Source organism: Equus przewalskii, chromosome 8 (genome assembly GCF_037783145.1).
Source record: "Equus przewalskii isolate Varuska chromosome 8, EquPr2, whole genome shotgun sequence".
Lineage (NCBI taxonomy): Eukaryota > Metazoa > Chordata > Mammalia > Perissodactyla > Equidae > Equus > Equus przewalskii.
The window spans coordinates 64,567,807-64,790,279 of NC_091838.1; the positions used below are offsets into that span (position 1 = coordinate 64,567,807).

General features: G+C 38.8%; 1 protein-coding gene and 2 pseudogenes across 2 annotated transcripts; 2 read left to right on the plus strand and 1 right to left on the minus strand.

Annotated features, from left to right (window-relative positions):
• The first annotated feature begins 4,472 nt into the window (after positions 1-4,472).
• On the plus strand, positions 4,473-20,141 carry LOC103547512 (protein limb expression 1 homolog pseudogene; annotated as a pseudogene).
• On the plus strand, positions 4,723-221,715 carry COL14A1 (collagen type XIV alpha 1 chain). Of its 2 annotated transcripts, none has more exons than XM_070630921.1 (48): positions 4,723-5,145; positions 24,896-25,021; positions 33,358-33,474; positions 37,110-37,253; positions 41,535-41,621; positions 69,797-69,952; positions 70,778-70,897; positions 72,113-72,277; positions 76,209-76,370; positions 82,841-82,992; positions 84,189-84,318; positions 85,849-85,994; positions 88,626-88,755; positions 91,904-92,043; positions 98,330-98,456; positions 99,864-100,003; positions 100,498-100,630; positions 101,991-102,050; positions 103,630-103,781; positions 108,762-108,891; positions 112,078-112,200; positions 114,500-114,649; positions 117,469-117,585; positions 125,071-125,217; positions 129,076-129,132; positions 132,475-132,614; positions 134,564-134,687; positions 135,547-135,690; positions 136,529-136,693; positions 137,279-137,317; positions 137,473-137,611; positions 141,272-141,414; positions 144,172-144,281; positions 147,726-147,884; positions 155,589-155,666; positions 158,188-158,274; positions 167,851-167,904; positions 171,282-171,377; positions 172,543-172,596; positions 173,034-173,087; positions 185,110-185,163; positions 185,631-185,702; positions 194,835-194,870; positions 195,879-195,945; positions 199,148-199,336; positions 217,243-217,320; positions 219,016-219,171; positions 220,008-221,715. In XM_070630921.1, exons 2-48 carry the CDS (start codon positions 24,934-24,936, stop codon positions 220,037-220,039), a joined length of 5,343 nt encoding a protein of 1,780 aa, XP_070487022.1. In that variant the 5' UTR covers positions 4,723-5,145; positions 24,896-24,933; the 3' UTR covers positions 220,040-221,715. The 2 variants fall into 2 exon arrangements, with proteins under 2 accessions (XP_070487022.1, XP_070487021.1); XM_070630920.1 differs by having other exon boundaries at positions 220,838-221,715.
• LOC139085374 (U2 spliceosomal RNA) lies at positions 162,188-162,291 on the minus strand (annotated as a pseudogene).
• Positions 221,716-222,473: the final 758 nt, after the last annotated feature.

The window sequence follows — 222,473 nt, forward strand, 5'->3', positions numbered from 1 at the left end:
AAAACTTGGCTGCTTTTAAAGTCCTGACTTTGATCTGGGCCATAGATCCGAGAAGATGAGGAATGCCTTCGTCACTGCTTCAAGAACATGAAAGGTGACTGTGAGGAGAAGGCGGGACTCCAGTACCACAAAGGACAGTAAGACAATATGATTTTAGCCTCTGAAATGATTCTTACCTTGCAGAGCCAATGTATTTAAATAGGACAATCTACTTGAATGCATTTTGTAAAGTAAAAACCCTATGCAAGCATAGGAGGTACCGCTAGCATTGTTTAGAAAGGGGTCAGTGCACACCAGTGGGGAAAGCTCTGGTCTGGGAGTTAAGACATTTGAATTCTAGTGTTGACTTTACTCTTAACCCTCTGGGTAAGCTTGGACAAGCTCTCTCATGTCCTTTGTCTCAGCTTCAGGATTGGTAACATGAAGATTGACTCAGTTGGGGTTTTCCGGTTAGCAGAAAAACAAATCAGATTTGGCAAAAATGAGATAGTTCACAGAACTGAGACAACAGCTTCAGGAAGGACAGGAACCAAAGATGTTCTGGAGCTCTGGGCTGATGTTCAAGATTGAATGACAATGGGACTGGCCCGTGGCCGAATGGTTAAGTTCACACTCTCTGCTTCCCTGGCCCAGGGTTTTGCAGGTTCAGATCCTGGGCGTGGACATGGCACCGCTCATCAAGCCATGCTGAGGTGGCATCCCACATGCCACAACTAGAAGGACCCACAACTAGAATATACAACTATGTACCGGGGGGCTTTGAGGAGAAAAAGGAAAAATAAAATCTTTAAAAAAAAAAAAGATTGAATGACAAAATGGCACAGTCACAGCCCAGTGGGAAGGGATGCCAGTAGCCACACTTGAGGAGGGACGGAGGGCCTCTGCTGATGTAGGGTGCCTTAGTCCATTCCATTTGGGCTACTGTAACAAAATACCATAGACTGGGTGGCTTATAAACAACAGAAGTTTATTTCTTACTGTTCTGGAGGCTGAGAGTCTGAGCTCAGGGTGCCAGCATGGTTGGGTGAAGTCTTGCTTCCAGAGTCCCAGACTTCTCATATTCTCATACGGCAGAAGGAGCTAACGGTCTCTCTAGGACACCTTTTGTAAGAGCATAATCCTATTCATGAGGATTCCGCCCTTATGACTTAAGCAACTCCCCAATGCCCCACCTCCTAATACCATCACCTTTGGGGGTTAGGATTGCAACATGAGAATTTTGGGGAACACAAACATTCAGACCACAGCACAGGATTAACTCTTCAGTTGTTGGATCAAAGGGAGATGTGGGGTGGTGGTCCCAGGAAGGGGATGTTGGAGAAGACATTCAGGGTTTGGGAGGCAGCTATTTACCAACTGCTATGGAAGTATTTCAATATTTTAACAACTGGTAGAGCTGTCTTGTGTGTATCTGCTGAATGTTAGAGCTATGTCTAGGTATAAGGAGCTATTTATTATTTTAGGCCTCATTGCTAGGATGAATTGAGAGGAAAACTTCAGCAAACACTTTTTTTCTGTCCTTGTCTCCTACCACTTTAAACTCACATTTGGGGGAGAGAGAATCTGGTTGGCCTAGTTTTACAGTCGATGCCCACACTTGGCTAGGGGAGAACAGAGCACCCTGAACGACAATCCCACCATAGCCGCATCCAATGGAGTGGAGGCAATTTCTTAAAAAGAACTCTGAGCTCTGTTACTCTAGGGTGAGATAAAAGTATTTAATAACTGGTATGGCAGGGACATCAATCAATTAGAACATACATCAGCCCTTGACTAGGGAGCAGGGTCCTGAAGGTCCCTGCCTGTGCAGGGGGTTAACACTCTGTTACCAGTTGTGCTGTTGCAAGAGCAGGACAAATCCTGGGAGTCTCAAAAGCAGGAATGGGATAGTCAGCATGGAGAAGGGGAATATGGGAGCAGGGGTTTGGGACATGGTTATTGCTCTGTTTCCAAAAGAAGTGGGGGAGAGGAATGCTGGGCTGAGGAAAAAATCATAGCTGACTGTTACAGAGGGGTTGGAATGTCACTTTGGTGAAATATTTTGCTTCTCTGAGCCTAACTCCTTGTGGGGAGTCATAAATAACCCATGAAGCTGGAAACTATGGTTTCTAAAGAGTGTACGAGGATCTGAGTGGTGGTATTTTTGGCTTTCACAATGACTAGGAAATGGGGAGGGTGTTACTGGAATTTGGTGATGGAGTCAAGAATAATAAACATTCTACAATGTCTGTGGTGGTCATGCTGTCCTACCCAAAATGTCAATAAGGCCTCTGTTGAGAAACATTGCAAGGAGAATTTTCCAGAAGGGGCTGCTGAAGAGAGTACTGCCATGTGTAGTGCAACGGACAGAAGAGAGATAGACCTAGTTGGGTGATAAAGAGACCCTTTTTTTATTTTTTGTGAATTAGGTCCATAAAGACATCTGTCATTTAATCCTCATGCCCATCCCCTGAGATACAGTTAATGACCCCTTCTTAGACATCAAGAGAGAAACAAGATCACGGTCATGTCACAAACTCAGGACGAGTCTAGGAAGAGTTGTGGAGTCCTGGAATCAATTACTGTGGGAAGCTGGAATTTCTGGACATCTTTGAAAAGGCCCCAGAAATTCGCATATTTGTTCAGATAGAGTTTCTCCTAGATTGACGGAGGAGACCATTAATGGGATCTTCTGGTCTTGTTTCAAGGACTCAGTTCTCAGTAATCTACTAGACTCTGGGGACTGACCTTAAGATCAGTTTTGAATAAACACTCCCTTGAAAGGGCTGGAAATTCACACACAACTGCAGCTCAGTGGAAAACTGACTGAAACCAGCCATTCAGATTCAAGATTAACTGAAGAGTCTCGACATTGAAAGTGAAATGCAAGAAGTCAAAAGTTAAAGAGATGAAGGAAGGATGAGTTACGATTTTTAAAAATAACAGTTTATATGACTACAAAATCAATATACATTATTGTATAAGATTTTTATCAAATATTATTCTTCTCTATTGGCTGTATATGGATTTTTGTACACATGTCACATTTTAAAATCATCAGAGAATTCCTTATTTCCAATTTTCTATAATTCCATCATAAGTAATTTTTTATCCCCTTCGCCTAAAGCTTTGTGCTAAGGTGCCACTACCTCCCCGAAGGGAATTACAAGAAACGCTAAATTTACGTTACCCAACTACCTCGTGGTAAAAATGAAGGACATAAGAGTAGATTTCATCAGATAAGTGGTTTATTATTTAAGTAAGCACTTGCTTGGCGGGGGCATAAGAAAGGAGCTCTAACCAAAGTGGTAGTTGTCTCCAGGGATAAATACTGCATTTCAGGAATTCCGGTCCCTGCGCGTTCATCTAGGGTGGATGAGCGACTTTCCACTTTCCGCCCTCTCCCAAACCCCGGATGCAGACACCAGGGGGCGCTCGCGCCCTTGCAGTACTGCATCTGGAGCCCTTGCGCTCAGCCTGTCTCCTGCAAAGCGGCGCTGGCTGCTGACCCGCGAGAACCGCGGTCAGTGAAGCGCAGAAGCAAAGCGGCGCCTAGCTCGTCCGCGCCCGGAGGCTGAGCTGAGGCCAATCTGGAAAGGGACCAATGGACGCAGGGCGGCGATGAGGGCTGGAACCCGCCCTCTCCACTCCAACCGCAGGACCGGCGGGGAAGTTCAGAGCATGGGCAAGAGGATGGCAACAGCATGCAGATTCGGGGAAAGAGGAGGAGGTGGCTGACAGCGATTGGGATAGTTAGGATGTCGGAAGGACCCCCTGAAAGGTTTCAAATGTTACAGCCCCTCTTTCTGGACGCTCAGCTAGGCATGATGGAAGCAGGTTCGGGGAACTTTTAAGAGTATCACTTGCCCTTTCTCTTGTCTCCTTCACCGGTCTTTAGCGGTGGTGAAAATACCCTCTTTTCATTTTCCCAAGGCGAGAAAGTATTTTCTCACAAAAATGGGTTCTTGCTAAATTCCCAGTTTCTATGCCTTCCTCCCTAACATTAGTGTACACACAGCAAGGCTGATTGTAAAGGACGCCGTGGTAGGTTTGTTTGCACGGTTCAAAAATGGGTAACGATGGTGAATTTCTAAAGGGGGCCAGAGGGTGACAGCGCAGAGTCGCTAGAGACCTGGCGCCGGGCTCTGGCTCTCCTGGTGGGCTTCACGTCTCAGGGTGGAGCCTCGCGGAGGGTAGGCTGCATAGATCAGACCTACCACCAGGGTGTTTGATGAATGCAGAGTCCCCGGCCTCAGCTCTGCTCTGTTGAAACAGTATCTCTACGAGTGGGAACCTGCAGGTTAGGAATTCCAACCACAGGCCACTGCCGACGTTCGTCTTTCTAAACCTAGAAAAATGTCAATTTCGACACCCCCAGATGATTCTTCTGCTCACCAAAGTTTGAGCATCGTTGTTTTGGCGTTTTATAGCCCTTGTTCCGAACTGTTGGGAAAAGGAAGGGCGAGGAGGGAACGTAACCTTTTACGACGGGTATGGGTCCCCGGAGCGCAGGCTCCTTGACGCAGGAAGGCAAGGCAGGTCTTGAGGAGCCGGGAAGTGGGCACACAGCACCTGCGTACCAGGGGGCTCCAGACCTCCCAAAGCCACCGCGGTTTAGCAGCCTCACACTAGCCTCGGTCGGGGTGGAGGAGCAAAAGAGGCTTTTTCCCGCGCTAGACGCCCAGCTACAGCGCGCACCTGGGGTGCCCGCCAGGTTTGGGAGGAGGGGCCGGTGAGCAGCGCGGGACTCGCTCCTCGGAGGAACTCCTGTAGGGCGGGGGTGGGAGAGGAGGAGGCGATAAAGTGGGGGGCGTTTGGGATTTAGGCCTGCCTCCCACCTCCCCAACCTCCGCCCCCGCGGCCACCTTCCGCTCTATAATTGGCCGCCGGCGGGCCTTCCTTTCCTCTTATCAGATCCTGGGCGCCCAGCAGGAGGGGAGCGCTGGAGAGGAGGAGGCAGCTCCGGGCGGCCGGGAGTGGGAGCGGGAGAGGGAAGGGGAGAGGGCGAGGAAGAGGGACAGGGAGAGGGAGAGAAGCTAATTAAAAGGGGCACACAGCGCAAGGGGAGTGAGAGCGGTGCACCGCTAAGAACCAACGCGCCCGAATTTGGATCTCCCCTAGGCACCAAGAGGTCCCCAACTTTGGCTGGAACCTTGCTTTGCACAGGTCAGTTCCAATCTTTCTCTGCCCTTCTTCGAGTCGGCTTTGAAAAGTCTATTCGTGTGGAAGGAAAAGTGCAGAGGGCGAGACACCTGCGGATGCAATGCAGTGCCATGGGCATTTTCTACAGCACGCGCCCAGGATGGCCCAGGGACCTTTGGGGTGGGGTGGCACGATGCACCCGGATGCCTCCTCGCGGGGGTCACTGGGCAGGGAGATTGGAGGTGCTGCGCGGCGCGAATGCAGAGACTGTGAAGATGTGTTGCTCCTGGGATCTTTTCCCTGTACTTGGGTGTTGTGAGCGCACGGCGGGAAGAAGCAGCTTTGGCTGCAAGACAGTGGCGACTTGAACATTTCCAAGTAGAAAGGGTTTAGTAAAGGCAACAATCTGGTGAGAAAGTGGCTTAGGGATATGTCTTGGAGGGCTGTATATAAATAGAAAGCACGCTGTCTTTATTTAGATTGTGTGTGGGGTCGCTTGGGAGAGCAGTCGAATGAGATCATAGGGGACAAAACTCACCCAGACACCCCTTGGCACTACCATAGATTAGCGCTGGGGACCAGACGCTGGACGCAAAGAGGAGCACCCAGGCAGGGAGCGCTGATGGAGGATGTTGGCGGTAGCCGCTCCTCCACGTCTCTGAGTCAGGAAACCCGGATGCTTCGCGCATTTTGCTTTGGTGTCTGGACTCAGGGGGCTCCGGCTTTGAGATGCATCACCAGGCTGTGGTGTTGGAGGGTTCTCTCTGCCCTGGCTTTTCCACTCCTAACTGCCCCCCCCCCCATTTTATTCCTCTGTACCCCTCCTTCGAGCCTCCTCATACGCAGCGCCTGGGCAGAGATGCCTCCGGCGGAGCTGGGCTTTGGCATATGGTGCGCACAAGCAAGACAGAGTTAGAGGCGGGCCGAGAGGATCCGGCGTGGGGTCCCTGGAGTGGCCTCAGTCCTAGGTGAGCGTCTGGACGCCGCCTGCAAGTCCAGAAACACAGGCCCTCTGATTTGGAGCTGGGTTCTTAGGTCCTCTGCGGGCAGCGTGCCCTGTGGCGGTCGAGCTCCGGGCTGACACGGGGTCGCCCCTTCTGCCTAGGTGCGGGCTTTGGACTTGTCCTTAGGGAAAGTGCCCAAATGGGGCTCGTGTGCAGCTCTCACAGGAGCCTGGATTCCTCTCCCCTGCCCTCCCAAATCGCTTCTGGAGCTGCTACTGAGAGCCCCACTCCCCCTGGAAGTTTCGGAGAGTCCTCTGCTGGCAACAGTGGAAGGGGGGTGAAGCCGGCAGGAAGAAAGAAATATGGGGCTAAGACTTCGGTGGCTCTGTGGGGTGCAGAGATAAAAGCGCTTTTCCGAAACTCCCCTGTTACAGGCTCTGGGGCGGTTCACCTTCAGAGGGCCAAGGAGGTCACTTCCTAGCTGCCCCGTGAGATAAAGAGGCCCTATTCGAATCCAGCAAACGAGCTTAAGCTGGGTGCACTGATGAGAATTGGTGTTGCGTTTCTGACAAGATGGTCCAGTTCTGCACACAGAGAATCACTGGTAACTTTAGAATGAGTGAATGATTAAATGAATGAATGAATGGATAGCATTTGGCTATTTGGTTGTTCGGAAAGAGCAACTTGGTTGGATTTCCTCTGAACCTGGCCGCAATGGCATGGTTACTGGAAGACAGACTTCAGGATAGTAATTTTTTTTTTTTTTTTTGAGGAAGATTAGCTCTGAGCTAACTGCTGCCAATCCTCCTCTTTTTGCTGAGGAAGACTGGCCCTGAGCTAACATCCGTGCCCATCTTCCTCTACTTTCTATGTGAGACGCCTACCACAGCATGGCTTGCCAAGTGGTGCCACGTCCACACCTGGGATACGAACTGACGAACCCCGGGGCTGCTGAAGCGGAAGGTGTGCACTTAACCGCTGTGCCACGGGCCAGCCCCAGGATAGTATTTTTTAAAAACAGCTTTATTGAGATATGATTCACATACCATACAAGTGTCCAATTCAGCGGTTTTTAGTATTTTCACAGAACCACTGTGAATGAGGTTCCTAACTACGTAACCATCACCACGATCAATTTTAGAACATTTTTATCACTCTGAAAAGAAAACCCACACCTATTAGCAGTAACTCCCCATTTCATCCCAACCTCCCCCTACTCCCTCCACCCAGCCCCTGGTAATCATTAATCTGCTTTCTGTTGACATTTCATATAAATGAAAGCATACAATATGTGTGTGGTCCTTTGTGACTGGCTTCTTTCACCCAGCAAAATGTTTTCAAGGTTTATCCATGATGTACAGGATACTCTCTAACTAAACACTGAGCATCTTCTCCTTTTCTGCCTGGGGAGCCCTTAGCTGGGAGAGACCTGAACCTCCAGTGCAGCCCTGACCTCCTGGGGGTCCCTTTGAAAAGACAGGAGCCACACTGGTGAGGCCTCTCAGTAATTCCCTGGGTAGGATTTCTTGGAACCCATCAGAATTCCTGGAGCAGTTTTGGGTAGGTCCCAGGCTTCAGGATTGATGGGAGGAGCCCTTTGGCCCTTATTCTGCTGCTAACATTCCAGCTGAGGATTTCAGAGAACTCTCGGGGCCTTCCATGAATGTTTTGTTTTTCAGAATCAGTCAGGGCTAGCCTTAAGAATGGGCTGAGCGAACTGGTATGATTTGGGGGGCACTGGGGCAAGCCCCAGCACCCCAAGAAGACCCTTTGGGGTGTGCTCCCTTCGGCTTTTAAATTCTTCCTAGTGTCACCTAATAAAACACAAAGACCATTTGCCTGTTTTCAGCTGACAGTCTCTGCAGTTGTGTGACTGGAGAACCACATTTGCTGTCATTTGGCTCCTAAGGCAGCCAAAGGACCGCTGTTTTCAGGGCCTGTGAAGTGTAACCCGATTCCTTTGAAGGACAGGAGCCTTCCCGAATTGCTTGCCGCAGGCTGAGGTGGCGGTGTTTGAGCACTGAGCTAACAAATTATCTGAGATTACTACAGTTTGTGTAGAACGAGATCATTGGTAAATGAGGCACTAGATGGTCCCCGGGGCAACAGGGGGGCCACTGGAGGTGGGGGAAGGGAAGAAGAGGTAAGTTTAAAAGAAAATGACAAAAACAAACTTCCCGCTTGGCGGATTTGCCCCCATGGTGCTGGAGGTCAGGAAAGCAATCTCCGCTTGCTGCTTCTGTAACTAAATAAAAAGTGGCAAGGATCCAGCTACTCTTCTGTCTACAATCTGCCTTGAGTGAAGACCAAACCTCATCCTGTTCTGGTGAGGGGTGACTGGTGTGTGTGTGTGTGTGTGTGTGTGTGTATGTATGTGTGTGTGGTGGAAGTGCTGGCATTTTTTTTTTTTTTGAGTACCTGTCCTTTTCTCCTTTAGAAACACATTTAAATCTTCCAGTTACTTGCAGAAGTAAATATTATTCTTCCTGTAGAGATAAGCTCACTGAGCCTCGGGGGCATAAACTACCTTGCCTGGGGTCACAAAACCAGCAAGTGATGGACACATGGTTAAGAAAAGTCTATATGAAATTTGAACCCAGATCCCGTTGGACACATTCTCCCTCAGCTTCTTTGATGGGGGTGGGGGAGGGGCGTGTGACTAGCAATGGATTATATCAACTGAGGCCATACAATCTAGTAACTGAAATGGGATGGAAGGCAGACAGATGTGGGTGAAATCAAAACTTGCTCCTTCTGTGCCCTGTCCATGGGCACATCAGTGCTCTCGACAAACTTTTCTGTCAACTGGCCTTTGTTGGAGCTAGCCTGGCAGGCGTCTCTAACTTTGAATTTTATGCAGCAGTGCTCACGGTCTTTCTCCCCAGAAATTACCTGGATTGTTTATGAAAATTGATCTAGAGAGAGGCCAGCCTTTGCCGAGTCCATCTGAGTGTCTTAGAATGTGTCTGTAACTAGGGCCACTCAGGGAACCCTTTACTGGATAAAGATTTCTTCCTGAATGGCTTTCTGCCTGGTTTTGTAGAAAGGAGCACACTGAATTGATATCTAAAAATGATATTCTACTGCAGGATTTTTGCTTCCATTCTTCCTGTACTTTCCAGCCCTGCCTCCTGCCATGTACTGAAACTGTGCTAAGCATTCACAATGCAGTGGTGAATAACACACTTTGGTGCGTAGGAATGCAAATAGCCAATTACAGTATAGCGTTAAGTGCTGCAGAATGGAAAATAAAAATTGCTACTGTAGGAACCATGGAGGCGCATCTGGCCCACACTTGGAAGATCAAGGAAGCCTTCTTGAAGGATGTCTGTGTTGAGATGTGCAGTTATCTTGTATACTGTCCATATGTAGTATAGAGTTTAGGTAACAACACTCCTCCACTTCTTTGACCAAGAAGCTTTGTCAGTCCTTAACAAAAGAAGGAGGGAAAAAAAAGCCAGGTGATGGATTCCTGAGTCAAGGAACCGTCACTCCAATTTGCCATACTTTTGGGATGGCTCTGCCTTCTATCGCATAGAATTTACAGCAGTAGTTTAAGACTGTTTGAGCAGCTGTGTTTCTGGGGCTGATTGTCAGTCAAGTCCCTTGCATTGGAGTCATTCACAGGGCTGCTGTTAGCCTACATAGGGTCTTTCTATGAATTAGAAATATGTGCTCTGTCTGGGCAGGCCCGTGCCGTTGGGAGAAGAAAGCAGCGTCCTTTCCTCTGGGTAACACAGCTTTGCATACAACTTGAAGAGCAGAGTGTCTGCTAATTTCAAGCATCCCTCACTCTAGGCCAAGTGCAAATTGTGCAGTGCGTCGGCTGTGACCTGTACACATCAACCCTGATCATTCACTCATTGATCATTCAATCAATCAATATTTATTCATTGCCTTTTATGCTCTTTGAACCTTTTTCATTATAGTTAAACTCCCCATCTAGATGTCTTATAGTTCCTAAGACCCAGAAGGTAAAAACAGTTACTGAGGCCATGAATTTAACTGGAGAGTTGCAATGGGATAAGGAGCAAATGTACCTCATTGGAGGTCTGGTTGGTGACAGATCTAGGCCAGTGCTACACAAACTGTGGTCTGCTGGTTGGTGCCCATCCACAAACTGTTACTTCTCCCCTGAAAAGATGACATTGCACCAGGATGTAAATCAAATATGTCACTAACAACACTGTTAGTTCAGCTGAGATATTTTCTCATAGCAAAACTTTCTTGGTAAAAGAAGCAAGACAATGCATAGATTTACATTTTGGCGTAAGCCAAATTGTGGACCAATAACAAACAGTTCACGGAAGAGCTATGTTGAATGACACCAATCTAGGCGACATTGGCCCATATCCGGCCAGGAAGGAGATTTTGGCTCCTTTCTGTCTTTATACTATTTTCTTTTCTCTCTTTCTCTTTCTCTTCTTCTTTTCTTTGTTTCTTCTGCCTCCTCATCCTCATCTTTATAATTTCCCCTCTCCTCTCCTTTCCTTTATGACTGTTTTACTAATCCTTCCCCTCCTTTCGATGTTTCTCTCTCTTACTATTTCTTTCTCTACTTTTTTGATGCTGTGAATTTGATTCAGTTGTTTATATTTTAAAAAACAAAATGAGGGGGCTGGCCTGATGATGTAGTGGTTAAGCTCATGCACTCTGCTTTGACAGCCTGGGGTTCCTCAGTTTGGATCCTGGGCCCAGACCTAGCACCACTTGTCAAGCCATGCTGTGGCAGCATCCCACATAGAAGAATTAGAAGGAGTTACAACTAGGATATACACCTAAGTACTGGGGCTTTGAGGAGAAAAAAAGAAAAGAGGACTACTGGCAACAGATGTTAGCTCAGGGCCAATCTTCCTCACCAAAAAAAAGCATTAAAAAAAAATGGTAAGCAAGCTAATTGGTTGTTAGCCAAAAGGAATAAAACAAAACAAAACAAAAAACAAAATGAGAGGAGCCCAAATACAAAAGATAAGAAATGAGAATGGAAAACAATCACAAAATTAGAGGAAATTAAAAGAATTGAATAGAAATTAAAATAATTTTACACCAATAAATTAGAAAACTTGGATGAAATGGATTTATTTTTAAATAAAATACAAACTACTGAAACTGACCTTAGATTATACAGAAATTATGAATAAAACAATAGGCATAACAATTTTGAAATAGTTTATAAAAAGTAGCCTCCCCCAAATGCCAAACCTCCATGGTTTTGCAATTGAACACTAACAAAAATATTAAAATATTGATAATACTAATGCTATTATAACTGTTCCATAGTACCATATACAGAAAGAAGGGAAACTTCAAAGTTCTTTTTATAAAAAAAAAATACTGACATAAAAATTTGACGCAGCATAAAATAAGAAAGCTACAGACTAATATCACTTATTAATATAGTATACTTATTAATATAGATAGCATATTAGCAAATAGAACCCAGTAATGCATCAAAAGAATGACATGCCTCTCTACTTTCATTACAGTTACTGTATAGTAAGGCTTGCTATTAGAATTGTGAGTCATCTGATTTCATTCTTCTTTTTAAAGGTTATTTTTAGCTGTTCTAAGTCCTTTGCATTTTCCATGCAGTGTTTAGAATCAATTTGTTAATTTCCACAAAAAATGACTTGTCGAGATTTTGATTAAGATTGCTTTGAATCTATACATTAATTTGAGGACATCCTAATGATATTGAAGTTTTCAATCCATGAACATGGAACACTGCTCTATTTATTAAGGTCTTCTTTAATTTCTCTCCGGAATGCAGTTTTGTCTTTTTGTAGTTTTTACACCAAAGAGTATGGAAGTCTTGCATGACTTACTAATTTCTAAGTATTTTGTGTTTTTTCATGTTATTGTACATGGAATTAAAAAAAATATTTTCTTTTCCACTTGTTTGCTGCTATAAGCATATGATTGATTTTTGCCTGTTGATCTGTGTCCTGTAGCCTTCCTAAATTAGTTCAAGTACATTTTACTTTCCTTAGTAGGTTTTTCATGATTTTCTATGTAAACAATCATTTTGATTATAAATAAATACAGTTTTACTTCTTCCTTCCCATTCTTTCTTCCTTTTATTTCTTTTTCTTGCCTTATTGCACTTGCTAGGACCTCTAGTACAATGTTGAATGAAATGGTAAAATGTTACAGTGTTGACATCTTATCTCATTTTTGATCTTAGGAGAGAAACATTCAATATTTCACTATTAAATGTGAGATTAGCTGTGGGTTTTTCATAGATGCTCTTTATCAGATTGATGAAGTTCCTTTCTATTCTTAGTTTCCTGAGTTTCTTCTTCTTTTTTGTGAGAAAGACTCACCCTGAGCTAACATCCGTTGCCAATCCTCCTCTTTTTTCACTTGAGGAAGATTAGCCCTGAGCTGACAGTGGTGCCAGTCTTCCTCTATTTTTTGTACTTGGGATGCCTCCACAGCATGGCTGGTGAGAGTGGAGTAGGTCTGCCTAGGGGATCTGAACCCACAAAGCCGGGCTGCCAAAGTGAAGCACATGGACCTTTAATCACTCAGCCACTGGGTCAGCCCCTCCTGAGTGTCTCTTTAGTCATGAATGGGTAGTGATTTTCTCAAATGCTTTCTCTGCTTCTATTGAAATGAGATATATATATATATATATATCATTTATATATATGATTTCAGTCTGTTAACATACTGAATGATATTGATTTTAAAATATTAAATGAATCTTACATTCCTAGAGTAAACCCTACTTGGTAACAATTATTATTATTTTTATGTATTACTGAATGTTATTTGATAATATTTTGTGAAGGATTTTTGTATCTATGTTCAAAACGGGTGTTCTGTAATTTTTAGCTTTTGTAACAATGTTTGGTTTTGATAAAAAGATTATGCTAGCTCACCTTTGTTTTCTGAAATGATTTCTGTGGGATCAATGTTATGTCTTCCTTAAATGGTTGATAGAATTTAGTAGTGAAATCACCTAGGGCTGCAATTTTCTTTCTGGGAATATTTTTAATAACAAATTCAATCTCTTTAATAGATATAGGCTATTTGGACTTTTTGTTTCTTCATATGTCTGTTTTAGCAAGTCGAGTGTTTCAAGGATTTTTTTCCCATTAAACTGAATTGTTGGATTTATTGGCATAAAGTTATTAATATTTTTCCTTATCATTTTTTGATGTGTGAAATATATAGTGATGTTCTTCCTTTTATTCCTGGTATTGTTAATTGTGTTTTCTATCTTTGTTCCTTGATCATTCTTTCTAAAGATTTTCAATTAATATTTCAAAGGAGCAAATTTGGCTTTGTTAATTTTCACTAATGTTAGTTTTATATGTCGTTGGTTTTTACTCTTATCTTTGCTGAATCCTTTCTTCAACTTAATTTGGATTTAATTTGCTTTTCTTTTTCTGGCTTCTTTAAGTGAAAATTAGACCATTAATTTTAAATCATGCTTCTTTTTTATGTAAATATTTTAACCTATAAATTTCTCTCTAATCCTTTAGCTGTATCTCACAAATTTTCATGTGTTGTGTTTTTATTTCCAAATTTTTAAAAAATTCCAAATTTTTTTTTAAACATTTTATTTTTCCTTTTTCTCCCCAAAGCCCCCCGGTACATAGTTGTGTATTTTTAGTTGTGGGTCCTTCTAGTTGTGGCGTGTGGGATGCCACCTCAGCATGGCTTGATGAGCAGTGCCAAGTCTGTGCCCAGGATTTGAACTGGCGAAACCCTAGGCCACTGAAGCGGAGCATGCGAACTTAACCACTCGGCCATGGGGCCAGCCCCCCAAACATTTGTTAAATTTCAAGTATTTAAAAAATTTCCCTTATGGTATCTCCTTTGACCCATGGATTAATTAGAAGTATGTTTAATTTCCAAATATTTTGAATTGGTAGAGATATTTTATTATTATTGATTTCTAATTTAGTTCTGTTGTTGTCAGAAAACATACCCTGTAAGCTTTCCATTTTTTGAAATTTATTGAGTTTCATTTTATGGCCCAGAATAGGGCCTAGTTTGGAAAACTTTCCATGTAGAAAAAACAGTACATTCTGCAGTTGTTGGATGTAGTGTTCAATAAATATCAATTAGTTGATAGAGTTGTTCCCGTTTTCTATATCTTTACTGATATTTTGTCTAGCTATTCAACAAGTTCCTGAGAGGAGCATTAGCATCTCTAATTTTGCTTATTCTTTCTTTAGTTCTCTCAGTTTTTGCTTCATGTATTTTTGAAGCTCTATTACTAGCTGCATCCATGTTTATGATTAAATTTTCTTGATTAGTTGACCCTTTATCATTCTGCTATGTCCAGGATTTGAGGTGAGTTTTTATGATGATTTCATGCCCCTTCATTTTGGCTCACTTTTTTTTTGGGGGGGACGATTAGCCCTGGGCTAACTGCTGCCAATCCTCCTCCTTTTGCTGAGGAAGACTGGCCCTGAGCTAAGATCCGTGCCCATTTTCCTCTGCGTTGTATGTGGGATGCCTACCACAGCATGGCTTTTGCCAAGTGGTGCCATGTCTGCACCCAGGATCCAAACCAGCAAACCCCCAGGCCGCCAAAGCAAAATGTGCACGCTTAACTGCTGCGCCACCGACTGGCCCCTTGGCTCACATTTTTTTTTTTTTTGACATGTTCCTTTTCAGTTTCCAGTCTCTTTGGCCTTCCTGAACTTTTCTGCCCTTTAATACTTTGTGCTAATAAGACCATGGGTTTCCACTTGATTTCTAGTCACCAAGCCATGAATTATGGAGAGTTCACTCGGGGGGAAAAGGCGAATCACCAAGCTAATACTAACAAAACGATGTCTTCTTTATTCCTAACTTAGAGTTGTTTTCTACTGTGTCATCATGCTAACAGATAAGAGTAATAATCACTAACTTCCTCAGGGCATCATAAGCTAATCCTGAAAACCCTTATGATGATTCTGGATGTGAGGAGGGTGGTATTTTCATTAGAGAGAAGAAATAAGGAATGCCAAACAATGTCAACACACTGGGCTGATACATTAGGCCTGTTTTCAGTCCTTGTTTTTTTTATCTACAAACCTGTATGACCTAGATCATCAATTGACTGTACAATTCTCTTTCTATAAAGTTTTGATATTAAAATATTAACAATGTAGAGTTGGAGAAGGCATCTTAGAGGTCATTTTGTTCAGTTCCCCTACCCATAAATTCAGGAATCTCTTCAATAATATCCCCTATGGGTAAAGCTTGGCCAGCTTCTGCCGCAGAACTTGTAGTAAAAGAAAAGAACCTGTTCTAACTGTTAGAAAATTTTTATTCCCAAATTCCTATCTCTGTGTTTCAGCCCATTGATTCAAGTTCTATTTGCAAAAGCTGCACAAAATATTCTTGTTTTATCTTCCACGTGAAAGCTCTTCAAATATTAGTAGATGTCCTAAAATTACATGCCTTCGATTCTTACTTTCCTAGGCTTCAAACATGCTTAAACATCCCCATTTCTTTCAAAACTTCTTTCCGTGAACTTGTCAACTAGAACCGCTAAGTCTTTCTCTAAGTCTGAATTGCTCTTAAGCCAAGTCTTCCACATCTTCATATGGTTTATTTTGAACCCGCGTAGAGCTGTCATCTGGAAAATGATAGAAATGGATAGGAATGTATTTTGAAAAGTTTAGAGCAGTTCACCCATGCAGATAATTGTTGCCCTTGTCATTATCTGGATCCTCAGTTTTTGTCTGAACCATTTTGTGAAGTTAATCCTCCAGTCTTAATGTGATGGGGGAGATAAAGACTTCTCAAATCTCCTTCCTCATTTAGCATCTACCCAAGTGGCAAATTCATTGGCTATAGTCACTCCCTTTTCCTTCGTGTTCTTTCAACCTGTTGCTAAAATACGCTATAGTTAGAACTTTTTGAGAGCTACCTGTATTCTAGTACATTATCACAATCATCCTGTGAGGCAGATGTTATCCTGCACATTTTATTGATAAAGAAGTCAAGTCACAGAGTGGTTAAGCTGGTTAGTCAAGGACCCTGGCAAATTATTGACAGAACTGTCTTCCTAACTCCCAGTTTTCTATTCATACCATCACTTTGTGCTAATTCTTTATTCTATTTCATACTTACTTTGCAATATGTTTGCTTGTGATCTTCCTTTTCAATAAAATTGTAAGTGAGATCACTGCGGGCAGGGATTAAAGAGCATAAAGTTTTGTATCTTCCTAAGTACCAAGTAGAGAGCTTTGGGATATAGTAGGACTCTCAATAAGAGATTCTTGGAATGAAAATTCCAATACGGTGAATAGCAAACTCTCTCAGAACTGGTATACCAGATGGCCAGCAACATTTTTTTTTAAGTTTATGGTATTTTTGTAAGTCAGCACAAATAGAATAGATTCAATTGAATTGAATCAAGGTTTGAGCGTATATATATGTGTGTGTGTAAGTCTATGCAATTCTGTGTGTAGATGTGGATGAGTGATTTACAAAAGCTTTAGAATAAATATTTTAAGGAAGTTTGATAAAACTGGCTTAATCAGAGCCTTTGCTCCTTGTTAGACTTAACTGTACAAATGAGATTAACTAAAACAAACATATGAAGTAGAAAGAGGGCTAATTAGCCCTAATGGGGAGAGTTTTAAGTTACTGATTACAAAATTGTGACAGCGTTTTGAGAAAACTTGTACTAAGCATTAGAAACTTTCCCCAAATTGGGTTTATACCTTCTGAACTTAGAGCTAAGTAGCCATTTCTAACATGATGTTTTTTAAACCAAAAGACAAAACAAAAAAATTAAGGCAGAGTTACTTGTTTCATGCAGGCTTTTGGGCAAAGTCTCAACAAATTAGGCCTTGACATTTTGGTAAATGTTAAAACATCTTGTGGCACTTTAGCAAGAATTGAGATTTTTCTTGCCCCTATTTTACTGTCCAAAAATTTGGAGAGTTGGCAGAAAACCTTGGGAAAACTAAAATTCCACTGATCCCAATATGTTATTACTCATCCTAATTTAAAATAAACAGAAAAGGGAAAGAATTTAAAGATAAGCTTTGGCTATGATTTTTTTTTTTTTTTCCATATAAATAATACTCAGTTTTCAAAAACAGGTGCCAAGACTAAGGTAGCCGTTGTTTATTTATTTACTTAAATTAAATTTTGTGAAATGCAGATTAAGTTCCAACATGGCAGATTGAGTATTGCTTCAAAACACCTCGACATGGGAACTGCAGAGCTTGGAGGAGACCAGAGAAAGGCTATTGGCTGGTGGATTGTCAAAGGACCCTTTTCTCCTATGTTAACACACTACCATGTGAGAGCTGATGAAAGTCCCCTGATCTCAAAGAGCATGCCCAAAAGACAAATGTGGCCTTTTCCTTACCTCTCCCTCTCCTTGCCTTATTCTGGTTGAAACCTATGGTTATAATATCTGAGGAACAAAATTTTAGAGTATTTTGTTTGAGTTGAGAGAGTGATTCTGCTGCTGCAGTTTTCTTGGGGTGTGGTGGACAGCTGTCTGGGTGATTGGCAGGTTTATTGACGTCTTGGTTGTGATAGGACTGGAGCCTGCTCCCATATCTTTTCAAATCCCCTGTATCATGCCTTCTGTCTACATAAGAGCTGCTCACATCCATTTGGATAACCCACCTAATGTTGTTCTATTTACCTCTGAAGGGTTAGAGTTCTATAGATGCCCCAGGGCTTTTCCTCCTGTATTTTAGCAAAATTTACTCAACGTTTGTCCCACTTCCTCTGTGCCCTGACAAATGGTTGGTTTACTAATGTGTAGTCAATTAATCCAGGCTACAATGCCATATATTATATATACCTTTATTAGTCACCTAATGTGTTGCCTATTCCATTAGGAATTTTAAGGAGATTCTAGTATGTGAATGTCTTAATCCAAAAAAATATTCCTTAGTAATTAGCATTTTGGAACTAGAGTAAGCTGGTAGAGGAAGATATTTTTTTTGGACCCCTAAGCACAATTCAATACATTCTTCAGTTTTTATTATAGGATCTTAACTTGATTGTTTATTTGATTATCAAAGCATACGGATCTCCCTTTAATTGGCAACACAACAGAGTGGCATATTAGACTGTCATTGGATATTATAAAAAAACATATTTCCCAAGAAAAAGTTTTTTGAATGATTGCTTGAGGGAAATACAATTATTTATTATTATTTATTTATTCTTCTGGATATACTGTATTGCTGTGGAATAAACCCAGAATATCACAGGTTTAAGTGCATGAGTCACATTGCTTTGAAGGCTTATAGAATTATGCTTTGCTGCATTCACTGAAATAACTCTTAGGTAAAAAGGAAATGAAAGCTTATATGATGACGCCAGAGCATATTCAGAGGAAAATTAATGGGCTCAAAAAAAGAATAGTATTAGATTAATTGAGGATTCAACAAAAATTCACAAAGAACAACAGAAGTTAAAAAAATAAAAGCAGAAAAGCAAAAGGAGGCAATTCCTAATGATAAGTGAAGAAATAAATAAATCAGAAAACAAAAAATAATATTGACAAGAAAAAAACTCATCTTCAAAAAAATTGGAAACTGGATAAATGTGTAGCTTATCTATTCTGGAGAGAGAAGTCAGAAACACACTACCTTAATACCGATAATGGAACGGTAACCAAAAAAGATATGTTTTAAGTTGAGCGATCACACAACTCTGTGCTGATAAATTCAAAATCAAAATAAAATGAATAACTTTATGGGAAAATATCGAGGCTAGAACCAAGAAGTAATAAACTTAAGTAGATGTATAAACAAGGAAGAAAGATTTAAAAAGTTGTGCAGGAATTAGCGTCAAGAAGGGAATTATGCCCATGTGATTTTTTCTCTCAAATTATTCATAGGTCTTCATTGAATAGGTCATTCTCATGCTACTTAAACTGTTACAAAACTGTTACAAAATGAAGATATGGAGCTTTCTACCTTACTTTATGAAGCTAGAATAATCTCGACACCAAAACCCTTAAAGAAAAGAAAATTATTGGTCAACTTCGGTTATTAACATAGATCCAAAAAATTAGCTATACAAAGTTGACATTATATGAAAACAATAATATGCGGATACAACAAAGATAAGTTAGCCTGGGAGGCGGGTCCCCTAAGGGGTCTTTGGGCTCTGGGAAATTGTCTGATTGGCAGGGATTCTTTGCTTATCCAATGCATCGATAAGCTGCACAGATTCAGTCCAGGACTGCAAGAATTCAGATATGAAAACCGTCTGTACAGAAGGCTTGCCCTGGCAGACCCAAGATAGACAGAACCTTGGAATCCCTGAGACACGGCAATGCCCAAGTCTTGCCTCGCAGAGAGACCTGGGGCTCAGTTCCAAAGACTTGAATGGTGTGTCTGTGTTAACAGGAACTTTGGGAAAGCAAGCAGCAGCAAAGGGCTGCTTTCCCAAGTGGAGCCATGGTGGTCTACAAGTCCACGCCATCTCTTGGGCCTCCCTCTGTGAGTGATGTGACCTTCCAGGGGGGACAGTATTTTGGCAACTTTCAGTGCTGCTTCACTAGAGCTGAGGCATGACAGGATACAGCTAAAGTGGTCTGGGTCAACTCCTTTTTCAATAAGCTGCCCTCTCCAAGGATCACCAAGGAATTCATCAAAGGAAGTGTTCAGGAAGCAATTGCCTATGCCAGCAACACTCTAGACTTGCTTATGACCCCAGCATCAGCATCAGAGCCCATCATGTTAGAGTCAAATATAGGGAAGACCATATTTGGAATTCCAGGAGCCAATGACCATTTTCCAACTATCGCACTGGAAGGGAAGCCTTCAAAGCCCTCGTGAAACAAAGTGTTCCCAACAGAAAATCTTCTCCCACTATTTCCAGTATTCCCTAGATGAAAAGATGCGCAGCTGTGTGGCCCTGGACTGGATTATAAAGGAGTAAGAGTTACCAGGAATGCTCTCTGAAGAGCAATGAGTGGTCTTGAGGGAGTTAGAGCAAGCCAGGAAAGCAGGATAACCATACTGTTACATAGAAAATAAAGAAATTTGGAGCTTAGCCTTGACTTAGATCCACAGTGGGCTTGACACTTCCTCGCCCAGGGATGATCTGCTGAGCCACACGACGCTGTGTGGCTGTCTGTAGCCAGGCCAGATCCCAGAGGCCACGAAGGATGGCAGAGGCCATTAAGAACTTCCTTGAAAGGGGTCATCAGAAGCTTTGGCACCTATAGCTACGACCTGAAGCCTGCACTAATCCTCCCACCCATTGTGTTCACAGAATCTGAGAGTAGCAAGACCCTCACAGGACCCAACACCCACCTGATGCCAATTTCCCCGTTATGTCTTCAGATTGAAAAGATGGAAACAGGATTGTTTGAAAAAGGTTTTCCAGGGCTGGCTCCAACCCAAAGCCTGGCTGACACGTGCCTCACTAGATTATATATATTGTTTCAAAGAATGGATTAGTGTAGATTCCCTCAAAAGAGCAGCAACCTGGACTTGGAGAAGTAGCACAATAGCGATTAAAAAATATTTGGGATTAAATAAGCAATGTGGATTGTTTGAAAAAACATACAAGGGTTAGAGTCTCTTCCGAAGCTATGTAAGCAAAGAGAGAGCTCACACTCTACTGGGTAAAATCCAAAACTATTGTGAGGATTTTATCTGGATCTATCAAAGTTCTTGAAGAGGCAATAGTATGAAAACACTAGATAAATCTAATGTGGCTTAAAATATCACTGAAATAATAATTTTTTAAACCCCACACTCTTTCACTTGGAGATAAATCGTTCCTACAATGGTGCCCTCACTCCTGGGCCTCAAGAAGAATTAATATGCAATTTTTATGAGTCCGGCAGTTGATCATATTCATTTTTCATTTGCAAATAGGTAACTTGAATTGATTTGTTTTTATTCTTGCCACCACAAAAGTATATCTATATAGAGAAAATTATAGGCATTTTAAAGTTTAAAACACTTTGAAAACTCATTAGCATGTAACAAGGAGTGCTTGTATTTGATTAGTTTCTTAAGAGATGGAGAGAAGGAATATTTTGGTCTCTCTGTTGTTGTTCAAGAACATAAAAAACCAATAGCTCAAATGTAGTGTCATTATTACATTTAAGTTACTGGAATATTTTGTAAGGAAGTAATATGACTTTGTCATCTATTTGAAAATGGCTTAGCTGAAAGCCAAAACCATTATAATTACATTAAACTTAGAAAAAACCGTAATAATTGCCATGAATAGGTAGGATTTCTTTCTGTATTGCAAGGATAGGTTATTGTTAGACACTATGAAAATAATTAAACTAAGAAGTAAAGATCAAAATATGAATATCTCAATAATCGAAAAGTCATAAAGGCAAGATTCACCATCCATTCCTGATTGAAAAAAATACTCTTAGTAAAAAATCAAGAAGCGTTTTCTTAACAGAAAAGTAAAATATATCTAAGCTCAACTGCTAGCAGTAAACTTAACGATGAAGTATTCGAGGCATTCCTAGTAAAATAATTGTTTTAAAACTACTAGCCTATACAATAAGAAAAAGTACATTGATTGCAAATGATGTGATTTCAACCTGGAAAATCCAAAAGATTGAATTGAAAAAAATAGAGAACTAGAAAGAGTTCAGAATGTTGGTCTATTATAAAATAAATACATAAAATCAGTATCTTCTCTGTATTAAAACATAATCCAAGATCCCATTCATAATTGGAACTAAAAAGTTAGAATAACTGAAATATACTTTGAGATGGGAAAAACCATTTTACCCGTGACGCTGCATCAGAAACTATAAAGAAAAATATCAAGTCGGATGCCTTAACTTGAAAAGAAAATTCTTGGCCCACTAAACAAAATTGAAAGACAAAAACAACCTGGAAAAATATTGCAATATATGTGTTAAAATGAATAATATGTAAAGAGTTCTTATAAATCAATGATAAAATGGTTAAAAGATATGAATGAGTATTTTATAAAAAGTATAGATAGCCAACAAACACAAAATGTTACATTTTACTGGTTATGAATGAATCAAATTAAGACGATATTGTGATAATTACATTTTACCTATCAAATCAACGTATATTGAAAACAATTAACCGCTGTGATGGTGGAAGTGATGTGATGTGGTACTCATATAAGAGGCTAGTGGAAGTGGAAATCAGTATAATTTTCTATAGGGCATTACATACTTATCTTTCAAAAACCTTAAAAACACATCTTGTTTTACCGAGCATTTCCATAATTGGGAATTTAGCCAAAAGAAATCAATAGTCATGTATTCAAGAAAATGTGAATAAGGATGTTTGTTGCAGTGTTATGTGTATTAGGGAAATTTGGAAATCAGCTAAATTTCCAAATAGAGATAGATAAATAAATTGCGATACAGCCGTGTATACTGTAACAGGCTTAAAATATCATCATCAGAAAATATTCACACTTTAGTAAGGGAAAAATAGCAAAAAGTGCATACTCTTTATTGTGTTTTCTTGTATTTTCTAATTTTCCACAATTAAAACTCATTATTTTTGTAATCAGAGCATGAAAAGATATTTTAAAATGAAAAGAAAGTCGTATGAAGTGTGATACTGTTGAAATGGTCTCCTAAGATGCTTCTACCACATCTGATTGCCGTGTGTGTATGGGTTAAAATCCAGGATCCTGAACTCACTAGCTAGGTGACTTGGGGAACTTCTCTGTGCCTCATTTTCCTCATCTGTGAATTGATATTATAATCATATCTACTTTGATTAGTTAAATTAATTAAAGGAATTGCTGTGAGGATTAAAGGAATTTATATATGTGTAAAGTAATTAGAATAGTCTTTATACATAGTAAGGGCTCAATAAATGTGAATAAAGTACAGTGACCTTTTTTTTGGATGAACCATGGAAAAAGTTCTACTCAGCTTTTAGTATCAGGGAAAGCTATGCATCTCCAGAAAAATATATTTTAAAATTTAATCTAGAGCCAGCCCTGATGGCCTAGTGGTTAACGTTTGGCACTCAGCACTTTGATGCTGGGGTTTGCTTCCCAGTCGTGGAACCACACCACCAATCTGTCAGTTGCCATGCTGTGGCAGTGGCTCACATAGAAAAACCGGAAGGACTTACAACTAGGATATACAACTATGTACTGGGGCTTTAGGGGAAAAAAAAAAGAGGAAGATTGGCAACAGAGGTTAGTTCAGAGTGAATCTTTCCCTGAAAAAAAAAAATTGATAATATAGTAAACTTTAAAACTTAGCATGTTCCTTCCTTCTTTGACTGCTAATTCATAAATTCTGGGCCAAATTCATGGTCACCCCTACTAACTATACAGGACCAGATAGGTTTTCTCTGTGCACATTTTACTCAGTACTATATTATATTTCCACCAAATTTTCCCTTATGTTAGGATTTCCAAGACACCCAGTTAAATTTTAATTTCAGATAATAATTTTTTTTAGTATTAAGTATGTCCCAAATATTGCATGAGACACACTGAAATATTATTTTCTATTTGTCTGAAATTAAAATTTAACTGGGAGTCCTGTGTTTTTATTTGTTAAATATGGCAGTCCTACCTTAAACATTATATTTATTTATTATTAGGTTGCCCCAGATCCTTTGTGGAACAATATTGGGGAATGAATGAATGAATGAATGAATGAATGAATATCTGAGTGAAAAAAATACCTTGAGTAGAAGGAAACTTTTGAGATGTCTTAATCTCTGAGGAAAGGACTCAGAATTTCTCCTCTGTAATGGCTTATAATAGAATTGTTGTCAATGATTTCTAGACTGGCTTTTTAAATTAATGCTAAACATTCATCCTTCTTTCCCTCCCTCTTTCCTTCCTTCCTTCTATGCTTTTCTCCTTTTTCATCTCTCTCTCTTTTTCTTTTATCTCTTCGTTTATTGATATTCTAACAAAAAAAAAGACTTGGGAGAGTTTTATTTTTTTATTTTATTTTATTTTTTCTGGTAGTAGTGCTCCTTTATTCAGAGAATAGCAAGGGAACAGGACCCATGGGCAGTGAACAGCTGCAATGGGTTGAGGGCAGGGCTAAATTTATAAGGCATAGGTATGTGAGTTATTTCTTTACAAGACAAAGGAAAGATCATGTAAAAAGTCATTAAAATGGTATCAGTGCAGGTGGCATCTGGTTATCAGGTGGTTGTATAACTTTGGATACAAATAAGGTCAAATCAGGTTAGGAGGTCCTACACTTGCCAGAGGGTGGCATAGATGGGCATTGCAGGCCAGGACGCCTTGGGATTCTCTCCCTGGGGCAGCCTTGATTCTCCTCATAAAATGCCCCCTGAACCCATTTGGCCTCAAAATCCTTTGGGGAAGGATGAATTTTAGATTCACAGGTATGAGAAAAAAAAGGTATAATAAAAGATTGGGGATTATTCATCCTGGTGAAGTGAAAGCTAAATAGTGATTTAATATTAGCACAAAGTGGTTTTTCAAATTCTCTTTGATCACTAGAAGAAGGTCCCGTATATCTTTACTTTGTAGGCAACGTGAGGCAACATAGGACTTTTAACTTTATGTGATAAATACTGCAGGAGCACATTACTGCCAAGGAAATTGTGACTGTCTAATGATAATGCTCATTTCAGGTAAACTTTTGGAATTTATCCATTTGATAAATTCACTGTGCGATTTACGTCTTACAAGAGTCACAAAACACCGTCTGAACTTCTCTTCCAAATAGTTCAAATTATTCTCTCCATTTACAGCATCTTCTCAAAAATCTTCCTTTTATCAATTTATGTGTTAGAGTGAAATATATGATGCAATGAATTACTTCCTGACAATGTTGTCTTATTTGCCTGCCCTAGATGACTACATATTCTTCATTTTCAGCCTTCTCAAAATATCCCTGTGCTCTCTGTTTCTAGGCCTGCTGCTGTATCCCATGTGAAAAGCAGGAAAGAAAATGAAGATTTTTCAGTGCAAGATGCAGTACTCTCTGTTTCAAGCTTTTTTGGCAGTTGCTTATTTTTACACCAGTGTCCAGGGTCAAGGTAATTGAAAACTTTAAGATAATCATTAGAGTCTGGGACTCAAGCCATCTTGGTTCTGATTAGCATTTTTTATTTTATTTACCCGAATAGTACTTCATTGATTCAACTATGTTTCTAGGCAGGGTCGTATGTTGGCTTTTACTCAATTTTACCAGCTGTTTACACGGTAGAAATGTGCCACACCTTTGATGAGGGTTACGACCTCGCCAGTGACTGAGCATAGTAATTTTGTGGCAAGTGGTCAAACAGCTTCTGAAAAGCCTGAGGCGAATTTAAACAGTGAAAGTCAAATTTGCATGTTACAAAATCAGTTCTATTAATAAGGAACTATGTGTGTATGTATGTGTCCCAATTGTGCCTTGTCTCTTAAATAGAGTGTCTACAAAATATTTCTGCCATTTCATACCCGCTCCTTAATTTTGTTCCTTTCTTTAAAAACTGAGCACATAGTCTAAAGGTTACTAAGAGTCTAACAGAGCCTGCTGGTATGCCATTTTAAGCATTTCTAATGATTTCTAGCTTTGTTTTTATTGAAATTAGTTTTTGAAATCTACTATTTCTGTTACTGGGATCTACACTTTAATTTTTAATTTCCACTCATTTTATAAAGTATGTCAGGAATTGGCAAACTACCACCTATGGGCCAAATCTGGCCTACTTCTTGCTTTTGTAAATAAAGTTTTATTGGAACACAGGCATCCTCATTTGTTTACATATTGTCTGTGGCTGTTTTCATAATGCAATGGCAAAGTTGAGTAGTTGTGACAGAGACTGGATAGCCCACGAAGACTAAAATATTTATTGTCTTGCCTTTAGCAGAAAAAGTGAGCTAACCTCTGAAGTGCACAATATGTGCAAGTGTGCAAAACGACATTGCTAGACAGATATGATAAACCTGCAGAAACAGAAGCGTTGGTACTGAAATAGTCATTCATCAGTTAAGCAAAGAAGTCTAAATGATAAAGAAGGTGGTTTTAGGAGGGTTAATGTCTAATGTTTGGAAGTGAAAGTTGTAGAAAAGTCAAATGCAAGAACCGCCATACCCTGCTTCCTTAGAGTGAGGCACAATTATTTGGAAAAGAATAGAACTTGACTCCCTGCGCCCTCAAATAGTGTTAAAACACTTGGAGTTAATGACTATATATCCAGCTACTTCATGCAACACATAGGGATCAGTTGGATAGAGGAATTCTGTTTATCTTATTTACATTGATGAAAGAATGCTTTGAGCTGTAGCAATTAGAGAACAGATCTGGGGAATTCAGAAATGGTCATTCATGGAGTAATTGATCAGACAGAGCTCTTCTGGGGTACTTTCAGGGATGCTGTTTATCAACTATACATTGTTAGCCAAATTTTGTTTTAAATTAACATTTATGGGACACCTACTCTGTGTCACGTTCAGGATACAAAGCTGAATGAAACTATCTTCTTTGCCTTACAGCAGTGTACTGTCCACTAGGGAGAGAGAGTATAAGCAGATAAATCTCAATACAAGTTCTATAGGGGGTTATGGAGAAAAGACAGATGGAAAGATAGGTTGGAGCCAGATTATGAAAGATTTTAAACAGCTCTGCTTTTTAGAGAAACACATTGATAACAATATTGATGATACTCATAGTTGTGACTCATCGGTGCTCGGGGGATTGGAATAACTAAAGCAAGAGAGAGCCTTAGAAGATTATGCTAAGCTGTCCAGGAAACAGGTGTTGAGGGCCTGAAGTAGGTAGAGGGATAGAGAGAAGAGAATGAATCCAAGAAATATGTAAGAGGTAGAAGAGAGAGGACTTGTTTATTGATTAGATGTGGTGGGGGCTGAAGGAGAGGGAAATATCAAAGAGGAATCTGAAGCTTTTTGTTGGAGAAATGAGTAGATGGGGCCTTTAATTTCCACCTCTATGTTATTATTGCTTCTGTATCTTTGTGTCTTAATTGTTTGTTTGCCTAAGCTCATTGGAGGCAGTGTTTCTCTGTTTAATGTCTGTATCTCCAGTACAGAACAATGCCTCAATCATAGTCGATGTTTGTTGGGGAGATTAATAAAGAGAATCAAGGATGAAGCAAGTATCTGAAGCTGAAGATAATGAGTTCAAGTCTTAGACAAATAGTGGAGCTTGAGGTGCTGGTGGGATACCCAGGTGGATATGTCTGGTAGGTAGTCAGGGGTCTGGAGCTTAGGAGAAAGTGATGAAGGCAGGAGATTTTATCTGAATTGTGTTGTGCTTAGGAATTAGCTTATAGGGACCTTTGAAGTCTTAGAGGTAGAATTAGAAAGGATGGTCCAGTGGAGAGAAGTGAGGATGGAATTTGGCAGACACCAACAGTTAAGAGGTTAAGGGAAGAAAAAGGACCAATTGAAAGTGTCAAAAAAGCCATTGTAAGGACAGTCAGGGGAGGGTAGTGGTCTAGAAGTGAAGGCCGGAGAACCTTTCAAAAAGGAAGCTAGTGGGCATATGCTGGAGGAAACCCCAGTGGGAAAAGCCTTCAGATGTCGTTGGCTTTGGTTTTTAGGAAAGTATGTGAGACCTTTGAGAAACTTTATTTCTACCATGACACCATGTATTTACATGAGTGATTTTGAGCAAAGAATAAAGAATATGAATGCTTTATTTGGTTGATTTTCTACTTTTAAAACAGACATAGTAGTGCGTTCCTGCGGGTTGGCCAATTTTGACCCTAATTTGCCAAGCCATATGTGAGTCTGTTTCATATTCAGTTAAGTACATTGCTAATGGCAGATGTGTTGACTTGCTGGCTGACACTAATTACTCTCAAACCTTAAATTCTTATTGACGTCTTTGGAATCATTTTTATGAACAAAATGAGAAAAAAAAAAAAGGTAAGTGTGGTAGGCAGAATAATGTGCCTGCAAAGATATTCATGTCCTAATCCCCAGAACCTGAAAATATGTTAAATTATATGGCAAAGGGGAATTAAGATGTCAGATGGAATTAAGGTTGTTAATCCACTGACCTTAAAAATAGAGAAATTATCCTGGAATTGTCTGGGTGGGTCCAATTTGGAGCCAATCACAGGGGTCCTTCAATATGGAAGAGGGAGGTGGAGGTGCCAGTGTGAGTGATGTCATGTGAAAAAGACTCAACCAGCCTTTTTGGCTTTGAAGACAGAAGGGGGCCACAAGTCAAGAATGTGGGAAGACTCTAGAAGCTGGAAAAGGCAAGAAAATCCAAAAAGGAATGCAACTCTACCAACACCTTGATTTTAGCCCAGTGAAACCCATTTCAGACTTCTGACCCGAGAACTGTATAATAGTACATTTCTGTTGTTTTAAGCTTCTATAGTTTGTTACAGCAGCGAGAGAACTAATGCAGTTGGTGTTAAAAGGCATATAGGAAATTAACTCTCCCCTCTTAAATTACTAATCAACAGAATGCGCTTTACCCCTTAGTCTCTCCATGTAATTCTTTATGAAGACTTCTCCCTCTCCAGAGAATGTGAACCCCTATTGGCTCAAATAACTGTTTATACCTGGATTATTCCAGCACCTTCTTTTCAAAACAAATTGTTAAATGAACTGGACCGTAGAGAAAGTAACGTGGTGTTAGCTGTAGGGAAAAAACGTGTATAGCATGACAGAATGGTGGCACCAATACTTTCTCAGAATTTCACAGTAAATCTATATTTGGTTCTGGCAATGTTTGTCTTGGATGACTACAGGAAAGAACCGCTGAAGGTAAAGTAACTGTCATTTAAAAACCTCAGAGCATATAAAATTGGAGACTTTGCACGGGGGCTAGATTTAACTTTATAAAGACCTCTGTGTTAACACATTTACACGTATTTTTTGCTATTATTACTAGTCAAACATATTTGGAAGTTGAGAATATTTTCTTTACTGCTGTTTTCAGCATCTTTATAATGGATCATGAAATTATAACATATTAGATTCTAAGCAAGATAAAAAGAATCCTCTAGCATATCCCATGGTAAATTTCTCTCAAATTTTAACTTCTCCTATTTATAGAACATTTGGGCAATGCGTTTAATTGGAAAATGACTGATAAAAAAAGCTGAGGGTTTTTGGTGTTTGTTTGGGTTTTTTTAGATCACTTGGAAAAATAATCCAAATACTTCTCTGCTGTTTAAATGTATTTTGCTTTTATAAACATATTAGTTTTTCCATTGATATGCACCCTAAACTATGTTTTGAAGGGAAAGATACTCCCAGTGCCTATTCTGCTCCATGTCTAACAGTCAGAGATTTTTGGTTGCAAATAAAAGAAACGTTCTCTGGCCAATTGAAGCAAAAAATGTATTTACTGGAGGTAATGAAGTAACTCATATAATTAAAGTAAAAGGTACATAGTTAAGCTTTGACAAGGACAGGAATCTGGAAATACCCTGGATATAGTTTCTAGGTCACAAATGGATATAGTGACCTTTTTTTTAGGGCACGTCATTGGAATGAAATGACTGGAGTGATTTTCCATCCTTCCATCACTGGACATAAGTTTCAGATTCTTGAGAGAGTCTGCCCGACCAGGTTTGAGTCATTGTCTCACCCCTTAGCCAGAGGAGGATGGCTGACAGTGTAGCCAAGGTGCCTTGCAGTGGGAAGGGAGTGTTAGTCCTTGGAAGAAAACCAGGGTGCTGTTAGAAAAGGCAGAGGGGAAGTGATTATGGGTAGTGAAGAACAAAAGATCTCCATTTCATCTTCCTGTGTCAAAAGTATGTGTTTCGGGAAATGAAGGCAAATATTTCATTAGAAATAAACTTTCACATAGGTTGCCACTTGTCAAAATAGCAAGATTTCAGTTGAGTTGAGTTGAGTTGAGTTGAATTGAAGTGAAAGAAAAAAAGAAAGAAAGAAAGAAGGAAGGAAGGAAAGAAAGAAGGAAAAGGGAAGAAGGAAAGGAGGGAGGGAGGGGCAGAAAATTAGCCCTTTAATAAATAGTCATTTTATGAAATGAAATTTCCCAAGTACCTGATAACAGTAAGGCTTCAATGGAATCACAAAACATTCCTTTTCTGCCTATGAGATTTGATTTCTACAAGATTGATTGCAGTGAAATTCTTTGGGTTTAAAGAAAATCTTCCCTCTAAAAAAAATACAACACAACAAAAGAAAAATACCCTTGTACCTTCAGTAACAAGCCTAACCTATAGTAGAGAGGAAGATAAGAAATGGACCCTCCTCAATCCCGCTTTGGGATGAAGTTCATATATTCACAAATGTTATATTTGGCTCAATGCAACATAGGAAGCCTGACTTCACCATAAAAAGGATGAGCTTGTTGGCCTGGTCTGGGTTCTAAGTGTGTGCCAGAAGTCAAGCTTTACATTTGATTTTTGTCTTTTTAAAAATGTTAAGATTTTAAGTGACACATATTAACTTTTGAGTCAAGTTCATGCAAACATTTATAATTATTACTGGAATTAATTATATGTGTAGAAGCATTTCCTCTGTGCTCACAAAAAGAAAAGAAAAATCATGGGGCTGGTATTAAATATACACAAACTTTTGTTCCAGGAGATAAAAGCAATTATTTCTTCACTGCACTTAGAGTGTTCCTGTCAATCTTGCTGCCCTTGTTTTGGTACAAGTCCCACTGCCTTCCAGACCGGGAAACGGAGCTAACTTTGAAGTTCAAAACTGACTTCATGAATCTTTCTTTCTTACCTAGCATTTCTTCCTTTCAGTGTTTTTTTCCCTAAAGGCAAAATCCTAAAGGAAATGTGAATTTTGTATCTAGCCAAGATTTTTTTTTTAAAGTTTTTTTTATTTTTTCCTTTTTCTCCCCAAAGCCCCCCGGTACATAGTTGTATATTCTTCGTTGTGGGTCCTTCCAGCTGTGGCATGTGGGACGCCACCTCAGCATGGCCTGTTGAGCAGTGCCATGTCTGCGCCCAGGATTCGAACCAACGAAACACTGGGCCGCCTGCAACGGAGCACACGAACTTAACCACTCGGCCACGGGGCCAGCCCCTAGCCAAGATTTTTTTAATGATTGTGAGAGTATTTATGCTTACTTAGAAAATACTTGTAGTCTGCTGATAAAAGAAGATGGTGGTATTTCTTTTTGCTAGCAGTTGTAATGGGACTGTAGTCATATGAACCATTTGTAAATTGTTTAAAAAGTTGAATATTGATGGATTTTTGTTGTTGCGTTGGCTTCACACTTTGTTTCCTTGAAGAGTTCAGTGGAAGCCAGTGGACTCTGGGTTCTGGAGCATCATCTGTATTGTCTGAGCATGATCAGTGTTATCCTCATTACTTTCTCCTGAAGGTTCAGAAGGTTAGCTATTGACTAAAAAAATGTTGTAGACTATAAACTCAGACCACATTTAAAGAACAGTAGCCTGGGTAGAAGATGCTGTAAAGATATCTAATCTTTAACCTAGGAATCCTGAATGTTCTTTGCCCTCCTTGAGATGTCAACACCCCTGGGGTGCTGACAGAATTGGTTGACCCTCTTGGAACTGCCTAGACTGAAGACTCCATTGACGAATCCTAGGCATCCCAGCTTTCTTTCACCAGTGCATTCATGCAAAACTGTGCAACAAGCTTGGCTAATGATATCTATCAGCCCACTGGCAAGATGTGGCTCAGAAACTGGATATATGGTTTACAATTTTTTAATTCTTATTTTTAATTTTCTTCCATAAGTAATAAGAACTTATCTATAAATAGATTTTTCTCCTCAAGTTCCAGACAAAGAAAAATAGTAATAGTTTCTCTGTTCATCCAAATGTTAGGTTTGGCCACCTTCCTCTTCTGTTTTAAAATAGTTGTTCTTATGATAAATCCACCTTTTCCCATAAACCAGAGAAATGTAAACTCTTCCATTCCTGTCAAACTGAGAATGGGAAGCTAATGTTTTTGTTTTGCATGACTTGCCTTCTCCACTGAGAGGTAGCAAAGGGCGACTAGAAAGAGAATACCACACTTAAGATTGTGCCCTTCGGTGCTCAGTGATTTCAGGTGAGGAGCTACCCTGGAGGGGAGTAAATTACTCATTTATCTAGCCCAGTGAGGGGTGACTTCTTAATATGGCTCTTCTCTCAAAGAAACAGAGCATTTCATTTGGGGTCAGAGATTGTCGTTCATCAGTATGTGAATGTGGGCAAGTCTCTTAGCTTCTCCTTGGTTCCCTAATATATAAAATTGGGATAGCAATATATTTTTGTGAGGATTAAATGAGCTTTTGAGATCACCCATTAGATGGAGTAAGAGGGAAGGAGAACAAACATTTACTGACCGCCTATTATGATGCATCGTATCTGTTATCCTGTTTAACACTGGCGTCCATCCTGTGCAGAAAGTATTGCCGTCACCTTTTCTAAAAACAAGGCTTTGGAAAACACAATCAGTTGCTCAAGGTTGTTGTCTAATAAGTGGCAGAAGTGGGAATTAAACTAATGTCCAAATCTCATAGTATGCTCCATACCTATTAAGGAGAATGTTTGTTTCCTTCCCCACGTTCTGTTTTCTAACGTAGAAAGAAAGGCTGGGCATAAAAGTGGGTAATAAGTGCTAACTTTTCTGTTAAGCATTAGCTTTTCTTTTTTGACAAACTAATTTAGATATTATATCATAAAAATCTTCTTACTAAAGGAATTCTTTTGAATTTCCAGAACATTGGTGTAGGGTCCCAAAAATATATTTTGAAATTTGAATGACTTATACAAAAAGTGATATAGATTTACGCATTTTGTGAACTATCAGAAAAGATTAAATATGTGGGGATGATTCAAGGCCCTGTGCTGTGAATCATTCTGAAAGGTGTAAATCAGCTAGACTTGGAGAATGGCTCAAAGTTTGTAAAACATAATTATCTTTTATTTGGTCCTTTTTATTTTGGTCCTTTACAAACTCTTTCTCAAACGTTTTTAAATGAAGATCATATTACTATAATATGTCCATAATAGCCTTCTGAAATGATCTTATCATAAAAAATATTGGATTACTAACGTGAAAAACCACAAGGCACGAAACAGTCCCAGTAGGGTAGATTATGAAATCTCACATGTTCCAAGTAGAAAAATTCGTCCTTGTAACGTAATGAAAGCACTTTACAAGATTGGCTTCAAGTTTTAAACTACACTAGAGAATTAAATTCTAACCCTAACTCATAGTTCTTTGTCATAAGGTCGGAACTGTCTGACAAATGGGCTTATCTCTTGAGTAAGAAACCAATGCCCTTGCGTTTGAGTTATTTTGCAATCTGATCAATTCATGAAGGAGTTGTCGAAAGAACATATTTTGAGGCTGATGAAGTCTCGTGCCTTTTGATTACATTACTTTGACTTTTCAGTTTAACGATTGAAAGCTTAAATGTTTTAACCTTTAAACAATTTTTGTTTTTCCTTTTCAGTGGCTCCACCCACACGGTTAAGATATAATGTATTATCTCATGATAGTATACAGATTTCATGGAAGGCGCCAAGAGGGAAATTTGGTGGATACAAACTTCTTGTGACTCCAGCATCAGGTAAAAACAACCAATTGTATTTTCTAGAGTCTAGCAACTTTTTACACATAGATAACTAAAAATGTGTAGTGCTAAGTGTTGCTTTAAAATCATTTGAAAGTTTTTTTAAACTTAATCTTTTGAGGTTGAAATCTAACCCTACAATCTAGGAAAAAAATGTTCCCAAAGTCTGCGTAGTGACTGTTGGGCTCACCGTAATTCTCCTCAGGCGAAACTTCCAGACTATCAAAATATTCACGACTTCTGTTTCAACATAGAATGAATACTTTTGGTCTATTGGCACCTCGAAAAATACGATATATGAAAAAATATGAACAGTTGTGACTGGCTGAGTAAATTATGATTAGTTAACTTGATAAGACATTATTCAGCAACTATACATTAAAATTATAAAAGCTAAGTAGACATTGTAAAAATAAGTGATAAATTAAATCAAGAAAAGCAAAAGTTAAGCAAATTTATTGATCATGAAGATAAAATATGTAAAAACTTTTTAAAATTAAATTTGGGTTGAATTTTTTCTTTCTTATATTTTACATTTTTGTTATACAAGTATAATCAACTAAAACAATACAGAACATATAGAGGCATTACCCCTGCTACATGGGTGTCATGGAAGGGAAGATGGGGTCAGCAACTGGAGTGCTTGAGTTCGAAGCCTGGTTCTGTGACTTATAAGTAATGTCATTTGGGCGAGTTATTTAATCTGTCAGTGCCTCAGTCTCCTCTTCTGTAAAATGTGCAAACAGTATCAGGACCTCATGGAGTTGTTGTGGGCTTGGAACTCAAAACGTAGTCTGGGAACCTGCAGCATCGTCATCACCTCAGAGCAAATGCAGAATGTTGGGCCCCACCTCTCACCTACAGAATCAGCATCGAAATTTTAAAAAGATCCTCAGATGATTTCTTTGCATATTAAATTTGGGAAGCAGTGGTTATGAGTCTAAATGAATTAGTAAATGTAAAGCACTTTGAACAGTGACTGCCAGATAGTAAATGCTCAATAAATCTCACCCTGATTATTATGGAGATGTTCTTTAGTATGTCTCTCAGGTCTCATTTCTTTTCCCAGGATCCGTTTTCACCTAGTACATAATAAACACTTAATAATAGCATATTTGTATAATTTATATATTTATATAAATATAATAATTTTTTTCTCTTTATTGGTGATAAAGATGGTTATGTGGAGCTGGACTCCTTTATGTTGGAGACCTTTTCCCAACTCATTTAATGAGGCAGACAGATACTCTGTTGTTCATGAATGTGGATATCTTACCAGTTCATTCTTACCAGTTGATTTAAAATCTCTAACAAAACGAGTACATGAAACACCAGGCTTCTTGCTCTACCACTAAAGAGGAACCTCCTTTTATTAACAAAGAGTACCCATAGGCTCCTTAGAATGACTTCTGGTTCCCTGATAGGAGATGACAATCTTTCCCATGTTGGCCTGCAGAAGTGACTCACTTGTGGAAAGCAATATTTTATTCTCCAGCCTGGTTCAGAGATTTCATTTTGGAGTATGGCCCAATTTTGAAATAACTTTGAGTTTTTATAATGCAGTTTGTTTTCTAAAATAAGCCATCATGGGAAATTTAACTTCAAGAGATTCTTGGACATCATTATGACCCTAAAGGTCAAAATACAAGTTACCAGTTTATGGTACGACTGAGAATTCCCCATGTATGACCTTAAAAGGTTATTTTTTTCCCTCCAGATAAACAGTGTTTTATCTTTTACTAATTAATTTCTGATAATTCCAGACTATTAAGTACCCCAAGTTGGTGTCAGTGAGGAATCAGAGAATCTTAGAAGTGACTTGGGTGGCCTCTGGACCAAACCTCAGTCTGATCCTTCGATCCACTCTGGCACAGCACACCCAAAAAGTAGACCTCCAGCTCTTGCTTAAACACCTCCAGTGACAAAATAAAAACTGAGGATGAAAGCAAATTATTTTTTTATGAATACTGGGTTTACTTTCCCCTCTGAGCCAATGTCCTTACTGCAGTTGTCCAAGCCATTAAGACAGTTTTAATACTCTGATAGCTATTTGATCAAACATAGCAAATAAAAAGAGTAGTAACTACATCTAGACACAAAATGTTTGTAGACATTTTAGTAGTATGAGACATGTTCCAAGTACTGTTTATACCAGTTTTTCCCAAAGCATGTTCCATGGTATTCTGCAGGGTGCTAATAGCTATTATATGACCAAAAGTTTAGTGGCCAAATAAATTTGAGAAGTCCTGGTTTAGACAGAGTTTAAAGCTTTTTATTGCAGGATTCATAAAGCCTTTAATAAAATAATACATCCTTTGCCTCTCAGAGAGAGACTCTATTATACAGAGTTTGCCAAGGAATTTTTTTTTTAGTGAAATGTACATTATGGAAGATTTATTTGGTGCGCTTTGTAGTAGATGAGTTTTAAATGATAGAGGAAGTTTGTGAAGCCAGATTTAAGATCTTGGACACAAATGCATTTAAGGGATTGGGTTTTGGCAAGAGAGAGGCGCATTTCTGCCTTCTAGTAGCAGGCAACATGGATGATAGTAGTGTCAAATTTCAGACTTAACGTCAGTAATTTTATTAGAATGTAATTAACATATATCGTAATCTGTGTTATGTTTGATTAATTCAGCCAATTTCAGACTCTTTTTGCTGTTACTGCTACAGGGGCAGAAGTTTTAAATTAATTTCCCTTTTCTCAGACACAGTAATCACTGCCAGTGATTAGAGAAGAAAGGTGTATTTGTAATTTTGCATAAAAGTTGAGTATTTAATGAACAGCATTTTCAGGAAAGCCTTAGATAGTCTAATTTGATGGAGAGAGAATGGAGGTTTGAAATCTTGTTATGAACCAAGCTAACTTTTCAGTAGCGAGGTAGTGAGAGGTTCCTTCAACATCCTGAGCCTAGTGATGGCCACATTAAAGATAATTAAATTGCTGATGCTTTAAGGATGCTTTGACTCACTTTAGAGAGGCCATAGGAACAATTGCAGCGTAGATAATTATATTCAATCTGCCTATATCTTTCTCTTCACTTTTAAGTGGAATTCTTTTCTTGAAGAATATATCTGATGTTGAGGGCTTGCTGTCTTCTAATCTTGCACTATCACTTTCCCTAGTGTTTAAAAACAATAATGTGTTATGGTGAAAGATTTTTGAGAATGTGCTTTTACCTAATTTAGACAATTGTTTGTCTAATGCAAAGAGTACAACTGAAAATGAGAATGAAAACTGTATTAAAATTAAGTGCTATGGGGCTGGCCCTGTGGCCGAGTGGTTAAGTTCGCACGCTCCGCTGCAGGCGGCCCAGTGTTTCGTTGGTTCGAATCCTGGGCGCGGACATGGCTCTGCTCATCAAACCACGCTGATGCAGCGTCCCACATGCCACAACTAGAAGGACCCACAACAAAGAATATACAACTATGTACCCGGGGGGCTTTGGGGAGAAAAAGGAAAAAAAATAAAATCTTTAAAAAAAAAAATTAAGTGCTATGCACATAGGCTCCATTGTATATATTTTAAAATGTCTTCACCTTTTAAAATCTTTATTGCTGGTTAATAAGTTTTCTTAATGTACGCAGTTAACCTATTTCTTAGATCTGATTTTTCTTTCTGTTTTATTAAGGTGGAAAAACCAATCAACTGAATCTCCAGAACACTGCAACTAAAGCAATTATTCAAGGTCTTCTGCCAGACCAGAATTACACAGTTCAACTTATTGCATACAGTAAAGACAAAGAAAGCAAGCCAGCCCAAGGTCAATTCAGAAGTACGTATTTATAGGTCTTAAGGTGCCACCATAGTACTCTGTCCCAGCTCTGAGTTTGAGTTTGTTAAATACTGTAAGAGGTTAAAATCCTAGATTCTTTAGATTTGAAGAGATCTTAAAAGACATTTAGTACCATCTTCATGAGTTCCTTCTATCTCTAATACTCCTCTGCCCCTCCTTTACCCATTTCACTGGACTCCTACTTATTCTTTAAGTTTTAGTTTTCAAATGCTCTAGCCTGCATCTTACCCAGACATCTCATCTACCCAGCACATAATAGATGCTCATTAAATACTTACTGAATGACTGAATCGATGATGCCAGCATTTCCTCTTTAGTATCCCCAGCAAGTGCCAATCCAGCCTCTGCTAAAACAACCTACACAGTGAGGAATTTAACTACTTCCAATAATTAATCAGTTGGCATTTCTTAACAGCCTATTATGTGCCAGGTCTCATGACAAACATTGGTAAACAAATGCAACATGGTAAGTATTAGGGAAAGATACACCTAGGACGTTATGAAGAGAGGACTCTCTCTGCCCTAATAATGGGTTGGGAACAGAATGGATGGGGGGATGGCTTCATATCTGAACCAGTTTTCAAATGGTAAGTTGAGCAGACAGAGAAAGGATGGGGCATCCAGACACATACTAAGCAGGGGAGAAAGTTCTGAGGCAGCCCAAGCCGTGTCGACATCCTTCCATTAGAAAGCTTTTCTTTTTATTGAGTTTAAAGGTTGTCCACACAGGCCCTGCTTTTTCTGCCTTTCAGGAGATATTCATTCATTCATTCTTCTTTTTTTTTGCATTTAACAAATATAGATTGCATGGTTACTAAGTGTCAGGCCCTATTCTAGGCACCAGGAACATGACAAATCTCTGCCCTTATAGACCTGACATGCTAGTGACCAGAGGGTACAGGAACTCCTTCTTCCTGAAGGTGGCCTGTCAAATGTGGAGGGCAGAGTTTTATGTGTCATGAATGCTAACAGAAGAGGCCTGCCCTGGTTAGCTTTCTGTGTTACTTCCTTGTTAAGATAGACTCTTTAAAAAACCTGACTTATTATTAAGGACAATTTTCAACATCATAAAAACATAGGCAGAATAGTATAATGACCCCCTAAGTATCCATCATTCGCTTCAACGATTAGCCATTCATGTCTAGTCTTGTGTCATCGATACTCCACTGCCACCTCCTCCCCATATTATTTTGCAGCAAATCCTACGTATCATTTTAAATAACAATAGCTTTTAAAATCCCGCTATTAGGATTAATCCGCAAATCTGGGAGGCCATGAGTTCTAGAGCTCTGCGTGCAGCAATGTTCTATCTAGATATTCTAACCCTCCCTCCCTTTTTTCCTCCTTCTTTTAAGTAATGTTTTATGAGACATATTTTGTGATTTCTTTTTTTTTAAATTAAGAAAACCCAACTTTGTTAAGCTATTACCTCTTGAAACTTCTGAACAAAGATGTTTGGTAAATCCACCTGTCAGCAGGACATACAGATGTTTTAAATGTTACATTCTTTTGAGACTCACATTGTCTGGAAGCTCTGGAAAAGGTTTTTTATGTTATTTTCAATATAAATCAGACTTCTGTCTCGTTTTATTGGCACTGGGCTTCAGTTTCTGGCCTCCAACATTCCTACATGAGTAAGCGAAATAACTTTTCTTAAAAGTTTGTGAGAAGCAGAAAAAGGGATGAGGAGAAATGATTTATTTTACGTTAGTCTGAAGGTATTGCGATTGATTATTTTAAATATTCCACTGACTGGGCAGCGTAAGAAACACAGCCTTAAAAAGCTTTCACAATAGCTATTTACTCAAAATACTGAAAAAGAAATGCAGTTTTCAGCTTATTTAGCTCTGCTGAAATAATCTTAGGGAAACAGTCTAACCTGTTAGTTGGATAAATAATATGTGAGCATTTATATTTTTTAGCTGTGTTATTTTTATTGGCAGAGTGGAGGAATTAGTTCTTCCCAAATAACAGTTTGTAAGAATGAAACTCAAATAACTTTATTTGGATGGCCTCCTTTTCCATTTTGCATTTCAGTTATAATTTTGCTCCCTGGGAGATGGAGCTAAGGCCCGGTCTCCCCTCCCTGGGAAACTTTCCTGGTTGGATACAGGAAAATGATGATCCAGACAAATCCTGTGGATATACGTTTGCAATTTGTGTAGGGGTTTGAATTCTTCATAAGTTCATCTTCTGATACACAGGGAAGCATAAGAAACGATCTTTGGAATTTGAAGACAGAAAGGCATGCCGGCTATTACGATCCTAAATCTGGTGTGGGTATTTGGCCAAGCAACTCAATAGCTTCCAGCCCCAGTTTGCTTGTCTCTAAATGGGGGTAATGACATGTGCCTATTATACAGAGCAGGGGCATGATAGAAGGGTTGTTAGGATTAATATCACTTGGCTTGTGACAGTCTGTTCTCTAAAAGATTTTGCCCCTTGCATGAGGGGGGCTGCAGCTTGGTGTGACCTATGTGCTACATCTTGTATGTGAACCAAAGGCCGAATTCAGAGTGACTGTCATTTTTCCTCGTTCATCTGTAGACTGGTTTATGGCCCTATTTGGCAAACTTTCTTTTCCACCGCCATTTTCCAAAATATCCTTTGGAATGATGTTTTGCTAATCTCTGCCTGCAAAATCTTGCTCATCTTTCAAAGTCTGGCTTACATGTCACCTTCCCAATGAAGTTTCCCCAAGTCTCCACCTCTGGAATTCTTCCCCAGATCTATTTCTACTTCAGCACAATTTTTCTCATATTAACATTGCAGACTTATTTTCTTTTACAGAATGTAAGCAATTTGAGGCCATGGCCTATGTGGGGGTGGGGTTGAAGATGTAGAATTGGAAATTATCCACAGAAGGGTGAGAATGAAAACTGTGGGATGACAAAATTAAAGTTGGGGTGTGCAGAGATGCAAGATAACTTTAGTATACGATTATGTTTCAGGAATGGAAGTAGAACAAGGATCCAAAAAACAAGAATGTAAAGGAGAGGTCAGAGGAATACAAGAAAAGCCAGGATGGTGCCTTTGTGAAAACTGAGAAAGAGAAGAATTTAAAGAAGAGGGTGTTTCAAAGTGGCCAAGCCTTGTAAAGAAGTCAGAGAATGAGGGCTGAAAGAATGGATTTAGATAATTAAGAAGTCAGAGGGAATAGCAGGATCAAGGCATCTTCTATTTATTATTATTATTTTTAATCTTGGAACTTACTCTCTAGGTACCAGAAAGCCAAGGAAGGTTTCTAAGGAAAGGAATAATAGAACTAGAACAACATGACCTTGGCAGATGGCAAGTCTCAAATGCTTTTAGCAAAGGGATGGAAACCAGTGGAAAGACGAGGAGGAGGAGAAGACGATAAAGACAGGATCAATGGAATGATCCCCTAGAGATGACAGGAGGGATGGTTCAGAGAAAATCATTGCTTCCCTTACACAGCCCACCCCTCAATAAATTTGCTTATTTCTGTGAAATGAATGCAGCAATTAAATGAAACATCTTACCATGAGGTCACTTCTGCCTTTTCACAGGGTATTTTATTTGTGCAGAAACCATTGCCATTTGGCAACAGTCTTGACTGACTCAAACAACTTAAGGTGCCAAACAATAGCAGGAAATTGCCGTGGAGTTTTAAGCAGTGGAAAGTGAAGCTAATGGTCTAGGCTGATGTGACTGTATTAAAGGACAAGGGGCATTCTGGGTCCCTGGATATTTCATAATGAAAGTGACAAAGAAACTATTATTTTTAGTAGGGAAACTTTTTTTTAAAGTTTATAAGGAAATTATTATGGGGTTCCCCATCTTCTATTGCAGATAGACCAACTCCAAATGAGAATATTCGTGGCTAAGATCTTTCTAGAATAGAGGCCAACTCGGAGGTCTTGTCCAGAGACCTGAAGATATGGCTCAAATCACTTTCTTATTTTATGAGATATGTTTTAGTTACTTAGCTCCTGGTTCTTTGTTCCCTCATGTATGGAATGGGGATAATCACACCAATTTTATAGCAGTTATAAAGGATTAAATTTATCTGATACACCTGCCCATAATGGGCACTTGACCAAAGTAATTCCAAAGTGTTTTCCTCACCTCCCTGTGGCAAAGTTAAAAGAAATACAAGTTCTAATCTTTGGGAATGAGTTCTACCATAGAGCTGATTTGTACTCAATACTCAATACTTGCAAGAGTTTTAGTAAAACTCATTGCATGTTTTCTTTTAGACTAATATAACATGTTGATGTATTTCTATTTTTCTTCCAGTTAAAGATTTAGAAAAAAGAAAGGAGCCAAAACCCAGAGTCAAGGTTGTGGACAAAGGAAATGGGAGTAAACCATCTTCACCAGAAGGTCAGATTTTTTTTCTACTTGCTTATTTTGGGGGTTGAGTTGTTTTTATAACATAGACGATAGAAACATACCTGGCCTTTGGTCCTATCAGAAGAGTACATATATGACAGTCTCCCTCTGCTCCTTTTCATTCCCCCCCCTTTCCTCACACGTAATCACTATCAACACTTCCCTCTCCCTTACTCTCCCATATTCAATACATCACCAAGTTCCAGTGAATTCATTTTCTCTTGAAATACTGACAGAATCTGTTCATTTATTTCCATGTCTATTGCCAATGCTCAGGCTAAGCTCCCATTTCTTTCCTGGTGTACAATATTAGTCAGCAAATCTCAATTTGTTCTCTACCAAGAAGTTGGAGCAATCTTTTCAAGACAAATCCAACCCTATGCTCTCCTCACACACAGCTTAAAACCCCTTCAATATTTTCCCACTGCTCTTAGGATGGAGGACAAAATCCTTAAGAAGACCTCCAAGGCCCTGTGTAGTTTGATAACCTACTGACTCGCCTCTCCTCCTCATTTACCAATACTCGCTCCCTGCTCTCCAGCCCCATTGGCCTTCTTTCAAATCCTTTAAAGACTATGGTCTCTCCCATACGAAGTCATAGCACCTGCGGCACTCTCTGCACGAAACACTCTCTGCCATCACCACTCTGCTTAAATACCTTCTTTTCTTTCTTCAGAGTTCAGTTCCATCATCACTTTCTCAGAAACTTTCTCCAATATTTCCTCTATTAGAGGTCCTTTTACACCAGCTAACTTTCCTTCACAGCATTTGCATGTTTATCTTCCCCACTAGATGATAAGATCCAAGAGAAAAAGGATTGTGTCTGTTTTTGCTCTTCCATATCTAGCAGTTTCTGATGCATAACAGGTATCCAGTAAATAGTCACTGAATGGAAAGATGGATAAATGATCAATTAGAAATGTTACCTACTATTGGCTAAAAATATACTCACCCATCAACTCACCCCAGTGTTTCTTTTTACACTTTGGCACGTGACTTGCCCTTCTCTCTGAATATATAAACATATGTGTATGGCTTGCCATACTGTATTTCTTATTCTGTGCATTGCTTTTTCACTTTGAGAACTTTCCATGTTACTGCCTACAGGAGGCGTGATAGCCTAGTGGCAAATTGTGTGGGCATCAATTTTGCCTGCCTGGATTCAACGCCTTTGCCACTTTAAGCTTGGGTAATTTATACTGGTGATCCTAATGTCTGTGTCTCTTTTTCTTCATCTATAAAAGGTGGATTTAATTCATAGAGGTATTTGGGATTAAATGGGTTGATATATGTAAAATAGAATACTGCCTACCATTGAATAATTTTAGCTGTTATTGTTAGTTTACCTCCTTCCTTCTAATGGCCAGATCGTATCCTAAGGAATAGATTATCTTAATTCGTGAACCGTTCCCCATGCTAATGAGCATTTGGATGCTTTCTAATTTTCACTGTTACAAACATGCTGCAAAAAACACCGTATATCGGAAGGTGAATGTTCAGCTCAATCAGGTCCTCCCTCCTGGGGAATCGGAACAGAAGACAGAGAGAGTTAAGTCATAACAGGAGTAGAAGAAGTAGAGCCCAAGACTCACCAAGGAACCTTAATAGCGAAGCCTTGACCTTGGATGCCTGCTGCTAAGAGGCTGATCAAGTGATGGAATGGCTAGAGCTGTTGTGGCATACAGTGGGTTGCTGGAGCTAATGCTGTTTTCTGAACGAACGTCAGGTTTTTCTTTTTCCTTTTTTTTTTTTGAGGAAGATTAGCCCTGAGCTGACGTCTGCTACCAATCCTCCTCTTTTTGCTGAGGAAGGCTGGCCCTGAGCTAACACCCATGCCCGTCTTCCTCTACTTTATATGTGGGACACCTGCCACAGCGTGGCTCAACAAGCAGTGCATATGTCCACACCTGGGATCCAAACCAGTGAACCCTGGGCTGCCAAAGCAGAATGTGCGAACTTAACCCCTGCACCACCCCGACAGCCCCTCAGAGTTTTTAATCATAAGTGGATACTGTAACTTGTCAAATGCTTTCTCTGCGTCTATTGAGATGATCGTGTGATTTTTATTCTTCATTTTGTTAATGTGGTGTATCACATTGATTGATTTGCGGATGTTGAACCATCACTGCATCCTTGGAATAAATCTCACTTGATCATCCTGTATGACATTTTTAATGTATCGCTGGATTTGATTTGCTAGTGTTTTGTTGAAGATTTTTGCATCAGTGTTCATCAGTGATACTGGCCTGTAATTTTCCTTTTTTGTGTTGTCGTTATCTGGTTTTGGTATCAGGATATTGTTGGCTTTGTAGAATAAGTTAGGAAGCTTCCCTCCTCTTCAATTTTTTGGAAGAGTTTGAGAAGGATAGGTATTAAGACTTTGAATGTTTGGTAGAGTTTGAGGGGAAGCTATCTGGTCCTGGACTTGTATTTTTGGGGAGGTTTTTGATTTCTATTTCCATCTCCTTACTGATGATTGATCTATTCAAATTCTCTATTTCTTCTTGATTCGATTTTGGAAGGTTGTATGATTCTAAGAATTTATCCATTTCTTCCAGATTATCTGATTTGTTGGTGTATAGCTATTCATAGTATTCTCTTATTCTGTATTCTCTGTATTTCTGAGGTATCTGTTGCAATTTTTCCTCTTTCACTTCTGATTTTATTTGAGCCTTCTCTCTTTTCTTCTTGGTGAGTCTAGCTAAATGTTTGTCAATTTTGTTCATGTTTTCAAAGAACCAGCTATTCATTTCATTGATTTTTCCTATTGTTTTTTTAGTCTCTATTTCATTTAGTTATTCTCTGATTTTTATTATTTCTTTCCTTCTACTGATTTTGGGCTTTGTTCTTCTTTTTCTAGGTCCTTTGGGTGCACTGTTAGATTGTTTATTTGAGATTTTTCTTGTTTGTTGAGGTAGGCCTGTATTGCTATAAACTTCCCTTTTAGAACTGCATATGCTGTATGCCATAAATTTTGGCATGTCATATTTTCATTTTCATTTGTCTCCAGGTATTTTTTGGTTTCTCCTTTGATTTCTTCATTGACCCATTCGTTGTTCAGTAGCGTTTTGTTTAATCTCTACGTAGTGTGGCTTTTCTGATTTTCTTCCTGTAATTAATTTCTAGTTTCATACTTTTGTGGTCAGAAAGGATGCTTAATATGATTTCAGTCTTCTTAAATTTATTGAGACTTGTTTTGCAGCCTAATATGTCGTCAATCCTGGAGAATGTTCCATGTGCATTTGAAAAGAATGTGTATTCTGCGGTTTTTGGCTGGAATGTTCTGTATATATCTACTAAGTCCATCAGGCCTAGTGTGTCATTTAAGGGCAATGTCTCCTTATTGATTGTCTATTTAGATGATCTATCCATTGGCGTAAGTGGAGTGTTGTTATTGTGCTACTGTTGCATTACTGCTATTATTGTGTTACTGTCTATTTCTCCTTTTATGTCTGTTAACAATTGCTTTATATATTTCCATGCACTATGTTGGGTGTATAGATATTTACAAGTGCTATATCCTCTTGTTGGATTATTCCCTTTATCATTATGTAGTCCCCCTCTTTATCTCTTGATACAGTTTTTGTTTTAAAGTCTATTTTGTCTGATATTAGTATTGCTACTGCAGCTTTCTTTTTATTGCCATTTCCCTGGAGTATCTTTTTCCATCCCTTCCTTTTCAGTTTGTGAATGTCTTAGGTCTGAAGTCTGTCTCTTGTATGCAGCATTCATATGGGTCTTGTTTTTTCATCCAATTGGCCACCCTATGCCTTTTGATTGGAGCATTTAGTCCATTGACATTTAAAGTAGCTATTGATAAATATGTACTTATTGCCATTTTGTTACTTTTTTTCTGGGGATTTTAGTACTTCTTCTCTGCTCCTTCTTCTCTTGCTCTCTTCCCTTGTGGTTTGATGGCTTTCTGTAGTATTATGTTTGGGTTCCTTTCTCTTAATTTTTTGTATTTATTATAGGTTTCTGGTTTGTGATTACCATGAGGTTCATATATAATAACCTACATATATAGCAATCTATGTTAAGTTGATGGTCTCCTTAGTTTGATCTCTTTCTGAAAGCTCTACTCTTTTACTCCCCTCCTCCCACATTTTGTGTTTTTGATATCATATCTAACCTCTTTTTCGTCTGTGTGTGTACCCATTACCCTCTTTCATGCAAATAGATAATTTTGGTATTTTTGTCTTTTCACCTTTATATTATCTTCATAGGTGGTTGATCTGCTGCCTTTACTGTATTTTTGCCTTTACCAGTGATTTTATTGCTTTTTTTGTTTTTGATATTTTCTTATTCCTATTTGTGGTCTTCTCTTCCCCACTTAAAAAAGTCCCTTTAGCATTTCTTCTAGTACTGGTTTCTTGGTGGTAAACTTCTTTAATTTTTGCTTGTCTGGAAAATTCTCTCTCTCCTTCCGTTCTGAATGATAACCTTGCCAGATAGGGTAGTCTTGGCTGTAGGTTGTTTCCATTCAGCACTTGAAGTATATCATGACACTCCCTTCCAGCCTGTAAAGTTTCTGCTGAGAAGTCAGCTGATAGCCTTATAGGGTTTCATTTGTATGAAACTTGTTTGCCTTTCTCTTGTGGCTTTTAGGATTCTTTCTTTATCTTTATTTTTTTAAATTAATTAATTATTTTATTCCAGTAACACTGGTTTATAACATTATGTAATTTTCAGGTGTACATTATACTATATTTTGAATTCTGTGTAGATTACATCGTGTTCACCACCCAAAGACTAATTAGAATCCATCACCACACATATGTGCCTGACACCCCTTTCACCCTCCTCCTTCCCCACTTCCCCTCTGGAAACCACTAATCCAATCTCTGTTGCTATGTGTTTGTTTGTTGTTGTTTTTATCTTCTACTTATGAGTGAGATCATATGGTATTTGACTTTCTCCCACTGACTAATTTCACTAAGCATCTTCTCTTGCTCTCTTCCCTTGTGGTTTGATGGCTTTCTTTAGTAATATGTTTGATTTCCTTTCTCTTACTTATTATAGGTTTCTGGTTTGTGATTACCATGAGGTTCATATATAATATTCTACGTAGATAGAACACTATATTGAACTGATAGTCTCTTTAGTTTAACCTCTTTCTGAAAGCTCTGCTGTTTACTCCCCTCCTCCCACATTTTGTATTTTTGAAATCATATCTAATCTCTTATTTTGTGTGTGTATCCCTTACCCTCTTATCGTTGAAATAGGTAATTTTAGTACTTTTGTCTTTTGACCTTCATGTTATCTTCATAGGTTGTTGATCTGCTACCTTTACTGTATTTTTGCCTTTAGCAGTGATTTTATTGCCTGGTTGTGTTTTTTGTTTTTTTTGATAATTTTATTATTCCTATTTGTGGTCTTCTCTTTCCCACTTAAGTAAGTCCCTTCAGCATTTCTTGTAGAACTGGTTTCTTGGTAATAAACTCCTTTTATTTTTGCTTGTCTGGGAAACTCTTTATCTCTCCTTCCATTCTGAATGATAACCTTGCCAGATAGATTATTCTTGGCTGTAGGTTTTTTCCTTTCAGTACTTTAAATATGTCATGCTTCTTTCTTCCAGCCTGTAGGGTTTAGGCTGAGAAGTTTGCTGATAGCCTTATGGGCTTTCCTTTGTATGTCATGTTGCCTTTCTCTTGCAGCTTTTAGGATTCTCTCTTTATCTTTAATTTTGGGCATTTTAATTATAATATGTCTTATTTTGGGCTGATATCTTGTTTGGAGCTCTCTGTGCTTCGTGTACCTGGATGTCTGTTTCCTTCCTTAGGTTAGGAAAGTTTTCAGCTATTATTTTTTCAAATAGATTCTCTGCCCCTTTGTCTCTCTCTTCTTCTGGGACACCTATAATAGGAATATTAGTGCATTTGATATTGTCCTAGAGCTCACTTAGACTGTTCTCTTTCTTTTTAATTCTTTTTTCTTTTATCTGTTCAGTTTGGGTGATTTCCTCTAGTCTTTCATCCAGCTCATTGATCCATTCTTGTGTGTCATCTACTCTGCTATTGAGTCCCTCTAGTGAATTTTTCATTTCCCGTATTGTATTCTTCATTTCTGATTGGTTCTTCTTTATATTTTCCAATTCTTTGTTGACGTTCTCACTGAGTTCATCCATTCTCCTCCCAAGATCAGTGAACATTCTTATGACTTTTTTTTTCAATATTGGCACCTGAGCTAACAACTGTTGCCAATCTTCTTTTTCTTCCCCTTTTTTCTTCTCCCCAAAGCCCCCCAGTACATAGTTGTATATTCCAGTTTTGAGTGCCTCTGGTTGTGCCATATGTGATGCCACCTCAACATGGCCTGATGAGTGGTGCCATGTCCGTGCCCAGAATCCTAACCAGCGAAATCCTGGGCTGCTGAAGTGGAGTGCGTGAACTCAACCGCTCGGCCATGGGGCCGGCCCCTCCTTATGACTTTTTATTTGAATTTGAACTCTGTCAGGTAGATTGTTTATTTCTGTTTTGTTTAGTTCTTTTTATGGGGTGTTTCCCTGTACCCTTACTTGGACGCTATTCCTTTGTCTCTGCCTCTTTCTCTGTGCTTATATGTATGTGTGAGTCAGCTATGTCTCCCGATCTTGTAGAGATGGCTTTATGTAAAAGATGCCTTATGAGGCTCAGCAGTTTGCTTCCTTCTCATCACCAGTTTGAAATGTTCCAGGAGTGTACCCTTTGTGGGCTATGTGTGTCCTTGTGTTGTGGCAGGGTTTCTTTTGCTGCAGGTGCCCAGGGAGGCTAGGATGTCCCCCTGGCTGACTGGTTGTAATGCTCAGCTGTATGTGGCTGCTATGGACCCTTCAGTCACTTTATCAGGCGTGGCGAGCCCCAGCACAGTTGACTGCAAGATCTAATAGCACATTTCTGTTGCAATTTTTCTCTTAAGTGAGTTGGCCCCACGTGTAGCTGTTTGCTAGGCCCAGGGGCTTACAGTTGCTGCAGGCCTCTGGCCAGCAAGGCTGTTGCCAGCTATCTCAGGATTGCAGCTGAGGGGGGCTAATCCCAGGCCCTGAAGCACCCAATTATTTCAGGCTTTAGAAGGTGGAACCGGTACCCTATGTGGCTGCTTGAGAAGTACAAGTCTTCTGTAGCTGACAAACCCCACCAACCACAGGGCCATGCACACCATCAACACAGACCTGCCCTGTGCGTGCACCCCAGCTCCCTGAAGTGGACCTGGTTGCCCCATTGCGGAGGCTCCACACACTCCACCTGCTCCTTGCTCATGTCCTGCCTGGTTGAGGCAGAACCACTCCCTTGCCTGCAGAGGATCCAGGCACCCTGCCTGTCACAAGTTGCCTGAGGGCTTGCTGTTGGATAAGGCCCATCCCTAGGGTGGGCTGCCTGCTCTGGCTGAGCTGGATTAAATTGGCACTTTAGTGGGGGGGGGCAGACCCTGGGCTAACAGGTCAGTGGAGGGATTCCAGTGGTGTCTGCCAGTGTCTATGTCAGCACACCTGTACTAGGTCACAATAATAACTACCTCCAATGTCTCAGTCCCTGGACAGGTCTCTCCTCTCACCAAGATGCACCCAGAGCCTATCAGGTGAGTCTCTTTTCACCAAAGGACTGTGCACCTTTCTGTGACTTTAGGTTGCTCCTGAAACAGGTGAATTTGTGTGTGAGCCCTTTAAGAGCTGGCTTTTTCTCCCTTATGCCTGATAGCTTCTCTGGGAGTATTCCCCATTGTTGTTAGTAGCCAGCAAAGCCAGATATTATGACACTTGTCTCAGTTGTGCTGAGTCCAAAAGATACTTATAGCAGTAACGCTCCCCTGTTCAGGTCTCCCACTCCTCCAGGGAAGGCTACGTACTTTTGGATTGTTCCCCGCTGGCCATAAACTACTGTGGCTTGTGAAGTGGCTTTTTTTCTTGCCAGAAAGGAATTTCTGCCTCTTCCACCTCAGTCAGGGCTGTCCTTTGTTGTGGGGATCTTGTTATCCAGTTTTCAACTCTGTTCCAAGAGTGGTTGTAAATTCATTGTGTCCATGGGAGGAGGTGAGTTCAGAGTCCACCCACACTGCCATCATAACACCATCCTCTGCCCACTTGTTTTAACATCATTGCTGATTCTTGCCTGAGTCAGTTACTACTATAATGTTTCTGAAGTGGTAATTTTCCTAACTCCATTATTCATTCTACATTTGTTAGTTGGCATTCTACTGTAAGGGAGATCTTTCCCTTCTCCCACATTTATTTGTCTATTTATATCAGTATAGACTCGTGGATTCTTATTTTATGTGATGGGTTGTAATCCATTACTATCATTATTTGTTTTGATGCTCAAATTGTTTTAATTTGCTCAGTGGGAGCTATTTCAAGTTGTCCTCTATGTCCTTTTAATATAGCCCCATCCTTCTTTAAGCTTTTCCTACTTTCTGGCACAAACCTTACATTCCAGGCTCTGGTACTTTTTCTGCCCTGTTCTAAAGTCAACCATTTCTTCAAGGAATCCTGGTTTCTTTTCATGGAGAATGGTATTTAGATACCAAGATGTGGGTGCTAGATGTGCATATTGCTTCTGGGTTGTCATTGCTTCTAGGCACTCTTAGCTGAGAGTACACATGTACACACACACACACAATTATCTATCTATCTATCATCTATCTTATTGTAGCTTATATTTATATTATACCTTTAACACAGGGTTCATTCTAGCCCTGGTTTTTCCATATTTATAACTCCCTTTTCAAGAGAATTGGGAAAAATGGCTCCCAACATCTTAAATGTATCTCCTTATATGCTCAGTTATAAAAATAGTTTTAGCATTGGTAATCTATACACATGGCAAAAAAAATCTATTGACTAGTGTTCAATATTTGCCTTTAGAGTGGGGTATATAATAAAATACACATGTTCAAATGTTGGGTTAGTCCTTTTCTTCCTTACTCCCTGTGGTTTTATTATTCATTTTTAATACAGCTAGGTTAATTTGTGAGTACATAAAACATTAATGTGGTTTTGAAAGTAAAAAGCTGTACAAAAGGGTAATACTCAGAGGCTGGCCTGGTGACGTAGTGGTTAAGATCATGCTCTCTGCTTTGGTGGCCTGGGGTTCACTGGTTCAGATCCTGGGCATGGATCTAGCAATGTTCGTCAAGCCATGCTGAGGTGGTGTCCCTCACAGAAGAACTAGAAGGACATACAACTAGGATATATAACTGTGTACTGGGGCTTTGGGGACAAAAAAAAAAAAAGCGGGGGAAGGTTGGCAATAGATCTTAGCTCAGGACCAATCTTCCTCACACACACATACAAAAAAGGCAATCCTAAAAGAAACATCACTTCCATTCAGCTTTACTCACCCCTTCTTCTTCTTTTTTTTTTTTTTTTAAAGATTTAATTTTTTCCTTTTTCTCCCCAAAGCCCCCGGTGCATAGTTGTATATTCTTCGTTGTGGGTCCTTCTAGTTGTGGCATGTGGGACGCTGCCTCAGCAGGGCTTGATGAGCAGAGCCATGTCCGTGCCCAGGATTCGAACCAACGAAACACTGGGCCGCCTGCAGCGGAGCGTGTGAACTTAACCACTCGGCCACGGGGCTAGCCCCTTTACTCACCCCTTCTAAATAAACAAAGTCAATAATTTCTGACTTAATCTTTTGAAAAAACAGATTTGTAAATATTTTTATGGAGGACTTTACATGTAAGTTCTCACCTGAGTCTTGGCTCAGCATTCTTTGCTTAAAGAATGGCATTGAAGGTGAACTCTATCTTCCATCCATGGACTAGAGTTCGTCCTAGAATTTAGCTATAGCTAGTTATTCCTGAAACGTCCTAAGTTCTCCATTCTTTTCCCTGATGCATCTTCCTCTTGCCCTTCTAAAGCTGAGGATTGAGTGAAGTGAGTTACAAACAGGAAGATGGACAGTGAAAAGGTGGGAGTAATAGGTTCTGATAAATGAACACCTGGAGAAGGACCAACCTTCGGCAGTTCATTGGCTTTACTCACTAAACACATGTTTATGGACGGCCCTTCCATGAGCCCATTGTTGGGCAAGAGCTGTTTCAAGGTGTTTATTGGGGTGATCAGGATCTGGTCTGGGGCAAAAGTTTCAAGAGGTTTGTGGTAAAAAGGTGGCTTCTTCCTTTAGATGGAGTCTCCCGTGAGGTGTGCGCAGGGGCAGTGAGGATTCTGAGGGCGCTGGTTGTGTGGGAAAATTGTCTAAAGAAGTGAGTTGTAAACCGTGGAGACAATCCAGGCCAGAGTTAGGGTTCCCAGTAGGTTGAAGAGGGGCAGTAATGGGACCCAGTGGAGACAAACATGGCCTTCCCAGACCAGGCCTCAATGCACCACTTGCCATGGCCTTTCTTCCAAGATATGGTGGTCCCGTGCTTCACACTGAACCATGCTGCTCTTTGTTTTCCTTACAATCTACAATTTTTCTTGTACAAGAGCCCACATTGATAGTGGTTCAGATGCAATCAGACATATTTTGCATATTTTAGAATTTGAGTTTAAAGGCAAAGAGCTAAGATCCTTAACAGAAGTCGCAGTGCAGTTGAATAATTACTTGTTTTCAATCTTCTGTACTTATTTCTTCAATAATCTAAAGCAAACTCCCAAACAAAAGTGGCATTTGCCTTTGAGCATGATATTGGCACATTTGCATCAATGGCTGTTTCTCCTTTGTTGTCCAAACAGCTTTCTCCATTTATTTTTGGTGTTTTGCGCAAGAATGCAGAACCTGTTAGAAAGATTATGAGACAGATAGGAAAAGTAGCATAGGGTTGCTTTTTTTTTCTTTTAATTGTTTTTAAATTAAGATTTCTGACCTTCTTAGTTTTTTAAAAAATGTATATTTAGTTTTCTACTATATGGATAGTAGATATATATAATATATATATATATATTTAGTTATATATATATATATTTAGTTTTCTGCAGATATGTATAATATATATATATTTAGTTATATATATGTATTTAGTTTTCTGCAATGAGAAGATAAGAAGAGGATCCCAATGCTCTCATTTTCTGGGAAAAAAATAAGATGAGCTTAAGTTATTCTTTGCAGGGGTTGGCCAACTATGGCCCATAGGCCAAGCCCAGTCCTCTGTTTCCTTAAATAAAGTTTTATTGGGCCTCACCTATACTTATTCCTTTGCATGTTGTCTAGAGCTGCTTTCCCACAACCTCAGAGTTAAGAGAAGCAACAGATATCCGGTGCCTGCAAGGACTAAAATATTTTCTCCTTTGCTGATCCTTTGCTTTTGAATGTGTTGGAACTGAATCGCTTGATGAACTGAGTAGTTCATTGCTTTTCTGAGGGCAGCTGGTCCATTTTGGTATTTCCAATAAGAAGTGCTATAGGATGTACTCTCATATATAAACCTTCAAAGGATCCTAATTCTCAGACTCCCACGTTTGATTTCTTTTTATTTGAACCATAAGAACTCCCAAAAGTTAGTTGTGAAGATTAAAGGAGTTAATATGTGAAGTCCCTAGAACATAGAAAATGCTATTTAAGTATTTGCTATTAATATTACAATGTAGGGTTTACATTCATTAATTTAATCATAGACGTATCTTTTGTGTTATTGATTTAAAAATAAATGCATAGAGGAGGTTTGGTGATTATCCGCTAGTGCTGAGCACTGAGTTAAGCACTGGGAATAAATTGGTGATCATTGTAGGCAGGATTCTACCCTCATGAAACTTACATAGTCTAGTGGGGCCTCAACACGTGTACCCAGTACCTTCTCTTGGAGAAGAATCAGTTCTGAATTATGTATAGTCATTATGGTTGAATGTAGCCAGGGCATATGATTATTCGCAAGGTGTATTTTCACTTACTGGGATTGCTTACTTCCTATTAGTGCTTTTATGGTTCTTGACTCACAGTTAAGAGATCAGTTTGAAATCTTACCCCCTTTTCCACTAGTTATTCTTGGACTTAGATCTGCCAGACCCAGGACTTTGAGTTCAGTTCAACGAGAGTGGGACTGGTAGGAATTTTGATTTTGGTAAGGCAGGAGTCAGATGATCAGCTAAAGCCTAGGCGAATGGGTGGGTTTTGTAGGTTAGTGCTTGCTAGATTCTGACTTCTAGGTGATAGGGAAGGGATTGGGTCTAGTCATAAACTGGACATTGGGATTAGTTTGTGGGCTGGAATTCATGCACTAAGGGGTTTAGAAGGATGCCTGGCCCATAAAATATGCTCTGGAAGTGTTTCTCCTTGTCCTCTTCCTCTTTCTTCTTCATCTCTTTCTTCTTCTTTTACTTCTTTCTCCTCCTTATTCTCTTTATTGTTATAATTACTATTATCTAGACAGCTGATATGGTGTACCAGGGACAAGACTTGGGTGGCCTAGGATATCTCTGCTCATAAGCCCAGGGAGAATTTGAGGACGCCCCTCTGTCTATGCCTGTGCCCCAAGTGGGGAAAGAGTCTCCTTAAGAATGCATAACCATGGGCCTGTACCACATTCAGATGAGGCATTCACATTTACACTCCTCAAATGCTCTGGGATCCTCCTATTCAAGAAATTAATACAAAAATTGTTCAGAGCTGGTAAAAGTAGAGTGCCTGGGAGAAACGAATACAAAGTCACATTTGCGGCACATCTGCTCAGCTTACGTTCTAAAGATTGCCACAGATAAAGCAGTGCCAAGGAAGAGTTCATAAGCCAAACCTTTGAAACACAGAAGAGAACCGTGTGCCATGAGGAGAGTCAGAAGACACAAAAATGGTGGTGTCAGAATCCCATGAGTGTCAATCATGGAATGATTACATAAAACACTATAAAATAAACAATATTATTAAAGCCATAGAAATATTCAAAACATGAGAAGTAAAGAATGCGAGCCCCTGAAAAAGAGAGTAGATTTGAAAAGGAATCAAGTAGAACATAAAGAGTTCTGAAGAGTCTAAATAAAAAGTTAGCCACACTCAGAGTCATGCTGGTGAAACTGTAGAACGCCAGGGTCAAAGATAAGATTTTAGAAGACAAAAGGGGAAGGAGGAAGAAGAAAAGGACTTGCTGCTGCTGTTTCTAAATGATGGAGCTCTAGCTGTGTGAAGTTGTCTGTTCTTCAATTCTTTGGCATATTAAATAAAACTACAGTTTTTGAAAAGTGATGTTAATTAATTTACCTTATTTATTTATTTATTTGGTGAGGAAGACAGGCCCTGAGCTAACATCTGTTGCCAATCTTCCTCTTTTTGCCTGAGAAAGATTGTCCCTGAGCCAACGTCTGTGCCCATCTTCCTCTACTTTGTACGTGGGTCTCCACCCCAGCATGGCTTGATGAGTGGTGTGTAGGTCTGCGCCCGGGATCCGAACCCGCCAACTCTGGGCCACTGAAGTGGAGCACACTAACTCCACCACTAAGCCACTGGGCCAGCCCCTAATTTACCTTATTAGTTTGTTAATTAAAAAAAAAGGTTGGGAACTTCAGCTTGCTCAATAAACTGGTAACGTGTTTGAGGAAGAAAAGATTATTAATTAAAAAAAGGTTGAGAAGCCCTGATCTAACACAAATGTGTAAGAGAAAAGCTGTGATATATAATTCTGGCCCTGTTCCTCCTCACTGCCCTCTGAGCACTCTGTAATATTTCATAGAAACACAGAGCAACTGCAGAGGTAGTCTGCCGAGCAGAAGGCATCAGACACATCGTAGTTAGTAAGTCCAAGTAACCGTGCTCAGAGGAGAAATCAGAAGATGATGTGAGTTGCTTTCCAGCCCGAGGGTTAAGAGGATAAACAATAACGTTTTCATCAGGATATTTTTTTCTTCTCATATTGAACTTCCCCTTCTTTTTTCTTATTTTCCTTATTACTTATTGAGATCAGTATGAACTTAGGATAGCACATAAGTTTTGTGGTCACACGTCTCTTGGAATAAAATCTTCCTTTGCTTTGTACCTAGCTGTGCAACCTTAGGCATATTAACCTTTCTAAGCCCTAGTTTCCTCATTGGCAAAATGAGCATAATAGTCGTAAGGAGCATGCAGGCTTGTGAGGATTAAATGCTATCTTATATACGACACACCTGGGACATAGCAGGCACTTAGGGAATGTCAGTTTCCACCTCCTTTTCCATTTCTTTTTTTTTTTAACATCTTCTTTTCAAGGAGAAAATGTTAGCATACAGAATGCAGTAGAGTGTCTTTCATTATCAATAAGTATTTGTCAAATATTTGGATTTGGCTTATTTTAGACTCAAAGAGAGAGGTTCACAATCCCTTGGAGAAATTAAGAAAGATTTTTTATGAAAATAATGTTTTTATCATAAAAAAACAGAAAGTAGGGCCAGCCCCAGTGGCCTAGTTGTTAAGTTCAGTGCTCTCTGCTTCAGCAGGCCAGGTTTGGTTCCAGGGTGTGAACCTACACTATTTGTCTCTTATTGGCCCTGCTGTGGTGGTGGCTCACATACCAAAAAAACAAAAAGAAAAAAGGGGAACATTGATAGCAGATGTTAGGTCAGGGTCAATCTTCCTCAGCAAAAAAAAAAAAAAAAGAAAAAGAAAAGAAAAGAAAAAAACACAGAAAGTAGATTTCTGTTTTTTCCTTGATGTGAAGCATTATAATTCGTGTTTTCAAGAATTCAGAAGAACATGAGATAGAATCAGTCATTCAGAAAGTAATCATTGAACACCTGCATGGTACATCATACCTGTGCATAAAATTGTAAGAGTTCCCCAAGGGCAAGGGTATGGAATTCTTCTAGCAAACGCCCCTCCAATTTTCTCCTAGTTCCCTCGTCACTCTTGATAAGGCATTTTTAAAGGATTTTTGACACCTTTTCTGTTGGCCTCCAGCAAATCCTATCATTCTTAACCTGTGAATTCTTCAGTGGAACAAAATCATAGCTCTGCCTTAAATAAGTTTTCAAAAGTCCTAATTTTGAAAAGAACTTGTAACATATCCTTTTTTAAAATCAGATACTTTACAACTGTGAGCATTGCTATAGATTTTGGCAGAGTCTGTTCCCCATAGGAAAGCTTGGACTTGTCTGATTGATACCTTCCTTCTTGTCTGAGAATTTTCTGTTAAACATCTTGTTTCCATACCTGCAGGGTTGACGTTTGGTGTCAAATTGAGCAGGCATTTCAGCCTGAGAAATTGCAAAATGTCAGGATCTGTTTGTTATTGATGAATTGGAATAACAGAGGTGATTAAGTTGTGGCATTTTTCGGAAAATGACCTTGAACAGCCAAAGTAAGCATCTAGCCAAATCACGCGGTACTATATACAGAGCTGAAAATAAATGTGAATGTAATACACTGGCTCCTGAAGTTGAGCACGTTTTATTTTTAAATAGAGGTGGCCAGGCAAAATAGCCTCTCTTGGGTCAGTATTAACTTATGAAAATCAGGAAATAACCAGGTAATTGTATAAATAAAATTTTTGAGCAAACTTTATATAAAAGTATTTGAAAAGGACTATATATTTTCAAAGAATTAAAACTTGTTTTAGGTTTCTTGCATTGTGGTAGGTAGAGTTTGGAGAGGATAGACAAGAAGAGATGATGGGGGGAAAAAATTGAGTCCAAAGTCTCAGAGATGAGAATGTTGTTGGGGGAAAGAAGAGTAATTGTATTGGGATGAAGTGAGAAATAAATACGGACAGGTCAAGTGGAGCTGAATTAGGGAGAGCTTCGAAGAGCACAATGAACAGTTTAGGCTTAATTTGGTAGGTAGGGGAGGGAAGAAATAACCTTAAAATTTAGCTGTGGAAGGAACTTTGAGAGCCATGTTGTTCAATCAGTTAGGAGGATGGTTGAGGCTCTTCAGGCAGGCCATCGAAAGTTGACTAGCGTTTGCTTTCATTGATAGAGATCTCACTATTCCCAAGGCAGCTGTCTATGGAAATCTTGACTGTTAGAAAGTTCTTTCTTGAACTGAGTTGAAATCTGTCTCCTGGTGGGCACACAGAACACTCCCAATCCCCTTCCTGTATGACAGCCCTTTAAATATTTGAAGACGGCTCTCACGTCTGCTCCCGGTCCTTTATGGTTTATGAGCAGAGGAGAAATGTGATGAATGTGATGTTTAGAGGATTGTCAGTTACTGTTAAGATGCAGGGTTCTGAGTGACGGCTGAAGTGTTCTTTTGGCTGTGGTTCAGGGGTTGGGCTTCACGTGCCTGCCAGTTGTCAGGTGTTATTCATCCCAGGTTGGCTATAGGACAAGTGACTCTCATTTCATGCTATCTTTTTTCTTTTAAAGATTGGCACCTGAGCTAGCAACTGTTGCCAATCTTCTTCTTTTTTTTTTCTTTCTGCTTTTTCTCCCCAAATCCCCCCAGTATATAGTTGTATATTTTAGTTATGGGTCCTTCTGGTTGTGGTACGTGGGACGCTGCCTCAATGTGGCCTGATGAGCGGTGCCATGTCCACACCCAGGATCCGAACAAGCGAAACCCCAGGCCGCCTCAGCGGAGCACACGAACTTAACCACTCTGCCCCGGGGCCGGCCCCTCATTTCACGCTATCTTTAATGGCTAGGCTTGGCAATCATCCCTCCCTCCCTCCCTTCTTTCCTTCCTTCCCTACCTCCCTGTCTCTCCCTCTCACCCCATCCCTCCCTCCCTTTCTTTTTCGCTTCCTTCTTTTCAAGTTCTTTTCTTCTCTTCTGTGATAGGAGTTGAATAGCACAATAGTAAGAGGTTCAGACTTTGGAGTCAGTCCTGGATTTGAATTCCAGTTTTTCCATCTGCTCAGTGTGTGATGATGGGCAAGTTAGTTAGCCTTTCTAGTTATTTAACCTCTCTTTTTCAATGGTGTGAGAAGAACCTACCTTATAGGATTAATATCAGCTTCAACACAAAAGACATGCAAAGCATCTGATGAAAGCAGTCACTAAATGGTAGGTCTTTTTATTATTGTAAAAAAGGGAAGCAATGAAAAGTGTCTGCCACAGTCAATAGATAAATAACTGTATGCATTAGTCAAGGTTCTTCAGAGAAACACAACCAATTGGATGTGTGTATATATAGAGAGAGATTTATTGTAAGGAATTGGCTCACACGATTTTGGAGGCTAAGAAGTCGCAAGGTCTGCACTTGGCAAACTGGGACCCAGGAGAGCCGATGGTGTAAGTTCCAGTCTGAAAACTGACCAGCTTAAGACCCAAGAAGAGGTAATGTTTCAATTTGAGTCTAATGTTCCAACTCAAGGCAGTCAGGCAGGAGCACTTCCCTCTCCCTCAGTCTTTTTATTCTATTCAGGTTTTCAGTCAATTGCATGAGGGCCACCTCCATTGAGGAGGGCAGTCTGCTTTACTCAATCTGCAGATTCAAATGTTAATCTCATCTAGAAACACCCTCATGGACGCACCCAGAATAATGTTTGACTAAATGTCTGGGCACCCCGTGGACCAGTTAAGTTGACACGTAAAATTAACCATCACACTATATAGTATATTTCTAGGACGTAAGAGGTTCTACGAAGAAAAATAAAACAGAATAAGGGAAGAGAGTGATGGGGAGTGCTCTTTTAGATGGGGCGATCATCTGTCAGGGATGCTTCGAAAGATGAGGCTCCACCAAGCCTAGAGTGACTGAGTGTGCACACTCTGATTTATGTGAACTCCCAACTCAACTGAAACGAGCCCCCTGCTCCACATCTGCTCGATGGATCACTTGTAACATTTATACAGCAGATAACGAGTGAGCATCCATTGCATTAGATGAGGACATCTTCTGTAGTAGTGAGCATGGTACGTTGGAAAAGGCATATTGGCCCAAACACTTAGAAGACCTGGCATCCAGTCCTGGCTCATCCAGTAACCACAGAGCCATTCACTTGTCTCACTGAATCTCAATTTCATTTTCTGAAAAATGAGAACAATAATGGCTCCTCACAGGAATGTTGTGAGAGTCAGAATGTGTCGATGCATTGAAAAAGCCTTTTAGAACCACTGAGCTCTTCACTGATGTAAAATGATGCTAACTATTTTTGAAAAAAAAGTATCGTGAGTGATGTGGCTGAGGCCAAACTTGGAAGTGAGCTTCCAAGAGTTGTATTGCACCAATGTTTCAGGGATTTTCTTTTGCTCTTGGTTTGGAATCTCGAACTTAACCTCACCGGAGACTTAAGTGAAAAATTGTTCTGTGACCACAGTTTTCCTTCAGCTGTCTTGGGTAATGAATAGCCTAGCTAGGTATTTTGCTAGTGGCATCGAGAAAAATAATTCAAAGCTGGTAAATGAATTGTAGACCAGTTGTGGTAAAAATGATCGTGAGGTCTCCTGACTGTGTATTAAGATAAAGCGAGTGAAAATACTATGTGCTCCACTTTCATCCGGATTAGCCTCCAGCATTGGGAAAATCTCAAGGAAGACAGGCCAACTCGATACAGCCTTCCTGATCCCTAAATTACTGTAATCCACTTTCAGAGTGTGGTGTGGCAGGGCAGGAGGAGAGGCCAAATTCAATGGAGCCCTCATGGTTCATTTTTCTCATGCCCTGCTGGAGGTATGAATTATGTGAAAAGAGAAATTCTTTTTGAAGAACACAATTCAATGTAGTTCACATTCGTTGATGTACTATGTGCTAAGAGCTGAGCCAGACAAAGGGGATAAAAAGATAAGACAGAAAGCCCTCATCCCTCGAGGAGTTCAGTCTAGTCAGGGAGCTGGAAATAGAAACAAATCATAATAGTCCAGTGTTATGAGTACAAGAAACCATGCACAAATGCAGAGGCAGTAAAGAGAGGCAGATAATGAATCCCATCTGAGGACTGTTAGAAAGGGTTCATGGAGTTGGTGAAGTGTAACTTGGGTCTTGAAGTTTGAATAGGAGTTCACCTGACAGAAGAAGGCTTCTGTCAATTCTCCCTTTTCTATTTGCATTAACTATGTTGGTGAATACTTTTATCCATAAATATATTGTAAATATTTCCTAATAAACCAAAATTAGGTCTTTAATTTGAATGTCATTAGAACAAAAGGAATAATATGGTATAAAAGTAAGACATAATTTGGAGCCGGCCCTGTGGTGTAGTGGTTAAGATCGTGTGTTCCGCTTTCGGCAGCCCAGGGTTTGCAGGTTCAGATCCTGGGTGCGGACCTATGCAGCACTCATCAAGCCACAGTGAGACGGCAGCCCACGTACAAAATAGAGGAAGATTGGCAACAGATGTTAGCTCAGGGCCAATCTTCCTCACCAAAAAGAAAAGACGTAATTTGGTAATTTTCGTACTATTCTAGCTACAGTAGAGCTCCCTTCCCCCATACACACAGCTACTCTTTATAACATTCTGTTTATTTTTATAAAGCACTTTTAGGGGCCCGCCCAGTGGCACAGCGGTTAAGTGTGCATGTTCCACTTCTCGGCAGCCCAGTGTTGCTTGTTCGGATTCCGGGTGGGGACATGGCACCACATGGCAAAAGCCAAGCTGTGACAGGCGTCCCACGTATAAAGTAGAGGAAGATGGACACAGATGTTAGCTCAGGGCCAGTCTTCCTCAGCAAAAAAAGGAGGATTGGCAGTAGTTAGCTCAGGGCTAATCTTCCTTAAAAAAAAAAAGCTCTTTTAAAAATCTGAACTTACGTTGTTTTGTTAGAGTCTTTTTCCTCTCATCGAGGAAATTTAATTTGCTGCCCAAGGGGGGAACTTGGTTGTGTTCCTGGTTGCCCAAAACAGTGCTTAGTATACAGTAAGCATTAAATAAATACATTTTAAATAAATAAATAAATTTCCTCCAGGAAATTAGTTCCATAATATCAAATTAATAAACATAGGTTTAGAGTAGAGCGATTGATATCAATCCAACTGCTTGAATTAACTTGTAGTTTCAACACAGAATTTTTTCCTGTCAGTAACATGGTAAAATTGGTATACAGTTATTGTTAAAGGGATGCTTATCAGATGAGCTGCTGAAATACTAAGTGCCTACGTTTTGGAGGGAAAAAAGTTCTAGACAAATAATTGGAGATGCTTGCAAATAGCCCATACTAGCTGTGGACACAACAGGGGCAAGCCCTGTGGGGTGCTGCTTCCTATCAGAGACTTCATTTCCCTCTGCTTTCTAAACTTGTATAGTATAGAGTGCCTTATGAAGGCTGCACAGCCCTGTGGTGAAGAGTATGGATCATGAGGACCTATCATGTGGGTGGGTTCAAGTCCCAGCCTTGCCTCTGCTTATTTGTGGGACACCCTCCTTAACCTCACAGGAGACTTAAGTGAAAAATTGTTCTGTGACTGCAGTTTTCCTTCAGATGTCTTGCTTCATGAATAGCCTAGCTAGATATTTTGTTAGTGGCATCGAGAAAAATAATTCAAAGCCGCTAAATGAATCATAGACCAGTTGTGTTGAAAATCACGCAGTCCGTGTATGTAATACTTTTGGGCTGCAAATGGACTGTTAATGATAGTACCTGTCTCATAGAGCTGTAGTGAGGGTTGAATCAAGAGAGAAGTGTAGAGGGCTTACTGGTTAATAAATATAATAATGACATACACAGCTTTCAGATATGGAATGTTAGGGATCGTTGGTTTTTCCTCGGCCTCCTCATCATGCACCTCCACAGGGTGTAGGACATAATAGGAATTGTTTCTTCTGATTCTGCCTGTGACATCAGAGTGTTATTATCTTTGTGATCTAGCCTATATATTGAGTGATTTCTTTGATTGTGTTCAGCTGCTTAGCTTTTTAAATTTTTATACCACCTGTATTTTCAGAATTGCATTTTAGAGAAAGCCCATGTTAAGCCAAGAGCTGAATTAAAATACAGTTCGAGATTTTTATGGTATTCTTTAAAAATTAGTTATGGAATATTGTTTTAACAATAAAAGCATATGTACTTCTCCATTTAAAAGGCCGTGTTAAATTACATTTGGCTGCAAGGTTTCATACAATTCACCCTGACTCCCAGGTGTGTCTGGTTTTCCACCACTTGATTCCATAACATATTTTAAGGTGCTTAATGCTTTCTTTCTCATTGGTCCCTCTCCAATTAAGAATGCTGGAATGGGTAGCATATTTGCCAGTGGAAAGGAATGTTATTTGTCATCAGTGCTGAATCTGGACTCTTATTTTTAGTAAGATCTGAATATACTCCAAATTTAATAAATTCAAATTTTGGTAAAATTTGAATATATTTTTTAAACGATTCCCTATAACAGCTGGAGTTACGTTTGAGATGTGTGGTTATTGAACTTAATATGGAAGCTTTAAAACTACCTCTTGCCCCAAGTATTTGACCCATTTTTTGCCTCTGGCACAGATAAACCTGTCGTTGGGGCAGACACGTCACGTGTTCGAGAGAGTTCTGCGTACACTAAATCTTACTGGAGGTGGACACACTGCGTCTGTGCCTGCGACAGTGGGAAACAGCCCTGAGGGTCATTGTGTTTGGATGTGTCTTAGAGCTAATGACCAGGGTTTAGGGCATTTGAAAAAGAAATATGTTTTTCACAGTTCCCAAGTCAATGTGCACTAATCTTGAGGAAAAATCATACTTTGGAATGCAAAACCAATTATAGATTTTGCCTTCTGAAACCCTTGAAAACAGCATCTTTCTGCTGATGTAACAGATACTAGTCATTAAATTAGAAAACAGGGCATAGGTCTTAATTTCAAATGAAGCATGCAGAATTGTGGCTTGTGTTTAAGATTTGATTCTTCAACTGTGCAATAAAACACTAAAATCATTTTTCTAGTTAATACTTTCTCCATGCTAGATAGGATTACTTTCCTCTTTTTAAAATTAGTTACTTAACTAGTTATTTTTAATGGCATAATAAGCACCCAAACCCCCTCTACTCCCAAAAGCTAAGACCTTGGTCACAAGCCACATATAACCATATGGTACTGCTGCCATCCCACCTCTTTCCTTCCCCTCACCCAAGGCAATGACAATCTTGGATCCTGTCTTCATCATCATCATCATGCTTTTCTTTTTAAATAGGTCTACAGCATCTATATATGTATTTCTAAGAAGATTTTACATATATATATATATATATTTTTTTTTTTTTTTTTTTTTTTTGCTGAGGAAGATTAGCCCTGAGCTAACATCTGTGCCAATCTTCCTCCACTTTATATGTGGGTTGCCACCACAGAATGGCTGACGAGTGGTGTAGGGCCACGCCCAGGACCAAACCCACGAACCTGGGCTGCTGAAGTGGAGTGCGCCAAACTTAACCACTATGCCATGGGGCCAGCCCCAAAAGATTATATTTTGTATTAGTTGTTTTTATTGTTATAAAAAGATATCATGCTAAACGTGATCTTTTGGGGCTTATTTTCCCTCCACAAAATATTGTTACCCACAGAATAGCAATATGTTGCTAAGATTCATCCAGATTGTTGCATTTCAATATAGCTCATTTGTTTTTGTGCATATATAATATTCCATTGTATGCCACAGGTACTGATCCACTCTCCTATTGATGGATATTGGAATTGTTTCCAGCTTTTAACTATTGTAAACAGTGCTGTTATCAGACTTCTTCGACTTGCTTCCTATTGTCCATGTGCAAGAATTTCCCTTGGGTGTAGACTTAAGAGTGGAATTGCTGGGGGCAAGATAGGTGAATTTCCAGCTTGAGAAGGAAATGCCAAAAATATGTTCTAAAGAATTTGCAACAATTTACGTTACTACCAGCAATGTGCAAGAGATCCTGAGGGTCCATATATTTTCTTACATTGGTTTCATTAGACATTATTTTTTTATTATTTATGCTGTTTAAATGGATTTTTATTGAGGTAATTGTAGATTCACAAGAAGCTATAAGGAATGGTAAAGATCTGTGTACCCTGTACCCAGTTTCCCTTGGTAGTAACATTTTGCAAAATTGTAGTACAATATCACAACCAGTGTATTTACATTGATGCAATACATCCACTTGTTCAGATCTCCCCAATTTTACTTGTATCATTTTTGTGTGTGTTTATGTAGTCCTATACAATTTTATCACATTGCATGTTTGTGTATCCTTAAGTACGCTCAAGATGCTGGACAGTTCCATCACCATAAAAATCCCTGTGTTGCCCTCTCATAAGCACATCTCCCTCCTTCCTATTCCCCATCTTTAACTCCTGACAACCACGAATCAGTCCTCAGTTTTTACATTTTTTTCATTTCAAAAATTTTACATAGGTGTCAGGGCCAGCCTGGTGGCACAGCGATTAAGTTCGCACATTCTGCTTCAGTGACCTGAGGTTCACTGGTTTGGATCCCGGGTGCGGACATATGCACCACTTGTCAAGCCAAAGCTGTGGTGGCATCCCACATATAAAGTAGTGGAAGATGGGCACAGATGTTAGCTCAGGGCCAGTCTTCCTCAGCAAAAAGAGGAGGGATTGGTGGTAGATGTTAGCTCAGGACTAATCTTCCTACAAGAAAAAAAATTTTTAACATAGGTGTAATCATGAAGTGGGTAACTTTTTGGGACTGGCTTTTTTTCCCTCCTGATACTTCCTTGAGGATTCATTCAAGTCATTGTGTGTATCAATAGTTCTTTCCTTTTTATTGCTGAGTGATATTACAGGGTATGGATGGACCAATTTGCTTATCCATTAACTTGTTGAAAGACATCTGAACTAATTTCAGGTTTTTACTATTATGACTAAAACTGATATAAACATTTTTGTATGGTTTTTTTGTGTGCAAATGTAAGTTTTCATTTCTCTGGGATAAATGTCCAACAATGCAATTGCTGGATCACATGAAAAATTCATGTACACTTTTTAAAGAAACTGCCAAACTGCTTTCAGAGTGGTTGTACCATTTTATATTCCCATGCACAATGTGTGAGAGATCCAGTTTCCACACATCCTTGCCAGCATTTGTTGTTATCCTTATGTTTTATTTTAGCCATTTTGATAGATGTACACAGTGAAATAACATTGTGGTTATAATTTGCATTTCCCTGATGGCTAGTGAAGTTGAACATCTTTTTACGTGCTTAGTTTGCATCTGTGTGTCCTCTTTGGTGAATGTCTGCTTATGTCTTTTGCTCATTTTCTAACTGAATTTTTTTTGGTTTTGTTTTTTGTGTTTAGTTTTTAACTGTTGAGCTTAGAGAGTTATTTCTTTATGTTCTAGATTCTAAGCCATTTATTGATATGTGGTTGGCTAATATTTTCTCCAAATCTCTAGCTTATCTTTCCATCCTTGTATTTATTTATTTACTTTTATTGTGGTAACATTGGTTCATAACATTATATAAATTTCTGGTGTATGTCATAATATATTTCGAATTCTGTGTTATATCATGTTCACCACCCAAAGACTAATTATAATGCATCACCACACACACGTGCCTAATCACCCCTTTCACCCTCGTACCTCCCCCCCTTCCCCTCGGTAACCACCAATCCAATCTCTGTTGCTATGTGTTTATTTGTTGTTGTTTTTATCTTCTACTTATGAGTGAGATCATACCATATTTGACTTTCTCCCTCTGACTTATTTCACTTAGCATAATACCCGCAAGGTCCATCCGTGTTGTCAGAAATGGCCAGATTTCATCATTTCTCATGGCTGAGTAGTATTCCATTGTGTATATATACCACATCTTCTTTATCCATTCGCCCCTTGATGGGCACCTAGGTTGCTTCCAAGTCTTAGCTATTGTGAATAATGCTGCGATGAACATAGCAGTGCATGTATCTTTGTGCATTTGTGTTTTCAAGTTCTTTGGATAAATGCCCAGCAGTGGGATAACTGGATCATATGGTAGATCTATTCTTAATTTTCTGAGGATACTCCATACTGCTTTCCCTAGTAGCTACACCAGTTTACACTCCCACCAGCAGTGTACGAGAGTTCCCTTCTCTCCACATCCTCTCCAACACTTCTTGTTTCCTGTCTTGTTACAGCCATGCTGATGGGAGTGAGGTGATATCTCATCGTAGTTTTGATTTGCATTTCCCTGATAGTTAACAATGTTGAACATCTATTCATGTGCCTGTCGGCCATCTGTATATCTTCTTTGGAGGGATCTCTGTTCAGATCTTTTGCCCATTTTTTAATTGAGTTGTTGGTTTTTTTGTTGTGGAGGTGTATGTGTTCTTTATATATTTTGGATATTAACCCCTTATCTGATGTATGGTTTGCAAATATCTTCTGCCAATTGTTACGTTGTCTTCTTGTTTTGTTGATGGTTTCCTTTGCTGTGCAGAAACTTTTTAGTTTAATGTAGTCCCATTTGTTTATTTTTTTCTGTTGTTTCCCTTGCCTGGTCAGACACGGTATTTGAAAAAATGCTGATAAGATCGATGTCTAAGAATGTACTGACTGTGTTTTCTTCTAAAAGTTTAATGGTTTCAGATCTTACATTCAAGTCTTTAATCTATTTTGAGTTGATTTTTGTGCATTGTGTAAGATAATGGACTGCTTTCATTCTTTTGCATGTGGCTTTCCAGTTTTCCCACCACCCTTTATTGAAGAGACTTTCCTTTCTCCATTGTATGTTCTTGGCTCCTTTGTCGAAAATTAGTTGTCCATATATATGTGGATTTATTTCTGGCCTCTCAGTTCTGTTTTATTGAACAGTGTGTCTATTTTTTATGCCAGCACCATGCTGTTTTGGTTACTATAGCTTTGTAGCATATTTTGAAATCAAGGAGTGTTTCCATCTTTTAAAAAGGTCTTCTGTAGAGCCAAGAGTTTTAATTTTAATGAGGTCCAATCTATCAATTTTTTATTTTATGGCTAGTGCTTTTGGTGTTGAGTCTAAGAACCCTTTGCCTGGCCTTCGAACCTGAAGATTTTCACCTTTCAATTTTTTTCTAAAAGTTTTCTGTTTTACATTTAAGTATGAGTTAATTTTTGTTAAAGATTTGAAGTACAGTTCAAGGTTCACTTTTTTGTCTATTGATGTACAATTATTCCAGCACTGCTTTTGGAAAAAGCTCTATTTCTGCCATTGAATTGCTCTGCAAGTTTGTCAGATATCAGTTGGGTGAATTTGTGAGGGTTTGTGTCTGGGTTCTCTAATCTGTTTCATTGGGTCCATGTGTCTAAATCTCTCCCAATATCAAACAGTTTTGATTTATTCTGTCTATAGAGTGAGTCTTGAGATTGGGTAGACTGAGTTCTCCCACTTCATTCTTCTTTTTCAAAATTATTTTTGCTCTTCTTCTTCCTTTACCCTTTCATATAAATATTAGAATAATCTTTATTCTACAAAAAATATACGGTTGGAATTTTGATAGGAATTGCATTGAATCAGTTCTCAATTATGAAATATCGGTTTGGGCAGAAGTGACATCTTTTCTATGTTGATTCTTCCAATCCATGAACCCAGTAAACCTCTCCTTTTTTTTAGGTCTTCTTATACAGGAATTAACCTTATATCTTACTTTGGAACTATATGGAATTTATATCACCAAGTCAAAATGACTTGGATGAACTAAGTCAACAAAATATTTTTGTTGGAAACAATTTTGAAATGGAAAATATCAGTTTCCATAGTCCTCTTCTAAATAAGCAGACAGAAATTGTTCCCTTTCTAAGATCTTATTTATAATGTATCCAAATAATTAAAAAGTGAAATAATATCCCTAATAATTTTGAAAGAAAAAGAAAACTACTTTCCATTTGAGTTAAGTTTCCTCATAAAAACTGAGAGTAATGGGTTTGTGGAACTTCATAAGACTTCAGTTTTCCCTGATTATTTCCCAAAACCAAATTAATTTCTATCCCGTGACTTGCGGTGTTCTGTTTTAGAATATTTCAGTGTGGTATAGTAGGGCTGCCTCCCAAGTTGGAGGTGGCTTTGTGTTTGGTTATTAAAGAAGGGATGTTTGGTGCCCAAAAGTGTAGTATATAAACCTTGGATCAAGCTGTACAGTTTAGCTTCCTTACTCAGATGCGTATCTGAGGATTTCATTGGCAAATAGATTATTTTCCCATCTGGTAAAAGGATCTAGGTATTCCATGCATATTTACGTCTGGGGAAAATACCAAGAATCTCTTAGCAAAATGTGGCCTGGTAGATGCAGAGACTTATATTAAACCGCCTGCCCCAGCCATAGCAGTTCAACTATTTTTTCCTCCAGGAAAAAAATATATTCAATTTATTTATGGGCACTTCTGTATTTTGCTTTTCATTACCTAAATTGTATTTCAAATATTGTTTTATTGTCACTGTAATGTCAGAAAACAAACTAAATAGGGATTTGCTGCCAATTTTAATAAGTTGACATGGACGCAAAGAAACATGCACAATATTCATGATCTCTAGTCCTACTATGAAAATTCAGTAAAGTTAAGCAGTCCTTTGCACAAACTACAGTATGAAGCGATGCTTCTAAAGGAACTCCCAGTACCATGAAAGTTTTAAGAGTTCTTGAACACATTAAGAATATTTTAATGTCTTGGCTCTGAGTGAATGCAAGTGGCGGTTTTCACCCAGTCAAGCGCAGACCTACCCTACGTCAGAGGGCCTCCTCCTTTGTTGTGAAGACCCCTGTTTGCCCTCTGCGTCTTGCCCACACTGTGGGCTGGGGCTTTCCCAGAGGATAAAGCTCAGGGTAGTGCCACCCCAGCCACTGGGCATCCTTTTCTAAATCCTTATTCTGAAGCCTAATTGAACCACTTAAAAAATCAATTACTTAAATGATTTTTTGGGACAAAATCTTATTGTCACATAGACACAATAGGCTAAAGAATTTGAATTGGGGGAAACTCTTGGGCCCTTTTGCAATTTTCTTCTTCCACAAACCCATCTTACTTTAGCAAAGGTCTGGGTACATTTCTTAGATTAAATGCACGGCCCTGACTTTTCCTTGAATTCAGGAAGCCCATATTCCTCTTCTCCTACCACTTCCTCGACATAGACTTATCAAAATAGGACAGCTGCCTCTCTGCTTCCTGGCCATCTTCCCATCTCTGCTGACTCTCGCATATTGGTGTTGCTAAGAACTTTCCTGGAAAGAATCTGCAGGCTAAAACCCAACGCTGGATGATTTTGCACAGACACTACTTTCTGAAATATGCAGAAGGCTGGAGTTGCCAGGATGGTGTGAACCTGCCAGTGTTTTTCTATTTCCAGGACACTGGCTCTGCTGCCAGCTGTTACCACAATTTTTTCCTAGTAGAAAATTTGTTTAAGGGAAAGGTTGTAAAAACATGGTTGCTTTAATGCGAACTTTATTGTATTCTTAGCACTAAGTTATCTGAAAGACATTCAAGTTAACTCACTCTTTTAAAAGTTCCACCAGTAACACCGGATGCTTTTCTGGTTTGTCCTTTGCAGAAGTGAAATTTTTCTGTGAAACTCCAGCGATCGCTGATATTGTAATCCTGGTTGATGGTTCCTGGAGTATTGGAAGATTCAACTTCAGACTGGTTCGGCTTTTCTTGGAAAACCTGGTTACAGCGTTCGACGTGGGCTCAGAGAAGACACGAATTGGTACCTCTTCTGTTATTAACAGCAGTCAGTTGTCATTGTAAAACTGCTGGGAAGCTTCTTAAGAAATTTCAAAAACTCTTTACAAAGTAACTTTCAGAATCACAGGATGTTCCCAAAAGTGCAAGCTTGGATCAGGAAATATTTACTCCTACTAAGTTTTGCTGTGACACTTTCATTCAATTAATTATTGAACACATTTTAATTTTCTGAAAAGTCAAAATCTTCTCTGCCTAATAATAATAAAACTTTTAAAGTTACAGTCGGTTTAAGCATTTATCACATAAAAGTTTTCTTCTTCTTTAAGAGAAACAGCTGAATCCAGTGAAATGTTGAACTAAGAAAATTGAAGATTGGAAATAGTTTTGTAGTACAAGATGATCTTCGCCAAATTAATTCAAGCCGAGATAAAAAGCAAAAAAAAAAAAGAAGTAAATCTTTGAGTAACATATCTACTTTATTAAAGTTTCAAAGTATCACATTTAAGTAGCTGTTAAGGAAACTCATTCCTTTGAGAATAAAAACAAACAAATAAATCTAGATCTTTTACCTACAAACATGATCATACTTTTTTTAAAAAAATGCTCTTTACCTAATTGGATGCTCAATTCTAAATGGCTAGAAGATAAGTACATTCCCCTGGCGCCCAGATAGTCCAAATTAATTCCTTAAATTGATGTCAGGAATTCTTTTTGAAAGTACATAGTGAGGCAGAGAAGAAAATGTTGCAAAGATTAGGCCCTTCATCATTCTAGTTTCTGGAATAGTTCACCAGATCTTTGAGTAACCCATCATTTCTGGGTGGACTTTCTTATCTTTATTTTCCAGGTCTTGCACAGTATAGCGGAGACCCCAGAATAGAATGGCACTTGAATGCCTTTAACACAAAAGATGAGGTGATCGATGCTGTCCGAAATCTACCATACAAGGGAGGAAATACACTAACAGGTACGTTTTGTTCACTGCACATTTTTAGCAACATATCTTGCTAAAGAATAGTTTTATCACTTTATTCTGCCACTCTGTAAGACTGAGCATAGTATTTTTTTAACCAAACTAGCATCTAAAGTTCTCAGATGGCTCTTTTCTCAACCTCAGCATCAAGAGTTAAAGCTCAGACATCTCATTCCTATTGCTGTCCCAGGAAAGGCCTTTTGGGGCTAGAAGACAGCAGAGCGATCCCTGAGCGTGCCAGTCTGCAGCAGCTGTCTTAAGCTTTGTCAGTTCATTTCCTTTTCTTTCCCTTGTCTTCTCCTCCAGCCACCCTGTCAATTAAATAAAAACAGATTTCTATCTTATTTTCAAGAAAGGTATTTTCTTTGCCCTTATTCTGCAATCAGTAGTTATTGTGAAAATATTTGTGGATCTTTGGCTCACAAGTATTTTTGATAAATGAGTAATGTAAGGATGTTTAGATTATAATTATCCATGGCCCAACCATAAGGGGTTATTCCAGGTTTTAACCTTAGTACGTGCTATTTTCTTCCACAGCACATGATGGATAGTTTAACTATATAAATGCTATGCTTGACTTTTAAGTAATCCACTGAAATCCTGATCGTTGCTTCGCCATTTGAGGCCTAATCGAATGGGTTTTTTATTAATACAACAAAACATTTATTAAACACAAACCCTATAACAATATTGCAACATTTCTTATTTTTTCTGGGTAAAAAGTGTCACACTAAAAGGCGAGAGTTCAATTATCATTTTAGATCTGCTCCCACTACCCCTAAAAAAGAGAGGAAAAGAATTTTTGTTCTTTAGACCATCATGAACAAAATTGAATGTGTAGTGATAATATTTGGGACAGTAGCTTCTATGTGGGTATTCTTGCTTCATCCTAAATTATAAAGGTTTAGATTTTCTTGTACACAGATCTGTGACCATCTATTGGCCACAAATTCAGAGTTCTTTATAAATGCTAGTTTCTGAAATGGTGCAATATTCAGTTATTTTTATTACCTCTATTCTGGTAGGTTTTAGTTTTTCATCAGATCTGTCAAGGAAAAGATCCTTGTAAAAATAGAGATGAAAGATCACATCTAATAAAAACTCCTTTAGCTCAATAAGTTAATCAGCTTGTGGTTGCATTTTGCAGAATTAGAAGGCTTTTTATTAGAGATGATTGGTTTGTGTTTCTTTTTCCTTGTTTTCTCCCAGGTCTTGCTTTGAACTACATTTTTGAAAATAGCTTTAAACCAGAAGCAGGAGCAAGGTCTGGAGTGTCCAAAATTGGCATTTTAATCACAGATGGCAAGTCCCAAGATGATATTATTCCACCATCCAGAAACCTTCGTGAGTCTGGTGTGGAACTGTTTGCCATAGGTAAGTGTTATTTATGGTCCTCTTTCCACAATGGGCGCAGACACACAACCACTTGAAACAATGTGTAATGCAAAGTGCATTTCATTGAAAGTCAGAAATTTCTAGCCCTGACTGTAGTTGTAGCCATCATGTGACCTGAGCCCAAGTTCCTTGCATGTAAAATGGAAGTGATGGCAAATGTCATACATCCAATAGTGTGAGGATCTCTGGGTAGGTGTTTGTTATCTTTTAATTAGTTGAGACTTTTCTTTTCAGTAGCACTTTATATCTGTCTCTTCTTTGGTCGTATAGAGAGAAACTAATTTATCAGTTTCAAGGAATTAGGGTCCTGAAGCTATTTAAAGAAAGCACAGAGTTCTAGATATGCCATATTATTTCTTTGAAACTAACTCTTTATAAGGTATCGTTCTTGTGGAAAAGGATATGTATGGCACACATTCAGAGAACTGCACAATATTTAGATGATGATGCAACTTTGCTCTTGATTAAAATGTTTACATTTTCTTTGGCAACCAGAAGGTCTTTTATTTGGTAGAGACTGACAGACTTTCTCAGCAGAAAAAAAGCCTGATTATCAAGCAACACTGAAATACAGATCAAAATGCCAGAGCAAGTTCCTCAACGGGGTTCTGAAAACATTTAAAATTGGTTATTATGAATGGTCCATTTCATTATGTTTTCCGTATTTAATTTTTCTATTTATTATCAATCTTTAGTCTCATTAAAATGTATTTATCTCCCAACATTTATTGAGAATATGATGCAATCTTCTCTTTGTGAACTGACTGTGAGATATTTCTTCTATCAGAAGAGAATGCTTTTTACCCTGGACTTATCCACCAGTTAGGAGTGACAAACTGGATGTCAGCATGAAAAATACAGATATGAGGGACCCGTTTTAGTCCTACTAAATTGAAATATCCGGAGAAGAGGGCCCTGGGAATCTGTACTTTGAAAACATTCTCCAAGGTTGAGAACTACTGGTAAACCCATTGGACAGTCTCCTTGTGTATTACTCAAGTTTCTCTCCCTTAGAGAAAGATCCTAAAATGTTTCCCTGTTTATATGTTTTGTTTCATCAGAGCACGTTTCTGATAAGCCATTTTTTTCAGAACTTATTTCCTACTAGTGTCCAGCCACGTGTTGATTGAGAACAGCTGCAGAAGGAAGAAGGGGCTATGGAAAGTGCTCTTCCCTCTCTTTCCTGTTCCTTGTCCCTGCAGGGCGTCTGGACAGTGACGTCCTAGAGGGCAAGGTTGTGTCTTCTTCATCTTTTCGTTCCCAGAACCTAACCCAGTGCTTGACACTTAATGTGTCCAATAAATGGTCGTTAAATAATTTAGTGTGTCTAAAAGATTCCTAAGACAGCAACATTACCTTTAGTATTAAAAATGAAAATACTTGTGAAAGATAGATATAAGAGAAAAGTATTATTATTACTATTCAGATAAGGGAAGGGGGTTTTCCTACAGCAGAAGCCGTTATAAAATACTGCTAGTAAAGGCTGTGTGTTCTGTTCATAGAAGAAAGAGCAAAGGAAATTCAGAGGAAAAAATAAGAAAAATAAGTTCAAGCTTTGGTTTTGGTAAATTATATCCTTATTAGTGTGTGTATGTTTGTGTGTGTGTGTGTGTGTGTGTGTGTGTATTATATCTCAGGGGTATGCTGGAGCCAGGTCACACCCATTTGCAAGAGCCAATTGTGTGCATCTCTTCCCAAGTTTGCATTCTGTGACCTTGCATTGGTAGTTTGAAATCAGCCATAGTGAGGGTGTTTATAACAGAGAAATCAGCAAAACATTACAAATTAGTGCAGAAAGCTGATTGTTAAACATTTACCAGCACATCCTTGGAAACTCTATGGGCAATAAACTAAATGGTTTTAACTATATGGCAACTTCAGTCCTGACTTAAAATGTGAATTTTGTCCTGAGAATTATTTCAGATTTACTTGGCATTCGCATTTCTCATCTTGAGGTTTAACAGGACATCTTTCAAAGCTATCAGTGAACAACAATAACAAAAAACTCAAATAACAAGAAACAATTCCTTTGATCCATTCCCAAATTTTCTCCTCAAAATACGGTTTATAGAATGTTTCATTAAAGAAGTATTTGCTTATTTGCTGTGAGCCAGGCATTGTGATGGGTGCTGGGGCCCAAAGAGAAACAAGGCAAAATTCCTATAAAACAAATTCCTTTCAAGACAGGATGACCATTTCATCTCTTCTTCATGCTGTTTGCAACAGTTGAACTATTGCGTTTGGAAAGACGAGAGAGAGAGAGACAGATTGGGGACTATCTTCCCTAGAAAATTCTTGTATGAATCCAAACTTGCCGGTTTTAACTAAGTGCCATGAAAAGCTTTATTGACGTTAAGCTCATTGCTTCAGCATGCACTCAATGTTATTTTGTTATTGTGGACATAGATCCAACTGTGTGTTTTAGCAAGTATTGTAGAAGGTCCTTCAGGCAAGATACATCAGAGAGATAGATTTATTTTTCATTTTTTATTGTTCTATCCTTTTGTCCGGCAGAGGAAATCCCTTTGGAAGACTTTAAAATAATGAAAAATTAATTTATGTGTTTACTCTCCATTTTCTGGTCAGGTTAATAATGAGCGGATGAGTTTTTAAACAAAACTTCAAGTGAACTCATTTAGATGTGATTTGGACATTTCTATAGAAATTACCTGGAAATCAGTAGTATTTGTTATCTTATAACCCCCTGAAGCAAATAGTTCAGAGACAACTATTGCTTTGTTACTCAATTATGTTGAGGTTGGAAGATAAATTAAATGGTACAGCAAGGCATCAAAAAAGTAATGCATGTTGCCACAAGTAATTTCTCTTTCTTGTTCTTTAGTACCTCTTTCTAACCCCCTCAGATGATTGCAAGACAGGGATTTATAAAGAAATACCTCTTGTTGGCTGAAGCCTGAGGAGGAGAAATCGTACCTTCACACTCATAAAAAACCCAACCCTGGGCCTCTCTTTTTCTGTTTCTAATTTTGTTGGTAAATGTTTACTCATTTTAAGGTGCACTCTTCTGAGAGGCAGTAGGCTCTCATGGTTAAAAGCATATAACTGTGGATCTAGACTGCGTGGGTGGAATCCCAGCTGTCCACTTCCTAGTCGTGTTTCCTTGAGCAAGTTAATTAACCTCTCTGTGCGTCAATTTAGTCACCCATAAAATGGAAGAAACACTAGTGCCAAACTCATTGGTTGGTTGTGAGGATTAAATGTGTCAACATACATAAAACACTGAAGTGCTTGGGGCCTATTAAGCACACTCTAAGTGTTAGCATCCAGTGCTAAGACAGACTAGAAATGTTCTTTGAGAGCCGAGGATTTTCTGCCTCACTCTGTTCTCTGGTGTGTTCCAAACACCCAGCATTGCCCTTGACCTATAGTAATAAACATCGTAGAAGAACCAGAGCCATTTCCATTAGCAAAATTGCAGTGGTTACTAGCCAGACAATTTTACTTGAACGTGTTAATTTTTTTCCCAAGCTTTCCCTTAGTGCTATACAATAATAATAATAATAATAATAATAATTTTGTATATATAATTTTTATTCTAGCAGTCTGTCCCATTTAAGTAAACTTATTTTAAAGAAATTGGAATGTGAAGCTTTGATAGTTTAGGATCCTGGTTTAATTACTATTGCTCCTGCAATATTCATGCAAGACAGAAGTTTAGTTTCATCAGAACATCTTCCTTTTAAGATATACTGAACAAAATTAAGATCTAATCGTTTAAAAATGATTCTGAAGGTGACTTTAAAAACCCAATCCGACATGAGCTGTGCCTCTTTAAAGAAGCCGATGCTTTTATTGCAGTGAGGACTGATGGCTGGGGTCGGGTTCACTGCAGTTGCTTTTTCAAATGGGGCATGAATGTCACGGCCCTCCCTGTTGTCCTCAATGCAAGGGGTGAAAAACGCCGATGAGAATGAACTGCAGGAGATCGCCTCCGAACCGGACAGCACTCATGTGTACAATGTCGCCGAGTTTGACCTGATGCACACAGTTGTGGAGAGCCTGACTAGGACCGTCTGCTCCAGGGTGGAGGAACAGGACAAGGAGATCAAAGGTAAAACGAGAGACAGAGCATGCGGGTGTCCCCCTGTGCAAAAGGCCACCGTGGATTATGAAAATTCTCGTCATTTTTCATGTTGACTTTTTAAATAGAGTCCTTTATTCTCCTAAGACGTGAATCATCAGAGTAGAAAAGGGAGTATGTTGGCAGACTCTGTAGGGGAGAAGGGATATTTTAACCACTAGATAATTTTCTCCACCGTGTTGCATTTAGGCCATCACTTTTTTTTTAAATTAAACTTTGGATTTTGAGATCATTGTACATTCACATAAAGTTGTAAGAGTTAATCTACAGATTGTGCATACTTTGTCCGTTTCCCTCAATGGTAACATGTTGCAAAACCACAGTACAGTGTCACAGGCAGGATATTGGCGTTGATACAGTCAAGATACAGAATATTTCCATCACCACAAGGATCCTTCTTGTTGTCCTTTTATAGCCGCATTCACTTATATCTTTCCTCCAACCCCTCCTGAACCCCTGACAACAACTAATGTATTCCCCATCTCTAAATACTTTTCATTTTGAGAATATTATATAAATGGGATTATGTGGTCAGTAACTATTGGGGATTGGCTTTTTTCACTCAGGGTGATTCCCTGGAGATTCATCCAAGCTGTTGCACATATCAGTAGCTCTTTCCTTTTTACTGCTGTGTCGTATTCCACGGTATAGATGTACCACAGTTTGTTAAGCATTGAAAGACATCTGAATTGTGTCCATTTTTGGGCTGTTACAAATAAAGCTGCTATGAAGATTTACATATAGGTTCCTGTGTGAACAGAAGTTTTCTTTTCTCTGGGATAATGCCCAGGAGTGCAATTGCTGCATTGTATGGTAGTTGCATGTTTAGTTTAGTTAAGGGACCTAAACTGTTTTCCAGGGTGGCTGTAGCATTCTGATTCCCACCAACAATATATGAGTGACACAGCTTCTGTGCATTGTCACCGACATTTGTTGTTGTTACTATTTTTTGTTTTAGCCATTCTGATAGGTGTATAGTGATATCTCATTGTGGTTTTAATTTGCAATTCTCTGCTAGCTAATGAAGTTGAACATCTTTTTGCATGCTTATTTTGCATCTGTATATCCTTTTGGGTGAAATGTCTATTCATTATTTTGCCCATTTTCTAATTGGGCTATTTTTGGTTTTATTTTTTGGGTTTAGTTTTTAACTGTTGAGTTTTGAGAATTCTTTATTTATATTCTAGAAATTAATCCTTTATTAGATATGTGGTTTGTTAATATTTTCTCCTAATCTGTAACTTGTCTTTTCATTGTTTTAACAAAGTCTTTTGCAGAACAAAGGTCTTTTAATTTTGGTGAGATCCAATTTATCAATTTTTAATTTTATGGTTAGTGCTTTTGGTGTCAAGTCTAAGAACCCGTTGCCTGGCCTTAGATCCCAAAGATTTTCCTATGTATTTTATTCTAAAAGTTTCGCATTTTATTTCTAAAATATTTTACATGTAAGTCCATGATCTGAGTGCATTTTTGTAAAAGATTTGAAGTTTAGTTCCAGGTTCTTTCTTTTGGCCTATCAATATACAGTTACTTCAGCACGACTTGCTGAAAGGCTCTATTTCTGCTATTGAGTTACTTTGCATGTTCGTCAAGTATCAGTTGGGCAAACTTGTGTGGGTTTATATCTGGGTTCTCTAATCTGTTCCATTGGGTCTATGTTCCAATATCACACAGTCTTGATTTATTCTAGCTATAGAGTAAGTCTTGACATTGGATAGACTGAGTTCTTCCACTTGATTACTCTTTTGCAAATTTTTTTTGGCTATCATTCTTCCTTTACCTTTTCAGATAAATATTGGAATAATCTTTATTCTACAAAAAATTTTGTTGGGATTTTGACAGGAATTGCATTAAGTCAATTGTCAATTATCAAATATCAACTTGGGAAGAATTGATGTCTTTCCTGTGTTGATTCTTCCAATCCATGAACATGGCAAATCCTTTCATTTGTTAAGATATTCTTTGATTTCTTCATCAGGATTTTGTCGTTTTCAGAATACATGTTCTATACAAGTTCTTTTTTCTATTTACATCTAAGTGTTTCAATGTTGGGGGGAGGTTTTAGTTGTATTTTTAATTGCAGTGCGCACATGTTCACTGCTGGTATGTACAGATACAATTCTATTTTTTATCTTATATCCTGTGACCTTACTATTTGAACTTGTTAATTCATTCTAGGAATTTTTCTCTAAATTTTGGGGCATTTTCTATGTAGAACATCACATCATTTGCAAATAGGGACAGTTTTATTTCTTCCCTTTTGATCTCTGTGCTTTTTATTTCCTTTTCTTGCTTTACTTCACTGGCTAAAACTTCCGCTACTATGTTGAATAAGAGTGATGAGAATGAACATCCCTGCCTATTCTCTATCTTGGGGGGAAAGCTTCTGCTTTTCAAGGACTTGGTCCATTTCATAGAACTTGTAGAATTTATGTGTGTAGAGTTGTTCATAGTATTTCCTTAGTGCTCTTTTCATGTCTGCAAGGTCTATAGTGATGGATCCTCTTTCAGTCCTGATATTGGTAATTTTTGTCTTCTCTCTCTTTTTTTCTTTCATAACCTTGCTAGGGGCTCGTCCTTTATTTTTTAAAAAAAGGCTTTTCAAAGAACTCGCTCTTGGTTTCATTGATTTTCTCTATTTTTCTTCTGTTTTAAATTTCATTGATTTCCGCTCTTGTTTACTTTCTTCCTTTTGCTGGTTTTGGATTTATTTTGTTCTTTTCTAGATTCTTGAGAAGGAAACTTAGATTATTGATTTGAGATGTTTTCTCTTTTCTAATGTAATTACTTACATGCTATCAATTTCCTTCTCAGCATCATGTTAGCATGATGTTAGCAACATGCCACGTATTTTGTATTTTCATTTTCATTCAATTCAAAATAATTTTGATCTTCTTTGATCCATTGATTATTTAGAAGTGTGTTATTTATAGTTTCCAAGTGTTTAGATGTTTTTTTGTTACCTGTCTGTTGTTGGTTTCTATTTTGATTTCATTATCATCAGGGAACACACTCTATATGATTTCAATTTTTAAATTTGCTGAGGTTGGTCTTATGGCCCAGGATGTGGTTTATTTTTATGTCAGTATATGCTCTGTGGGTGCTTGAAAAGGGTGTGTATTCTGCTGTTATGTGCAATGTTCTATTTTGACTGAATCTTATTAGTTGATGGTCTTGTTGAGTTCCATATCCTTGCTGATTTTTTTGTCTAGTTGTCTTAATAATAGTTGGGAGAGGTTATGTTAAAATATCCATCTATAATTGTAGATGTGTCTATTTCTTCTTTCAGTTCTATCAGTTTTTACTTTATATATTTTGCAGTTCTTTCTTTGATACATACACATTTAGGATGCTATGTTTTCTGGGTGGATTAACCATTTATCATTATGTAATGTCCCTCTCTGTCTCTGGTAATTTTCTTTGTTCTGAACTCTACTTTATCTGATGCTAATGTAGCCATTTCTACTCCCTTTTGGTTAATGTTTACTTGATAAAACTTTTTTATTCATTTACTTTCAACCTCCCTATATCACATTTGAAGTTGGTTTCATGTAGACAGCATATAGTTGGTCATGTTTTTTAATTTGCTCTGCTAATCTCTTCTTTTTAATTGGTGTGTTTAGGCCATTTGGATTTAATGTGATTATTGATACATTTGGGCTTAAGCCTGCTAGTTTATTTGTGGTTTTTTATGTTCGTTCTTTCTGTTTTCATTTCTCTGTTTTCCTTATCTTTCTTTCCTGTGGGTTACTTAAACATTTTTTAGAACTCCACTTTGATTTATTGATAATCTTGACAGAATCTCTTAGTATAGCTTTTTTAGTGGTTGCTCTAGGTATTACATTATATATATCCTAGTCTGCTGGTGTTGACATTTTACCAGTTTGAATGAAGTGTGGAAACCTTACCTTCCTTCAAATTCCTTTACTATAGCTGTGTATAGTATAATTTTCTTAAATATTCCCTCTCTATATATTTAGAACCACATCAAAAATTGGTATAATTCTTCAACCATCAAAAATAATTTAGAAAACTCAAGAGGAGAAGTAAAATGTATTATGTTTATCCATATTTTTATGCTTTTCTGTAATTCTTTCTTCCTTTCTCTAGTCCTGGGATTCCTTCTTTTAATTATATTCTTTTTGTTTAAAGAACTTCTTTTAGTCATTCTTTTAGGATAGGTCTTGCTGGAAAATTCTCTTATTTAATTTTACTTCATCTGAGAATGTCTTGAGTTTTTCCTTGATTCCTGAAAGATATTTTTGCTAGATATAGAGTTTTGAGTTGATAGCTCTTTTCTTTTAATACTTGAAAAATGCTGTGTCGCTTCCTTCTGGCCTCCATGGTTTCTGATGAGAAATCTGCTGTCATTAGAATCTTTCCCCCTGTAGGTAAGGTGTCATTTCTCTCCTGTTGCTTTTAAGATTTTTCCTTTGAGTTTGATTTTCAGAAGTTTGACTATGGTATGTCTTGGTGTGAATTTCTGTGAGCCTATCATTTTTGGGTACACTCATTTTCTGGAATCTGTGGCTTACATCTTTTGGCAAATTTGGGAAATTTTCAGGCATTATTTCTTCAAGTACTGACTCACCACTAGATGTCCTCTGACAGCATCCTAGAGGGGAAAAGGAGTGGTACCTTAATACTACCAGGTGGGGTTGGAAGTCTAAGCTTCTCATGTGGTCTCTACTGATATCACAGAGGAGGGAGGTGGTAGAAGGATTCATCACCACCCATCAGGGATAATTATCTCTCTTCCCTACTGGGTCTTTTCTCACACCACCCTGGCTGCGTGATGGGATAGGAGTGAATGTTGGGGAACCCTGTTACAGCCAAGAAAAATAGAAGTCTTGTCTCCCCGGTTGGCCTTTGCTGGCATGAGAGGGTGTGGGGTCACAGTTCTGTCCCTGGGTATTTGTCTAGAGTAGAGCAGTTATTGCCTAAAAGTTTTCTGTCTTGGCAGGCTGGCCCTTTCCTGGTCCTTTGGCTGGAGAAAGCAGGCTTTCTTAGGGCTTTTTTCTTTAACTACGGATGTTTCTCAGTTGCTAGGTTCTTTAGCACATGTCTGGGATTTATAAGGCAAAAGGAAAACTCAGGGAACTCACCACTGTATTATTTCTTGGGTCCCACAGTCCCTTGCTTATCTACCTTCTTTTCTCTGCCTGTCAGTGTCTTCTTATGCTTGTTTTGTATATAATTTCCAGAATTTTTAATTGTACTTAGTGGAAAAATAGGGAAAAGTACATCTACTCTATCTTCCTGGAAACACAGTCATCATGGATTTTTAACCCTTGTCTTTCATGATATCATTGGTCTGCAGGTTATACCTGGGTTATAGGGATGTGATCTGAGAAGAGGGTAACATCCAGATCCTCCTTTAAGAGTTTGGTTTTATTTCCCACCTTCATTGTATCCAGGATGTGGAATGATTCTATTTGGCGACATGCCCTTCTCTCTTCCATCATTCCTCTTTCCCTGGACCAGATCTCTTGGAACTAGATTGGGCAGCCAAGCAGTATTTTCCTGAACAAATTTCTCTGAGCTTCTTAATGAGACTACTTTAGAGCCCAGCTATTGCCACAAAAAACATGTGATTGCTGATAAATCATGTAATACAGTTCCTAGCCACAGCTAGTGTTCAATAACTATGTTTTTTTTTCCCCATTGTGATGGTTACTAAAGTTCCTTGGGGTAAGTGCCCTTAGAGAGTAAAAAGTCCTAAAGTTCAAAGACTTTGAACTTACTTGTCCCAAATCTTTTATAGAATTGTTTGCATTAACAAGTATATAATACACACAAAGTGCTTACATAGTGTCTGGCTCATAGTGGGCATTCAGTGTATGTTAGTTGCTTTTTCTTCCCTTTAATTTTAGATATTCAACATTTGTTGCATTGAAGTCTTCAGTACAGAAGCTATACCGTCTGAGGCTTAATCACACAGGCTCTGTGTCAAGAAGTCAAGTATCAATCTCAGCTCTGATACTTACTAATTGTGAGACTTGGGCAAGTTATTTAACTTCGCTGTGCCTTGGTTTTCTCACCTACAAAATAGGAGAAATAATAGTAACTGTTGAAATTAAATGAGATAATGCTTCTAAAGAGCTCAGAAGATCACCTTTAGTATACACACGCTCGATTAATGTTGTGTCTTTGTTTTTTTTGTTATTCTATAGCATATCTTTAAGAAAGTTCAAGAAAGTCAAGGACTATGTCTTATTGAAGTTTGCATCTTCAAAACCTTGCATAGTGATTGGTGCCTAGTAGAAACTTAAATGTTTCAATGAACAAATGTGGGAATGAATAACTGAATCAGTGTATCTAGAGATGAAAATCTTAGAGGTAGCATAAAAGCAGTAGTCATTTCTAACTAATGGAGTTTCCCAGTTTCGTAAGAAATAACTTTGGGAAAGAGGTTCATTTTATGTGTTTCTTTAATTTAGCCTCAGCCCTTGCCACCATTGGGCCGCCTACAGAGTTGATTACCTCTGAAGTCACTGCCAGAAGCTTTATGGTGAACTGGACTCATGCCCCAGGAAAAGTGGAAAAGTACAGAATTGTGTATTATCCTGCCAGGGGTGGAAAACCAGAAGAGGTAATGAAGAGACAGTATTTTCAAACCATTATTTTTATTCTCTCAAGTCTTCTACAGTAGTGAGGACAAGACAGAAATGTGTATATAAGGAGATTATTCTGTCACAAATGTTTAAAATGATTTGACTGAAATACATTTCCACGTGTCCATGTTGTTCTTCCATCTCTCTGGATTACGGTATTTACATCGTCTCTTCTCACCTCCGTCACATAACCCTCAGAACTGATTATGTATCCACTTCTAACACAAGTTATTTTCACTTTTTTTTCTTTTTGAGTTCTAAAGCAAAAGGAAGCAGCAGTTAATGATCTGGCCAGAACCCCTTTTTACTATTCATATATTCTTTCTTTTTGGGGAGTGGTCTCAACTTTCTGCCTTAATGAAGTCTGTGTGTTTCAAATTATGTGGTCATATAGTCCTCCAGGATTTGAGATTTCCTGGATATTTGTGGAGATTAGTGCAATGGAGAAGCCGTAATAAAGCGTCTGTGGCCATCTTTTTTCATGAGTTGGCCATCACCGGAGAGGACGCCTATTGCCTGGTGATTTGATCCTTCCTATTTCCTATCTTTGAATCAGCAGTTCATGGCGAATATGTTAAAATGTGATGAAATCTCCCTTTCTTTTTTTTTTTTTTTTGAAGTACTAACCTTTGTTGTTCAAACCTCTGATTGACCTCAGCATGTTTGACAGTTTTCTTCTGTATTATGGCAGGATTTATGATTTCTTTTTTACGTGTTAGAGAAGTAGATCATGGAGTTTTAAATCATCTGGACTAAAAAAAATCAGAGTGCTTCCACTGGTTCTATCTTTTTCATGACTAATAAACCTTTTAAATGCTTCCCAAAGCTCCATGGAAAAATTTCACATGTCTGCTGTCATTAAGTGAACATGAATAGGATGATAATTAGCCTGAAAATGACACAATTTCCGTTAGATACGAATTAATAAGGTACTTTCGTACATATTCCATAAAAGATGCATCACTTCATGTAAAATTTAAGGAGAATTGACTGCCACAGTGGAAAAAAGGATGTGGCATAAATAAGAACATATTTAATGAAATGATCTTGCTAGAGGTATTTTTGCTTTTTTTTTTCATGTAGCCTTTAAAATAAGAGGTATTTTTGCTTTTTGATTTCAATTCTGCATCTGAGATATTCCATACTCTCATTCCTCGAACTGTTCTTTAAACAGGCGGTGGTGGATGGAAGTGTATCGTCCACAGTGTTGAAGAACTTGATGTCTTTAACTGAATATCAGATAGCCGTCTTCGCAATATATGCCCACACTGCTAGTGAAGGCCTACGGGGAACTGAAACTACGCGTATGTATTGAATTTTATCCCACTTCTGACTTTGTACATCATTGCGTAGATGGCCTTTCCTAAACTGGAATTCTGCTTAGGTTGTATTGAGGGCATCCTGAATCAAATTCATAGAAAATAGTTGTCACGGTATATGCAGCATTGTGCTATAGTCGCGTTTTGCAGGTGCTACATATTGGGAGGGATGTTATAAAACTCTGGTATGTTCAGGATAGAGCAACCTCAGTGGTGAAGGGTGCAAAATATTAATCATTTAATAAACAATATTTAGCGAATGCGTGTTATAAACTAAGCACTGGGCTTGAATTTCAGTAGTTCTGTTGCTCTCTTGTCTGGTAGAATACCATGGAAATTATGTTACATCTCTTTTCATTATTCATATCATTGTAATTAAAACAAGTTTTTGAATGCTAGTAATTTCTTATTTGAGCATGATCATGATAACACACACAGAAACTTTCAGAGAATCTTGGGAAAATATAGTTGTAATAAACATGATCACCTACTCATTTAGTTATTTCAAACATTAATTGAGTTTCTGTTACGTGCTAGGCACTATACAAAGTTGGTCTAAAAATTCTGCCTCTGATAGAACAGTGGCAATGTAAACAGCACCAATAACAATGTGCCAGGCATTTTGACGATCACAGTCCACATCCAATACTTTCTTGGATTTATCCCTGCAACAGTTTGTAAGGCAGATGTTAAGACCGTTGCTTTGCAGAAACATTTTAGCGACAATCTCTGCCCTCAGGGAAGTTTTAGTCCAGTAAGAGAGGGAATTCAAGCCAAGGACATGCAAACAAAGTAGCGCAAGAAGTACTATAGACACTCCGATAGAAGTGTGACAGGGAGCTGCCTGTGTAGCATGGTCCCAAACTTGATATTGTGGTTGGAAAAGCAGGTAGGAACCGATGGTGGAGGGCTTAGAATTATGTTTGAAAACAGCAATGTTTCATGGTTTTCATTGGCATGATTTAACCCAGGAACTTGCAATTTATCCTTAATTCTTTTCTCCTTACCTCTCAAATATGGCCAATATTATTTCTTGATTATTCCATTTTTCTCAAGCTCTGTTGCATTTGACTGAGTGAAATCTTATCACTGTCTCTAATTAACTATGTCGATGAGTATTTATTCATTCACGTATGTGTTTGTCCAGCCACCCATTTTGTCATTTATTAAGTGACCCAACAATTATTTTTAGTGGCCACTGCATGTCAGACACTGTGTGTGGTAATGGGCATAAAATGATGGTCAGAATAGTCCCGCTGCTCTTGACTGGCTCCCAGAGAAATGTGTCCATCACTGTAGTGGGGTGTAAGAAACTAGAAGATGTTCCTGATTTTAAACAGTCGCTATGTTTACTCTCCCGGAAGGGGCTTACATGGCTATGTGAACAGATTTAAGGATGAAAATTATCTGAAAAATAAGCTATGTTTACTTAGTAGCTCCTAATGCATAGATACTTTGAAATAAGCAAGCACAGTGATAAATGGCTGAACGTTAAAAAAATATCTCCTCTTGCAGTTGCTTTACCTATAGCTTCTGACCTTGAGCTGTATGATGTGACTGAGAACAGTCTGAGGGCAAAATGGAATCCGGTGGCTGGAGCCTCAGGGTACCTGATCCTCTACGCTCCTCTCACGGAGGGCCTGGCTGGGGATGAAAAAGAGGTAACTACCTGCTGCCTACCAGAGTCCTAGAGTCTTTGACTTCCTTAAAATCGATGTTTTTACCACAAGAATTTAATGTATAAAATTTAGAAAATTCACGTTAGCAAAAGGAAAAAAAAAATCGCTTGTAATTCCACCTAGAGATATCCGTTGTTAACATTTAGTTAACAATCTTTTTCAATGCATTTTAACACAAAAAAATGGAAACAGTTTTGCAGTCTTCTGTTTTCATTTTGTTTATTGTGAATATTTTTCATGCTGTTAAATAATCTTTTATATAGTCATTTTAGAGGTCACGTTTAATTAATCTCATGTTACTGCACGTTTAGCTAGTTTGCTTTGCAAATAATGCCTTTGGGGCCATTCTCAACATATAACTTTGCATGGTTGTCTGGTTATTTCCTTAGGATAAATTCCTAGAAATGGAGTTTCTTTTCATGCAAATTACCACGTATGCAAATTAGTATTAAGTATGCAAATTATTAAGGCTTAAGTATTATTAAGTATAACTGTGTATTATGAAATGACTCTAGAGAAATTTTATATAATTTATATTGTTATATGAAGTTTTCAAACGATTGTTTTCCCATATGTACACTGACTTGGAAAATTTTTTTTACTGATTTGAGAGGTAGTGAAATGTATCTCATTGTTGTGGATTTCTTTGCATTTATTCTATTTTAAATGAATCTTTGACTTTCAAATGATTTATTTTTGTCCTCATTTTAAATTAATTTATTAATTTTAAATAATTAATTTAGTCCTCAATTTAAATTAATATGCAAATGAAATATTTAAAGTAAATATTAATTATTAGTTAATTAATTTTTAGGGAACAACTACCATAATATAGATATTCAAGGAGTAAAGAGGAAATGTCTCTGACACTTGGGAGTGTCTTGGCGAGGCCAATGGAGTGGCTAAGAGAGGGAATTCAGTACTCGATTCTTGAACATCATCTAAAACCTGCCTCTGGTGACAGAAATCTTTAGGGCCAGAAATATGGTGAATCTGAGCATCAAGAGCAGAGAGCATTGATGACACGTGTTATTTTCTTTCCAAGATTTAGACGGCTTTTGCCCATTTGAGTTTAATGTTGGTCTTATTATTTTGGCAGAAGGGAGACTTACAAATGATGCTAGAAAGATGCTCAGCTTTACCGGGAAAGAGAAAAATAAAAAAGAAAGGAATATCAGTTTACCTAATAGATTAGCAAACAGTTTTTAAAGTCTGATAATACTGCATATTCATGAGCATGTGGGGAAGCAAAACTACTCATATAAATTGGTATGTAAATTAGCCTGTCGAATACTTGGAAATATTTTATCAAGTTGAAGATATATACAAATTTTTGGGTATATATCATAGGGAAACATCCTCCAAGGGTTTTTCAATGTAGGCACTTGATCAGATGAACAACTGACATGTTCATCAAGGAATGGAAAATAGTGGCATATTTATAGAAAGGATACCATAAAGGAATTAAATAACGTTAACTCTGTCCCTGTGTATTGACATGGATAAATCTTGAAATGTAGTATTGACGGGGAAAAATATTATGTTGATATGGTCCCATTTATGTACGTTGTTAAAAATACAGAACCATGTATTATTTACAAATATATACATATGTATGTAGAAGTAAAAAGGTGGATCAGTAAGATACACCTCAACATTAGGGGAGAGGTGGTCAACAGAAAGAATGAAAAAGATCTTGTGTTTTATTGAATGTATTAGTTCTTTTAAAAATGAGATCTGAAGTCAATATGATAACATGTTGATATTTATTAAACTTGAGTGGTGGTACATCAGGGTATATTATTTTCTCTACATTTATGTTATATATGATGAGATATTTCAAAATTAAAATTTTTAATTTGAAAATAATGCTGGCAGTTGTGTGACTGAAGACTGTTTATGGAGATACTTTTGCCTTCTAAAACAAAAATAAAAACGTCTTGTCATGCAGTTGTCATTCAGTTGTCACACCACTAAGAATGTTTGCTAGTTTTCCTGACTCTAACGGTCAGAAAAATCATCCCAGAATCAAAAAGCAGATTGCCAAGTTGAGCATCAAGGTGGGTTGATCAGTTCTGAAGACTGGAAGAGACTTGGAATCCAAGTAGACAGGTCCCTTTGTTGAAGGGGGCAGTAAAACTGGTCCCCTTTGACTTAAGGTCAATTACTTTTGAAGCTAAAAGTGGGCATCCAGCCAAGAGACTGGTTAGAATTAGCCACGTGGTAACAGACGCCCACTTGGCCCTGCCTCCAACAGGCTGTCTTGGAGCTTATACTCTTTATAGAGAACATTTCTGATTCAATTCCACCCACACTCTTCTGGGGACCAAATATTTGACACTGTTATTCTGGCTGCATTTGCCACTTGTCCACATGTAAAGAGTTATCCTAAAACAGCACGCATGGGTACATTCAGTTTTGTATGGTTCCATAGCATCTGTTCCTAATAGAAAATGACATGAGACAATGAAAAACTGATAACTGAAGCCTGTTTGATGAAGTTGTGAGGAGACAAAGTCTTCTTACATGAAGTTTCACCTTTATTCAGTTCCACGCTAATCAACGTGAATAATACACATTGGCAAATGATCTGATAACATGTGTTCTTTCCAGATGAGAATTGGAGACACCCACACAGACATTGAATTGAGGGGGCTGTTACCCAATACGGAATACACAGTTACGGTTTATGCTATGTTTGGAGAAGAGGCCAGCGATCCTGTTACAGGACAAGAAACAACACGTGAGCCGTTCGGTCCTTCAGATGAAATGCTGTAATAAAAGCCCAAACGAACGTTGGGATTCTGAATTTGAAATCCTGGTTTAGATTGGAACCTCTTAGGAACTAATTGTAACTTAAGAAAATGTGTGTTTTATTATGGGGAAGGAAATGTGTTTCTTCATCTTGTTATTATTGCGAGTCATTTGGATGCTAGAACTGAACTTTGGCATCTTTTAGTGGTTGCCACCAGTGTTTTTGTCTAAATCCAAATGCTAGATCAGAATACAGGAGAAAGAACATGGGCTTTAGAATCAGAACAGATGAGGTGGGAGTTCCAGCTCAAGTCATATCGTAACTGGGTGACAACGGGCAAGTGATGTAACATTTTTGAGTCTCTAAAAGGAAGACCAATAATCTTACAGCATGTTGTTGATAGAAGATTAAATATAGCAGTACAGATGAAAGCACTTAGTACATAGTTACTCAATTTTTCTTTTTTCCCCACTATCATCCAAATTAACACTTTTTTCTCAAAATTTTTGGACACCTTCTTATCTGAGACTATTATTATTAAAATTAGTTTTTAAAAATTGAATACAAATTTTATTGGCAAGTGTAATTTTAGCTAAATGTTGAAAATTTTTAATATTTTTAGGAGATGTATGTAATCATCTATTTTATTTGAAAATATGATAAAGACAAAATGCTACCTCGGCATACTAGCAATGCTTTGCTACCTACCATTAAAAAGATGGCTCTATTCATGGTGTTTTGAAACATAAATAAGTGTGGGGAGACTTGGAGTCTTGCACATCACTCTGGAGCACAATTTTTACAGTACTTTTGTATTTAAGATTCTACTTGGGAAACATACACAGAAGTTCAATGAGAAGGAAAGACGTTTTCTCCTGCATCCATTCTTTGTTGGTCAAGGCTATGCTGTTTTTTGCTCATCAGAGAAACACCAGTGTAATTAAAACGACAATCAAACAAAAAGCTGGGAGAGCCCAAAACAGAAGAAAAGAAATGAATTATGCTAGAAAGCATCTGATATATCACTTGACTTCAGTGAATTTTGAGACTGTGTCAGTTTGGAAGAAAAACTTTTCCCAACCGCCCGTCTCTCTTTCACTCAGAATACTCATTTCTTTATATTTAGAAAAAAAAAAGTGCATGACTCTTTCCTACCGTTAGTGGTTGATTTTTTTTTTTTTAAAGTTCCTAAAAAATGATGTCCTGGGTACCCGTTCCTGAGATTAGTATTTTAATGCACCAAGGAAACCAGACATTGTTCCACCATACTGCCAAATTTAACTGAACTCCAGAAGAATTTAGAGCTACGTGTGCACAACACTTAAAATACTTATATTGCTTTTCTCCTGCCTACACTTTCTCTCTAGCCCCTTAAGGAGGCTCTTAGGTATTAATTCTCTTAAGTATTAAGAGACCCACTAAGTCCCATAGCCTCTTATTGCCAAATAATCAAAATGTATTGAATCAATGAAAGAATTGGCTTTTGGGGTTAGGAGGCATCCTGTTTGTGGCTATGGCTGATAATTATTGTCATTTATCTTGCAGGTTTTTGCTCTGCTGGCTTATCAGCACTATATCACAGGGTCTCGAATCAATTGATCAGTTGTCTGGGTTAAATTCTAACTATTCTTCTGCTCCTACAAAGTGTGACCTTGGCCAAGTTACCACAATTTCATGATTTATATAAGGGGGCTCATTATAGCTCTATCCTTGCAGTCTAATGTAAGGATTTAATGAGATAACATGTGTTAAGTCTCAGACTCATGGAAAGCAAGCAATAAATCTTAACAATTCTTTTTGCTATAAACCTGTAAAAACTCATGAAACTCAAACATTATTGACAAGTTTTCATCTGTTGCATCACAGTGGGGTCTTTGAAGAAGTGCAAAAAGCTGTGGAATTGGTAGTCAGGGATCTGTAAAAATAGCAACACCTCTTTAAGTATTTTTTAAAGCCACAGCAAAGTGTCTATTTTTATCTGGTCTCACAAAGCCACTGGGATTTATCCAAGGCAGGTCTCCTCCTCATTGATTCAACAAATAGTTATTGAATACTTGTTATATTGGGGATAAAGCTGGGAACAAAATTAAACCAAATTCCCTGGTCCTCTGCGATTACAATATATCAGGGGAGAGAGACTGTAGACCAATAAATGTTCAATAGAAAAAATAAATGAGGGGAAGGAGATGGGTAGCATTGGGGTGGAAGGATTATTCTACATAAGGTGATGACGGAAAGCCCCACTGAGAAGGTGACATATGTTCAGAAATCCGCGGGGCCGCCTCCGTGGCTGAGTGGTTAAGTTCGCGTGCTCCGCTGGGCGGTCCAGGGTTCAGATCCTGGGCGTGGACATGGCACCGCTCGTCAGGCCATGTTGAGTCTGGCGTCCCACATCCCACAACTAGAAGGACATGCAACTAAGATATACAACTGTGTGCAGGGCGGGGGGCGGGTGCTGGGGAGATAAAGCAGAAAAAAAAAAAAAAAAGATTGGCAACAGTTGTTAGCCCAGGTGCCAATCTTAAAAAAAAAAAAAAAGAAATCCGAATCTTGGATGACTCCAAGGTTTTTGGCCTGAGCAATGGGAAGAATGGAGTTTCCAAATGCTCAGAGGGAGAGACTGAGAGAGAAGGTTGGAGAGGTGGCAGGAGTCAGTGGTTCAGTTTTGGACAAGTTAAGTTGGAAATACCTTATAGACGCTCAAGTGGAGATGGCAGATGGGCGTCACCCTCATTTTACACGTGGGAAATTGTAGAGCAGAGAAGTAGAGTGACTTTGCCAGAATCATATGATAGTTAAATGGAAGAGCTAAGATTTAATTTCAGGTGTCCTGGTTTTTGACCCACTAGTTCTCTTATTTACATCAGGCTATAATAATAGCATTGACTGGAGACGAAAGGCACAGGAAATTTATCTAAATCTTATTTATTTCTAAGCATATGTAATTTATTACTGCCAAGCATTCTGTATAGGGAAAACTTTTTTCTTTGTTAATTTACTAATTTTCTTTGTCATAAGTTATCTGGGTGAAGTTTTTTAAATGTAAGTAGTTTGGAACTCAAAGATGCTGTTTTTGTCTTTTTTACATGTATGTTATTTAAAATTTTAATTATTTTCTATTCCATTTACTGTGAAGTGCCCTTAAGTCCACCCAGAAACCTGAGAATCTCCAATGTTGGCTCTAACAGTGCTCGGTTAGCCTGGGACCCATCTTCAGAAAAGATCAGTGGTTATCGAATTGTATATAACAATGCAGACGGGACTGAAATCAATGAGGTAAGCTGTGGAACACGATATCTATTTTTCCATGATTGTGTGTTAGCTTTTTATGGCTTCATAACATAGTGGCTTAAAACAATACTAAGTATTTATTTTCTCTCACAGTTTCTGTGGATCAGGAATTGAGGCTTGGGCATGTAGTTCTGGCTTGGGGTCACTCATGCGATTGTAGCCAGATAGCAGCTGGAGCTGGCATATGATAATGGCTTCTTGATTCGTACGTCTTGTGCCTGGCCTGGGAAGACTGCATCAGCTGTGAGCTGGAGAGGCTCTCTCTATTTCTAAGTAGACTTTTTCACATGATGCCTCCAGTGTGACAGCTTTAGGGGAGCTAGACTTTTTACATGTTGGCTCAGGAGTCCCCAGACACTTGTCCAAAGAGACAGAGAGAGAGAGAGAGAGAGAGAGAGCCAGGAGGAAGCTGTGTCCTCTTTAGTTTCCAACATCAGAAGTCACAGAGATCACCTCCACCACACCGCATTGGTAGGAGATATCACAAGTCCCCGCATGGATTCAGGATGGGCAGGAACACAGGTCCCACCTATGGTGGGAAGCATGTGGGATGGAAGATATATGTGGATGTGGCCGTCTTTGGAAAGTACAGTCCACCCTGGTGGACAGGGGTGAGAGGTATGTATCTTCATAGAAGTAGTAAATTAGAAATAATGTCAGTGTTATCTAGTTTATCCCTCTGATTTTGAGTAAACTAGCATCTGAAAGGCCCTGGTTAGATGAGCTTAAATTGAAAACTGGATGATTCAAGTTTTGTGTAGGAAGATACTTTCAAATAATGGAACTTACTGAAACCCATGAAGATATGGTATTTTGCACTCAGTGACTAATGCTCTTCAGAAATCCCTTCTTTGGAAATATGCTTTAGCAGGAAAGATGGCAAAGTTATTTTTATTCCTTATCTTGGTCCAAGAAGCTAAGAGAAAGAGGGAAATGTGTTGGATTACATCGGTTCTATTTTCTGACTAAATAAAGCAAGTATTTTCATATGCCAAGACAAAATTTTCCTACAATTAAGTCCAAGCAGTATTTTGCCACATGCACCCTCATACGGGACATTGGGTCAGGAATGGACGATAACTGTACATTTGCTAACCATACAGAAATATGTTTCAATATCTTTCATTAAATCTTCATAAGTTCTGAGGGCAAATAATTCTGACAAAGCTGGGATCATTTGGACTGTTTGCTTTGCTTTTGAAGACTGGAGTCTGGAGTAGTGAAAAGATTGAAAGCAAAAACACTGATCTCTCAGCGTCTCTTTGTTATCAGTGATAAATAATCTACTTTCCAAAGGGTTGCAAATTCAGCTGTGTAGGAAGATCAGGCGGGTAATATGAATGAGTGAGGCATGCCATTAAATGTGCAGAGGTAGTCACACCCGCAAAGAAAGACACTCTCACCTGTTTTTCTTGAAACGTGAGGCTAACTTAGGCTGTATTTCATTTTCCCATTTTTGGGACATGGATTTAGAAGAAATTCTCTACTGAAAGACGATTCAAGACTGATGCTAAATGACAATGAACAATGGGGTGCAGTGACAAGGATGCTAGGGTGTGGTGGGGACAGACATGCTAGGGAGTACTTACATGTCCATGCGAGATGCGGCCAGCGTCGGCTCCTGCAGGTTGCTGCTGCGTAGAAATCCAGGTAGGGGCTCCCAGATCTTGTGACCTTTGATCTAGTGACCAGGGATTTCTATTTTTATGTGAAACTTACCAATTTAAAAGTGTTGACTCATTGAACAACCAAAATAACAGAACAACTGTATTCACCAGTAAATATTTGTTCACTGTGGAGCACCCTCCTTTGGTAATAATTTTTCATAAAACAAAAATAAACGATCATATATATGTATATATGAGTAATATTTGAAAATATAATTATATAATAAAAATTGTTATTATTTTTTATTGAGATATAATTGACATATAACATTATATTAGTTTCAGGTGTATAACATAATGATTCGATATTTGTATACACTGCAAAATGATCACCACAATAGGTCTAGTTAACATTCATTTAAAAAAAATTATAATTGGCAACAAATGCCAGCTCAGCATGAATCTCCCTGCTAAAAAAAATTATAGCTGTTGTGGCCTGTTATGGCATTTTACATTATTTGCCTTTGTAAAGAATGACCCCAGACTAATATATATGTTGGGATATACAAATTTGTTGTGCTTTTGTGTAGTGTTTTTCAATCTTGGGGACGCCTTTGGTGCTTGCTATTTCTAATTTGTATTGTGCTGGGAAATTAGAAAACTATGTTTGGTAAAACTGAATTTAAAATGAGTATAAATAGACTACAAATGGAAATCTGAGAAAATTTTATTTGGGTAAAATGCATACACAATGTGTGGATTTTGTAACATTTCCATTTTGACTGGGGGGGAGGTGTGTGTGTGTGTGTGTCTGTGTGTGTGTGTGTTCTTATTTCTTAATTCTTAACCATGCAATTGAGATTAGAAGTTGCTGGAGAAGTATCTTTTGTTTAAGAGAAATAGTACGTTACCTAATTTTGGAATATATGATTTTGAGAGTGAGTATTCCTACCATATTTTGCTATAACTTCTATTAATTTAAACTTTATTTGTAGATAATGCTACAACTGGGTTTTTAGGAAATTCCCAAAACTTTCTGGAATGAACTTTGAAGTGTCCCAACTAAAATCTACTTAGTTTATAACATGTAATTGATTGTGAAATCTTTGCTTTTGACAACATTTCTATTTCTCGGCTTCACTTTCTCTTCCTCCCGTCTTTCCTCCTTCACTTCCTCTGTATCTTTCCCGAAGCATTGCTGCTCTCCCCAACTTTTTGGAGACTGAGGAAGAAAAATAAAACAGAGCACTTACACAACTGTCAATGATGTTGGTAATAATGGCAGCTAATGCATCTTGAGTGTTCCCCTGAGCCAGCAACTGTTTTGAGAGCTTTACAGAGACCACCTCCTGCAATCCTTATAAAAATTGCTGCCAAAGCATGGCTTGTCAAACTAAGGACAGAAGCCATCTCAGATAGCATCTAGTGTGACAGAATTTGGGGAAATGTGCAAACAAAGAATTAAGTGCTGCCATTTGAGTTATATAAGTGAAAGACCACAGCTTTTATGCTCTGAGAGGCGCTCCAGTTCTCAGCAGCCATGACTCAACCACAGAGCCCAACTCCCTGGTTCCTCATCAGGACCTCTTTCTTCATTCCTCCCAGAGTTAGGCTGAAGTTAACCTTTTAGCTAGACTGAAAAATTCTTCTCAATAATAGTTGCATAACAATGAGATCATAGTCATTTGTTATCATTTTCCCAAATCCTTCCCCTACATATTCAAAGTACTACCAACAAAATCAGTTCCAGAACTTTGTCTGAAACATAACTAATAAAAATAAATGATACCTAAAAGTTTTCATTTGATGAATAAAATAACTAATAATTAATGCATAAAATGTGGTCTGTTCAGTATCAAGTAAAATGCTTTAATAAGTAAACTAGATCTTTTCAACATATATATGTTATGCATATATATTAAAAAGGGGGAAAACTGTGTGCATGTATATGCACACTTTTTTCCCTTTTGTCTCTGGGTGTACCTAAGAAAATTTGATTTTAATTGTTTTTGTGTATTTTGATATCTTCACAAAATTCCTATTTGTCATGGATTTGAGAGTTAGAAGTCAAGCCCTAACTATCCACTCCATTTAATAGTTTCATGGCTCCAGGAAGTTGAGTTAAGGTCTTTGGGCCTCAGCTTCCATGTTTGTAAAATGGTTATTGTGAACACCTAGGCTTTGGTGGGGGGAGGAGCAGACTAAATAAGGCAACGAATGTAAAGTTACAATTCAAAACAGCAGAAAGCAGTGTGTAAATGCAGTTTAGAAGAACATGTCTTGAGCTCATATTTTGTATGTGGATCTGTCTTTTCTCTGAATTTAAATAATGAAGACCACTGTAGATAGTGTTTATGAACATAGGATGTAGAGTTTGAAACACTTGTGTTTAAGTCCTAGGTACTAGTTGGTTTTCCCTTGGGCAAGTTCCTTAACTTTTCTGAGTCTCACTTTCTCATCTTCACATTAGGGGTAATAATTTGCTACCCTACACGGTTGTGTAAGGATTAAGCGAATTAATGTGTGTAAAGTATGCAGATAGTACCCAGACAGGAGTAAACACTGAATGCTAAGAATGACTATAATGTTATCAGGCCCAGATTCAGAAGAAGATAGTGTATATTTTTAGTTAACTATTGTTATGTAACCAACACACCCTGGCTTAAAATAACAACCCATGGTTATGCAACTTGGGCAGGGCTCAACACAGACAACTCGTCTTTGCTCCATGAAGTGTCAGCTGGGGTGACTCTCACACTCATCTGGGAGCTTGACGGGGCTAGAACTTCCAAGATGACTTCACTCCCATGTCTGGGGTGAGTGAAAAGGCTGGGATCAGCTGGCCCTTTCTAACGGAGTGACTCAGAGTTCCAAAAGGGTGAAACTGGAAACTCTTTTCCCCAAAGTTGACGCTCTTTTTTGAACTGCAGTTGATTCCTTAGAGATGTATATGGTTTCTGGATTGGCTCTTAGTTTAGATGAGCCCTTTTTTATCTCTTTTAAAAAGGCTCTTTGGTACCTCCATCTTCATTTTCATTTATTATTCTAGTCACTCAAAAAAAAAAATCACTTCAACATAGAGTGATGAAGAAGCTAAACAAGGTCCTGCCCTCAACGGCCTTACACTCTATGCAGGAGATAAACAGTAAGCAACTACATAAGGAAATAAAATAATTTCAGGCTGTGATTGGTGCTAGGGAAGACACAAACAAGGGCAGTGTTAGAGAATAATCCTGCTGAGCTAGGTGGAAACAGAAGCCCCCTCTGAGGAGGTGAAATTTAAGCATGGACCTGACAGATGAGGAAGGACTAATTTTGAAAAGAGCTAGGGAAATAGGGTCCCAGACAGAATGAATTGCATGTGCAAGGGCCCTGAGGTGGGAAAGACATGGGCCTGATGGAAGGTCAGTGTGACTGGAGCCCAGCAGGTGATTGGGAGTATGGCAGAAAAAAGGAGCAGTGCTCCAGGTTATGTAAGACCAAGAGGTCATCGCAGGGGATTGGTTTTAATTTGGAAGGCAATAGATAGCCATGAAGGTTTTAAAAAGGAAAGTGACGCGTTGTATGTTTTGATAAAGGTCACTTTGACTGCCATGAGCAAATATATACAGTGAGCTTAGTCACTTTCCTCTTAACTCCCAGGCAGCAGTAAAGTTACTCATGGATAGCATTGTAAATAACAGATGTTATTGATATTGCTCAAAAATGTCTCTTGAAGACATTTTAAGGGGGATCTTTTTTGGCAGAGTCTGCTCTCGGATAAATAGGTACATTTCTTTAATTCCCTAGAGTATCACCAGAGCTAGCACATTTCATTCTAAGTACCCGCCTTATAGGGGTTTTGTGAGGATCCTTTGAGACTATGTGTATACAATGTATGTATGTGGGTGAGGGCACCATTTACTCGGTCTACACTATGTCCCCTGTGCTATGTAGCTCAGTTGGCCAACACCCAACCTCTCAGTGGTAAAGCTGTGTCTATTCTTCCTCTTACGCTGAGGATGACTTTGCTCAGGACTCTGTCTTCTCTTACTTTATGGTTTCTTTTGTCAAGATCTGTTCTTTGTTGTTCCTTTTTCTAATTCTTCCCTTTCCTTACACCCTCACCCCTTATCCCCAGAACTCCATCCCTTATGTGCCCTAAAGAAATTGGTATATATTTTTCCTAAATATGTCTCTCTGTGGAAGATAAAGGAACATTTCAAATATTTACTCTTATCTTTAATTTGAATGTCTCCTGATCCTTCGCCTGCATGATTGCTCGCCTATGCAACTTTTATAGGAGTAATTGTGTACACTTAGTCACAGTCAGCAGAGCCCAGGCAGTGAAGCGAAAAACTGGCAGCTCCTAACAGCTCAGGCTGGAAACATTATATTTATTTATATTAGCATTGTAAATTGTCTGCACTTTGCTTTCTCTGTCTTTAACAAATGGAAATAATACTGGTTGCAAAGCTGTCCTGAGAATTAACTGCTAGGTAATCTATTTGAGGGTATAAGATTAGAAATGTGTATGTATAAACTGGTTTAATAATTCAATCATTTTTGCAGTATTTATAGCTCTGCTGCCAGCCAAGTGAACTGCAGACAATAGTAAAATGACTTCTGTTTCCTGTACTTAGGGACCATCTGATATAGCTATTATTGACTTCTCTCTTTTGCAGGTTGAAGTTGATCCTGTTACTACATTCCCTCTGAAAGGCTTGACGCCCCTCACGGAGTATACTGTTGCCATCTTCTCCATCTATGATGAAGGGCAGTCAGAACCTCTGACAGGAATTTTCACCACAGGTAAGCCTTATTACGGTTTGGAAAGGTTCCAAGAGAAACTATAGGGAAACCAGAAGCCAGAGCAGCTTCTTCAACGGTGATTTTCAAGAGACTATGTTTTAATATTATTAATAAATGAAGAATTGAGTGACTACAAGTCATCCTGGCCAATTATTTTCTAGCAAATTATTCCCTACCAAAGCAAAGGAAAGAGAAAAAAGACCAGCTAAATTCAAAAATTCTCAATTAGGTAGAAGTGTACATACATTGTTCTCCTTCTAATCTCACATCATTTCTTAAGTTCCATCGTTGTAAAATTTTCGCGTCTTTCTTCCATTCATATCTGTATATATTAAGTTGAACTTCCTAAGTTGCTGATATCCAACAATTGACCTAAAAAAGTGGCATTTCCATATTATTGAACCTAATACATCAGTCCATAGCCATATTGTATTTCATGCAGCCTAAAATATTAATACAACAATATGGGGTATTTTAAATACAAAAATTTAAAATAAGGCATGAATGCATTATTTTCCTTTTCTTTATATATCCTGTCATCACTCAATAAATATAAAATATTTTTGCCTCTTGGTGGCAACAATTCTTTTGTTTTCTAAACCAATCTTTGATTGCACATGGAAACAAATTTGGTGCTATATGAAGATGAAAAGGTAATTTGGAGAGAAAGGAGAAATAAGCTGGATTGAAAAATAATGTTCACAGAAAAAATTTCAGTAATTTCATAAAATCTCCTGAGGGCTAACTCTAGTTGGACTTCTCATGGTGTGCTGTCAAAGAGTTTAAAATCTCTGATTTAAAATAATAAAAGTCAATGAACTGACGATTAATTCCGGGTGTAGTTGGATGTTAAGCTTTCTGTTATACATCCAAAAAGTGTGTAAGCCATGAAATAGTGAAAGATCTGATAAATTATATTTCCCTTCTGATGGCAGCCATATGTACAAGTTGAAAGGACGAAGGTTCTTCTTTAGGATTTAACTTATTACTGGACACACAAGGGAATAGAGTTAAAAGGGACATTTCTTAGGCCTCTAGGGCACTGTTTTGCTAATTTCCTTGAAATACTTGGAAAATATTATCTTTGGGAAATAATGAATATGGCACTCTTATTTTTTATAGTTAATGAAAAGAGCCAAATAGAAAATCTAAGATTCTGGAAATTACTGGAAAATTTTAGAATCTGCTGTGTATGGTCTTCTTAATTTGTGCTGTGGGTAAACGCTGGAAACAGAGACGTAAGGTCACGCTGGACTGATCAACGCTGCTTTCCTGCTTCCATATGCTTTCCTAAAGCAAGAAATTCCTCAGAGTCTTCTCTTCCTGTGGCTGGCCTTGGGAGCTGCTTGAGTTTTGATGTTCTTGCCTCCTCAGATCCCTAACAGAGTCTCCTTCCTTGGCTTACAGAGGAAGTTCCAGCCCAGCAATACTTGGAAATTGATGAGGTGACGACAGATAGTTTTAGAGTGACCTGGCATCCCCTCTCTGCTGATGAAGGGCAACACAAGTTGATGTGGATTCCAGTCTATGGTGGGAGGGCCGAAGAGGTGAGTTGCCTGAAATGGACTGAAAACTAATACAGACCATTTATCTGGAAGTGAATACCCACTGCTGCATTTGAATTGGTCTTCACTTTAAAATAGATCGAGAATCCCAGAAGTAATCAATATTTTGCATGGCATGGAGTTCTATAAATGTGAAATCACGTGATTTTTCTAAGATTAAAATGCATTGTTTCTAGGGCTTTAGTTATATATTTTATATATTTTTAGATTCTTTGGCTTTCATAAATGATATTTAATAAAATCTCAAAATGCCACTTTTGTATTTATCCAACAGTTTTATTTGCCAAGGGACTTGAAAGGAATAAAGTCTCTGGTTTGACTTTACGATTGAATTCAACAGCCCGGGAGTTCTTTATGCTTTGTTGTTTCTTGCTTACGTTCAGGATAACATTTTTCATTTTTATTATTTTTTCGCAACTTTCTTTTTCCTTTGTTATTCAAGCAAACCCAGTTACTAAGCACCAAATACTTTTCAGATTGTCCTCTTAGAAGACCAAGACTCTTATGTTGTTGAAGGCCTGGAGCCTGGCACTGAGTATGAAGTTTCACTGCTGGCTGTACTGGACGATGGAAGTGAGAGTGAGGTGGTGACTGCTGTTGGGACCACACGTAAGTCTTGGTCTGGCCAAGACGGACTTCATGAGCTCCCACCATCCATCCATTCTGACACATTCTTCACCCAACCAGATTCTCTCCCTATCAGCCTTATCCCAAGCTACAGAGGCTTCAGTTTCTCTTTTTCCCCCAGAATTTTTCATATATTTTCACCTTTAACGAAACTGATACGTGAAGCGTTTTAGAATCTTAAGCTATTATCACCATGAAGGCGGGGACCATATCTGTCTTGTTCACCATTATATCCTGAGCCCTTAGCACAGTACTTGGCATATCTTAACTGAACAATAAATACCTGTTTGAGTGGATGGATGGGTGGATGGATGGATGGATAGATTAAATAATTTATAAATGAATAAGCAAGCAAACAAATAAACCTAGGGTTAATATGTCCAAGAGTTTCTGGAATTTCCCAAGTTGATCTTGATTCCAAGAATCTTGTACAAAATTCACTCACTGATTCATTCATCCTTTCATTTTTTAAATATGAGGTATTAACCGCATTTTAAATTGTCTCTGTTTGGGTTCCTTGGAATCAGATTCTGAGACAGAAAATTGCATCCAGAAGGTTTATTGAAGAGTTTAATTGGGAAATACATCTGTAAGGAAGTAAGGATGACAGGATGGGACAGAGGCAGAGGCTAAAACTGAGCCCTCCACTAATTCTGCTAGGAGTTCTGGACCTGGGATGACCCTTCTGAGTTGTCCCAAGTTGAGTCAAAGGGGCTGGGCCTTTGTATCCCTTAATACCCGGTCTTTGGAGGTGGGCCATCCCCTGACAGAGTCTGTGACCTCAAGCAAGGCAATTTGCAGAGCTCTGAGCCACTGGCAACCAGTATTCTAGAAGCTGGTGGATGAGTGTGTTGACCCTGAAAAGAGAATCTGGGCCGAACACCATACAGCCACTCCATTCCACTCGTTGCCCAGGGTGGATACAAGAAATGGAAGATGTACTTCTTACCCGAGCATATTGCCTTCCTTGGTGGTCTTGTTTGGCAGCCCTTTCATGACCTTATCTACAGCACTATTTAATTTCCTTTAATTATCATGGTTATCCCTCATTTTAAAGTAACTGGGAGGTTTCACAATTTTATAGGTGTAATTCAAATGTTTATATGCAGTCGGGTATCTCTGATTAGAAACTTTAACTTCTTTGGGGTTCAGTTTCCCTATCTGCAGAATAGATATAATGTCTGATTACTACTTCTTCGTTCTTGCAACCATAGTCAAGGTTGTTGTGAGTAGCAAGTGAGATAATATAGGTGAAATTTTCTTTGAAAACTATAAAATGCTATACACAAATGTACAGAGTTATTATCATGACAAAATTTTTAAGTAATGAATATTTTTTTAGTTGACAGTTTTTGGACGGAACCAGCCACGACTATAGCACCTACCAGACCTGTGACTTCAGGTAAGGACAAATGGAAGCTCATTTACCCATAACCAAAGCTTGATTTAAACAGAAATTATGTTATCCCAGCTTTATTTATTTTATATTATTAATTAGGAATGGGACCTGCCAGTTCACATTACATGCCTCTCGGAACCTCTCAACCTCTTCTTACCCTGAAATGCCAATCGGTCTTCTAGTCTGCTAATCTGTTACCTCTCCCTACCTTTTCCATCTTTGTTTGTGATTCCCATTTAAACTTTCAGAGGATGTCAGCATAGCAGCCCCCACCATCTCTGCCCTCCTCTTTATCTCAGTGCCTTCTCCTGTGGCTCTCTGTTGAGAATTATTCACGTCATGGTTTCCTTGCTTCTCTGTGGTCTATTGTTCTTCCTACATCAGCTGTGTTCTCTCTCAGTGTAACTTTCCTTTCCATTATAGCACACCTCTCAGCTAGCTCTCAGAGTCAACTAGATAAAACATCATTTGATAATATCATTTATTTCTCTACCTAAAACCCTTCATCGGCTCTCCATTACCCATTCATTCATTCACCAATTCATTCATTCTTCAGTTAATCTTTACTGAGCCCTTCTTTGTGCCCCCAGATCGCTTTATCATAATATTCAAGAGCCTTCCTGGTTGGGTTCTGCTTCCCTTCCTGGCCTCAACCATATTTTCCTTGCTTTCCCCATTTCCTCCTGCCATCTAGAACTCCTAGCCCTGAAGGTGAGAAGTTGCCTTCTATTACCACTGCCTGGGACCCTCCCCAATTTTGCCTGGTAAATGTCACTCTCCTACTTCCTGTGTGACACTTTTACTATTTTTGTCAAGAGTAAATCACTATATATTTCAAAGGCCTAACACAGTCTGACACACAGGAAAAGCTCAATGAATGTTTACTGAATGAATGAATAAATGAATGAAGAGGAGAGTCAGTGGAGATGGACGGAATGAAAGGTAGTCAGCACAGAAGGGAGAAGAAAAAAATGGGAGAAATGAAGGAGCAGGCACCTTGTGAAATGAGAAAGAATGTGTCAGAGAACACCGGTGAGGAGATTAGACAGATGTAAGAGGAAAGATAGTATCTGTGTGGGCTGAATGGATAGAGGCAGCCATAGAGAGTTGTGCTTCGAGTGACAAGTGTTAAGACAGAAATGGGGAACAGATGAGTGGGTCGTGCGTTGGATGCTGGATTGCACACTGAGGCTGACCACATCTGGCCCATCATGGCCACTTCCCCAACTCAGTGTTAGTGTGAGGGTTTCATGAGCAAACTCCCCTTTGGGCTCCCCTTAAGGTTTCCTAGTCAAAGGGCTTCTCCCCAGTTCCTCTTACTAGTATATATACAGAGCTCATAGCTTTGAGAGGTCCAGGGTCTCACCTTGTAGGCATCTCTGAAACCCATTCTCGTTTGCTACATGTAGGTATCATGGCTCCCCATTATGCACTAAAGCTGAGTTGTTCTTGCTTCACATGGGTCTACGTTAGAGAAATACATTAAATGATACTTGTTGTCACGTCCACAGATGGTTTCTGTAGCTCATTTTGGAATATGATGGGTTAGAAGTCCTTTAATACTTGGTTGTGTTTATTCCAGTTTTCCGGACAGGAATCAGAAACCTGGTTGTAGATGATGAAACCACTTCTAGCCTGCATGTAAAATGGGACATTTCAGACAGCAGCGTGCAGCAGTTCAGGGTCACCTACCTGACTGCTCAAGGGGACCCTGCGGAAGAAGTGGTGGGAACGGTCTGTATAAATATGGCTCACTAGAACCTCCACAGGGCGTCCTGACTAACAGAGCTAACGAGGCTGTCTCTAGAGATGAATGCAAGCTTTGCTGCTCATTTCTTGGTGACCCCAGAAACTAATCATTTCTTGGTGAGCTCCAGAGACAAATGGTTTTGGTTAATTCAAACTAACTACTGGTTTCTTGATGACCTTTCTGTCTCCGAAACTTGCTCCACATACAACCTGCTTCAAACTGATAATGCTTCTGAACCTTGTTTCCCATGTTGCTTCTGTTGCCTGGACAACCTGTTAAAGCACCAAAGCTGGGTCATAAATAGGCCATTATACACTTGTTCCTGTATGTATATATAAATATATAAACTTTTAATATATGAACTTTAAAAAATATTTATGTTAAACTTTTTTGCTCTTGGGAATCTGATTAAATGTTTTTAAGCAAAGCATACATGAAAGATATTCTTTATGTAGTTGAAGTGTTCCTAATAAAGTACCATCCCTTAACAAATAGTTATATTTTTCACTGACATCAACTTATTTTGACTATAAATGACTTATAGTCATTTCTAATTTGTTCTTAATCATGAGTGTCTCCCTTAGGGGATTTAGATTTTATGTTGAGTTTTCTTTAAGCGGTTTCCCATATATTTGTTTTTCTATATTAGAAATCTGGATACATCCTTAATTATGGCCCTTTCATGTTTTCTTAATTTACACTATATCATTTAGTCTAGAACCTGAAAATTATTCCCTAGACATGCTTCCTGGCAGACCAGATAACTCCAGTTTGCAGCCAAAAGAAGTTTTTCTTTTTTTTTTATCACGGAATATACTTTCTTATCCTCATTGCTTACATGTCTTGTCTTCTGCATTATTTTTGAGACACTCTGGGAAAGAAGTCTCTAAATTCATTATTGCTCAAGAATAACACTATTGTCCTTTCTTCCTCTTCCTTACTTATAAAGCTTTTGATGGAAAATTATTTTTATTTATGTGCTTATGTAAACAATTATTTGAGCCCAAAGCCCTCTTAGGAAAATACTTTATTTCAAGCTGATAGAGCAATCGTTACAGAACACAGTGATAACCCTGAGAATAGCCACATCCCCTGTGAATAGCTAGAAGGTCCATGAAATTGGTCTGGGAGTAATTTTGCAAAGTTGATGGATGCTTAAACAAACTTGATTGAACTATAAATTCATTCAGACCATACATTTCAAATGATCTATGATGGGAAAATTCAAAAAAATTAAAATTCTGCTTAGAGGTGCTAACTAAAGATAAAATTTGGGTGTTTTGTTTTCCCTGTTATTGTGCTCGTGTTTTAATTTAGTTCCTAAAAATGAGACCCTTAAAAACTTCCCAGAATGAGAGCTGTGTTTTTTGTTTCTACTCTTTCCAAGAAACACATTAAGCTTCTTGCTAAATTATTCCTGCTAATTTGGAAAGAGTAACAATTTAATCTCATGCATGCACTTGTAAGCTATGCAAGGTAAAATAATAATAATATTTATCTTGGGTTGTCTTTAGATAATTTTCCCTTTGCTAGTTTCTTTCATTTCACACTGTTTATTTTGAAACACTTGGACACCTAGATGAAGGAAAAAAAGATCAAAAGTCTTAAACACACATGTGCCCCAGTTAAACAAACCCTTAATAAAAGTGAAAAATATTGATAAATTTGGTGATGATTATTTACTGTGCAGAAGTGTTTTTGCTATACAGAAGAAAGTACTGTAGAATTCTTTAAATATTAGGTGCCTTTAGTGAATTCCAATTAAATTGGATTTGTGCACGCAATTTACAGGCATGTTTTCAGCTGAGGATGAATCGAGAACTTATATCTCAGTGTTTTATGAAGTGTGATTACTATATAAATGTAATTTATTAGTGGAGACAGAAAATGGGATGCATTTTGATTTAAATCCAGGTAAAGGTTAGATAGGCTGTTGCAGACCTATAGCAAAATCCAAGGGTCTTGAACTTCCACACACCAAATGAATATCTTAAAATAATGATGCATGGCAGGGAAAGACAGATGGCTAAAACATATTACAAAAGTGGGAAAGGAAATGTGTCTGGATAAGACGAATGTCTCTTACCATCTTTCCAAATTTTCCTTAACTATAAAAGCTCATTAAGTTTACACGAGGAGAGGATAAGTTGGAGAATACTTTGTGTATATAAGATTGTAAACCAAAGTTAAGCTTTAATATATGTAAAACAAGGTGAATTAAATTTACTTTTCCAATTGAGGTAACTGAAATAATTTTATATTTTCTAAGCATAATCAAATCTACCAAATATTTCCAAGAAAAAACTTTTGAACTCTTAGAATGTAAAACTACTTGTCAAATATTTCACAAAGACTGAATTTTAACTCCGCTCTGAAATACAGAGGAGTGGCGATAACTTTGCCCTGGATTTTGCTGTGAAGATAGGGAAGTCTCACACTTCTTTGTTTGTGAAAGGCTGATCAGGATTTCAGACTTTTCTAGAGCCTAGATGTCAAAATCCATAGCCATGATCTGAATTCCAAGTTGCAAGAAATACTATGGCACAGGAATACGTAAAGTGTGGCTCAGTCTCCTATAAGATAAGGTCAGATATTAAGGATTAAGCTTTTAGAAACATTTATAGCAATTTGACTTTGCTGCAATATCCAAGAACATGATATTTTTTTCTAGCCATTTTGTCTTATTGTATTTTATAAAAATATTGGTCTTCAATGGATTGGAATTAAAACGACAGCACCAACACTGCCTAGTCCTTGCCATGTAGCGTGAGAAGCTCTGTCTAGAAACAGAGCTTTATAAGACAGGAACGCAGTGAAATGCAGGGAATCTTCTTTCCGTTGAGGGAACAGCTTGCTGGTGCTGGCTGGGATCCCGACTCCTCTGAAGAGCTTTGGGCAGTAATGGAGCCAGACATAAAGTTGCGTTTCTGAAAAAATTAAAAACAGGAAGCTCACTGGTTAGATTTGCATCTCATTTAACCGCGAGCATCTTTTATAGAACTGCTTTATAAAGAAAACCACCATCTGCTACCACCTGTAGCATCTGTTTTTAGTAGGAGCCCGTCTTTACCTTGCTTTGTGCAAACAAGCAGAGGCCAAGCAGAGGGAACTTTGCATACCCAAGAGGAGATTTACATTTGATTCTCGGGGAATGAATACCATTAGGGTAAAGAGGTCCAGGCAGTGCCGTCATCTCATGTGGAGTAAAGGATGGTGAGGGACCAAAGAGAGGCTCAGGTCAGATATCCAGGATTTCACTATGGGTCCTTTACTCAGTAACTGTGTGGGACTCAGTTTCCCCACCTGTAAAATGACTATAAGGATACTCCTTACCTCAAAGGGTTGTGGTGAAAATTAAGTGAATTACTATATTAGAATACTAGAGAAGCACCTGGGACATAATAATTGCTAGGTAAATGATGGCTGTTATTATAAACCACAGCAACTACTTCCTGGCGAGCTAAACGAGTCCTCCAAAATGGCCCCACCACTTTTGAGTATTCCACAGGCTAAATTTGATTGGTTCCAAGGCCATATGTCTCTCAGTTTGAGAGATTACCTTATTTAAGGAACATCAACATGGGTGGTTTGCTAAGCAGACAGCTTGGAATGAATGCCCAGGCTCTGTGCTCCAGAGGAGTTATATTTAAAAGCAATGCCCTGAAGGAAGCTACATGGATGGGGCAACACAAGTCAGGGCAACCACAATTCTTCCTTTACTTGTCCTTACTGCCAGGGTTATCTAACTCTAGAATAAAGCAGAGCTCCTTTTTAAAAATATCCCTCCGAGGACCACATCAATACAACCTTGTATATTTCAATGTCCCTTTCATATGAGGAACAAAATCATATTAATCCAATATAATCACTTAATTCAGACTCCCTTTTTTTCATATATTAAAAAAAATATTGCTTTTAGAGCTTAGCAGTATCTTAGCAACAGCTGCTTCTGGGTTCAACTCGAGGCTTTCTAGGGCTTATTCCATGATTTATAGGTTCCTTCCCTCATCCAGAAGTAGACAGCACAGCCCTTTGCCTGCTGGCATTTTACCCAGCCTTTGAATCAAAAAGCGTCTCCAGCTGTCCTGGTCTTATGACTCCCTCAAACGTATTTGGGTCAGTTCTTACATCCTAACATTTTTCCAGCCATGATTAAAAATGGCCCAGAGGTGTGCCAGCGTCTAACTGCTGGAGCACAGGCAGAAAGTTCTGTGGTTTTAGCATCGAGAACATGTGGCTTTTCTGGTCCATATATTCTCTTAGGGATGCCAGAATTTGCACTCCTGAGTCACATGGCACATGGCACTGATGTTTGTGTGGTGCTCACCCCATCGCTGCATCTCACTTTTTGCAACATTTAGTGACAGCGATGGCGATTTCAGATTGAGGAAGACATCGCCTGTCAGAAGTAAAAACACTGCAACATGTCTTAATGTGACTGGTAAATATGTTTCCATCCAGAACACTTGGATTTATCGTGTGGTTCTGTTGTTCTTGGCTGGCACCCATCCTTTTCTAAAAGGCTGGGATTAGTTTTATCTCTGAAAGGGTAAAGAACGGAAGGCTGAATTTTCAAGAGGATACTTAAGTAGAATCAAAAACGATAAGCAGGCTGGGTCATAGAATGAACACTCCTAAACTATAAACACCTGCTTCCCAAAGAGATGACTATTCTTTCTTCTGGAGACTTTCCAAAGGCTGAAAAGATGTTAAGAGAAGACCATTCCTTAGAGCCTGAGAGCTTCAAATTTAAACCTTCTGCATTAGTGATTATAAAGTAAGGGTTGCCAAGAGGGGAATTTCAGAGAGAGATGCTTTTGCATGGATGCCCTTTTTTTCTCGTCACTCTGCAAACACATCTCCTTGCTTCTGATTACTTCAAAGTTCCTATGGTTCTGCTCCATTAGTGGACCAATGGAAACAGAGGTCTTACAAAGACCACGGTCCTTTGCTTTTCTGTTCAGGTTATGGTGCCTGGAAGCCAGAACAATCTCCTTCTGAAGGCTCTGCTTTCCAATACGGAATACAAAGTCACAGTGACTCCCATCTACGATGACGGAGAAGGTGTGAGTGTCTCCGCCCCTGGAAAAACCTGTGAGTGAAATTTTCTCCCTCTGGATACTAGCTGACTAATTAATTGAAAATGCAAATGGCCTGTAATGTACCCTAATAGCCACAGTGTAGTGTGGTGAAAAGAGCAAAAGAGATTTGGAGATAGAAAATGTGTGTTTGAATTCTGTCTTCACACATTCAAGCTGTGTGACTTTGGGCAAGTTGCTTAACTGCTCTGGGCTTCAGTTTTCTTGTCTGTAAAAGCTAAGACTTAAAAAAAAACCTGACATCTTACTCCTCCAGCATCTAATTCATCACAAGTCCTGTTGATTCTCCAAAATGCATTCTACGTGCTTGTTTACTTTCTCCTCATCCAGCTGCTCACCCCGATCCAAGCCACACTCTCTCTTACTAAAATGGGTATCTGAGCTTCCTGTTTTGTCCTCCTACTTCCACTCTTGGATCCTTTATTCTCCTCACAACAGCCTGAGGAGCGTTTCCAAATATAAATTATCTCACGTCATGCCTCTGTTTCCTATTGTACTCAGGGTAAAACCCAACGTCCTTCCCATGGTCCCACGAGGCCCTATCTGACCTAGACCCTGCCAATCTCTTTGATCTCACCTCCTAACAGTTCCCCCGGCCATACCTCCTTTCCTGTCTTCAACGGACTTTTGAAGCCTATTCCTGCCTTCAGACCTACGCACTAACTATTCCTTCCATAAGGAATATCCTTTCCACGATGTTTGCATTTCTGGCTTTTTCTTGTCATTTTGGTCTCAGCTCAATGTCACCTCATCTCCACAGACTTTTCTGACCACTCATGCAAAGTATGTCCCACTTTCTATGATCTTAACCTTTTTTGGTGTGTGTGAGGAAGATTGGCCCTGAGCTAACTTCTGTTGTCAATCTTCCTCTTTTTGCTTGAGGAAGATTGTTGCTGAGCAAACACCTATGCCAATCTTCCTCAATTTTATGTGGGACACCACCACAGCATGGCTTGATGAGTGGTGTGTAGGTCCACGCCCAGGATCAGAACCTGCGAACCCCAGGCCTCCAAAGCAGAGCATGTGAACTTAACCACTACACCACCAGGCCAGCCCCGATATTAACCTTTCTTTGATCATGTCATGGCACAATTTACTCTCTATTTTCTTGTGTACTCATGTATTTGTACACTGTCTGTCTCCCATCTCTGGAGAGCAGCATCGTGAGAGCCCACGACGTCATCTGTACTGTTCACTTCTGCGTGCCAAGCTCTTACAGCATGGTGTGGCACGGAGGAGGCATCACAAAATGTTTGTTTTAGATGGATTGGCCATGGTAATCAAGTGAGGCGTCTGCAGGAAAACCCCTGGTTAGAGTGCTACAAAGTCTTAGTTGTCTTCCCTATTGTTGTGATTGTCTATACTGGCGTGAAGACTACCCCAGGACCTAGAGGCTTAAACCAGCAACCATTTTATCCTATCACAGGATTTTGTGGGTCAGAAAGTTAGGCAAGGCTTGCTGGGAAATTCTCCTGTTTCATGAAGTATTGATTACGGTCACCTGGTGGCCCGGTTGGTCTGGAGGGTCCAAGACAGCTTTCCCCACTTGCCTGGCATGCTGGTGGGGAGCTAGAAGTCTGGACTCAGCTGAGCCTCTCTCTCTCCATGTGGTCTCAGAGCCGCCGTGTGGTCTTTCCAGCAGGATAGTCCTAGTTCCTCCATGAAGACTCAGAACTGTAAGAGCAAGAGCTTCAAGAGGTCGGAAGTGAAAACCGTCAGGACAGATAAGAGCTATACTTAGAACTAGGCCAGCGTCGCCTCTGGTGTAGCCTAGCGGTCAAGGTGGTCATAGAACCCATCCAGATTTAACGAGAGGGTCAAACCCCCCACCACTCAATCGGAGGAGGGTCAAAAACCTGTGCCCATCTTTAATCTACCACAGTTACCAAATGGTTATGTGTGATTAGGTGCAGAATGGTGGCAAAGGCTGACTTCTGTACCTGGGCACCTACGTGTGGATTTTTTGAGTAAGTGTGCAAGTTGTTAAAATTCTGTATCTGCAGCCTAAAGCCTTGAGTCTGCTCAACTGAGCAAATGGGTATTATTTGACAGTGCTGGCATGGCTTCCTCCTGCCATGCCCATGCTATGATGCCTCCACCCAGACTCCCACCACACCTGCACATTTTGCCAAAGATCACGCAGGGTGTTATCAGCCCTAACAGTTGCTGCGGTCATTTCCTCAGGGGTCCTGTAGGAGGAGAGAAGGAAAGGGGAGAGCAGAGCAGTGGGGGCGCTCCGAGCTCTTCACTACCCAAATGTTGGCATCTTGACTTGAGCCACACGTTGGAATTTCTAGCATATTTTGGTATTTTGCTATTAAATAAGTGTTTGAAAACTACAGACTTAAACAGCAACAAAGGAGAAAATCAAGCGGTATTAAATTAAGGTTCATGGAACACCTACTATGTGTTTTTAAATACATCATCCTTGTCTGTCTTGAATCCAGGTCATTAAAAAAAAAAGCAAGCCAGAATGGTTTAAAACAAGCATAGTAAAGCCTGCTGTTCTGAGTTGCTTTGGACTGTATTATTTAACGCTCTAATGTTCCATAAAGTTACCACAGGCCCCGCCACTATATCTATATGGTAAAATAATTTCAAAGTGTTAGTGGGTGGTCTACTTGTTTTAGACCATCCACTAAATTCTATCGACAGCGAAATGATAATGATGATACCCATCAATATGCACAATAGTTTGCAAAGTTCTTCCCATATAAATGGCTTTAATGTTTGCATAAAAAATTGATAAATGCTAATATAAAATTTTAAACAATATAGGCCATATAAAGATGAAAGCAAAAAAGAAAATCATCAGAATCTTCCCTTCCAGAATTACCATCATTACCATTGTGTGACCGTCACCCACGATATTGCCGTACATACATACTTGATAATGGCACAGAGCGGCGTGTAGACAGAAATTTTTAATAAACACTCTTCAATTCAGTTTCACTTAAAATTAGATGAAGAAAACAATGACATTGAATGAACTTCAGATCTTCAGAGCAATTATTGTCTATATATTTAGTATTTACAACAGCCACAGATTCTCAAAGACTTCTCCCCTTCGGGAAGAAGGTGAAGAAGAAGGTGGGAAGACATCTTCGATGCTGTTGCCAACAGTGTAGGGGTGAGGATGACCACCACCCTAAACCCGTTTTTCCTTTTCTTTCTTCCTCAGTGCCACCCTCTGGGCCCCAAAACTTACGGGTCTCAGAAGAATGGTATAACAGGTTGCGCATTTCATGGGATCCCCCGTCTTCCCCTGTAAAGGGCTATAGAATTGTCTACAAACCCGTGAGTGGTAAGTAACGCCTTTTAAAAAATATTGCTACCATGATTAGGCGTCTAAAATGTCTTCTAAGATAAGTTATTTTTGTTTTGTCTTTCTATTTTTGCTTTTATCTTTGGTTTTAAGAGGTGAGAAGAGCCTCTTACCTGTTATAAAATAAAGCTTTTCGAGTAGGGCCAGTGCTAGGATAGCTATTATCAGAATGATGAAGTTATGACCCCACCTGGAAAAAGACTGGGCACGTTAAGGGGCAGAATATGTACTTGGTATACACCTGACCTATGCGCAGCCCAGACAAGGAACCAGCCCGAGGAAACCTTGATTCCATAGAAATGGGAAGTTTCTATGGCTCAATGGGTATGTGTAGCTCTAATGATTCAGAATCTCTCATTTCTAATCCCTCTTCTACCTCTTACTTCTTGGATTAGTTGGAAAAAGTCCATTTATCAACTTCTCAAGTCTCCTCATTTTGGAAACTATGTTGGAGAATAAAATTCATCAAACCCTAAGATTATGATAGGAAAAGCCTTTTCCATCAGCCTCTTAGCCACCTTGATAAGAGACCCCTCTCTTCTTACCTCCCATGTCATTATATCCTGAAGACAGGAGAATGGCCCAAGTAGGGGTGATTGTACCCTTGCTCCATATGCCTTGAGATGAAACCGTCTGCCCCTTCACCTGTTATGGCATCATCTCCCAACACTTTCATGAAGGTTAAACAGGAGACTAAAAATAAATATGATAAGAGTCTTTTCAGTTTTCTGGATCTGGGCCTTCAGTACTCTGGTTGTTCAGCTGAAAGGGGTTCTTCAGTTATTTTTCTTGATTTGACAGGAAAATTTAAAAAACATTCTTTGGGCCACTAAAAAATTTTTTCTGCCCTCAAAACTCCATTAGTGTCCATCTGTCATCTGAGATGTTGTTCTTGCCTCTGTATCACTTTTCAGCCTTTTCTATTGTTTTGTCATCGAGTTCTTATAACTACAGTACCCCACCCCCAATTTCTCCGCACAAACATCCCTATGAACCATGAAAATGAAATAGCAAGAATATAGCATGGATGCACTAGCCTCCTCGAGACGGATTCCTTGGGATCCAGTATCAGTTTTTTTTGTTTCTTTTCTTTAGGCCTGAGGCACATGTTAATTCACGAAACAGCCTTCCTGAATTTGTTCTTTGGACCATTTTATAAATATTTGTCAGATTTTCTGAGAGAAAATAGTTTTCTTTTAAGCCAGTGGCTCTCAGTGGGTGCCGTTTGCTGCCAAACAAAGATATTTTGGATTGTCACAACTTGGGAGGTAGGGGGTTGCCGTGGGCATCTAGCAGGTACTGTTAAGCACCCTCTAAGTCACAGTACCTCCCCCGCACAGCTGCAGAATAAAGAATTATCCAGCCCAAAATGTCAATAGTGCTGTGGTTGAGAAACCCTGTTCTAGGTCAGGTGGAAGAATGTTATGTGGTCATTTGCATTGAGAGTTTGGGGCATGGGAAAATTGCTACTGAGATACACAGACATACAGAAATACGTAAATATATATAAATTCATTGTTGGAAGCGAGGATCTGGAGTAAAGAAATGAGTATTTTAGGAACTTGTACCTAACTCAAAGTTCTTAAAGAATGAGCACGTATGGGAAGAAGCAGATGGTAAATAAATTTGTAAAGGACTTAGCAAAGAATGTTTTTAATACTAAATCAAAGACTCCAGTGGGTTGAAACAGAGGTAAAAATGTAAAGGCCTAAAGAAGCCAGTTTGGTCAAGGGCTTTGGAATAAGAGTGTCCTCTGTCTGGTCTTAAAAATCATAAGAGGAGTGAATAGAACCAATGGGATAACGGATATGCTGGCCTCCCATGTGGCAGGATATGGCATAGTGTCTTTGATAAAATTTGCTGCTACTGCCACTTGCATGCCCACTGGAGACAAAGCCGGGTGTCTGAGAAGGGGAAATTGAGAATGAATTCTTCAGTTTAGCAAGTGCCCCAAAGCCTACGGCAACATGGTAGTTCCACTGTGAAGGCCTCATACTATGGTGGATGGTAGATTGTGAGGTGGACCAGTTTATTTGAGTAAATGCTAGGGAAAGAACTACATTTGAGAAAAGAATTCGATTTCTAAAAAGAGCCCTAGCATGGTAGTCAGGTATGTAAGCCTTAGAGCTAGATGGGGCTAGATTCAAAGCCAGCTCTGCTGTTGGCCTTCTGTATGATCCTGGACAACTGAAAACCAGTTGCCTGAGTACAATTCACTTCAGAGTGTTTCCATGTTTCCATGCTCTGTTGTAACTGAAATATACTTCTTCTCCTTTAGTTGCTGGCCCAACACTGGAAACTTTCGTGGGAGCTAACATTAACACCATTCTTATCACCAACCTCCTCAGTGGAATGGACTACAATGTGAAAATATTTGCCTCCCAGGCCTCAGGCTTCAGCGATGCTCTGACGGGCGTGGTGAAAACATGTAAGACTGATGTCCTGTCGCCTCCACCCCCACGTGTGGTTTTGCTGCTTTGTTTTCACTGTGACTCAATCCTTGCTTCAACTTGGCAGTTGGTTTCCCTTTTCCTCAGCATTGCCCTTTCTGGATGGTGTTTCATGGAAAGAAAGGTGTGCTCCTCACTCAGGGCTGTCATTCAGTGCCCTGGTTGGCAGGCGGAACGTCAGCCTGGCGTTCAAATAGACTTGGTGGTGGCAGATAGGAATTCCTTCTGGAAAGTGTTTGTTGGCATTTTTCAAATTAGATGAAATTTTCCAACCGGCCTGTAGCCTGACACAGCCAATGCCAGTCAAAAGGACCATGGGGAAGATCGCCTTTTCTCAAAACCTTTGCCCCTCCCCCTTCCACACACACACACACACACACACTCACACACTTGCCATCCACAAAAGATACATTCACCACTCTAAGGACTTTCTTCTCTACCTTTTAAGGATTTGCATGCTGTCTGCATACCATCTGGGACTTCTCATTGGCATACCCCACTCCCAGACACCCATGTCGTAATGCAGGGTTTTCCAAACTCCAGCACGTGTGTTCCATACTCCCGATGTTTGTTATACTTCCACACCATCTGTTTAATATATTTCTTTAAATTGACTTAGGACAGCTTTTTTTTTTTTCACTTAAATGCTTTTCAAAACCCACATAGTTACTCTAAACAGAGACCAGTATTTTTAATGACCGAAATAAAAATGGTTTGGCTGTGTGCCAATTAAAATCATCGTGAGTGCTATCCACATTACGTGTCCCACATTTGAGAATGATAATCACGGTGTCATCAAAAGTATAAGCCTTAAATCTGCTATTTATTACCTATGGCCTCGAGCAAATTACTTAACTTCTCTGAGCCCAAGTTTTTTCTCAACTCTGAAATGAAGATAATGATAACCATTTACAGGCTGACTGTGAAGATTAAGAAGATAATGTATAAAAAGTGCCTACCATATGGCAAGCACTCAAGGAAGAACCACTATTAATTATCGTAATAAGTGTACATTGCGCCCCTGGCTCATATCTCACCCTCATCGCTAATCAAATAAGTAATCTGATAAATGGAATTATGCAAGAATGGGGCAAATACTAAACCAGACCCCAAGCCGCCTATATTTGGCCACCTGTATTTTATACACAGCCAGCCTTTTTGTTAGAGGACACTTCCTGAATTCTCATTTATGGAGTATCTTGAGACCTTAAAGTCTAGATACAGAATCAGTTCAATCTCAAAAGAAATAGTCTCTGTCTTCAGCAGATCTAGGAAGCCGTTGGCCTGTGGTTCTGATCTCGTACTTGGCTGTCGAAGTGACGCTGTTCTGGGCACTATCATCAATTCCAAGTGATTTCCCTCTGTTGTGCCAGGATAGCAATCCCACACTCCTTCCTGAGGAACATCTTACAATCTCTCATGCATTTTCCCACCCTCTATCTCCTCTCTCATTCTCTAGTTTATCTTCATTTTCCTCTTGTGATCACCCTTTCTGTCTGTGCCACTTCTTCTATCTCTATGAGTTTTTTATTGGTCTCTCTTCTCCTTGCTCTTTCTTATCTCTTTTTATCCCCCTGTATCTGCTTCTCTCTTTCTTCTGTTTCATCCCTCTTCTCTCCTTTAATAAATATGTTGAGTATTACAAATATAATTTCAAAAGATTGAGAGTATTGAATTGTTTTATGTTCTGTTCTTAAACTAAAAATTAGATGGGCTTATTCCTTTTCTCTCTCCCAGGCAAAATAAAACCCCATACAATACAATGGCAAATAAACTATTTTAAGGTGTTTTTTAAATTTAGTACAGTTATATACATCATTACTGATTTCCTTTTTTTGTGGGGAGAGAGGGGTTGTTTGATTTGTCTTAGGAAAAAAAAAATCTTCCCTCTCTGATCTAACAGAAGGGAACAATGTAAAGATGTAAATTGTGATTAGACAAGATTATTTTTACCATCTTGAGAAAATAATTTTAAGCTATTTTTTATTTTATGAGATATCTAAGAGAAAAGGAGAAGTAAGAAAAAATGATATGGATGGAAGTCAGAGGTCATTACAGAAAGTAAATATTATTAATTTTCTGCTTTGCTTGGATCAAAGTGATAAACACTGGAGGCTTACTCCCCTATTGTATTGGAGAAACAATATTTTTACTGCTTCCAAAAATAACCTTTATGTGAATCATTTTTGTATATCACAGTGTTCTAAGATTAATAGGAATATGTGTTTTTTTATAGTATTTTTCTGTGTCAAATCTTTCATTTTTAAATTTTCAAAAATTTATTCATTCTCACTCAACCATATTCTGAAGGCCAGTCCTTGTGAAACTGGACTCCTGATTCAGTAAAACTTCCATTTTATCTACTTTGCTCCTCCCTTTTATTTAAACCATGGCTACATTTCAGCGGTTGATAAGTACATATTGTATTTAATTTTATTATTATAAAAGTATTATATATTAATTGTGGAATATTTAGAAACCACAATAAATAGAGAGAAGATTAAAAATCACCCATAATTTCATCATTCATTGCTTCTGTTCTTTTTCCTGTGAATATATATTTCTTTTTTTGTTTACCAATAACAGACATACCATATTATACATGATGCTTTGCAACTATTTTTTCAGGTCATAAAGTAGTTATCTTTTGTGCACTAATTTATTGTGAGTTGGATTTCCCACCTATGGGGGTGGAAATTTGAATTCGAATTTTATTGCGTTAAAGTTAATTTCAGACTTGGGGACATTTGTGGCATTATCTGCAGTGTGACATAGTTATGTCTCTCTTTTATTATAGTGTTTTTGGGTGTGACCAATCTCCAAGCAGACCAGATTCAAATGACCAGCTTGTGTGCTCGGTGGCAGGTGCAGCGTCATGCCACTGCCTACAGGGTCGTTATAGAGTCCGTCCAGGGTAAGTGCGACCCATCACGTATGTTTTTGTCAAGCACTCAGGTACTTAGTTCTGTGCAAGTCACTGTGGACAACATACAGGTAACGTTAAACAAGAGCCCTCTTCTTGAGGACGCAGTATTGTGTTATGGATCACGCAGGATATGGAGTCAGAATGGCTGGTTAAGTCAATTATTTAACCTCTCCAAACAGCCTTTTTCTCATCTGTTAATGGGTATAACCATAGTGCTGACCTTGTGGCATTCTGTGAGGATTAAGCTGAGGGTAATCCACGTAAAGCACTCGCGACAGTGCTTTGCACACATTAAGCACCGAGGAAATAGTAGCTCCTACTGGTAGGAGGAGCTGAATAGGGGGACTAACGTACATTGAAATTATATGGTGCCGTGATTTTGGTATTTACTCCATGGGGATCTAGGTTTGACTTTAATGTTTTTCTTAGTGATTCTTTCCACTTTTGAGGATAATTGGTGGCCGACAAACCCTCATTCAGGAGATGGTCTCCTGTATCTATGCCATCGTGGACAGGTGCTTCAGCGTTACAGTTCTCAAGGACATCTACAACTCAGGACTGTGTTTCAAAGTTGAAACATTAAAAATGTCTCCTTATTGGGGCTGGCCCCGTGGCCGAGTGGTTAAGTTCGCGCGCTCCGCTGCAGGCGGCCCAGTGTTTCGTCAGTTCGAATCCTGGGCGCGGACATGGCACTGCTCATCAGACCACGCTGAGGCAGCGTCCCACATGCCACAACTAGAAGGACCCACAACGAAGAATACACAACTATGTACCGGGGGGGCTTTGGGGAGAAAAAGGAAATAATAAAATCTTTTAAAAAAAAAAAAAAAAAAAAATTTTTTCATTAAAAGTATCGAGAACAATAAGAAAAGGCCGATTCCCAAAAAGTGAGTTTCTAGCAACTGTTAATCCTCTTTTCACGTTATCAGCACGGGTAATATTCAGAAGATGAGACCGAATGATGAAAATTACTTTAATCACATTTGTATTATCAGTAGAAAAGGTATGTCTTGTTATTTTGGGGGGATTATAGGATGCACCAGAGAATCCCATAGGATTTTTGTTTTATCTTTCAAACTTGCTAATAAAATTGTTAAAAATTTTTCTATCTGGAAAAATGATCTTGGTTTCCCTATCTTAAAAAGCAGAAGGAGCTAATTTTTTGGGTCTGAATAAGACGGGGTTTAGTCTTACATCCCTGGCTATAACTACATTCAAAATGCAGAAATCCCACTTTTGATCCAATCCAGAAAGTGGAAAGCACAGTTTAGTAGAGTGCAGGTAGCATTTGGAAACATCCTGAGACTATGAGAATAGAGTATGAGCAACAGGAGAGGAGAGTCCTGCCAACGCCAGCCAAGGCATTGTCTCCGTAGACACGTTAAGCCGCTAATTCCTTGATTTCCTGTGTATAGTCATCCCTTTAGCCTGTAAGGATCCCTCTAGCTGGACATTGGCTAAACATGTGGGAGTGGCTTTAATCTGGAATAAACATTGAGTAAGGGAAAGTCAGGACAAGTCACATGGACTTTGTGGTTGTATTTAACATAACTTATGGGATGCTTCAGCAGAACTAGATGAAAGATACGCAGTTATTTGAGAAACAACTATAAAATCTTGAGGAGTTACATTTCATATATCTTTATACATCTAGATAAGTCACATTTTAATGTAGAAAGGTTGATATTTAATGGTAATTCTTAATCTTTAAAAAAAATACTGTGTATAGGGGCCATCCTGGTGGTGCAGGGGTTAAGTTCGCACGTTCCACTTTGGTGGCCTGGGGTTCGCCAGTTTGGATCCCGGGTGTGGACCTATGCACTGCTTCTCAAGCCGTACTGTGGTAGGCATCCCACATAAAAAGTAGAGGAAGATGGGCACCGATGTTAGCTCAGGGCCAGTCTTCCTCAGCAAAAAAGAGGAGGATTGGCAGCAGATGTTAGTTCAGGGCTAATGTTCCTCAAAAAAAAAAAAATACTGTGTATAAAAATCACACTCCCAAACTACCCCACAATACTTTTATCCTTTTATGTTATTAAGAAGTTGACATGAAGGGACATAGGGTCCTGGGGATATTCATTGTCTTTCATAGAAATTATAATTATGTAGATTGACATAAAGATGTATCAAAACTGGCTTTCTCAGTGGAATTAGCTAGATCCCTAAGTATTTATTATTAAGTGCTTTTAGTTTATCATATTTGCAAAATAACCTTGGGATTCTTATCAGAGGATATGATTGATGTGTCTGATAACATGGTCTGGTAATCTAAAACCTCAATAAGCTCTTTCTGAAGCCAAGATCTTTGCTACAAAAAATGAGTCTACGTTTCCTTCTTATCTTCAAGCTAAGTTAATTTGTACTCCCTCAGTGTTATTTTCAGGCTGCCAAAAACAGCTTCAACTGAGCTTCAGTAGTCTCAATTAAACAAGAATGAACAAAAGTGTTGTTTCATTTATTTTTCATCAACATTTATACCCGGGAGATTTATGAGCCCACTTAGCCTACATTTCATTCACTCAGTTGTCTAACTGAATGTTATTAACCAACTGGACAGCAACAGATTCTGGTTGACAGCCTCGAAAAGAAGTGTTGGGCTGGGGAGTGAGTGTGGGGATAGCAGTAGGCAAGATGTTTAAATACTTTAACGTATACAGTTGAGGTCAAGGAATAGTCTTTCTGCTTTGGAGTAGGGAAGGATTCGGTTGAATTTCTTTATCTTACAGAGAAATGTGATCATCATTCTGATCACTGCCTTCGAAGGACTTGTGGTCAGATGCCCATTCTTCCACGGACAGTTCAGTCCAAGAGCCCCCACTGTTTTAACTCTATAATATCTCCTGTTGGCTATATATGCTGTCTCTGGAGAAATTTCAGTTCTTCCACCCCAGAGGAGACACTAGAGGAAAATGGGACCCAACTCTTCTATGTGATGGAGAAAAGCTTTATCCCAGGGTGACCTATTTCTGAATGCCTTTGCAAAATTCCTAGTGTTTGACCAGTAATTTTTCCAATTCTTTTTGTATATATATTCCCCGTGGTCTGGTCATGTGTACTTTTATTCTGAGATGAAGTCAGTGGAGAGGTCTCTGTTCTAACCATGACTGCTGGTCAACTTTCTTCCCTGGGCTTCCGTTTCTCTAAAATTACTTCTTTTGAAGATATTACCGAGGTAATGCCTACAAATTTCCAAGATTTTTGTGAATAAAGTAGCCAAGCTGTATCATTCAATGTTTGTTTGTTTATAAGCGGCAGAAATGCAGATAACAGGGAGTTAACCAAAAGGGTCAATTTATTGGCTAATATAATGAAAATTTCAAGAGTATCTGGCTTCAGGCATATCTGGATCTTGGTGTTCAAACAATGTCAAGATTAAGTCTTAATCCATCCTTCTGCTCTGCTCTTCTCTGCCTCTCTGCTAAATTGTGTGAGTTGGTGCCAGTCAGATCCAGAATTACATCCGCCCAGCTTCCACTTAACAGTCTTAGTGAAAAGAGAGCTTCTCTTTCTCAATAATTCCAGCAAAAGTCCAGGAACTGAGTCATATTGGCCTCTTTTGGGTCACATGCCCCTAAATCTGTCATTGAGTTCAAGGGCGTGAAATAAACTGACTGGTTGGACCTGATTGCCTCCCACCCCTGTATGTGCAGGGGGAGAAGGGATTTTTATTCAGTCCTTCCCAAATCATAAAGACCAAGAGTGGGGAAGACTGGATTCAAATAAAGAGGGATTAGGTGCAAGACAGGCAAAAACAACAGATGTCCTCTACCCATGTAAATATTATGACATTTTTTTATAGCCAAGAAGAAAAGAAGGAATGATTACCAGAAGGATAAGGTCCTCTAGGGGAGACCGAAATAAAATCTGCTCTTGAGTCAGTCATCCACTTGCCAAATTAAATTGTAGGCTTTTGACTAATTGTAGGACAGAACAAAGTCAGAGACTTCTGGTTGGTCTTGGGTAACTCAGAACCCCACGAGAGTTTCCATTAGGTCTGTGGATGCTTTAGAGTCCTGTCTCTCTCCAGCTGTTTTTGAGTTGACTTGGCACCTGAAGTTGAGTATTGCATTTCCCTTCAAGTTCATATATTTATATACCACATGGGCCCAAATACTGTATTCCCTCCATAATCCTAACTTGGTGAATTGCTTTGTGGCCTCCTTAAAAAAGTTTCAAAGGATGCTCAACTTGTCTTTTATCTTTAGGTGTTAAAATGTCAATTTTGCAGTATCATCCATTAGCAAAGAGAGAGAATTACAGGACAGTAGAGAGCCTACCTTACCAGACACCAGATCCAAAAAAGAAAGGTCACATGAAAGAAAACCTGTTCTCCAGATTAAACTTTTTTGAAGCAGTAACGTTACAATCGGGGGGTCAGGGTATTTGAGAAACCTGGGGAATGGAAGCATTTGTATCATAAAATTTCAGCAGAGTATCCTGGATCCTGGATATTCTTTGCTTCCCGATCTCAGTAACTACTCATAGGACATTTTGGTCAGTCACGTTGGAGCCATCTTTATCAGCATGATAATAACCCAGAGAATGGCTTTAGCCTTGCTTCATAAGAATGAATGCACAAGACAGAATTTTTTACCCCATTCAAAAAAATAAAATAACTCCCTACTTTTGGCACAAAGGGTTGAGGAAATTAGTCATTATTTGATCAGTTTAAATATTTTCCTTTAAGGCAAAGCCATCAGATCTGAATCACACATGCCAAAAGCAACATTCAAACACCCCCATTCATGTAACCCCTCTTTGTTAGTATTGGGAATCAAACCAACTCTGTTTCCCATTAATTTTACATTGCCTGTTCCAGTTTTCCAATGATTGGTAGATTCTTTTTGTTTGTTTTAGCAGTAAAACCCATTTATATTCTATGGGTCTAGGGTCTATAAAGTGCACGGATACCCATGAGAAATAGGAGATGACAGAAAGCACATTTCTAGAGTTGATTCCTAGAGAGTCCCTGGGAACTTTTGTGAAGATAGGTAAATATGATCCATGTAGGATTTAGGAAATGTTTGTATCACAGGGGGCTCACAGAAGCTTGCAGGAGGCTCCAAAGTTGTGGTTAAGGGTTAGAAAGAAGCAGCTATTGTGGAGCACTGAGCCTGGGAACCGCAGACTGAATGTGGACATCAGCAAAGCAGAGCGCAGAGTTTACTAACATTTTCTTACTATCGAACTCCTTTCACAGCAATATATAGTCTCAGAAACACCTTAAGAATTTATTTCATCATTATGTAAAACATATGATAAAGAAATTATTGAGGTAGACCTTAATTCATTCTGAACCAGTATATTACTAAAGATTATATGATAAAGTTCACTTTTGAAACTCTTTAATATTCATAATTATAAAAATAAATTTCAAATTCCATTTACTAAATGGCTTTAATTTCTTTATATTTTTAAAATCAGGATTTAGTCATTAACAAAATTTTAAATGATATAAGTCATGTTTGTTCTGATATATGTATATTGTAATATATATGTTTTGTTCCTATATATATTAAAATATAGATTGAAATTTAATAGGTATTATACTTTCAAAATAGACAATAATCACTATTTAACAGTTTTGCATTTCATACTTAAAAAAGCAACTGGTCTGTTTTTATGTTTTCCATATTTTGTTTACATTTAATAAACTGCAAATAACATTTTGAAAGAGTTCTTTTTAACCACTAAATAATATGTGTAAGGTATTTAATCAATGCAGTTTTTTAACACTGGTTTTTAAATTCCTGGAAATAAAGCTATATAAGGCTTTGACTAGATGGATGCAACTTATGGATCAGATGAAGGTCAATCTAGAGGGAAATTTGTATAACTGTTCTTTTCGTGGTAGCAGTGGTTCTTCCTTTTACCCAATTATCCATGTGGTAAAAAAAAAAATAAACATGCTATGCCTATGAAGAAAACCCATTTGAAACTCTTTAGTAATGAAAGCCATCAAGGCAGGCAGCCATGTCCAAAGGGGTGATATAGCCCTGAGCCGTAAGGGGTCCTTAATCTGATCCCCACAAGCTGTCATATTTGCTTATTTCATATGGACCCGGCAGCTCTCAAACTGTTTCACTTTGAAAAACCATACAGTTCATTTATATCATTTTATGATCTATTCATGGAAATTAAGCCAGCATCCTCTGAGACTGCGCTCTAGAGTTCTGATTTAAATTTCAATTCTGCTACTTAGCATGTGGACTTTGTTAAGTTACTAACTGTTCTGGCTTTTGGTTCCTTGTCTTTATAATTATAAATATTATAAAGATCAAATGAGTTAATAAATATAAAATCCTTAGAATAGTTCCTGGCACAAGATAAGTGCTCATTAAATGTTGGCTGTAATTATCTTTGTTGTTATTGTTATCGTTAAATACCGAACACAGAACCTGGCACGTGGTAGGCCCTCAGGAAATGATGAATATAATTAATCCAGTTTCCCCAGACTCCAGACCAAAGGACCAGTGCTAATTGCTCCAGAATAGCACAGCAGTTTTGCTGTGGATGTGGGCATGAAGAAAGGAGCCAACAGTTACTCAGGTCTGCCAAGTTCTTTGTGCCTCTGTCGTGGTGGAGACACGGCAGAAAAGGTGCTATGTGGAAATGGCTATATATGGCATGTCTCCGCGGTAGAACAAAAAGAACTTTGGAAGCAAGAGTCAGTAGGCTGAGTTCTCCAGCATGTATGGCCCTAAGCACTTAAGCACCATGTCCGATTTCCTCACATTATGATTTTAAAAGAATAGGAAAAGATTTTTGAAGTGGATCGAGGGAGTTTGAAAAGCCTCCTCTGAACTCCCTAGGAGTCTCCTTTGCAACTGAAAGAATCATGGGCATCAGTTAAGAATCAAGCCTGAGAGCTGGGAAATTAGGTAGTCTGCACCCATGGAGGAAGCTTCTGACACCCTGGAAGCCCCTCTTGGCCCACAGGCATAAGAACTGCCCAGAACCCTACAGTTTCTAACTCTATACCTATATCTTCAGACCACAGCCAAGAAGGGCATCCTGTTGCCTGGTAATAAGTTGTATGGGACCAAAAGAATGTATCTTTTTATGTCAATTTGTAACTGGTTGACTGTATTCCAGAGAATCATGTTAAATAAAAGGGAATTCTGATTATTAAAAAAATGAATATACGTGCCTCCACACCTGTCCAAAAGATCAATTAAGATGTTTACATATAATTATATACATTAATAATTCTCCATTCATTAGAGGGCTCATCTCAGGAGTCTTTTAGCAGTGAAGTCACATTTTGAACGTATAAAGTGTGATTTTCAATTATAAAAATATCAATGGCTGTCTTAATTCTTTAGAAAAAGATACAATGCCTCAAACTAATATGATTCATTCGGGAATTATCTGATTAGGCCATGCATATTCAGCATTTCAGAAGCCAATCATCTACTGATGGCTGTTTCTAAAAATAACATATGTATATGTTTTGTTTTGTTTTTATTATAGATACAAAAAAGCAAGAAACCATTGTGGGTGGAGGGACAACCAGGCATTGCTTCTACGGACTTCAGCCTGATTCAGAATATAAAATCAGTGTTTATACAAAGCTCCAGGAGATCGAGGGACCTAGTGTGAGCATAATGGAAAAAACACGTAAGTCGAGTGTGCTCTCTCCTGATCCCCAGCTCCATGAGCAAACAGTATTTTAGACATCCTCTTTCAGTTCAAAAACCTCATTCCATTTAGAAAAATATTAGCTATTGCTGCCCAGGAATATCTGTAATTCCTGATAAGTCACAGAATTCACTGCATGTGGCCCATTAATGTCAGTTATATGGTTTTTTCCAGCTTCCATGTGTTTCCCAGGGGACTATAAGGCCACATGATGGCATAGCGCTCTAAACAATGATCTATATTGTGATCTATATCCATAAGGAACCTTTGTGGTATGCGGAATGTGAAATGAAGTTTAAGGACCGGGTTCTGACATTAAAACAATGGCGTACTACCACAGCCATGAGAGTGGGAATGGAGCCAAGATGTTCCAACTGGCTGACCCTAGACTTATTGCCTACTTAAGAGTCTCTTGCAATTTTTCCAAGTTGGCTGCAGATCTGATGCACTGAAGGGAAAGGCAAAGTACAAAATTAAAACAAAGCACTTTTTACATGTTCTAAAGAGCAAGGAGGGTGTCAACTTCTTGGAATGGCTTTTAATCAAGGATTCCTGACCTAAAGGCCACAAACATTAGAATGGTTTGAATTATAGTGAATTCTGGGGGACATTTGTGTGCTTAACTCGATATCCCGAACTTAAACTCAAAATCCTTGAGGATTTGTGTCTTAATGGGTAGTGGGCAATGGGCTTTCTTGGTAGCCCCTCTATCATGTATCTGACATTTAGAAAGTTCTACTGTCTATGTATAGGTCTTTCAGTTGATGTGGCCCCTGCAGAAGAAATCATTGTCAATGTGTGACCTTCCAAAACAGAAAGTCAAATTGTCATAAATGGAATCATCTAGTTTTTTTCTAATACAAAGACTTTATTTCATAACACTGAACTATTAGACATTTTATAGTATACATGTGTTTCTGATGTATAATTTATCTATCATAAGCTTCGCTCATTTTCAGTGTACAATTCAACGATTTGTAGTACATTTAAAGAGTTGTGCAGCCATCACTACAGTCCAATTTTAGAACATTTCCATCAACCCACAGAGATCTTTCAGACCCATTCACAGTCAATCTCCTGTCTCATCTTCAGCCCTAGGCAATTTGCTTTCTTTCCTTGTACGTTTATTTGCCTTTTCTGGACATTTCCTATAGATAGAAATATGCGATACATAGTCTTTTGCATTTGGCGGCTTTCACTTAGCATATGTTTTCAAGGTTTATTCATGTTGTAGAATTATCAGCAGGTTGTTTCTTTGTATTGCTGATTAGAATTCTGTTTTATAGATAGAGGATCGTATAATTTTGAAGTTATTAGGGGCCTGGTAGTACACAAGATTTAGAGAAAAACAGGCTTGGGTGGAGTCCTTTCTAGCATTGTGGCTTTGGGAGATTCAACATCTTTGAGCTTCCTTGGCTCATCAGTAAAATTAAATACCTACTCTCTTACCTCCTGTGCTGGTGGTAAAGATCCAAGAGAATCTGCTGAGGAACTTTTCAACCTGTGTCATAAGACACAGCAAGTATTTTGTCATCACCATCACAAACTGATGGCCATGGGGTTAGCTCTCACAGTCAGCTGTGTTTTCTCTGGGCCATAATTTTTTTTTTTTTTTTTTTAAGTTTTAAGCTGTTTTCCGAAAGTTCAAAGGATCTGACAACACATGGCACACAATGGTGCCAATCTGCTGAAAGCAAGTAACTGCTATCTCTTTTAGACAGCATATATGCACTCAAGTTTGCTAGTCCTTAATGTTTAGGCTAGTCCTTAATGTTTGCTTGTATTCGCTACTTGCCTGACCTCTAAAAATATTTGAGTTTGGGACCCCTGGTCTACTTCAAATTCCCCTAACCTTAACCCCGCAACTGTTAACTACCAACCCAGGGTTTATTTAGATGGCTCTGTTTGATGTAAATATTTTCCTTATGTTGAGGACATCTGTCGTCTTGTTGTTTCCCCCAACTGGCTCTAGTTCAACCTTCTGAAGCAATACAGATCAAGACTGCTCCCTCTTCTGTGTGACAGCCCCTTACATACTTGAAGACAGGGACCATCTGTATGCCACGTAGAGAATATAAACACGGGTCACCAGTTCATTGTGGTATTTCTTACACAAGAGGTTCTTTGGCAAGAGGTTCTGCTCAAATGTATCGATCTGTTTGCCATGGTCTCTCATTGATTTGGTTCTTGGTTTGTTGACTGAATTTAAGATATGCCTTAATTTTCCTCGTTAAAGAAGATATACAATTACAAAGATGACTCACTGCTTCCACGGATTTTAAGATAAATAAATCCGGCTTTAGAAGCATTTTATGGTGCTTTCACGAAAGTTTTGCAATCCTAATTTTACTATTAAGATTTATCGAGATTTTTTACTTTTGAAACTTGTTAGCTTCAAAAGGTTGCCTTTAAAAGATAAAAGTGATGTATACCCATAATAAGGCAACAGAGGGTACAAAGTGCATTGTCAACCTCCTTTCCCCATTCTCCTTTTCCAGAAATGCCCATTTGTACCAGCTTGGTTTCCTTCAAGAGATTCTACCTGACATATAACTACCAGATGTCTATCTATCTATCTATCCATCTATCTAGATATATCAATATATATCCTATATATCAGATACATTTTTATCTTTTATTTTCACAAATAGAACCATAGTTTTGTTTACTTTTTGTTTTCACAAATAGAATCATATCATGGCATTCTATGACTTCCTTCATGTCACGTAATAGTTAGTCTCAAGCATTTTTCCCTATCAATAATATACAGTTACTTCATTCTTTTAAGTATTGAATCATTTTACTCAAATAATTTTATCTTATTGGCTCTTAGAATTGGGAGAGACCTTAAAATTCATCTCCCCCAACTTCCTGCTAGTGAAGGAATTCCTTTTGCAACATTCCTGAAAATAGTCAGGCCGCCTGAGCTCAAGTCCTTCCAGCTATTTGGTTCTCACTGTCTCCAGAGACTGAATGTTCCTCTCTGTCAATGGCTGTGATTAGTCAAGGGCTTTCCCTCATATTAAACTGGGATAACAAAAACAATTTTCTATGTTTTTCTGAAATTTTTAGTGTCAAACCTGAATAAGGAAAAGAGTACATAGAAAATAATGTTTAGAATATTTATCTAATGATTCCATAACTTCCTGGTGCTTTGCCACGTGAGCTTGTATGATAGTCACCACTCTGATGTAACTATCCTCAGGTCCTTTAACCAAACCTCACCTCACATATTACATAGACTTCTCATCCCTCATCGCCAAGTTGAACTGATTCAGACACACTGTAGTTTCCCAATGTTTTGCCATTTGGTCTTCAGAACTGAATGTTTTCCAGGTGCAGACTGACCAGAACAGAGAGTGAATCAGATTCCACCGGGGACCATGTTCTGGGGATGCAGGGTGAGAAGGAGCAAAGTGCTATTGGACAAGGATTGATGGTCAATCCTTAGTTAGGCAGAAGGGAGATGAAGTTTATTATATGTGTGAAAGCAGCCGCAGACCAATCTGAAATAGGTTGGCGGGATTCCTGCCTTAAATCAGCATTAGAACCACTTTGTAGTTGACAGTTTGATTGCATTGATTCCTGCTGGGTAAAATGAATTGTGGCGAAATGAGATTTCAAGCCTTTAGTCTGAGCTGCGGGGAGAGGAGGATGGATGGAGCCAGTGTTCACAGACTGTGGCTGATTTATAGTGGTCATTAAATTCGCTAAAGTCTCAAAGAAGACAATTGTCAGAATCATTGATGCCCCTGAAGAATTATTACTCCATGACCCCCCCTTTCTTTGCCACATATGAGATGGCTAATTGATGTTCTTTCTTCCTCTTCTTTACAGAATCCCCTCCTACTCAACCACCTACTTTTCCTCCTACCGTTCCACCAGCAAAAGAAGGTAAAAGAATAATACAATAATGATGCGATTTTAGGTTTGGGATTTCTGTTGGTTTTGTTTGTTTGTTTCTTTCTTCATTTAAAAGCCAAGGTATGAATAAAAGATATTTTCTCTTTAATACAAATCCTTATCCAACCTTGATAGGGTACAAACTTGCAATGAACAGTAAATAAGACATAGAGATCTTATGCACAGTACAATGAATATAGACAACAATATTGTATTATAATTATGTAATGTGATAGAGGTGCTAATTATCGCTACAATGATAACCATACTACAAAATATAAATGTATCAAATTAACACATTGTACACTTTAAATTATGCAGTGTTATATGTCAAATATATTCAATAGAAAAAGAGAAAAAAATCCATTTAATAAAAGATTCTGTATACACAGAGTAGATTTTCTAACAGAATTGCTTCATGTTTATTTCATTGAAAATATCAGAGTAGTAAATATTACATTGAGGAAGAATAGTCCCATAATTTGTGAGTGAGAATCTAGTTTGTAATTCTGTAGGCAAGGATAATAGTTTCCCAGCTTACCTCTGAAATGCCTCTCCCAGTTGTTTGTTTCTATCTTCGTCACAAGAGTTTCTTCTCACCTCTTACCTGAGCCATTAAGGTAACTTTCTAAATAGCTTCCCAACACAGTAGTGATTGTTAATTTTTGTTTCATTCCATTAATGAACATTTATTAACCCTACTCTTCATTCTCAAAGCTCTTATGCCCGGCACTTGGAATACAATAATAATATATGATTGCTGCCCTCTGCTTATTCTCAATATTGCGAGAGAAATAGGTGCTTATCTAGATAATTACCAGTCAAGGATATGAGTTAGAAAACGGGATTATACTACGGTAGGCCAGAAATGAGAACATTTAATGCTGCTGCAGGTTATTTGCTTTAAAGAAGGAGAAGGAATTTGATCTACACTTTGAAGAATGAGTTTTGCAGATAAATAATGGAGGGAATAGCACTCAAAGTCACTGAGTGATCTAAATGCATAATGTGTTTGGGAAAGCCTAAGTACGTTAGTGTGGCACAGAGAAAAGGGTACAGACAGAGTTATGAAGTGATTTGTGTTCCAGAATAAGGAGTTTGGGCTTTATCCTGTAGGAAATAGTGTGCCGTGAGAAGTTTTATGAAGGGAGGGTGACCTGAGGAAATCTATGTTTGTGAAAGATGACCTTGATGGGAGGATGGACTAGAGGAAAGAGGGAGATGAAGGTAGAACATGTAGTTGGAGGGTTGTATTAGAAGAGTTCTTCCGTTCATCATGCATGTTAAAGTGCCTGCTACATACCAGGGATCCAATGAAAAATAAGTCATTCCTGCCTTACAGAGGCTTAGAGTCAGTGGAGTCAAATGCTGGAGAGTGTAAGGGTCAAGGAAAGAAAGAGGCAATGAGGAAATCTGATAAAACTCAGCATCCTTCCTAGCAGTGTGAAAAGTCTTCAATGATCAACCTGCTTTGTAGCGTCATTTCCCAGAGTATGTTAGGTAATGGCAAAATTGTACAACTCAAGGTTTCCCATATTTGTCTCACGTTGTCCTGAATCTTTTAGTGCTATTTACTCTATCGGGAATGGCAGACTCTTTGTTCTTCCATCTTCATGTCTAGCCTTTTCTAGCCTTAAGAGCCATAATTATTTTCACCTTAGAACTGAAAATAGAATCCCAATTGATGAATTTCCTAATGAGACATTTCTGATACAGATATTATGGAATGCTCTGAGGTCAGAATATTTTTATTTGTAGCTGAGTGTGGGTATCATTCAGTAAGCATTCGTGAATTTTCATGGAAGACACGCAATTTCAAAGGGTCTGTGAGAGTAAGGATTGACAAAGTAGAAACATTGGGCCTGAAGTGTTTGTGATGATACTTTTAGACAGAGGGGCTTTTGCAACTTGAATGCGTTATTTATTTTAGGTTCTGTTTGTCCTGAGTGTATTTAATTAAAAATGCCTATAAATTTTATTATTAAAGTAACACTGAATATTTATTAAACAAACATAAGAAGTAGGAAAGCGTACAAAGAAGAAAATTAAAAACACAGTTTCATAACCCAGAGGTAATTCCTTTATGCTTTTTGATGTATTTTCTTTTTTTCTTTGATTTATTAAGGACAGTTTTCATTTTGAGTATATTTTCAAATAGATTTTGCTCTCACTTCGAAGGTGAAACCTAATCTTGATTTCATCTTTCCTTAGAAACAAAGGACCAGGTTTTCTTTTCTAAGCTTATAATTAGCAGATCTGTGATCCCTTTCAGCTTTAAATTCAAACCATAAATTTATAAAATTTTAATAATCACAGAACTCTTGAGAACAACCTCCAGATCCTTATTGTCCCTGGAGTATTACCTCACTTGGAGATGTTTAGCTTACATTATAAATAGCTTTAAGGGAATAACATTGTACTTAAAATAAAACCGGGGTTTTTTTCTAAAGAAAGAAGAAAAACACATTATCTCATAGAATATTTGTGTGCAACTGGCCTGAGATTAAAAGATTCAGATTATTGAAGAGCAAATTCTTTGTTTCATCATAAAACAGAGTCAACCACAATGATCTACCCTACTGAGGGGAGAGAAGCACAAATAATCTGAAACAGCCTATGACACCATGATACATGATACATGAGTATGATACATGACAAAGGACTATGAAAAAAATGCTTTCAGTAGAGCAGGTTTCTGCTTGTTTGTTAGTGTTGATATCAGTGATACCTACTGATAATAGTTTCCCTGGGCTAGCATTAGTGTGCATTTCTTGACACGTATCAGTGGATGGCAGAGGAACATAGACAGAATTTTTGAGCAAGGCTAGAATTAAAGTTTGCTTTATGGCCTCAGCCCAAATGCATATCAAGTTGTAGATTAACCTGCTTCCACTGTGTCACATGCCTTCCTTCTGAAGTTGAATCTCTCTGAAGTTACTAACTCAATAAGCAGAGGACAGGGTGCTGAGAGCGATAGCTTGGACTTCCTTCTCATCAGTAGGCACTCCAGAGTGTTTGCTGAAGCTTCAGTCCCTAAATCACTTTAGTTCCACATTTTTCCATTCTCTTATTTCTATTCTTTGGGGCTGAGATTGGTGGATCTTTTTCTTCTCTAGTTCGACATGTTCCATAGAAGCTTCTTAGTCATGAGTAGAAACCTTGAGTATAGCAGAGAAATCATGGTCGGGAAGCAGAATGAGTAAGAGCTTGGAGTATGATTTACATCTTTCCTTTGGGGAAGAGGTCAGAGGAAAACCATCATCTGCTTCGTTGGTTTGACAACTGCTATGTTTTCCTCTTATCTCTGATTCACAATTCGTTCTTGGTCTTCAGTATGTAAAGCTGCCAAGGCAGACCTGGTGTTTATGGTGGATGGATCCTGGAGCATTGGAGATGAAAATTTCAATAAGATCATTAACTTTCTGTATAGCACTGTTGGAGCCCTGAACAAGATTGGTGCAGATGGAACTCAGGTAAGGCTAACATATCAATTGTTCATTCATTCTGTGCATCAAAAAATTATCCCAAGCTGTTATTATGGCTACTTGTCATGGGATATGGGTAAAGAACTATAATGATCGGATCCAAGCCCAGATGAAAGGATAGACAAGTCTGGGTTGAGAAGCAGCTTACTGATGCCTCATAGGGCTTGAGAAGACGTAATCCATAAAAACCATTGAGTTCAGCAGACTAAGAAAGGGTTAGAATGGCCATGTCAGCAGATGTTTCTTTTATATACTCAGATAGAGTATCTCCTTTAAGGATACACCCAATAGTTTTCCTGTCCTCAAGGACATTAAAATCTTGAAAGAGAGAGATTATGATCACAAATTACTATAGAACAAGTAGACCATAAAACTAATTTATTCATTCAACAAATATTTATTGGGGATTTATTGTGGTCCGTTACGGTGCTGTCATAATGGATATGATAATGTCCTTAATTTCATGGTTGTTTATATTCTTAAATGCAGAGAGAGGAGGAAGATGACAGACATATAAACAAGCAAACAAATAAATTCACAATGTAGGGATGTGAGCTATGAAAACAAAGTTATGTGATTTAAATTCACTGAAGCTTATTTTAAATTGTGTGGTCAACAAAGCCCTCTTTGAGGAGGTGTCTTTTGAACTGAGATGTGAATGATGCAGAGAAGATCTGAGCGTAGAATTTCCAGACAGGGGAAGTTGTAAGTGCAAAGGGCCTAAGGTGAAAATGATTTTTGAGGCGATGCTAAAACTTGTGGCTAGAATATAGTGGATGAGTGTGTGAGTGGGAGGAGAAGACGTGGAAGAAGTGGGCAAAGCCCGATCATCTTGAGCCTTATGAACTCATGGAAGGAGTTGGGTGTCATCATAAATGCAATGGGACACCACTGGAAAGTTTTAAGGAGAGAAGATCTGATGTGCTTTTTTTAAAAAAAATCATTCTGACTGCTTTGTGGAGCAGGAATACTAATAAGGGTAAGAGTTGAAGTCGAGAAACTAGTTAGGATGCTGCTCTCGAGGTCCAGCATAGAGATGATAGAGGCCTGGGCCAGGGTGGTAGCAATGAGGTGTGCTGAAATGCACAGATTTGGAATATATTTTAGAGGAACAGTTGAGAAAACTTGGATGTACCATAACAGAAGAGTAGATGAAGTGCTGAGGTATTTCAGGGAGGAAGAAATTTGTTTTGAATAAAGGAATCAGGGGAGTTTTCCTAAAGATGGTGACAACTGCAATAGACCTTGATAAACTGGTAGCAGTTGAAGGCTCACAAAATCAAAGACAGTACTCTGAAGATGCTATGTTTACTCCCTCCATCATAGTTCTGAAAAATAAACCTAAAACAATAAATTAAAAATGGCCCCAAAGTTCCACCGAAATGAATGCAGATTGTAGGAAATGAAGCCAGGAAAGTTGTATTGTAGTGGTTAAGAACACAGATTTTGAAGTAGAATACACCTAGCTTCAACTGTCGGTTCTGCCAATGACGTCTCTTGTGATCTTGTGCAAGTTACTTGACTTTATGTGCCTCGGTTTCCTCGCCTGTGGAATGGTGGAATAGTAGTAGTTACTTCATAGTTTTGCCTCATGACGAATCTCTGTAAAGAATGTAACTCTGATTCTCTGACCTTTGTCAAGTTACAAAGCCTAGGCTGCCATTTTTCCATCAATCCAAGGAGATGGCAAAAGGCCTACGTGCTTTAGAGAGAGATTTTTAAAATAAACTACTTCCTGAAAAGTGCTTAGAGAAAAAATGCTGTTGACTGTGTCGTCAGATTTAGTATATGACTTGTGTGAAATTTTAAACTCAGGAAATTGAGGACTGAGTTAAAAAATAAATTAAGATTGTAGGTGTAATCGTGCTATTGTGTGGGCTATCTGGCCTGGAGGAAGTCCACATACATGTAAAAACAAATATACCTTCTCTCTCCAGGTTGCAATCGTTCAGTTCACCGATGACCCCAGAACAGAATTTAAACTGGATGCTTACAAAAACAAAGAGACTCTTCTTGATGCAATTAAACATATTTCATACAAAGGAGGGAATACAAAAACAGGTAAGGCTAAAAAAAAGCCCAGTTAAGACCCAAAGTAATTAATTATTGGTAATTACTGAAATGATTTTTATGAAGCATAGTAATACAGATTTTTAATATTTTTCATTGATTTAAGAACTTTGTTCCTACCCTTCTTTCCCAAGAAAAACAAAAATGGGAGGTATTTCTATTTTTAATTTTTTGAGAAATCTCATACTGTTTCCATAGTGACTGCAGCAGTTTGCACTCCTACCTGCAGTATATGAGGGTTCCCTTTTCTCCACATCTTCTCTGACACTTGTTATTTCTTGTCTTTTTTTTTTTTTTTAGATTTTATTTTTTCCTTTTTCTCCCCAAAGCCCCCCAGTACATAGTTGTATATTCTTCGTTGTGGGTCCTTCTAGTTGTGGCATGTGGGACGCTGCCTCAGCATGGTTTGATGAGCAGTGCCATGTCCGTGCCCAGGATTCGGACCAACGAAACACTGGGCCGCCTGCAGCGGAGCGCGTGAACTTAACCACTCGGCCACGGGGCCAGCCCCTCTTGTCTTTTTAATAATAAAGCTATTCTGAGATGTGTGAAGTCATGTCTCATTGTAGTTTTGATTTGTATTGCCTAATAATTAGCGATGTGTTTACTAGAGGGGAAGGGGGTGAGGGGAGGGTGAAAGGGGTAAATGGGCACATATGTATGGTGACAAATAAAAACTAGACTATTGGTGGTGAACACTCAGTCTATACAGAAGCTGAAATATAGTAATGTACACATGGAATTATTCAATGTTATTGACCAATATGACCTCAGTAAAATAATTTTTTTAAAAACACCAGGAAAAAAATGAGAGGGAATACAATTGAACCATTACCTTCCTTTGTTTCAGGAAAAGCAATTAAGCATGTCCGAGATACCTTGTTCACTGAAGAGTCAGGTACCAGAAGGGGCATCCCAAAGGTCATCGTGGTTATAACTGATGGAAGATCACAAGATGATGTGAACAAAATCTCCAAGGAGATGCAGTCTGATGGTAAGTTTTACATAGATAAAAAATAGCGGCTACCAATAATAACGTTAGCGTTGTTGTTTTCTGAACACAAATTTATAGGCTACATCAGCATGACTTAAACGTCTGCAAATTTTTCTTTATATTAACTGGACAATGTGATTTTAAAAATACTTTCCAGGTTACGAATCTATTATTTTGCTGTGTTTTCTCTAATCCTTTTATTACATACAGGATGGCTGTATGAGAAACTTTAGCAATAAGGGGAATACTATGAAAACAACCATTATAAAGGGCCAGGGAGGGAACCTGATCACAGACACCCTCAGCCTCCTCATCTGTGAAAAAGAAATTCTCATAGGACTGTTGTGAAGATTACATTCTATAAGATATGCCTGGCAAAGCGTAGTTTAATATTTATTTACCAAGCATTGAATCATGGCCCACCTCAGGCTGCTAAACCTATTAATACTTATCTCAGTTTCTACATCTGAAAAAAAACAAACAGATAAAGTTTCTCTGTTTCAACTACACTTCATCCCATAAATCTTAAAATAATTATTAAAAATAGGCAGACGTAAAGACGTTACTCAAATGGCAACCATTTTATCTCAAGCAGTAATTGGGGCCTTGACCTTCTTGAGTTTCCTTAAAATGGAAAATTTTTTTTAGGGGATGATGGAATAACTATCATATAAATATGTGCATGCAGAATTCTGACGAACTATAAAGACTAAATTATCCACCCCCACTAGCTCTCGTTAATAAACATATTTTAAACATTTGGACATGTCTTATATTGCATTGTTTGCATTTTGTGCAGTTTGAGTACTCAGACATCTGTTCCCCCATTCTCCTACAGGCTACAGCATTTTTGCTGTTGGTGTGGCTGATGCAGATTACTCGGAGTTGGTTAGCATTGGCAGCAAGCCCAGCGCCCGCCATGTCTTCTTTGTTGATGACTTTGACGCCTTTAAGAAAATTGAAGATGAGTTGATTACTTTTGTCTGTGAAACTGCATCAGCAAGTTAGTTCTTTGGAATTTGTACTTACTCATGTTGCTTAAAGGCTGAAATATTAATACTGATTAAATAGTGAGTCCCAGCTTGATCTGAGGAAAGAATATTGACTTGCAGAGCTGTTTGTTAAGCAGACGTTAAGTTTTATGGTTTTAAGCGTGGAAGTAAACCTCCCCTCTCCCTAGTTTAGAGTTTTAGGTGGATAAAGACTTTCCCTAATGAGAGGAGAGTCTCTGTTTCAAACAACTCTGCTTCAGTAGTTGTAGCAAGTAGTTTTCAAAAATGTATTAAGACTACTCCTCAGGGTAAGACATTAGAAGTGAGACCTCTCCCAACAAGTGCTCTCAAGTGACCGCCATAGATTTTAATAGACCCAGGAGAGGAGAAGGAAGCTGTGGTCCTTTGGTTTTAATAGATGTAAGAGCATTTGAATCTTTAGGAATCCACTGAAGACCATAGCCACATCTGCTTTGGATCCCCTCCACACCTGACTTCCGGAAAGATTACGTTAGCTTCCTGCTCTCAGGACAGGGAAAGAATATGTTTGGAAAATCTCTAAATTAGGATTTTGTATTGTGTGTTTTCTTTTCCAGCCTGCCCACTGGTGCACAAAGATGGCACTGATATTGCAGGTATGCATTATCACAATTTTTCCAAATACAAATATATTAAATAACTCCCATTTGGGGGTCAGATTTTCTTTTTTAATCATTAATAAACTAATCTTGAAATTTAAAATCCAGAAGTGGCTGTTTATTCTTTTTCTCTATCTCTTTGTTTTTTTTAGGATTTAAGATGATGGAATTGTTTGGTTTGGTTGAAAAGGATTTTTCATCGGTGCAAGGAGTTTCCATGGAGCCTGGTACCTTTAATGTTTATCCCTGTTACCGCCTTCATACAGATGCCCTGGTTTCCCAGCCAACCAAGTATGTTCCCATTGCAAGATATTAAAGCCAATCATTTGTTTATTATATCTCAATGTGAAAATGATGTCAACTTGAAATATGCTGTAATAGTTCCTGATAGGATTTTCCATGACTTTTAGAGAAGATGATGTTTAGATTTCTTTGTTCGAAAGCATCACAGTCATACATAATGCTGGTTGAACTTTAATATCTTTTGAACTGAGAAAATGTGTAAAGATCATTGATGCTTACAGAGCACTACTGTATGACAGGCATTGTTCTAAAGCCTTCTGTATATTAACTCACTCAAACCTCTGAACAACTCTACGAAGTAGATTCAATTCTTATCTCAATTTTATAAATAATGAAACTGAAGCACAAAGAAGCTGAATGACTTGAGTAAGGTCACTTAGTTTAAGTGACAATGCTGGGATTTGCACCTGGCCATCAGGCCCCAGAGCCGACACCCTGACCCACTTCATGCTAGTTCCATGAATTTTTATCTTGGGTTTTTATCTTTGAGAAGTCACCCAGCAGCTCTACAGACTTGAAGAGTATTTTCAGGTTTATGTCAAAATCACATGATCTAGTTGCTTTATAGTCTGTGAGGCACCTAGGGATTCCTGGGGCCTTTTGCAGCAATTCTGCAGGCTCTGGAGGTACTTGAGATTACAGGTTAGGAATTCCTGGTTTCACGGGGCATCTCTCAAGCTGTCGTGTGCTACTTTACATCCTAAATCAACATTTGTTTTTGTCTCAAAGTGCCTTCAGTATTTTAATGTGAAATATTTTCAGTGTCCAAATTTTGATGTAGTGTGCACATGTATGTGAAAAAGTGGGAGAGATCATAATAGAGTATTAACTTCATCCATCCAATTTACAAACAAGTTGCTTTTCTGTCTTCTTCCAAAATATTATTTATTAAATTCTAACCTATTACAGTACTATCCAAATTATTTTATTGTGCTTCATTTTGGGGAATATTATTTGAAATAAGTAGAACTCTTTTAATAATTTAAAATATTTGTTGTTATAGGTATAGCTTCATTTTCTAGAAAACTGTTGTAAATGTCTTTGATCTACAGAATATATGTGGTTTTAAATAAAACCAACATCCGATGTTACCTTTTGGCAGGTTTTTTTACAGTGTCTAGTGATGAATATTAAAATGTGCATTTAAAAAATCATTCCTGGATGTCTAGCAAAAATGAGAATTGCCAAAGGGAAATCCTCTACTACTCTGCTGAAATTGCTCATTCGATCAGCAATGCCCTCCACCTTGCCAAGTCCAAACATTAGTTCCCAGTCCGTATCTTACTCACCTGTTACCAGCGTTTGACAGTTAGTCACCTCCTCCCCCTGGATTCACTCTCCTCCCTCTGTTTCTGGGACACACACTCTCTTGAGTTTCTGCCTTGTTACCACTGTTCCTTTTCAGTGCTGGCTTCTCTTTTCTCCTCCACCTCTTCATTTTGAAAAACGCAGCCTAGCTCCTTGATCTCCTTGTTTTCTGTGGGTGTACCTGCTCCCTAGTGATCTTTTCAGTATTGTAGTGTTAAGCACCGTCTTTATGTCAAGGTCTCCTAAATTTATATTTCCAGTCCAGACCTATTTCCCAAAAGTTAGACCTGCATATCCAATTGCTGACCGGACATCTCTCCTTGGATATCTAATGGACGTTTCTTACTTCATATTTCAGTACCACATCCCTGATCTTCCTTCCAGAACCAGCTTCACCTCACCTTTCCCATCTCAATGAATGAAAACAACATCTAACTAATTTCTCAGGCAAAAATCCTGGCTCCTCTTTTTCTCTCAAGCTCCTCATCCAATCTATCAAGGAATCCTATTGTCATGCCTTCTCACCACCTCCTCTGCCATGGCCATGATATGGGCCACCATCGTCTCTTTCCTAGGTAATTGCAGTAGCCTCCTAATTGGTCTTCCTGCTGCTCTCCTTGCCTTCTTAGAGTCTGTTCTCTAAGTTGCAGTCAGAACCATTCTTTTGAAATGTAAATCACATCATGACACTCCAAAATCTGCCAGTGATTCCCCACTCCCCTTGGAGTGAAAGTCAAAGCTCTTCAATGGCCTTTTCTGGGTACCTATTAGCTCTTTGACTTTACCTTCTGTCTCATTCAGCCTGTTCTCCAAACACACCGGGCACACCCCACTTTGGTGTCTTTGCACTGGCTGGATGTCTTTGTCGCCTTTGAGTTTTCCTTCAAATGCAACCTTTTCAGTGAACCTGTCATCCAACTTAAGCTTCTCAATGAGCCTCCTGAGTGATGCCAGTGCTGATGACTTTGATTAAAATTGCAGGAGAATCCACTCCAGCAGTCCCAATCCTCATAATGCTGCTCCATTTTTTTGTTTTTCTGTGGTACTTATTATCTTCTAACATACTGTATAATCCACCCTGCTAGAATTTAAGTGCCTGTACAAGGATATTTACCAGTTTTATTCATTGATGCGTCTTAAATGCCTATTACAATGTCTAGCATACAGTAGGCACTCAAAAAATATTTGTTGAATGAATGAAAGAATTATTATGTAAATAAGTAAATGAATGAAATGTTTTTATCCAGGTAAGTCAAACTTTCATTTTCAAATCCATGCTAAATTCCCACATACTCACAAATTTATCTATTTAGTTAATAACTCTTGTGGGTCTCCTATATATGTAGAGGGTTATATTTGTTGCATGAGGAGAAAATTTGAAAGCATGTAAGTGATCCGCTTAATTGTTAGAAAGATGAGATGCTGTAGCAGGTTGGGTTCCCCAGAAAGCAGATCCAGAGGTGGAGAGTGGTGTGCAGGGAAGCTGATGAGGATGTGCTCTTGTGGAGGGGAATGGAAGGACGTAGGACAGGGCAAAGGAGAATAGTCTAGCTGTGAAGCAGTCTCAATAAAAACTTCAGCTGACCCACACTCGGGCGTTCTGAAAATAGATCTATCTCCATTAGAACGAGAGGCTCTGGTCCTTATATCCTCTCAAAGACTAGTCATTGAAAAGAGGTGCCATAAAAAAGTTGACCTGACCTTGGGGGAGGCCTCTTTCTTCAGCTGAGGCAAGTCCTGAAGGTAGTTGGTATCTGAGCACTGTCTACAGACATCGCCACAACAGCAGGAGTAATGGATTCTTAATTCTTGAAGGCAGACCTGGATGGTGCATCAGAGCATGAAGCACATACGGAAATGCAGCTAACTGCAAGGTGTGGTTTCTAGAAAGTGACAATGCCTTAAATTTTGCTAAAGGGCTATAAATACATGTTATCTGTAATACTAAGACTTTTGAATCTACTTTAAATGTTCACTCAGAAGTGGCCAGTTAGATAAATTACGGAACAGCTAAACAAGAAAAGATTGTGCAGACATTAAATATCATGCTTTTAAAAATATTTAAGGAAGTATTAAATGTGTAGTAAATAGGGCTAGGAAAAGAAAGGTGCAAAATTATATAAATTGGACAAATACTTACAGATATTTTTTAAAAAACTAGAAGGAAATGCCCCACACCGAAACAGTGATCACGTCTATATGGGGTTAATGGTAATCTGTTATTTTTTTCTTTTCTGTTTTGCCAAATCTTGTATAATGAAGGTGTGTTTGCTTTTATAATCAGATAAATAACTTTTTGAGGGGGAATGTAAGAAAATATTGTTTTCTTTTCATTTTCAGGTATTTGCATCCAGAAGGATTACCCTCTGACTACACCATCAGTTTTCTATTCCGGATTCTTCCTGACACTCCGGAGGAGCCATTTGCCATTTGGGAGATTTTAAATAAAAATTCTGACCCATTGGTTGGAGTCATTTTAGATAGTAAGTATATTTATTTATATAATATTTACACACACATGTATGAGTAATATAGGTGGCATGCCATCTTGCCTATTTTGTGTATCTTGTAGAGAAACTCACTTATCCTAAGCTGCAAGTAAATACCGACAGTGAACTATCTAGCAATTGGTTCATTCATTTATTTATCCACTCATTGTTTCAACAAATTTTTGTTTGTGTGAGGAAGATTGGCCCTGAGCTAACGTCTGTTGCCAATCTTCCTCTTTTTGCTTGAGGAAGACTGTTGCTGAGCTGACATCTGTGCCAATGTTCCTCTACTTTATGTGGGATACTACCACAGCATGGCTTGACGAGTCGTGCTAGGTCTGCAGCCTGGATCTGAACCTGTGACCCCTGGGCCGCTGAAGTGGAGTGTGTGAGCTTAACCATCATGCCACCAGGCCAGCCCCACAAATATTTTTTGAGTTCCTGCTGTGTGCCAGCACTTGACTCTGGGATTCAGTAGTGAGCAAGATGGAGCGAGATAATTACTAAGATAGTGAAGACTGCAGGAAGAGCAATTTTCATGGTAGGGGAGGAGGGGCAGTAGGAGGGGTGGGACCAGAAGTCATTTTTTGCATATGGATTTGATAAGTGTAGATGCCTCTTTTGGGTTCCTGGACCCAATTCCAGCATGTATGTTCAAGTAAGGCTTCCCATACAACACCAAGCAATTCTCGGACACCAGCAGAGTGTCTGAAAATTCAATTCAATTCTGACTGAGCCAGGCTGTTACCTGTGCTTCTGACCAATTGGCTACAAATTGGAGGTTCCAACGACCCCCTCCAACTCAGGATGCAGATCATGTGTCCAGGTTGTTACCTGTACCTTTGATTGACTGGCTATGGTCAGAGGTTCCCGTAACCTCCTCCTCAGTTCAATTAATTTTTTAGGGTGGCTCACAGAACTCAGAGAAATATTTTACTTACTAGATTGTCAGTTTATTATAAAAGGATATAACCTAGGAACAGCCAGATAGAAGAGATGCACAAGGCAAAGTATCTGGGAAGGGATGCAGAGCCTTGGGCCCAGAGCTTCCATGCCTTTTCCAGGCACATCACTGTCCCTAATCTCCATGTGTTCACCAACCCGGAAACTCTGAACCCCATCCTTTTGTGTTTTTATGGAGGCTCCATGATATAGACATGATTGGTTAACTCATTGGCCATTGGCAGTTGAACTTGATTTCCAGTCCCTCACCATTCCCTGAAGGTTTGGGGGAGGGGTTGGGACTGAAAGTTCCGACCTTCTAATCACATGATTTGTTCTCCTGGCAGCCACCCCTCCATCCTTATGTTACATAAGGGCTTTCTAAAAGTCACCTCATTAACATAACAAAAGACACGTTTATTGCTCTTATCACAGAAAATTCTGAGGGTTTTAGAAGCTGTGAGCCAGGAACCATGGATGAAGACCAAATATATATTAGAAATATATTTTGGTTGTCTGAATGGCCAAATATATATTTATTATAAATCACCAAAGTGCAATGCTTATTTCACATCCTAGAAAAAAATGTGAGATTGGCAGCAGCATATTTTGGTAAAAATTCGAGAATGAAGATATAAATTTGCAAGTTGTACATGTGTGGTATCTATAAGCCATGATACTGGGTGAGATCATCTAGAGAGTGAGTCTAGAAGGAGCAAAGAATAGATGTGAAGACTTGGGAAATTCCACTGTTTGGAGGTTAGAAAGTTGAGGAGGAACCAATAAAGGGAGCTTCTTAAACTCATGCTCTTGTGTGTCACATATGATGATCACTTAAGAGAATCATCCAGGTTTTGGTTAGTATCTCTGACTTTTCTAAATATGTTTTTAGTTTAGGATTCCAATCAAGCTAGGAGCCAAAATTTGGTGGCTATTGTTAGGTGCTAACTCAGACATTTGGGTAAGGAAAGTATTGTAGGCTTATTTCCAACTAGTGTTCATGAAAGGACTTTTCAGTACATGGAAATGAATCAACAACTAAATATGACACTATGAGCCCTTTTTGCATTGATATTGAAACTAAGGAAAAGCTGTAGATTAAAGGAGTGTAAGTAACTAACTCCATATACACCCAGGACTTGAAAACAAAGAAGTCTCTCAAAATGCTTAAGACTAGCTTTTTCCTTTTCAAAGTCAAGTGAAGAATTAAATTGTAATCTAGGGAATAAATTAGGGAGAAAACTGTTCCTATTTTTTGTAATAAAATATTCCTTTTGTAATAAAATATTCTAAACATGAAGTACTCAAGATTAGAAAGGTTGTGTTTGTTTCTTTGTTCATAATAAAAGACGTATTGGAATATCACTGTTTTGGGATGGTGTAAGTTGCTTGTCCTGGGAAAGTTGGTTGCTCCAGTGGGTTAATATGGCAAAGAGTCTAGTTTCTATTTCTTGAGATTTGATTAACTTCATTCTCCCTTTTTGTCTGCCTCTACTCCCAGTTTCAGACAACCATCTCTCAAGAGGGTGATGGGGATGAGAACACAGGCAAGGAAGTACAGAGAAAGATATATGTAGGAGTCCTTGCCTTTCCATCATCACCACATGGTTAAATGAGTTAATCTGGCCAACTGAAAGCCTGGGGCAACCCAAGGACCACAGATGCTTTCCTTACTTACTCATCGCTTCATTCTAAACTCAGACTCAAAACAATGCATGCATTATTTTCAGTCTTGAGTTAAATTTTAGAAAAATTATTTACCCATTTTAATTCTTTCTAAAATGTTTTTATTTTTCTTCATTTGATTAGATGGTGGGAAAACCCTAACATATTTCAACTATGACTACAGTGGGGATTTTCAGACTGCTACTTTTGAAGGACCTGAAGTTAGGAAAATTTTCTATGGAAGCTTTCATAAGGTGAGTATGCCTTGGATACATATATTCTTTATTCTATTTGCTATGGGCAAAGCAGCAGAAAGATATAAAAAGAAAATTCCACAAGCTTTGGATCTCAAATTGCAACTGAAGTAAGGATTACCTGTGGAGCTTGTTAACAATGGCCAGAGATTCTGATTTGGTTGTTCTGAGAGGGGACCCTGAAATGTGCATTTTAAGGAAGTACCCTGGGAGATATTGATAGAAGTGGTCCAGGTTCCCACTTTGAGGAACAATATAGTAGAGGGTACTATATTATCAAACGGACAGTTATCAATTCACTACATTATGTGTAATGTAGAAAAAGGATTGCTGGTCAACCTGGCTACCAATGGAGATGAAAGCACACTTAGCCGAATCATGTTACAATGTGAAGATAGACTGCACTGATATTTTATTATATATGAGGACAACCCATCACTGTGATCATAAAATTTACCCCGAGGAAGAATTTTGTAAAATATGACTTTAGTTGTTCTTATTTTAACCTGGCCCTTGTGAACTCTGTCCTTTAATGTTTCACATCTCTGAAAGTCTTAGTTTTGGTGATCGCTGGAGTAGACACGCTTCCTTCCAATATTCACTGTTTCCTTTATGTTTGGCGGATAACCCCACTGACCCCTGGGCTGTTAAGGAATGCAACACCAAGATTGCAGGAGAGCAGAGCATTTACCAGGTGGTGCTGCAAAAAGTCTTGCCTCTTAACCAAGCCCTTCTCACCCCTTTAGAGGAGGGAAGGGACGTTGCACTGTAGTCTTCATCTTGGCTTCTGTCTCCTGACCCAGAACATGTCAAATCCATCTGACTTACACAACTTTGCTACTTCCTGGGGTTTTAAATACCATAACTACCTAAGAACAATTATCTAACAAAATTTGTACTCTTTCCTGCATAAGAAAAGTTGCATTAAAAAAATTTTATTTTTTCTGGCTTAATAGCACTGTACTACCAGAAGTACAAGGTATCTTAAAAACACATAAACACATGCAGGTGGAAATTTATTAATTTGTGGTTCAAAATGATCCGTTAGCAGCTCTTTGGGGTTATTGTCATTTATTCCCCAAGTTCCTCTTGACGCAGTTCTTTTCTTGATTAGGCAGTGTCTATTGCAAAGTAGTCAAGAAAAATTGGAGGGGAGATGAAAAGCAAGTGCGATATCATGCATGTTAAAAAAATTTGCCACCTGAGCCTGTGCTATAGGCACGAACTTGTAATTCTCATTTGAAAGAATCCTTTGTGAGCCTTAGGTAAACCTTAAGCTTTACTTGTCTTTACCTTTGAGAAGAATTCAAAGACATATAAGTCAGGTGCATTAAAAATAGGTTGCAAATTTATAAGCCTTCAAGTTTTTTAAAGTTATATGAAGAAAAACCTTTCTCTACTTTGCAAAGTGTTAAAGTAGCCAAACAACAAAACAAACAAAAAAGAAAAGCTTATCATGTAACAAACTACTTCATTAATAGATCTATTAATGGAAAATCTTGATGCAAATTCAATCGGTAGAGATCGAATTTGATTTGTTCATAGACTTATATTATAACTGAATAAACACTTTACCTTGATTTATTGTTGATTTTTAGTTGGCTTTATTTTTTTACACTTTGGGTTTGAAGCGTGGCCCCATGGTCTCTTTCAAAAAGTTAACATTATATAAATGAATCCTTAAAAGCAACCAAAGAAGCAAAATACTTTTGAAAACTTTGCAATGTCTCATTTTGTACAGCAAAAGTTTTTTTTTTTAAAAAAATCATATGAATAATTTCCCTACAAGCTCACAGTTCCTAAATCATGAATATTATATGCTAAGTTGTCTACCACCCAGTATGAAAATTTCTCTAATTTAATGATGAAAAGTGTTGCAAGGTGCAAAAACACACAAGAGTCAAATTATACCCTTCTAAATGATCATAAAAGAAATGTTAATAGGAAACAAGTAATGTGGGGGATTTACTCCGGCAGTATTTCTCCAGATAAGTAATGGTTAACTCCTTTTTGAAGGAAAGAGAATTCTCTAGAGCCTCCACTGTTGACTTAAATTATTTTTTATCATGATATAACTTAAATAAAACATGAAATAAAAATTGGTATAAATCCTTATGCTTTCAGTTCCTATGCAATAATGAAACAAAAATAAATGAAGATTAAATAAAACCAGTAAAGTTAAAAGTAACACTATTTTAATACGAAAGATGACATTATTTCGGTGACATTCAACCTCTGCTCACAATACAAATACAGTCCTAGCAGCTGGAACCGTGTGTCTTATAACCATGAACATTGCCTAATATTTTTTCTCTTTGAACTACCATGATACCTTCCATTATGCAGCTATTTGTAACTTTTGGCTTTTACTTGATGTGAAATCATTATTTGCCTATTAATTTCACTCTTTTAGCTCACTAAACAAGTAATCTGCTGCAAACAGGTAGTACTCATGAGGCAAGCGCCATCATAAACTGAAATGCATATATAAGCACTGAAATTTCATGGCAGAACTGGCTTACAAAGCAATTCATCGAGCATATATTTACTGTGTATGTGTGTGTGTAAGAGTGGCTCTGAGCTAACATCTGTTGCCAATCTTTCTCTTTTTGCTTGAGGATGATTGTCGCTGAGCTAAAATCTGTGCTAATCTTCCTCTATTTTATGTGGGATGCTGCCACAGCATGGCTGGATGCACAGTGCTAGGTCCATGCCCGGGACCTGAACCTGTGAACCCTGGGCCACCAAAGCTGAGTGTGTGAACTTAACCACTACTCCACCAGGCCAGCCCCTACTTTTGACTGTTACGTACATGATAAGATAAATTTTTACGACTCCTCACAAAGAATGTGTAGACGCCTGAATATATTACCATGGACCTTAAGATTCTAGAGATTTCAGTTTCAGAAAACCACATACATCAAGCCAAAGGACTTTATTTCATTTGGACCTGAAGTGACCAGAAAGCCTTCCTCCTTGCCCTTCAGATTCTAGATCTCCTCTCCTCACCCGAAATTAAACAAATGTTTTCAAAGTGAGGTTTGCCAACTACTGGTAGTACCTGAGATAACTTTTGCTGGTAAATCAGCATTTTTTAGTTTTAATGTTTTCATGTTTATTTTAAGGTGCATTCAGAAAGGCACAACTAGTACAACAATTCTGTGACGTCGAAATGTTGCTGCTTTAGAGGAAGGCTAGATTTTAAAAAGTGAATCCTTTCAAAATCATTTTAAAAAAGTATTAACTAAATAAAAATAGAGATAATGCCTGAATGTTGGACAATCATGCAGATGGTAAAAATAGAACCTTTTTCCTCTAGCAAAATACATAGTGACAGAATCCCTTCTCTTTCATACTTTTTAGTGATGAATCATGCAATTATGTAAAGTTGGTTGATATTTCTTCTTGTTTCTTACCTCCTAAAACATTTTTACTTTTACCCAGCTGCACATTATTGTCAACAAGACTTTGGCTAAAGTGGTTATTGACTGCAAGCAAGTGGGTGAGAAGGCAATAAATGCGTCAGCTAATATCACGTCAGATGGTGTGGAAGTCCTAGGGAGAATGGTTAGATCAAGAGGACCAAATGGAAACTCTGCACCAGTAAGTGAATGAACAAATGAATCTGTGTTATTGTTATAGAAAAAAAATATTTTAAAATATAATTATCTATTTTCCAGGGGCAAAGTCTGGTAAAAGGATGGATGGATGGATGGATAAATAGATAACACTCTCTTTAAATGAACTAAAACATACATTCAAAGCTCTTGGGAGTATGCTTCTGCTATGTTATAATGAGAATGCTCCAGGAATTGGGCTAGTTTGTTGTCAAAATTCATTTTAAAATTCAAATAGTAAAATATTCATCACATGGTTGTGACATAAATAGTTTGTTCGTGAGAATCCAAACTGTAAATGAAAGTCATTTATATAAGCAAATAGAAATCCAGGCAAAATATGTGATTGTTATATATGGGAAATTGACATAAGCCTCTCATGTGGGTTAGATCTGAATATTCTAAAATGAGGTTTTTGCTATTGTTGATGAGAAGTTTACCCTTTAATCATTAATAGTTATTTAAGTAACAAATCATCTAAGATAATATATTTTTCATCATCCAATATGGAATGTAAGACTGGGAGACTTCCAATTGGCAAAGAAACCACATTCCCTTCACTGACTACCCACAAAAAAGAACAGTATACACAAGCTTTTGTTTTAACACCATGTGTTCACAGCTAATTAGCAGCATTCTCTAATTGAAGCCCTTCTATAATTAGAACCAATTAGCCTGGAGGGTACTTTATCTTGTAAACAATTCCAGCTCTTCTAATCTACACTTCTCTACTATGTGACAGAAAAATCAAGTTAATTGTGAATCACTGTTACTGTCGTGCACTTTCACAGCTCTGGAGAACTAGCCAGCTATATGGAACTTTAGAAAGACTTGGTGGTTCCCAAAGTCTTTTTAAGCTGAAGATTGCTTTGCACAAATGAAATCTTCTAGAATGTCAAATAAATAAATAAGATTAAAACAGAGCCACGCTGATTGATGCGAGAGGGGACATGGGGTAGCAGGTGTCTACACCCACCAATGGTCCCTAAGGGAGCTTCAAGGAGCACAGGTCAATTCCACTATTCTCTCATAACTTGTTCACTTTATACACCAGCGAAGAGTCCCTGAGTGGTGAAGTGATTACTTTAGGACACTGCTATTTCATGGCATTTCTCTTTGTGGTCACAATAGAAGCGAAATCTTTGTGCTCGTAGGAGGACATTGGTGCTTTCACACCTTGGTGGATGTGTGCTAATTAATTGAACACTTTAAAAGTATCTTTAAAAGTGCTTTTGTCTCTACTTTGCTTTAGAGAAGTGTGGATTAGATGTTTGGAAAGAGAGAATATTCTAAAAGCTGAGGAAGGCTCCCTGTTTTTCAGGAACGGTAACAGACTTTTAAGAATGTTTATATGATATTGAGGTGTTGTCTCCTCTTAATGTGTAGTATTTCATGCTGATTTAGAAATGCACCATCTTCTGTTCATGAAAGATACTTTTGTGATAGCACACTCCAGAATTATAAGACTCCAGAATTAGCAAACTAGTCATATCTTGTACGGATAAATGGATGTATATAGACGGATGCTTGGATGGATGAATGAATAGACTCTAATTTAAGAAAGAGAAACAATTTTAGGTGTATGAGATTCTGGGCCCAAATCACTTCTTCTTCTTCTTTTTTTTTATTTTAGAAATAATGCATATCAAATCCCTGCCACTTAGTAGGCATTTAATGAAGTGCAGCTATTACTATTGAAGGACGTCAATAATACCTTCTCCATCTCACCTTTTCTAAACCTCTAGTACTTGGTTAACACTTGATTATTTGTAGTCATATATTATTTTCACGCTCTTTCATATATCTACATTTGACCTCTCCAGCCCGAGTATAAATCTCTCGAAATAGAAACCATGTCATGGTCTTCATTTGCATCCACTCTCTTCTAACTCACATCACAGTATCTAATGAAATATGAACAGAGTAAGTTCTCAAGAAACATTGAGAGAAATTAAAGAGAACGTCATCTATTTGAATTGTATCCTGTCTTTTCTTGAAATGTTGTTTTGCATATATTATTTTCCACGTGTGGATTGACAACAGTCCAGTAATATATATCATACCCTCTCCTAATTATAATTTGTATCTTACATTTACAGTTTTGATTACAATTACAATGATTGTATTTCAAATTACACTCTATGTAATAATTTTACTAGAAATATATGACCAATTAAATATCAAAGAATTTATTTCCGAAAGCAAAAATGCCTGTAGATTTTAGGCCTACCGGCGATAAATCTTTACTTTTTAGCCATGGAAGAAAAGCAATTAAACAGAGCACCGTCTGTGGTAACTTCCAACCAGTAGTAGACAAAGGGGAATTTATAGAAGTCAATTTAAAGAGTTCTTTGTAAGACTAGGAGGAAAATAGTTACGGCTTTTGTTAGAATCTAGAAGTCTACAAAGGATTACTAAATAGATTTTCAGTCTGCCCACTTATGGAAGAATTTGATTATGTTGAAATGGATGGTATTAGATTAGATCTCAAGAATGTGATTGGAAACTCACTTGCTTTTTGGGTTATTACTTGTTTCAGTGCAAAGCAAGAGAAAAGCTTCCATGTTCAGCTTTCAATTTAGAAATCACAGATTGCTAATTTAATCTTGATATACATCTGTACTCCAATACCCAGCAAAAGGGAATGTATAATGTGCAAGTGTGGAATTATTCCAGGAGGAATAATTATCATATGAGACAGACTGACTAGTAGTTTATAGGTCAGCATTCCTGACAAATTCAGCAATGATTTGAGAAATGCCAGAGGATGGAAAAACTAAATATTCAGTCTTTAAAGAAAATACATTCTTTTTAAACCAAAGTTGAGTGGAGGAGAGATTAATGAATTTAGAGATACAGTAACTACTGTATTGAAATTACTCAGTGAGTAATGAAAACAACTGTGTTCAGCAATGCAAGATTTTACAGGCAGCGGAAGTCCCTAGTGGGACTAAATTCATAATCAGGCTTAACTCAGCCGTCAAAACACATGTGGGAAGAAACTTAACAACTGTGCTTCTCCTCTCTAATCTTCTTTCTCCTAAGAAGTTTATTCTACTTTTTCTGATACCTAACAAAATTATAATGCTGCCAATCAGAGATGATTCTAGAAAAATTTTTAGCTCTTGCGTAGAATCGTGTTTCTTAGGGTCTTTCTTCCTTCCACCTTTTCAAATCTAACACATAGAATTATCCAATTGACATTTGTTTAGCCCTCTGCTGTGTAAATAAAGACAAATACAAGTTGTGTTATGAAGTTTTTTACAATTTCATTTTCTGAGTTAAAGCTTCTATGTAGGAATCAACAGTAGGCTAGTCAATGATCCTATAGAAACAAGTGTTTTCAGATTGCAGGAGAATGTATTTTTGCGTGACTTATATCTTTTAATCCTTAAAATGATAATAGTAGCTAGTATTTATTGCATGCCTAATGTATGCACTTTTCTGAGATTATTTCATTTAATCTTCCAATAACCCTAGGAAGAGAGACATTATCTCCACTTTGTGGATGCAGAAACTGAGATTTGACGAAGCTAGAGAGAGATCCCTTTTCAAAGTGAGGAAAGTGAGATATGAGACTGTATCTCATAAGTTTACCTGCCTCCCGTTCTAAGCTGTCTTCCACTGGGAGAGACTGATTATCACACAGCTTAAGGCAGAGCAGGGAGTCTGGCCTGAACCAGTCACCATATGCCCTGTCTGTTCACTGACAAGTTCAAAGACTCATCGTTATTTGAATTATGACCTTGAAAGTAAATGTGATCAAAATATTCCCCTAAAGTGTGTCAAACATTCTAATTACTACCAATGAGTACAATAGCTGTCAATTTTCATTTCCTAAATTAATTAGTGCTCTTATGGTTTTCCTTAAATTCAGCAAATTGAGGACAAGTAAAAATATTATGTTCAATAGCTGACAAATGGTATATGCTTAATACATCTTAGTTTTGAGGTAGAGCCAATAAAAGTTAAACACCAAATTAAAAGCAGAAGATGGGCTGGGTTCACAGTAACCTGCCTCTGCTATTCTCGTGCAATGTAAAGCTCTCTAAATATTTGCGTAAGTTCAGGTGCAGCTTGACTTCAAATTATCATCTTAGGTTATGCTGGAAAGAAACATGATAAAATCTGGTATTGAGTGAAAAGTGGATCTGGGGGTGCGTTTTGATTCCTATTCACACATCGCAGTGACTCAACTACTGAGAAATATTTTAATCTTATATTCACGCTAGCATTTGACCCCAAATGACTTGCCTTTTGTGCTAGACCCAGAAAAAAATGCCCAATAATGGAAAACAAGCATTTGTAATTGGCTAAGTATTCCCTTGAAAGAGATTGTAACAAGTGAAAGTAGGAAATTAGGCGTCTTTTTCTCTCCTTTTTTCTTTTTTTTTAGTATAGATATATTTTTCATAATGTTCAGTTAGTTAAAAAGGACAAAAGTTACAGCAGTAAAAAGGGGCTGCCTCTTGGCATTAGTTTCTTGAGATATGATTTATTTTTAACCACATTGTCTCGGATTTACAGGCACTTGAATATAAGATCTTTCAACATACCGTCTCTGTACTGTTTCCTACATAATAGGCACAAATATGTGTGTCATCGCTTTTGGAATAAAAGCCAGGGGGCTTTTTTTTTTAATCAATCCCCAGAAATGTGCCTTGGGAAAGAAGTCCCTAAATAAAGGCTGAGGAATCCAAACTATTATGGATGCAAAACAATTATGAATAAATTTGTTGTGCTCACACAAAAAAAGGCTGCTGACCTCATCCAACTTGAGAAAGAAAAGACGGCCCACGAGGAGCATTCCTCAAATGATCGTATCGGTTTCATTCAGCGCTTAGTAGGCATTCGACCCCTGAATAAACAAGACAAGCTCGTAAGAATCCTAATAACTCAGTAGGGCAGAAGAAGTTTAGCCAAAGGTTTGTGTGTAGACATTATGCTGTCATAGGTGATTAGCTGGTGAACATTTATTTGAAAAACTTATAGAAAGTCTAGTGTATACTGGGGCTAGTGAAAGAGCTGTGCTTTAAATAAATCTTTCCATTCATTAAAATGTTTTTACACTGGGAACTCTATTCAGAAATGGAAAATTTCTTAATGGATGAATGACTTACAGATTTAACTGACTCTATCTAATGCCGTCATAATGGGACCCATTTAATAAATGTCCCCAGACAAATGGCTTTGTAGGGTTAGACTGGAATATCTGGATTGTAAACGTTACATCAAAGATCTGTTCACTGGAAAATGAGCCACGAGAAAATGAGGTATGATGTTCACATCCCAAGTAGAAAGTAGCACGGCTTTCAGCATGTGCTAAAATTACTTGGGGTCTTTCATCCTAGCTCCTAATCTGCAGAATGGGGTTCACATTACTATTATACCTCACATTGGTGACCTGAGGATTAAATGCTATAGACGAAATCTTTAGGATAGGGCCTGGCACCTAGTAGGTTTGCAACAAATATTTGCTGCTATTATTGTTGTGATTTGCTAAAATGTTTCTCAACCAAAACATTAAACAGATATCATTATTGTGGAAACAAGCTATTGTTCTATTTCTATCCTCAATACTGTATCACTTTCATTTTGATTTTACTCTTTTCGCCTTTGTATTATATACTCCTACACCTTCAAGAATTCAATTATGAAAGAACTGTACATGTTGCACTCAAATGATATTTATTCTCCATAATACCCATCTTCTGGGCACTGTTCTCAATATTTCCCTATATGTATATTTTTGTTTGTTTGTTTGAGGAAGATTAGCCCTGAGCTAACATCTGCTGCCAATCTTCCTCTTTTTGCTGAGGAAGACTGGCCCTGAGCTCATATCCGTGCCCATCTTCCTCTACTTTATATGTGGGATGCCTACCACACACAACATGGCTTGCCAGGCGGTGCCATGTCCACACCTGGGATTCGAACCGGCGAACCCCCGGCTGCCAAAGTGGAACGTGCGCACTTAACTGCTGCACCACCGGGCTGGCCCCAATATTTCCCTATATTAACTCATTTTATTGTTATAGCTCTTATTATTACACTAGTAAATAGCTACTATTGAAAAGCTACTATTATTATACTAATTTTACAGATTAGGAAACTTGAGACTCCAACACATTAAATAATTTGTTCCTAACGACTTAGCTTGTGAGTGAAGGATTCAAGGATTCCACTCAGATCATCTGGCTCTTTAAAAATGTTTTAATTTTTAAAACCTAATTTTTTAATGATCGTAATTTTGTTGTGTGGTTGTCCTGCCCAGACTCAGATACCATACCCTTTGGGAAACAAACTTTTTTAATCTAGAAAAAAAAGATAGTGAGCCATGCACCTATTTCTTCAAACAACTCAATAGTTGTGTCTAGAAACAAGAAGACATGATGCCTTGACTCATGGATCTGCTTTCAAAATTTAAGGGTTATTTGCAAATAATTGTGCAAAACTCACTTGGGGAAGGATGTTTGCAGCAAGGCACGTTCTTCTTGAGTATAACAAGAGAAAGCCTGACTTGATTCTCTTTCTGTCAGAGAGGGCAGGCTTCTGTGATGCTGCATGCATTGCTAGTGAACTATTTCAGCAGGACTAGCTGCTTGGGCATTCTCCTTTTCAGCAAGGGGACCCTTGATGGGGGCAAGTAGTATTCCTTAGGAGAAAATAAAGCACCAAGAGTTTCTAGCTCTTGCTGAAAACACCACTTGCTGAAGGAAGGTTGCAGATTTAAAATGAAAAGAACTTCCTCCTTCTCCCAGCTCTGTAATTCATGACACTTTTAATATTTGAAAATAATATAGGAAGAAATATAATATTAGAAATGATTGGGTCATGAAGCCAGTGTTAGCCCTTAATCTGTTGTAATGATGTTTCTGTATATTTCAAAATGTGCATTGAGTTATCGCCAACATACATGAGTAGAAGACTATTTATAGCATGATCAATAGCTTAAATAAAAATACACTTGGCGCACATTCTCCCAATACCGTATGTGAATTTGTCATGACATTTAGCACATTGTAAACAGTATTCATGTGCCTGTCTCTCACTCCTTGTAAGATCTTTGATGGCAGGATTCTGGTTTTGTTCATTTCGTATCCTAAAGGTCTAGAGAGTATCTGGCTTGCATTATGCAGTAAAGAAAAATTTGCTGAATGTGTGCATAAATGATTGAAGTCAGAATTAATTCAATAAACATCATGATACCTACTACATGCCACATAATATGATGGAGACACACAGATGAATAAGTGGTTCTCTGTCCCTTGAAGAGCTCACAGCCTAAGGGGGAGATAATAGAAATAATTGTGTGGTGGGGGATGTGCTATGAAAGAGACATATGGAGTGCTGTACAGAAGACGTTGGAGTAAGTCTGATGGGCTGTGCAGGGAAGATTTCAACAGAGGAGCTAAGCTTCTTTAGGCAGAGATGGGAGGGGGAGGTTGTGATAAATAAGGGACTTTGGATGGTGGATGTAGTAACTAGAGACAAAGTCTTAAATCACTGTATGTTTTTAGGAACAAAATTAGTTTGATATTGTTGGAATGACTTTTTTATTTATGTACTGTAATTTTGTGTTATAAATATATTGGTGTTCTCTTATGTGATACATAAAATGAAATCTTTTAATTATAAACACAATGTATCTATACATCTTTTATTGAAGGACAGTTTTCTCTTTGAATTGCAGTTCCAGCTACAGATGTTTGATATCGTTTGTTCCACATCATGGGCCAATGAAGACAAATGCTGTGAACTGCCAGCCCTGGTAAGAATTCTTCTTTCATTATTTGTGGCTGTTCTTTATTGAAATTTTCTGGAGTTGTATTTAATTTTCTCTGAAAATGGAATGCTGTTTTGCAAAATTCATATCAGAGATAATTCATTGTGATGATAATGAAAATTAGAAACAGGTTAAGAAGGAGGTGTGCCTGAAATCAGCAGGACACACCAACATATATGGTGGGAACTGTAGAACTCCAGGGCATGGGGTGGTCCAGATGCCTCCAAATTTCCTGGTTCGTGAAGCCTTTAGTGTTGCAATAATTTTTTCATGGCACCCCTCAGCCAAAAGGAATACCTAATAATTCCATATATAAAGTAATTAGGTCCAAACATCTTAATAAGTATTTATGTCCTAACAACTCAGTAGCCCTGTGAAAAAAGAATACACATAGATTGAAAGAGAAAATGACATTTTAATTTTATTCTTAAATAACCACAATTACTTACTAATGGCATGTGTGCATGCCTATTGGGAATACCCAGTTTCTCCTATCTTGGAATCTGATTGGACGTCATCATCCTCACTCCTTTTTCCACAATGATGTTTCCCATGGTGCTTGCTTTCCATCGCAGCAACTGCCAAAAAGCAGATTTGCAAATCGATGACATCATCAAAAGAAGTATTTTAAAATCTAATGTTGAAACTGTGAGCTACCTTGAGTTATTTATTCATACAAAGTCCAATGGGTGCCAAATATTGCTGTTTCTCTTTTTAAAACATTCACAGTGCCCCTGTGAGTTTGTTTTGTGCCCCAGGGCATCTTGGCACACAGTTTTGGAATCATAGTCATAATCTATATAACTTATGCAATGCTACTAGAAAACCAAACTTTTCCTGGCTATTAATACCAAGTCTAATTCATGGGGGTATCCCTGTATGTATAACAAATAGGTTCTTATCTTAGGATCCTTAGGACCAGTGAGCTGAAGTGGATGACAGTAGTCATGTCTTCATCATTAGACCTGGAGAATGGGCATGGAGAAACCTTCATAAGGTCTAAGAGATTTGCTTTTTGAAGATCGTACCCCAGATCACATCATCTATTGCAGGCAGTAGATTCATGGTGACTCTGTTTGAGAAGGAAATAACTTACTCTTTCTTCATCAAAATAAATTTCAAAGTAAACTCTGGTGAGGAATCAAATGAGTGACACTGTGCTGTTATGCTGAAGTGCAGGTGGATTGGAAATAGGAAGGGGAAACACTCAGAATCCTGTGCTGTATCAAGCAAAAGGTGATCATTGCTCCTAGGAAGGACCCAGACCTTCTCAGAGATTTTCTTTTCATTCCTGTCACTGAAAATGTGTAAATTCCATGATAGGAAGACATGAATGGAGACACAGTCGACATCAATGGCCAAACCATTATTGAGTCTCTGGTCACAGGAGATCTACTGTCAGCCTTATTTGGGGGATCTTTCAGGGTACTGAAGTTTGAATTTCACTCTAGCTGCCCAGATATCAGGCCAGATATGTTAGCGGGGAAGTTTCCTGTAATGAGCTGAAAGCTTTGACTATTGTCCAACATTTAGAGAAAAGCATGTGCAGTAGCTTACAGGCCCTTTGCTCAGCATTTTTGCAGTTTCTTTTGTGAATATTTTAGACACTGAGATTATTTTCAACTTGATAATTTAATTATCATCTGTGCTCCATCTGCTCTAATCTTACTTTCCCCCAAAGTCTTAAATAAAGAAGCTCATTTTCTCTCTATCCTAAGGGACCGATGAACTCTATGAAGTTCTACAGTCTCTCATCCCAGTGCAGACTTCTTTTTGGCCCCTGCTCTGAATATGGTATTCGCAGATTGCTCACTAGCTGTTAGCGGGTACTCTGCTTTCCTCTACACCCAGCAACTCATTCAGATATACGCAGCCTGACATTCATAATCTATCTTGTAGTGTCACATGACAACAGAATTCCCCAAGAGAAGAAAAATGACCTCCTATCCCAAAGCTTTAGATTGATGCTGTGATGTTTCTTTTATTTTCACCCACAGAATGTGAGCAGTAGTTAAAATTGCTACAGGAAATTAATGATGTCTTCAAGCACTGCTTTTATTTTGTTTTGTTTGCTTTATTATAGATGAGATTGTTTCGATCGACTTTTCCGGTGTTTTCGTTTATCGTTTGAAATGGAAAAAATATAGTAACACAAAGAAAGTTTTCAGGACCTTTAGTTCATAGAGTACCACTACTTCACCTGAATTAAGTAGTACCCAGGATTCCTTTGCAGCCTCTTCTGCCTTACTTTCTTAACCTATATTCCCAAGCTGGTTTTATCAAAGTCCTTTGGTAATGATTATTATCAATGGCTCACTAGACACCCATTCATTTTTCTTTAAAGAAAAGATTTTGTGGTCAGGAGAGAACAATCTCTTCCTTTCTTGACTAATACTCACTTAAATTTTTTTTTTAAATGTCTTAAATCAAAGTGTTTTCTTTAAGTCCATAAAGCCATTTGTATAGACTATCTTGTTAACAGTTATGCTATTTTTTTTCTCCCCAGAGGGACGAGGAGACCTGCCCAGAGCTTCCACATTCCTGCTCCTGTTCTGAAATCAGTAAAGGGCCTCTGGGACCAGCAGGCCCACCAGTAAGTCTTGCCTAGTCTGGGCTTAAATGTTCTTTAATAATATTTATAGCTATCCCTTGTTGCTTGTCTAATATGTGCTCACCACTGTGCTAAATACTTACTCGCTTAACCCTATGAGCAAACTGAAGCACAGAGATGTTAAGTAACTTGCCTAAAGAACACAGCTTGGAGGAGCTGCTCTTCAAATCCAGGTCTCCGTGACTCCTAGAGATGGTGCTCTTAACCACTATGCCATACTAGCTCTCATATTCAAAATCTTGCTTTTAAACTCCTGAGGTTTATCTTCAGTGTGACTGTTTCAAACACTAGCCTTCTACTTGCACCTGTAAGATTTGCACACCCTCCCTTTGCCCATTCTGTATCAAAATTTACATGTGAAGGGAGGATTTCGAATTCACCAGGAAAAGTACCCCATCTGAGCATGAAGTTCTCCACTACTGACTGGAACTTCCTAGAGAAAAGAAGAGAGAGAGAGAGGAAGGAAGGGAGGGAGGGAGAGAGAGAGGAAGGGAAGGCGGAAGAGAAAGAAAACATTTTTGTAAAATATAAAATGTATATAATTGCACTATCTGGTTCTTTGAATTTACCATGATAAATCCTCTTTAACAGGTTTAAATGCTCATTTTTATGTCTAACCTGCTTAACTGGGGTTATTAGTGTTCCTTTAAGGTAAATATGATATAGCTGGTCTGTGGTTAGAAAATGGCAAATATATCAAGGCAGAAAGGCAAAGAAAACAGGGAGAAGATGCAGGAGCACATAAAGAAATCCACTCTTTGCAAGAGGAATATTCTGATGCCCAACTGGTCCTTGCACGTTGGCTTTCCAGAGGCAGCCAGGCCCAGTCAGCACGCGTGCAGTAGCTTACCCACGCTGACAGCTGGCTTGCAATGTCAAAGTTCACTCCAGGTTGGCCCTACCAACATGATTTTTCGTCATTTCACATTTCCTGATCTGAACAAAAAAGTGAACCTGCTGCATGTATCTGAAATATGTCCCAGCAGTTTCTCCTTTATCTTTGGCACATAGAACATTCTTTAAGCTCTGTATATAGAACCCAAATACTTTTTCTTTTTCTTTTTTATTTTAACAAGACTCTTTATCCTAAAGGAGCAGATGTAGAGTAACGGTAAAAGCATTAAATTTAAATAGTTAGACTAGGCACGTCCTGGAACCACTGTGTGAACCTCCACGTCCTCATATGTAAAATAGCACCCACCCCTGTGACTAGCATTGTGAGAAACACATGACATAATATGTATAAAAGTATTCTGTGCATTATAAAACTTCATTCAAATGTAAGGAGTTGCCTTTAGTGTAATTGGGGAATTGAAAACAAAGAATTATTTTCAACCGTGTGCAGCTTGCTTTTTTCACCCAAAAGTATGTCTTTGAACTTTATCAAGGTTCAATGTACATTGTTTAGTTTATTCATTGTACCTGCTGTAAGGTATTCTATTATATAACCTACAGTTTCTTGACTCATTACTATGGAGTATTTCCCTATTTCAGATATGGCTACAGTCAACATCCTTTGTATGTCTCTTGGCTCTAGAAATAACACTTAGATTTGTTGGAGAGTAAGGAAGTTACATCTTCAATTGCATGAGCACCGCAAGTTGCCCTTCAAGATGGTTGTCCCAATATACTCTCCCACAAACTGCAAGTAGGAGGTCTGGTTTCCTGGCATCTCACCAGCACTGTTGGGTGTTGCTTATCTGATGACTCTGAAATCCTATGTCATTGTTATTTTAAATATGACTTTCCCTCTCTGCTAATGAGATTGAGCCGTTTTTCATTTGTTTCCGAGCCATTTGGATTTCTCCTTATGTAAACACCTGTTTATAAACTGTGTTGGCTTTTTGTTGTGTGGGTTTTTTTCCCCGTTGATTTGTAGGTGGTTTTATCTATTCTGGACACTAATCCTTTATTAATGATATGGCTCGCAAATATCTTTTCCTAGTCTGTGGCTTCTTATTGTTGTTTACGGGAGCTGATATTGTCTAGAAATTTTAATTCTAATATAGTTAAATCTAATATTTCTGTGAGCTATCATCTCATATTTTTCTTTACCCTTCTTTTAGCTGTGATTTACTTAGAAGTATCTTTTTATTTTTATTTAAAAAAATTTTTTTATTGAGATATAGTTGACATACATTATATTAGTTTCAGGTGTACAACATAATGATTCAGTATTTGTATATATAGCAAAACTATGAGCACAGTAAGTCTAGTTAACATCAGTCACCATATATAGTTACAGAATTCTTTTTCTTGTGATGAGAACTTTTAAGATTTACCCTGTTAGCAACTTTCAAATATGCAACAATGTTATTAACTATAGTCGTTATGTGACTACGTATATTACATACATGCAACTATGTATTTGACTGACTTATTCTGTAGCTGGAAGTTTGTGCCTTTTGACTCCCTTCACAATTTTGCTCACCCCTGACCTCCTGCCTCTGACAACCATCAATCTGTTCTCTGTATCTATGAGCTTGCTTTTGTTGTGGTGGTGGTATTTTTTCAGAGTCCGTGAGATCATACAGTATTTGTCTTTCTCTGTCTGACTTATTTCACTTAGCATAATGCCCTCAAGGTCCATCCATGTTGTTGCAAATGGCAAGATTTCACTCGTTTTTTGTGGCTGAATAATATTCCATCGTATATATACACCACATTTTCTTCATCCATTCAGTCTTCGCTGGACCCTCATGTTGTTTCTATATCGTGGCTATTGTAAATAATGCTGCAGTGAGCACAGCGTGCGTTTATCTTTTTGAGTTAGTGTTTTCATTTTCTTCAGATAAATACCCATAAGTGAAATTGCTGGATTGTACAGCAGTTCTATTTTTAATTTTTTGAGGAAGCTCCATACTGTTTTCCACAGTCGCTGCACCAATTTACCTTCCTACCGAAAGCGCACAAGCGTTCCCTTTTCTCCATAGAAGTGTCTTTAAATTTCTAATCCTATGTGCGATATTTGTTATCTTTTCCTTATTGACGTATTAGTTTTATTGCACTTGGTCACGGCAGACAGTCTGTACAGTACCAATTCTATGACATGTGTTGATATTGGCTTTGTGGCCTTTTGTTAAGTTTTACAGATGTTCCATGTATGCTTTAGAAGAATTTGTGTTCTTTAACTGTGGAGTTCAGAATCCTGTATATAAATAATCAGTAAAGTAAATCATTAATTGTATTGTTAAAATCTTCTTTATCTGTGCTAGTTCTTTGTCTTTCAATTACAGAGATAGATGTTTAAAATCTTCTACTCCAATTGTCAGTTTCTCAATTTCTCTTTGTAATTCTGTGTTATATGTCCTGAGATTGTATTACAATGTGCAAAAAAAAAAACAAAAAACACAGCAATTATCTTACTAGTGACTTGCTATGTCAATATTTCTCTTTTGGATTATTTTCTTAGTATGTATTTTCTTCATCCTTTAGTTTAAGCCTTTCTATGTCTTATATTTTAGATGTGTCTCTTTAAATAGCATATGTCTGGATTTTATTTTTCGTCCGGCTTTAAAAGCTTTCTTTTTAGAGTTTAGTCCTTTCTATTGTTTGTAATAATTGACCCATTTGGGTTTATATTTCTATATCCATCACCTTAATTTTTGTTTTCTATTTTCCCACATAGTGTATATGTGGCTTTCTTAGTTGATTGAGGTTTTATTTGTTTATTTACACTTTTTGCCTTTTTGCTTTTATTCTCAGTCTTTTCCTTTCCTCTCCACTAGTTTGGAAATTGTAGTCTCTATATTTTTTCTTTTAAGAGTTAACTTAGAAATTTTAGGAGACATATTTAGTTTGACAAAATCTAAAAAGAACCAAGATTTCTTCCCTTCTTTCAACCAACGTGGTATTCTTGGAGTTCATTTCTCTTGGATCATCCTTTTTATAATTTATGTGCTGTTTCTTTCCAGTATTTTAGTACTTTTTTAATATCACAAATTAAACTGATAAGAACAGATACTACAGTTGATGTTAGCCAAATGGCCGAGAAGCAATAATAATGTCACAAATTAGATATTTTATTATTATCACTTGTTATAAATTAATATGTGTTAAGACTTGCCTACACATTTGCTGTTTCGTTGCTCATGATGTCTTCTGGTATGATTTTATTTTTCCTAAAGCCATCCGTTAGATGTTCCTTTAATGGGAAACTATTGGTAGTAAATTTTTAATTTTTGTTCATCTGAAAATGAAAATTTCCTATGTTATCAAAAGATAATTTTGATGGTCGTTACAGAGATTGCTGATTGTCCTCTGCATTCATTGTCACTGCTTCTTTTTAACAATAGAATCCCCTGAATGTTAGCCAAGTACATGGCCATTCATCTAGGGACTTGATGTCTTAGCATCTATGCAAGTAACTATGACCTTATGACTAAGTCCCAGCTAATGAGAGAGAGGGTGTATGCAGGCTCCCTGGCTGTTCTTCTTAAATGAAAACTAAATGCCCTCCTTAACCATTTTCACCCTTCTCAACAGGCTAGACTGGGAACATGTGGTAGTGAATTCACTTTGATGAACAATATCCCAGGGCATAGCAGAACAATAAGTAGAAGCAACTGAGAGTTCACACTGCCTTACATGGTACAGCTACTCCACCACTTTGGATCAGCCTCCAGATCAGATTTTAATATAAGACAATAGTAAACCTTCTATCTTGCCTAAAACCTTTAATATTGATCTCAGATAAGCAGTCACACAACTTTCCAAACTAATAAACTGTGTATACAATTCTAGATGAGCAGTTATTTCTCTGAGCACTTTGTAGATGCTGTCACACTGTTTTGTAGCTTCCATTGTTGCTATTGAAAAGTCAGCTGTCAGTCTAATTAATTGTTGTTCTGTGGGAACTCTTTCCTCCCTGGATGCTTTCAAGATCCCTTTGTCTTTAGTGATCTCAAGTTTCACTGCAATATGTCTCTGTGTGGATTGTTTTTGTTGTTGTTGCTTTGCCTTTTTGGAAATCTTTGGGCTTAATGAATTTGAATCATTCATTGGTAGATATGTATGCTGTATATATATGATGCACATATATAATTCATATACAAAGAATTATACATTGGCATAATGTTTCTCATTGAATTTATAGTATTCTCAGTCATTATCTCTTTGAATATTACCTCTCTCCTATCACCTCTATTATGTTTTTATGAAATTCCAGTTAGTAGTAGTGGTACACTATAACTTCTAATTTTATTTTCATATCTCTTAACCTCTCATTTTATTTTCTACTTGTCTCTCCAGGCTTCATTCTATGTAATTTCTTCAAATATATCTTTTGGTGTACTCTATAGTTGGCCATGTTTAATATGCTATTTAACTTATGCATTTTGTTTCTGTTTTTGATTATTATATGTAGCAGATCTAGAAGTTATTTTTGGTTCCTTTTTAAACTTTCTGGTCATTTATATAGGCTCTTCTTTTGTAACATTTTCAAAACTATTTTTTCTTTAAATATGTTCAATATAGTTTATATTCTTTATCTGATAATTTCAATATCTGCAGTGTATGTGCTTCTGATGCTGCCGTTTGTTTTTCTGCTGGTTTTACTCATGCTACTTGTTTCCACGTGTATTTCGTGATTTTTTTTTAGTGTCTATTTGAGTTCCTATTACTTGAAACATTATCTCTGGGAATATTTCGAGCCTGTGTTTGAACTCTATTCCTCCAGAGAATATCTGTTCGGCTCTTGCTAAGCTTCTGGGTGTACAACCAACCGAGAACCACCTTAAGGGTTTGACTTTGGAGTGTTCTTTGATCTTCACAAGCAGTGTGAATTCTGGTCCCTTGATTGTATGAGAATCAGCTTCCATGGAATATTTCTTGGCAGGGATATTTCCTACTCCCATAGCTAAAGTGGAAACAACATCTTGGTCATCCACCTGCTAGTGGGTCTTTTTTTTCCCTAGCTCATTCAGAGTACAGCCTTTCAAGTTCCTCAGCTTTAAAGAATGTTTCATATTCTACCCTCCCCCCATCTATCATAGGTCCAAGTTCACATTTTGTTGCCTTGTGTGCCTGTAAAATACAAGCTTTGCAGCCAACCTCAGCCATCTTCCCCATCCTCCCCGGGGGCAGCCTCCGTGCAGATGCCTGCTGCTCTGGTTTTTTTGCTTCGTCTTCATTCCTGGTACTTAAGGATTCAGTTCTTAATTACAATAATGTTCTTTTAGTTTAAACAGCGTTAATAAGCTTATTTAGCTGGAGGGTTTTCAAGTTTTTTCATCTGCAATACTGTTGGAACAAGTTATAAAATATTTACATATGACCTAAGAGTCAAACTTTGTAATGAGTAAAAAGCAACAGAGAAGGGTTGATCTCTGACTTGGAGGAAAAGGTGATGTAAAATAGAAAAACGATTGAAGTTTTCAAATATTTAAAGTATAATAAACTATTTAAGAAGTAATGTCCCCAAAATATGTAACAAACACTATCTGATGATTTCTCATAGTCGTGATTATTTTTTCGTTCAAGAATTTACACATTAGTATTATGTGCCAATAACACTATAAAAGAGCTATAGGGAAACGTGGGTAAAATAACCATATTCCCTTTTCCTAGCCTTAACCCTTTCTTATTAAAAGGATGAAATTTTACATCCACAAAAACTTGTTGAATTCTTGTCATGTACTCAGTGATGAGGGTTTGGGATTAGGTGGAAAATAACATAGAAGTATAAAATGGTCCCTGGTTTTTAGGCATGGTGCCTGTAGCATGAATATCTGTGAGTCAACTAGTCACATTTGAACAAAACTTTCCATTAAAAATCAATCATTTAAGATGCACAAACAAAATTAAAGAGTTGTGCCAGACTGGGTATGTTAATTAGGTTGCATTGGGCTTGCTGCAAGGAACAGAAAATTTGGCTAGTAAAGTGGTGCAAACCATTAGGACATTTGGACCTTCCTTGTTTGCTCAACCAAAGATTTAGGGGTAGATGGTCCCAAGGCAAAGGAGGCTGCTCAACAACCCCTCCAGGACACAGATTGTTCCAGCTTCCCAGTTTGCTGTCCTTAGTCTTGTTGCTTCTTGATCAAATTGGCCCAAACTGGTTAACATGCCCATTCCTGGTTGTGAAGCAGGCTGGGCAAGTAAATTTCTGTCTTTTTGAGCCTTTCTAGTGGGAGATATAAAATGGAGAAGGCAGTCAGGGAAGACTCTTTGGCAGCCAACCAACAATGTCTGGCAGACTGGAGGAAAATATTAGCATCCTTTATAATAGTTAAAGGTGTAGTACCCAAATATATGAAGAATTTCTGCACATCGAAGAGAAAAATACATCCAACCCAATAGAAAACTGAGTAAAGTATACATAAGTAACTGCAATGAGACAAAATGCTAATGGACAAACTTATGAAAAGAAGTTCAATATAGTAGTTTTCAGGGAAGTTAAAGTTAAAATAAGACTAAGGTATTATTTTTACCAGTCACAGTAAAAATGTGAAGTTTGACAATATCAAGTGTTGACTAAGGTTTAGAGAAACAGGGACCTTCTTAAACTCTTGGCAGATGAGTAAACTGGCGTGGCTTTTCTGGAGTGCAATATGACAATATATCTGTATTTGTATCAAATTTCAGTTATAGTTCTATTTGTTGATATCTTAAATATTAACATTTTCACTTAAATGTTAACATTTGTACTTAAGGGATATTTAAAGATATTAATTGCAGTATTGTTTAAACAGCAAAAAATTATGGGGAAATCCTCTACATTTCCAATAACAGTCAAATGGTTAAACAAACTATTATATATCCATAGTTTGAACAACTATGCAACTCATTAAGAATAAGTTAGATCCATATGTTATATCATGAAAAATTCTCTAAAACATATTAAATTAAAAAGCTCAGAACTATATAAAAAGTGTGAAGGCCAGCCCCAGTGGCCTAGTGATTAAGTTCCACACACCCCACTTCGGCGGCCCGGGTTCAGTTCCTGGGCGTGAACCTATACCACTAGAGCCGTCAGTGACCATGCTGTGGTGGCGGCTCACATGCACAAAGAGGAAGATGTTAGCTCAGGGCGAATCATCTTCAGCAAAAAGAAAAAAAAAGTGTGATATCAATATGCAGTCTGTATATATCAAATAATACCACAAAAAGTCTGTAGGTAATTTTTTTTATAGATACACATAACACATGCATAAAATACAATTTTATAATTATATTTTAAAAATCTGGAAGGTAAGCAACCAACTGATATTGGGGCAGGGAGTGAATTTAAGTGGCTAAAAAAAACTGGAAGAAACCTGATGACCTGACCCAGTCTTTTCCAGGGATGCAATCTGATGGTACACAAAGTGATTGTGAGTAGTCATGGACATGACAGGGCATACACTGGAATCGCACAGTGAGAAAGCTGTTCCATTTCAATGATCTTTTAATCCTTCTGCTCAGGTAGAAGAGAGATTCTCAGTTTGGTACCCATGTAGCCTAATACTTATTTCTCTCTCTCTCTCTCTTTTTTTGTTTTTTGGTGAGGAAGATTGGCCCTGAGGTAGCGTCTGTGCCAATCTTCTCTTTTTCCTTGAGGAAGATTGTCCCTGAGCTAACATCTGTGCCAATCTTCCTCTGTTTTGTATGTAGGATGCCACCACAGCATGGCTTGATGAGCAGTGCATAGGTCCATGCCTGGGATCCAAACCCATGAACCCTGGGTTGCCAAAGTGGAGCATGCAAGCTTAACCACTACACCACTGGGCCAGCCCCTGTTTATCTCTCTGTTTAACAAAGCGTAAACCCACAGCTCACAGACTTCAATAGGGAGAAAATCTAGCTAAATTTAATAACATTTATAGTATATTTTTAAGGTTACCTTTTATTCTTAGTAAGTAATATGTTTTCCCATTTACTGTAGTGCTGTAATATTTGCTTTTCAAAAATATATTCATTTAAGTAAAATAATTTGTCAATTAAAAACTATTCACAGGGCCTATATGCCCCTAAATACAAAGAATATATGTTTGCAAAGAAAACATATACACTTTTATATGTTTATTATGTGTGTACATATATTTCTGTATAAAGAAAAATCGTGTGAAGTGATAATGCAGGTGGTGCAGTAATCTGGCAAAAATCTTGAGGGGAAATGCAAATAACTGAAGTTTCAGAAACACTAATCTAATTAGCTTTTTAGGGTGTAAATAAAGAACATTAAATTCTTACTATTTTCTTATGTTTTTTACCATTTAAATAATTTAATCTCAAGGTTGTGGTGTAAGACATACACAATTTTAGGTTAACAGTATTTTATCATTTGCATCCATTAATAACAATAGTCCTACATCACTAAAAAAAAAAATCCTGTAATTTTTTCTTTTAATTGAAAAGGATTTGGCATAGAAAGTTTGCTCAAACTATGAGATCATCAGCAGGGAGAGGTGAGTCTGGGCGGCAGATTTCCAATTAAGGATCATGATGAGTGTATATCATTACGCAATGTGTTGGCCTTGATACAAAATAAAAATTACATAATCCATATTCTTAAAGAAAATAGATGCAGTATACGGCTTTAAGATGTCTTTGTGCTAATACTTAACATCTGTTTGCCAGGGTGGTCCAGGACTCCGAGGACCAAAGGGTCAACGAGGTGAACAGGGCCCAAAGGTAATGTTCTCTCTCTCTCTCTCTTTCTCACGCACACACACACAAACAACTAGACATAGTATAATTTGGAGTTAAGTACTATTTACCTTTGCAATATAAAGCTCCTTACATTTTTATGAAAATTGTGTCTAAGCTTTTTCCCTTATTCTTAAAGACTTGTACTTTTTCATCAAAAAAATATTTAGTAACTTAGTGAAAAGAAAGGTTTCTGGGTCAGAAATAGAGTGTCAATGACCTGGGTGGTTTAGTTTCCAAGGTATTTCTCTCTCCCTTGTACATTCTTCTCTTTCTCCATCTACAACGAAGATGCATCTTTGATGGAGCACTGGTTCACAACTAGGCAGCAGTCCCTCCCAGGTCATTTCGCAGGTTTTAGATTCTTCTTTTTCCCTTCCCACTGTGTATAATCTAACACACAGCTCTATTTTTCCATTCTCACTATCCAAGGCCACCAAGTGTGGTGGTTCAAGTTGTACACTGTACAAAGGCACCAACCAAGAGAACCAAGCCATGCCACGTCATGTCAAAGCACATGTTTTCCTACTTTGCATGAAAGCGCCTTAAGGGCTGGCAGAAGCTCAGCCACTAATTGAGTTCAGGCCTCACCATCTTCTATCTGATTTTTGGCAAATCTTCTAACTGGTCTCTTGGCTCCAGTGGCTTGATTTTCTCATTAGTTCTTCACATCTGCCCCCAGATTCATTGCTTTAAAGTTATGCTGGGTCATATTATACTCTTAAAATCTGCAATCATATGCTATTGCCTTGAGAATACAACTTACCTTCCTTGACTCCTTGTCTCATTTTTACCATGTTGCGCCACATGGTCTCCTCTCCGTCCATCTTGCTTGACTTACTGCCTCAATGTGGTTACTTGTTAAATCTGCATAGTATTTATTCATAGAGAAGAGAACATTGCAAGGTTTCTTACTATCAAATTGGAAACAAGCAAAGCCATGTAGGACAGAATGTGGGGGAGAAAAAGAAGTAAATGAAAGAAGGCTGAAGATAATTAATCAAGTACTAGTAGCCAACTCAAAATTCAAACCAGAAGATATTGCCTTTTTTGTTTGTTTTATTTTCTGAGATTGTGACGCATTTTCTCAGGCAGAAACTTGATGTGTCTTACTTGGCTCCATCTCTTATGTGCAAAAGGAAGGCCAGTGGTTTGAAAGCCTCTTCTCAGACAATGATACACTGGGTCTTCCTGACCTCCTGAGCTCCCACAGATTCTGGCTCCCTCCTCCCAATGCCTCTAATACCATTGTCCCATTGCTTTTCTAACGTTCTCACTGGATGATGGTTCTGGTCATGAAGACATAGTAGGAGTTCATAGATGTTTGATATTCTCAAGATCATCCCTTCCCTCTAATTATCCGTTCCCATCGGATCACTACTGATGTGGTAATTTCTGTGTGATGATTTTGATGAATCACAGATACAAGTATGTAGTGGTTTGAGGAAAAAGTCTTGTTGGACAAAGGATACTCATACATCCACCAGTGTGGTGAGTGTAAGAACAGATAAACTATACTTTCCAAATGGAAAACTCCAATATGTATTATTTCTTATTTCGTGGCTTCGTATTTCAGTGGCAGCAAATAGGTAGTAAGAATTTAGAAGTTTGAAGCAGCCCTGTTGCTGGTCTCTTCTAGTCATTTTTGTCTCATACTTCACGGAATAAAATGGGATCACCTCCTTTCTGCTCTTCTATTCCATTCTCAATTCCTCGATAGTATACGAATGATGTGTTGTTAAACTATTATAAATATTAAGTAATATTTTTAAATCACTTCCGTGTCTTTCCCATCACATTTTTAAAAAAATCTGGCTACTTCTCTCTCCCCTCTTCTTATGTCATGTTTCTTGTAAGAATCGTTTTCATTTAGTTCTTCTGCATCCTCACCTGCAAAATAATAATTTTTTTGTTTGGTATATAAATGTTCTTAGCACCTTTGTTCACAATGGCAAAAAACTGGAAGCAGCCAAAATGTCCGTTAACAGGTGAATAAACAATTTTCTGTATATCCGTGCAATGCAATACTACTCAGCAGTCAAACATGCAAATTACTGAAACATGCAACAAAATGGGTGAACCTCAAAGACTCTGCTGGTGAGAGTGCACAGTGTAAAATTGCTCCTGTTAGAGTCACCAGTTACCTTGTTACCAAGTCCACGGGCTGTGGTTTAATTCTTATCTTACTTGACATCTCTGCAGGATTTGAAATGATTGGACTCCCATTTGAAATTTTCTCCTCTTTTGGCCTTTCCTACACCGCTATACCCCTCTATCTTCATTTTCTTCCTAATTCTTAGGCTTTTTAATTTCAGCTTCTTTCCTAGGCTTCTCTTCCTCTCCCTTCTACCTGATTTTCGACTCATCTTTATCCATTTCCTCTTTAATTCTATCAACAGTCTCCTTAATAACCTTACCCACAAACACATCTTCAGTTACTCCAAAATCCGTCCCAGCTCAGACCTCTCCTAACCCCCAGACTACCATTTCCACCTGGTAATCCCCATCCACGTAAAACTTATCAGGCCGCACTCATTATTTACCCCTACTTTACATCATTTTGCTTTTTCTAGTGTGTTGCTTGTACTGAGTAATGGATTCATCAATCTCACATCTGATGAGGTGGTACCCAGGTGTTGGAAGCCTTAACTTATAGAATAGCTTTCACTGGAGTCACAGAAGGAGAGAAGGGAAAGAAGAAGAGGTTGAGGACAAGTACGTTTTCTAGGTCTAATGTTACAGAACTGGTGTAGCTTTAGCTCAACCACGAGGTCCAAACTATAGAAGTAAGAGTTGCTAAAGTGAAAAGAATGCCTGATCCTGGGAAGAAAAGCAATCAAATAATGTTGAGCCTAGGGTAGGTCATTCAGTGGACATTGAGGAAGCATAGGGTGATGGCAGGAGCAAGGTGAGGTAGAAAGCAGAGGCCAGGTGCAAAGTCTTCTGTAAACGCAGAGGAGTGCCCCAGAGGTAGGGAGTTGACAACAGTGAAGGTGGAGGGAATGTAGTTCAGCTGGTTGGTGTGAACCTTTACAGACCAGGAGGGTGGTCTTGAATCGCTGATATCTTTTGGATTTGTTATGGAGTGTGGGGGGTCTAGTTACTCACATAGTTGGCATGGTATTCGTATTTATGGAATAAAAAAAATTGCATCAACCCGTGTGTGTTTACTCTTTTGGTTTACTGATGACATTTTGCCTGGGAGGTGAATCAGCTGAGGCTTGATATTTTGTTATCCTATGCGTGTTTCATGTCTTAGGAAAAATTATTTAAGGAAATAAATTATAAGTGCCCTAAGCAGAAATATCTCTTGGGTACCAGAGCGTCTATCTCTGGGATGACTTTCGTCTCTTGCCTTACAGGGACCAGATGGCCCTCGAGGTGAAACAGGCCCTCCAGGACCTCAGGGTCCCCCTGGACCCCAAGGACCAAGTGGTCTTTCCATTCAAGGAATGCCTGTAAGTTGTGTGTAAACATTCAGATGAATTTTATTGTTATCACTTCTCCATGAGTATATAAAGAATGAACTTCTGTCTCCTGCGCTTTAATAATGAGCCTTAGTCCCTCCCAGCCCCTAAAAATAAAAATTGAGAAATAAAAGTAATGAGTGAGAGTTCGTTCATTAGCCAATTTTTTTGTTCAATGGTGGAGGTCTTTTATAAACAGATACATGCCTCGGAGTAGGTATATCCACCATTTGTCTATAGAAAAGAAAACAGGGTTTGACATATAGGGCCTTTTTTCTTGTTTCACTACGTCCTCAACGGATGTGTAAGAATCTAGAAAATAACAAATGTTATACAAAGATAAGTTATTCATTATGGGTTTGTAGTAATTGTGGATGTAGATTCATGAAAGTCATTTATTTATGATCTTTATCTCAATGGCTATCAAAGTGCATTGCACTGAGTATGAGTTTTAGATTATAAACAGTATACTGTATACAACCGCATTTCTTTGTAAAAGCTGTTCCAACCGTTGAAAACAAATTTAATGCCACTCACTGATCTTCATTAATCTTACTGTAGGGATCTCGATTTAAAGGATAAAACCCATCTCTGTGATTAACATTTGAAGCAAACAGATCCTTTTAAACACATTTTTAGCAATCTTTGTGTACATATGATTGTGTCTCTGTAGCTAAGATGTTTTCCTTTTCAGAGTTATTTTCACATTTTAGAAAGCCTTAACATGCCAGTTCGTACAATTACTGCTACTAATAAGCATTTGTTGAGGTCTTGCTACTGGCCAGGTACTGTGTTTGGTTTTCCATTCTTATAAATTTCTAGCTAAAACAAAACAAAAAGCTATATAGATAGAATCTTTAAAATCTAAAGTATAAATAATACTGAAATATTCAAGACTCATATCCACATATTTACAGTATGGGCTTAGCCATATCAGACTGTATATTCTGTGTTTAAACTCTCATGATATATAAACATTCAACTCCATGGGAAAGCTTACGTAAGTGGTGTAGCATATGCGAGAAGTGAAATATACCATATTTGGATGTTAGCGTGAAAGCAATTTAATGTTGACGATAGAACAGTCAGTGGAGAAAAAGAAAAGCCTAAGAATTTACCTACGTGAATTTAACCCTGTGTACTTTTGAATATACAGGGAATGCCGGGTGAAAAAGGAGAGAAAGGAGAGACCGGCCTTCCTGGCCCACAGGTATTATTATTATTATTATTATTATTATTTCTGTTAGAGTCCATTAGAATTGGAGTTAACTGTTAGAGTTAGAGTTAACGAACTGTTAACTCTGTTAGAGTTAACTAGTCTAGAGCTTTGCCAAGGGGATAAAAAAGGCTGTAGCTTCTGAAGTCAGCTATGATCTTGGCAATAAGTGGTTTCTATATTAAAGACTGTTAGCCTGTATTCACTTACCTTAAGCCCCCTTTGAGGGTCATACTGGTGGTCCCCTGGGTGAGCTTTGGCGGGAGGACGTCTCTTTCCTATGAATAACTTCTGCGTCTAAATTCTCAGTCACAAAGGTGGCTTTTACACTATTAGCCTTGTTTGGTGACCTTGATCTATTTCAGGGAAGCTGAGTGAGAGTGTTATGGATTTCCATGAATCTGAATTTTTTCTGTCCTTTCTATGTCTAGGGTATCCCGGGGGCTGTTGGTTCACCAGGACGTGATGGCTCTCCAGGCCAGCGGGTAAGGATTTGCCCAAGGTTAGTTGTTAGCACAGTAGATTCCTCACCAAGTCACTCTGCTCCTGGCCCGTTCGTGTGCAAGGAAGTCAAACCAGGTGTTGTTGGGTTTTTTTTTCTTTTTTCCTCTTGTCTATCTGCATTCTACCTTTCCTGCATCTATTTCCTTTCACTGACATTTTCTATGTTCATTAGTTTCATCAAAACCTGGGAACTTTCATCAAACCTTCCCAAGTTAGCAACACCTCTTTCTGAACATTCCTAGAAGCTGAATACAGTTTGCACTGAATTGTGTGCATCAGTTTAGCAGATTTTCTAGTTTTTTCAAATCCTCAAGGCACAAACCTAAAGGAAATCAAGAATCATTTGGATTGAAATTTAAGTATTATCACTATCTGCAATATTCTCCATTTACTTAATATATGTCAATTACCTACTCTTTTAACCTGTTCAAGTGGACAGCAGTGAAAGAAATTAGAAGGATGGTTAGGAGAGGAAGGAGTTAGCATTTAGTGTTTGTTTGGTCGACATGTCTTCACTGGGCCAGATTTGAGGTCCTTGTTGCCAAAGATTTTATAGCTTAATGGGCGGAAATATAATCAAATAAGAAACAATAATATACGCTGTAATGGGGGCGGTATTCACAGAGCTCTATGGGAGTACAAAGGACAGATAACTAAGCTAGGCCTGGGGGGTTTGGGAAAGTTTCCAAGAGGAGGCACCATCGAGGCTGAGTCTCAAATGAGAGGTAGAAATTAGCCAGCTGCATGAGGAAGGAAAGCTATTGCAAGCAGAGAGAATGGCATATACAAAGGAGTGGAGATGAAGAGAAGGTGGGGCATTTCCAATATTGCACATAGTTCTGTATGGCTGCATATTAGAGTGCAGTGTGTATGTGTGTGGGCACATGCATACATGTATGTGCACACATGTATGCACACACTTAGATGTGGGAAAATTTTCAAGAAGTGAACCTGGAGAGAGACACACAAATTCTCCTGAATCATCTATTTTTTTTAGGCTAGGCATTTTGAGCTTTAACAAGAAGGCAATAGAAAGTCATTAAATTTTCAGCGAGGGTGAGAGAGGCTGGTCTTTCTTAAACTGTCACTGATTTAGACATATGGGCAGCTCCTCAATTTCTCTGAAGACTGAATTGTATGGAGTGGCAACCACTTAGGTCCAATCCAGAGAAGGACAACACGTTTGGCATGCACTGATTATTTTTGGTACAACTTACCCTCTAGGTTAGCCAACAATTGGCTGAAAGGCTCACTTCTCTACTCAAACAAGGCCTGCCTTTAGCTCAGGGTGGCCACACCACTCAAGAATAAGGAAATTGTCTTTTCCATAGAGGTGTAGGTGTGGGACCTTAAATTCTTTCCACGTTCTTTTTTTTTTTACGCCAAACTTTTATTTGCTTAAAATCACTGTTTAGTCTCTGTCCATCAAAGGAATTATGCAGTCTGTAAAGCGTGTCCAGGTGAACGTATCTAAGGGAGGCATTCTCTAAAAGTTAGATTCAAGTAGATTTCTTGTACATGTAGGAGTGTCTAGAAGTATTTATATGTTTTGGCAATGAGCTTAGGCTAAGATCCGGTGCGGTTACACACCTAGGTTCCTTCGTGATTCCTGAAGTTCAGAAAGTGGCAATTCTAAAGATTTGTTTCAGTGAATTAGCTTGATTTATCCATGCATGGGGTCCAGTGTTGGCAAAGAACTCCCAAATCAAACATATCGGATTAGTGTTTGGGTCATTTGATTTTGGAATTCTTTCTTTTAAAGCCAATATACCAACACAGACTTTTTCATAAATATTTTGCTATTCCTCCAAACATGTTTTCTTTTATGGGATGAAAAGTTTTAGAGCTGTAATAAAGTGATAAGATATCTGTACATGGATTTTATTTTCTTCTCTCTCTCAATTTGGAAGTCAAACTTGCAGAATGTGTTTGACTTCTATTTTGAAAAATTCTTGGACGGGAATGGACTTATTTTTAAAGCTGGTTTTCAGAAGATACTCATTCTTTATAGGGCCATGTTAAAAACAGATTGTGCAAATCCTGCCGCAATTGTTTTAGAACAGGTATTTGAGGGCAATACTATTCCAATGTACAACTCTAGGGGCACCATTCACACAGGATAAAATAGAATGGTGCACCCTGGAATGGCATAACCTGGCTGCCCTGCATGAGGGAGGGACCACATATATTCTTTTCAATATCTTAATATTCTTATTTAATAAGATATTAATGGAGCACATATCTTAATTGAATACATACTGTGTGCCATCTACGGTGCTCAGTCTAGAGAGAGTTGTCCGTTACTGCCTCCAGAGGGGAAGGATCCAGAAGAAGAGAGACTCAATAGCTAAAAGAGGCAATTCGTAGACCATCTACCTGAAGGACCTGGAAGGATGGGGTGGTGTCAAGAGCCTGACTCTTTTCCTGGGTCAGGAAACAAATGGGTCTTACTCAGAGGCACTCCAGAAGGAGGGAAAGGTGGGTGAAAACAGAGGTATTTAGGTGGCTCTGATCTGTTTAGTTAAATATCTGGAGGCTTAAGAAAAGTAAAAGGTCTGAAACAATTATGTAGTTACGTGTCAGGATTGTAAAGTGGGAGGTCCAGGACCAACATTCATGGTGATAGGGACAGATTTAGGACGTGGATTGCCTTCCATGAGGGCCAGGTCCCTCTGGGACAGCAGGAGTATCCAGGTCTGTGGTTAGGCAGTGGGAGAGGGGCGTTGTTGAAAGAGTATTAAGGACAAGCACTTTGCAATTATTCCTGCTCTGCCTTAGGCCATCCTAAAAGGCAGAGCTGCAACCAGAAAAAAAATAATAATAGCAATAACAACCATGGCATAGAAGAGACTGAGAACAAACACGCTGGATGATAAGACTTACTGCTGACATGCCCGAGAAGCCGCTTCCAGAAAACTGCCCAGTTAGACTTGACTCTCCAGGGAATCAGGAAGGCAGAGTTATTTTGTCTTTTCCTCCCTCTGGACCTTTAAATCACTTACTCTTGTTGTACCATCATTTCCCCTGATCCTGAGTGAGTAAAGCCCACTCTAGGTAAAGAAGGAGGAAGCTGGAATGGATAAATCTGTGTATGATGTCCAGTCAGTGCTTCTAGCTGTTGGGAAAGTCTTGCGGGTGAGTGAGTGTGTGCCGTAGGAGCGCGGGCTTGTCCTCACTGCTCCTTCTTCTCTCTTTCTAATCTTTGTCTTCGCTTATTGACAGTTAAGAACTCACTGCCCAAAGCTGGCACCATCACTTGACAATTAGCTTACGGAAGGGTTAGCATGTCTTTCCTGGAGCGGTGTCAATGTTACTCCTTAATTTAGCCTGGAAGGAGGGAATGCTTAGCAAAGAATAAAAAGAAGATTAAACATCTCCTCTTTAAACAGGGAACATGTTTTCTGATGTTTCTAGTTTATTTTGGCATTTCCCGAGGGGAAGCTTTGACTCTTAAAGGCTGATCATATCCAACCCTGGAACCAAGGGCAAAAGCAAGTCCAGCAAAAGTTGGACTTCTTCATCGAACAAGTCTCAGCCTCTTGCTGGGAAGCCCATAGAGCACAATGCAGGACCCCACTTCATAGAGCAACAGTGCAAGTTCAGATTTAATAGCTGAACGCATGCAGGCATCCAGGTTTCACCCTGAGCCATCCCAATCAACAGTATTCTGGTTTCATCTTTCTTTTCCACTGTACATCTTGCCACCTCTCTCTTGCCTCCTTCCTTCTCTTTTCCTGGTGTCTGTGACCCCAGGGTCCATCCTGTGATCTTTGAGCTCTTCCACTGTAGGGTGGATCTCTCTGCCCTCACCCTAGACATCCAGGTGGTCCTTAGAGAAACTAGGAAGAACAGGCAAGACATGGATCAGTCTAAGAAGTAAAAGAAAGAACTGACATAGAAAAAAGAAAAGAAAAACAACCTCTTTTCTAGTTCTGAGTCTTATTTACATCCAAGACCACCAGCTTTCTGTCAAGCACTCCAAATAGAAAGTTTAAAAATGATTTTTATTTTCCAGTGCTCGATACAGTTATGTAAAAAGTCAGAGAGACAAGAAATAAAAGTGACAAGAAGATATATATTTTATGACATCTGGAAGATAGTAATTCCTCCATTGTGCAGAGGGTATTAGTTTTTCAATTCCAAGTAAGCTTAATTTGGAATGCTTCCTCTCCCCTAAGTTTCTGCTCCCTGCATCTCCGTGCCATAACCACAGGCTTCCTTTCTCATCCATAAAAGATGAAATACTGTAAAAAACAAAAAAACCTTCAGTATGTGAATTCTGCTGAACTTGTGAGGTTCTGAGAAGCAGGATGGCCTGGTGGTGAATATCAGATTTGGACTGTTAGCCAGACCTGAGCTTGAACCCTAACCACATGACACTGAGCCAGTTACTTAATCTTTCCAAGCCTCACTCTCCTCATCTGTGAAGTGGAAAAAATAATATTTGACTCCACAGAGTTATTGTGGGAATGAATTCACATAAAGAATTTCTATATCAAACTTCAATTTTAGCTGCTGTTGGTATTCACTATTTTCAATGTAAACCTATTGAGTTAGGACAATATATTATTTTATAATGCCTGTACTTGACATATTAAGGCTTCTTAGACAATTTTAAAGAACTCTAAAAAAGTCTAAAGAAAAGTGGTTTGTTGTTGTTGCTTAATTTTCTGGGATTCCACATTGAAAGGACACTTGGAATATGCTTCCTTTTCATGTGGGTTGATGTATAGAATGGCCATATTTGTGATGAATATCCTATTTCATCAAAGTGAATTGGACTTAAAATGTATTGGAGAAATTGAACTTGAGTCAACTATCTGGATTTATTCCTGTCATAAATGTCAAACAGTGATGAGAGATTCGTTTAAGGAATATTTTGTTAAATACTAAGATTCATGATAATTGCCCCTTGAGTATCTTCCTCCTTCAGAAGAGGAAAAGTAAAATACCATCGCAAAGCTGGTGGAGAGGATGATTTGATTTTCTTTTTCATGGGTCTGGATGGGTTTTCATCAAACCCCAGGAAAGCATTCTCACCATCAGCCACAGTCATGATCGTATATGCAATCGAGACTTGGCAGATTATTTGAATAAATATAGCAGCAACCACTATCATTCATTATTGACCAAGTGCAGACGCTTTACGAATGTTATGTTCTCTAATCCAATGGGCACTGTTTATCCCATTATACAGATGAAGAATCTGAAGCTCAGAAAGCAGAAGTATTGAACAATGCCACACAGCCAGTAAGTGTTGGAGCCAGGATTAAAATCCATCTCTCTGGCTCCAACGAAGCAGTCTTTCTTTCCACAAAATTACGTTAATAAAGGTCACCAAGGGATTTTGTTAATGTGGGTGAGTCTTCCACTAAAGATATTTAAGAAGCCAGGACTCCATCACTGAAGTTATCTTGCCCAGCATTTTTGGGTTGTAGGAACCCAGTTTGGGTAACTTTCTTGGTGAAGTAGGAATTGATGTATTTCACACATAAGAATATGTTTGTTTGATTATTTTCCACCTTTACTTGGAGAGTGGCACATGTGGGCACATCTCAGGAGAGAACAGTTACTTAAGGAATTGGTTTTGTGTTATTACTGGCTTTAAAGATATTTCTGTTGGAGCACAGGGTACAAATAGTAGCATCTGCTTTGTACTCTGGGTCTCATGCTGTCCTTCAGGGTCAGGCCAGACATCTTTATATTTGCAAACCAGCAATTCCACAGCTTAAGCGATCAAGTTTTTTTTTTCATGTTTTACTTTGTTTTTTTAATACACAGATTCCTGGCCTTCGACCTCAGAGATCCAGACACAAAAGGTCTTAGGCATGAATAGGAATGTATAGCTTTAAAAAGCTTAATGATTCCAATATCAGCTAAGTTTTGGACTCACTGGATAGTGTATTGCGTTAGGCCTATTGTATGTCAAAGTAACGTCTTAGATAGGATATTGCTGCTGTTTTTTGTTTTAATTCACTGAAGTCATTCCTAAGGGTTACTAAAAATACACATGTTTATATTTATACATATACATTTAAATTATGGGTGTAATATATACACACATATTATATATATACGTATTTGAAATAGTGTACTGTGTATATATAACATAAATATATGTATATGTTTATGTATACATATGTATACACACATACATAAATTTTTTGTGTGTGTATGTGACCGACAATTCCCCAGCATGACTCAACATGGTATCACACATAAGGATTGATCTTGTATCTCTAGCCTGGGCCAGTGTTTACAGAGTCTGTGGCTTTTCACTGCTTGGCCTCTTAATCTGGTGGTTGGTCTTAATCTTTTGCTGCAAATAGCAGCCTTATTTCTTATGGCTGACTGCCACACTGATCTGTCGGCCGTTGCTCGCAGCAGTTCAGAGCCATGCCACACGGTTGAAATCGTGCAGCAAGAGTTTCTTCAAGTGTTTCTCTACCCTCACTGTTTGAGTTTGGTCTGTTTCAATAAACTCGTCAGATGCCAACTGCCCAAGAGTGTAGCATCAGTTGAAAGACCTTAACAATTGGTGTTCCAGAATCTCAAGGTTAATATCCATGGCCCACCATTGTAAGCTTCACAGAAGCAAGGATGGTGATTATCCTAATTGAGTCACTACTTCTGAGTGCTATTTCTAATAGCTACGTAAACATAAATATTCCAACCTCCGACTTGAATTTCAGTTACAACTCTATTTCTGGGCACATCAGTTTCATCCTTTAAGCACCATAGTCATAGTGCCTAGAAACGAGAAACTTTAAGAGCCTACAAAAAATACTTATGACTAGAAAGAAGCATATATATTTGCTCTAGAGTATGGAAAAGAAAACTGGAAAATGGAAATTAATAAATGTTCAGTTTTATAATGGTACACTTTGCCCGTTTCAGCAGGAATTAAATTTAGTACTCATTTGAATATTAGTGATTTTGAAAGCAAACTTTAGATTAGATTTCCTTTTGCTGATAAATCATAGCCAACCGTAACTTAAAAGTTGGTGATAGCCAAATGTTTTCAAAAACAAATTAGAAAAATCCTTTCAAGTGTTTATAGCAAAAATTATTCTTAATGTGGGCTGTGGGTGTGTATGAATATTTTGAAGCGGGAATTTCAAAAGGGAAAAATGCCTGAAGCTACTCACATTATAAACCATCCCTGTTTGTGGGTGGCTGATTTCTTGTACTTTAAAAAACATATTTGTCGGCTTAACTGAATTCCCGCATTATGCTTATCATTTAATCTTCTATGCCCTAATATTCATTCTTCATTACTTAATTAAGGGTTTCTGCTTTTTATGAAAGTACATAATCCACAAACCAAACACACATCTTCTCAGTCTGGCTCCCTAATATGAAATGGAAAATAGATATAGAAATGTTTTGCAAAATGCACAACCATTTTTAGCTGTTAAAAGTTGAAGACCATTCAGTGAGCTTTGATTAAAGTGAAACTGAATCACTAAGCTAGAATTTGCCAATTATTTTGCCCAGGAAAATGCAGACATTTTACAGAGTTTTTCTTTTCACCAAGTTTACTGCTTTTACATAAAAAGCTTCTGCAGGGGCCAGCCTGGTGGCATAGTGGTTAAGTTCATGCAGTCTGCTTTGGTGGCTTGGGGTTCACGGGTTCTGATCCTAGGCATGGACCTACACACCACTCATCAAGCCATGGTGTGGCAGAGTCCCGCATACAAAATAGAGGAAGATGGGCATAGATGTTAGCTCAGTGATAATCGTCCTGAAGCACAAAAAAAGAGGAAGATTGGCAACATATGTTAGCTCAGGGCCAATTCTTTTCACACACACACACACACACAAGCTGCTGCCATTTCTGCTCGCCTGGATGAAGAAGTGAGAAAAGGGAACTGAACCCTCCATAAGAGTTGACTGGCTTTCTGAGGGTGGGCTGTAACGTGGGCACTGCTGTGGTACTGGAGCAGGGAGACTAATGCAGTGGACCCAACCATGCTGAGTCCCTTGACTTACACACCACCTCTCCTGAGAGACCCGCCTTGTATCCCCACGCCTGGGTTAGGTACTCTTCCCACATGTTCCCATGGAACTGTCTAGTCCATCATCATAGCACATTGTCATTTTGCTTCAATTATTGACTTTTCTCAAAACTGTAAACTTCTCAGAAAAAGCCTGTCTTATTCATCATTGTTGACCCAAGACCTAGCAGAACCCTGAGCACATACCTCTGCAAATATTTTTTATAATGTGACAAATGTAAGGCTCACAATAAAACTCTTTCAAAGGTAAATTTACTAGTGTGATTCAAAAGTGAAAAAATAAAACCGCGTGATGAAAAATGTGAACATCTTTTATTTTCTAGGGTTAGGGAGAAATTTTGGAAAGAAAATGATTTTGACTGTGTTTCTAAAAAGGTCTTAAGCCTAACGTACTTTTAGTTATAACAATGTGTAACAAATAAATTTTAATTTGGGATGATGGAAATAGGTAACTCACAGTAGCCTTAAGAATTCCTTTATTCTTGAACTGTTATATCTAAAAAAGCCCCATTGTTCATGACAGTCCTTGAAAGAAAGTGCCAGAGTAAAATGCACTGAGGTGGATACTGTTGGTGCTCTAATCAGATCCCCTTTACCTGGCAAGTGTACTCCATTCCCTGGTTGCTAAAGATGTTGACTGCTAACATCTCACAGTTGTCTCTTCTACAGTGAATTACCCTTGGAAATGCCACCTTGGCCCCGGTCAATGACCAACCAATATGGGTGTATAAAACCTTACCATGGGTCAACTGTGAGGTATCACTCACACTCCAGAGATGCCCAGGGGATCAGGCTGAGACTCAACTTCAGCTCAATCCAGTTCTCCGCTTATCCTTTTCCTCTGTCCTCTCCTGCTTCCTTTACTACCTTAATGGTTCCTCCCAAGAAGACTCCCTCTATAAATCAAATGTACATGCATCCGGGTCAGCTTCTAGGAAACCACCCCTAAGATATTCACTGAAATGAAATTTCAGCTTCTGAGGGTAGATGACTCCTGATGCCTTTCCTCCACGCTGTGGAGGATTCGGGAGCAAGGAGGGATAACATTGGCATTGTCCCCCTGCCCTGTCCATTTCCAGACTAATTATACCCGCAATTAATGTTTATTTATTCCACATGAGGAGCAGAGCGCTTCTTCCAAGAGCCTCAACTGTATTCAAATTAACCGTTTTTATTAGCACCTATTTTGTGCCAACAGTGTGCTCGAATGTAACAATGAAGAAAACAATTTCTGCCTCCTTCCCTCAAAAATAAGAAAGCTCAGCTTCTGAGGATGCTTTTTAGGTGGGAGAACACAGAGTGAACATTTTCTCTAGTCTCCTCTTTTGATTTGATCACACTAACTTTAGCACTAACCCCTCCACCAAATTAAGCTCATATGGAAGAACAACATTTCATCGTCTTCCCTTCCGGAACATTCACACGTGGTGTCTATAAATCAAGTGAATTCAAAACTGTTCACAGGAATAGCCTCCTGGTGCCACCATAGAGGAGAGCACTGATAGATCATTGCTTTTAAACTCGTTCCACATGATTGGGAGAGGGGGGTAAATGTGTTATTTCCTGTGAGTCTTCCTTGGAATAATGCAGTTTTCTTTTAAGAAAACATGTCATGGCTTGACTCCTTCTGTGGATACCATTGCCCCCGCTTGTTTTTGAGATTTTTCTTCCTCTGGATACAATCTGGAAGGAGTCCAAGGAGATTTGCTGCAGCAGCGCTGTAGTTTGGATGCTGGGCAGTTGTGTTCGCTGTGTGTCATGTGTGGGCTAACACATGGGTGCGGGTTTCCTTCCTGTCCAGGGCTGGAAGAGTTTTAAGGCAGGAAGCAAAAGACATCCTTTTTAAAACATCTTCTTAAGTTATGTAATATGTGCCCAGAGTCCAATTTTTTCTTATGAGAACTTCGTCTAGCAAGTAAGAGTGGATTAAAAAATTCTTTTTTTTAAAAAAATAAGATCTCCTAACCTCTCTGGGTCCCAAGTTTTCTCATTTATAATGTGAAAGATTTGGACTGGGTGAGTTCTGAAGTCCTATTCATCTCTCATACATTCTGATTTTTTATTTCCTGAATTTGCTATATTTAAACTCCAAGTAAAATAATTTCTTTCAACCTGTATCAGAATTAATTTTTGTTGTTTAGTTAGCAGATAGAAGGAAGAATGCGTGTATACATGTGTGTTTGTATGTATGTGTGCGTGTGTGTGTGTGTGAGAAAGAGAGAGAAACTTAATCTATCAGGGCCCATCACTGCAACTTTTAGACTTAATATTTTTAACTCTATAACTCAAGTGAAAGAACAGAAGTAGTAGTAAAAAAAAAATAGCTTGTATAGAATTATAGGATAATTGCTCTAACAAGCAACCCTAAAATCTCAGTGGTTTAATGCAATAAAATAATTCAAATACAGTAAAATAAAACAAAAAAGTCTATTGCTTGTTCACAAGCCCATCTCGTCAATAAGGATAGGTAGAGAAATGGGAAGGTCGAGTCTGTTCTCCATATAGTCATTTAGGAACTCAGGGTCTTTCTGTCTTGGAACATTTTCATCTTCAACACGTGGCTGCTAATGTTGCTACAGAAAGGGAAAAGAAAGAAGAGGATTACCCACGGGAAATTTTTATGAGCCATAATTGGAACTGGCCCCTTTCTGTTGGCCAGAACTCAGCCCTATGGTTCCAACATAATTGCTGGAACAGGGGACTCAGAAATGTAGCCTCGCAGTGTGACCAGGCAGAAAAGGAAAACTATGAATCTTGGAATCCTCTGCCTTATCTGGTTTTAAGACCTGCTAGCGTTAGAGCTTAAGAGCCTGATGAAAGGGCCTTGCTCACCAATGCTTTTCCTACATACTTATCCTACATCCTTTTCATGCCATCCTTCCTACCCTCTCTCTCAACTCACACACCATTCCTTTCATCTAGACTCATCTTTACTCTCTCTTTTATTTTCTGCCACAAGGCAGGGAGAAAAAATGTGAATGTGGATGGGGAACCCCAAGATGATGGATTTCCGTGAGTAAGAGAAGTGGAAAGGATAGCTCACTGGAAAAGCGGCAGGAATTTCAGAAACAGAGTTGGGAGAGGCAGGAAGGAAGTCAGGAGAGACTGATTTGGGTTGGTTTGAGATGGGAATGGATTCTCCCAATAGGAGACAAATCCCGAGATGAAAAGTCCATATCTCTGTGTAGTAGAAGGTAATTCTTGAACGAAATTTTATGGGCCTATAATAAAATTTAGACTGAAGGTCCTCTGTCAAGTTTTTAACTGCATTGGAAAGACCGGCATCCACAATTAAGAGAAAGTTATTCCAGCTGCTGTATTTTTTAATGCTCACATAAAAATAACACACACATACACACATTCAATAATTTACAAATATATTGTCATAAAGAACATCCTTTATTTTCTGTCTTAAACACCTCCAGCATGGGGGAGGAAGCAAACATGTATCCATTTGTAAGCCCAGGATAACACACATGCAACAAACCTGCCCAGCAGTCAAAACTGTATCATTGCAGCAGGAAATCCCCAAATATTCTCCCCCAGGATGCTTCTGAAGCGTTGCAGTTTCCCATATTGTAGTATTCCTAATTTGTAATGTAGATCTCTGTGATAGGGATTCCCGTAACTCTCATGAAAGACACTCATTTGTCTTTTTGTCCAGTCATTAATTACCAAGAATTGATCTCCTGTCTCATTTGTTATGCTTAGATTAATAAAAACACTTTCTGGAAACAAGTTCCTAAGTTTGTAAGTGGCATTTCTCACACCTAAAATTCTTGCACTGGACAATTTAGTGGAGCCAACAGACACAAAAGTCTTGCCAAGAACAATTCTCATGAAGAGTTTCAAAGCAGTGAATCCTTGGAAGTCCAGAGCAAGCGACAGGACTTCACCTCCAAATATTAAACGGGATTAGGTCCACCTATTCTGAAAGCCATATAAAGCAGCCACATAGTTGACACACTGTATTTCTTTTCCCCAGGGCTTTCCTGGAAAGGATGGCTCTTCTGGCCCTCCAGGACCGCCAGGGCCAATTGTAAGTATTTCCAGAAACTACAGGGATGTACTCGGCTTTAAGGCATTTCATTTCTTTTGAGACATTTTCTTTTGCCAGACCTCTCCCCTCAGTAGCCATCATCTCTTGGTACAGAGCTCTCCCTAAAACATCCTTTAAAAATAATATATCCATGTGGTTTGATCATTCTATGTCTGAGCCACTTTGCCATAAGATCACCAGCACTGATGTAGTTTTTATTAGACACAGGGAAGGCTTGAATTTGAAAGAACTACACCTGGCTGATAGGGTGGAGACTTCTCAAAAAAAGTCTTCCCTGCTTTTTTGGTAGTTGGGAACAGGAATGAGCAATGAAGCCTGAAGTCTTGGTGTTGAGGACGAAGGAAGCTGTCACTGTGTGTGTTTGTGACCCCTTCTTGAGAGTTGGCTGTCTTCGATGAGAATGTCTGAGTACTCACCTTTGCTCCATTTTCTTGCCTCTCTATTAGGGCATTCCTGGAGCCCCCGGAGTCCCAGGGATCACAGGAAGCATGGGACCCCAAGGTGCCCTGGGACCACCTGTGAGTATGCAGCAGTAGCCAGTCAAGATGGTTGCCCAGCCAACCCTCTGGTTTATTTACGTGTTTAAATTTACCAGCATCTCTGTTGGTTCAAAATGTTTATTCAGTATTGGACTCTGTGGGACTCCATAAAGGAAAACAGAGAAGCTCCTAGGATAAAGATCAACATCGGGCTGTGCATATGTTGTGGCTAAAGACAAATGGTCCTAACAGGGAATAATCAGCTATGCTTCTGCTTATGTATATTTCCATTGTTTGTTATTCTGTATTTGTCTAAGTAAACTCAGTGACAGCTTTATAGGGATTGGGAACAATAGCTATGTGTTAATTATGACTGTCTTCTGGGTAAAACTACAAAGCTTGAGAAATTCAAGGATTAATGAGGATGGGAATAGATTTTTCTTTTCTACATTCTACAAGAAAGACAGGATCTCCCATTAAAGCACACACTCACACATAAGCGGATAGTGGTGTAAATGAAAGCACAAAGCACTAATTACCTCGAATTTATATGCTTCTAATTTGTTAGGTTGGTGTTTACATGTGATCAATGGGAGGCGGTAGGATTCGGGAGTAACAAATGAGCACATCTGGGCCTGTTTCCTCATGTGTGAAATGAGGTAGTTGCATTATATGGCCTCTGAAGCCACATTTGGCATCTTCTGTTACTTGCAAGTTGTTCCTTCTAGGTTTAGGTATTAGGCAACATCCTGATATTATCTGTGATGTACTAAATCTGTATTCATAAAGTAAGGCAACTGAGATGTGCAAAGGTATATTCTACTGCGACCATGCTAAGAATTTGTGGAACAGTGAGACTGAAGGGTGAGAGTAGGAGAGGCTAATGGATTAGATTTCTGTCGCTGCTATAACAAGTTACTACTATCTCAGTGGCTTAACATGACACAAATTTCTTACTTTACAGTTCTGTAGGTCAGAAATCTGACACAGCTCTCACTGGGTTAAAATCAAGGTGTTGGCCTGTCCTTTCTGGAGGTTCTAGGGGAAAACTGATTCCTTTGTGTCTTCTAGCTTCTAAAAGCTGCCCGCATTCCTTGGCTCATGGCCCACTTCCATCTTTAAAGCCAGCAATGTGTATCCCTCTGACCATTCCTCCGTTAGTCACATCTCCCTCTGAACACAGCCCAAAAAGGTCCCCTACTTTCAAGGACCTATGTGATTACATTGGGCCACCCAGATAATCCTAGATCATCTGCCTAGATAACCTCAAGATCCTTAACTAAGTCACATTTGCAAAGTCCCTTTTGCCACCTTCTGTACTATGGTCATACGTTCTTGGGATTAGGGCATGAACACTTTGAGGAGCCTTTGTCTGCCTGTCACAGTGAACAAATCATAACAGAAACAATAATTCTCATTCAGAAAGACACCTCTCTCCTCTAGCTACCCAGACAGCCATGTTACTCTTTATTCTTGAAACTCATTTCAATAAAATTATTTCATCCTCAGAATCCTTTTTTACGCTGTGATTCCCAAGATATACATGCAAGTGCAAAAACACACACAAGGGATAAACATAAAAAATGCCTCCAGATTTTAGCAAACACATCCTAATTTGCACACCCAAATAAATGCTCTCCTTAATAGTCACTTTAAAAAGCTGTATACTCATTCCAACGGCATGATCATTGTTCAAAACAGTTTTAGGTCTCTCTTTTTCAAATCCAGCTAGTAATGTCACAGAAAAAAATGTGATTGCTTTATCTTCACATATCTTTTTTTATCCAAAATGATGTTATCAAGTACGGTCATGCAAATGGAAACACCCACACCCACATGTGTCAACACATGCAAACACATGCACTCACACACACAGCCTTTCACTGCAAACTTGTCTTCATTTGATCCTAGGCTATTGGTCACCAGAAAAGAGATGTTAAAATTATCTTTGGGACAAGGGGTTCTGGTTAAACAAGTGCCAGACACAGTATATACTTAATATGTTTCTCAGAAAGTCATGAGAGATTTTAGGACATCAAAGACTTTGAGGTATACTGAAGTAAAACAAGAAAAAACAACAACAACAGGTTTAATTTAGTTAGACAATAAAAAAATGCATTTGTGCATGAGGTAAGCTGCTTGTTCTTTTCACGCTTCCTGACGTCTCCTAGAACTAGTTGGACCCAAGCTGGGTTCATCCTGATCCAAGAGGGATGGGATGGGAAAAATGCTCTGAGGGCGTTGGGAAAATAAAATGGGGTTGTATAATGGTAGAACGAGGCACAGAATATATTAGGTAAGTAGAAACCCATCCTGCTTATCTACCTGACCTTTTGTAGCTCTGGAGTAAACTCTGAATATGGGGCATGCGGAACTACAATACACTTTTTCCTAGAAATAAAACACTTGTTAATAATGTTATCTTCGATTGTCATAAATCAACAGAAAAGGGCCCTTGTTGGAAACATTTTTATCGGAGAGAGAAACCATTTGGTCTAGAGGCACTGGGTGGGGATACCACAGTAGGCTTTGGGTATCCTCCCAAAAGGCAGCTGTTCTCTGAACTGTCTATCCCAGACTTTTCCCTGTGCTCTGGGACATGAGCAACCAGATGTCTGCTGGCTGCCAGACCGGCATGACTAGAAAAGCAGGCTGGCTGTCATGGTGTTGAGGCCTTGATTGATTTCCCATGGATGTCGGTCTAGGAAGGCAGGAGGGAGGGAGACCAAGAAAGACAGACTGCCCCATTGAAAATAGCAACGTGTTTCCTACAGTCGGTACCAGGAACGCTTGCTTTCATGCACCCTGCTTTCAGCCACTGACTTCCCAGAGTGGAACGTACGTTGCTGCTGGTGCGGTCATAATTCCTACCTGAGGTTTAAGCATAGGCTCAAATATAGTGCCTCCCTGCAGGGGAGCAGAGAGTGATGAAGCTGTGGAAGTAGGGGCCATGTGCTTAGCTTGAAAGCAATACACGTAGATAGGTCCAGTGCTCCGTCATTTAAAGAGCATTGCATTAGAAGTCAGGGTATCTGCATTCTAGATGTGACGCTGACATGACCTTCACTAGCTATGCAAGCCACATCACTTAAGTAATTTATCTAGCCTCTCAGCATGTCAGTTTCCTAATTCATTCATTTAAATATATTGACACAGTAGCCACGATATGTATGAAATACATGGAGGAGAGGGATTCTGAGAGGTGTGAAAGATGACCAAGATATTTTTCCACATTCATGGAAAATCTAGAGAGACCGATGTTTTTTATATAAGTAGGTATAATAAAAGGCAGAAAGTGGGAAATGCCTCAAGGGAAAGACAAGTAAGTTGCTATGAAAGTTCCATTGAGAGAAAGAGAGACAGAGATAGAGAGATGGAGAGAGAGACAGAGAGAGATAACCCCCGGAGCTGGGAGGGGCTGTTCTCCTGAAGGAGGCAGCATTTCAAAGGGCTCTTGAAAGACGGGTGTGATTTCCTTCCAACCCCAGACAGGAGGATGGCATCGTTTAGATGGGGATTGTGGTAAAACATGAAGCAAACACAGGGGGTCCCCTGTCTTTTGTACATTTCAATACTTTTCAACTCTTTCGCTTCATTGCCACTGTCACAATTTTATTTCAAGCCCTCTTCATTTCTCACCATGATTATCACAAGAAGCTCTACTGGGCCCCCTTGCCTCTGCTCTAGCCCTGGTTTGGTCCATTCCCCAGCTGTGAGGAGATCTTTCTAGTATAATTCTGATGTGTCATTCCCTGGCTTGAACCTCCTTAGTGGCTTTCTGCCACCAGAGGATGAGTTCCAAATATTCATCCAGGTATACGTGGCCCTTCATGATGGGCCCTTATTTCCCCTCCAACTTGATCTCCCATCATCCCTTTGCTTGGACTTGAGACACCCAATACTATATAAAGTTCTCCAAATATATGCCCTACTGTTTCACACTTTTTTGCCTTTGGGGGCGCTCTTCCATTTGTCTGGCCTGCTTTCTCTTCCTTTCTCCACCTGGTGAGTTCCTGACTATTCTGTCTTTAAAACTATGCGTGTCCTGTGTGAAGGCACCGTCAACTCCTCAGGCTGAGATACTTCATTTCAATTGTGTCCATCTTGCCACTAAAATGATAATTCCTTGAAGGCAGAAATTTTATCATACTCATGTTTTTATCCCTAGATCCCAGCTCAGTATCATAGAGGGTACTTAATAAGTATTTGTTAAAAGAAAGAAAGAATAAAGTCATGTTTGCATTCTAGTTAGCCTGATGTTCAGGGTAGTATTAGATGATTATTCTTGTAGATTAGGGGTCAGACCATTCAAGACCTTTAGAGCTGAGCTCGGATGTTTTGATTTGGTTATCGGCCATCTTTAATATGTGGGACTTGCACCATGAGATTATCCCTCTTCCCTTCAGCACTAAATGTCTGTGAATCTATGAATGTAGCTACTGTATTTTCTTTTCTTTACATTTCAAGTGTTCCTGAAATTAAAGCAATATGTGCCACTTTTTCCTTCTGCATCTACAGAGAGTATGTGTTTTTCCGCAACGCATATTTTGGTGGAGTTGTGGCCCTTCACTTGCTCAGAAATTTTTATTTTGTTTTTGTTTTACTTTGCAAAAATCAAAGGAAAGATGTCAGAGAAGTTGGAATAAAAAATAGCTTCTTGCCATACAGATGTTTCACTAAATGCATCTTTCATTGAGACTGCCTCACAGTGTCGTATAGCTACTTAATAACAAGCATTGTGAGGCTGAGTTTGAGGAATTTGGGGCCCGATTAAATACATCCATCCCTATATAGCAGAAGTTACCAACAGCTGGTGCTGTCCATTTGCCTTATCTCTCAGGTTTGCACTGTAATTTCTTTTTGTAAGTTTCAAACATTTCAAATAAGCCAATTTACTAAATGACAGCTAGACATAGAAATGTCTAAGAGTGTATTGGCTGAAAAGTAAAAATATTCAGGATAAAATTGATTTTAAGAAATGACTCAAGTTAAAACTTAATTCTGAATTACTAGATTTAGGTTTGGGGGATGTATGTTTGCTTCTGTATTATTATTTAATTAGGAAAAATATTATCTTCCCTGGTACAGGAGATGTTGGCTAGTGCATTTGCTGAGCAGTGTTCTCTTTCATGGCAACAGTGGAGTGTACTGGAGTGTGCACACATTCTGGAGCCTGGCTGATTGTTCTGGTCTCCTCTTGTCTACTTCTTTTTTTTTTAAGATTTGCCCTGAGTTAACATCTGTTGCCAATCTTTTTTTTGTCTTCCTCTTCTTCTTCTCCTCAAACCCCCCAGGACATAGTTATAAGACTCATAAGATGGTAAAAGGGACAGCTTACTTCCTCTCTGTCTCAGGTTTATCTTCTCCCCTTAAATCTCTCACAGCCCTAATTAAACACAAACGAAAGTCTCTTCCATAGATAGGCTACTTCTCAGCTTCAGCCACCTCCTGCGGTGGCTCTGGGGGCTCTGGGGGTGGCATCTCTTCAGGAGTGCTGGTGTCCTCCGGTATCTCACTTGAGCTCAGATGTTCTGTTGGGACCTGAGAAGGAAAAGATATCAAATTCAATACAAAGCTCTTCCTTAAAATCCAAATGGAGATAATCCACAGGCACTGAAATCCTCTGAACCCATCACCACACTGATGCTACAGATATGTAGCCACCAACACCAGGACATAGTTATATATGTTCTAGTTATATATATTCATAGTTATATATATTCTAGCTGTAGATCCTTCTAGTTCTGCTATGTGGGACGCCGCCTCAGCATGGCAGGATGAGTGGTCCATGTCTGCGCCCAGGGTCTGAATTGGCAAAACCCTGGGCCTCCGAAGCAGAGTGTGGAACTTAACCACTCAGCCACAGGGCCAGCCACCAGCTTTTCCACTTTCTTATGTGCAATGTTAGGCAAGTTATTTAACCTCTCAATGCATCACTTTCCTTATATATAAAATGGAAATAATATCTCATGGGGTTGTTATAAAACGTAAATGAGTTCATCTTATGAGTCTTATAAAAATTACGTGAGCTGATCTTATAAGGCTATTTTAAGGGTTAAATGAGTTAACACACCAAGAACAGAGTTTGGGACATGGTAAAAGCAGCTTAAGCATTAAACTGCTAGTATTTACAAACAGTTTCTTAATATATTAAAAATGTAGAATATTTACCTATTTTTGTTTGATGATTTTTGTTTTTGTTTTGCATCTAATGCTTGAAAAACTGATTCCATTAGGAATTTATTTGATGGTAGCATAAGTAGCTCTTCTCTCCAGTTAGACCTACCAGTGGACATTACTGTGTCCTTGGGACTTGGCCATTTGTAGAGCCTAAGAAATGAGGGAATAGGGCACAGCTGGAACATTTATTTCCAAAAGAGAGTTGCTTTGTAAATCGTCCTCTTGCAAAAAGTTTAATAATGGAAGTTGGATACTTTTCAACAGAATAAACTTTTTCTAATGATCTAGAAGCCCACTGCCTGAGTATGTCTTAAATATTTTTCTTCTATTTTTCAAGCAAGGCAGTTAAAATGAAGTGCAAATTGGCTTGTCATCCAGACGAAGTGAAATTCAAGTATTCATTCATTCGGTTAACACATGTCTTTTGAGCACCCGCCATGTCCCAGGCGTAGTCTTAGGAAGTAGGGATACAAAAGTGCACAAGCTGGACACAGACTGCCTTATGGAACTGACATGCCCAGAGAGGTCACAAACAGTGTGGACCTGCTTTCTTTGTAGAGGTTGAGATTCTTCCTTGGCAAACCTAGCTTTTGTGTTTTTCTTCCATTTCTGTCCCTTATGCTGTCTAGCTCCAAATAATGACTATGTCATGAGATGCGAGCTTGTTAACCTCCTACAGGACCCCAGAGACCATTTAATTTAATGGCCTCATGTTACAAAGAAACTCAGAGTTTAAGTGCTTTGCAGATATTTTTCCCAAAATATTGGTATGAAAATTTTCAAATGCACACAAAATTGAAAGAATTTTAGAGTGAATACCCATATACCCAAGACTAAGATTCTACCATTGTGTGTGTATTTTTTAAAAAAATTCTCTTGGGCTCAGTTGATTACTGATCTCATTTGCAATTTTGGAAAATTATCTTACAGCACACTAAAGGGGGGTGGATTTATACTTCTTGTTGAAATCAGTAAACAACAATATTTTCTTTTCATTTTATTAATAAAACAAAAGGAAACTCAAGGTCAGAGGAAGTCAACAACAGCCCTAGATTTATAATAAATATTTCAGTTTAATGTTGGACTTAGTTGAATGTTTGAGCAACTCTTTCATGCAAGAACCTGGCTAGGTGTTTTTGGAAATATAAAGGAATATATGGTCACCAATATTAGAGATCTTACCATCTGCACAGAGAGAAAAGAAATCCATGCATTGACCTGTAGTTAAATAGATATGACGATAAAAATTTAGTGTCAAATAACTGATACTCAAACTAAATACTCCAGTAGAATATTCCTACTGTTGACACTTAATTAAGATTTAGGCTTAATCTTTTTTCTCACATTTCAAATATTTTCATAAACTGAGTAGACCAGGCCTATGGGAATAAGAAATTGTAACATTGAGGAGTAGGAGACAGGAAGGTTAGGGCTAAAGTGCCGAAGACTTTAAATTTGAGGACTTTGACTTTGTCACATGGATGTCTAAGAATTGCTGAGTGATTTTGAACAGAGGAAGAGCTGCTATCAATCAACAGTCACTGCACTGTCTAGGTTATATGGGAAGTATCAGGGGAAGATGGGACTAGTGGTTGTGTGGAGAATGAACTGGAAGGGGGGTCTTTAGTTAGGGAAGTCAGTGAGAAGGAAGTTTACAAATGTCTTGGTGCAAGAAGGTAAGGGTAGCACCTGAGTGATGGAATAGCAGAGATAGATACAAGAGGGATTGCAAAGCAGAAAAAACAAACAACAAAAATGTGTGTGTGTGTGTGTGTGTGTGTGTGTGTGTTGAATACACATGCAAGAGACAAGGGAAGAGATGAGAAAACATAGAACCAGTGGTGGGCTCGAGCTGGCTTGTACCTATTCAGGGAAGTCAATTATGTGCTTCTCTTCCCTTCTCAACTCAATCTTCAGATATAGTGCATTTGTAGCTTGAAATCAGCTATGGTAGAAGTATTTATGTCTCCAAAATCCGCGAACAATACAAGTCAAGGCATTTTACCTTTCCAGAAAACCAGTTTACCCACACACCATTGGATGAACCCAGAATTTTGAGTTTAGGTGACTGTTAACTGAGTAGAGATTTTGGAGAAGATACTGAGTTTGGTTTGGAACTTGTTGAGACTGTAGTAACAGGGGGGAGCAGTCTGACAACGTGGCAAATTCCATCTATGAAGCCCACTCATTATCCTTTTGGTAGAGACTATAAAAATGTTGTTCAATGAACCTACTACACTGCCTCAGAGTTGAAACAAAAAGATGAAATCCTTCTGAAGACACATGTTTTGCATTACAAGTGTAATTTCATTGCAGAAACACTGAAAACACCATTGTTTTTTCAGTGAAGTTTTTTTTTTACGGTAATAGTAAAGTTTCTTATGGGGCGGAGCATAGTTAAGCCACAAGATAAAATATAATCCAGCTGAGAATTCATGTTAATATGAGCTCCCGTGATCAGGGAGAAAGAAGCGTGTGCTGTTATGCTGGATGGAAAGCAGAAGGAGGCTGATGGGATTTCGCAAGTCTCATCTCTTACTTGAACTCTTAGGCTGGAAGATCTTTTCCCTCCTTTGAGAGATATTCTTTAAAAACTTGAAACAATTTAGCTATTCAACAGAGATTTGTGAAATAAATCATGAGGCATCAGTAGAGTGCAATGCATAGAGTGGTGTTCAGTGTGGAAAGATGGGAATGACCTATTCAGTGACAGTCTGTTACAAAGCATTATTACCGCATGATCCCAATTTTGTATTGAAACATACTGTGTCTATGCAATAAAGGCTGGAGGAGTAAAATGTTGAAGAGAGCTATTTCTGCTTGGTGGGATTACAGGTTGCTGTTTGTTTCTTCCTGTTATCTATGTATTTTTTTGCTGCAGAATTACTAGTGCTAAGAAAAACATCTTAATAAAATAAGAAAAGATGCACTATCATTATGCTTGGCTGAGTGCAGTGTTACAAGTAAGCTGACAATTTCAACATTTTACAGGGTGTCCCTGGAGCAAAGGGAGAGCGAGGAGAACGAGTAAGTATCCTCTGGCTCCGTTTCCCAGCCGCAGCTGGTTGCACACCTTTCATTGTGTAAGCCTGATAAAGGATGGCCATTTACTACCATGATTATTCATTGCTCTTATACGATTCCTTTTCTCCTCCGTCTCCTCGACTCATCTGACCATGAACACATTTTCAAGCAGAAAACACCCTGTGGGCTAGAAGTCAGGAGAGCTGGTCACTAGTTACAGATCCATTACCATCCAGCTAGATGACCCTAGGCCCATTTCTTTAAGGGTAAAACCGACAGTATAAAGCTCATCTAACTCACAAAGTGGACTTGATGAAGAAATTATATAATGGATGTAAAAAGGCTTCAGAAACCTAAAGGCTATCTACAAATGCCAAGTAGTAAAATGGGGTTCATGTTTTTCCAATACTGGCACCCTGGAAGACAATGGCAGGCATAGAATCAAAGAACTGGCCAGGAAACTTAAACCATTTTATTCTAGGGGCCTTCTCTCTCCTTTGAGAAATTGTGCAGCTGCTAATATAATTGTGCTGTCGCTATAGCAGAAACAGCAGCGACCTTGGGCTCATCCAATTACCTCTGTAAAACCTTGGGCAATGTGTTTAACTCCGTTCATCTATAAAATGAGTTTAGCATCTTTTCTCCGAGCTGTTATTAGTATTAAATAAGCCACTGCTTGAGAAAGCGCTGCATTTTATAAACTCTAAAGAGCTATAAATGAGGCATTAAGTGTATATGGGTTTGTTTCAAAACTATTAAACTGTTTAGAATCTAGGACCAGAAATGCTTTCTTGAGCTTTTTAATTTAATAAAGGCTCTCAGGAACCTTGTACCATGAGAGTCAAATTACTTACTCCTTCTCTGTATGCACCGTGGTGGTGAGTTCTACCTATTGCTAGGAGCCAAAGAACCCAGGTTGGAACAATGGGTCAAGTCAGATCTCCTTTTGGAAGCGTTGCCATGTGGCTGGGCTTGCGGTGAGAGTCAGGACCATGCTTTTTTCTTATCCAGGGTGACCTTCAGTCTCAAGCTATGGTGAGAGCAGTGGCACGTCAGGTGTGCGAACAGCTCATCCAAAGTAAGTGGATTATAGTTACAGATGTTTTCTATTTCTCGTCCAAATGGGAATTTGCCTTTCCCATTAAGTGTAACAACTAAGGAAGACACCTCTAAACCTTTATCTTGGTGCAGACACAAGCTTTACAGATGGCTATCACTAACCCATCTAATGAGATTGTTACAGATGACACTAAAGTTCTACATCGATGGCACAGAGGCCAAATTCCTCCATGTCATTTGTCCAAGAACTCCCTGTTTGCCCATAGATTTAACTTGACTGCCAAGATCAAATCTTCTATTTCTTCTTCATCTCTCCAAATAGATTTTTTTTTCTCAAGTACTCAGCGCTTGAAAGCTGCCAGACTTTGAGGCATCAGAAGCTGCCTTCAAACAGATGATTCATGGTGTGGATTTCTATTAACTCACTAGATTTGAATCAATACTTCTTCCTTATCCATTTCTTTTGGGTAAATTTAGGTCCTTTCCTTTATTCTTTAAGATTTATGCCAAAAAATGCACACGCACGCGCACACAGGCATAGGCTTCATGTGACATTTGATATGATACATGGGCTTCACGCCAAAAGTTACACTGGAATACGCTTCATGTGACACCTGTCCCATTTCTTCATTTTAAACTTGATCTTTCCCACAGCCCAGTCTTTCAATGGCTGATTCCTGCTCATTCACCTACATACCCACCCATTTTGCACATTTCCCCTCAGTCCGCTGGCTATATATCTTGTCTCAGTAATCTAACCAGGGGGTTACCAGTTTTACTTCTCTTTGCCAGTAATGTGTTCAGTTCCAGGAAAGTCTGAGACCACCTAGAGATGAAATGTTCCTCTCAAACCCAGCCAGCTCTGGCCCAGCTCTGCCGTCAAGCTCTGTACCCCCAAAACACCCTCCACTTCCAGGGCTGACGTTTCCTGAGTGGCTGTCTTAACAGCTTTGGGGGGGGGGGGGCGTGTTTATTTTAACCCAGGGAAGTTTTGAGAGTCTGGCAAGTACCCATGAAGGCCCTATTGCCTGGGGCCAGAATTCCGTCTGTAGTAGATAAACCCAGAGAAAGACGTGGAATAAAGGTCTGCATAGGCTTGGGAGGGTGTCCATTAAGACAAAAATCTCAGGGCAAACTGAATGCAAAGCCACCATCTCAGACATAGTAGGAATGTTCCCTCCATTTTAACTTCATTTAAGCTTACGTTATACGCCCAAAGCAAATGTATGTGTGTTACAGAATTTACCAGTTAAATGAAACTGTTCAGGTTTAATGCCAAAGTAGGATCTTTAAAAAATTTTTTTAAGATATGCATTTTTTTTTGGTGAGAAAGCTTGGCCCTGAGCTAACATCTGTTGCCAATCTTCCTCTTTTTTTTTCTCCCCAAAGCCCCAGTACGTAGTTGTATATCCTAGTTGTAAGTTCTTCTAGTTTTTCTATGTGGGATGCCACCACAGCATGGCTTGATGAGCGGTGTGTAAGTCTGTGCCCAGGATCCTAATCAGTGAACCCCAGGTCCCTGGAGCGGAGTGCGCAAACTTAACCACTATGTTACTGGGCTGACCCCAAAAATAGGATGTTTAAAAACACAAGTTATAAAGGAGAAATTGAACGTTAGTCACTCCTGTAGTAGAATATGTCCAAAACTAACCCGTATCTCAGATTATTTTGTAGGTTTCTCATTTCAAATATACAATGTAAATGAACAGGTAATTATTTTAAGGAAACCCATGGGTTAAATCCTAATATGCTCGCTGACCACATTTCACAAGAGTTGCTATCTTATTCCACTGTAGAATAAAAACCATGTATAAATATACAATTATTTAAAACATGCCCTAAAAATTGAGAGTTCAAAATGGAGTTTTTCCCATCAGGAATTCTCAGATTCTTATGAATGACTTCTAGGAAGTGGAAGCCAGCAGGGGATTATACAGGAAAGCTGAAACAGGTCTGTGAAATAGGGAGGCCCTGCCTGTCCTTGCAGTTGTGAGCGAAAGAAACAGGAGAGATCGAATGCAACTTTATGAGCAAAACCCAAGCTCCCTAGCAGCCATATTTCTGGCCCCTCACCCATCTTCCCACAAACTATTCAGGTTTCTCAGGGCTTTTCATTTCCTCCTTAGGCTCCACTTCAGACTTGATTTATCAGTCAGCATATAATTTCTCACATGCTCAATTATGTCAGTCCAGGGCTGATCAAAAGAATTATGGTAGGAAGGGTTATTTGGGAAACCGCGAGGCCAAAGTGATGACAGCTAGAGAAGTGATGAAAGATATCTTCCTTGTTAAAGGAAGAAGCTGAAAAGGCAGATGCAGAAATGCCTGACCGCCCCCTAGACAATTACGGGTAGGCCTACTGATGGCCCCTGGGTCAGGAAGCTAATCCTAGTTACCGTCATTGTTCTATGCTTAAGAACACACTGAATATATTTTAGAAATAACCCTTCTAAAAATGCTTACTCTCCTTTATTAGGTTTGAATATTTGAAAAGAGATAAATAATAGTCATCTAGAAAACCCACCTGTGGGAAAATCCCATCTCCTGATGATGCTGGAAAGATGAGGCATTATGGTACCAAGTACTTGATCAGTCTATGCTTCTAGTTATTCAAATACACGCTTCCAGGCATAACTGAGTTAAGGGATTATGGGAGAGAAAGCCAGATTTTTAAAAAAATAAACCTAATGGAATAAAGAAAAAAAAAATAAAGCTGGTGGAAGTTTCTGCAGCTGGGACCCAAGTAAAGGTTCCTGCAAAAAGGCTTGGCAAGGAAGAGATGAGTTGAAACAGAGCACTTGTCTGGGGATTTGTGAGCAAGAGGGTGGAGCAGGCTTTGTGGGTTGGAAAAAAAGACAAATCACTTGGGGAGAAATTGCTGGAGAAAAAGGGCAGCTGGATGAGGGTTTAGGGGTCAGACAAATGTTGGGGGTGAAGATAAAATTTATGTCTTCTGCTCAATGATGTTTACTGAGATGCTGACGTGAGCTGCGGAATTCCAAATACATGAGATGCGACTGAATACAATCCAGCTGTTAATATCATCCGAAGTAAAATGCAAAACGTTTTGAGTTGGAAATCAACATATTTCAGAGGGGTGTGCTTTTCCCTTTGGTCGGTGCCTCACAGAATTGTTCGGAGCCGTGACCAATAATACCTCCAGTCCTGCCTTTCTTTGGGTGACAGCTCCTTGAATGCTATCTTTGTCCTTTGTGTCTCAGGTCACATGGCCAGTTTCACAGCCATCCTCAACCAGATTCCCAGCCACTCTTCATCTATCCGGACCATCCAAGGGCCTCCTGGGGAGCCTGGGAGACCAGGCTCACCTGGGACCCCTGGTGAACAGGGACCACCAGGGACCCCAGGCTTCCCAGGAAGTGCAGGGGTGCCAGGGACCCCAGGAGAACGAGGTAAGCTGGACCACTCCCCTCACTGAGTGCAATGAAGCAGAGTGTAACAGCAGTGCTTATACAATGACAAAGCCCAAAATAATAGACTTAAATTAATTCTACCCATCTATTCTTCAGCTTCTTGTTTATTTATCCTGAAGATTGACAAAATTGAGTAATCTACAAAGTATTTATCAAGAGCCACATCTACTTGTATAAAAAAGGAGGATCAGAACTCCCAACTCACCCCTAAGAGGCTTTTGAGCTAATGAGAGAAAGCTGTCCCCTCTAGATGGAGGAATTAAGAAAAGGTGCCCCTCCCAGATAGAAGAATTATAAAATGATATCCCCCTCTGGACAGATGTAGCATCACATATATATCATGGCAAATAGAGAGCTCACTATCTAGGTGGGTGTGGTGCTTTTATTGTGCAGTGCCCATACTGGGCAACAGTCAGTGGCAGCCCTGAGGTGACTCATGAGTCATATCAACATATGATTCACATATGCCTGTATAGACTATGCAAACCCTAAACTTCAAATTAAATACTGTTTGTGTCTCATCTTCCTATAATATGAAGCAGCAATTTATTTAATAGTTTCATGGGTCAATGTTTTGTCTTTCCTACTAAAAGTTTCTTTAAAATAGAGATCCTACTTAGTTTTTCTTCTGCCCTTTGCAGGTCTTATCAGTACTGTATAATGCAATAATAAGACTCTTTTGATTGAATTTCACCCAATTCTGTAATTGATCAAGATCACCCACTCCAGGAGCAGATCAATGAGATGTGGGAAACTGAAATTACCTATTAACCACAAAGAAAGTGACAAAAAGAGACAACTGATAAAAGTATTTTCTAAGACACAATTTTATAGAATGTAGATCTGAAGAGAAGCTAGCCATTACGTATCTGCTCTGTGAGTCATGTTACTTTTGTGAGATGGGTAGGATATATTCCTTTTATCAGATTTTGGGATGCAAAATGCAGTTTACAGAGATCGTATTTCACGTTCATTCCTGATCCTTGCCAACAGGCCATGTGTGTTTCTGCCTCTGCACTTATATACATGTTGTTCTCCCTCCTTTGGAAGTGTCCTTTCCTTTCCCCTTCTTATGTGTGTCTTATTCTTGGTTCAAGGCTCAGCTTAACCTCTGTCTCATGCATGAAGTTTTTGCTGATTGCCCCAGACCACAGATTTCTCCACCCCTTGAACCCCTGATGCACTGACAGTCTCCCCCGCCAATTTTAGCAATCATCAGGTGTTAGTTAACAGCTAGATTGCCAAGAGCAGAGATCAGCTTTGAATTGCTTCGCACATCATAGGTCCTCCCTAGATAATTGTTGCTTTGAGACTCAGTTCTGATTTTCTTTCTGAAACTTTTTCCAGAGCCAGGACACTAAATCAGCAGACATAAGAAGGGCATAATTCCCTCGCAGCACACCAAAGATCTGGCAGCCAGGAAGGTGCTCACCTCTGTCAGCAGGGCACCCACTGATGGTGTCGGTGATGGATCAACTGTGACTCAGGCAGCACAGAGCCAGCACCTGAGTCACTCTCAGCAGGTCACAAGTTGTCTTTGTTCTTTTTGGAAACCCTGTCCTTGTTCTTGCCAGACTGAGTCTTTCCCGCTCTGCAAGAGCACTTGGATGATTAGACCAGAGGAAAATCACCCAGGAGTTCTCAAATAGTGGCCTAGACAACCCTGGAAATACGAATTGCTGTGCTATAATTTTCTTACATACATATTATATATAGATGTATATATTCTTAAAGACTATCACAGACAAGCAAAATTGTATGTTTCACAAATACGGAGGAGAATAGTAAGACAGAAAGTGAGAAATGCCCTTTGAACATGGGGAAAGGCGATTTCAGCTGATCATCAATTGAGGGATGTGGTTTTGGAGTTGAGGTTAGGGTTTATAGGCCAACTCTCGAGGGACTTTCCATTCCCCATGAAATATTTCCAAGGTGGACATTGATGTTTTGACCTTAGCTGTGTGGTCCAAATACTCAGGTAAGATTGAGAGAGAAAAATGCCTGCCTTCCCACTAAATCAAAACAGTAGAATCTTAAAACTGAAGAATCTTCGAACTGAAGAATCTTCGGCCATCTTTTCTCCTGACCCTTGCATTTTTATGAAAGGAAGTGTATGAAGATATCGAGTCCCAAAGAGGCTTCAAGTCAGCCAATGTCAGAACTAGAAATAAAAACCAGAGATCATGGGGTTTTTTTTCCCCTGTATAAAATGTATTATCACTATGCTCTATAATATAATTTTAAAAGGACACTACATTGTAATGAGTAAAAATAAGTATTATTATTAGGCAATGTATTTAGACAAATAATAAGCTCCAATAGCAAGATTAAAGAAATACGTCTGTTGAGTACTCTGTTCTAGCGCTTAAGCGAACCTCACTTTCTGCTGAGGTTTCCGATGAGTCTCACGTAAGTCTTCCCCCCAAAATTCATGACTTATGGACTTTGGCTAATTTTTGATCAGAAGTGCTCCATCCGATTTCTCTATTATAGTTTTTCAAAGTTTTTCAAACTCTTTTAAACATGATGCACAGTAAGGAATATATATTACATCAGGATGCAGTATGCACATGCATGTGTATGCCTTCAAACTTACATAACTGAGGTAAAAATATAATAATACCTGCCTTTACTATTGTTTCCTGTTTTCTTTTTTTGTAAAGGCTGAGGGGCAACCTTGGATTTCATGACCTCAGCTTGAAATACACTGTTCTAGTATAAGATCTTTGATTAACCCCGTTCTTATCATTGAAACAGCCAAAGAACACGCATGTTTAGAGCACAGAGAGGAAATTACAAATATTCCCTCTATATTAGCAAACTGAAGTAGGTGGCTGTTGATGACTTTTGTTGTTACCTAAAAATACTCTATTTTCATCCGTCTCATTGTCTGTCTCTCTCCTTACCCCTTCTGTCTCCTTTAACTTCAATGGAGTATTTATCACAAGTTGGTATGGAACAGTCTTTTAGCAATTTTCTCACAAAGATTGTAATATATAGAGAATCCTTAAAATTTAAGGCTTCAAAGGATCTTTCTGCCCACGTTCTCCATCTACACCCAGAACTCCAAATTAGATTTGTCTAATTATTAGCATCCAGAATTGAGGAGGGTCCTTTTACATAACATAAGCAAAATGTATGCAGCCCAATTTCTCATCTGCTTTTTTGTGTCACTTATTAACTTATGTCAAAGAAAAGCTGTTCCTCCATTGGCTGTGACGTGGTTGCCTCTCCCCATTAAACCCTGCACTGTCTTCAGATCTTCCAAAATTCAGAAAAGGAGTCGGATCAGCTCTAAGTTTCCTCTTTGGTTCTCTGAACTGTGACAATAAAATCCTGGCTCTTCTGGCCTTAACTCACTCTCCAATCACAGCCTGTGTGACTCTAACTAGATTTTTTGACAACAGCTCCATTTCTAATTCTGATCTCTGTCTATCATTCCCAGATGACTAATCTGTTTGTTTTCTCATTCTTTTTATTTATATGTTCATTATTCACACTGGTATCTTAAACCATATATTAACCCAGTCAACAATAAGTTTGCTGTCTATAGTTCACACAATTAAGTTTCTTTATTTACTTGGGAAGAACTGAGAAATTTTCCTGACTTCAGTCTTCATTGCAACTCCTTCAGTCTCCATGATTCTCCAAAAAATACTGGATCAGAGGAAGCATCCAACTAAAGATTTTCATGTTTTCGATCATGTATCCATAACAGCTGGAATTTATAGGTGGCTTCTTTTATACAATAAATGAATGCAGGGTTTATGTGAGGCTTTTGGCACAGCAGTGTCTGAGATAAACTATTATTTATGGCTTTTATGTATTAGGCACCAAAGGCATCTGCCAATATTGTGCTCAGTCCTAGATACACACTCTCTCGTTTGGATAAAGTAGAAGACGTGCTTTGGATAAGGAAGGAACATAAATGTTACTAATGTACAAGTTGGGAGCTGATAAATGCTAAGCAAGTTATGTAGAAAGGAAGTGGCATCAGAATTTAGAGAAAGACATTCATGGTGGTCTTTGATAAAAAAAGAGTGCTGGCATTTATTAAGCAACTCAAACTATCGATTGCTTGGCACATTATTAATGCTCATAAAAATCTTATGAGATCCATATTAACCCCATTTTTAGGTGAGAAAACTGAGGCTGAGTTAGATTGTGAATTACCCAAGGTCACACAGCTAAATAGGAGACCAGAAGTCAAATGCATATCTGTAGGATTCCGGAATATCTGTGCTTGCTCCACTGCTCGGTCGCCACCTTTGACTTTGTTGTTTAGGGGGGGTTTCACAGAGGAGAGGCCAGAACTGTGCACGGTCTGGTGAGCCCTGTTTCCTTATGGCTCCTAATAACCACAGTTCACAGCATGGGAACCTCTGGGCTGACCAGAATGTCTTAGTGGGTTGGGGTTGTACAGTTTGCGAGCTCCTTGTGCACTGTGTTCTGCTGGATTTGGATAGCCTTGTGGCATCTGTGTCCTGGCTAGTGACCTATTGGATGAATATGAACGTGATAAAAACATTTTCCAGGGTTATACATTTTGGCCCTTGACAATTCTTCTAGGCTTTACCGTGTGCCCACGCTATAAAATAGTCCAAACAGGGGAATTACCTATAGGGAAACTGGTCATGGATCTGGAAATTTGGGATGTACTATAGAGTTATACTTCTAGTATAATATCTCACCCTGGGGGCCAATGGGAGAGAAACCTGGAATAAGGTGATTTGATCTTGTTTTACTTCTGCTATTTTAGAAGAGAAACTGTTTCACCATCACCTTGTGATGCTGCTCCAGCTGGAAGCAGCTTGACAGGATGGAAAGAATGTGGTTTGGGGCATTGATCATCTTATGGGTTAGGATCTTGGCTTTGCCACTTACTACCTATGTAATCTTGGCGGCTTAATCTTACAACTTAATCTTTCTGGATCGTCATTCATTCATCTAACCCGTACTTACTGAGCATCCACTACCTGTCAGGTATGGTGCTGGGCATTGATGATATAGTGGTAAACAGGGCATCCATTTCCTGCCTTTCATGATACTTAGTGTGGAGATAGATATTAAACAAGAAAAATACATAAATAGTTTAATTTCAGTGTTATAAGTGCCATGAAAAAGTGCAGGAGGCTTCATGAGTATAGCAGATGAGACTCTGACTTAGTCTGTTGAATCAGTGATGTTTTAGCCGAGATCTGAAAGTTTAGGAGTTTGGCATATCAATAAGAGAGTCAGAGGAGAGCATTCTAGGCAGAGACAGCAATAGGGTGTGCAAAGGTCCTGAGGTGGGAAAGGGCTTGAAACCTTTAAAGTCATAATTCTCAACCCTAGCAAACATATTGTCTCCTTTTTATAACAAATAATTTGCAACATCTCTTTTACTCTTCTAAAATGAAATTCATAGACAATAAATATAACTATCTTCACACATAATTTAAAAAAAAACCAGAGTGCCCTCTAGTGTAATATAAAGAAGTAAAAGAAAAGTAATTTATAGTCAAATAATTTATTCCAATATGCAAATTCTCAGCATGACTACACTGGAAACATAATTAAGAAGTCAGAATGTACTTATATTTAAGAATTACCAAGAATGCAACAGCTACAAATTCAGGCTGATACAGCTGAGCTTTATCAGTTACTTATGTCTTTCTGCATTTGTCTCTGTTGCGTTCACAGTCAGGATCTACTAAGATAGCAAATACATCATTGGCATCATGCAAATAAATGTGAATTACCTTCTACTTTTTCAGGCACATGTTTCTTGGTTAACAGATCTCTTGGTTTTCCGTTATATTTCTTTTTCCTAGTGTGGCCTTCTCCAGAGAAGGCCCCCTCCCACCAACTGATGGTGGCAACGTCTTTCCCAAAACCAGTGCCTGGAAAAAGCTGAGTGGAAATGACTGGGAGGTGTCATTTCAAAGACTTTCCCCATTGGAACACATTGGTTTCTATAAATGTCGTTAGCTCTTTAAATCTATTCTGTGGGATCAGATATTTTGGGTGCTAAGGGCTCTAGTCACTCTAATATGGTTATTGAGGATAAAAATAATAATAATCGCATTGAAATGTCATCTTTCATCAAGAGAGAATTTCACATTTTTTTTTAGATTTTTTTTATTTTTTACTTTTTCTCCCCAAAGTCCCCCCGGTACGTAGTTGTATATTCTTCATTGTGGGTCCTTCTAGTTGTGGCATGTGGGAAGCCACTGCCTCAGAGTGGTTTGATGAGCAGTGCCATGTCCGTGCCCAGGATTCGATCCAACAAAACACTGGGCCGCCTGCAGTGGAGCGCACGAACTTAACCACTTGGCCACGGGGCTGGCCCCTCACATTTTTTTTAAGAGCTTGATGCTAGGGCAGTTCTCTGCTCTGCTTGCTACCCAGATTAATTGTTTATTGTTCTCTGAGGATAAAACCTCTGAGTGATTTTTGAAGTTGGAAAATTATTCCCCTCACACTTTCCCCGACAGAGAAGACCAAATTTGGTCTAATGACCAAAGGTAAAGAAAGACAAGATTTAAGGATCAATTTTTATCAGTCCTAAGGTTGTGTGGTTAACTTGGAGAAGATGGACTTTTGCTTTAAAAAATGAGAAAAGAGTGATGGGAGAAGGATGAGAAGATGAAACACAACTGAACTCCCCCAAGGAAACATAGATAGAGGAATTAGCCATAAGTCAATGACGACCCCTTTTGGAGACACAGAAATGGCAGTGAGGGCAGAGAAATGCTGGGCACACACTGAAGCTCTATCTGAGGCCCTAGTGCTCACGCCACAGTGAACTGGGAATCAACAAGGCTGAGAAGTCTGGAGAGAAAACTGGGTCCCAGATTGATTCAGAGCTGGGAGAGGGAAGTAGGGTTCTTATGTTCAATATTCCTGTGGTGGAAAAGAGCTGTTGGCGCTGAAGATGCATTTGTCAGAAACTTTGGACACAAATTCAGAATCAAAGCTTAGCAATGGTGAGTCATGAATGCCTCAATGGTAAGCATCTGTGAAACTTCTTAATGGCCCTTATATCCTGGTTTATTCTCGGAAGAATGATCTTATGGGACAGACCAACTTGATTAAAGAGAGAAGGCTGGTAGAGCTCTCAAAATAATTTGCTGGTTGACGCTTCAGTATTTACATATCTTCCCTGTAATGTTGTATTATAATTGATATTCAGTTGCATGAGACGTAGACTTTTCATTGCTCTTAAAAATCTGCTGAAATACATGTTTTTCTTCTTCCTCTCCTGCTTCCCCATCTCTTGCCTCTCATCCCCTGAGAGATGAACTGGAGAGAAAGGGTTTTCTCTCTTAACACCCAATAATTATCTAGTAAAGTCCAATTTGGATGTTCTCTGGAACAAGACCTTTCTCTGAAGGTTTGATGGATTGTGTTTTCCTAATGTATCGTAACGTTAAGGAATTAGCAATGAATGCTCTTTCTCTTTTTCTTTTTGTACCATCTCTTATTTTATAGAGTTTTTTTTTCCCTATTACGAAGTGACTCTTTACATGCATCATGACTGCAGAGAGAAGCTTTATGTATTAGTAATCTATTACTATGTAACAAATTACTCTAAAACTTAGGAGCTTAAAACAACGAAACATGGTTTTTATGGGTCAGGGTTTCAGGAGTGGTTTGGCTGGTGCTTCTGGCTCAGGGTCTTTCGAGGTTGCAGTCAAGATGTCAGCCAGGGCTACAGTCATCTGAAGGCTTGACTGGAGCTGACAGACCTGCGTCCAAGATGGCTCACTCACAGTGCCATTGGCAGGAGTCTCAGGCCCTCCCTGACGACTCCACTCACATTTAGCATGCGAGGAGTGGGTCTTTCCACAGGAGCACTTGAAACGTTCTTGCAACATGGAAGCTGCCTTCCTCCGAGCCAGGGATCCAAGAGAGAGATCAGGAAGAAGTTCACAATGCCTTTTTTGACAAGTCCCAGAAGTCACAAGCTTTTATGTTCAGTGTATTCTATTTATCAGAAGGGAGTCATTGACCCCAGCCCACACTCAAGTAGAGGGGAATTAGGCTACTCATTTTGAAGGGAAGAGTGTCACAGAATTTGCGAATATTTATTCAATCACACTCTAAATTAAATCAAGGCCTTCTGGCCTTGCACTGTAAACAGGCTGATGCTTTCATCTGTAAGAACGATTTCCAAGCAGGCTGACTTCTAGGACACCTGTGAAGGCTTGGCTCACTCCATTTCTGCCTGTTTTCACCATTTAAGTGTTTTTCTCTCCCACCTCTTTTAAATTATTCAAATGCCAGATGTAGCTTTTTAGAGGGAAACCTAAGATATAGATTTAAGCACCTTGAAAGAGTAGCACCTATTGGAAAAATGGTTTTGTGGACTAAATTTTTTTGTGTTCCTGTTTCTGGGATTAATTGTAGTCAGGATAAAATCATTTCCCAAACAAACACAAAGAATGATTATAAAAAAAAGTCACTACAAATTAAAATTACCATCAAATTGTGTCCCCACCCTTTGTCCTGAGTAGAATATGACTATTACCATAACAAAAAGCTGTAACTGTGTTTTGTCTTCTTTTTGCTATGGAAGCTAATATAAATGTTTCTGTTGCTTAAAATTTTTTTGAAACTCTGAATTGGAGGGTTTGTGTAGTAGGTCTTAGCAGATTCTTTGCATTGGATTTTAGTCCCCCTCTGGGATAGTGGGTATTGTGCTAGAAATACTCAAAGTTAATGCCATCTCGGTAAGATATCTTCGTGTGGCCCCAGTTCATATTTTCCCATCTGCTTTACTTCAAGTATGTACCCCTTGCTCTCACCAAATTGAATGGCTCAGTGCTCTTGGTATTAGTCAGTTTTTGCTGCATAACAAACCACAAAAATCTCAGTGGCATGCAACAATAGATATTATTTCTCACCACATGTCTGTGGCAGGCAGGGGCAGCTCTGCTCTGCTGGGGCCCTGGCTGGAGGGACAGTAGCTCCAATGACAGAAACAAAATGGGGCAACCCAACCACCCAATCATATTTCAAGCCTCTGTTCATGTTATTGCCACTAATATCCCATTAGTCAAAGCAAGTCACATGGCCAAGCCCAAACGCAGGGCGTAAGGAAATGCATGAGCCTGTAGCAAGAGAATGGATGGATAATTCTATTGTAGCATGGTGAAGAATTCAGACCACTAATCCAGTTTACCACATTCTTCATACATGCCTTTTCCTTTCTTACCACACTCAGTGCTGATCCCTGTTGTGCCCTGTTCTTATACCCTTTCCTGGATTTTCCTGGATTTTCTTCCTCTGGTTCATTCATACTCAAACTTCAAAACTCATCTCAAGAGTGACCTCTGCCAGACCACTCCCTTCTCTCCATGGTTTGTTTGTTTGGCCAGTACAATTGTTGTTGCCACCCTGCTTTATTCCAACTGAACCAGACTGAGTAAGTGCTCCCTCGTTTGTGCTTCCCTGTCCCCAAGCACATGCCTCCATCATGGCAGTTTCCCATTATATTGTAACTGTTGGTTTCGTTTATTTTCCTGCTGGACTGTGAGTTCCTTGAATGGGCTGTGCCTTTCATCTCCACATCCCCCCAGGAAAAAGCCTGAACAAATATTTGGTCAATGAATACTTGGCTGATCTCTACTTCATTAGTGTGTGAAGCATACCTTTCAGCACCCAGGTAGAATATACTTTCTTGAATTGTCCTTTAATGATTTCACTTCTGTTAATCCTGTCTCACCAATGAGGCTACCTGCTCCCCAAGGGCCACGTTTAATGTCTATTTCCCTTTTATTCCTTATAATAACCTGAAATACAAGGGTTATGTGATGAATCGTAAATGATTTATGGTGTTGATTACCGCTTGGCTAGCTTTTTGGCTGCCATTTCTCATTCACCCTAGAGCCATGATGAAAGCAGAAGCCCAAGACATCGTACTAATAGCCAATTACTGCCAAGTTGACAATTTCAGCCTTTTCTTCAAGTCGTCATCGTATAAATTTAGCCAGAAAAGCAGGGTGAGATTTTTAAATAGGAGTTTTGGTTATACTGGGTCAGAAATGCATATTAAATAGCAAACGCGTTAGACATTTCAGGGCCCAAATGTAAATATGTCTGATTTAGATGTCTGTGGTCAAAAGATCAAATGATCCCCTGCCCATATTACCTATAAAGATATGTATGTGTGTGTATATGTATATATGTATACACACATAAAGAGAGACAGAAACTCCTTTTCTTTTCAGTGTAGGAATATACTTTGCCATTTTGTACATTTCTGGCCTTGAACCTAAACAAGTGAAATGGAAATATAACATGTACTAGTTTATATGTTAAAACTAAAGCTGTTTATATTAGCTACCATAAACCATTTTAGTGAATTTTTTGACATGGCTATTAAAGCAATAAATATAATAAACAAATATACCAAAATGCATTTGTATATCTGAGTGAAAACATGCATAGAAAAGATGTATTTATCAAAGCTGATCTGTTTTCATTGGTTCTAGGTTTAACTTTGACATTAAATTGCTAAGTGAGTATAGCAAAGTAATTTGACTTTCTGAACTACTTTTGCTAGTGTGGAAAAAGATGATAAGGATCCTAGATATATGATATGTTTATCTTAATAGTGGGTTCTTCCTGTTTATTATGAAGGTCATAACACATTTTGTTTTAAACTCTGTAGACCGTGGCCTACGTGACAATGCCTTGACACAACTCTCTTCTTTTTCAAGAATTGAGAGCATCATATCACTTTTCAGTTCTGCAAGAAATGAAGACCAGATCAAGCTCTGATTTAAATATCATTGACTGTTGAATATTCATGCTGAACCTGAAATGTTCATTTTTTTTTTTTTAAGATTTTATTTTTTTCCTTTTTCTCCCCAAAGCCCCCCAGTACATAGTTGTGTATTCTTCGTTGTGGGTTCTTCTAGTTGTGGCATGTGGGATGCTGCCTCAGCGTGGTCTGATGAGCAGGGCCATGTCCGCGCCCAGGATTCGAACTAACGAAACACTGGGCCGCCTGCAGCGGAGCGCGCGAACGTAACCACTCGGCCACGGGGCCAGCCCCTGAAATGTTCATTTTTAAGCTGTAGAAATAACTCATTTTTCTGCTAATTTTGAATTATTTATGATTTTCCCAACAGTCAGTTCTAGAAGTAACATATGGCATTTAAGGAAGACCAATCAAAATTTTGGAGCTGAAAGTGATAGACTGGCATTTGGTCTGACGTTCTTATTATGTACCCGTAAAGTCCTAGTATCCACGGCAAAATGAGGTGAACAAAAAGCCAGGATTCCTGGTGCCCAGTTGAATCCCTGTTCCTCTTTGCTGTGCACCTGCAGCTGAGAACAGTCAACCTGCAAACAGCCACACAGGGTCGGTGGACATTGATGAGCTGTGCACTTCATCATCTTCCTTGCCGTCTCCTCCCTTCTCCCTTTACAACTTCCATTTTCCCTCCTTCACCTCCTTCCTCCTTGCTGCACTTCCTTCCTCCCCCTCACTGCCCAAATGGAAGTGTGTCGATTCAGATGTCTGTAGTCAAAAGACCAAAGGACCTCCTGCCTATATTAACATGTTTCTGATGGGAAAACCTGAAGTGCAAAATATCCTGTTGTCTTGATCTTGATCTGGTTAGTGAATTCCTTTGACCACTGGGTAGCCCCACCTAACGATTCAACACACTTTCTTCTGGCTTTTCTGTGGAATCAGCACAGGGTTTATTGGTGGAGTTGAGCTCTGCAGGATTCCACTCCACCTTAACTATGTACTGCTTTGTAGCACCCAGCAGGGGTACATCCAGGTTTTGTGGGGCCTGAAGTTTAAACAGTTTTGAGTTCTTCTTTAAGAAAGAGTATGAAGTTACAAACAAAAAACTAGGTAAAGGGTATTGAAGGAGTTCTATGCACCTGAGGGACCATATACAAATCCTTAGCCTGATACACAAAGCTTGTCATGACCTGGCCTAGACGGCCTCTTATTCCATTACCCACTGCCGCTGCCAAAGCCAAACAAACCGCTTCTGGTTCCCCACGCAGGCGCTGTTCTCTCTCTCTGGCTCACCAGCGAGTCTTTGCGCATGCGCTTCCATCTGGTGGTAGTTAAGCGCTGATACCTGCTCTTCAAGACTTAACTTGAACAGTCAGCTGTGTCGGAAGCCTTCTGCGGTCTGCCACAGATACCTCGATTCTGTGCTCTCGTATTATGTTGTAGGTGTTCTCACACTGCAATATAGCTACTCGTTTGTCTGTTTTCCCTACTACGTGGTGACCTGCTACAGGCAGGAAGGGTGCTTTTGATTTTGAATTCTCAGTGCCTGATGTTGGGGCTGGGCTAGGCGATTTGCTTTCAGTTTGCCCTTCTCCCTCCTTTAGCCATGCCTCGCTGTGTTTCCAGGCTCCGGTGCTCTCTGCTCCTGGGCAGGTTCAGCCAGTGGGAGACACTGAGGAGGACTGGAGGGTCTGAAGATGGGAAAGTCAGGCTATTTCTCCCCTTACTCCCACCCCTGCCTTCTCTGTGACTTCAGCTGTGGCTACAACCCCTGTGTTGCTCCTGCTTCCTGGACAATCGCTCACTCTGGTTCTAGATCCTACCAGAAGGTCCTAGGCGCTGGGCTCCAGTCACACCATTTCTTCCCATTGTTTTGCACTCCTAAGGGGAATAGTGGCTTCCTGCTGTTGCTAATTTATGGGTTAACTCAGCATCTTTATTTGGCTTCTCAGTCCTTCTGTGTAGCCCTTTTTATATAGGGACATGAACCAAGTCCCTGTATTAAATTCCCTCTGCCTGAAAGATCTAGAGTGCTTTATCTTCTCCTGGCTGAGACCTGAATTATAGAGGCATATACTAGATGGCCAGTTGTTTTATGAAGAGAAGAATAGGAAGAGGGACTCTTAGCAATGGTTTGCAGTGTTTGTTTCCATTTAAAACAATCGTGTATTTTCCAGTCTTGGCCACCTTAGCACAAAACATGGAGCTCCACATGCTGGTACTAATCCTACAGTCCAAACATGTAGAAAGAGCAGAGCCTGGAAAAATGCATAAAATACTTATTGAATTGAGTCCAGTTAATCTGCCATCTTGTAGCTTGGTACAAGTACCTGGTCCAGTACCTGGCACCCAGTAGGCATTCAAACACCCATTGAGTGAAAAACAGACTATCCTTGCAATTTATTGCCAGCATTTCCCAGGTAACAGGCAATATAACACAGCTGAAGACTTGTCTCACAGTTTCTGTGACTTTTTGGTGGAATTACGATGAAAGCATTACCCAGGCCTTGCACATCTGCCTGGGCATAAATCCTGGGAGTTGCTCAGAATGTCTGGGATCCAGAGGAAGTGGCTGTGCTCCATGGCGCAGCATGAGACTCCAGCCTGGAGTGCTTCGTGTGGTCAGGGAGGCATAGAAATGAGTAAAATCTCCCTACTCAGAGGCCAACAGGCCAAAGAAAATAGGAAAGCAGTAACTAAGGGCCAGACCCTGTAGTCAGTGCGAGCAGGATAAATCCTCTTAAAATCAACCCTCAAGTCTTGCTGAGAGCAGAGGGCAAGTGTGCAAACCAAGGGAAGTAAGCTGACGAAATGTGAGAACCACAGGGCTGATTTCTGGGTGTGGGACTGGAGAAAATGTGCAGACTGATTTGGCAGGCAGTTCAGGAAGCCAGGACAACAGCAAACCAGACAGGAGATGCTGCTTGCAGGTCCGGCTTGTGGCGGAGAGTCGGGAAGTGCAGTGGGTAAGCGTACAGGCTTTGGTACCAACCTGCCTGGGTTGAAATCTTGGCTCTGTTACTTACTGGCTAAGGACATGTGACTTAAGCTCTCTGTATCACAGCCCTCTTTTAGTTCACAGTAGTGCCCGCCCTCTCGCTTCACGTGAAGACTAAATGAGTTTATACATGTAAAGCATTTAGATTCAAAACCTAGTGGGGTGATTTGTAAGCATAGCTGATACACTAGCCAAACACATTTATGGTTTGTCAGTGTCTGCGATCAGACTTTGTATTTCATTCATTCATCCATCCATTTGTTTGACAGAAATTTCTTGAGTGTCTAATATGTGCCTGGCACTGGTAATACAATGAAGAGCTAAAACAAACAAGTCTCTCTCTTAGTAGACCAGTAAAGGGAAATATTAGAGGGTCAGAGTTAGGTTAGTGGTAAAGGAGAATCAGATAGCCCTGAGATGGTTTCTCAGGAGATTCTCAAGAAAGAATGAATATGACAAATGTAACACGCTAATGGGGGATGTTGATAATGGAGGAGACTGTGCATGAGTAGGGGCAAAGGGTATATGGGAAATCTCAGTACTTTCCACCCAATGTTACAGTGAACCTAAAACTCCTCTGAAAAAGTAAAGTCTATTAAAATCTTTTTGAAAAAGAAAGAAAAAAAAGACTGAATAATAGAAGAGACTTCTCTCTGATTATCCTAAATATTTTTGGTAACTCCACAGGAAACTAAGGATATTTTAATCTTGCCTAAATCATACTTTTGGTTAGATCTTAATTTATATGCTCATGAAGAAAAATGGCAGAAACTTAAACTTAATTGGTTTCAGTTACATTTTATCTCTAAAAGGCACTAGTAGTTGATATTGCCACATGAGGAACTTGTTAGAAAAAGCAGTGTGTAAAGGTAAAAGAGAAGCTCCAGCCTAAGGAATTTTGATTTTGATCCTTTGAGGGTCATGCTGGCTTTTAACAGTTCGCTGCATGTTGGTGTAGACATTCAATCATTCAGTTAGTCTTCCAGAATTTACTGGGCCACATACTATGTGCGCAACTCTGCTTGGATCTGACATTAGAGCAATAAATAAGCCATGATCCCTGCAGTCAACAGGGTTCACAGTTCCAGGCTAGACAAACATGAGAACAAGTGATGCAATGGGATAAGTGCCAAAGGAGACACAGATAATATGGAAGCAAAGAATTCACTCATTCATTTGTTTACTCAATAAATATTTGTTAGTTTTGTACATGTGCAAGGCACCATATGAATAATATAGATAATCTTGCCCTCTTGAAGCCATTGTGTTTCTGCCTAATATGGTTGTAGAGAAGCTTTGAGTTGAGTGTTAAAGAATGAGGAGTATTTATGGAGACCGTGAAGGTGAGAAGGGTGTTCCAGAAGAAGGGACTATCCTGTGCGATGCCTTTATGGAAAGGATTCTGGCCCTTAGCTCTGGTAACCCCATCTTAGCACCAAGCAGATGCACCTTGGGTTCTCACAAAAGAGATATCTGAAGGAAGCCCTTATTATGGGCCATGACTCCATTTTGTTTATAAAGAATGACTGCCCGGACTCCGTTGCCCTCTGTCACCTCATGGACAGTCACAGGCTGACATTTTGGGACATATAACCTCCCTCCTTTTAATCAGGGTCTACAAGGCTTATCAAAAGTATGTCCAGATCTACTTTTAGAGATCCGAGGTCTCTAAGCTTAGCCTTTAATTTCAGTCCTCATCTTCGGTCCTTAAATATGGATTTTTAACATGGTTTTTTCATTCCAAAAAAAGCCTTATAACCAAGTTCAGTTGTCATGGACACACATATTCCTTCTGAGAACCATAAGTGAGCACACGGGCAACTATTAATATACTAACCTACATGTGGTGGGAACATATCATAACTTCAAGGATAATAAATTCTGAAATTCTCTGTTAATACATAATTATATCCTTAGAATTTTTCTTTTTTTTTCTGAGGCATCTTGAGGGGCTGGAATATTTTCTTGCTCTCTTTCTTTGAGTTGTTTTACAGACAATATCAAATGCCACTTGTTTTTCTTTACGTAACTAGAAAATTGAAACAACCAGACTTTCGACTCTCTAATCTTCTCCACCTTTTGCATTCTTTATGAATAAGCAAAGGATGAGTCAGGAAACTCTTATCGGGGGTTATTCCCCAGAATGCTTTCCTGGATGTCCTATTCAGCCTAATCTCCTACATCTTCCGCTTGTAGAGAAGCACTGAGAAACCAAGCTGTTAATGTTGATCCTTGAGTACCGTAAGGTCATGGGAGGCCTCTGAATCACCATCAAGTTAATTATGAGCAGCCTGGATTAGTCATCAGTGTATTTTATTGTGTTCTAATTCTTTAAAAATTCGCGGTTCCCTGTGGGAAAAATGACTCCAATTCTAACAGAAGAGGCAGTTTCTGCTAAATTCCCAGATGCACATTAGGGCACAATGTTTGCAAATGAGGGAGCACCTCCCAGCTAAAAAGTATTCACTCAATTGTTACTCAATTAGCTAAAATAGTAGGTAATTGGATAATACCCCATAGATGTACCCAGGGTGGTTTTCTGTCTGAACAACTTGATTAGCAATTGAGCGTTAAATGTTGACTAGTCCGTAAAGTTGCGTGCATTTCAAACTCAGATGAGATTGTAGTTTTACTTTTGAGCAATCACTCTCTTCCTTCTTAGTTCCTAAGAGAAGAGTCTGGCCCGAACGGGAGGTCATGAGCTTGGTGGTTGGTGCCCTGCCCTCTCCCTGTGGTACTGGTCTTTGGTGAGCTCAGAAAACACCACCCAGGCCATGTGGGTTGGGGAAGTGTAAGCAGTGGATGGACCAGCCTGGAGGACCACTAACAAGAAAAGACTTGTTTAAAGATGTCAGGTATACCTTGCCCTCAAGAGCTGGTCACAAGCAGCACAGCAGACACCAAAGCTTCAAACCCAGGGACAATCACAGTCAGTGATGTGATTATATGCACAGTGTGGAAAAAACTGTTAGTTGCTCATCAGTCCTGTTTTTTTGCTGACTATTCCCAGAGCAAATGCTACATGAATACCTTTTTTGCTGGAAGTTATAAACCAAGATGTTAAAAGTGATTATTTTCAAGGGCTGGAGTCCTTGCCTGTTGTGTCTTCTCCTTTGTCTACAGTGAATATGTGTTGCATTTAGTAAGGGGGAAAAAGGTTATTTGTTATTTTAAACATTTTAAATCACTTGCATGCCTGCCACTTATCAAATTGGTTATTTTCATTAATTGATATTTCCTTCTAGGCTTTGCGAATTCACACATAATTCCTTTATAAGTATAATGATGTAGAGATGCAGTTCTGCATTCTGCTGTTTCAAAGCATTGTTGCATATGAAAAACAGACACCAGAGACCTTCTGTGATGTGAGCCAGGGTAACCCAGACCCCAGTCTGATGCAACTCCCTCTTGGACTGGTTGGGCCTCAATATAGTACTCTCACCTGTCCAGTGATCTTGTGATAGAAACTGTTGGGATGATGAGGTGTCAAGAGTATGTGTTTCTCTGTTTTCTGCCTGTGAAAATGTATAGTTTGTTAATAGCACTGTAAACTATTTGGAATAAGAAGTCTGGTCAGTGGAAAAGAAACATGAATACGTTTAGATTTTTATGGGGCTGAATCAGCCAAATCAAACACAGACTTTCCTGAAGCTTCCAAGTTTTTAATGGAAACTCACGCTCTTCAGAACTTTGTTGCCTAATTATAATTCATGCCTTTTGCAGATACATTACAGGGTGGACCAAAAGGAAAATGTTAGATGTGTTCACTTGTGACTTCTATTGTGTTACTTGTGGAGTGCCAACTGCATACGTTGAATGGCCTGGTGCGTGCAGACACAGGCCAGTTCCTGGCAGGCTGAACCACTTCAGTAGGAAGGAGGAAGATAGACTTGCAGTCTTACAAATACAGACGACATGCTCAGACACAGAACCAGCCCTCTGTATATGATTGCGCGTAAATCACCGGTATCAGAGTATAACTTGAAAGTCCCATGGTAACCATAACCCAAAGGCGCCCACATCACTGTCTTCGTCAGAGAGGTCCTCTTGAAACGCGGAAAAATGGAACTACCCAGATTTCATGTTAAGGAGAACTTTTTCTTTTCTTTCTTCTTCCTTTTTTTTTTTTTTTTAAAACAGGTCTAACTGGTGTCAAGGGAGAAAAAGGAAATCCAGGCATTGGAACCCAAGGTCCAAGAGGCCCCCCTGGGCCAGCAGGTAAATCTTCCTACCTAATAGGAAAGTGCGAGGTGAAAATCCTAAATCTTTATATTCACTGGATATCACAGTTAAGGACAATGGCCGTATGACCTCCTTGTATCTAACTAGAATGACTGTATTTCTCATTCATTTTCTTGAAAGGCCAATTTGTTAGTAAAAATCCTCCCAATATACAAGCCCTAAAAGTTACAGTATATTCTGGGATCTTATTAGTTGCATGAGTTAGGGTAGGCTAGGCTGTGCTGTTGAAACAAATCAATCCCAAATGCTTAGTGTTTTGATACAACAAAGGTTTATTTCACACTCACACAAAGTTTGATGTGAATCCAGTGGCTCTCCCCATTTTGGAACAAAAGACCTCCCGGAGAAAGATAACAGAGACACATCAGCTCTCAACTTCTTAAATGCAGAATGACATATGTCACTTTCAATCCCACTTCACTGGCTGGAACTAATCACAGAGTCCCAACTAATCTTTGCAAGGGAAGCTTGAAATCTAGAGGAACACATGAATATTTCATGACCACTAATAGCTTTTGCCACCATGGTAGTCTTCCTGAATGAGTTTTGCATAAATTTTGAGTTCTGTGTACATTGCTGTGTGCTTTTAGAATGGTCTTCAGATGTTCAGACACGTTATTAGCATTGTGTAAGTTTTCAATCTTATTGTGTATTTATAATCCCAGTCTTAGCTATGTTGAATCAAATGCTTTACAGATTTTTCTGTCCGACCCAATAATGATTTTGGAAAATGCTTTTTCTAGGAGAGATTCCTAATGTGATAGATTCACTTTGGTGTAAATATTCCTGTTATTAGAGGTTGTATGAGGAACTGATCTAGCATGATGTGTTACATAGAATGGATGGTTGGTGAATATTGCTTGAATGGAACTGAATGTATCGAGAGCCACAACACTTTTCAAAATAAGGTGATACTTGTTCCTAATTTTCATTTCAGTTCTAGTTGAAGAATTTCATGTCTAGTTGAAGAATGGCTTTTAAACACTCTTGGGTTCCAGGCCTAAAAGCAAACACACCAACTGAAAAAACCCAGCCTGACACACTTCTTAAATTCACAAAAAGTTTAATCCTCCTCCCATTTTCACTCAATCTAAATTCTCAACTGATATAAGCTAGCCGAAAGAAATTTTTCATTAGTATATTGGGTTTCAGACTTTTCATTTTTATCCGCTGGGATGATTTCTTTCAGATTCAGACTTATTTATTTCAATTACCTGAGGTCATAAACCAGTATAGGTTATGCGATTGAGACTGAGTGTGTTCCTGTGTGTGTGCACACATATGTGTGTGTGTGTGCACACACCTGTACATTGGATTCATAAGAACTGCACTGGGAAACAGAAGCTCCATAAAGAAAACAAGGTTGACAGTGGTATGCTCCTTTCCCTTTAATATCCAAGAGGTGATGGAACAGAATACATTTTGCTTTCCAGTTTCCTGAGCTAATTAAAAGCATTGACCTCCAGGATAATGTGTGATTATAGTATGATCCTCTGTCCAGAGAATCTAGTTTGGGAATAAGAACTCAATGAATAGACCGAGGCAGATGACCCTAATTGTCAAGATATGTAAAGTGGCTTATCATGAGAGTTAGTTTACTTCTTGGTGGTCTCAAAACCCATCCTGTGGTGGTAAAAGACCAACTTGTTTTTATTTGTGGATACTTCTTAGGACCTTCAGGGGAGAGTCGGCCAGGAAGCCCTGGGCCCCCTGGCTCTCCTGGACCAAGGGGCCCTCCAGGTCACCTGGGAGTACCTGGACCACAAGGTCCTTCCGGCCAGCCTGGATACTGCGACCCCTCTTCATGTTCTGCCTACGGGGTGGGAGGTAAGTGCCAGCCTCTTGTGGGCTTTGCTCAGTTTTACTGTGGTTAGCACCATAATGGTGAGTAGACCATATGGTTAGTACCATAATGAAAAGTAGACTGATTATGGGAGGGAAGCAGAGGGTGAACTCCTTACTACCTTAAATTTTCCCGAGGCATCTTCTATAAAGTGCAAATTACTCTAGAGGCTACCCCTTTAAAAACCTTAAGAGGAAATTCAAAATAACAGCACATGTAAGTCTTCCTTGCTTCCAAATGACAATCCACACTGATTTGGCCTCTGACCTCATATTTGGTCATTGAGGGACATGATTGAACATTCTTTTGGTCCTCCAATTCTGTGTTACTGCTGTGGTGTGGCCATGATGTCCTATAAAATTTTACTCTTATTTTGGGGAAACCTCAGACTTAGAACTTCCTCCATAATTAAGAGGGTCCTCTTGATTCTTTTGGGTGATATCCTGTCCACCACATGCATTTTAGGTGATCAAGGATAATTTTAAGAAGAAACAAAAGTGGTTATGCTGTTCTTGCCTCATTACTAACTCCTAGACTGAGATTCTGAAAAGATTATGTTCCCTAAAAACATCTGCCCTCTGCATGCTGGCGGGTTGTGCAACGGAACATCTTCTGACATAGTCACTCTTGGAAGCATCAAGAGAGAGGTTCAGAGACTCCTTTGGGGAAATGAGCTTATTAGTCAAAGAATTCAGATTTTCTGCTTTAGGAGAAATTTAACCTTATTTGCCAGAGGAACTGGTCAACGTTTTGCTGATGTGTTTTTCTCTGTTCATCTCTTCCCTCCCTGTTCTCTCAAATCTCTCTGTCTCTTATTAAGATCTGATCCCTTACAATGACTACCAGCACTGAAGTGGTACTCCTCCACTCTGATTACATTGGCCTGGGCAATTGGCTATGGATACAGAACTGTCCTGTTCACCCCACCACTCAGCCTCTGCCCCTAACAATGGGCACTTTGCTTCCCTGCCTCACCTGCTTCCCTACCTGCCCACTGTCACATCTCTTGCCCTCCTTGCTCCAAACACATACAATGATAGTACTGGAACTTAACCAAATCACATGCGTCAATTGTAATAGAAACCGACTGCTCTGCAACAACCCGGATATATGTATATGATTGTGGACCAAGAATTTATCCCCAACTTCCCTATGTGAAGGCTCAGTAATAGTTACTTAAATGTGCCTTCTCCTCTTTCCTGTCCCCACACAATTGATGGGCATCTTTCTGCCTGACCACCGTCCTCTCCATTCGTCCTGTGATCACCTCCCCCCTGGACTGTCCCCTGGTGATGGACTTCTAACATGAGATGGGTTTTTAAAATTTATTTTTTCTTTCATAATTCTGCTGAATTTTCAGGGCTCCTTTTGTAAATAAAACACATAATATTTAAGCAGTTGCCTGTGATTCTAGTTTCCTAACAATTTCTGTGATGTATCTATCACTTTTTTCTTTTACTAACCATCTGAAACCTCGTGGGGAGGGTGCAAGCGGCGTGGTGGGTAAAGGTTGCTACTGCTTTCCACCCAAGCAGGATATCTCTGTCGTTTCATGACCAAATCCATGTCTCCATGGACCACATAAGGAGAGAATATCAATATATGATGCCTGGGTCCCATCAAGTCCCCACCCCCACTCTTCCTCTCTAGCTCCTCATCCCGATCAGCCGGAATTCACCCCTGTCCAAGACGAGCTGGAAGCCTTGGAACTATGGGGCTCTGGGATCTGACAGCCTCAGGAGAAATTTGAAGATCTACCGCAAAAACTCTTAGGGAAACTTATTCAAGAAGAATGTCATTATGTGGTTTGTATGCTACCTTTGGGGGGTCTGTTTCCTCGACCTAAATCTCCTCCTTGGATATTCTTAACATTGCCGTTATTATTAACAAAAAATTATATTTTTTAAAAATCCCCTTAATCTATGACCCCATAGCATTGATTTCTCTCTGTTATTTTAATGGCATGCCAGATTATTTGTTTTTCCGGAGAAGAGTGCTCAAAGAGAAATTGGCAAAAAATTTGAACTCTGGAATCTTTTCTGTGTTAAATGATCTCAAGACCCAAAATGTAACGAGACAGGTATGATTGTATTCGAGGGACCTGAGGTCCTAGCAGAGCAGGAATTTAAAAAGATTCAAAGATTATGCCATTTATCCCTATCCCCTATAGCATTGCTGAAGAGAAAAAGGGACATTATTGGAGAAACTACCTCTTGTTTAATTGATCTGTTCAACTCTGAGATCCCTTCTTAACTACTTTGACCAGAATCCAAGAATATGTGTTAGAATATAACTTTTCTGAATTTGGTGACTTTAAAAATGGATTTAGTTTTTCAGTGGTTTTCAACATGTTAAAAAATGACTTTTCACCGGTTCTGATGCAAAGAGATCCAATCTCGATGAATGATTTATCTAGCAGTATTCCAAGGCTCGCCCTCCTTGTCTACATGGATCACTTTGTACGTGCAGATAAGTTTTTACAAACCTATTTCCATTCTCTTTTGTGAGCAAATAAAAGTTTAAAACAAGATACGTGGATTCTTTTTAGCACATTTCTAAACATCACCTTAAACTTTTGTAGTCTTAGCTGAGTTTTAACCAGAAAAACAACAATTGCCTTCCTTTAGACAGGCATTCAAGCTTTCATTCATTCAGGAGCTCATTCATTCATTCATTCTGAGCGTAGTAGGAAGCCTAAGAGAAGAAGCAGTTGAGGTGGGCCTAAAAGGCTGGTAGAATTTTATCATTCACTTATCACCCCCCAGACAGCAATGGCAGAGAAAATACAAGACTGGTGCTAAATAACTGTTTGCCAGTGGTTGACTGAGGAGCCCATCTATCTTCTGGTATCAAGAAAAGCCTGTAAAACTCTAGAAGGTAGAGAGGAAATGAAGTAGAATCTAATAGACACTAATCTCTAAACTATAATTTGTCTTTTGCTCCCAAAGGAAAAATCTAGATATTTGGGAAAGATTTGGGTTCTGTTATTTTGCTTGTTGAAAATAGGAATGAAAGAGAACCATAAACTTAATGTATGCTCCTTTTCCTGTAGCATCTCCCTCATAACAGCTGGTTTTAAGTAGAGATGGGGTCATTTGTAACCAGAAGTTGGATTCTCCCTCGATCAGGAAGGTCTTCTGACCTTCTTTGGTTCCCCTCACCACGCAGATCTGGTTTAAGACCTTTCCAGCCAAAGGATTCAAACAATAGGCTCTACTTGTGTGCGTTTGGGGATCCAGGCAAAGAGTTTTTTGGTGCCTTTGTGGGAATGAAAGAAGACAGTGAG

What these genes read in the sequence shown, in the direction of transcription:
- COL14A1 (XM_070630920.1), top strand. Translation starts at nt 24,934, where the DNA reads ATGAAGATTTTTCAGTGCAAGATGCAGTACTCTCTGTTTCAAGCTTTT. An exon ending in ATGGTGGGAGGGCCGAAGAG is followed by an intron (nt 100,004 to 100,497) that starts GTGAGTTGCCTG and finishes AATACTTTTCAG; the next exon opens with ATTGTCCTCTTAGAAGACCA. An exon ending in TGTCTACAAACCCGTGAGTG is followed by an intron (nt 112,201 to 114,499) that starts GTAAGTAACGCC and finishes CTTCTCCTTTAG; the next exon opens with TTGCTGGCCCAACACTGGAA.